At 46.7% G+C, this 284,680-nt stretch overlaps 9 protein-coding genes and 12 non-coding genes across 30 annotated transcripts; 15 read left to right on the top strand and 6 right to left on the bottom strand.

The window, feature by feature from the left end:
* Nucleotides 1–9,601: 9,601 nt before the first annotated feature.
* LOC140106066 (uncharacterized) lies at nt 9,602–19,256 on the top strand. The gene is made up of 2 exons (XM_072130263.1): nt 9,602–9,740; nt 15,810–19,256. The coding sequence occupies exon 2, from the start codon at nt 15,943–15,945 to the stop codon at nt 17,749–17,751; it is 1,809 nt and encodes a 602-aa protein (XP_071986364.1). The 5' UTR covers nt 9,602–9,740; nt 15,810–15,942; the 3' UTR covers nt 17,752–19,256.
* Nucleotides 19,257–26,238: 6,982 nt separating this feature from the next.
* On the top strand, nt 26,239–31,440 carry CLP1 (cleavage factor polyribonucleotide kinase subunit 1). Of its 3 annotated transcripts, none has more exons than XM_072130353.1 (3): nt 26,239–26,392; nt 27,333–27,983; nt 30,673–31,440. In XM_072130353.1, the coding sequence occupies exons 2-3, from the start codon at nt 27,342–27,344 to the stop codon at nt 31,348–31,350; spliced, it is 1,320 nt and encodes a 439-aa protein (XP_071986454.1). In that variant the 5' UTR covers nt 26,239–26,392; nt 27,333–27,341; the 3' UTR covers nt 31,351–31,440. The 3 variants fall into 3 exon arrangements, with proteins under 3 accessions (XP_071986454.1, XP_071986455.1, XP_071986456.1); XM_072130354.1 differs by having other exon boundaries at nt 26,252–26,384; XM_072130355.1 differs by lacking the exon at nt 26,239–26,392 and adding an exon at nt 26,437–26,578.
* A 26,672-nt stretch (nt 31,441–58,112) lies between these two features.
* On the bottom strand, nt 58,113–85,041 carry LOC140106050 (uncharacterized). 5 transcript variants are annotated; one of them, XM_072130229.1, is made up of 11 exons: nt 84,947–85,041; nt 83,083–83,229; nt 81,852–82,037; nt 81,074–81,152; nt 79,974–80,155; nt 67,915–68,016; nt 65,213–65,377; nt 63,990–64,080; nt 62,749–62,801; nt 62,244–62,361; nt 58,113–60,484 (listed from the first exon to the last, which is right to left on the bottom strand). In XM_072130229.1, exons 2-11 carry the CDS (start codon nt 83,155–83,157, stop codon nt 59,538–59,540), a joined length of 1,998 nt encoding a protein of 665 aa, XP_071986330.1. In that variant the 5' UTR covers nt 83,158–83,229; nt 84,947–85,041; the 3' UTR covers nt 58,113–59,537. The 5 variants fall into 5 exon arrangements, with proteins under 5 accessions (XP_071986330.1, XP_071986332.1, XP_071986331.1 ...); XM_072130231.1 differs by lacking the exon at nt 84,947–85,041 and adding an exon at nt 84,436–84,575 and having other exon boundaries at nt 79,974–80,152; XM_072130230.1 differs by lacking the exon at nt 84,947–85,041 and adding an exon at nt 83,693–84,401.
* Nucleotides 85,042–85,229: 188 nt separating this feature from the next.
* LOC140106118 (oocyte zinc finger protein XlCOF8.4-like) lies at nt 85,230–94,592 on the top strand. The gene is made up of 7 exons (XM_072130364.1): nt 85,230–85,395; nt 89,180–89,309; nt 90,166–90,336; nt 90,419–90,485; nt 90,574–90,629; nt 90,709–90,817; nt 91,817–94,592. The coding sequence occupies exons 2-7, from the start codon at nt 89,232–89,234 to the stop codon at nt 92,614–92,616; spliced, it is 1,281 nt and encodes a 426-aa protein (XP_071986465.1). The 5' UTR covers nt 85,230–85,395; nt 89,180–89,231; the 3' UTR covers nt 92,617–94,592.
* Nucleotides 94,593–94,968: 376 nt separating this feature from the next.
* On the top strand, nt 94,969–139,198 carry LOC140106063 (uncharacterized). Of its 3 annotated transcripts, XM_072130257.1 has the most exons (6): nt 129,432–129,545; nt 131,297–131,467; nt 135,673–135,762; nt 137,024–137,215; nt 137,291–137,414; nt 137,908–139,198. In XM_072130257.1, exons 2-6 carry the CDS (start codon nt 131,393–131,395, stop codon nt 139,101–139,103), a joined length of 1,677 nt encoding a protein of 558 aa, XP_071986358.1. In that variant the 5' UTR covers nt 129,432–129,545; nt 131,297–131,392; the 3' UTR covers nt 139,104–139,198. The 3 variants fall into 3 exon arrangements, with proteins under 3 accessions (XP_071986357.1, XP_071986359.1, XP_071986358.1); XM_072130256.1 differs by lacking the exons at nt 129,432–129,545; nt 131,297–131,467 and adding an exon at nt 94,969–95,223; XM_072130258.1 differs by lacking the exon at nt 131,297–131,467 and having other exon boundaries at nt 129,408–129,545.
* LOC140106053 (uncharacterized) lies at nt 96,502–116,767 on the bottom strand. Of its 2 annotated transcripts, XM_072130236.1 has the most exons (5): nt 116,643–116,767; nt 111,466–111,574; nt 110,284–110,454; nt 107,407–107,512; nt 96,502–101,553 (listed from the first exon to the last, which is right to left on the bottom strand). In XM_072130236.1, the coding sequence occupies exons 2-5, from the start codon at nt 111,541–111,543 to the stop codon at nt 99,911–99,913; spliced, it is 1,998 nt and encodes a 665-aa protein (XP_071986337.1). In that variant the 5' UTR covers nt 111,544–111,574; nt 116,643–116,767; the 3' UTR covers nt 96,502–99,910. The 2 variants fall into 2 exon arrangements, with proteins under 2 accessions (XP_071986337.1, XP_071986338.1); XM_072130237.1 differs by lacking the exons at nt 107,407–107,512; nt 111,466–111,574; nt 116,643–116,767 and having other exon boundaries at nt 110,284–110,410.
* LOC140106114 (gastrula zinc finger protein XlCGF48.2-like) lies at nt 118,259–129,423 on the bottom strand. Its single transcript, XM_072130357.1, has 5 exons — nt 129,217–129,423; nt 126,589–126,700; nt 126,283–126,414; nt 122,941–123,064; nt 118,259–119,741 (listed from the first exon to the last, which is right to left on the bottom strand). Exons 1-5 carry the CDS (start codon nt 129,222–129,224, stop codon nt 118,414–118,416), a joined length of 1,704 nt encoding a protein of 567 aa, XP_071986458.1. The 5' UTR covers nt 129,225–129,423; the 3' UTR covers nt 118,259–118,413.
* Nucleotides 139,199–166,482: 27,284 nt separating the features above from the next.
* On the top strand, nt 166,483–209,249 carry DTX4 (deltex E3 ubiquitin ligase 4). Its single transcript, XM_072130199.1, has 9 exons — nt 166,483–167,499; nt 185,824–187,570; nt 187,769–187,830; nt 187,950–188,102; nt 189,444–189,505; nt 204,352–204,453; nt 205,573–205,734; nt 206,657–206,746; nt 206,883–209,249. Exons 1-9 carry the CDS (start codon nt 167,289–167,291, stop codon nt 207,093–207,095), a joined length of 2,802 nt encoding a protein of 933 aa, XP_071986300.1. The 5' UTR covers nt 166,483–167,288; the 3' UTR covers nt 207,096–209,249.
* Nucleotides 209,250–209,711: 462 nt separating this feature from the next.
* Nucleotides 209,712–209,782, top strand: TRNAG-CCC (transfer RNA glycine (anticodon CCC)). The gene has a single exon. It is a non-coding gene; the product is annotated as a tRNA-Gly (tRNA).
* Nucleotides 209,783–212,739: 2,957 nt separating this feature from the next.
* Nucleotides 212,740–212,810, bottom strand: TRNAG-CCC (transfer RNA glycine (anticodon CCC)). Its single transcript has one exon. It is a non-coding gene; the product is annotated as a tRNA-Gly (tRNA).
* A 399-nt stretch (nt 212,811–213,209) lies between these two features.
* On the top strand, nt 213,210–213,280 carry TRNAG-CCC (transfer RNA glycine (anticodon CCC)). The gene has a single exon. It is a non-coding gene; the product is annotated as a tRNA-Gly (tRNA).
* Nucleotides 213,281–223,159: 9,879 nt separating this feature from the next.
* Nucleotides 223,160–223,230, top strand: TRNAG-CCC (transfer RNA glycine (anticodon CCC)). Its single transcript has one exon. It is a non-coding gene; the product is annotated as a tRNA-Gly (tRNA).
* Nucleotides 223,231–227,200: 3,970 nt separating this feature from the next.
* On the top strand, nt 227,201–227,271 carry TRNAG-CCC (transfer RNA glycine (anticodon CCC)). Its single transcript has one exon. It is a non-coding gene; the product is annotated as a tRNA-Gly (tRNA).
* Nucleotides 227,272–231,149: 3,878 nt separating this feature from the next.
* On the top strand, nt 231,150–231,220 carry TRNAG-CCC (transfer RNA glycine (anticodon CCC)). The gene has a single exon. It is a non-coding gene; the product is annotated as a tRNA-Gly (tRNA).
* A 2,169-nt stretch (nt 231,221–233,389) lies between these two features.
* Nucleotides 233,390–233,460, top strand: TRNAG-CCC (transfer RNA glycine (anticodon CCC)). Its single transcript has one exon. It is a non-coding gene; the product is annotated as a tRNA-Gly (tRNA).
* A 2,853-nt stretch (nt 233,461–236,313) lies between these two features.
* Nucleotides 236,314–236,384, top strand: TRNAG-CCC (transfer RNA glycine (anticodon CCC)). The gene has a single exon. It is a non-coding gene; the product is annotated as a tRNA-Gly (tRNA).
* A 1,774-nt stretch (nt 236,385–238,158) lies between these two features.
* Nucleotides 238,159–238,229, top strand: TRNAG-CCC (transfer RNA glycine (anticodon CCC)). The gene has a single exon. It is a non-coding gene; the product is annotated as a tRNA-Gly (tRNA).
* Nucleotides 238,230–239,895: 1,666 nt separating this feature from the next.
* TRNAG-CCC (transfer RNA glycine (anticodon CCC)) lies at nt 239,896–239,966 on the top strand. The gene has a single exon. It is a non-coding gene; the product is annotated as a tRNA-Gly (tRNA).
* Nucleotides 239,967–247,529: 7,563 nt separating this feature from the next.
* On the bottom strand, nt 247,530–247,600 carry TRNAG-CCC (transfer RNA glycine (anticodon CCC)). Its single transcript has one exon. It is a non-coding gene; the product is annotated as a tRNA-Gly (tRNA).
* A 333-nt stretch (nt 247,601–247,933) lies between these two features.
* Nucleotides 247,934–248,006, bottom strand: TRNAT-UGU (transfer RNA threonine (anticodon UGU)). The gene has a single exon. It is a non-coding gene; the product is annotated as a tRNA-Thr (tRNA).
* Nucleotides 248,007–256,838: 8,832 nt separating this feature from the next.
* Nucleotides 256,839–281,445, top strand: PATL1 (PAT1 homolog 1, processing body mRNA decay factor). Its single transcript, XM_072130221.1, has 19 exons — nt 256,839–257,082; nt 262,648–262,738; nt 264,212–264,405; nt 265,725–265,802; nt 266,346–266,546; nt 266,629–266,688; nt 267,506–267,589; nt 268,502–268,698; nt 269,481–269,567; nt 269,727–269,907; nt 271,239–271,362; nt 271,633–271,730; nt 271,811–271,870; nt 272,609–272,757; nt 273,120–273,279; nt 273,360–273,500; nt 275,035–275,123; nt 276,785–276,934; nt 281,089–281,445. Exons 1-19 carry the CDS (start codon nt 257,068–257,070, stop codon nt 281,105–281,107), a joined length of 2,178 nt encoding a protein of 725 aa, XP_071986322.1. The 5' UTR covers nt 256,839–257,067; the 3' UTR covers nt 281,108–281,445.
* Nucleotides 281,446–284,680: the final 3,235 nt, after the last annotated feature.

Genomic DNA, 284,680 nt, shown 5'->3' with positions numbered 1-284,680 from the left:
TACACCTAGAAGAGAGGAGGTTCTACCATCACCATAGACAGGGGGCATCCTCTACACCTAGAGGAGAGGAGGCTCTACCATCACCATAGACAGGGGGCATCCTCTACAACTAGAGGAGAGGAGGTTCTACCATCACCATAGACAGGGGGCATCCTCTACACCTAGAGGAGAGGAGGTCCTACCATCACCATAGACAGGGGACATCCTCTACACCTAGAGGAGAGGAGGTTCTACCATCACCATAGACAGGGGGCATCCTCTACACCTAGAGGAGAGGAGGTTCTACCATCACCATAGACATGGGACATCCTCTACACCTAGAGGAGAGGAGGTTCTACCATCACCATAGACAGGAGGCATCCTCTACACCTAGAGGAGAGGAGGTTCTACCATCACCATAGACTGGGGGCATCCTCTACACCTAGAGGAGAGGAGTTTCTACCATCACCATAGACAGGGGGCATCCTCTACACCTAGAGGAGAGTAGGTTCTACCATCACCATAGACAGGGGGCATCCTCTACACCTAGAGGAGAGGAGATTCTACCATCACCATAGACAGGGGGCATCCTCTTCACCTAGAGGAGAGGAGTTTCTACCATCACCATAGACAGGGGGCATCCTCTACACCTAGAGGAGAGGAGATTCTACCATCACCATAGACAGGGGGCATCCTCTACACCTAGAGGAGAGGCGGCTCTACCATCACCATAGACAGGGGGCATCCTCTACACCTAGAGGAGAGGAGGTTCTACCATCACTATAGACAGGGGGCATCCTCTACACCTAGAGGAGAGGCGGCTCTACCATCACCATAGACAGGGGGCATCCTCTACACCTAGAGGAGAGGAGGTTCTACCATCACCATAGACAGGGGGCATCCTCTACACCTAGAGGAGAGGAGGTTCTACCATCACCATAGACAGGGGACATCCTCTACACCTAGAGGAGAGGAGGTTCTACCATCACCATAGACAGGGGGCATCCTCTACACCTAGAGGAGAGGAGGTTCTACCATCACCATAGACAGGGGGCATCCTCTACACCTAGAGGAGAGGAGGTTCTACCATCACCATAGACAGGGGGCATCCTCTACACCTAGAGGAGAGGAGATTCTACCATCACCATAGACAGGGGACATCCTCTACACCTAGAGGAGAGGAGGATCTACCATCACCATAGACAGAGACATCCTCTACACCTAGAGGAGAGGAGATTCTACCATCACCATAGACAGGAGACATCCTCTACACCTAGAGGAGATGAGGCTCTACCATCACCATAGACAGGGGTCATCCTCTACACCTAGAGGAGAGGAGGTTCTACCACGACCACAGACAGGGGGCATCCTCTACACCTAGAGGAGAGGAGATATTACCATCACCATAGACAGGGGGCATCCTCTACACCTAGAGGAGAGGAGATTCTACCATCACCATAGACAGGGGGCATCCTCTTCACCTAGAGGAGAGGAGTTTCTACCATCACCATAGACAGGGGGTATCTTCTACACCTAGAGGAGAGGAGGTTCTACCATCACCATAGACAGGGGGCATCCTCTACACCTAGAGGAGAGGCGGCTCTACCATCACCATAGACAGGGGGCATCCTCTACACCTAGAGGAGAGGAGGTTCTACCATCACTATAGACAGGGGGCATCCTCTACACCTAGAGGAGAGGCGGCTCTACCATCACCATAGACAGGGGGCATCCTCTACACCTAGAGGAGAGGAGGTTCTACCATCACCATAGACAGGGGGCATCCTCTACACCTAGAGGAGAGGAGGTTCTACCATCACCATAGACAGGGGACATCCTCTACACCTAGAGGAGAGGAGGTTCTACCATCACCATAGACAGGGGGCATCCTCTACACCTAGAGGAGAGGAGGTTCTACCATCACCATAGACAGGGGGCATCCTCTACACCTAGAGGAGAGGAGGTTCTACCATCACCATAGACAGGGGGCATCCTCTACACCTAGAGGAGAGGAGATTCTACCATCACCATAGACAGGGGACATCCTCTACACCTAGAGGAGAGGAGGATCTACCATCACCATAGACAGCGACATCCTCTACACCTAGAGGAGAGGAGATTCTACCATCACCATAGACAGGAGACATCCTCTACACCTAGAGGAGATGAGGCTCTACCATCACCATAGACAGGGGTCATCCTCTACACCTAGAGGAGAGGAGGTTCTACCACGACCACAGACAGGGGGCATCCTCTACACCTAGAGGAGAGGAGATATTACCATCACCATAGACAGGGGGCATCCTCTACACCTATAGGAGAGGAGGTTCCACCATCAACATAGACAGGGGGCATCCTCTACACCTAGAGGAGAGTAGGTTCTACCATCACCATAGACAGGGGACATCCACTACACCTAGAGGAGAGGAGGTTCTACCATCACCATAGACAGGGGGCATCCTCTACACCTAGAGGAGAGGAGGTTCTACCATCACCATAGACAGGGGGCATCCTCTACACCTAGAGGAGAGGAGGCTCCACCATCGCCATAGACAGCGACATCCTCTACACCTAGAGGAGAGGAGGTTCTACCATCACCATAGACGGGGGCATCCTCTACTCCTAGAGGAGAGGAGAGGAGGTTCTACCATCAACATAAACAGGGGGCATCCTCTACACCTAGAGGAGAGGAGTTTCTACCATCACCATACACAGGGGACATCCTCTACACCTAGAGGAGAGGAGGTTCTACCATCACCATAGACAGCGGTATCCTCTACACCTAGAGGAGAGGAGGTTCTACCATCACCATAGACCGGGGGCATCCTCTACACCTAGAGGAGAGGAGGTTCTACCATCACCATAGACAGGGGGCATCCTCTACACCTAGAGGAGAGGAGGTTCTACCATCACCATAGACAGGGGCCATCCTCTACACCTAGAGGAGAGGAGGTTCTACCATCACCATAGACGGGGGACATCCTCTACACCTAGAGGAGAGGAGGCTCCACCATCACCATAGACAGGGGGCATCCTCTACACCTAGAGGAGAGGAGGTTCTACCATCACCATAGACAGGGGCCATCCTCTACACCTAGAGGAGAGGAGGTTCTACCATCACCATAGACGGGGGACATCCTCTACACCTAGAGGAGAGGAGGCTCCACCATCACCATAGACAGGGGGCATCCTCTACACCTAGAGGAGAGGAGGCTCTACCATCACCATAGACAGGGGGTATCCTCTACACCTAGAGGAGAGGAGTTTCTACCATCACCATACACAGGGGACATCCTCTACACCTAGAGGAGAGGAGGCTCCACCATCACCATAGACAGGGGACATCCACTACACCTAGAGGAGAGGAGGTTCTACCATCACCATAGACAGGGGGTATCCTCTACACCTAGAGTAGAGGAGGTTCTACCATCACCATAGACAGGGGCCATCCTCTACACCTAGAGGAGAGGAGGTTCTACCATCACCATAGACAGGGGCATCCTCTACACCTAGAGGAGAGGAGGTTCTACCATCACCATAGACAGGGGCCATCCTCTACACCTAGAGAAGAGGAGGTTCTACCATCACCATAGACGGGGGACATCCTCTACACCTAGAGGAGAGGAGGCTCCACCATCACCATAGACAGGGGGACATCCTCTACACCTAGAGGAGAGGAGGCTCCACCATCACCATAGACAGGGGGCATCCTCTACACCTAGAGGAGAGGAGGTTCTTCCATCACCATAGACAGGGGCCATCCTCTACACCTAGAGGAGAGGAGGTTCTACCATCACCATAGACGGGGGACATCCTCTACACCTAGAGGAGAGGAGGCTCCACCATCACCATAGACAGGGGGCATCCTCTACACCTAGAGGAGAGGAGGCTCCACCATCACCATAGACAGGGGGCATCCTCTTCACCTAGAGGAGAGGAGGCTCTACCATCACCATAGACAGGGGGTATCCTCTACACCTAGAGGAGAGGAGATTCTACCATCACCATACACAGGGGACATCCTCTACACCTAGAGGAGAGGAGGCTCCACCATCACCATAGACAGGGGTATCCTCTACACCTAGAGGAGAGGAGGTTCTACCATCACCATAGACAGGGGCCATCCTCTACACCTAGAGGAGAGGAGGTTCTACCATCACCATAGACGGGGGACATCCTCTACACCTAGAGGACAGGAGGCTCCACCATCACCATAGACAGGGGGCATCCTCTACACCTAGAGGAGAGGAGGCTCCACCATCACCATAGACAGGGGGCATCCTCTACACCTAGAGGAGAGGAGGTTCTACCATCACCATAGACAGGGGGCATCCTCTACACCTAGAGGAGAGGAGGTTCTACCATCACCATAGACAGGGGCCATCCTCTACACCTAGAGGAGAGGAGGTTCTACCATCACCATAGACGGGGGACATCCTCTACACCTAGAGGAGAGGAGGCTCCACCATCACCATAGACAGGGGGCATCCTCTACACCTAGAGGAGAGGAGGCTCTACCATCACCATAGACAGGGGGTATCCTCTACACCTAGAGGAGAGGAGGCTCTACCATCACCATAGACGGGGGACATCCTCTACACCTAGAGGAGAGGAGGCTCTACCATCACCATAGACAGGGGACATCCTCTACACCTAGAGGAGAGGAGGCTCCACCATCACCATAGACAGGGGGCATCCTCTACACCTAGAGAAGAGGAGGTTCTACCATCACCATAGACAGGGGGCATCCTCTACACCTAGAGGAGAGGAGGTTCTACCATCAACATAAACAGAGGGCATCCTCTACACCTAGAGGAGAGGAGGTTCTACCATCACCATAGACAGGGGGCATCTTCTACACTTAGAGGAGAGGAGGTTCTACCATCACCATAGACAGGGGACATCCTCTACACCTAGAGGAGAGGAGGTTCTACCATCACCATAGACAGGGGGCATCCTCTACACCTAGAGGAGAGGAGGTTCCACCATCGCCATAGACAGAGACATCCTCTACACCTAGAGGAGAGGAGGTTCTACCATCACCATAGACAGGGGGCATCCTCTACACCTAGAGGAGAGGAGGTTCTACCATCAACATAAACAGAGGGCATCCTCTACACCTAGAGGAGAGGAGGTTCTACCATCACCATAGACAGGGGGCATCTTCTACACTTAGAGGAGAGGAGGTTCTACCATCACCATAGACAGGGGACATCCTCTACACCTAGAGGAGAGGAGGTTCTACCATCACCATAGACAGGGGGCATCCTCTACACCTAGAGGAGAGGAGGTTCCACCATCGCCATAGACAGAGACATCCTCTACACCTAGAGGAGAGGAGGTTCTACCACGACCACAGACAGGGGGCATCCTCTACACCTAGAGGAGAGGAGGTTCTACCATGACCACAGACAGGGGGCATCCTCTACACCTAGAGGAGAGGAGGTTCTACCATCACCATAGACAGGGGGCATCCTCTACAGCTAGAGGAGAGGAGGCTCCACCATCACCATAGACAGGGGGCATCCTCTACACCGAGAGGAGAGGAGGTTCTACCATCACCATAGACAGGGGGCATCCTCTACACCTAGAGGAGAGGAGGTTCTACCATCACCATAGACAGGGGGCATCCTCTACACCTAGAGGAGAGGAGGTTCTACCATCACCATAGACGGAGGACATCCTCTACACCTAGAGGAGAGGAGGCTCCACCATCACCATAGACAGGGGGCATCCTCTACACCTAGAGGAGAGGAGGTTCTACCATCACCATAGACAGGGGGCATCCTCTACACCTAGAGGAGAGACGGTTCTACCATCACCATAGACAGGGAGCATCCTCTACACCTAGAGGAGATGAGGTTCTACCATCACCATAGACAGGGGACATCCTCTACACCTAGAGGAGAGGGGGTTCTACCATCACCATAGACAGGGGGCATCCTCTACACCTAGAGGAGATGAGGTTCTACCATCACCATAGACAGGGGACATCCTCTACACCTAGAGGAGAGGAGGTTCTACCATCACCATAGACAGGGGACATCCTCTACATCTAGAGGAGAGGAGGTTCTATCATCACCATAGACAGGGGGCATCCTTTACACCTAGAGGAGAGGTGGTTCTACCATCACCATAGACAGGGGGCTTCCTCTACACCTAGAGGAGAGGAGGTTCTACCATCACCATAGACAGGGGACATCCTCTACACCTAGAGGAGAGGAGGTTCTACCATCACCATAGACAGGGGACATCCTCTACACCTAGAGGAGAGGCGATTCTACCATCACCATAGGCAGGGGACATCCTCTTCACCTAGAGGAGAGGAGGTTCTACCATCACCATAGACAGGGGGCATCCTCTACACCTAGAGGAGAGGGGGTTCTACCATCACCATAGACAGGGGGCATCCTCTACACCTAGAGGAGAGGAGGTTCTACCACGACCACAGACAGGGGGCATCCTCTACACCTAGAGGAGAGGAGGTTCTACCATGACCACAGACAGGGGGCATCCTCTACACCTAGAGGAGAGGAGGTTCTACCATCACCATAGACAGGGGGCATCCTCTACAGCTAGAGGAGAGGAGGCTCCACCATCACCATAGACAGGGGGCATCCTCTACACCTAGAGGAGAGGAGGTTCTACCATCACCATAGACAGGGGGCATCCTCTACACCTAGAGGAGAGGAGGTTCTACCATCACCATAGACAGGGGGCATCCTCTACACCTAGAGGAGAGGAGGTTCTACCATCACCATAGACGGAGGACATCCTCTACACCTAGAGGAGAGGAGGCTCCACCATCACCATAGACAGGGGGCATCCTCTACACCTAGAGGAGAGGAGGTTCTACCATCACCATAGACAGGGGGCATCCTCTACACCTAGAGGAGAGACGGTTCTACCATCACCATAGACAGGGAGCATCCTCTACACCTAGAGGAGATGAGGTTCTACCATCACCATAGACAGGGGACATCCTCTACACCTAGAGGAGAGGGGGTTCTACCATCACCATAGACAGGGGGCATCCTCTACACCTAGAGGAGAGGAGGTTCTACCATCACCATAGACAGGGGACATCCTCTACATCTAGAGGAGAGGAGGTTCTATCATCACCATAGACAGGGGGCATCCTTTACACCTAGAGGAGAGGTGGTTCTACCATCACCATAGACAGGGGGCTTCCTCTACACCTAGAAGAGAGGAGGTTCTACCATCACCATAGACAGGGGACATCCTCTACACCTAGAGGAGAGGAGGTTCTACCATCACCATAGACAGGGGACATCCTCTACACCTAGAGGAGAGGCGATTCTACCATCACCATAGGCAGGGGACATCCTCTACACCTAGAGGAGAGGAGGTTCTACCATCACCATAGACAGGGGGCATCCTCTACACCTAGAGGAGAGGGGGTTCTACCATCACCATAGACAGGGGGCATCCTCTACACCTAGAGGAGAGGAGGTTCTCCCATCACCATAGACAGGGGACATCCTCTACATCTAGAGGAGAGGAGGTTCTACCATCACCATAGACAGGGGGCATCCTCTACACCTAGAGGAGAGGTAGTTCTACCATCACCATAGACAGGGGGCATCCTCTACACCTAGAGGAGAGGAGGTTCTACCATCACCATAGACAGGGGGCATCCTCTACACCTAGAGGAGAGGAGGTTCTACCATCACCATAGACAGGGGGCATCCTCTACACCTAGAGGAGAGGAGGTTCTACCATCACCATAGACAGGGGGCATCCTCTACACCTAGAGGAGAGGAGGTTCTACCATCACCATAGACAGGGGGCATCCTCTACACCTATAGGAGAGGAGGTTCTACCATCACCATAGACAGGGGGCATCCTCTACACCTAGAGGAGAGGAGGTTCTACCATCACCATAGACAGGGGGCATCCTCTACACCTAGAGGAGAGGAGGTTCTACCATCACCATAGACAGGGGACATCCTCTACACCTAGAGGAGAGGGGGTTCTACCATCACCATAGACAGGGGGCATCCTCTACACCTAGAGGAGAGGAGGTTCTCCCATCACCATAGACAGGGGACATCCTCTACATCTAGAGGAGAGGAGGTTCTACCATCACCATAGACAGGGGGCATCTTCTACACCTAGAGGAGAGGTAGTTCTACCATCACCATAGACAGGGGGCATCCTCTACACCTAGAGGAGAGGAGGTTCTACCATCACCATAGACAGGGGGCATCCTCTACACCTAGAGGAGGTTCTACCATCACCATAGACAGGGGGCATCCTCTACACCTAGAGGAGGTTCTACCATCACCATAGACAGGGGGCATCCTCTACACCTAGAAGAGAGGAGGTTCTACCATCACCATAGACAGGGGGCATCCTCTACACCTAGAGGAGGTTCTACCATCACCATAGACAGGGGGCATCCTCTACACCTAGAGGAGAGGAGGTTCTACCATCACCATAGATAGGGGGCATCCTCTACACCTAGAGGAGAGGAGGTTCTACAATCACCATAGACAGGGGGTATCCTCTACACCTAGAGGAGAGGAGGTTCTACCATCACCATAGACAGGGGGCATCCTCTACACCTAGAGGAGAGGCAGCTCTACCATCACCATAGACAGGGGGCAACCTCTACACCTAGAGGAGAGGAGGTTCTACCATCACCATAGACAGGGGGTATCCTCTACACCTAGAGGAGAGGAGGTTCTACCATCACCATAGACAGGGGGCATCCTCTACACCTAGAGGAGAGGAGGTTCTACCATCACCATAGACAGGGGCATCCTCTACACCTAGAGGAGAGGAGGTTCTACCATCCCAGCTGCTGGGAGACCACCACATCCGAGGGGCCAGAATATGAGGGACCACAATGAGAGTGAGAGATATGCAGCACTAATGTTACTATGTAATGTTACTATGTAATGATAGAATTAGAGGAGAAGCAAAAGGTGTGGCTTTGAAAAAAAATATTAAGACTTTATAAATGCATCTATGCACTCAGAGAACGAAATACAATAATTACTTATACATTTTGACCTCTAAGTCTTGAAATGGGCCACAGGAGAACCATACAATCCTCTGATGGGCCCAGGCTCTAACTCAGCACTGGTCCCCAGAGGTCCATTAGAAGACGAGCAGAATAAGCATCTACTCTGGTGTATTTTCAGGTTAATGGAGGGTGGACCTTCCATAAATTATAATAATGTTATCTGGTGGGTCCAGGTCCACCCCAGCCCAACACTGACTGAACCATTTGCACTGATATCCAATCCTGCTATAACCGAATCAAAAAGTTGCAAAGTTTGTGATTTGGACCTGGATTTTCAGCCTTTTCATGCCTGCAAAGTGGAGTAAAGGACATGATAAATCTCCCCATCTGATTCCAGGACCTCACTACTCCTAATTCTAATTCTTTATTAATATCATTATATAACTACTTAAAAATCCATTTATTTCATTAGGTGCATCAAAAAGAAATGATAATTCTATCCTAGGCTCATCCACAGTGACCCGACTGCAATATGACATCAGGGGGAGGAGCTACATCTTACACGCCCAGTCTGGTCTCAGCCCAATACTATTAGGCAGCAGCTTCTACACACACAACGCTCCTCCCACACCGAGTCCTGGTCACATGATCCTGACGTCAATGGCAGGAAGTCGCCTTTATTCCGATGGAACGCACAAGCAGAATAAGCTTAACTAGTAACTTCCGGTGTGGGCAGAGAACAGAGGAGGCAGAGGATTAGCCGGTGCGGGTACGTGTACGGCTCCCCCGGGCTGATGCATGCCGGGAAAGGGGAATCTACACTGAGGGAGGAAATAGCAGCAATGTTACACGGGATTATATGGGATGTATGAGAACTGCATTTTATACTCAGCAACTGACACAGAAAATTCGACAGGATGGGAGGTGTGATGTCTCCATATGTGCTGTATATGTGTCATACATAATCCGTGTACCATATAGAATATGTATACATCTCCATATAACTAGTCTACACTTATAACCTGCATCACTCAACTGCACCCAAGGCTGTGCGACCTGCACCCATCACCTGCATCCATCACTCCATCCCTGTGCAACCTGCATCCATAACTGCATCCATCCCCGTGCAACCTGCATCCATAACCGCATCCATCCCCGTGCAACCTGCATCCATAACCGCATCCATCCCCCTGCAACCTGCATCCATAACCGCATCCATCCCCCTGCAACCTGCATCCATAACCGCATCCATCCCTGTGCAACCTGATCCATAACCGCATCCTTCCCCCTGCAACCTGCATCCATAACCGTATCCATCCCCGTGCAACCTGCATCCATAACCGCATCCATCCCCGTGCAACCTGCATCCATAACCGTATCCATCCCCGTGCAACCTGCATCCATAACCGCATCCATCCCTGTGCAACCTGCATCCATCACTCTATCCATCCCTTTGCAACCTGCATCCATAACCGCATCCATCCCCCTGCAACCTGCATCCATCACTCCATCCCCGTGCAACCTGCATCCATAACCGCATCCATCCCCGTGCAACCTGCATCCATAACCGCATCCATCCCCGTGCAACCTGCATCCATAACCGCATCTATCCCCCTGCAACCTGCATCCATAACCGCATCCATCCCCGTGCAACCTGCATCCATAACCGCATCTATCCCCGTGCAACCTGCATCCATAACCGCATCCATCCCCGTGCAACCTGCATCCATAACCGCATCTATCCCCGTGCAACCTGCATCCATAACCGCATCCATCCCCGTGCAACCTGCATCCATAACCGCATCCATCCCCCTGCAACCTGCATCCATAACCGCATCTATCCCCGTGCAACCTGCATCCATAACCGCATCCATCCCCATGCAACCTGCATCCATCAATCCATCCATAACTGCATCCATCCCTGTGCAACCTGCATCCATAACTGCATCCATCCCTGTGCAACCTGCATCCATAACCGCATCCATCCCCGTGCAACCTGCATCCATAACCGCATCCATCCCCGTGCAACCTGCATACATAACCGCATCCATCCCCGTGCAACCTGCATCCATCCCCGTGCCACCTGCATCCATAACCGCATCCATCCCCGTGCAACCTGCATCCATAACCGCATCCATCCCCGTGCAACCTGCACCCATAACCGCATCCATCCCCGTGCAACCTGCACCCATAACCGCATCCATCCCCGTGCAAACCTGCATCCATCATTACATTTCCTTACAACCTGCATCCATCACTCTATCCATCCCTGTGCAACCTGCATCCATAACCACATCCATCCCAGTGCAACCTGCATCCATAACCGCATCCATCCCCCTGCAACCTGCATCCATAACCGCATCCATCCCCGTGCAACCTGCATCCATAACCGCATCCATTCCCGTGCAACCTGCATCCATAACCGCATCCATCCCCGTGCAACCTGCATCCATAACCGCATCCATCCCCCTGCAACCTGCATCCATAACAGCATCCATCCCCCTGCAACCTGCATCCATAACTGCATCCATCCCCCTGCAACCTGCATCCATAACAGCATCCATCCCTGTGCAACCTGCATCCATAACCGCATCCATTCCTGTGCAACCTGCATCCATAACCGCATCCCTGTGCAACCTGCATCCATAACCGCATCCATCCCCGTGCAACCTGCATCCATAACCGCATCCATCCCCGTGCAACCTCCATCCATCCCGTGCAACCTGCATCCATAACCGCATCCATCCCGTGCAACCTGCACCCATAACCGCATCCATCCCCGTGCAACCTGCACCCATAACCGCATCCATCCCCGTGCAAACCTGCATCCATCATTCCATCCCCTTACAACCTGCATCCATCACTCTATCCATCCCTGTGCAACCTGCATCCATAACCGCATCCATCCCCGTGCATCCTGCATCCATCACTCCACCCATGCCCATGCAACCTGCATCCATCACTCCATCCATCCTGGTGCAACCTGCATCCATAACCGCATCCATCCCCGTGCAAACCTGCATCCATCATTACATCCCCTTACAACCTGCATCCATCACTCTATCCATCCCTGTGCAACCTGCATCCATAACCGCATCCATCCCCGTGCATCCTGCATCCATAACCGCATCCATCCCCGTGCATCCTGCATCCATAACCGCATCCATCCCCATGCAACCTGCATCCATCAATCCATCTATAACTGCATCCATCCCTGTGCAACCTGCATCCATAACTGCATCCATCCCTGTGCAACCTGCATCCATCACTCTATCCATCCCTGTGCAACCTGCATCCATCACTCCATCCATCCCTGTGCAACCTGCATCCATCACTCCATCCATCCCCATGCAACTTGCATCCATTACTCCAACCATCCCAGTGCAACCTGCATCCATCACTCCATCCATCCCAGTGCAACCTGCATCCATCACTCCATCCATCCCAGTGCAACCTGCATCCATCACTCCATCCATCCCCGTGCAACCTGCATCCATCACTCCATCCATCCCCGTGCAACCTGCATCCATAACCGCATCCATCCCCGTGCATCCTGCATCCATCACTCCATCCATGCCCATGCAACCTGCATCCATCACTCCATCCATCCTGGTGCAACCTGCATCCATAACCGCATCCATCCCCGTGCAAACCTGCATCCATCATTACATCCCCGTGCAAACCTGCATCCATCACTCTATCCATCCCTGTGCAACCTGCATCCATAACCGCATCCATCCCCGTGCATCCTGCATCCATAACCGCATCCATCCCAGTGCATCCTGCATCCATAACCGCATCCATCCCCATGCAACCTGCATCCATCAATCCATCCATAACTGCATCCATCCCTGTGCAACCTGCATCCATAACTGCATCCATCCCTGTGCAACCTGCATCCATAACTGCATCCATCCCTGTGCAACCTGCATCCATCACTCTATCCATCCCTGTGCAACCTGCATCCATCACTCTATCCATCCCCGTGCAACCTGCATCCATCCCTCCATCCATCCCTCTGCAACCTGCATCCATCACTCCATCCATCCCTGTGCAACCTGCATCCATCACTCCATCCATCCCCATGCAACTTGCATCCATCACTCCATCCATCCCAGTGCAACCTGCATCCATCACTCCATCTATCCCCGTGCAACCTGCATCCATCACTCCATCCATCCCCGTGCAACCTGCATCCATCACTCCATCCATCCCCGTGCAACCTGCATCCATCACTCTATCCATCCCCGTGCAACCTGCATCCATCACTCCATCCATCCCTCTGCAACCTGCATCCATCCCTCTGCAACCTGCATCCATCACTCCATCCATCCCTCTGCAACCTGCATCCATCACTCCATCCATCCCTCTGCAACCTGCATCCATCACTCCCTCCATCCCCGTGCAACCTGCATCCATCACTCCATCCATCCCCGTGCAACCTGCATCCATCACTCCATCCATCCCCGTGCAACCTGCATCCATCACTCTATCCATCCCCGTGCAACCTGCATCCATCACTCCATCCATCCCTCTGCAACCTGCATCCATCCCTCTGCAACCTGCATCCATCACTCCATCCATCCCTCTGCAACCTGCATCCATCACTCCATCCATCCCTCTGCAACCTGCATCCATCACTCCATCCATCCCCGTGCAACCTGCATCCATCACTCCATCCATCCCCATGCAACCTGTATCCATCACTCAATCCATCCCCGTGCAACTTGCATCCATCACTCCATCCATCCCCGTGCAACCTGCATCCATCACTCAATCCATCCCCGTGCAACCTGCATCCATCACTCAATCCATCCCCGTGCAACTTGCATCCATCACTCCATCCATCCCCGTGCAACCTGCATCCATCACTCCATCCATCCCCGTGCAACCTGCATCCATCACTCCATCCATTCTTCTGCGACCAGCGTCCATCTCTGTGCAAACTGCATCCATCGCCTGCATCTATCACTGCATCCATTCCTCTGAGACCTACATCATGTATCCATACGTATACATATCATTTTTCATATACACTATATAACCAGTTATATTCATCTCCGTATTATCAATATACACCGTATAACCTGTATACATTGCTATATAATCTATATACATCACCATATAACCAGTATTCAACTTATAAACATAACCAAGTAACCAGTATACCACATATAACTTATATACATCTCTATATATCCCATGTCACTTGTATATATCACCATACAGCTACCTGCATCCATCCCTCCATCCATCCCTCTGCAACCTGCATCCATCACTCCATCCATCCCTGTGCAACCTGCATCCATCACTCCATCCATCCCCATGCAACTTGCATCCATCACTCCATCCATCCCAGTGCAACCTGCATCCATCACTCCATCTATCCCCGTGCAACCTGCATCCATCACTCCATCCATCCCCGTGCAACCTGCATCCATCACTCCATCCATCCCCGTGCAACCTGCATCCATCACTCTATCCATCCCCGTGCAACCTGCATCCATCACTCCATCCATCCCTCTGCAACCTGCATCCATCCCTCTGCAACCTGCATCCATCACTCCATCCATCCCTCTGCAACCTGCATCCATCACTCCATCCATCCCTCTGCAACCTGCATCCATCACTCCCTCCATCCCCGTGCAACCTGCATCCATCACTCCATCCATCCCCGTGCAACCTGCATCCATCACTCCATCCATCCCCGTGCAACCTGCATCCATCACTCTATCCATCCCCGTGCAACCTGCATCCATCACTCCATCCATCCCTCTGCAACCTGCATCCATCCCTCTGCAACCTGCATCCATCACTCCATCCATCCCTCTGCAACCTGCATCCATCACTCCATCCATCCCTCTGCAACCTGCATCCATCACTCCATCCATCCCCGTGCAACCTGCATCCATCACTCCATCCATCCCCATGCAACCTGTATCCATCACTCAATCCATCCCCGTGCAACTTGCATCCATCACTCCATCCATCCCCGTGCAACCTGCATCCATCACTCAATCCATCCCCGTGCAACCTGCATCCATCACTCAATCCATCCCCGTGCAACTTGCATCCATCACTCCATCCATCCCCGTGCAACCTGCATCCATCACTCCATCCATCCCCGTGCAACCTGCATCCATCACTCCATCCATTCTTCTGCGACCAGCGTCCATCTCTGTGCAAACTGCATCCATCGCCTGCATCTATCACTGCATCCATTCCTCTGAGACCTACATCATGTATCCATACGTATACATATCATTTTTCATATACACTATATAACCAGTTATATTCATCTCCGTATTATCAATATACACCGTATAACCTGTATACATTGCTATATAATCTATATACATCACCATATAACCAGTATTCAACTTATAAACATAACCAAGTAACCAGTATACCACATATAACTTATATACATCTCTATATATCCCATGTCACTTGTATATATCACCATACAGCTAATATATATATAATGTGTAGAGTGTACATGTACAGGATAGGACTAGGATCTCTCTGCATTGCTCATATATGCAGGATAAGAGCAGTAGTACTGTGCAGGGTTTACATGCACATGATAGGACTAGAGGCTTTTATTTTTACTGCCAAAATGAGAATACCCCTTTAGTGGGGTTGCAAGAAACGGACCGGGCCTATTCCTTCCGATATTACTGCTAGCTAATAGTTGCTGTGCACTACTGCTCTCCAGCTCTGCTGCTCCCACACTTATTCGAAAACCCATTTCAGACGTTGTCACACAATTTTTGTAAAGTTTTTAAACTCATTGGATCACGCTGTTTGTTTTTGTTTTTTTTTTCCGCTACTATAGATTTCAGTGGAAATATAGAAATAACTGAAGGATCCTACGTCGCTATTATTAACTAGACAATGTAAATCACAAGTATTTAAAAAAAAAATTCATACTGCAATTTTCATACTGCATACTACAAAGTTAACCAAGTATGATCAACTGTATGGAGAACGTCTCTAAGATATCTGGCGATACGGAGCAACTCCCTGGCACCAATATGAGCACAACTGTAGATGATATAGTGTATGCTCCTACTAAGGAGGATACATCTGATGAAGGGCATCTTGTAGACACTGATCTTTTTACACACCAGCGCCCACCACTGATAATGGCCGAACTGTGCTCGTATGTAGGAAAGAAGGACACATCCATGCAGAATATACAAGCAAACCATCCTCCTCGGGTTAAGCAGGAACCTGTCTCCTGTGACTTCAGTTCTCTGAATGCTCCATCTCCCCAGTGTCCGTCGCCCGATATAAAAGAGCAACCATTATCACCAAACGATTATTCGCAGCATCTATATCGTATTAAGAAGGAAACCTTCGCGCACAACGGAGCAAATCTTTCTGACCAAACACAATATATATCTATACATATCAAAGAAGAGTTTGTCTCCGCCGAGGCAGAGGATTTCCTCTATAAAGGGATCCATATGGATACAAATCATATACCCCAAGATCCTCATATACATCTTAAGGAAGAATCCAACTCGTGTGTTGGAGGAAATCTCATAGACAATGACATTTATATCTCGGCAGATCATACGCAACAGTATCTGCCATATCTAAAGGAGGATTTGGTGGTCTCTGACGAAGACACAAAACTGACTGAGCTTTATACGTCCACAGACCACCTTCAGTACATGTCTTTTCGGAATGAGGAGGAACCCATCTCGTATCAAGATGGAGATATTGCAGACACCAACCTTTACATACCCACAGGTCATCCACAATACACATTTTCTCATATCACCGATGAATCTACCTCTTATGAAGAAGTGAACCTCTCAAACGTTGACATCTACACGCCCACAGACGATACACAATATACCACGCTATCTACCTTTACTGATGAGTATGGAAGTGATGATGGAATCCAGCCACCGGCTGAGCATGATCTCCTATGTTCTACTTGCGGAGAGTCCTTCACGACTATGTCGCTTTTTAAGACCCATCAGCAAATTCACGCAAGTGAATCGCCACACGGTTGTTCGGAATGTGGTAAATATTTTAGCAATAGCTCAAACCTTCTGGCGCACAAGCGGACGCACACGGGAGAAAAACCATACGCTTGCCCGAAATGTGGTAAACGTTTTAGCACCAATTCCAACTTGATTGCGCATCAGAAGATCCACACTGGGGGGAAGCAGTTCTCCTGTACTCAGTGCGGTAAATGCTTCAGCAGTAATTCATACCTTGTAGTACACCACCGAATACACACCGGCGAGAAACCATACTCCTGCTCAGAGTGTGGGAAGCGTTTCACAAGCTACTCAGAACGTAACAGGCATCAGAGAATCCACACGGGAGAGAAGCCATATTCCTGCCCGGTGTGCGGAAAAGGCTTCCTAAGTAGCTCCGAACGAAACAGTCACCAGAGGATCCATACCAAAGAGAAACCATATTCGTGCGTGGTGTGTGCCAAACGTTTCATCAGGAATTCCGACTTCATCAAACATCAGAGGATTCACACGGGTGAGAGGCCCTACCCATGTTCCGAATGTGGAAAATGTTTCCGAAGCTCCTCGGAACTTAATAGACATCAACGGTTCCACACTGGAGAAAAACCATATTCTTGTCCGAGCTGTGATAAATGTTTTCTTAATAACTCCAAACTTGTACGTCACCAAAAAAGTCATACGGGAGAGAAACCGTTTTCATGTTCTGAGTGTGGGAAAGGTTTTACTAGTAATTCACATCTTGTCAGACACCAGAGGATCCACACAAGGCCCACAGAATAATATACAATTTTGGGGGAAAAAACCAAGATCCCACCATTTTATATATGTTGTCCAAGACTGTTGTTGCTTCAAGTAAAAAGCAATGTTTTCCAGCCATTATATTGTAGAACTGCACATATAGTGGGTACGGAAAGTATTGAGACCCCTTTTATTTCATTGCAGCCAGTTGGTAAGATCGAAAACCGTTATTTTGTTTTGCTCATTTGCCCAGAAATGTAGATATTTTTGTAAATTTATTAAACAAGAAAAACTGAAATATCACATGGCCGTAATTATTCAGTCCCTTTGCTCACTATTGAGTAGAAGAACCTTTTGAGCTAGTAAAGGCAACCAGTGGTCCCGTCCCTACCCCCATAGCCAGATGCTGCCACCACCATGTGTCACGGCTGGGATTGTATTTGGCAGGTGATGAGCAGCGCCTGGTTTTCTCCACCTCTTAGAAGTAGCACCAAAAAGTTCACTCTTTGTCCCATCAGACCAGAGAACCTTGTTTCTCAGAGTCTAGGATCCTTCATGCGTTTTTCACACTGTATGCGGCTTTCATATGTCTTGCACTGAGGAGAAGCTTCCATCGGGAGACTCTACCATAAAGCCCCAACTGGTGGAGGCTGCAGTGATAGGTGAAAGTTCCACAAAGTCACTTATCTCGTTACTGAATCTCTGGAGTTAAGCCACAGTGATCTTGGGGTTCCTCTTTATCTCTCTCACCAAGGCTCTTTTCCCACGATTGCTTAGTTTGGCAGGACGGCCAGGTCAAGGAAAAGTTGCGGTCAACCCATTTAAGGATTATGGAGGCCACTGTGCTCTTAGCAACCTTGAGTGTTGCAGAAATTCTTTTTTAACCTTGCCAAGATCTGTGCCTTGCCGCAATTTTGTCTCTGAGCTCCTTGGGCAGTTCCTCAGACCTCATGAATCTCAAGTACTCTGACATGCACTGTGAGCTGTGAGGTTCAGACGGGTGTGCGCCTTTCCTAATCAAGTCCAATAAGTTTAATTGAACACAGCTGGATTCCAATAAAGGAGTAGAACCATCTCAAGGAGGATCAGATGGAAATGGACAGCTTTTGAGTTAAATATGAGTGTCACAGAAAAGGGGCTGTACAAGAGTATAATTTTTTGGGTCTTACTAAATGGCTGCAATAAAAAAAAAGAGTGAAAAATGTAAAGGGGTCTGAATACGTTCCGTACCCACTGTATAGAATAAGGCAATAAAGTGTGATACATGCTAACGTCTGGTCACCAACAGTGAGACATGTTTTCCTTAAATTAGGAGGAACAGTCTAAGGCAAAAGGATACTGATTTAGTCCAGAGTACATAGGGACATGCCAAGTGATAACTTTTGGGATGCCACATATAAAGCGTTGTGCTCTTCACCCATGTTTGAGAGTTTGGTTTTTATTCAGATTGGGTAAATGTCAAAGTGATCAATGGTGCTCAACTATGCATGTTTTTTTTTCCTTGTCCCATGGATGTGATCATTGGCTTGAGTTAATAAATAGTCTAAATGGTTGACTACAAATCCTTATACTTCCTCAAAGTAGATAAATAAGGAGTTTGAGAATGTTTGTCTGAACTGGATTGGTAAGTAGAAGCAAAGTTACTGCAAAGAAGCTTTAAAGACCTGTGTTGGGGTTCTGTGCAGTTCCACTTCCATATGCTGCCTATACCAGGCCGAACCTACATGTGCTGAACTCAACAGGTCAGAAGATCTGTTAAATTCAGTAGTTCTGGTTCGGTGTGGTAAATCTGGGGTTTGTCATAGCAATCTTGCTCATGCATGACGCTTATATATTTAGGAGTCAAAATTTCACAGATATAATTCCAACCTGTCTCTATCAGTCCTGCTGTACACAATTTCAGCTGCCCCTGGACACAACCAACTTCTGGGGCCGCAATCTTGGATTTCTGTGTGAGATTGCGCAACTGAGATTTCTGTCTGTCTCTGCTGTGTGTCTGTAGCCCCGCCCCCTGCACGGAGCTCAGAGACACTCACTGATTCACAGCCTGTCAGCACATCATGAGCAGAGAGAAAGGCTGCATACTACAAGCTACAAGAAGATAAGTGACACAGGGAAAGGGGGAGGCAGGCACAGCTATGTGAGATATAGTAGAGCTCACAGTGTAACAGTGAAATGGTCTGTCAGCCTCTGTGTAATCTCATGCATCTGTGATCTGTCTCATCTCTTTTTCTATGTGTTAGTGTGTTAGTTCAGAAGCCAGATGAAAGTGCATATACACTGTACCCTTATAATCTAACCACATTGTCACCCTACAGAACTAGAGGAATAATACAGTAATGTGTCTGCTTAGAAAGTCCCTGCCCACACCCTGGAATTTTACACTGAGCAGCCTAGGGAGTGATATGAGCTAAAACAGCAATAACACTGAGTAACATTGTAAAGTAAGGGGTTAAAATGATCTTTATTGTGTTAACATCACTGGAGGATTGAGATGTGAGAATCTTCTTTTGTGGGAATCCCCCTTTAACCACTTCCTGCTCTGCGTCCGACATATCGGCCACTGAGCGCAGTGACTTAACGCTCAGCATCTGATATATCGGACGCAGAGCTGATGCCGCTTCAGCTCAAGATCTGAGCCAAAACAGCATCAGGACATGCGGGGTGCCGGCTGTAACTAACGGCCGACACCCCAGTGTAACACCCCCCGGTCGAAGTGGGCTCCTGTTCCCTGCAGGCCAATGATCGTTCCCCTGGCAGCCCCGAGGTCAGAACCCCAGGCTGCCTGCCGGCAGTGCCTATAAGATGGTATCTGTGACGTCATCTTAAAGGCATAGGGGCACATTTACTTACCCGGTCCTGTCGCGATCTGCGAGGTGCGTTTTCTGACGAGGATGAAGTCCGGCGCGAAGGGAAGGGGTTAACAGTAATTAATCTTATCCCACGATACCTATATTATTCTTGCTCCTTCTGTACTTATAAAATCATCTTCAGCTAGCGCAGGCACTTCCTAGTTGTGACATCAGCAAAGGGCACAGAGTCCAGAGCAGCTTCCCTCACTTCCCATAATGCTGAGCTCTCCTCTCTAACACTAATACACAGATTATTACTCACAAATATACACCTACGCACTGTTACCACAGACGATCTAATACAGCCTTATGACTACTATATACTATAAACACTATCTGCTATGAATGGTGTGTCAGCCAGGTTGTTCAGCAGATGCTATCAAACTCAGGACAGTGAGGGATGGGAAGTACAGAGAATGCAGGAGACCTAGCACACAACTGCTTTGCTGATCCAACCCCCTTCTCTTTACTGTCTTAATATGAGAGCAGAGTCTAAATAGTGCAGACATGATGGAGCTGCTTCCTGTAATTACTGAACTAAGACCAGAACTAGCTTATCGCATAGCCCCACTCCCTCACCCTTCTGTGACTCCTCAGTCTGTAGTCTCCATGTCCTGTTCCCTCATTTTTAACTTTTGTTCCTTTCTGGCAACCAGAATGCCAGGCTGATGGGAAAGGACTGAGTCAGAATGAAAGCAGAGGATTAGTAAAGAAATAGCTGCCATCTGGTAATGAATGTATATTGGAAAAATGTTAGCTTTCAGCTATTGCAGCTATAGGTTGTCTGACTATTTCCAAAACTTTGCTGTTGGCCTTAGCCTGATTAAACACAATATTATATTCTCACAATACATTTGATCTCCTGTCCATCTGATAAATCTATACCAAGACCCACTGTGATCTGCAGAACAGGAGGCCACAAATCAGCCATGATCTGCTTTATAGTAGCAGGACTTCTGGGTTGCTATTCTCAATGCCAATCTGTCCTCTGATTTCTGTGGGACCTTAGAAACCCTAGAAACTCACCTGTAAAGGAAAACCTATCAACAGATCAAATCCTACTTGTCTTATTTTCCTAAAAATCACTGTAAGGCCCGTTCCACACTTGCGAGTGTGATGCGATGAACTCGCATCACACTCGCAACTCATGCTGCCGGGAATGCACGGCCCGAACGCTGCACCGCGGGAGTGAACTCAGCATGTCAGTTCACTCCCTCTGTGCAGCGTTCGGGCCGTGCGTACCCGGCAGCATGCGTTGCGAGTGTGATGCGAGTTCATCGCATCACACTCGCAAGTGTGGAACGGGCCTAACAGAGAATACATTTGAAGATAGCGCCCGCATCGCGTGCCGCGCCTAAAACTTTGGGGCTGTGGAATTTCAGGAATTCCCTACGGTAACGTGAGCGTGAGACCGCAGGGAAACTCTCCAATCAAGAAGATGCATGATATGTTAATGCTTTGTACACTCCTCCTCTTCTACCTTTTTCCTTTCTATATAGACTGGTAAAACAAATAAACTTTCACAGTTCTGATTTGCCCAGGGCATTAGCATGAAGGAGACTTGAATCAGCAGTTGTCTGAGCCATTCCTTGTGACGTGCACACATGCATAACTAATTTGGAACCGACATGCACAGAAGAGGAGATTATAATCTCTCCCTTATCACACCCCTCAAGGGAGACTTGCAGTCCTCTGTTCTGCTGCTGGACAACCCCTGTGGAAAGGATGCAAGATTTTAATAAAAACTTTTAACGCGCTAGCTTAACTGCTTGACGACCTCGCCCCTTTTTTTGTTTGTTCATTTCCATTTTTCACTCCCCACTTTATTTTTACACGTAAAGATGTGTGTGACGGCTTGTTTTCTGCATAACAAATTACACTTCATAGTGATGGTATTTAATACTCCAGGCCGTGTTCCGGGAATTGGGAAAAAAATTCCAAATGTTGGGAAAATCGTGACAAAACGCATTTGCGCAGTCATAGCGCGATGGTCAGACGTCTTTTTTATTGGATTTTGCTCTGGGAAAACTCCTGAAAATCCTTGAAAACATGAAGAAGTCTTCCGTGTCAATTCTATTTGTATTTGCTCCTCTCGTAATCCACAACATAAGTGTTTGGAAATGACACCCTGTGCCCATGATCATGATTAGGCTGGTGCCACACACACTGCTTTGTGTTTGAAAATGCAGACAAAAATAGGACGTATCGTAATTTACCCGGACAACGGATCAGGGAAAATATAAGTCAATGTGAAAACACCCATAGAAATCAATGGCTTTGTGAGGCATCCGTGGAAATCAGCGAGGCACAGCGCCAACGTGAAAGAGTCGCAGCACTAACGTGAAAGAGTCGCATCGCCAATGTAAAATAGGCGCAGCGGCAACGTGAAAGATGCCGTAGACTATGCACAAGTTGCGTATTTCCATGTGAAATCCATATTAACCCTTTAAGGACCTGGCTCTTTTTTTATTTTTTTCATTTTTATTTTACACTCCCCACAATCAAAAATCTAGAACTTTTTGTTTTTCCATGTACAGAGCTGTGTAACGGCTTGTTTTCTGTGTAACACATTGCACTTCATAGTGACGGTATTTAATATTCCATGCCATGTACTGGGAAGCGCGAAAAAATTCCAAATGCAGTGAAATTGGTGAAAAAACGCATTTGCAGCATTTTCTTTTGGGCTTGGATTTTACGGCTTTCATTGTGCGCCACAAATGACATGTCTACTTTATTCTTTGGGTCGATGCGATCACGTAGATACCACATTTGTATAGGATTTATAATGTTTTCATACATTTCCAAAAATTAAAAACTCGTGTAGAATTTTTATTTTTTTATTTTGCCGTCTTCTGGCGCTAATAACTTTTTCATACTTCGGTGCACGGAGCTGTGGGTGGTGTCATTTTGTGCGGCTTTTGATGACGTTTTCAATGCTACTATTTTTAGGACTGTGCGACCTTCTAATCACTTTATGGAATTATTTCATATTTTTCAAAGTGCCATCTTCGACTTTGGGTGCTATTTTCCGTTACGGGGTTAAACGCAGTGAAAAAACTTTATTAGATTTTGATCGGGCACGGCGATACCTAATGTGTTTATGAATTTTACTGTTTATTTATATCAGTTCTAGGGTGATTAGAATTTTTAGGTTTTTTTAATTCAAAATTTTTTTTTTTACTTCTTTTTAGTTTTTACTTTCACTGTTTTTCAGACTCCAAGGGGTACTTTAACCCCAGGTTGTCCGATTGATCCTACCACATTACTGTATGGCAGTATATTTTCCGATTGCGGGTGTTACCAGTAAAGCCCCTTCTACACTGGCGTTTTTCACGCGCGAGTTCTGCGCGTGCATTTGACGCGCAGAACTCGCATTGCACTCTGTCCCATTGTATTCAATGGGTCTTTCTCCATTAGCGTTGTTTTTAACGCGCGTGCTTGCGTTCGTTTACACGCGCGTCAAAATCGCAGCATGCTCTATTTTTGTGGGTCACGTGCGTTTTTCACGCCCCATTCAAGTCTATGGAGATGCATCAAGAACGCATTGCACTCGCAATCATTGCAAGTGCAATGCGAGTGCAATGCGTTTTAAACGTAAGGGTTGCTAGGTGACCAGAATAACATTATTTCCCCTGCTCGCGATCGATCATTTAATTAAAAAAACACAATGAAGAACAGTGAAGAATAGAATAAAAACATTGTACACAGTGAACACAGTGACCACAGGATCATTTAAGAGAAAAACACAGTGCAGAACACAGTGCAGAATAGATTACAGATGTTCGGCACATCTGCTTACTTGTCGGGAGATACGCGCGGAACGGCGCGAACAAAATAGCATGTGAAGAACAATATATATGTGTGTGAAGAACACATTGCAGATGTTTCCATACATCTGCAATGTCTTCTTCACACATATATATTGTTCTTCACATGCTATTTTGTTCGCGCCGTTCCGCGCGTATCTCCCGACAAGTAAGCAGATGTGCCGAACATCTGTAATCTATTCTGCACTGTGTTCTGCACTGTGTTTTTATCTTAAATGATCCTGTGGTCACTGTGTACAATGATTTTATTCTATTCTTCACTGTTCTTCACATCTGCTAAATTGTCGGGAGATAATATACGCGCGGAACAGTGAAGAATAGATCGCAGATGTTTGCAATTTATCAGAAGACATTATTTTTCAATTAAATAACACATTTTAATCCCAAACCATGGTCCCTTTGAAAAATGCTCGAGTCTCCCATTGAATCGCGCGTGAAAAATGCGCCGAAAACGCCAAAAAACGCTAACAACACGCGCGTGAAAAACGCAAAAACGTTAATTACTCCAAGTAAAAATGGAACAAAAATGCAGCCAAAAACGTCAGTTTTTCACGCATTGCACCCTGACGTGAAACGCAACGCTAGTGTGGAAGAGGCCTAAGTGTTTGCTGCGATATGCAGCAAAGACTTACCGGCTATGGAGAGGGCTCGGCCCGTGAGCCCTCTCCATGCACCCACAGCTGGCCCATGACTTGCCATTATGTCACGGGTCGTGAAAGGGTTAAAATCTGCATATGATACGCAGGATTTCTGAGCGTTTTTGATGCTGATTTATCTATTTAGTGTTGCGTTTTCTTCCCTTCTTTTTCTCATCCCTTCAGGAGGAGGGAATTCTACAAGGAAACTGCGGGTCGATAAAGATTTGATGCAGATTTTTACTTTCTTTTTTCAATGTAAAAAAAAAAACGCGCAAAAATCCACGAGGACGCACAAGGGAAGCAACGTGATGATTGTTCCATTCTCTGCATTGAGCAACAATTTCCGCGTGGAAACAAACCGTCGTCTCCATATTTTTTTCCAAATCGCATTCACTCTCGGGGCGCGTTCACACGTTGCGTTTGAGACACATTACCACAGCTGAGAGGTGACTCACCTAATTACGTTACTGTAAACATTAGCGTTTACCAAACGCATCATAAACGCATGCGTCAACGTTGCCTTAACAAACGTAGAGTAATGTATTAAGGCAAATCACCGCTCCTCGGGGCGCGTTCACACGTTGCGTTTTGGTTGCATTTTCATTGCGTTTGAAACGCATATACAACAGCTGAGGAGAGGTGATTTGCCTAATTACATTGCCGTTTACGTTTGTAAACGCAATGTTAACGCATGTGTTGACAAAACGCATGCGTTAACGCATTGTTAACGCATGCGTTAACATCGCGTTTACGATGCGTTTTGTAAACGGAAATCTTTACAGTGATGTAATTAGGCAAATCACCTCTCCTCAGCTGTTGTATATGCGTTTCAGACGCAATGAAAACGCAGGTCAAAACGCAACGTGTGAACGCGCCCTCAGCTGTTGTAATGTGTTTCCAATGCAATGAAATACGCAACCAAAACGCAGTGTGTGAACGCGCCCTCAGGCTTCTGTACTACACTGCGGATTTTCGGCACCAGAGGAAAAATGTTCTCGGGCTGTGTACAGACAGCATTTACTGGCCAGTCTGGGTTTCCGGTGCGGATTTTGCCTTTCCCACAAAACCGCATCGTGTGAACTAGGCAATATTCTGACGTCAAAATCAAGTCAACGGCCTCGTCAGCCCGGTCATTATTATGAAGAGACGGCGCTTCTATGACGTTGATTCCCTGAGAGGAACGTGACGTAGAATACTCCGCACACGTCCCCATGGATCACACTGCACAGCCCCGCGTCTCATCAACCGCAGCCAACCAGCCGCTGCACTCAGGGTCATGTGACGCGGGGGGAGGGTCACGTGATTGTGTGACGTCAGGCGGCTCTTCAGTAAGCGGAGAGGATTCAGTCGCGTTCACGGTGAGCGGGTGAGTGACACGTGCCGGTGTTTACATCCCGGGGCATGCTGGGAGTTGTAGTTTTTATATATCTTCCTGTCCCGTCTCCAGCCGCTAGAAGTGAGAGGACCCGGAGCCCGCGCGATCCAGAAATTACCCGGCTGCGGGGGCAACATGTCTGGGGCGCATGGCTCAACACAAACCCGGAAAGCGGAAGTCCGGCCCAGTCCTCTCTAGTGACCCCTTATCTTATTGATAGATTTTTTTTTTTTAAACTGTGGCTGAACTCAGTAGGAAGTGTGTGTGTGTATATATATATGTGTGTGTGTGTGTGACCTCCCATAGTATGACTGTAATCAGTGATCTGTGTATACACATATAGAGCGCATAGGATGGGACTGATAATATCTGCCCCATCACTGTGCAGGATCGGGTCATCACAGTGCAGGATCAGGCCGTCTCATTGACATTGTCTGCAGCCGTGCATGCTGGGCCATGGGGGACGAGCACAGCTCCCTCCCCGACTCTGCCAAAAAATTCATTTGCCCATTGATCTGCCCTCCGGTCATGTGATCTTCTATTGGGCCGCAGAGCCAGTCAAATGGAGAATAGTGTGATGGAGATTTAACCACATTGGACTAGTTGTGAAGAGTAAATCTGCTTGTACAAGTGTAATGAGCGCTTATACAGGTGTTATTGTGATCTCTGCCTCCATCCTTCACATATTGTGCCCCCCTGTCTTCTCTCATATTGTGGCCCCCGTCCTCCCCTCATATTGTACCCCCCCCCCTCATATTGTGGCCCTCCCCTCATATTGGACCCCCCATCCTCCCCTCATATTGTTGCCCCCCCCCCCCCCGTCCTCCCATCATATTGTGGTCCCCCCTTTCTCCTGGTTACATTCCTGTGTATGATCCCTTACAATGTGTGAACTCTAAATGCTCCCCTCTCATCTCTTGTCCTTTTCCAGTAAGGCACGATGTCTTCAGATGACCCGCTTACTGGAAATACAGAAGCCGGAGGATCCTGGCCGTCTTCCAGTGGTCCCTCCACTAAGTTTGAGCTGGAGAAGGAGACGGAGCTGCGGCTGGAGGTTGAAGGCTCGGCCCCGGTGCAGGTGGAGCTGATCTCTGGACTTGCTGAGGTTTTTGGCACGGAGCTAACAAAGAACAAGAAATACACCTTCCCACCAGGGAGCAGGGCGGCCGTCTTCACGTGGCACGGGTGCACCGTCCAGCTGTGGGGAAGCCCTGACGTGGCCTACGTGTCTAAAGATACCCCCATGTTGCTTTATCTCAACACTCACGTTGGACTAGAGCAGATGCGAGCCCAGGCTGAGCGTGAAGGTGAGCGAGGTCCCCGGGTTTTAGTGGCGGGACCTTCTGATGTGGGCAAATCAACGCTTTGTCGCATATTATTGAACTACGCAGTACGGCGAGGTCGGAGGCCGACCCTAGTGGAGCTGGATGTGGGGCAGGGGTCGGTGTCTGTACCTGGAACGGTTGGGGCCCTGTGTGTGGAAAGACCAGCGGATGTAGAGGAAGGGTTCTCCGCTCAGGCCCCACTTGTCTATCACTTTGGATCTACTACTCCAGGGACCAACATCAAGCTGTACAACAAGGTGAGGGGGTCAAGTCCTGACATTTCTGCTTCCACATATAATTGTATCGGATTTGTATTTCCTAGTTTTTTGGGTTTCTGTGGTCCATTATTTTGTTGCAGCCTGGGTCTACACCTTAGGATTCCCAGGGGGGACAGTACAACCCTGGTTTTCCATACATGCATATTTTGGAGCATCAGAGTTTGCATTTAGCAGTATTTTAATAAATTGACAACTGGGCGTTACCAGTTTTTGCTGTAAGTAAAGGTTTATAGCATCGTTCTGCTGAGTTGCTCTTTTCAACAGAGGAAAAGTATCACCAGAGTTCTAGGAAAAGCTTCTCCGGTAATGTTGTTTTATGGCGGTCAGCGGCTAATTATTTGGGATCGGACTGCTGTGACCCCTGCTGATCACAAGTGGGGGGCACCTGAGTTACCTATCAGCATCTTCTCAGCGTTCCCGTTGCGATCTTCATAAAACTTGTCATGGCGAGTACCTGTAAAAAAAAAAAAAAAATTTTTTTTTTTAAATGATGCTAAACTCTGTGTACGTCACCCAGGTGCTCTGTAATCATGCACGCCTCCTGCGTGACGTCACCAAGACCCAGCAGGGGAGAGGAAGTGCATAAATATTAGCCTGGAGGGCCTGTGTGACGTGAACCGAGCACCCCAGGCTAATAGGCATATTTGAAGTCCTTTTTGCAGGTACCCAGCATGTCGAATACGCACCGGGATCGCAGAGAAGACGCTTACGCATGTTTAGTGTCAATTAGTGAATGTAAAATGCTTGATTTCCATTAAGTTCCATGGAAAGGAAACAGCGCTGTATAGCTCTCCGTTAGACCATCAGAGCCTGATTGCATTGCTGTCAACATTGCGTTTACAAAGCGCATACGTTAATGCAATGTTAACAATGTGTTAACAAGGCATCTTGTAAACGCAATGTTGACAGCAATGTAATCGGGCAAATCTCCTCCTCTTCTTAGCTGTTGTGATGCTGCCACGTGTGACCGCACCCTGACATAATTTGGGGTGAAAAGGATTGGGTGTACTTAATTTAGCCACCCCTTTCACAGGAGAGGTTACTTGCAGTGTTTTTGTTCTCCTTTCTATCCTTGACAATGAATGTATAATCCGCCGAATCGAGCAGCATCAGGGACACGGGAGCATTTACCACTTGCTGTATATAGTCTTGGGGTTCTCGGCAGTGTGGGTGCTCTGCCTGCGCACAACTATGATGCAGCAGTGTCGCCGCCAGCTGATGTCATAGTTCTAAAGCCCTGTTCTAAATCGTAGTGGACATATGGATCAGTAATAACGATCTTTTATGGGACAACCCCTAGAGGACTTAAAGGAAATCTACCATCAAAATCCATGCTGATAAACCAGGGACATTACTCATAGATCCAGGGACCGGGACTGTGGTCATCTGCTTATATTTCTTGTCCATGGCCTCCTTTTTAATAAAAATCAACTTTTCTAATTATTGAATTGAGCCTGAAGGGTGATGAGTACTCGGTCTGCCCGTGATGAGTACTCGCCCCAACAACCCCCCCCCCCCCCATGATGAGTACTTGGCCCCTTTGCTCAGTGATGAGTAGAAGCAGCTTTGGAGCTGGTGCAGCCAGGAGTCTTCTTGGGAAGATGCTACCACTTTCTCACCCCTGGATTTGGGGATCCTCTGCCTCTTCCATGCAGATCCTCTCCGGTTCCCTCTGGTTGGATGGTGAACATTTGGTTGACGCCATTTTCCAGTCTCTCCCAAGATGCTTAATTGGATTTGGGTCCGGGTTCTGGACGCACCAATCAGGAATGGTCACAGAGATGTTCTGAAGCCTCTGCTGTGTTATTAGCTGTGTTCTCAGGGTCATTGTCTTGTTGGAAGGTTCGGCCCAGTCTGAGGTCCAGAGCATCTGTAAGAGGTTCTCATCCAGGATATCTTTGTACTTGGCCACATTCATCTTTCCTTCCATTACACCCAGTGGTCCTGCCCCCCCCCCCCCCCCATAGCCTGATGCTGCCCCCTATGTGTCACTGCTGGGATTGTATTTGGCAGGTGTTGAGCGGCGCCTGGTTTTCTCCACCACTTAAACTTAATAGCAAAAAGTTCTATCTTCATCCCATCAGAGCAGAGAATCGTATTCCTCATGTCTGGGATCCCTAAAGTGTTTTGTCTTAGGTACCTTGAGTTCTGCAAAAATTCTTTTGTAATCTTGTCCAGATCTGTGCCTTGCAACACTTCCGTCTCGTAGCTCCTTGGGCATTTCCTTAGACCTCATGATTCTAATGTGCTCTAACATGCAGTATGAGCTGTGAGGTCTTCTATAGACAGGTGTGCGCCTTTCCTAATCAAGTCCCAATCAGTTTAAATAAGCACAGCTGTACTCCAATGAAGGAGTAGAACCATCACAAGGAGGATCAGAAGGAAATTCCCAGCACAAATATAAGTGTCACAAGCAAAGGGTCTGAATACTTATGACTGATACTCATGAATAAATTGTGAAGGGGTCTGAATACTTTCTGTACCCATTGTAGGTTGATTTTAGAAGGAAGGAGGCCATGGATAACAAATATAAAAAGATGACCACAGTCCCGGTGCCTGGATTTATGAGGAAGTGTCCCTGGTTTATCAGGATGCATTTTAATGTTAGATTTTCCGAGTTGAGGAATTACTGTATGTAAATTCTGACCTTTGTGATTTTCCCCTTCAGCTGACTTCCCGACTGGCTAATGTCTTCAACCTCCGATGTGAAGCCAATCGGCGGGCATCGATCAGCGGGAGTCTTATAAACACCTGCGGCTGGGTGAAAGGATCTGGTTATCAGGCGTTGATACATGCGGCCTCCGCCTTTGAAGTGGATGTGGTCATAGTCTTGGACCAGGAACGTCTGTACAATGACTTGCGAAGAGACCTGCCCCATTTTGTTCATACGCTGCTCCTCCCAAAGTCTGGCGGAGCATCGGAGCGTTCTAAAGAATGTCGAAGGGAATCCCGGGATCAGCGGGTACGGGAGTATTTCTATGGCCCACGCGGATCGCTTTATCCTCACGCCTTCGAGGTCAAATTCTCAGAGGTCAAAGTCTATAAAGTTGGGGCTCCATCTATCCCTGACTCTTGTCTCCCGCTAGGAATGTCCCAAGAAGACAACCAGCTAAAATTGGTGCCAGTCACACCAGGCCGGGACATGGCACACCACCTCTTAAGTGTCGTGCCCATTGATGGTGGTCCAGCTGACGAGGGTCTGGAGGAGAAAAATGTCGCTGGCTTCATTGTCATCACCGGAGTGGACACCGAAAGGCAGACATTGACTGTGCTGTCCCCAGCGCCTCGGCCATTGCCGAAGTGTGTCCTTCTCATCATGGACATAAGATTTATGGATCTGAAATGATCGACGTGAAGCCATTTGTAATATGCAGAGTCTTCTGCATCAGGGGAGAGGAGATGTGCATGACATTTTAATAAAGAAGTTTTATTTTGACTTAATATGAAGACATCTGTGTCTAGATTCTTAATTCTTCAGTGTATGTAGCTGTGTAAGGTGTCACTTTTTGTGGGATGTGATGACATTTTCATTGCTATAATTTCTGACAGCGTCTGGAATAATTGTTTAAATATTTTGATAGATTCCCTTTAAGTCCCATTCTGTCACCAGGGACCTCATTTTCACTAAAGACCGGTTACAGGAGCCCCTCACACCTGCAGTGCACATCTGCCTTTCTGCTCTCTCTAAGCATTTGCATTACAATATAATTGTGTGTTATAACTTACTCTTGCACCCTGACAAAATCCTGGGGTAGTCACAGGGGTTGGGCTTTGGTTTGATGCATTTCAAAAAACAACGTGACTGTCTGAGCTTCAGGCAGCCTCCATCTTTGTGCTCCTGTACAGCTTCTCCCCCCCCCCCCCCCCACTGATATCAGCTCACCAGGCTGTGACCTCTGAGAAGGAGCAGGAGGTGGAGCTGTACAGGAGCACAAAGGTGGGGGCCAAGCTCTGAGGAGGGAGTAACACTGACAAGGCACATGTTGTTTTTTTAAATGCATCCAAGCCAAAGCCCAACCCCTGTGACTACCCCAGGATTTTGCCAGGGAGCAAGGTGAGTTATAACACACAATTATACTGCAATGCAAATGCTTATAAGAAGCAGAAAGGCTTATTTTCTTTGCAGGTGTTCCTTTTAAGCGATACTTAACATGTTTACGATTTTTATGTTTGTTTTTATCAGTTATTTTTTCATTTTTTATTTACTATATTTGCAGACTCCTTTAACCCAAGGGGATGTGATCATTCCTAGCATAGACTGCTTTACAGCTGTGTTGCAGTATATGGGGGATTTGCTGCAGATCTGTGAATCTTCAGAAATCACTCCCGTGCAGACTCTAAGCTGTAATGACAACTGACTGTCGCTCCTTGATGACATCAGGGGGAGCAACAATCCCACCATGATGGTGGCACCTACACGCAGCCCCAGATTTGTGCCGCCAGTGGTTTTGCCAGCAGCGTTTAAAGGGAACCTGTCAGCAGGGACCTAATTTTCACTAAAAACTGGCTGTAAAAACCCATCACACCTGCAGTGCACATATGTCTTTCTGCCTTCTGTTAACATTTTCATTACAATATTATTGTGTGTTTTAACTTACCTGGCTCCCTGCCAGAATCCTGTGCTGAGTCCCGGAGTACAAAGACCTATTTGCACTGCAGGTGTAGTGGGCTTATGTAACCTGTCTTTAGTGAAAATGGGGTCCCTGGTGACAGGTTTAGACCAGTGGGACCGGCCTGTGACTCCTTTTCATACATCCATCACCGCCCCGTCATCTACTAGTACGTAAGCTTTACATATCATAACAATTTTTACTTTGTTTTTTCATGACATGAGACACTTTAACTTATAGTTTTATTGATTACATATTTTTTTTCTTTATAAAATTTCCCAATAATTGACCACAAATGTGAAAAAGGTGTTTTTTTTTTTTTTGTTTTTTTTATAAATAAGTAGTAACTTTTATCAAAATATGTTATAAATATGTCCAGCGTTATTCCATCAGCCTTTCCCAGGTTCAGCTACAGATGCAGAGGGTGCATGTACTTCTGCAAAGTGAAAGTCTCCTGCAGCTTCTTCTAAATTCTGCTGATAGGCTGGAGGGGGGCAAATTACAAACGCCAATATCTTCTGCATGTAGAAACACAATTTTAGGCTGCATTCACACAAATGTATGGAGGACGTATATATGGCAGATATACGTCCCCCATACACTTTCCATAGCCACTCAGTCTTTGCTGCATATTGCAGCAAACACTGATCGGTAACACTCGGGATCGGTGCTACCACCGATCATAGGTGTTAACTTGTCCATCGCTGCCTACGGCTTAAAAAAAAATGGCACCATCTTGGCAAGGACCGTCGCTCCCCGTGACATTATCGGGGGGGCGAGTTTGGTCTTCCGAAGACCCGAGACTTTGTCTTGTTTTTTACCCATCGCACAGCTCTGTACATGGAAAAGTAAAAAAATTATAGATTTTTGATGAAAAAAATGAAAAGGCAAAAAAAAAAACGAAAAAGCTGCGGCAGGAAGGGGTTAAACTTAACATCGGGAATACAAATCTGTACATTTTTTTTAGTACAACTTTTAAGGGTGACTATCTCTGGTTCATCCATTCACAATCCATCATATTAAAAGGGGAGAGAAAATAATAATACTTAAAGAAAACTAAACTTCCCTTAGTCTTGCCTCTTATGAAGCATTGCTCCTCGTGTCGCCACTGGTCTCATAGTTTACATGGTCCTATAGTTTAATTAAAATCCAAAACCCTATATTCAGATTCTCCCACATGTTTAACTATATAGAGACCCCTATATACAGATTGAGGCTACATTCACATCGGTGCGGGGGAGAGGAGGAGGGGGTGAGCGGTTGCCCTCTCCATAGCAATGTATGGCGCACGGAGCCCATTGCCGTCTATGTGGGACGTATATATACGGTGTATATACGCCGGCCATATATATGTCCCCCAAACAGCCGTAAGAATGTAGCCTTAAATTGTGCCCCTATATACAGCCCCCACTCACCAGTGTGTGGGCTCAGTACCAGTGTATGGGGCATGTGTCGTCATCACCGACTAGTCCGGGGGTTTAACCCTTACACTGCTTGTCTGAGTAGCCATTAGCTGCAAGAAAGCAGGGGAGGAGTTAAATCTCTGGACTCCTTGCATCATTTTACTAAAGTCACTAAGAAGCAGGAACAGGAGCAGCAGAACCTCCCAATACACAAGCCATCCGCTGCTGCAGACCCTCCCGATACACAAGCAATCCGCTGCCGAACCTTCCAATACATGAGCCATCTGCTGCAGAACCTCCCTACTTACACTTAAGTTTTTGCAGAACATTTTAATAAACAACTTAGAGACCACGTTTATAAAGTGTCTGCGCCAGTTTTGTGCTTTGGCTGCTCTGTGTCCGACAAGACAGAAAAAATGTCACCTAAAGGGACTGTTACTGCGTAGTCTGAACGTGCACCACATTTATCACTGACTGCGTCACATTTATTACTGACTGCTCCACATTTATTACTGACTGCATCACATTTATTACTGACTGCACCACATTTATTACTGACTGCTCCACATTTATTACTGACTGCTCCACATTTATCACTGACTGCATCACATTTATTACTGACTGCTCCACATTTATTACTGACTGCTCCACATTTATACTGACTGCACCACATTTATTACTGACTGCTCCACATTTATTACTGACTGCTCCACATTTATCACTGACTGCATCACATTTATTACTGACTGCTCCACATTTATCACTGACTGCATCACATTTATTACTGACTGCTCCACATTTATTACTGACTGCTCCACATTTATTACCGATTGCATCACATTTATCACTGACTGCTCCACATTCATACTGACTGCACCACATTTATTACTGACTGCATCACATTTATCACTGACTGCTCCACATTCATACTGACTGCACCACATTTGTTACTGACTGCACCACATTTATTACTGACTGCACCACATTTATTACTGACTGCTCCACATTTATCACTGACTGCGTCACATTTATTACTGACTGCACCACATTTATTACTGACTGCTCCACATTTATTACTGACTGCGTCACATTTATCACTGACTGCTCCACATTCATACTGACTGCTCCACATTTGTTACTGACTGCACCACATTTATTACTGACTGCACCACATTTATCACTGACTGCGTCACATTTATTACTGACTGCTCCACATTTATTACTGACTGCACCACATTTATTACTGACTGCTCCACATTTATTACTGACTGCACCACATTTATTACTGACTGCGTCACATTTATTACTGACTGCGTCACATTTATTACTGACTGCTCCACATTTATTACTGACTGCGTCACATTTATTATTGACTGCTCCACATTTATTACTAACTGCTCCACATTTATTACCGACTGCTCCTCATTTATTACCGACTGCTCCACATTTATTACTGACTGCATCACATTTATTACTGACTGCTCCACATTTATTACCGACTGCTCCACATTTATTACCGACTGCTCCACATTTATCACTGACTGCTCCACATTTATTACTGACTGCTCCACATTTATCACTGACTGCTCCACATTTATTACTGACTACATCACATTTATTACTGACTGGGTCACATTTATCACTGACTGCTCCATATTTATTACTTACTGCTCCACATTTATTACTGACTGCTCCACATTCATTACTGACTGCACCATATTTATTACTAACTGCTCCACATTTATCACTGACTGCACCACATTTATTACTGACCGCTCCCTGTGCCGGACTCTAAATTCAGCCCTGCAGGCAGGGGGCTGGCTGACTACTGGGGTAAGGGACTTGCTGATACTGGGGCAGGGGGCTGGCTGACTTCTGGGGCAGGGGGCTGGCTGACTACTGGGGCAGGGGGCTGGCTGACTACTGGGGCAGGGGGCTGGCTGACTACTGGGGCAGGGGGCTGGCTGACTACTGATGCAGGGGGCTGGCTGACTACTGGGGCAGGGGGCTGGCTGACTACTGATGCAGGGGGCTGGCTGACTACTGGGGCAGGCTGACTACTGATGCAGGGGGCTGGCTAACTACTGGGGCAAGTGGTTGGCTGACTACTGGGGCAAGGGGCTGGCTGACTACTGGGGCAAGGGGCTGGCTGACTACTGGGGCAAGTGGTTGGCTGACTACTGGGGCAAGGGGCTGGCTGACTACTGGGGCAAGGGGCTGGCTGACTACTGGGGCAAGGGGCTGGCTGACTACTAGGGCAGGGGGCTGGCTAACTACTGGGGCAGGGGGGCTGGCTAACTACTGGTTCAAGGGGCTGGCTGACTACTGGGGCAGGGGGCTGGCTAACTACTGGGGCAGGGGGGCTGGCTGACTACTGGTGCAAGGGGCTGGCTGACTACTGGGACAGGGGGATGGCTAACTACTGGTGTAAGGGGCTGGCTGACTACTGGGGCAGGGGGCTGGATAAATACTGGGGCAGGGGGCTGGCTGACTACTGGGGCAGGGGGCTGGCTAAATACTGGTGCAGGGGGCTAGCTGACTACTGGAGCAGGGGGCTGGCTAATTACTGGGGCAGGGGGGCTGGCTAATACTGGTGCAGGGGGCTGTCTGACTACTGGGGCAGGGGGCTGGCTGACTACTGGGGAAGGGGGCTGGATAAAAACTTGGGCAGGGGGCTGGCTAACTACTGGGGCAGGGGGCTGGCTGACTACTGGTGCAAGGGGCTGGCTGACTACTGGGGCAGGGGGCTGGCTGACTACTGGGGCAGGGGGCTGGCTGACTATTGGGACAGGGGCTGGCTGACTACTGGGACAGGGGCTGGCTGACTACTGGGGCAGGGGGCTGGCTAACTACTGGGGCAGGGGGACTGGCTAACTACTGGTTCAAGGGGCTGGCTGAATACTTGGGCAGTGGGCTGGCTGACTACTGGGGCAGGGGGCTGGCTGACTACTGGGACAGGGGGCTGGCTAACTACTGCTGCAAGGGGCTGGCTAACTACTGGTGCAAGGGGCTGGCTGACTACTGGTGCAAGGGGCTGGCTAACTACTGGTGAAAGCGGCTGGCTGACTACTGGTGCAAGGGGCTGGCTGACTACTGGGGCAGGGGGCTGGCTGACTACTGGGGCAAGGGGCTGGCTGACTACTGGGGCAAGGGGCTGGCTGACTACTGGTGCAGGGGACTGGCTGACTACTGGTGCAGGGGGCTGGCTGACTACTGGGGCAGGGGGCTAGCTGACTACTGGGGCAGGGGGCTAGCTGACTACTGGAGCAGGGGGCTGGCTAATTACTGGAGCAGGGGGGCTGGCTGACTATTGGGGAAGGGGGCTGGATAAAAACTTGGGCAGTGGGCTGGCTAACTACTGGGGTAGGGGGCTGGCTGACTACTGGGACAGGGGGCTGGCTAACTCCCGTGGCAGGGGGCCAGCTGACTACTGGGGCCGGGGGCTGGCTGACTACTGGGGCCGGGGGCTGGCTGACTACTGGGGAAAGGGGCTGGCTGACTACTGGGGCAGGGGGCTGGCTAACTACTGGGGCAGGGGGGCTGGCTAACTACTAGTTCAAGGGGCTGGCTGACTACTGGGGCAGGGGGCTGGCTAATTACTGGGGCAGGGGGGCTGGCTAATACTGGGGCAGGGGGCTGTCTGACTACTGGGGCAGGGGGCTGTCTGACTACTGGGGAAGGGGGCTGGATAAAAACTTGGGCAGTGGGCTGGCTAACTACTGGGGCAGGGGGCTGGCTAACTACTGGGGCAGGGGGGCTGGCTAACTATTGGTTCAAGGGGCTGGCTGACTACTGGGGCAGGGGGCTGGCTAACTACTGGGGCAGGGGGGCTGGCTAACTACTGGGGCAGGGGGGCTGGCTAACTACTGGGGCAGGGGGCTGGATAAATACTGGGGCAGGGGGCTGGCTGACTACTGGGGCAGGGGGCTGGCTAACTACTGGTGCAGGGGGGTAGCTGACTACTGGAGCAGGGGGCTGGCTAATTACTGGGGCAGGGGGGCTGGCTAATACTGGGGCAGGGGGCTGTCTGACTACTGGGGCAGGGGGCTGGCTGACTACTGGGAAAGGGGGCTGGATAAAAACTTGGGCAGTGGGCTGGCAAACTACTGGGGCAGGGGGCTGGCTGACTACTGGTGCAAGGGGCTGGCTGACTACTGGGGCAGGGGGCTGGCTGACAACTGGGGCAGGGGGACTGGCTAACTACTGGTTCAAGGGGCTGGCTGAATACTTGGGCAGTGGGCTGGCTGACTACTGGGGCAGGGGAGCTGGCTAATACTGGGGCAGGGGGCTGTCTGACTACTGGGGCAGGGGGCTGGCTGACTACTGGGGAAGAGGGCTGGATTAAAACTTGGGCAGTGGGCTGGCTAACTACTGGGGCAGGGGGCTGGCTGACTACTGGTGCAAGTGGCTGGCTGACTACTGGGGCAGGGGGCTGGCTAACTACTGGGGCAGGGGGACTGGCTAACTACTGGTTCAAGGGGCTGGCTGAATACTTGGGCAGTGGGCTGGCTGACTACTGGGGCAGGGGGCTGGCTGACTACTGGGACAGGGGGCTGGCTGACTACTGGGACAGGGGGCTGGCTAACTACTGGGACAGGGGGCTGGCTAACTACTGGTGCAAGGGGCTGGCTGACTACTGGTGAAAGGGGCTGGCTAACTACTGGTGCAAGGGGCTGGCTGACTACTGGGGCAGGGGGCTGGCTGACTACTGGGGCAGGGGGCTGGCTGACTACTGGGGCAGGGGGCTGGCTGACTACTGGGGCAGGGGGCTGGCTGACTACTGGGGCAAGGGGCTGGCTGACTACTGGGGCAAGGGGCTGGCTGACTACTGGGGCAAGGGGCTGGCTGACAACTGGGGCAGGGGGCTGGCTAACTACTGGTGCAAGGGGCTGGCTGACTACTTGGGCAGGGAGCTGGCTAACTACTGTGACAGGGGGCTTGCTGACTACTGGTGCAGGGGGCTGGCTGACTACTGGTGCAGGGGGCTGGCTGACTACTGGTGCAGGGGGCTGGCTGACTACTGGTGCAGGGGGCTGGCTGACTACTGGTGCAGGGGGCTGGCAGACTACTGGGGCAGGGGGCTAGCTGACTACTGGAGCAGGGGGCTGGCTAATTACTGGAGCAGGGGGGCTGGCTAATACTGGGGCAGGGGGCTGGCTGACTATTGGGGAAGGGGGCTGGATAAAAACTTGGGCAGTGGGCTGGCTAACTACTGGGGTAGGGGGCTGGCTGACTACTGGGACAGGGGGCTGGCTAACTCCCGTGGCAGGGGGCCGGCTGACTACTGGGGCAGGGGGCCGGCTGACTACTGGGGCATGGGGTTGGCTGACTACTGGGGCATGGGGATGGCTGACTACTGGGGCAGGGGGCTGGCTGACTACTGGGGCAGGGGGCTGGCTGACTACTGGGGCAGGGGGCTGGCTGACTACTGGGGCAGGGGTCTGGCTGACTACTGGGGCAGGGGGCTGGCTGACTAGTGGGGCCGGGGGCTGGCTGACTACTGGGGCAGGGGTCTGGCTAACTACTGGGGCAGGGGGCTGGTTGACTACTGGGGCAAGGGTCTGGCTAACTACTGGGGCAGGGGTCTGGCTAACTACTGGGGCAGGGGGCTGGCTGACTACTGTGGCAGGGGGCTGGCTGACTACTGGGGCCGGGGGCTGGCTAACTACTGGTGCAGGGGGCTAGCTGACTACTGGGGCATGGGGCTGGCTGAATACTGGGGCAGGGGGCAGGCAGACTAACGGGGCAGGGGGCTGGCTGACTACTGGGGCAGGGGGCTGGCTGACTACTGGGGCATGGGGCTGGCTGACTACTGGGATAGGGGGCTGGCTGACTACTGGGGAAGGTCGTTGGCTGACTACTGGGGCATGGGGCTGGCTGACTACTGGGATAGGGGGGCTGGCTGACTACTGGGCCAGGGGGCTGACTACTGGGACAGGGGCTGGCTGACTACTGGGTCAGGGGGCTGGCTGACTACGGTGGCCGGGGGCTGGCTGACTCCTGGGGCAGGGGTCTGGCTAACTACTGGGGCAGGGGGCTTGCTGACTACTGGGGCAGGGAGCTGGCTAACTACTGGGACAGGGCGCTTGCTGACTACTGGTGCAGGGGACTGGCTGACTACTGGTGCAGGGGGCTGGCTGACTACTGGGGCATGGGGCTGGCTGACTACTGGGGCAAGGGGCTGGATAAATACTGGGGCAAGGGGCTGACTACAGGTGCAGGGGGCTGGCTGACTAAAGGTGCAGGGGGCTGGCTAACTACTGGTGCAGGGTGCTGGCTGACTACTGGGGCAGCAGGCTGGCTGACTACTGGTGCAGGGGCCTGGCTGACTACTGGTGCAGGGGGCTGGCTGACTACTGTGGCAGGGGCTGGCTGACTCCTGGGGCAGGGGTCTGGCCGACTACTGGGGTAGGGGGCTGGCTGACTACTGGGGCAGGGGGCTGGCTGACTACTGGGGCAGGGGGCTGGCTGACTACTCGGGCAGGGTTCTGGCCAACTACTGGGGCTGGGGGCTGGCTAACTACTGGTGCAGGGGGCTGGCTGACTACTGGTGCAGGAGGTTGGCTGACTACTGGTGCAGGAGGTTGGCTGACTACTGGAGCAGGGGGCTGGCAAATACTGGAGCAGGGGGGCTGGCTAATACTGGGGCAGGGGGCTGGCTGACTATTGAGGAAGGGGACTGGATAAAAACTTGGGCATTGGGCTGGCTAACTACTGGGGTAGGGGGCTGGCTGACTACTGGGACAGGGGGCTGGCTAACTCCCGTGGCAGGGGGCCGGCTGACTACTGGGGCCGGGGGCTGGCTGACTACTGGGGCCGGGGGCTGGCTGACTACTGGTGCAAGGGGCTGGCTGACTACTGGGTCATGGGGCTGGCTGACTACTGGGGCAGGGGGCTGGCTGACTACAGGTGCAAGGGGCTGGCTGACTACAGGTGCAGGGGGCTGGCTAACTACTGATGCAGGGTGCTGGCTGACTACTGGGGCAGGGGTCTGTCCGACTACTGGGGCTGGGGGCTGGCTGACTACTGGGACAGGGGACTGGCTGACTACTCGGGCAGGGTTCTGGCCGACTACTGGGGCAAGGGGCTGGCTGACTACTGGGGCAAGGGGCTGGCTGACTACTGGGGCAGGGGGCTGGCTAACTACTGGTGCAAGGGGCTGGCTGACTACTTGGGCAGGGAGCTGGCTAACTACTGGGACAGGGGGCTTGCTGACTGCTGGAAGAGGGGGCTTGCTGACTACTGGTGCAGGGGGCTGGCTGACTACTGGTGCAGGGGGCTGGCTGACTACTGGTGCAGGGGGCTGGCTGACTACTGGTGCAGGTGGCTGGCTGACTACTGGGGCAGGGGGCTGGCTAACTACTGGTGCAGGGGGCTAGCTGACTACTGGAGCAGGGGGCTGGCTAATTACTGGAGCAGGGGGGCTGGCTAATACTGGGGCAGGGGGCTGGCTGACTATTGGGGAAGGGGGCTGGATAAAAACTTGGGCAGTGGGCTGGCTAACTACTGGGGTAGGGGGCTTGCTGACTACTGGGACAGGGGGCTGTCTGACTACTGGGGCAGGGGTCTGGCCGACTATTGGGGAAGGGGGCTGGATAAAAACTTGGGCAGTGGGCTGGCTAACTACTGGGGTAGGGGGCTGGCTGACTACTGGGACGGGGCTGGCCGACTACTGGGGCAGGAGTCTTGCCGACTACTGGGGCAGGGAGCTGGCTGACTACTGGGGCAGGGGGCTGGCTGACTACTCGGGCAGGGTTCTGGCCGACTACTGGGGCAAGGGGCTGGCCGACTACTGGGGCAAGGGGCTGGCTGACTACTGGGGCAAGGGGCTGGCTGACTACTGGGGCAAGGGGCTGGCTGACTACTGGGGCAAGGGGCTGGCTGACTACTGGGGCAGGGGGCTGGCTAACTACTGGTGCAAGGGGCTGGCTGACTACTTGGGCAGGGAGCTGGCTAACTACTGGGACAGGGGGCTGGCTGACTGCTGGAAGAGGGGGCTTGCTGACTACTGTTGCAGGGGGCTGGCTGACTACTGGTGCAGGGGGCTGGCTGACTACTGGTGCAGGGGGCTGGCTAACTACTGGTGCAGGGGGCTAGCTGACTACTGGAGCAGGGGGCTGGCTAATTACTGGAGCAGGGGGGCTGGCTAATACTGGGGCAGGGGGCTGGCTGACTATTGGGGAAGGGGGTTGGATAAAAATTTGGGCAGTGGGCTGGCTAACTACTGGGGTAGGGGGCTGGCTGACTACTGGGACAGGGGGCTGGCTAACTCCCGTGGCAGGGGGCCGGCTGACTACTGGGGCAGGGGGCTGGCTGACTACTGGTGCAGGGGGCCGGCTGACTACTGGGGCATGGGGTTGGCTGACTACTGGGGCAGGGGGCTGGCTGACTACTGGGGCAGGGGGCTGGCTGACTACTGGGGCAGGGGTCTGGCTGACTACTGGGGCAGTGGGCTGGATAAATACTGGGGCAGGGGGCTGGCTGACTACAGGTGCAGGGGGCTGGCTGACTACAGGTGCAGGGGGCTGGCTAACTACTGATGCAGGGTGCTGGCTGACTACTGGGGCAGGGGTCTGTCCGACTACTGGGGCTGGGGGCTGGCTGACTACTGGGGCAGGGGACTGGCTGACTACTCGGGCAGGGTTCTGGCCGACTACTGGGGCAAGGGGCTGGCTGACTAGGTAAGTTCAAGACTGGATCTGGGGGACGCTGTGGATGTTGTATATCTGGACTTTTCAAAGGCATTTGACACCGTGCCACATAAAAGGTTGGTATATAAAATGAGACTGCTGGGAGTAGGAGAAAATCTGTGTATCTGGGTAAGTAATTGGCTTAGTGATAGAAAACAGAGGGTGGTCATTAATGGCACATTCTCAGATTGGGTTGATGTTACCAGTGGAGTGCCACAGGGGTCAGTATTGGGGCCACTTCTTTTTAATATTTTTATTAATGACCTTGTAGTGGGTTTACACAGTCAAGTTTCAATATTTGCAGATGATACTAAGCTGTGTAAAGTAATAAATACTGAGGTCGATAGTTTAGCATTACAGAGGGATTTGTGGAAGCTTGAGGGATGGGCAGAGAAATGGTTGATGAGGTTTAATGTAGATAGATGTAAAGTTATGCACTTGGGCCATGGAAACAAAAAGTATAATTATGTTCTAAACGGTCAATTACTTAGTAAAACTGAAGCTGAAAAGGACTTGGGCGTATTGGTGGATGGTAAACTTAATTTTAGTGACCAGAGCCAGGCGGCTGCTGCTAAAGCAAATAAAATAATGGGATGTATCAAGAGAGGAATAGATTCTCATGATAAAGACATAGTTCTGCCCTTATACAAATCCCTGGTCAGACCACACATGGAATATTGTGTACAGTTTTGGGCACCAGTATATAAAAAGGATATAGTAGAGCTGGAACGGGTGCAGAGGAGAGCAACCAGGATTATTAGGGGAATGGGGGAACTAGAATACAATGACAGATTACAAAATTTGGGATTATTCAGTTTAGAAAAAAGACGACTGAGGGGAGACCTCATTACAATGTACAAATACCTGAACGGACAGTACAAGGATCTCTCCAAAGATCTTTTTATACCTAGGCCTGTGACCAGAACAAGGGGGCATCCTCTACGCCTAGAGGAGAGGCGATTCTACCATCACCATAGACAAAGGTTCTTTACTGTAAGAGCAGTGAGACTATGGAACTCTCTGCCGCAGGAGGTTGTTATGGCGGACTCTATGTACATGTTCAAGAGAGGCCTGGATGACTTTCTGGAGAGCAAAAATATCACGGGTTATGTGGATAAAACATTTATTTAATTCTTGAAGGTTGGACTTGATGGACTTGCGTCTCCTTCCAGCCTTATATACTATGATACTATGATACTACTGGGGCAAGGGGCTGGCTGACTACTGGGGCAAGGGGCTGGCTGACTACTGGGGCAAGGGGCTGGCTGACTACTGGGGCTGGGGGCTGGCTAACTACTGGTGCAAGGGGCTGGCTGACTACTTGGGCAGGGAGCTGGCTAACTACTGGGACAGGGGGCTTGCTGACTGCTGGAAGAGGGGGCTTGCTGACTACTGGTGCAGGGGGCTGGCTGACTACTGGTGCAGGGGGCTGGCTGACTACTGGTGCAGGGGGCTGGCTGACTACTGGTGCAGGGGGCTGGCTGACCACTGGTGCAGGGGACTGGCTGACTACTGGGGCAGGGGGCTGGCTAACTACTGGTGCAGGGGGCTGGCTGACTACTGGAGCAGGGGGCTGGCTAATTACTGGAGCAGGGGGGCTGGCTAATACTGGGGCAGGGGGCTGGCTGACTATTGGGGAAGGGGGCTGGATAAAAACTTGGGCAGTGGGCTGGCTAACTACTGGGGTAGGGGGCTTGCTGACTACTGGGACAGAGGGCTGTCTGACTACTGGGGCAGGGGTCTGGCCGACTATTGGGGAAGGGGGCTGGATAAAAACTTGGGCAGTGGGCTGGCTAACTACTGGGGTAGGGGGCTGGCTGACTACTGGGACGGGGCTGGCTGACTACTGGGGCAGGGGTCTGGCCGACTACTGGGGCAGGGGGCTGGCTGACTACTGGGGCAGGGGGCTGGCTGACTACTCGGGCAGGGTTCTGGCCGACTACTGGGGCAAGGGGCTGGCTGACTACTGGGGCAAGGGGCTGTCTGACTACTGGGGCAAGGGGCTGGCTGACTACTGGGGCAAGGGGCTGGCTGACTACTGGGGCAGGGGGCTGGCTGACTACTGGGGCAGGGGGCTGGCTAACTACTGGTGCAAGGGGCTGGCTGACTACTTGGGCAGGGAGCTGGCTAACTACTGGGACAGGGGGCTGGCTGACTGCTGGAAGAGGGGGCTTGCTGACTACTGGTGCAGGGGGCTGGCTGACTACTGGTGCAGGGGGCTGGCTGACTACTGGTGCAGGGGGCTGGCTGACTACTGGTGCAGGGGGCTGGCTAACTACTGGTGCAGAGGGCTAGCTGACTACTGGAGCAGGGGGCTGGCTAATTACTGGAGCAGGGGGGCTGGCTAATACTGGGGCAGGGGGCTGGCTGACTATTGGGGAAGGGGGCTGGATAAAAATTTGGGCAGTGGGCTGGCTAACTACTGGGGTAGGGGGCTGGCTGACTACTGGGACAGGGGGCTGGCTAACTCCCGTGGCAGGGGGCCGGCTGACTACTGGGGCAAAGGGCTGGCTGACTACTGGTGCAGGGGGCCGGATGACCACTGGGGCATGGGGTTGGCTGACTACTGGGGCAGGAGGCTGGCTGACTACTGGGGCAGGGGTCTGGCTGACTACTGGGGCAGGGGTCTGGCTGACTACTGGGGCAGGGGGCTGGCTGACTAGTGGGGCCGGGGGCTGGCTAACTACTGGGGCAGGGGTCTGGCTAACTGCTGGGGCAGGGGGCTGGCTGACTACTGTGGCAGGGGGCTGGCTGACTACTGGGGCCGGGGGCTGGCTAAATACTGGTGCAGGGTGCTAGCTGACTACTGGGGCATGGGGCTGGCTGAATACTGGGGCAAGGGGCTGGCAGACTAATGGGGCAGGGGGCTGGCTGACTACTGGGGCAGGGGGCTGGCTGACTACTGGGGCATGGGGCTGGCTGACTACTGGGATAGGGGGGCTGGCTGACTACTGGGGAAGGTCGCTGGCTGACTACTGGGGCATGGGGCTGGCTGACTACTGGGATAGGGGGCTGGCTGACTACTGGGCCAGGGGGCTCACTACTGGGACAGGGGCTGGCTGACTACTCGGGCAGGGTTCTGGCCGACTACTGGGGCAAGGGGCTGGCTGACTACTGGGGCAAGGGGCTGGCTGACTACTGGGGCAAGGGGCTGGCTGACAACTGGGGCAGGGGGCTGGCTAACTACTGGTGCAAGGGGCTGGCTGACTACTTGGGCAGGGAGCTGGCTAACTACTGGGACAGGGGGCTTGCTGACTGCTGGAAGACGGGGCTTGCTGACTACTGGTGCAGGGGGCTGGCTGACTACTGGTGCAGGGGGCTGGCTGACTACTGGTGCAGGGGGCTGGCTGACTACTGTGGCAGGGGGCTGGCTGACTACTGGGGCCGGGGGCTGGCTAACTACTGGTGCAGGGTGCTAGCTGACTACTGGGGCATGGGGCTGGCTGAATACTGGGGCAGGGGGCTGGCAGACTAATGGGGCAGGGGGCTGGCTGACTACTGGGGCAGGGGGCTGGCTGACTACTGGGGCATGGGGCTGGCTGACTACTGGGATAGGGGGGCTGGCTGACTACTGGGGAAGGTCGCTGGCTGACTACTGGGGCATGGGGCTGGCTGACTACTGGGATAGGGGGGCTGGCTGACTACTGGGCCAGGGGGCTGACTACTGGGACAGGGGCTGGCTGACTACTCGGGCAGGGTTCTGGCCGACTACTGGGGCCGGGGGCTGGCTGACTACTGGGGCAAGGGGCTGGCTGACTACTGGGGCAAGGGGCTGGCTGACAACTGGGGCAGGGGGCTGGCTAACTACTGGTGCAAGGGGCTGGCTGACTACTTGGGCAGGGAGCTGGCTAACTACTGGGACAGGGGGCTTGCTGACTGCTGGAAGACGGGGCTTGCTGACTACTGGTGCAGGGGGCTGGCTGACTACTGGTGCAGGGGGCTGGCTGACTACTGGTGCAGGGGGCTGGCTGACTACTGTGGCAGGGGGCTGGCTGACTACTGGGGCCGGGGGCTGGCTAACTACTGGTGCAGGGTGCTAGCTGACTACTGGGGCATGGGGCTGGCTGAATACTGGGGCAGGGGGCTGGCAGACTAATGGGGCAGGGGGCTGGCTGACTACTGGGGCAGGGGGCTGGCTGACTACTGGGGCATGGGGCTGGCTGACTACTGGGATAGGGGGGCTGGCTGACTACTGGGGAAGGTCGCTGGCTGACTACTGGGGCATGGGGCTGGCTGACTACTGGGATAGGGGGGCTGGCTGACTACTGGGCCAGGGGGCTGACTACTGGGACAGGGGCTGGCTGACTACTCGGGCAGGGTTCTGGCCGACTACTGGGGCCGGGGGCTGGCTGACTACTGGGGCAAGGGGCTGGCTGACTACTGGGGCAAGGGGCTGGCTGACAACTGGGGCAGGGGGCTGGCTAACTACTGGTGCAAGGGGCTGGCTGACTACTTGGGCAGGGAGCTGGCTAACTACTGGGACAGGGGGCTTGCTGACTGCTGGAAGACGGGGCTTGCTGACTACTGGTGCAGGGGGCTGGCTGACTACTGGTGCAGGGGGCTGGCTGACTACTGGTGCAGGGGGCTGGCTGACTACTGGTGCAGGGGGCTGGCTGACTACTGGGGCAGGGGGCTGGCTGACTACTGGGGCAGGGGGCTGGCTAACTACTGGTGCAGGGGGCTAGCTGACTACTGGAGCAGGGGGCTGGCTAATTACTGGAGCAGGGGGGCTGGCTAATACTGGGGCAGGGGGCTGGCTGACTATTGGGGAAGGGGGCTGGATAAAAACTTGGGCAGTGGGCTGGCTAACTACTGGGGTAGGGGGCTGGCTGACTACTGGGACAGGGGGCTGGCTAACTCCCGTGGCAGGGGGCCGGCTGACTTCTGGGGCAGGGGGCTGGCTGACTACTGGTGCAGGGGGCCGGCTGACTACTGGGGCATGGGGTTGGCTGACTACTGGGGCAGGGGGCTGGCTGACTACTGGGGCAGGGGGCTGGCTGACTACTGGGGCAGGGGGTTGGCTGACTACTGGGGCAGGGGTCTGGCTGACTACTGGGGCAGGGGGCTGGCTGACTAGTGGGGCCGGGGGCTGGCTAACTACTGGGGCAGGGGTCTGGCTAACTACTGGGGCAGGGGGCTGGCTGACTACTGTGGCAGGGGGCTGGCTGACTAGTGGGGCCGTGGGCTGGCTAACTACTGGGGCAGGGGTCTGGCTAACTACTGGGGCAGGGGGCTGGCTGTCTACTGTGGCAGGGGGCTGGCTGACTACTGGGGCCGGGGGCTGGCTAACTACTGGTGCAGGGTGCTAGCTGACTACTGGGGCATGGGGCTGGCTGAATACTGGGGCAGGGGGCTGGCAGACTAATGGGGCAGGGGGCTGGCTGACTACTGGGGCAGGGGGCTGGCTGACTACTGGGGCATGGGGCTGGCTGACTACTGGGATAGGGGGGCTGGCTGACTACTGGGGAAGGTCGCTGGCTGACTACTGGGGCATGGGGCTGGCTGACTACTGGGATAGGGGGGCTGGCTGACTATTGGGCCAGGGGGCTGACTACTGGGACAGGGGCTGGCTGACTACTCGGGCAGGGTTCTGGCCGACTACTGGGGCAAGGGGCTGGCTGACTACTGGGGCAAGGGGCTGGCTGACTACTGGGGCAAGGGGCTGGCTGACAACTGGGGCAGGGGGCTGGCTAACTACTGGTGCAAGGGGCTGGCTGACTACTTGGGCAGGGAGCTGGCTAACTACTGGGACAGGGGGCTTGCTGACTGCTGGAAGACGGGGCTTGCTGACTACTGGTGCAGGGGGCTGGCTGACTACTGGTGCAGGGGGCTGGCTGACTACTGGTGCAGGGGGCTGGCTGACTACTGGTGCAGGGGGCTGGCTGACTACTGGGGCAGGGGGCTGGCTGACTACTGGGGCAGGGGGCTGGCTAACTACTGGTGCAGGGGGCTAGCTGACTACTGGAGCAGGGGGCTGGCTAATTACTGGAGCAGGGGGGCTGGCTAATACTGGGGCAGGGGGCTGGCTGACTATTGGGGAAGGGGGCTGGATAAAAACTTGGGCAGTGGGCTGGATAAATACTGGGGCAGGGGGCTGGCTGACTACTGGGACAGGGGGCTGGCTAACTCCCGTGGCAGGGGGCCGGCTGACTTCTGGGGCAGGGGGCTGGCTGACTACTGGTGCAGGGGGCCGGCTGACTACTGGGGCATGGGGTTGGCTGACTACTGGGGCAGGGGGCTGGCTGACTACTGGGGCAGGGGGCTGGCTGACTACTGGGGCAGGGGGCTGGCTGACTACTGGGGCAGGGGTCTGGCTGACTACTGGGGCAGGGGGCTGGCTGACTAGTGGGGCCGGGGGCTGGCTAACTACTGGGGAAGGGGTCTGGCTAACTACTGGGGCAGGGGGCTGGCTGACTACTGTGGCAGGGGGCTGGCTGACTACTGGGGCCGGGGGCTGGCTAATTACTGGTGCAGGGTGCTAGCTGACTACTGGGGAATGGGGCTGGCTGAATACTGGGGCAGGGGGCTGGCAGACTAATGGGGCAGGGGGCTGGCTGACTACTGGGGCAGCGGGATGGCTGACTACTGGGGCATGGGGCTGGCTGAATACTGGGATAGGGGGGCTGGCTGACTACTGGGGAAGGTCGCTGGCTGACTACTGGGGCATGGGGCTGGCTGACTACTGGGATAGGGGGGCTGGCTGACTACTGGGCCAGGGGGCTGACTACTGGGACAGGGGCTGGCTGACTACTGGGTCAGGGGGCTGGCTGACTACTGTGGCCGGGGGCTGGCTGACTCCTGGGGCAGGGGTCTGGCTGACTCCTGGGGCAGGGGTCTGGCTAACTACTGGGGCAGGGGGCTGGCTGACGACTGGGGCAGGGAGCTGGCTAACTACTGGGACAGGGGGCTTGCTGACTACTGGTGCAGGGGACTGGCTGACTACTGGTGCAGGGGGCTGGCTGACTACTGGGGCATGGGGCTGGCTGACTACTGGGGCAAGGGGCTGGATAAATACTGGGGCAAGGGGCTGACTACAGGTGCAGGGGGCTGGCTGACTAAAGGTGCAGGGGGCTGGCTGACTACTGGTGCAGGGTGCTGGCTGACTACTGGGGCAGCAGGCTGGCTATCTACTGGTTCAGGGGGCTGGCTGACTACTGGTGCAGGGGCCTGGCTGACTACTGGTGCAAGGGGCTGGCTAACTCCCGTGGCAGGGGGCCGGCTGACTACTGGGGCCGGGGGCTGGCTGACTACTGGTGCAAGGGGCTGGCTGACTACTGGGTCATGGGGCTGGCTGACTACTGGGGCAGTGGGCTGGATAAATACTGGGGCAGGGGGCTGACTACAGGTGCAGGGGGCTGGCTAACTACTGATGCAGGGTGCTGGCTGACTACTGGGGCAGGGGTCTGGCTGACTACTGGGGCAGGGGGCTGGCTGACTACTCGGGCAGGGTTCTGGCCGACTACTGGGATAGGGGGGCTGGCTGACTACTGGGGCAGGGGGCTGGCTGACTACTGGTGCAGGGGGCTGGCTGACTACTGGTGCAGGGGGCTGGCTGACTACTGGTGCAGGAGGTTGGCTGACTACTGGTGCAGGAGGTTGGCTGACTACTGGTGCAGGAGGTTGGCTGACTACTGGGGCCGGGGGCTGGCTAACTACTGGGGCAGGGGTCTGCCTGACTACGGGGGCAGACTGACTATTGGGGCAGGGGGCTGGATAAATACTGGGGCAGGTGGCTGGCTGACTACTGGGGCAGGGTTCTGGTCACAGGGGGCTGGCTGACTACTGGGGCAGGGTTCTGGCTGACTACTGGGGTAGGGGGGCTGGCTGACTACTAGGGCAGGGGGCTGGCTGACTACTGGGGCAGGGGGCTGGCTAACTACTGGTGCAGGGGCTGGCTGACTTCTGGTGCAGGGGGCTGGCTGACTACTGGGGCAGGGGGCTGGCTGACTACTGGGGCAGGGGGCTGGCTAACTACTGGGGCAGGGGGACTGGCTGACTACTGGGGCAGGGAGCTGGCTGACTACTGGGGCAGGGGGCCGGCTGACTACTGGTGCAAGGGGCTGGCTGACTACTGGGGCAGGGGGCTGGCTGACTACTGGTGCAAGGGGCTGGCTGACTACTGGGGCAGGGGGCTGACTACTGGGGCAGGGAGCTGGCTAATTACTGGGACAGGGGGCTGGCTGACTACTCGGGGAGGGGGCTGGCTGACTACTGGGGGAGGGGGCTGGCTGACTACTGCTGCAGGGGACTGGCTGACTACTGGTGCAGGGGGCTGGCTGACTACCGGTGCAGGGGGATGGCTGACTACTGGTGCAGGGGGCTGGCTGACTACTGGTGCAGGGGACTGGCTGACTACTGGGGCATGGGGCTGGCTGACTACTGGGGCAAGGGGCTGGATAAATACTGGGGCAGGGGGCTTGCTGACTATAGGTGCAGGGGGCTGGCTGACTACTGGTGCAGGGTGCTGGCTGACTACTGGGGCAGCAGGCTGGCTGACTACTGGTTCAGGGGGCTGGCTGACTACTGGTGCAGGGGGCTGGCTGACTACTGGTGCAGGGGGCTGGCTCACTACTGTGGCCGGGGCTGGCTGACTACTGTGGCCGGGGGCTGGCTGACTACTGTGGCCGGGGGCTGGCTGACTACTGTGGCCGGGGGCTGGCTGACTACTTTGGCCGGGGTCTGGCTGACTACTGTGGCGGGGGCTGGCTGACTCCTGGGGCAGGGGTCCGGCTAACTACTGGGGCAGGGGGCTGGCTGACTACTCGGGCAGGATTCTGGCTGACTACTGGTGCAGGGGGCTGGCTGACTACTGGTGCAGGGGGCTGGCTGACTACTGGTGCAGGGGGCTGGCTGACTACTGGTGCAGGGGGCTGGCTGACTACTGTGGCCGGGGGCTGGCTGACTACTGTGGCCGGGGGCTGGCTGACTACTGTGGCCGGGGGCTGGCTGACTCCTGGGGCAGGGGTCTGGCTAACTACTGGGGCAGGGGGCTGGCTGACTACTCGGGCAGGGTTCTGGCAGACTACTGGGATAGGGGGGCTGGCTGACTACTGGGGCAGGGGGCTGGCTGGCTACTGGTGCAGGAGGTTGGCTGACTACTGGTGCAGGGAGCTGGCTGACTACTGGGGCCGGGGGCTGGCTAACTACTGGGGCAGGGGTCTGCCTGACTACGGGGGCAGACTGACTATTGGGGCAGGGGGCTGGATAAATACTGGGGCAGGTGGCTGGATGACTACTGGGGCAGGGTTCTGGTCACAGGGGGCTGGCTGACTACTGGGGTAGGGGGGCTGGCTGACTACTGGGGTAGGGGGGCTGGCTGACTACTGGGGCAGGGGGCTGGCTAACTACTGGTGCAGGGGGCTGGCTGACTACTGGGGCATGGGCCTGGCTGACTACTGGTGCAGGGAGCTGGCTGACTACTGTGGCAGGGGGCTGGCTGACTACTGGAGCCGGGGGGTGGCTGACTACTGGTGCAGGGGCTGGCTGACTACTAGGGCAGGGGACTGGCTTACTACGGGGGCAGGAGGCTGGCTGACTACTGGGGTAGGGGGACTGGCTGACTACTGGTGCAGGGGGCTGGCTGACTACTGGGGCATGGGCCTGGCTGACTACTGGGGCAGGCTGACTACTGGTGCAGGGAGCTGGCTGACTACTGTGGCAGGGGGCTGGCTGACTACTGGGGCCGGGGGGGGTGGCTGACTACTGGTGCAGGGGCTGGCTGACTACTAGGGCAGGGGACTGGCTTACTACGGGGCCAGGAGGCTGGCTGACTACTGGGGTAGGGGGGCTGGCTGACTACTGGGGCAGGGGGCTGGCTAACTACTGGGGCAGGGGGCTGGCTGACTACTCGGGCAGGGTTCTGGCTGACTACTGGGATAGGGGGGCTGGCTGACTACTGGGGCAGGGGGCTGGCTGACTACTGGTGCAGGAGGTTGGCTGACTACTGGTGCAGGGAGCTGGCTGACTACTGGGGCCGGGGGCTGGCTAACTATTGGGGCAGGGGTCTGCCTGACTACGGGGGCAGACTGACTATTGGGGCAGGGGGCTGGATAAATACTGGGGCAGGGGACTGGCTTACTACGGGGGCAGGAGGCTGGCTGACTACTGGGGTAGGGGGGCTGGCTGGCTGACTACTGGGGCAGGGGGCTGGCTAACTACTGGTGCAGGGGGCTGGCTGACTACTGGGGCATGGGCCTGGCTGACTACTGGGGTAGGGGGGCTGGCTGGCTGACTACTGGGGCAGGGGGCTGGCTAACTACTGGTGCAGGGGGCTGGCTGACTACTGGGGCATGGGCCTGGCTGACTACTGGGGCAGGGGGCTGGCTGACTACTGGTGCAGGGGGTTGGCTGACTACTGGTGCAGGGAGCTGGCTGAATACTGCGGCAGAGGGCTGGCTGACTACTGGGGCAGGGGGTTGGATGACTACTGGTGCAGGGGCTGGCTGACTACTAGGACAGGGGACTGGCTTACTACGGGGGCAGGAGGCTGGCTGACAACTGGGGCAGGGGCTGGCTGACTACTGGGGCAGTGGACTGGCTGACTACTGGGGCAGGGGGCTGGCTGACTACTCAGTGTTATATACTGCCCCTGCCCCCCAGTATATAGCCTGCAGCCCTTGTCCCACAGTATATAGCCTGAAGCCCCTGCCTCCAGTGTATAGCCTCACAGCCAACTTACCCCCAGTATTTAGCCTGCCCACCCAGTATACAGCTAGCCCTTGCCCCTCAGAATATAACCTGCCAGCCCCTGCCCCCCCCCCCAGTATATAGTCTGCCAGTCTTTGCTCTTAGTATATAGTCAGCAGTCACTGCGCCCCCAGTATATAGCCTGGTGTGTGTCCCCCCCTCCAGTATATAGTCTGCCAGCCTTTGCTCTTAGTATATAGTCAGCAGTCACTGCGCCCCCAGTATATAGCTTGCCCCCCTAGTACATAGCCAGCCCCTTAGCATGCCAAGCCTATCTTCCAGCTTCGGGTGCTCCGGCTCCTCTTTGGGTTATGGCTGACACACGTTGTGTGCACCGCTGACATCGCTGACCCAAAGTAAGAATGGACGGCGATCAGTCAGGATTTGGTGCAGGAGGTGAGTGAGAGCTGCCAGGGAGAATTGCAGAGGTCCTGAAGAAGAAGGAGAGGTCCTGCAGATACTGACTCGCTGCAGTAACTCCTCCTACCTGACAATAAAAGCTTCTGCTCCCATAATATGATTGCACTTGTATCTCTGTATGTGATAAACATCTGACAAACCAGAGGGACACATCGGGGGTCATTTACTAAAGGCCAGATTCGCGTTTTCTCGACGTGTTACCCGAATATTTCTGATTTGCGCCGATTGTACCTGAATTGCCCCGGGTTGCGCCGGCATGCGCGCGACAGAAATCGGGGGGCGTGGCCGAACGAAAACCCGACGTATTCGGAAAAACCGCCGCATTTAAAAAAAAAATTGTGTCGCGAAAATTTCACTCACCTTCATCCTGGATAGGCCGGTGTATTTCGAGGCATTCCAGCGGACTTCAGCGCAGCAGCGCCACCTGGTGGACGGCGGAGGAACTGCTTTGATGAATCTCGGCCGGCCCCGAATCCAGTGCAGAGAACGCGCCGCTGGATCGCGAACGGACCGGGTAAGTAAATCTGCCCCATCATGTGACAATAGAAGCTGACTACTGGTGCAGGGGGCTGGCTGAATACTGGTGCAGGGAGCTGGCTGACTACTGGTGCAGGGGGCTGGCTGACTACTGGTGCAGGGGGCTGGCTGACTACTGGTGCAGGGGGCTGGCTCACTACTGTGGCAGGGGCTGGCTGACTACTGTGGCCGGGGGCTGGCTGACTACTATGGCCGGGGGCTGGCTGACTACTGTGGCCGGGGGCTGGCTGACTACTCGGGCAGGGTTCTGGTTGACTACTGGGATAGGGGGCTGGCTGACTACTGGGGCAGGGGGCTGGCTGACTACTGGTGCAGGAGGTTGGCCGACTACTGGTGCAGGGAGCTGGCTGACTACTGGGGCCGGGGGCTGGCTAACTACTGGGGCAGGGGGCTGCCTGACTACGGGGGCAGACTGACTATTGGGGCAGGGGGCTGGATAAACACTGGGGCAGGTGGCTGGACGACTACTGGGGCAGGGTTCTGGTCACAGGGGGCTGGCTGACTACTGGGGCAGGGTTCTGGCTGACTACTGGGGCAGGGGGCTGGCTAACTACTGGTGCAGGGGGCTGGCTGACTACTGGGGCATGGGCCTGGCTGACTACTGGTGCAGGGGGGTGGCTGACTACTAGGGCAGGGGACTGGCTTACTACGGGGGCAGGAGGCTGGCTGACTACTGGGGTAGGGGGGCTGGCTGACTACTGGGGCAGGGGGCTGGCTGACTACTGGGGCAGGGGGCTGGCTAACTACTGGTGCAGGGGGCTGGCTGACTACTGGGGCATGGGCCTGGCTGACTACTGGGGCAGGGGGCTGGCTGACTACTGAGGCAGGCTGACTACTGGTGCAGGGGGTTGGCTGACTACTGGTGCGGGGAGCTGGCTGACTACTGCGGCAGGGGGCTGGCTGACAACTGGGGCAGGGGGTTGGATGACTACTGGTGCAGGGGCTGGCTGACTACTGGGGCAGGGGCTGGCTGACTACTGGGGCAGGGACTGGCTGACTACTGGGGCAGGGGGCTGGCTGACTACTCAGTGTTATATACTGCCCCTGCCCCCCAGTATACAGCCGGAACCCCTGTCCCACAGTATATAGCCTGAAGCCCCTGCCTCCAGTGTATAGCCTCACAGCCAACTTACCCCCAGTATTTAGCCTGCCCACCCAGTATACAGCTAGCCCTTGCCCCTCAGAATATAACCTGCCAGCCCCTGCCCCCCCCCAGTATATAGTCTGCCAGTCTTTGCTCTTAGTATATAGTCAGCAGTCACTGCGCCCCCAGTATATAGCCTGGTGTGCCCCCCCCCTCCAGTATATAGTCTGCCAGCCTTTGCTCTTAGTATATAGTCAGCAGTCACTGCGCCCCCAGTATATAGCTTGCCCCCCTAGTACATAGCCAGCCCCTTAGCATGCCAAGCCTATCTTCCAGCTTCGGGTGCTCCGGCTCCTCTTTGGGTTATGGCTGACACACGTTGTGTGCACCGCTGACATCGTGTGGGGACCCGAAGAGGAGCCGGAGGCATTCAAGGAGAAGCAGGAGGACCCGAAGATGAACTCGGACGGCGATCAGTCAGGATTTGGTGCAGAAGGTGAGTGAGAGCTGCCAGGGAGAATTGCAGAGGTCCTGAAGAAGAAGGAGAGGTCCTGCAGATACTGACTCGCTGCAGTAACTCCTCCTACCTGACAATAAAAGCTTCTGCTCCCATAATATGATTGCACTTGTATCTCTGTATGTGATAAACATCTGACAAACCAGAGGGACACATCATGTGACAATAGAAGCTGACTACTGGTGCAGGGGGCTGGCTGACTACTGGTGCAGGGGGCTGGCTGACTACTGGTGCAGGGGGCTGGCTGACTACTGGTGCAGGGGGCTGGCTGACTACTGTGGCCGGGGGCTGGCTGACTACTATGGCCGGGGGCTGGCTGACTACTGTGGCCGGGGGCTGGCTGACTACTGTGGCCGGGGGCTGGCTGACTACTCGGGCAGGGTTCTGGTTGACTACTGGGATAGGGGGCTGGCTGACTACTGGGGCAGGGGGCTGGCTGACTACTGGTGCAGGAGGTTGGCCGACTACTGGTGCAGGGAGCTGGCTGACTACTGGGGCCGGGGGCTGGCTAACTACTGGGGCAGGGGGCTGCCCGACTACGGGGGCAGACTGACTATTGGGGCAGGGGGCTGGATAAACACTGGGGCAGGTGGCTGGACGACTACTGGGGCAGGGTTCTGGCTGACTACTGGGGCAGGGGGCTGGCTAACTACTGGTGCAGGGGGCTGGCTGACTACTGGGGCATGGGCCTGGCTGACTACTGGGGCAGGCTGACTACTGGTGCAGGGGGGTGGCTGACTACTAGGGCAGGGGACTGGCTTACTACGGGGGCAGGAGGCTGGCTGACTACTGGGGTAGGGGGGCTGGCTGACTACTGGGGCAGGGGGCTGGCTGACTACTGGGGCAGGGGGCTGGCTGACTACTGAGGCAGGCTGACTACTGGTGCAGGGGGTTGGCTGACTACTGGTGCGGGGAGCTGGCTGACTACTGCGGCAGGGGGCTGGCTGACTACTGGGGCAGGGGGTTGGATGACTACTGGTGCAGGGGCTGGCTGACTACTGGGGCAGGGACTGGCTGACTACTGGGGCAGGGGGCTGGCTGACTACTCAGTGTTATATACTGCCCCTGCCCCCCAGTATACAGCCGGAACCCCTGTCCCACAGTATATAGCCTGAAGCCCCTGCCTCCAGTGTATAGCCTCACAGCCACCTTACCCCCAGTATTTAGCCTGCCCACCCAGTATACAGCTAGCCCTTGCCCCTCAGAATATAACCTGCCAGCCCCTGCCCCCCCCCCCCCCAGTATATAGTCTGCCAGTCTTTGCTCTTAGTATATAGTCAGCAGTCACTGCGCCCCCAGTATATAGCCTGGTGTGCCCCCCCCCCTCCAGTATATAGTCTGCCAGCCTTTGCTCTTAGTATATAGTCAGCAGTCACTGCGCCCCCAGTATATAGCTTGCCCCCCTAGTACATAGCCAGCCCCTTAGCATGCCAAGACTATCTTCCGGCTTCGGGTGCTCCGGCTCCTCTTTGGGTTATGGCTGACACACGTTGTGTGCACCGCTGACATCGTGTGGGGACCCGAAGAGGAGCCGGAGGCATTCAAGGAGAAGCAGGAGGACCCGAAGATGAACTCGGACCACCCAAGGCAAGAATGGACGGCGATCAGTCAGGATCTGGTGCAGGAGGTGAGTGAGAGCTGCCAGGGAGAATTGCAGAGGTCCTGGAGAAGAAGGAGAGGTCCTGCAGATACTGACTCGCTGCAGTAACTCCTCCTACCTGACAATAAAAGCTTCTGCTCCCCATAATATGATTGCACTTGTATCTCTGTATGTGATAAACATCTGACAGACCAGAGGGACACATCATGTGACAATAGAAGATTTGTGTCTCTCACAACTTATGGCCATGACTGTACAGCATTGATGTTTTTTTTTACAAAAAACTACAGGGCCCCGTAGTTTGATATAATGAGCCGTGCACCTGTGTGTTATTAGGAGCCGTGCACCTGTGTGACCACGGACAGATTTCTATCCACTGGAAGTAAACATCTAAGTTTCCTATAGAATGACAGCAAGCAGAGATCCTGAAATTGTTACAGAAAGTATATATTGGAATATAGTATAACTTTTCCCTACACAAACCGTATCAATTATTGGCCGAAAGTGGACAACCCCTTTAATTCATATCTTTCACCTTTTTAACAAAACTGCACCTGAAACCACCTCTAAGCTGATTGTGATGCAGCTTTAAATACAACGTGTCACCGCAGCCTCTGATACCTGTCAATTATTGGTGTCTATGAGGCTCCTGGTGCCTCTGGTGCTCCTAACTTTCCAGTTTGCACTGACTTTGTATAAATGATGTTTCGTTCCAAAGTGACTGAAAGGCTGGTGTCCCCATAAAACGACAGAAGCTAGAGAGGACAGGATAATGCAGACAATCTCCATGGGGAATCATTGCAGCTGGAATTGCTGCCCTTTTCAGCACGGTAAGGATCTCAACGTTTAAAGGGGTTTTGCCCATGAAAAAAAGTTCTCAAATTTTAATCCCCTAGTGATGTTTCCACAATAAAGATCATTTTTAACCCCTAACTTTACAATTGTACTCAGTGTTATTGGTGTTTTAGCTCCTATCACTTAGTGATGGTCAGTGTAATATTCCAGAGTGTGAGAAGGGACTCTCTAAGCAGACACTTCATGATTCCTCTAGTGCTGTGAGACGACATTGTGCTTAGATTATCAGGGTCCAGGTTAGTAAACACTATCATTTAGCTTCTGAACATTATACTAGTATCGGACACAGAGAAAAAGAGATGAGACAGATCAGAGATGAGAGATCATGAGATGCATATAACACACAATGACATTCTCAGCTCTGCTAACTCATCTAATCAATAGGACACACAGTCAGCTCTGCTATAAAGAGATTATTTCTCTGTAGCTTGTAGAGTCAGACTCTGCATACTGCTTGCCGGCAGGAAGTGCCTGAGCTGGTCTTGTAATGCACAGGGTAGGGGCAGGAGGCAGATAGAACGGAACTGTGCAGACAAGAGAAGCTATTCATGAGAATTATCCGACCCAAATTGTAAACACCAGGACTGATAGAAACAGGTTGGAATTATATATATGAAATGCTGCATTTTTGTTAATAACAGTGACTTAGAGAATTTATTATTTTGTTATCCTGAGGATAATTTAAAAATCTTGTCTTCGTGGGAGGAATACCCCTTTAAGCACATTTGGACTGAATGCCCACTTTGCAGTGACCAAACCTCTCATTAGCAGAAAGCATCAAAAGGCTCTGATGGGATAAATTAGGTTTGTTGACAAACTGGAAAAAGACTGAACCCAAAGTGTGAAAAAGAGTCAGTGAAAGGTGGTGGAGGAAGTGTCATTGTTTGGGGAATGTTTTAAGCAGCAGTTTCATACGGCTACATGGCAGAGTGAATACAAGTGGTGACAGGAGGTACCGTGCTGATCCAGAGTGCTGGAATAAGACAAGTATAACATGCTATATACCCCACAGGAACCATATTCAAACTTGGAACATAGCCTCAGAATGTAGCAAAATATCCAGGAGATGAAGAGAATTGGTGTTTTTGTTGTTTAAAAACTTTATGTTAGACTTAGGAATGTGTCCGTCACTTACAAATTAACATTAACAGAGTCTTTACAAGACAAGATTTCTTGTACCATGTGAGATCTTTCATGTTTTATAAGATATGCTTTGTGCATAAAACATTTGCCACATCCGGAGCAGGAGAAGGGTCTCTGCTTTGCGTGTGTCGCCTGATGCCTCATAAGGACGGCTCTGTTGGTAAAGTATTTCCCGCAGTAGGAGCAGAAGAATGGCCGTTCCCCTGTGTGGATCTTCTGATGCTCCATGAGGTTCCCTTTCTGTGTAAAGCACTTTCCGCACTCGGAGCACGGATATGGTTTCTCCCCGGTGTGGACGATCTGATGTTTAACCAGAACCGATTTATGTCCAAAACGCTTCCCGCACTCCAGACAGGAGAACGGCTTCTCCCCCGAGTGGCTTTTCTGGTGCCGGACCAGGATAGTCTTATTGGTAAAGCACTTCCCACATACAGGGCACAAAAAAGATTTTTCTCCCGTGTGTATCCGCCGATGGTCTACAAGATTCGCCTTCCTTCCGAAACACTTCCCACAGTCGGAGCAGGAATAGGGCTTTTCACACGTGTGAGTTTTCTCATGTTCCACCAGGGTTGACTTACGAGCAAAAGATTTACTACAAAGTGTACATGAAAACGGCTTCTCCCCGACGTGGATTATCTGGTGGCGGCTCAGAGACGACTTCTTGGTGAATCGTTTTCCACATTCGGGGCAATTGTATGGCTTTTCCTCTTCGGGATTCTCCTGCTGTAAAGTAACTGTAATGGAATATTCATCCCTGAGCGGGATATACATTTCTTCAGAGCTATCAGTGGTATTAGGACAAGGACTTCCACTTCCAACTGGGGTAAGGTGAGCATTTTGGCTAGGAGAACACTGAAGGATGATGTCTTCCGTACCAGGCTTAGAAGGTAACATAAAACTTTCTTCATGGGTGTCAATTCTGTAATGTCCATCCGCTGGAAAGAGAAGGGGGGAAATATACAGATTTGTACATGAGTAACCAGTATATTCAAGACAACTAACCAAGTTATATTGAAGGACAGAGATAATCAATGGTTGGTCCGGACCTAAATCTCCAAGAATGTACTGTATGTCCAGCAGAGATAGGGAAGTGATTATTCCCGCTCTGCACAGAGCTCCGAAATCCCTCTGGACCCTAGACATTATCCTGGACACCAAATAGTGTGGTCCCCAGCATCAGATCCTGTGACACAGTTTGAACAAACTTTATACCTATCTTTACACTGTTCTCCTGCCTCTCTCAGCCTTCTGCCAGAGCACACAAGATCCGATATATGATATGAACCCCCCCAGATGCTAAGGGCCATAGCGCTTGTGGTATGTAAGGGGTTTTGTAGAGAAAGCATTGGTTCCTTGCACCAATCATGCGATGCCAGTGTCATGGTATGGCATCGAGGATAACAAGCAATGAAGTTCCTCTGTCCCTGTTCAGGGTACCGGAACGTTCACCAGAGAGTAAATATATATTATCAGCACAGGTGAAAAAGTAATAATCTTAAAACATAACTTTTACTTAACTTCTTAAAATCCAGGCTCCACAATATATCACACAATACAAAGCATAAGTGAAAAACTCACTCAAAAATACCGGCTAACTATAATGAAGCAGGGACTCCTGTTCGTCTCCTAGACCTCCGTTCAAGCCCCTGATGATTACGGACCAAAGTATGAAACGCGTAGGTCGAGGGTAGGAATTTACCAGGGTCAGAAATGGGACTGCCCTTGTAAGGGCGGGAGCTATAAAAAATGTGGGCCAGGGTGCAATAGGGTTTCTTTAGGGTCTTTCTTCTTATGGGACCTGCCTTATCCAGTGACACATGGATGGACTCCTAAACTTGTGAGCCATGTCGGCTTGGACTAATGCACTGAGCCTAAAGACAGCAATGGTAAGACCGTTCTATACTGCATTTTAATGTCTTGTTTGGACCATAACCCGCTGCCAGTTTTTTGACTAATAAGCAGGGATAGGCACTGAGATAAGAACAAATCTACAGTGTATCAAACCCATTGCAATACTACATAGTGATTGTGTGTGGTTATTTGGTCTTTATTGAAGTATCCTGCTTCATTATAGTTAGCAGGTATTTTTGAGTGAGTTTTTCACTTATGCTTTGTATTGTGTGATATATTGTGGAGCCTGGATTTTAAGAAGTTAAGTAAAAGTTATGTTTTAAGATTATTACTTTTTCACCTGTGCTGATAATATATGGCATCCAGAGGGCCTAATGGAGGCTTCCTGATCTGCCTTAAGTGCCCCCCAGAAAGTAATAAATCTGTTTATATGCAAAAATGGAAAACTATAAAGAAATTATTAAATCTCTATTCATAAAATCATATTGGTTATGTTTGTGTCCATATTGAAACAAAACTAGACATAGTTATCTATCGCATAAAGGGAACAACATTAAAAAATGAATATTAAAACCAGTGTGAGACACATTCACAAGAACGGGCACATGTCGGTTTACGGGAGAGGAGGAGGGGGTGAGCGCTGCGCACAGCACCATATTACGGGGAAAGTTAGGACATGTCCTATCATTTCCCCAGGTAGCACACGGGTACAGTGCCGCACGTGTGCTGCACCCTACTGCTCAGTGCGGCCATTGCCGACCTATGGGGGAAGTATATACCTCGGCTGTGTATAGGTCCCCCAATGGTCGCGTGAATTGCCATTTTTATATATACCAAAGTTACCTGTGCTGATATCTGTAGGAATGTCTTCCTGTTTACATGTTGGGTCGATCTTCTGATAATGGTTCGCTGTGCTCCCGTTTTGAGCAATGTTATTGTCTGCATCTTTCCGGTTATGTTCCTAAAAAAAAAAAATTAGATAAGACACGAATAGATGTCAGATATAGGGTCAAGCCCAAAATTCTACTTCTTGTGCATTTAATGCAAAGCTGGGACTATGAAAAGTGTCTTGGAGGGGCTCTTTAGAATCACAAACTATCGCTTCTTCACAGTGTCAATCACTGAGGTAAACCAGTAGTGAATGTGCCTGCTGCCTTATTCAGTCTCCAAGGGACTGGAGTATCAAACTCGTCAATGCAGAAAAAGAGAATCCATTCTGATGGGAGATAATGTACTTCAGTTATCGGTGGGGTTCTCTGATGATCAGACGCTTATCACCTATCCACTATGTCAGATGTTAGGAGGATAGTCCATCAGGTTCTGATACCAAGTGTGTGACATCATTTACCTTGTTAGAAGGATCTTGTACATGAAGAGGACTGGGACATCTAGGAGATTCATCTGTAAAGAGAACAGATTGTGACTGAATACATCATATACAGAACATCAGTTTAGGTTGTGATTTCAATTACGTTGCCTTCAATATTATATGACTTTTGAATATCAAAGGGTTAAACCACCCTGAACAGAACTCTGCAGAGTACATGCAGCAGGAGTCAGGCTGCGTGTTACAGATGCTCTCCTGCTGCTGATCGAAATACCAGCACAACCTGCAGGACTAATATGTGTGTCCTAATGTGTTTAGTTCAGGCTAATTGGGACGAGCATACTCGTCCTTCATCCCTAACTGGTTAAATGGGTTGATGTGATGTGAAGTTTAAGATCACTGGAGGTGTAGCCCTCAGGTTGGTGATCCCCAGACTCTGGAAGTCTACGACCCCCCCCCCCCCCCCACACCCGACTGATGTGGGTTGAGGTAGTAGATCGCATCTGCTGTATGGAAGAACTTCGAGCATTGGACGGCAACCGGATGGAGGCTTATTTCTCCACCTGGTCAAAATGGACCCAGTGGAGAAACTCAGACTCGCTCAATAACTGGCTCTCTGGTGACCCCTGACACTTAAGGCACTTTTCATCTCTCCATCAAAATAGTAATTCTTTCACAACGACCCCGCAGAGCCAGGGGGGCCTTCCTCCTCTCCCCTCCCCCCTTCCCCTGTTTCGGTTCCCACTAATTACTGTAAAGGCTGCCTTGAGTGCCTACTTTTCTTATGATCGCATTATGGGACTGCGTCCCAAATATCCTGACCGCCATGTAGGTCACTTGGTACTTTGTTTCTATTGTTAATATTATTGTTACTTTTACTTGCCACTTTTCAATAAACCTAAGGGGCAGGCCCTGTATTTCCAGGTGAAGTAACTTGGATGCTCTCAGAGAGGTGGACAACATGTCTCACGCCCTGACCATCTCCCCCAGGAGGGGTTTGCTCCAATCCTCTCCTCCCTGTCTCGCTGTCTTGTCTTACTTCTCACACCCACAGACAACTAGTCAAGTCTTCTGCAGCAACAACAAAAAGAATAGAGCTGTAAGTATCAATTCATAGGGGGACGTTCCTGGCTCTCCATAAAGCTGTGAATTTAGCGCTCATAAAGATCTCCATCTGGCAGCCCCTGCGAAGCCGGTGATATGTTCACGTGGGGACTGACCGAATTGTAGAGGGAATCTATTTTGATTAATGCACCATTCACCTGTTTTGATCTCCTCCTCAAATTTCTGGTCACAGACAAACAATTCTTCTTTCTCCAGAACTTCAACCTTAATATCAATCAAGTCTTCGGCCTAAGCACAAACCAAAAAAATATTAATAAAAGAGAAGCTCCGTACATGATAAGAGGCATATAGGACGCAGAAAATCTTCACAGGGGGCAGATTTTGACAAAGAAAGAAAAACAAAAAAGGTCACTTGGGGAGGGCAACTTAGGGCCCGGGTAACAGATAACCAGAAATCACAGCCAAGATGGCAGCGCCCATGCGCCACTGGCTGTTACCTGCCACCCGCAGCCTTGCCAGGCTAACTGAACACAGGTGTTAACTTTGGGTGTTTGCTGCAATGTGCCGCAAACTCCCAGTCCGTATGGAGAGGGCTCAGTCCGTGAGTCCTCTACATACGCCCCTTGCCTTATGTTGGTTTTGCTGAAAGGGGTTAGTATGATATGAGAACTGTGTTTCTAGGTGCTAGAGATATAACCTTTTGAAGTGCGCCCCCTCCAGCCTGTCAGCTCAATGTAGCATGAAGAAGGAGCGTCAGGGAGACAGCGCTGACACGTTGCAGAAGTACATGCACCCTCTGCATGTGTAACTGAGCCTGGGGAAAGGAGATGGATTGATGCCGTGCACATGTGGTAAATATTTTGGTAAAAGTTTATTCAATTTATGGTAGAAATCCTTCTCAGTAATTTGTCTGCTAATTCTATAAAAAAAAACTATGAAGCTATTAAATTGAGCTCAACTCTCACATGTCATAAAAAAAAAAAAACGTGAAGCTGTTCCAAAGATATCACCATATCGAAGAAGATGGACATCCAAAAATTTAAAGGGATTGCCCCAGGACGTGTAGGATTTGTGACCCCCCGAGCACTTACTGGTACTGGGGACACAACAATCCTTCAGACTCTTTATATTGACCTCATAGACGAGAGCTGCGGGGGCGCCACTTCATCCACACTCCTATCTAGTGATTGGGGCAGATCCTAGATCCTATATTCTTTGCCTATCCTGATGTTTTTTTTGTGGGATAACCCATGTAGTTTGCCCCAACACACAAAAACCAATCGTGAGCGAATGGTGAGGACATAGAAAGCGACGGCTTATGTCATCCTCAGACACAAGTTCTAACAATATCATACCCCAGACGTGATGTCCTCTGGTGTCCCCATGTAATGTCCCGGTATTGCCAGCAGGGGGCGCTCACCTCTCCACTCAGCAGCTGAATGATCTTGTTGGTGAGCTCGAGGATCTCTTGCTCATTGCAGTTCTCCTGGATTCGGCTCTGGGTCCTTTTCCTTCGTAATAACATATAAGCGTTTCTACTGGGAACCAGCCGCTCCCCTGATCTCTGTTTTATCACACGATATTCCTGTGCATCGGGGGAGGAGAAAAGGGAAGAGCTTCAGGAAGGTGATGGGAAAAAACATGACACGTCTATAGGATGTTTCTGGCATTAAAGGGAACCTGTCATCAGGGAGGTCAATTTTATACTTCTCATACTTCTTTATACTTTAGGAAGTCCATCCAACCCTGGGGCTTTGTTAATATTTGGGATCAGTGAGCACCGCAGCAGCTCTGCTATGTTCAGGGGGTCCGCTATATACCGTCCCTCTAAAATGCTGCACATATCTGCAGGCTCTGACACCTTGCAATTAGATTCCTTCTTAATGAAGGAGATTGCTGATTGCTGATAGGAAGCCTTTAAGAACCTCCCACTGGACTCCCTCCTGCAGGGACCCTGACAGCTGCGATGGGATCCTGTCCTGTGGGCCAGTGAGGCCAAGTCAGAAAGCATGGCTTCGGATCTTGTGTGCTGCCGGCCATAGGAGAATGATGAGAGTCGCTCCTAGCCAGATACTGTATAGATTGTATTGTATGTGTGTCAATAGTGGCCCCCAGCATGTAATCAATAGGGGAAAGGGACTGGAAGGGGGGGGGGGGGGCAAAGCAGGAGAAGACCCGTGTCGTGAGAAAATTTCCGTCTCAAGGAACAGAAGTGATACAAACAGACACTAACGGCACTGTTGGTTGCTTTGTTGGATTAAAATTGCAGGTTCGACTTTTGGGGGCGGGGGGCTGGGGGATTTTTAATTTTACCAACACAATCCATCCTGATAAAACAGGGACATTACTCATAGATCCAGGCACCAGGACTCTGGTATCTTCTTATATTTGTTATTCCTTCTAAAATCAACATTTAAAGGAAACCTACCATGTGATTTGATGCAGTATGAAGCAAACATACCTTGAGAATGCTGCAGCTACACTGATGCAGGATCATATCTTGGTTAATCCCTGTGCTGATGGGTTTTGCTGATAAAACAGATATAACATTATAATAATGAAGCTCTGTGGCTTCTATGTCTGCTCTGGCGCTTGCTTTGCTGCTTCTCATAGCAGGAGAGTTTCTCTCTGATTGCATCATCATCTCCTGCACTTCTCTTCCTGCCAGACAGAATAATCGATTGCAGCACCATCCCCCAGCTGCTGTGTATGAGTGATCCAGCTCAGGTTGATTAGTGCTTGACTAGTCATGCTTTACTTAGTAGCCAATTGTAATTCCAAGCTCCCGTGTAATGTGTAAGCCAGTCTGTCCCAGCTTTCCCAAGGTCCTGAATGGTGTCATTGTTTTTTCAGCAAAACCACTCAGCTCAGGGATTAACCAAGATATGATCCTGCATCAGTGTATCAGCATTCTCAAGGTATGTTTGCTTCATAATGCATCAAATCAAATGGTAGGTTTCCTTTAAAATTATGCTAATGAGTCTGAAGAGCTCCTGGGTGGTGTTACCAGAACCCATCCTGCTGTAGCTTCACAGGATGTTACAGTGTGCAGGAGAACTTCCCCCTCCCACTGTGTGCTAATACATGCTCTTCTGAGATTACATCAGGACGAAGGGAGGGTGTAGTGCTGAGGGCGCAAAGGGGGAGCCAGAAGGAGGTATCACAGCCTGCAGAGCTGCAGCACAGAGGTGCTCTGGTAACAGACCAAAGAGCACTTCTGCCTCTTTAGCATAATTTTAAAAATTGATATTAGAAGTAACAGGGCAATGGATAACACCTATAAGAAGATTACTACAGTCACAATGCTTGGATCTATGAGTAAGTGTCCCTGGTTTCTCATTATTGCCCACTAGTATGCTAGTTATTCTCCTCAGGGCTACTTTGACAGGGGACTGATAATATCGGCCCTCTGGCACAGTACAGGATCAGGCTGTCAGTGTGACAGCCTGATCCTGCAAATGTCTTTCTTGTACCATAGCGCACATAGCCATGTAAATGCTCAGAGCTCCTCACTGCTCCAGCTCGGTCTCTAAACCGAGGAACGGAGCCCTAGTCACATGACCTTATATCAAGTCTGGGAGCGGCAGCAGTGAAGAAACGCGCAAGTCAAATCTGAATATGTTTACATGATGACAGGCTCCAGTAGCCTCTGGCATGTTGATATCAAATATGCCTTGGTCGTGCATGTGAATAATTTCACTGCTTTTTAATTGTTTCTTTAACATTACCTGCTCCCTGCCAGCAGTATGTAGTGAGTCCTGGGGAAAGTGGGGAAGCGGGGGCCAGGTCATAATGGAATTGCTGGCGGTGGTGAGCTGATGTAAGCTGGGAATAATCGGAGGAGAAGCTGATGCGTGAGAATGAGGGGAGGAGAAATTGATGAGAAGACGACTTGTGCCATTTGAAATTCAACACCCCAGGACTCACTGCACGCTTCTGGCAGGGAGCAGGTAATGTTAAAGAAACAAAAAAAATAAAATAAATAAAATCGGTGGAATTATTCAGTTGCACAAAAAATAACATATTTGAAATCAACATGTCGAAGGCAATTGGAATCCGTCATCATGTAAAAATTACCTTCCTGATGACAGGTTCCCTTTAATAAAGACAGGAGTCCCTCACCTCTCCAGTCAGCAGGTAGATTATATCCACTGTAAGATGTAAGATCGTCTTAATCACGTGACTCTTGTCCATCCTTCCTGTGATTCTGGAGGGGGCAGCCTCCTGCAGAGACAGAGAGAAGTTCATTTATTTACAAGAAGAGGTGAACCCCCGGCTCCCTGCATCTCACTCGTACACCTTCCACCTCTGACACTTCCCATAAATGTCAAAGGTTAATGCCATAAGATGTTCCTCACTCACTAAGCGGCGCACTCACCACAGAGGCCAATCTCAGAAATGTATCGCCTTAAAGGGGTTGTCCATTTTCAGCAAATAATTGATATTGTTTGTGTATCAGTTCATCACAGGTTTCTAGATCTCTGCTTGCTGTCATTGTATAGGAAGCTTCTATGTTACTTCCGGTGGATATAAATCTGTCTATGGTCTGGCTGGTGCACGGGCTTTTATTATCAGAGAGATTTATTAGAGCCGTGTGATAATAACTGCTTGTGCGCCTGTGTGACATCACATGACAAGGGACAGATTTCTATTTAACTTGCTGATCAGTGGGGTTCTCGGTGGTGAGACCCCCACATATCACGAAAACAAGGGGTCCAAAGGGGTCCCACGTACCTCAGTCGGACCCTCACTGCTTCATCAGACTAATAGAGCAGTCCGTTCTGTTCTATTAATCTCTATGGAGCTGACGGAAAATGCAGAGCACAGCGCTCAGAGATCTCCGGCAGAATAATGGAGCAGAACAGTCATGAGCGGCCATCTGCTCCATTAATCTGACGGAGCGACGAGGGGTCTGATGGCACTGAAACCCCCACGAATCCACGGGATGGGGCCTAACTTTTCTTCATGGGAAAACCCCTTTAACTGGTCATGAAAACAGTGCGGAGAATGAAGCGTTTTACCAGTGGGACCTGCAGTGATTTCTTGATTGGCCCTTACAGAATAGGGAGTAGTCAGGACTCCGCCTACCGGACACTTATCACCATTCATTTCCAACCCCCCATTGTGTGAGCTGCAGTAATGGATGGTGACATGATGGGGGGCACCTCACTAGCTCTCACCATTACACTATGACATGATGGGGGCACCTCACCAGCTCTCACCATTACACTATGACATGATGGGGGGCACCTCACTAGCTCTCACCATTACACTATGACATGATGGGGGCACCTCACTAGCTCTCACCATTACACTATGACATGATGGGGGCACCTCACCAGCTCTCACCATTACACTATGACATGATGGGGGGCACCTCACCAGCTCTCACCATTACACTATGACATGATGGGGGGCACCTCACCAGCTCTCACCATTACACTATGACATGATGGGGGGCACCTCACTAGCTCTCACCATTACACTATGACATGATGGAGGGCACCTCACCAGCTCTCACCATTACACTATGACATGATGGGGGCACCTCACTAGCTCTCACCATTACACTATGACATGATGGGGGCACCTCACTAGCTCTCACCATTACACTATGACATGATGGGGGCACCTCACTAGCTCTCACCATTACACTATGACATGATGGGGGGCACCTCACTAGCTCTCACCATTACACTATGACATGATGGGGGGCACCTCACTAGCTCTCACCATTACACTATGACATGATGGGGGCACCTCACTAGCTCTCACCATTACACTATGACATGATGGGGGGCACCTCACTAGCTCCCACCATTACACTATGACATGATGGGGGGCACCTCACTAGCTCTCACCATTACACTATGACATGATGGGGGGCACCTCACTAGCTCTCACCATTACACTATGACATGATGGGGGGCACCTCACTAGCTCTCACCATTACACTATGACATGATGGGGGCACCTCACTAGCTCTCACCATTACACTATGACATGATGGAGGGCACCTCACTAGCTCTCACCATTACACTATGACATGATGGGGGGCACCTCACTAGCTCTCACCATTACACTATGACATGATGGGGGCACCTCACTAGCTCTCACCATTACACTATGACATGATGGGGGCACCTCACTAGCTCTCACCATTACACTATGACATGATGGAGGGCACCTCACTAGCTCTCACCATTACACTATGACATGATGGGGGGCACCTCACTAGCTCTCACCATTACACTATGACATGATGGGGGCACCTCACTAGCTCTCACCATTACACTATGACATGATGGGGGCACCTCACTAGCTCTCACCATTACACTATGACATGATGGGGGCACCTCACTAGCTCTCACCATTACACTATGACATGATGGAGGGCACCTCACTAGCTCTCACCATTACACTATGACATGATGGGGGGCACCTCACTAGCTCTCACCATTACACTATGACATGATGGAGGGACCTCACTAGCTCTCACCATTACACTATGACATGATGGGAGGCACCTCACTAGCTCTCACCATTACACTATGACATGATGGGGGCACCTCACTAGCTCTCACCATTACACTATGACATGATGGAGGGCACCTCACTAGCTCTCACCATTACACTATGACATGATGGGGGCACCTCACTAGCTCTCACTATTACACTATGACATGATGGGGGGCACCTCACTAGCTCTCACCATTACACTATGACATGATGGAGGGCACCTCACCAGCTCTCACCATTACACTATGACATGATGGGGGGCACCTCACCAGCTCTCACCATTACACTATGACATGATGGAGGGCACCTCACTAGCTCTCACCATTGCACTATGACATGATGGGGGGCACCTCACTAGCTCTCACCATTACACTATGACATGATGGGGGGCACCTCACTAGCTCTCACCATTACACTATGACATGATGGGGGCACCTCACTAGCTCTCACCATTACACTATGACATGATGGGGGCACCTCACTAGCTCTCACCATTACACTATGACATGATGGGGGCACCTCACTAGCTCTCACCATTACACTATGACATGATGGAGGGCACCTCACTAGCTCTCACCATTACACTATGACATGATGGGGGGCACCTCACTAGCTCTCACCATTACACTATGACATGATGGAGGGACCTCACTAGCTCTCACCATTACACTATGACATGATGGGGGGCACCTCACTAGCTCTCACCATTACACTATGACATGATGGGAGGCACCTCACTAGCTCTCACCATTACACTATGACATGATGGAGGGCACCTCACTAGCTCTCACCATTACACTATGACATGATGGGGAGCACCTCACTAGCTCTCACCATTACACTATGACATGATGGGGGGACCCTCACTAGCTCTCACCATTACACTATGACATGATGGGGGGCACCTCACTAGCTCTCACCATTACACTATGACATGATGGGGGGACCCTCACTAGCTCTCACCATTACACTATGACATGATGGGGGGCACCTCACTAGCTCTCACCATTACACTATGACATGATGGGGGGACCCTCACCAGCTCTCACCATTACACTATGACATGATGGGGGGCACCTCACTAGCTCCCACCATTACACTATGACATGATGGGGGGACCCTCACTAGCTCTCACCATTACACTATGACATGATGGAGGGGAGAGCTCTCACCATTACACTATGACATGATGGGGGCACCTCACTAGCTCTCACCATTACACTATGACATGATGGGGGGACCCTCACTAGCTCTCACCATTACACTATGACATGATGGGGGGCACCTCACTAGCTCTCACCATTACACTATGACATGATGGGGGGACCCTCACCAGCTCTCACCATTACACTATGACATGATGGGGGGACCCTCACCAGCTCTCACCATTACACTATGACATGATGGGGGGCACCTCACTAGCTCCCACCATTACACTATGACATGATGGAGGGACCTCACTAGCTCTCACCATTACACTATGACATGATGGAGGGCACCTCACTAGCTCTCACCATTACACTATGACATGATGGGGGCACCTCACTAGCTCTCACCATTACACTATGACATGATGGAGGGCACCTCACTAGCTCTCACCATTACACTATGACATGATGGGGGCACCTCACCAGCTCTCACCATTACACTATGACATGATGGGAGGCACCTCACTAGCTCTCACCATTACACTATGACATGATGGGGGCACCTCACTAGCTCTCACCATTACACTATGACATGATGGAGGGCACCTCACTAGCTCTCACCATTACACTATGACATGATGGGGGCACCTCACTAGCTCTCACTATTACACTATGACATGATGGGGGGCACCTCACTAGCTCTCACCATTACACTATGACATGATGGAGGGCACCTCACCAGCTCTCACCATTACACTATGACATGATGGGGGGCACCTCACCAGCTCTCACCATTACACTATGACATGATGGAGGGCACCTCACTAGCTCTCACCATTACACTATGACATGATGGGGGGCACCTCACTAGCTCTCACCATTACACTATGACATGATGGGGGGCACCTCACTAGCTCTCACCATTACACTATGACATGATGGGGGGCACCTCACTAGCTCTCACCATTACACTATGACATGATGGGGGCACCTCACTAGCTCCCACCATTACACTATGACATGATGGGGGGCACCTCACTAGCTCCCACCATTACACTATGACATGATGGGGGGCACCTCACTAGCTCTCACCATTACACTATGACATGATGGAGGGCACCTCACCGGCTCTCACCATTACACTATGACATGATGGGGGGCACCTCACTAGCTCTCACCATTACACTATGACATGATGGAGGGCACCTCACTAGCTCCCACCATTACACTATGACATGATGGGGGGCACCTCACTAGCTCTCACCATTACACTATGACATGATGGAGGGCACCTCACTAGCTCTCACCATTACACTATGACATGATGGGGGGCACCTCACTAGCTCTCACCATTACACTATGACATGATGGAGGGCACCTCACTAGCTCTCACCATTACACTATGACATGATGGAGGGCACCTCACCAGCTCTCACCATTACACTATGACATGATGGGGGGCACCTCACTAGCTCTCACCATTACACTATGACATGATGGGGGCACCTCACTAGCTCTCACCATTACACTATGACATGATGGGGGCTCCTCACTAGCTCTCACCATTACACTATGACATGATGGAGGGCACCTCACCAGCTCTCACCATTACACTATGACATGATGGAGGGCACCTCACTAGCTCTCACCATTACACTATGACATGATGGAGGGCACCTCACTAGCTCTCACCATTACACTATGACATGATGGAGGGCACCTCACTAGCTCTCACCATTACACTATGACATGATGGGGGGCACCTCACTAGCTCTCACCATTACACTATGACATGATGGAGGGCACCTCACTAGCTCCCACCATTACACTATGACATGATGGGGGGCACCTCACTAGCTCTCACCATTACACTATGACATGATGGAGGGCACCTCACTAGCTCTCACCATTACACTATGACATGATGGGGGGCACCTCACTAGCTCTCACCATTACACTATGACATGATGGGGGGCACCTCACTAGCTCTCACCATTACACTATGACATGATGGAGGGCACCTCACTAGCTCTCACCATTACACTATGACATGATGGAGGGCACCTCACCAGCTCTCACCATTACACTATGACATGATGGAGGGCACCTCACTAGCTCTCACCATTACACTATGACATGATGGAGGGCACCTCACCAGCTCTCACCATTACACTATGACATGATGGAGGGCACCTCACCAGCTCTCACCATTACACTATGACATGATGGAGGGCACCTCACTAGCTCTCACCATTACACTATGACATGATGGGGGCACCTCACTAGCTCTCACCATTACACTATGACATGATGGGGGGCACCTCACTAGCTCTCACCATTACACTATGACATGATGGGGGCACCTCACTAGCTCTCACCATTACACTATGACATGATGGGGGCACCTCACCAGCTCTCACCATTACACTATGACATGATGGGGGGCACCTCACTAGCTCTCACCATTACACTATGACATGATGGGGGGCACCTCACTAGCTCTCACCATTACACTATGACATGATGGGGGCACCTCACTAGCTCTCACCATTACACTATGACATGATGGGGGCACCTCACCAGCTCTCACCATTACACTATGACATGATGGGGGGCACCTCACCAGCTCTCACCATTACACTATGACATGATGGGGGCACCTCACTAGCTCCCACCATTACACTATGACATGATGGGGGGCACCTCACTAGCTCTCACCATTACACTATGACATGATGGGGGGCACCTCACTAGCTCTCACCATTACACTATGACATGATGGGGGCACCTCACCAGCTCTCACCATTACACTATGACATGATGGGGGCACCTCACCAGCTCTCACCATTACACTATGACACGATGGAGGGCACCTCACTAGCTCTCACCATTACACTATGACATGATGGAGGGCACCTCACTAGCTCCCACCATTACACTATGACATGATGGAGGGACCTCACTAGCTCTCACCATTACACTATGACATGATGGAGGGCACCTCACTAGCTCTCACCATTACACTATGACATGATGGGGGGCACCTCACTAGCTCTCACCATTACACTATGACATGATGGAGGGCACCTCACTAGCTCTCACCATTACACTATGACATGATGGGGGCACCTCACTAGCTCTCACTATTACACTATGACATGATGGGGGGCACCTCACTAGCTCTCACCATTACACTATGACATGATGGGGGGCACCTCACTAGCTCCCACCATTACACTATGACATGATGGGGGGCACCTCACTAGCTCTCACTATTACACTATGACATGATGGGGGGCACCTCACTAGCTCTCACCATTACACTATGACATGATGGGGGGCACCTCACTAGCTCTCACCATTACACTATGACATGATGGGGGGCACCTCACCAGCTCTCACCATTACACTATGACATGATGGGGGGCACCTCACCAGCTCTCACCATTACACTATGACATGATGGGGGGCACCTCACCAGCTCTCACCATTACACTATGACATGATGGGGGGCACCTCACTAGCTCTCACCATTACACTATGACATGATGGGGGGCACCTCACTAGCTCTCACCATTACACTATGACATGATGGGGGGCACCTCACTAGCTCTCACCATTACACTATGACATGATGGGGGCACCTCACTAGCTCCCACCATTACACTATGACATGATGGGGGGCACCTCACTAGCTCCCACCATTACACTATGACATGATGGGGGGCACCTCACTAGCTCTCACCATTACACTATGACATGATGGGGGCACCTCACTAGCTCTCACCATTACACTATGACATGATGGGGGCACCTCACCAGCTCTCACCATTACACTATGACATGATGGAGGGCACCTCACTAGCTCTCACCATTACACTATGACATGATGGGGGGCACCTCACTAGCTCTCACCATTACACTATGACATGATGGGGGCACCTCACTAGCTCTCACCATTACACTATGACATGATGGGGGCACCTCACTAGCTCTCACCATTACACTATGACATGATGGAGGGGATACAGGGCAGACATGGGAGCTGCACACTCACCACTCACAGAAGAGGCTTGTCAATAGTGTCAACAAAATAGTGACCAATAAAGTTCAACCATTTGGTAACCAGTCAACTCCCTCTCCCTGTCAGATGACGCGTATTCTCGCCATTACATCCCGTGCAGATGCCTCTTTGTGTTCTGACCCAAACCCAAATTAGTAGCAGAGACCTCCCTTCCTGCCACGTCACAATCTGACACGCTCACTGGCTGCTATATTTTATTATTTTTTTAATGAATTTTTATAACTCGCTTCCGTAAAAACACCCGATGTGGGCTACAAGAAAATGGCCGCGGAGGCGTCTCCACCGAAGCCGAACTCTCCCGCCCCTACGGTTGACGTCATGACAGGAGGCGAACCAATCAGCAGCAGGGAGCGTGGATATAGGTAACGCATGCGCATTAGAGACTGAGATTTTAACCAGGAGGAGAAGCAATACGTCTGCTTCCAATAGTGGAGGAAAGTGGTACTACAGCCGGAAACTCACACCCTGCTATAGCACGGCTCATGTACTTACCTGTGAGCCACATGTGTAATGGTGCAATGCAAGTTCTGTCCGTTTAAAGCACCAGCAGAAAACACGCGTGAAAAACGCAAGTGTAGAAGGGGCATTGCTCTACCCATGATAAGTAAAATAGGTGTAAGACCAGGTGCCATGCACTTCACCTGTAGGTATATAACATCCCTTTTGCTATTAATCACTGTGTACAGAGGGCGGAAGAAGCGCAGCACCACGCCAAACAGTCCTCGCCTTCTTATAGACATCTTGCCTTCACGCCTTCCCTTAGGTTGATGGCACACGTGGCGTTTTGAACGTGTTTTTGGCCCGTTTTTAAAGGGCACCTACCACCACAAATCTACCTATAAAGGTAGATTGGGTGGTAGGTGGATCAATGGGACGTGAGGATAGACCTTTTAAGGGCTAATCCTCACGTCCCTGCACTTTTTTGATAACTTTTATTAGATATTTATTCAAATTTACTTAGGCGGCTACTGGGGCGTGGAGTAGCCGCATATGAGATTACACGAGGCGGCTACTCCACGCCCCGGTTGCCACTTTACCCCTCCTACTCACCCATCTTCGGCGCGCAGCTCCGCATAGCTGCGCGCCCTCGTCCGGCGATCCTGCCGTCTGCGCATGCGCAGAAGAGCAGGTCCGCGCCTGCGCGGTCACTGCTCCGAAACAGGCGCTGGCCTGCTCTTCTGCGCATGCGCAGACGGCAGGATCGCCGGACGAGGGCGCGCAGCTATGCGGAGCTGCGCGCCGAAGATGGGTGAGTAGGAGGGGTAAAGTGGCAACCGGGGCGTGGAGTAGCAGCCTCGTGTAATCTCATATGCGGCTACTCCACGCCCCAGTAGCCGCGTAAGTAAATTTCAATAAATATCTAATAAAAGTTATCAAAAAAGTGCAGGGACGTGAGGATTAGCCCTTAAAAGGTCTATCCTCACGTCCCATTGATCCACCTACCACCCAATCTACCTTTATAGGTAGATTTGTGGTGGTAGCTTCCCTTTAAGCAGTCCATCAAAAAACTCATCCGTTTTTTTACAGGTTTGACCTATTATCATAATTGAAACTGGTCCAAAACGCATGCATTTTCAAAAAACGCATGCGCAGGCTTAAAAACGGGCCAAAACGCCACATGTGCCATCACCCTTATATGTCCAGAATATGAGAGTATTTATATATGCACTAATAAAGAAGAAGACAATTTTAAACTGAAGAATGGTGAGTGCCGTCCATTCCTTATAACTTTTACCTCTGTCTTTGTGCGTGTATATTTAGGTATTTTTTCCCCTAGGTTAACCTTTTCAGGCCCGAGTCTCTTTTTTAATTTCTGTGTTTTTTTTTACTCTCCTCCTTCCAAAAGCCATATCCATTTTTGATGTATGAGGGCTTGTTATCGTTGGGACAAACTGTAGTTTATAGTGGCAGCATTAAAATATTCTGTGCAATATATTGGAAAGCTGGAAAAATCCCAAATAACATGAAATTAACAAAAAAATAAATAAAAAAATTACACATTTGCACTATTTTCTCCTTTTACAGCTTTCACTTTGTGCTCCAAATAACATTTCCACTGGGATGAGTATATGTTAGGTGTAATTGTTTTGCAGGATGATGCAACTTTTTCATTTGTATCAATTTGGGACCTATGTGATCTTTTGATCAATTTTTCTTCAAATACTTATGGCTTGAAAAAAATTGTGAAAAAAGTGTTTATTCTGACATTTTGGCACTATTTTTCTTTAATGGACAGAAATAATGTCGGTAATTTTAACATCATGGTGCATTTCTCTCTAACTTACTGGTTAAAAGTAAAATATAGAATAATTTTTCTGTAGTGATGTAAAGAAAAAAAAAACACATTAGTGGTGAGAAAATAGACATTTTATTGATTTGTTTAAATTTTGTCTGCTAATGTATAGCAATGACAGCTCCATAGGATAGTTAATCCATATTGGATCAGCGGGAGAAGCTGAGCTGCAGTTACACAGCCTGGCCACTGCACAGAGAATAGGGCTGTTATTCTGGAATGCGTTTCTGTGTTACGACCATATTTTTTGGATGATAAAGTGCACCGGATTATAAGGCGCACCATCAATAAATGCCTGCTAAAACGTCTAGGTTCATATATAAGGCGCACCAGATTATAAGGATGAATGACCAGCAGGTGGCAGACCTGTGCACAGTACAAGGCAGCTGTTGTCTGTAAGTACGGTTCATATATAAGGCGCACCAGATTATAAGGATGAATGACCAGCAGGTGGCAGACCTGTGCACAGTACAAGGCAGCTGTTGTCTGCAAGTACGGTTCATATATAAGGTGCACTGGACTATAAAAGGCGCACCTTTGATTTCTGAGATAAATCAAAGGACTTTTTGTACGCCTTATAGTCCGAAAAATTCCCTGTAGCTGCGGCAGGCCCTGGCTCCTAGTCGAATCCCTGTCATACCGCGTTCTCATCTGAATCCTCGGGCATGCGCAATGTGCTGGTCTATTCTGGTAGCCGCTGCCATGACGTGCACATTTTCGAGGGAGCGTGGACGGCTCCCTGGAACTTAATGTCAACGAGGGAGAAAAGCTGCATGTAATCAGTGCACTTTTCTCCCTCCATGTACGCACAGCGGCAGAGTGAAGATGACAGTCGCACTGTGCATGCCCGAGAATTCAGACAAAACGGCGGCAAGTCGGGAGGCAGGGCCGGCTACGACTACAGGGAGATAAGGAGGCGGGGTTATGTGACCATGCCGAAGACTGTGGATATAACTTCATGTTTCTGGCTGCAGGCATCATTAACCCTTGATAAAAACAGGCAATCGGCCATTTCAGGTAGATTTTGTGGTTGAAAAGCGATTCACATGCTGACAGGTTCCCTTTAAACCCTCCAGAGTTATTTCCTATGAGTTTTCTGATGCTCTCGCAGATGTGGCTTTTGAGAGAAACATTTTCCGCACTGAGAACACTTGAAAGGCCTCTCTCCCGTGTGAATCCTTTTATGCCGCAGAAGATCCGAATTACTGATAAACCCTTTGCCGCATTCCGAGCAGGAATACGGCTTCTCCCCGGTGTGCGTCCTCCTGTGGATAACCAATTGGGAGTTGCAGGGGAACCGTCTCTGACATTCGCTACAGGAATACGGCTTCTCTCTTGTGTGAATTCTCTGATGTATGACCAGAGTGGATTTGGTAGCGAATCTTTTCCCACAAACTGTGCAGACAAAGGGTTTTTCTCCGGTGTGGATTCGTTCATGGACAATCAGATGAGAACTGCTGGAGAAGAATTTCCCACACTCCGAACAGGAAAATTTTTTGGGCAGAACTGACTGGGCCTTTGATTTAAGGGCAAAACCATCTCCACGCCCCCTACAAAGCACCTCTCTGACGTCTCGCTGATCATCTTCCGATGACCCTCCTAGAAGGTCCTGACGTGGACATCTCGGGTGGACTTCAGTAGACTTAAGAAGCCTTCTACTATTTGTTAACCCACTAACAGATTGAGAAGGTATCTGCTCTACAATAGCGTCTACAGAACTTGGAACCTTCTCTTCTTGACCCATGTGAGTTATTTGGTGCCTAAAAAGATCTAGTTTACTACTAAAGCATTCATGACACACATGGCAAGGAAAAATCTTCATTCCTAGTTGACGTTTTGGGGAGATTGCGGAATTTGACAATGAAATGTCTTGTGGTTCCGGACATGAATACTCTTCCTTTCCCGTAGCGTTCCTTTGGTTTCCCACTAAACTCTTCCGGTCATCACTAGTAGACTCTGAAAACCCTCCGTCCACTCCATGTAGCCCAGAGTTTCCTTCAATGACCCCTTCTAGATCTAGATCTTTACAACCATTGGTTGTATACATGTCAGCATTGATAAAAGTTTCATTTCCCCAACATTGGTTGTTAATATTAGGAGATAAATCATGTTGGGAGGCGATGATATCATGGCTCACCTCACATGAGACTGGCTCCAGCTTAATTGGGGTAGGAGTAGTGCAATTATCTGAGACGCTTCCACCATCATATGAGTTTGGTTCCTCCTTAATATGTACAAGGTCCGCAGGTGTAGAAGTTTCTTTTTCAACATAATTCCCACCTTCTTGCAGATCTGGATCTTTGCTTTTTTTTGTCTCTGCTAAAAAAATACATATTTTAGTACTTTTGCATACCATACCATATTTTTTGGACTATAAGACACACTTTTTAGTAAGAATAGTCCGTAGTCAGTAAGATTAGGCACTGCCAGACCCTCCTGACCACTGTCCTGGAGATCAGGGAAAGGGCTGACAAAGGGGTGGGGTGAAGAAGATGCTGTGTGTGTGAGTGAATGGTTGTAACAGTGCTGTGTGTGTGTGTGTGAGTGAATGGATGTAGCAGTACTGTTTGTGGGAGCGAATGGATGGTTGTAGCAGTACTGTTTGTGTTAGTGAATTAATGGATTTAGCAGTGCTGTATGTGAGTGAATGGATGGATTTAGCAGTACTGTGTATGAGTGAATGGATGTAGCAAAGCTGTGTATGTGTGAGTAAATGGATGGATGTAGTAGTGCTGTGTGTGTGAAAGGATGGATGCATGGATGTAGTAGTGCTGTGTGTGTGTGAGTGAATGGATGGATGTAGTAGTACTGTGTGTGTGAGTGAATGGATGGATGTAGTAGTACTGTGTGTGTGCATGGATCATTGTTGGCAGCTTTTGCAGAATGTATGGGAGTTGTTACGGTGTGCATAGCGTGTCATGCCAATAATGTATGTGGATGACGCTGAAATATTTGATTTTCCCAAACAGAATGGAGCATCAGCGCGGTGGTAGATTTACTACTATACGTGCAGATTTATCAATTTAATGTTGTGCTTTTAATGTGGATTTTTTGCATGCGTTTATTTTCCCCTCTTTTTTTCCACATCCATTTAGGCTGAGGGAATCATGCAGTGGATTTTCTGCACCAAAATCCGCCACGTGTACAGATAATGCTGTTCTATAGCCACTTTATTTGGCTTCCTTGAAAACCGCCCCCATGATTGACAATTCTGATGACAATAAAAGCTATTCTTACCCAATGATGTGAGGAGCTGGTGATTCTCCATTACAATGTACTTGTAAACATCTGTATGTCCTTCTAAATACTGCCAAACCTGTAAGGGAAATGTATACAGTGACTCCCCCCAAGCACACAGGCCCACAACCACCAACTGTCTGTGATCCTTGAAAAGTATGTGATGTATATGGACATAGAGACCCGATTTAAAAGAAACCTACCATGTAATTTGATGCATTATGAAGCAAACATACCTTGAGAATGCTGTAGCTACACTGATGCAGGATCATATCTTGGTTAATCCCTGTGCAGAGTGGTTTTGCTGATAAAACGCATGAAGCTCTGTCACTTCTGTGGCTACTCCAGTGCTTCTCCGAGCACGCAAGTTATTCACTGCAGGAGAGGATGACGCAATCCCCGAGTTGTGCCTGAAGGCAGAATAATCAATTGCTGCACCATCCCCCAGCTGCTGTGTATGAGTGATCCAGCTCAGGTTGATTAGTCATGTCTTGACTAACCTCCATTTGTAATTACAAGCTCCAGTGTGTAATGGGTTGATCTAGGCAGCCAGCCTGACCCAACTTTCCTAAGTTACTGAATGTTATAATAGTTTTTTTCAGAAAACACTCAGCACAGGGATTAACCAAGATATGATCCTGCATCAGTGTATCTACAGCAGTCTCAAGGCATGTTTGCTTCATAATGCATCAACTCAAATTGTAGGTTTCCTTTAATCAGGTAAATATGATGGCGCTATATAAAGATTATTAATGTATAATGTCCCAGCAGCGCTCACCTCTCCGGTCAGTAAATGAATGATCTTATTGGTGAGTTCTAGGATCTTTCTGTTGTCGTTTCTATCCTGCAGGAGTGGGTGAGATGGACCCTCCGAAATGGTGTTCTGGAAGCTGTTTAACGCTTCTGGGCCATGTAAATCAGATGTGTTACGCCCTCTAGTGGTCTTCCTCACAACTGTGTAGTCCTATGAAAAAGACAGTGATGTAGATGAAATCACTTTTAAAGGAATTGTCCAGATCTTGCTTATTCTTGAGACAGGTCATCATTACCTTATAGTGGGGGTGCTAAGCTCCGCCCGCCAGTTTTCTGTCTGAATTTCTAGTGCAAACTGCTTGCACAGATATTTAAGAAGTGTCTGCGCCACATTTGTGTCTCAGGTGACTCTTTTGTGTCATGGCTGCACTATTCTTCAGGAGACACAAACTTCTGGGTACATCGGGGCAGTGCAGAGGGCTCCAGATGAACAATGTGGGCCAGAAATCTTGAATCTTCCGCCCTCTTCCCACCATACAGGCAAACTGCACATAGTACACACTCCGCTGTTTTTAGCAAATGTGCCCCAATGTATTTAAATGGTTGTTCCATTATCAAAATTTATCAGCTATTCACAGTATACAGTTAAAGGTTTCATTCAATCTATATTGGCCTGAGAGAGAGACAAATATTCAAACAATCTCTCTGGTGTCGGTCACTTGGAAACAGTAAGGAGTGGCAGTGAGCCTGTGTGCTACATTAAAAGGGAACCTGTCAGCAGGAGTGTCATTTTTAGCTGGTGACAGGTCCCAATAGCCTATGCAATTATAATACACCTTTGTCAGCATTCTATACTCATCCAGCTCGCTCCCTCCTCTCTGTCATGTGCATTAAGCAGACAGGGAGAAGCGGGATGGTGTGAAGGAGAGCGCTAATGTATGAGCAGTTACAGGCACACACAGGCTGCAGCTGCTGGGATTCACTACATGCTGTTGGCAGAGAGCCAGGTAATGTGAAATAAAGTTATATAAACTACTGAAATGATTCAGAATGCTGACAAGGGCATTTTTAAAATCTGCAAATCACAAGGAATTCATTTATTGAAGGGTGCATGTGATTAGGGAGATCGAAAAATGAGGCTGACCTTCAAACGAGCATTTAGATGACTACGATCAGAAGTGAATGGCCATTTTGATAAAGTATGGAAAATTGTATAAAGAGACAGAAGGTACATGAGTCTTCCCACAATTCCTCACCTCACCAGTGAGCATGTAGATAATCTCCAATGTAAGATTTAAGACTCCGGTCATCTGACTTCTGTTAGGATCCATCTTCAGCAACAAAGAAAACCGCCTGGACTCAGGTGGCCAATGTAGTGCGCGCTCACTGGCCACAAAACCGACCTTTCAAAAAATGGAGAAACGGTGAACAATTAGGAAAGTAGCCATTATATTCTTCTGTTATAAACAGTAAGAGGAATAAGGGTGTAACTTCTCCAAATATTATACTACTATCACAATGCCCAAACTTCAACCAAAACCTAAGCAGTAACTTATTTATCCCTGCTGTATTATAAGTTTTAACCGTATTGGCCTCCTGAGGACACCAATACAATAGAAACAAGATGGAGAAATTTGGATTGTATCTTCCTTCCAGGGTCCCCTGTAGAGGAAATATCAGGAGACCCAGAGTAAATGTGCCCCTCTGGCACCCATGCCATAGGTTTGCCACCACTGCCCTATTGGAGTGAGGACGACTGTAAGATCTCCACTGTGTATCAGTATGTGAGCAATATATATTCATACACACACATATACATACATATATATTACATACACACTATACTGTATGTGAGCACACAATCACCTTATCTATATGAGCTTTCTGTACGTCAACCTCCAAATCCCGTTGTGTAAAAGGGAATTTTACGCATCTTACTTCCCAGATTTACCAAAGCTAATACAGACTGTCAGCTTTCTCCAGATTTTACAGAAAACAATCAGCTTTCAGAGCTTTCCCAAGTCCCATAGAAGCGAATGAGAGTTTCTCTTCTTCTTGACTTTTTCCGTAAAGCCTCATAGTTGGGATTTGACAGTCGGTGGGAACACAGAACATGGGCATAGGGTCTGCTGGGCATCACTTTAGAGAAAAGTGCAGGTTTTAGAGGTGAATGCGCCTCTACCAGCCACCTCAGCGCGGTCATCCTACAGGTGGCTGACGAATTTGAGGCAGACTAGGCTGATACGATGGAGATCTGTATGCAGACAGTCAGCGCACAGTGAGTATCTTCTCCCATCAAGTTTGTATTTGCTAATAAGTGTACACTCAGACTCACACTCAGGATCCAATGTCAATATCCCAAACTTTGGAAACTTTAGCATAACTGACTGAAAGAGGTTACTTTTTTAATTATTTCAGGCAATCTCATTTACATACATGAGAGGTGGATCATGGGATACTGCAGCCCTATGTGTGTTATAACCAGAAACCCCATCCTGCACATACACACGATCACAGACAGTCCTGCATCTCACACCACGGGGCACAGTCACCCAGATACATGCACAGACACTGGACGCGCTCGTCCCTCTATGCATTTATCACGTTACCCGGTAAAAAATCGATCTAGTCTCATAGACACAACACTTCCGCGTTCTGCGTTTCACGTCACTTCCGGCATTTGCGGGTCAAGCCTCTGTCTCAGGCTCGGTAGCAGACACTGATTGGCTAGTAAAGTGCAGCCTTCAGAACGCGGCACAGCCTCTCACTTGATTCCGCCTTCTGGTGTCACATGACTTCTTTTTAGCTTAAAGGGATAGCTCACAAATATTGTAATAATTTCGGGAATCCCTCATTGTGCTAATTCATAAAAACGTCTGTCTGCCCCTTACTCATAGCCGAGGGCGGGGGGAGGGACAAGCCGAGGGCAGGGGACCTAACTCAGAGGGGGGGGGGGGTAATTGGGGACTAGCGGGGCTCTTCTGCCTGTCCTCTCCAGCTCTTCAGCACTGCTGCGTATACAGTACAGCTCACCACCACTATTTATATCTAGGCCACCTCCACGCTGTATATGCACCTTTCTGTTACACCCTGTATATACCCACTTTTTTTGAAACTCACAGCCTGCTCTACTACGTGTATGACACCTTCTACCACACACGGACCAAAATCTGACGGAAAACTGATGTGTGAATTGGGAGCTATTCACTGACAATCCTCATGTGAAAGCAGCGTGACATCACAGGTCCCGCCCCTTTCACAGCCTCAGTGGTCACATGATGCTGACATCATCACAGGTCCCCGCCCCTTCCCCAGTGGTCACATGATGCTGACATCATCACAGGTCCCCGCCCCCTTCCCCAGCCTCAGTGGTCACATGATGCTGACATCATCACAGGTCCCCGCCCCCTTCCCCAGCCTCAGTGGTCACATGATGCTGACATCATCACAGGTCCTGTAGCGTATCTTCTGCTCCTGTCCTCATACCGGAGAGACGTTTATCGGATCCTTGGGAAATATCCGGCATTCCCGGCTTCTTCCTGCGCTGTCAGGTTCTGCTCCGGTTCCAGGTATTTCTTCTGTGTAATAGATGAGCTGTATCTCCTGTGACTAGTACAAGGTGTAGGACAGGAAGTGTCTGTACATTACTGCTCGCCCGCTCAGGAATAGAAGGCCAGAATGTCAGTGAAGACTGACACAGATCACCCTCCATCATCCGCAGTGATATCATCTCTTGTCGTATGGAAAGAGGGACAAAGGATTTTCTTTAAAGGACATTACCACAAGATCAGGGGCATTACTTTAGGGGGTGCAGAGGGTGCGATCGCACCTGGGCCCAAGAGGTTTAGGGGGCCCATAAGTTGTCACTTTCCCATATGAGAAGACTATTACTATAAACCGTACATTATAGTCGGGGGCCCGGCACAGACTTTGCACTTGGGCCCATCAGCTTCTAGTTACCCCACTGCACAAGATTCCTGGAGGTAGACTGTCATTAGCGCCGTTACCTCTAGGGGACGCAGCATTGTTTTTTATCAGTTACTCCTCTTCCGAATTCCCGAACACCAGCAGCCCTTCTACAGCGCATGAAGTTATAATAAAAAAAAAGTTCTTATTAGAAGACATCAACCATCAGTAAACTGATGTCCTTTAAAGGGGTTGTCCGAGATTATACAAAAATCTTGTGGCGCTCTACAAAAAAACCCCCAAAAACCTAAATCTAATGATCTTTTCTAGTGCTCCTGATGTCCAGCGCCGCTGTTTGTTTACAGAGGCACGGCACCGCGGCTCGGCAACTTTCGGTGACTAGGCACACCCACCTGTGCCAGGTAGTTACCAGAAGCACTTCCTCATAGACTGTGGCAATCTATTCATATCTGTTATCCATGTCCCACTTCCTTCTAAAATCTACTGTTACGATTATACTAAGGAGCATAAAGGGTTCCTTGGTGCGTTACCAGAGCCCCTCCATGCTAGAGCTTCGCAGGCTGCCCTTTCCTCCCTTCAGCACTTCACCCTCACTCTGTTTGATGTATTCTATCTGCAGCGCCAAAAGTTTTAGCTCACAGTGGGAAGGGGAAGTGATCCTTTACAGTGTAACAGCCTATGATGCTGCAGCATGGAGGAGCTCTTCAAGCTCATTAGCATATTTTTAAAAGTTGAGTTTGGAAGGAAGGAGACCATGGATAACAAATATAAAAAGATTAAAGTCACAGTGCCTGGATCTGTGAGTAATGTCCCTGGTTTATCCTGGTTTTTATAGTAAATTTCCTCTGAGAAAATGGGTTAGTCTTGTGGTGGTTATCTCTTTTATCGCCAAGGGCAAATTTCGTACATCCCCACAGGGTGGCACCTCTATAGCAGAGGACATATGAGATACATCCTGGATTTTAGGAGTAATAATTTTGGATCCCTGGCACCTTTCTTATAAGATTGTGTTTGTAAGTGCCAGGGAGATATTTACATTTAAAGGGAACCTGTCAGCACATTTCACATATCCAGCCAGTGACAGGTTCCTATAGATCTCTAATAACTGACTGACTCCCTACTGCTACCTAAAAATGGTTTCTCTTACATCCAGAGAAATCACCTTGTATCTTATATTACTTAGTATCAGGCCAGCCTCTCCTATCTAATCCTCCCCATGACTTATGCCTCCTTACTGGTCACAGTTCTTGACATGTGACCAGAGTGACATAATCTCAGGTCAGATCTCAGCGTTTTAATAATAGCAAACTGTACCCCATGCATGTGTTTGACCACATGAAGTCACAGCAGCCTCCATGGACGTCCACTCCTCTCCATCCTCCGTGGAGGCTGCTGTGATTTCATGTGATCACATACATGGGGTACAGTTTTCTATTCTTAGAAGGCTGAAGGACCTGCGATGATGTGTTACATTCATGACATGTGACCAGTGACAAGGTAAAAAAAAATTGATACAATATTTCCCAGCTGTACTTAGAGCTTTATATGTCTGTAGTTGAATATTAGCAGAAGGTCCCTAAGTACAAGGAGGCAGAGCAGGGATATGAAGAGACGAGGAGCTGCAAGTCAGAATAATGGGTTGTGGTTTACTGGTATCTCTGACTCTTCCCATCTCTCAGGCTGCCAGAGATGAGTCATAAAAGCTAATTTGCATATTAAAAACATTGCTGTAATTAAGGTAGAGTGGCCCATTGGCAGCTAATTTTAGGTGATATGAGGAGGACTTGTAACCCTTTATCAGCAGGCAGTCAGGGGGGGGTCAAAATCTGATGACGGGTTCTCTTTAAAGTGAAATTTTTGATGTGATTCTGGTTCCCTGTCACAGAGAAAAACAATTGAAGATTCAAATGAAACAGGACTTTCAAGAGGTGCCAGGGATCTAAAGTTATAACCCTCTTAAAGGGAGCCTGTCAGCAGCCCCCACGCTCGTAAACCACAAAAAGTACCTTACACGTCAGTTTTTAAAGTTGCTGGCCACATCTTCATATGTTCCAAAATAACTTATATCCCCCATTCGGCAGGAGGATAGGGTAATTATCCCAGCAGTCAAGCAAAAGTTACACCTTACAAAAACACACACATGCCTTCAGACACATGCCTGTCAGAAATATGAATAAATCCAGTGATTTTTTTTTTTTAAATTTTTTTAATGGATTATTTTACATTACCGTATAAGCCGACCCGAGTATAAGCCGAAATCCCTAATTTTACCACCAAAAACTGGGAAAACCTATTGACTCGAGTATAAGCCGAGGGTGGGAAATGCATTCTCCCAGTATATAGCTTACCCCCAGGCAGGGTGCGGCCTGCCAGCATGTAAGTAAATTTTTTTTTTTTTTTTTAATTGACTCGTGTATAAGCCCAGCACATTTTCAGCACGTATACAGTACTTGGTTCCCTCTCAATTTCTCCCCCTCCCAAACTCCCTGACTGATGGAGGAGGAGGGATTAAGAAGAAGACAACTCTTGCTGTTGGAACTGTTTTTGCCATCAAAGTAAATTTTTTTCCGCATGCATTATATCATTTTTGACTTAGAACCAAAATTGCATGAAGGCGCCTATGTCTATAAACTCCTTAATGCAATTTAGAAAATGGGGCAAGTGTCAGCTTTCAGACAATATTGGGTTTGTTGGTGATTTACTCTGATTTATGCTGTCATTTTGGTTGATTTATACATGAAAACTGTAAAAATTGCTCTTGGCCAAATTAAACATTTCCAAAAACACCTGAAAGGTGAAAGGTTGAATATATAACGTTTATTACTGACACACATTTCTTAATATTCCTCTCATTAAATAGAACCTGTGACTAAAACTAACCAATACTAACTAAACATATCTTTGACAACTACAACTATCTCTATATTGTTCCTCTCCATGCCTGGAAAGTTTCACAGAGAGTCAACTTTACAGATGGAATTTCTGTGCACTTGACTGAGGGGTGTCCATCCTATTCATGTCCTTTCTGCTGAGCCTTGCCTCCAGTTCTCATCACTACAGAGAATTCTGAGGGAGGGTGAGCTGATTTCTCTTCAGCCAATGGCACACCGACAGTTTTTATCTCAAGCCCCTCTCTCAGGAATTCTCTTCAGCCATGTAGTTGATGGAGTCACATTCACTGAGCTGGAGAGATGGCAGGCCCCTTGTCAATCAGGAAACTGAAGGCATGGCTGAGCTAGAAGAACATAAGTGAGTAATTTTACAAATTGTGGGACTTCAAGCGTGGGGAGGAAAAATATAGGGATAGTTGTAATACTGTATAATAGCTGTTTTTAAAGAAATGTTTAGTGCGTGTGGAACTGGCAGATTCCATTTATCTCTTATCAACTTTCTTTCAGGTTTTAAGTTTGTGTATTACTTATTTAGGTCTAGAACGTTCTTCACTTGCGCAACTGGTTCTTCTGATGCTCCTTCGACCATGGAGGTCAATAATGACAAGATAGCCGGAACAATCCTAAATCTTACCCTTGAGGTTATCTATCATCTGACTGGAGAGGTAAGAGATTCTCCTAGATACAAGACAGGGATGGTTATAGAAATACAGTCCCGGTTTCTGGGCTTTATCCCACTGTCCCACCCATTTGGAGGTATGTGCCAGGACATCGGCTCCGTTGGCATCCTCCGGACCCTGACATAGCCGATTCCCGTGATAACGCAGCTCCCTGCACTATCACTTCTGCTGTGTGTAGCAGAGCCAGGAGGCGCCATGTGATGATGTCATCTTCCTCCAGCTTGAAAACTACAGCAGAAGGAGAAGAGCTGCTGTGGGGAATGGGAAAAGGTGAGTACATGTGCTTGGTATTTTACTGTGGGGGCACAAGGAGAGGGGGAACTGCTTGGGGGCACAATATGGGGGGAGCTACTGGAGTGGTGGGGGAAAACAGTAAGTGGGAAGCAGCTGGGGGGCATTATATGAGGAGAAGCTGCTGAGGGAGGCACAATAAGGGGGGGGACACTGCTGGGGGACACAATAGGATGGGGAGTGGCTGGAGGAGGCGCAATAACTGGGGGTGTTAATATGAGGAGGAGATGGGGCTACAATGTGACATGGAGCTGGGGGGGACACAACATGAGGGGTAGAGGGAGGCACTATGAGGAAAAACTGTCTGGGGGTGGAGTGAGGGGCGGAACAAAGGTGTGGCTTATGGCAACTAAAATTTCTGCAGAGCACATAACACACTGCATCTTTTGTCCCTCTTTCTCTGCTATGGAAATTGAGAGGTTTGCCAAAGGTTGTATCAGTGGTACAGACTCTAATGTATGTTTGTAAGAGGAGTCTAATACTGTGTTGTGATTACTACACTTAGCGATGAGGCTTCGCATTGATACTTATTGGTGTATTTAATGTGCAGGGTTATATCTTCACAAAGGAGACGTATGGTGAACATGAGACGAGCCCAGGAAGATGGAGCAGGACGCGGAGCAGCATCATGGAGCCTTCTAACTCGGTGACGCAGGAGATAAACAATGAGCAGAAACTCTTACAACTTACCAACAGGATTGTACATCTCCTAACAGGAGAGGTGAGCGTGCTGGGAATGCTGGGAAAATGTCTCCTCCATAACTATGAGTTCCCTAAAAAGCATGTGCCGTCCATTCACATAGGTGTGGGAATATTTAGAAGGACTCAAGAATCTGTGCAAGGACGACACCGAGCCCCTGACATTATCGGGTAAGGGGGGACGTTTCCTGACTCTTATCCTATACCCGCTACATACAGATACTATTACTGTATACAGGAGATTTCTTGTGTCCTACAGATGGATCTGCAAGAAATGCACCAAAGGAAGATGAGGACCCCCAACAAGACGGCCAGGTAGAATGTAATGCTGTTGGCTCTTATGACGAGAGGAAGTGATGTGAATATATGTTTACGGTTTCGGTGGATCATTCAGGTTGAAGACTTGATTGATATTAAAGTTGAAGTATTGGAGGAAGAAGAAGAGGTCTACGAGAAGAATGATGACGAGTGCAATGAGGGAACCTCATCCGCTATCAGCCCTGGTGAGTAGTAATGTAATGAATCTCTGAAAGGTTTATAAATGATGGAGTCCACATAGTGACCGGAGCAGGAGCGCTCGCCAATGGGTCAGTCCATTGCTTACATGCAAGGGGATCCTATACAATTTTGTTTTACAATCCCAATGGAAATCTAATGCTCTGCCCACCAGCTGCTCCATCTAATACCTTACCCAGGGAATGGGCCTAATGGACCTAGCCAGGAGGGCCACTCATTGCTCCATAACCAGGCAGCACACCCACACAAACACCTCTCCTCCATTCATATACAGACCGCTATACTACATCATACAGCCACAGCTCTGCTACATTAAAGGGATTGTCCGAGAGTAAGAAAAGAATTGCGAGTTGGCCAGTGGGAGGTGGCTAGGTGTCTGCACAAAAAATAAACTTGTCCTTGTCCGGTGTTCCCGGTGTCCTGTGCCGTGGCCCCTTATGCAGTTCCCCTGTTGCAGTGTCCGCTGCTCCGAGGACTTCCGGGTGGTTTGGCACACCTACCTGACCTCTGTCCCAGCACTGTATCAGATCTGTATCAGATGCTGGGACATGGAGAGGGGTTGGTGCGCCCAGCTGCCCAGATGTTATTGGAGTAGAACTTCTGTACAGGGTTACGGCACAAAGGGACCACGGCACGGGACACCGGACACGTTTATTTTTTGTGCACATTTTTATGTACTTATTAAGCCCTATACATACCATTCATTTCCCTATCCTTAATAAGTTTAACTAACCACCAACACAAGCGGACACACAGACATTAGGATCCTATAGGACAAGACGCCGTGCTAAGAAAGTGCCCTATATCTACACTCAGGGAGTGTATAATAGCAGTATGGGGGATGCATACAATAGACGTCAGCTGGTGAGGCGCCCATAGGTAAGGTAGAAGTGACTTATTATTGCCTTCTTCACTGCATAGCGCTAAAGTAGCTCTGAAAAAATGAGCAAAATTGTACGTTTTGTTCTTCTGTTTATATCTTGTAGGATATAAACATTACAAAGGTGATGAAAATCCCATTTTATCTGCTGATTGTGACCTGAAAGAAAATGACCTTGCGATGGTTTCAGAAGCTCTGCTTCCTGGTGGGGTGGATGTCCTATTCGATAGCTCTATCCACAGGAGGAGTGTTCCCAATACTAAGTATACGGATGGTCGGTGCACCTCTCACACATGTAGTAACCTATTTCCCTGCTATGATTGTTTAGAGAAGACCTCAAGTCTTCCTCCTCCTCCACCAAAGACAATCCCCACAGGTAAACGTCCGTTCTCCTGCTCTGTCTGCGGAAAATGCTTCAGCAAGAAATTCAATCTCGTCCGTCATCAGATTATTCACACGGGCGAAAAGCCATTCGCTTGTCCGGACTGTGGCAAGAGGTTCAAGACAAAGAGCGACGTGGTCAAACATAAGAAGACGCACACAGGAGAGAGACCTTTTTCGTGTATCGAATGTGGGAAACGTTTCTCCGGTAAGTCGAACCTGCTCTATCATCAGCTCATCCACACGGGGGAGAAGCCCTTCCCGTGCTCGGAGTGCGGCAAGTGCTTTACCCGTAAGCAGCAGCTTCTTGTTCACCAGAGGACGCACACGGGTGAGAAACCGTTCCAATGTGTGCAATGCCGCAGAAGCTTCAGTAATAAGTGTGATCTCGTTTTCCATGAGAAGACTCACACCGGAGAGAGACCGTTTACATGTTCTCATTGCGGGAAAAGTTTCATTCGTAAATTCCGTCTTGTCAATCACCTGAAAACTTGTGGTCAACAAGAGTCCCAAGTATGGAAGTGAGGAACATTACAACAAGTAATCAGAGTCATCCGAACTTTACTGAATGGTCACGTCCAACAAACAAGTGGTGATGGTGAAGAACAATGATCTAGATGTCGTCACAGGAACTTGGCTCCTCTCATACTCCTTCTCTTCTGAATAAAATGAGTTCTACTCAATTTCTGTCCATTTCCATCTTTCTAGTAAGACACATGAGCTCTCTCTGTGCTGTCAGGTTTCTCCGAAGCTTTGAGGAGGAAGAACGATGAATGACAGCAGCTGGGTCTCTCGCTACAAGCTCGGAGAACTGGAAGCAACACAAGAAGCCTGTAAAGGGGAAACTTCTACAAGGAGTAGATGGAAGCAGCAACACTGTAATCATGATCAAGTAACTCAAACATGTACTACTTGTGGCCTTGTGTCATGAGCATGAGGTCTGCCCATGTCTATGAGCTTGTTGAAATGCAAGGTACCATGCGTTAGGCGTTATACTGGTCACATACTGTCCAACAGTGTCCGTGTGCAGGGATATATATCACTTATTGTGCCTGCTCAGTTCATGATCCAGCTTAATTTTTAGTCCTATAATAGGGGTACACATGTAGCCACAGCACATGCATCCAAATAGACAGGTATCTCTAGCACATGCCCACCAGTATACTGGTAACTACGGCACATGCCCCCCCCCCCCTCCCCCTAGTAAATAGATAGCTCCACCACATGCCTTCTAGTAAATAGGTAGCCACAGCACATGCCCTCAGCAGATAGGTAGCCACAGCGCATGGTATCTCCGTAATAGAAACCAACCCAAGGAATAAAGTAAACCTGTCATTTGGGGCGCACAGTGAAAGCTGTGAAAGCCCACAAGAAAATGGCGCAAATGTTTTTTTTTTTCATCATTTTCAGAATTCAGAATTTTTTTCCCGCTTCCCAGTACATGACATGTTATATTAGATACCATCACTAATTTGTTACACAGAAAACAAGCCATCACTCAGCTCTGTACATGGAAAAATAACAAAGTTATAGATTTTTTTGAAGGTGAGGAGTGAAAAATGACAACGCAAAAACAAAAAAGGGCCTAGTCATTAAGAGGTTAAACCACCAGCAGTGCTGGACAGTTGCTCTGACAGCACCCAAACTGCTGGACAGCACCTGAAAGGCATAGATGGAAAGCTCTGCGCATGTGTCCAATTTTGCCACCCTGAAAATTAATTATGGAAATTGAATGGGGAGGACCCCTCCTTCAGTACCAGGAGACATGTGTATAGACAATCCATGCAGGTTGCATTCTGCCTCCTGGTATGAAGACCTCCATCCAATGGTGGTGGAGGTTGAGCACAAGTCAACATGGCATTCCACATTGTGGCCACGGTGATCTTCATTTTGCATTGGCCACTTTCTCCTTCTGAGTTCTCAATGTCAGATGGGAACTCTCTCACTTACTCTAGTATTGGAATGAAGGATGTTACACTATCCTTATAGCATGGATCCAGCAGGGTGGCCACCCAGTATTTAGCACTGTTGAGTATCTGGACAACTCCGATGTCGGTTTGCAGGCACTGGAACATATAGCGGCACATGAAAGCCAGGCTCCTTATGGTAGGGACCAGCTGTCCTCAGTGCAAGGTGTTTCCTCCTCCTCTGCATCTCCGCAGTTACACTCCAGGAGCTGCTCTGGGTGTCACACAACTCCTCCTAATTCTCCTGCTCCAGTCCTGTTCCCTGGCTGGACTGTGCAGTAGCAGACCGATGGTCAGGGAACCTACCACCCTGTTGGCCTTGTGTGGACTGGCACCACCTGTTCCTCCTCTTTTGCCACCATTACATCATCATAGCCTGAAGAGATTTTTCAAGCAGGCAAAAATGTGGATGGTGGAGCCTATGGTGGTGTCATTGGTGCTATGTATAGATGGTGAAGTGCTGCTGGTCACTACTTCATCTTACCGGGCGTTCTGGAATTGGAATTGTCACCTAGTTGGTATATTAAAATGAGGCGGTGGGTGGCAAGAAACTCCGTCAGATCTGTTATAAGCGGAATGACGCGTTTTGCGCTTCAACCAGATGAAGCGCGAAACGCGTCATTCTGCTTTTAACAACCGTTTATTGTCAAAACCTTTTTTGCCGTTCATGGCTTAAATAAAAGAAAAACTTTTTTAACAAAAACTTCTCGAGCAAGCCAGCACCTTTTTTACATCCCAAAATTGGAGGAGAGGACAAACGCACGCCCTGATTGGATGCTTCCGGATATCTTTTTAAGTGGGAGAACTTGCAAAATTGTGGGCTGACTAAATACTTTTTACCCCTCACTGTAAGTATTGGTTACCTGAATGGATACCGGAAGAATCTGGGAGGGAACTCTGGTTCATCAGTCATTATAAATGCACCATGAATGTGAGCTTCATCAAAAGGCCTCAGCTCGGTGTGACTTACCAGGATGGACTCGGCATCTCTCAATGGGGCAGGTTTACTTACCCGGTCCATTCGCGATCCAGCGGTGCGTTCTCTGTGGAGGATTCTGGTCTGCCGGGATTCACTAAGGCAGTTCCTTCGATGTCCACCAGGTGTCGCTGCTGCGCTGACGTTCATTGGAGTGCACTGAAGTTCACCGTTCTACGCTGGGTGCAGGTAAGCGCGTGTGAAGTGACACTTTAAAAAAAAAAAAAAAAAAAAGTGCGGTGGTTTTTCTGAATCCGTCAGATTTTTATACGGCCAGGCCCCCCGATTTCCATCGCGTGCATGCCGGCGCCAATGCGCTACAATCTGACCGTGTGCGTCAAAATCCCGGGGCAATTCAGGGGGCAAATCGGCGCAAATCGAAAATTTTCGGATAACCCGTCGGAAAAACGCAATTCGGCCCCTTAGTAAATGACCCCCAATGTCTTTTCGGTGTCTATATGCCCCTTTTCCGGGTCAGAGATGCAGCATATCCATTATGGCTGAGCAGTTACTTAAAGCACAACCGGAGGTTGACAGCATGAGGATGCCGATGTTTAGTGTAGAAGCCGGCAGAGGTAGGTTGCCCTTCGTCTCCCCACACAGGAATTGGAACTACCCCCCCACCCTTCTGCAGGGTGACAGAGCTTCTCTTTTTGGGTGAGAGAACTTTGACCACTGTAGGGACTGGAAGACCCAGGTTGGAGGAAAATTGTCAGCTGTCCCTTCATACTCTTCCAGTGCCCCAAAACTCAACCCAATTTAGACAAATGCATACAAAAATATTAATACTATGTATTATTTATTTATTCATATAATCCATTTAAAAAAAAAAAAAAATAAAGCATCAAGTAAATTTTATGCTGTTATAAATATAGTGTAGAGAAAGGGGATCTGGGCAATACACTTGGTACAGTAACCTTATCCCCACTCTAGATACCATATATCAAAAAGTCAAACCTCATTCAGAAAACATATTCAAATACTATATATAGGGAAAATATAGTCTTTATTGAGCATACACGAATTTACAAATGTATCGGCACAAAAATGGAAAAAATTAAAAACTAAAATACAATGCATGTGAAAAATGAAATGGGTAATACAAAGTAGGTTCGCACACAGACACCAATGAGCGGCACATATACATATGCACAGATAAACAGAGAGGTAGTAGGACCTGAGATATAATTACCATACCACAGTTAGAAACATGCACTGCACGACCCCATGGTATGGTAATTATATCTCAGGTCCTACTACCTCTCTGTTTGCATATGTATATGTGCCGCTCATTGGTGTCTGTGTGCGAACCTACTTTGTATTACCCATTTCATTTTTCACATGCATTTGTATTTTAGTTTTTAATTTTTTCCATTTTTGTGCCGATACATTTGTAAATTCGTGTATGCTCAATAAAGACTATATTTTCCCTATATATAGTATTTGAATATGTTTTCTGAATGAGGTTTGACTTTTTGATAAATTTTATGCTGTGCAAATATCTTAATGATTTCATGGCCCTATCAAAAATACAAAAACATACTGTACAATCCAGCTTTTGGCCTTACCAATGTGGATTTCGACCAACATTCCCTTTATTCCGAGCGACATGCACCTGGAATATGAGGGATGTTGCTTCTTGTCACTGTCTCCCTTGGTAAAAAAGACACAACACCCTCCTATTGCATTCAACGGGAGAGATTTTGAAACTGAGAACGTCATGATCACACCGACTAGTTTACCAGACAATGTCTTGTCGAGAAGTTTCTTGGATAACATGGCCACCACATATTAATTTCACACATACACAGCAGCAGCTTCTTCTAAGGAAAACCAAAGACCCGAACATACCCCCTATTCTTTACAGTAAATCTTTCTCAAGTCTTACTAATCATCATTGCCCAAAAAGCCTAAAGGTACCCCGTGCTCCTTTTAGTAGCTGCAGGCCAAATGCTTGTTCAGCAGACTGTACTTACCTTCAGCTTATGTGAATGTGAGAGGGGTAACCTAATGACAATGGTGGGCTCCTTACTGTCATAGCAACAATCGGCGCCCCCAACCTTATTCCCTTACCCTATACACTGATGACAGAGGAACATTGGAAGCTACAGAAAAAAATCCTATCTGTTCTAGAATCAGTGGAGTGACACCTATTAAACAATGTCAAGTTGATGGAGGTGGTAGAAGACACTCTTTAAAAGGGAACCTGCCACCTGAGTGCTATTTTGGGGTCTATAGACATAGTACTGTATATGCCAAATATGCTTTGGTCATATGTTGTTTGAAATAAAGTATGTATAAAATGTACCTGGCTCCCTGCCAGATGCCTCAGCCTGAGTCCCAGAAAGGAAAATATCAAATTGTAACTTGTATCGAGTCTCCGATCCTGGCTCCTGCACTCCCTCTCCCCCTTCTTTTCCTTACACAGAGATGCCGGAGGGAGAGATTGGGGCAGATTTACTTACCCGGTCCCGTCGCGATCCCCCGGTGCGTTGACCGGCGAGGATTCGGGTCCAGGGCGATTCACTAAGATCGTGCATCCGAGTTCCTGCAGGTGTTGCTGCTGCGCTGAGATCCGCCAGAGTTCACCTTCTTCTTCCCGGTGCATGTAAGTGCTTGATCTTGCGACACAATTCTTTTTTAAATTCTGCGGATTGTCCAACGGCCACGCCCCCTGATCTCTGTCGCGTGCAAGCAGGCGCCGATGCACCAAAATCCGATCGAGTGCGCCAAAATCTCAGGGCAATTCGGCGCAAAACGGAAATCGTCGGGAAACCTGACAAAAAATGCGCCCGACGGACCCTTAGTAAATGAGCCCCATTGTCTCTAGTGAGCTGACACATCATTAGGGTTCCCTTCAAAGAAAGTCTTTTACCAGCTCCATCTACTACACATTGTTTAATAGGTGTCACTCCACTGATTCTAGAACAGATAAGATTTTTTCTATAGGCTCCACAATTGCTCAGAAATCAATGTCCAGCCAATGAATACCTATTGTGAAGCAAACATTTGGTGTTGGTAGAAATGGTAAGATGTTCTCTTCAAATTGTCGAAAACTGTATCTGTAAGTAGTAAGAAACTAGAATACACTACTTAATGTCAAGCATCTTAGGAGAGTAAAGTACTTGGTTACTAATTATCAGTAAACAACAGACTAGGCTGACCACTTCCAAACTGGAAAAAAAGAAGGAAATCTAATATCTAATAAAATGCTGTACATACCCGAGTACAAGTCCTGAAAAAGCTCCAATCGGCGTATGCTCAAATATATAAAAGGAAAAATAAACACAGTACTTACCTGTGGTGCTCCCCGCAGCTCCTCTGCTCTCTCATGGTTCCTGCGTAGCTATGCAGGTAGAGACAGGTCCATGCGCTCTGCCTGCACACATAGTATGAAGCAGCGGTGTTGCCACACTATGACAACAGTGTGCATGGACCCGTCTCTTCCCGCTCTGCTACACAGGAAACCGAGAGAGAGGGTGAGCAGCAGGAAGCCCCAGAGATAAGTACTAAGTATGTGTATATATATATATATATATATATATATACACACACACACACACACACACACACACACACACACACACACACACACACACACACACACACACACACACACACACACACACACAATGAGGGGCCTTGTGTGAGAGACTGCAAGGCATTTCATTAGTGAGGGGATGTTGCTGCAGGATATTTCATTGATGGAGGGGAGGCTGCTTGACATATCATTAGTGATGGAAGGCTGCTTCTTGATATTTCATTAGTGAAGGCAGGCTGCTGAGCATTTCATTAGTGAGGGGAGACTGCTGAGCATTTCATTAATGATGGGATGTTGTTGCTGGATATTTCATTGATCAGTGGAGGTTTCTGGACATTTCATTAATGAGGGGAGGCTGCTTGACATATCATTAGTGATGGAAGCCTGCTTCTTGATATTTCATTAGTGAAGGCAGGCTGCTGGGAATTTAATTAGTGAAAGAGGACTGTTGAGCATTTCATTAGTGAAGGGAGGCTGCTGGGCATTTTTCATTGGTGAGGGGAGACTGCTGGGCAATTCATTAGTGAGGACAGGCTGCTGGGCATTTCATTAGTGAGGACAGGCTGCTGGGCATTTCATTAGTGAGGACAGGCTGCTGAGCATTTCATTAGTGAGTACAGGCTGCTGGGCATTTCATTAGTGAGGACAGGCTGCTGGGCATTTCATTAGTGAGGGGAGGCTGCTGTGCATTTCATTATTGAAGGGAGGCTGCTGTGCATTTCATTGGTGAGGGGAGGCTGCTGTGCATTTCATTGGTGAGGGGAGGCTGCTGTGCATTTCATTGGTGAGGGGAGGCTGCTGAGCATTTCATTAGTGAGGGGAGGCTGCTGAGCATTTCATTAGTGAGGGCAGGCTGCTGGGCATTTCATTGGTGAGGGGAGGCTGCTGAGCATTTCATTAATGATGGGATGTTGTTGCTGGATATTTCATGGATGAGGGGAGGCTTCTGGACATTTCATTAATGAGGGAGGCTACTTGACATATCATTAGTGAGGGTAGGTGGCTGGCCTTTTCCTTAGTGAGGGAAGGCTGTTGGGCATTTCATTAGGGAGGGTAGGCTGCCAGGCATTTCATTAGTGAGGGGAGGTTGCTGGGCATTTAATAAATGATGGAAGGCTAGTGGGCATTTTATTAGCAAGGGGAGGCTGCTGGGCATTTCATTAGCGAGGGGAGGCTGTAACCAATGCATTTCTCACCTTAGGCTTATACTTGAGTCAATACATTTTCTCAGTTTTTTGTGGTTAAAATTAGGTGCGTCTGCTTATCTATGGGCCAGCTCATACTCGAGTATATACAGTAATTAGATTTTAAATATAATAACAAAGAAATGCCTCTCTATGTGGTCACGGCCCTTTCCTCATCGTGAATTTTTTGGTGTCGGAAAAGATGCATCTTCTTTACAAAGCGTTCTTTACATTTGGGACATGAGTAAGGTTTCTCCTTGGCGTGATTCCTCTGGTTTATAACAAAGCCTAACTTCCGGATGAAACAGTTGCGCCATTCAGAACTGTTCTCCGGCTTCCCCTCGGCATGGATCCTCTGGTGGATGATCAGATCTAGATTACTGTTAAAGTATTTCCCGCAGGTCGGACAAGGATACAACGTCTTCTTTCTTGTATGCAGGTTCATGTGGCGGATAAGGTAGGTATTACTGGTAAAGAGCTTGCCACACTCTATACAGGAGAATGGATTCTTCCCGGTGTGTAACTTTTGATGTTTCGACAGATTTTGGGTCTTAATGAAGGATTTCCCACAGTAAAGGCAGGAAAATGCTTTCTCTCCCGAGTGAAATCTCTGATGGTCGACCAGTTCTGATTGGCTGGAAAAGCATTTGTCACATTCGGAGCAGGCAAACGGTTTCTCGAGCCCGTGAACTTTCTGATGGCGGGTGAGAGACGAGCTGCTGGTGAAGCGTTTTCCGCACCTGATACAGGAGTAGAGGGGTTTCCTAGAGTGCCCCCTTTGGGAACCGGCGAGAGTTGACAGTTTTGATAAGCACTTACCGTCGCCGCCGCTTTCTCCGAAATGAATATTCTGATGTCTTACCAGACGAGCGTGACTCAGAAACGATTTTCCGCACTCCGGACACGTGTGCAGTTTCCGAAACATGTGGATTTTTCTGTGGGTGGAAAGTCCTGATTTACTCAGAAAACGTTTGCCGCATTCGGTGCATACGAACGGCTTGTCGGGCATTTTATGCTTCCTCCGGATATCCTTGCTACTCGTTGTATTTTGTGTCTCCATGGGTAAATAAATCTCAATTTCGGATGGTTTTTGCTCTCGGACAGTATAAGCCGCGTCTTGTTGTGTATGGTATACGGGTGTACAGGTGGCTGTGTTTCCTAGATAGTCTGCATCATATAAAACGGATTCCTCCTTAATATGCAATGACCCATGAGTAGGATTTTGAGTGTCTGTGAGATTGGGTAGTTCACCCGACTCCGGTTCTACTTTGACATAAGTATACGGGTATTGTTGCGTAGGAGCTGCGGCACTGTCCGTAGGATTATCTTCCGTTGATTCCGTCTTGATGTAGACAGTGTTATACTGTATAAGACCCGCCGGAGTGTGGAGATCTGCATATGGTTGACTTCCTACATCGTTAAACTCTGGTTCTTCTTTAAACGTGGGATAATGCGGTGTATGAGTGGCGGGTGCAGGAACACCAATGTCTGTGAAGGTTGTGTCGTTGACCAAAAGTGGGTCGTTCTCTGCAGGCAGTGCATATGCATGATCTAAAGTAACCGAGTAGTTATGTGTAAAGTTTTTATGATCTTCATCATGCTCAAAGTCAATTGCTGTGCCTTGTTCTAAGAAACCCGTGGCCGGCCAAATACTACTGAGAGCCTCAGGGGACGCTGCTTTCCGGCTAACTGTGTCCCGATGGTTTGTCTGATAGCCTTTAACCACTGATGACCCTCTGTGTTCATTCCTTAAATTAAGTGATGTACAGAATTCATAGGTAGCCATGGATGACTCTGTCAAAATTAAGGGAGATAACCATTTTTAACATTGGAATATCCACAACTGTCGACACAGAATATACGTACTGAAAACATTCATAGCTTCACGAGGCCATGCGGCTATAAACGTCTGAACTGAACGCGATGCAGATGGCACATGTATACTGAACGCGATGCAGATGGCACATGTATACTGAACGCGATGCAGATGGCACATGTATACTGAACGCGATGCAGATGGCACATGTATACTGAACGCGATGCAGATAGCACATGTAGACTGAACGCGATGCAGATGGCACATGTATACTGAACGCGATGCAGATGGCACATGTATACTGAACGCGATGCAGATGGCACATGTATACTGAACGCGATGCAGATAGCACATGTATACTGAACGCGATGCAGATGGCACATGTAGACTGAACGCGATGCAGATGGCACATGTAGACTGAACGCGATGCAGATGGCACATGTATACTGAACGCGATGCAGATGGCACATGTATACTGAACGCGATGCAGATGGCACATGTATACTGAACGCGATGCAGATAGCACATGTAGACTGAACGCGATGCAGATGGCCCATGTATACTGACCGCGATGCAGATAGCACATGTATACTGACCGCGATGCAGATGGCACATGTAGACTGAACGCGATGCAGATGGCACATGTAGACTGAACGCGATGCAGATGGCACATGTATACTGAACGCGATGCAGATGGCACATGTATACTGAACGCGATGCAGATGGCACATGTAGACTGAACGCGATGCAGATGGCACATGTATACTGAACGCGATGCAGATGGCACATGTATACTGAACGCGATGCAGATGGCACATGTATACTGAACGCGATGCAGATGGCGCATGTATACTGAACGCGATGCAGATGGTGCATGTATACTGAACGCGATGCAGATGGCGCATGTATACTGAACGCGATGCAGATGGCGCATGTATACTGAACGCGATGCAGATGGCGCATGTATACTGAACGCGATGCAGATGGCGCATGTATACTGAACGCGATGCAGATGGCGCATGTATACTGAACGCGATGCAGATGGCGCATGTATACTGAACGCGATGCAGATGGCACATGTATACTGACCGCGATGCAGATGGCGCATGTATACTGAACGCGATGCAGATGGCGCATGTATACTGAACGCGATGCAGATGGCGCATGTATACTGAACGCGATGCACATGGCACATGTATACTGAACGCGATGCACATGGCACATGTATACTGAACGCGATGCACATGGCACATGTATACTGAACGCGATGCACATGTAGACTGAACGCGATGCAGATGGCACATGTATACTGAACGCGATGCAGATGGCACATGTATACTGAACGCGATGCACATGTAGACTGAACGCGATGCAGATGGCACATGTATACTGAACGCGATGCAGATGGCACATGTATACTGAACGCGATGCACATGTATACTGAACGCGATGCACATGTAGACTGAACGCGATGCAGATGGCACATGTATACTGAACGCGATGCAGATGGCACATGTATACTGAACGCGATGCACATGGCACATGTATACTGAACGCGATGCACATGGCACATGTATATTGAACGCGATGCACATGGCACATGTATACTGAACGCGATGCACATGGCACATGTATACTGAACGCGATGCAGATGGCACATGTATACTGAACGCGATGCAGATGGCACATGTATACTGAACGCGATGCAGATGGCACATGTAGACTGAACGCGATGCAGATGGCACATGTAGACTGAACGCGATGCAGATGGCACATGTAGACTGAACGCGATGCAGATGGCACATGTAGACTGAACGCGATGCAGATGGCACATGTAGACTGAACGCGATGCAGATGGCACATGTAGACTGAACGCGATGCAGATGGCACATGTAGACTGAACGCGATGCAGATGGCACATGTAGACTTAACGCGATGCAGATAGCACATGTAGACTGAACGCGATGCAGATGGCACATGTATACTGAACGCGATGCAGATGGCACATGTATACTGAACGCGATGCAGATGGCACATGTATACTGAACGCGATGCAGATGGCACATGTATACTGAACGCGATGCAGATGGCACATGTATACTGAACGCGATGCAGATGGCACATGTATACTGAACGCGATGCAGATAGCACATGTATACTGACCGCGATGCAGATGGCACATGTATACTGAACGCGATGCAGATGGCACATGTATACTGAACGCGATGCAGATGGCACATGTATACTGAACGCGATGCAGATGGCACATGTATACTGACCGCGATGCAGATGGCACATGTAGACTGAACGCGATGCAGATGGCACATGTATACTTAACGCTATGCAGATAGCACATGTATACTGTACATATGCACATGTATACTGAACGCGATGCAGATAGCACATGTATACTGAACGCGATGCAGATGGCACATGTATACTGAACGCGATGCAGATGGCACATGTATACTGAACGCGATGCAGATGGCACATGTATACTGAACGCGATGCAGATGGCACATGTATACTGACCGCGATGCAGATGGCACATGTATACTGAACGCGATGCAGATGGCACATGTATACTGAACGCGATGCAGATGGCCCATGTATACTGTACATATGCACATGTATACTGAACGCGATGCAGATGGCACATGTAGACTGAACGCGATGCAGATGGCACATGTATACTGAACGCGATGCAGATGGCACATGTATACTGAACGCGATGCAGATGGCACATGTATACTGAACGCGATGCAGATGGCACATGTAGACTGAACGCGATGCAGATGGCACATGTATACTGACCGCGATGCAGATGGCACATGTATACTGAACGCGATGCAGATGGCACATGTATACTGAACGCGATGCAGATGGCACATGTATACTGAACGCGATGCAGATGGCACATGTATACTGAACGCGATGCAGATGGCACATGTATACTGAACGCGATGCAGATGGCACATGTATACTGAACGCGATGCAGATGGCACATGTATACTGAACGCGATGCAGATGGCACATGTATACTGAACGCGATGCAGATGGCACATGTATACTGACCGCGATGCAGATGGCACATGTATACTGACCGCGATGCAGATGGCACATGTATACTGAACGCGATGCAGATGGCACATGTATACTGAACGCGATGCAGATGGCACATGTAGACTGACCGCGATGCAGATGGCACATGTAGACTGACCGCGATGCAGATGGCACATGTATACTGACCGCGATGCAGATGGCACATGTATACTGACCGCGATGCAGATGGCACATGTATACTGAACGCGATGCAGATGGCACATGTATACTGACCGCGATGCAGATGGCACATGTATACTGAACGCGATGCAGATGGCACATGTATACTGAACGCGATGCACATAGCACATGTATACTGAACGCGATGCAGATGTATAGACACACGGCATCTTCAAACGGCTTACAGTTTGGTCCAAAATATTTGGACACGGAAACAAATGTAGCATTCTCCCCTTTCTTATAGTTCTAGAATGTACTTGGACACAAAGTCCAGACTGTCAGCTTCCATTTGAGGAGATCCATAATAAAAAAAAACATGGATGAAGGGTTTAGGAGTTTCAGCTCCTTTACATCTACCACCTTGTTTTCGAAGGGACCAAAACTAATTGGACAATGGACTCTTAGGTTGGTTTATGGGTAGCTCATTGTCATTATGTCATTCTCAATTAATCAGATAAAAGGCCTGGAGTGGATTTGAGGGGGGGGGGGGGGTGCTTGCATATGGAAGATTTTACTGTGAAGAAAACATGAGCTTTTAATGCAGGTGAAACAAGGCATTAACCCCTTAAGGACGCAGGGTTTTTCGGCTCATTTCTCGCTCTCCAACTTCAAAAATCCATAACTTTTTCATTTTTCCGTGTACAGACCTGTGTGAGGGCTTATTTTGTGCGTAACAAATTTTACTTTCCCGTAATGTTATTTATTTTAACATGCCGTGTACTCGAAGCTGAAAAAAAATTCCAAATGTGGAAAAATTGAAAAAAACCACGTTCTTGTGGGCTCAGTTTTTACGACTTTCACTCTTCGCTCCAAATAACACGCCTACTTTATTCTTTGGTTCGGTGCGATCGCGGTGATACCAGATTTATAGGTTTTACTGTGTTTTAATACATTTTCAATAATTAAACGAATGTGTACAAAAAAGAAAAAAAAAAATTTTGCCATCTTCTGACGCTAATAACTTTTTCATACTTTGGTGCACGGAGATGTGTGAGGGGTAATTTTTTGCGAAATGAGGCGACGTTTTCATTGCTACCATTCTGAGGTCTGTGCGACATTTTGATAATTTTTTATTTCATTTTTTTATGTTATGTAAAAAGGTGTAAAAGTCGCATTTCGGACATTTGGGCGCCATTTCCCGCCTCGGAGGTCACCGCCGGCCGTAACCGTTTTTATATTTTGATAGATCGGGCATTTTGGGACGCGGCGATACCTAATATGTTTGTGATTTTTACTGTTTATTATGTTTTATATCAGTTCTAGGGAAAGGGGGGTGATTTGAATTTTTAATATTTTATTAATTTTTTTTATTTTTTAAACTTTTTTTTCCCACTATTTCTTAGACCATCTAGGGTACATTAACCCTAGATGGTCAGATCGCTCCTACATATACTGCAATACTTCTGTATTGCAATATATGGCATTTTTGCAGCACATTCATTACAATGAGCCACTGGCTCATTGTAACGAATCTCCAGAAGCCATGTAGCCTCGTGTCAAACGAAGACCCGAGGCTACCATGGCAACCGAACGCCGCCCCCCGGTGACGTTCGGGGGCGCGGCGATCTTAATAAAGATTTTGCCGGCGGCAATGAAGAGGTTAATAGCACGCACCGACCGCGGTTATTAGCGGTGGGGGTTTTCTGCAATATGCAAAAACCCCCACCCTTGTATGAAGAGGACTCGTGAGTCCGTGAGCCCTCTTCATACATCCCTTATACCTCTGCGCCGTAGAGCTACGGCGCAGATCGTTAAGGGGTTAAAGAGAACCTGCCATGCAAACTAACAACTCCAAAAAAAAAGCATTACTCCTATTGGTTCCTAAATGGTTCCTTTCCATGGCTGCAAGTTTAAAATATCAGTTTGTAAACTTATATGCGACTCAACTGAGTCCAATGTCTCTAAGTAAGTCCAATCAATCCCTGCATATTAATTGGTTAATTGCATTGCCCTGTCTCCTTGAAGTAGAAGTCGATGGAGGTGTTCTGTGATTTCATGTGATCAGATACATACATGGGGTAGACATTGCAAATGTAACAGGATCTTAGATGACATCACCCTGGTCACATGACATGCTGAGAAGAGGCATCGAACATGGGGAGGAGCAGATGAAAGTGGCCAGCAAAACAGAACATAGAGATTGATGGAGCAGAGTGGTCATGCGCAGCCGTCTGCTCCATTAGCCTGACGGAGCGATGGGGAGTCTTACGGAGGTACCTGGAACCTTAGGAGACCCCTCGCTTTTGTGATCAGTGGGGGTCTCAGCACTGTTAGGCCCTATCCCATGGATAGTGCCTATCGTTTCTTCGTAGGAAAACCCCTTTAAAGGTAAAGTGCTGGGAACTCTCATTCTCTCTGGTTCTGTAGCACCTTTAACCACGACGCTGCTGTGTATTTAAACACAAAATTCTCATTTTTAAAATTACAGCAGAAGGAAAGCAACTGGAGTGCACATGACTGCCTAGTGCTGCCTTCACATCTGTCCCCCCATCAATAGGAGATCTAACAGTCTGACACTAATCTCCTATCCCCTTTTATTGAGCTGTTACCTGGTAATGTGACCATGACGTCCTTGTACTGGTCCTTATGTCCTTCTATGTAGTCCCACTCCTCCATGGAGAAATGGACCGTGACATCCTGACACCGTATAGGAACCTGACAAGCACAAAGACACAGTCATCATCCAGAGAGATTACACCTCAGGGCTTATCCACACTATAACTATATGGACATAAAGCTGTAGGCCTGCTCTGGACAGTATGGAAGAAGGGCAGCACTACGTTTGTTTGTCCATATCGAACCCAATGTTTAAGCATTTTAATATTTTATATATATATATGCAATCACATACAATCATCGCCTGTCCTTGCTACACTGTATCCCTGAAAATAAGACCTAGTGCAATTTTACTCAAGCTTAGGCTACATTCACACTAATGTGCTCAGGCTCTATCTGTCTGCGGCTCGGTTACGCTCACCGTACCGAGCCCGTACGCCATAGCTGTCTGTGGGGGGACATATGTACGGCCGCAAGCTTGTGGCCGTACATACATCCCCCCGACGGTTGTGTGAATGAGCCCTTACAAATATAAGGCCTCCCCTAAAAATAAGAGGAAGTCATTGCAGCAGCCCCCCCCCCACCCTATGCGTTAGTATTAGTACCTGGACAAGAAGGGCTCATTGAAGGGAAGTGCCAAACATGAGAGATTAGGGCCAATAATTATAATAGAAATGGAGTCACAAGAAACTCGGCATGAAATTCAGAGTTTGGAGAGTTATAAGGACCTTCCATAAGATCATGATATCACGGTCTCTGAATAATTGTTGCTTTTTGTAAGAGAATTTTATAAGGATGTTAGAAAAGTTGATGACTTGATGGTCTTTAAATAAAAAATGTAGCTTTTTGTTTATAAATACCGGGATTGTAAACTAATGAGATTATTGTACATGGAAATAGTCACAAGAAATCCTTATAGGCCGGTTATGTGATGTCTGTGATGACATGACTTCAGAGTGTTAATAATGTAGGTTTTTTTGGTTAAATAATAAATATGAATTCTTGTTCACAAAAAATTAGAAGCCCTTGTGAGCAGAAATGAACACAAGACACTGGAAAAAGGGTATTAAAGGGGTTTTCCCACAAAGAAAAGTTAGGCCCTATCCACAGGGGGACTTGCGAAATTTTTTGGGATTTGCACCCCTGTGACAGGTATTTAACTGGGGATTATGCTGCACGCCAGCTTTCATGCGACAGAAATTGGGGGGGGCTGTCGGACGATCCGAAAGATTCGGACTGAGCCCATGATTTAATATTCAAATTGTGTCACCACCAATGCACTTACATGCACGAGGAAGAAGAAGGTGAACTCCGGGGACCTGAGCGGGGAAGCGACACATGCAGGATATCGGGTGCAGGATCTTAGTGACTCCCCGCACAGCGCATTATACACGGACAATGCACTTACATGCACCAGAAAGAAGAAGGTGAACTCCAGGGACCTGAGCGGGGAAGCGACACATGCAGGATATCGGGTGCAGGATCTTAGTGACTCCCCGCACAGCGCATTATACACGGACAATGCACTTACATGCACCAGGAAGAAGAAGGTGAACTCCAGGGACCTGAGCGGGGAAGTGACACATGCAGGATATCGGGTGCAGGATCTTAGTGACTCCCCGCACAGCGCATTATACACGGACAATGCACTTACATGCACCAGGAAGAAGAAGGTGAACTCCAGGGACCTGAGCGGGGAAGTGACACATGCAGGATATCGGGTGCAGGATCTTAGTGACTCCCCGCACAGCGCATTATACACGGACAATGCACTTACATGCACCAGGAAGAAGAAGGTGAACTCCAGGGACCTGAGCGGGGAAGCGACACATGCAGGATATCGGGTGCAGGATCTTAGTGACTCCCCGCACAGCGCATTATACACGGACAATGCACTTACATGCACCAGGAAGAAGAAGGTGAACTCCTGAGACCTGAGCGGGGAAGCGACACATGCAGGATATCGGACACAGGATCTTAGTGACTCCCCGCACAGCGCATTATACACGGACAATGCACTTACATGCACCAGGAAGAAGAAGGTGAACTCCGGGGACCTGAGCGGGGAAGCGACACATGCAGGATATCGGGTGCAGGATCTTAGTGGCTCCCCGCACAGCGCATTATACACGGACAATGCACTTACATGCACGAGGAAGAAGAAGGTGAACTCCAGGGACCTGAGCGGGGAAGCGACACATGCAGGATATCGGGCGCACGATCTTAGTGACTCCCCGCACAGCGCATTATACACGGACAATGCACTTACATGCACCAGGAAGAAGAAGGTGAACTCCGGGGACCTGAGCGGGGAAGCGACACATGCAGGATATCGGGCACACGATCTCAGTGACTCCCCGCACAGCACATTATACACAGACAATGCACTTACATGCACCGGGAAGAAGAAGGTGAACTCCAGGGACCTGAGCGGGGAAGCGACACATGCAGGATATCGGGTGCAGGATCTTAGTGACTCCCCGCACAGCGCATTATACACGGACAATGCACTTACATGCACGAGGAAGAAGAAGGTGAACTCCAGGGACCTGAGCGGGGAAGCGACACATGCTGCATTTTTAATTTTACAGAAATGGACTTTGTGGGTCAAGGCAAAATTCACTTATAATTCATTATAGTCACTATAATATAATGTATAATATACGAGTTAGTATTGTGCTCATCACAGGTTAGGAGCCCTTGTGTAGGGCTCCATGCACACATCTGCTTGAGCAGACATGTGCCGTGAGCCGGGTGGAGAGGAGAGGGGGTGAGCACTGGCCACCCCTCCCCATAGGGAGCTGAACGGCCGTGCCGTAAACCCCGGCAGGTATAGGACCTGTCCTATTTTTTTGCATATTCGCACTCACCTCTCTGGTCAGTAGCTCTATGACCTTGTTGGTAAGTTCCAGGATCTTCTTCTCATTCATTTTGTCTTGGTTCAAGGAAGGAGGTGGAGGCTCCATACTGCGTCTCTGATCACTGCTACACTCACTGTTCCACATCACATCCTCATTCATTTTCTCCACAGGCCCATAATCCTACATAGTGGAATACATAAAAAAAAAAAAAAAAAACACATTTCAACCAATACAGTCACTTTTGGCCGGGAGAGAAGTGTAATCGTACCTTCAGGCTCATTAGCATCCTGGGGGTGTTACCAGAGCCCCTCCGTGCTGTAGCTACACTGTCTCCCCCTCAGCCTGATGTAATCCCACTGCAGCACAGGAAGTTTCACTACACAGTGGGAAGTAGAAATGCTCCTGCACACTAAAACAGCCTGGGAATCTACAGTACAGAGGGGCTCTGGTAACATGTCCAGAGCCCTTCCTGTTCATTAGCATATATAAGTTGATTTTAGAAGGAAGGAGGCCATAGATAACACATGTAAGAAGATACCACGGTCCCGATGCCTGGATCTATGAGTGGATTTTGATGTTTAGATTTCTTTTATCTTTTATTAACGCTTTTCTGTGGTAGGATGGAAAAAAATTGTGTGGTGGTTGTGCTGTTCACAAATGATGCGCCAGAAATAATTGTTTAACTTTTATTGCTATTTATCTACATTACATATGAAACATATTTTTTATGATGTATAAACTTTGTTTATAAACATTTTCTTTAGGGTGAGACCCCTTAAGAAGCCCCCAAAGGTAAAACACGTGCGTGGGAGTCTCATTGTCTGTCATTGCTGAGCACAGCGACACCGTTACGCTTTTCTGTATCTGAAGCTTTATTACATGGTAGACCCATAGGTCCCGAATCTCTCTGCAGGGCCGGCGCCAGTGCTGGGCATACCCGGGCAAGTGCCGGGGTCCAGGGCTCATGGGGGGGCCCACATAAGGCTGAACATAAGGACTCCATGGGGGTAAATGGGGCTGTTTTGGATAATAAACTAGAAAATATTTTAGGGAACAGGAGACGGTTTTAGTTTCAGAATTTTTTAATGCCGCCATGTGAGTTCACTGCAAAGGGGCCCACTGAGGCTCTGTCACCCAGGGGCCTACTGATACCGGTTGTTGATCACAACAACATTTCCCAGCATTCCTCACCTCTCCGGTCAGCAGGAAGATGATTTCTAAGGTGATGTTGAGTATCCTCTCCGTCAGCCGGCTCCGATACGTCTCCATGTGTAGGCGGCTTCTTCTGGAGCATCTACAGCTAGAGCAGAACACATGAGAAGGTGGAGATCAGCCAATGTGGTGACACCCATAGAAAGGTCATTGATGGCTTGCTATAGGTTGGCGGCGATGGAAGAGTTGAGACCCTCATCAATAAGATGAGTTTATCACACAGAGAATGGAGCCGAAAGTACCGTATTTTCCGGGCCATTAGGCGCACCGGAATATAAGGCGCATTAGTCCGATGCGCCTTATATATGTAATAATTCCATATATAAGGCGCATCGGACTATAAGGCGCAGGGTCGGGGCGTGGCGGAGGGCCGGGGGCGGAGCGGAGACCCGACGGGACGAGACGCCGAGACGCGGAACGCGGGGGGGAGGTAAAGAATATAATACTTACATAGGTCCCCGCTACCGGAGACAGCAGATCTCCAGCGGGAACTGCAGACCACGCGGCAGAAGTTGTTTGTGCCGCGTGGTCTGCAGTTCCCGCTGGAGATCTGCTGTCTCCGGTAGCGGGGACCTATGTAAGTAGGGTCCGCTGCCTCATATAGGGCGCACCGGACTATAAGGCGCACTTTGGATTTCCAAGGAAATCCAAGGCTTTTAAGGCTTATAGTCCGGAAAATACGGTACAGCTCTGTTCTGGTTGGCTGACACTTGCTGTTAATTGGCGCGATCAGCGACGCACATGGGCAACGCCATCGTGCCAGATGATCAGATCCTACGGACACAGGAATGACACCCTAGATAGGAATGACAGTGGTGGCGAACCTATGGCACATGTGCCAGAGGTGGCACTCAGAGCCCTCTCAATGGCACTCGCACCATCACCCCAGGGCAGAGTTCGCCAGACAGCACTCAAGGCCTCTTGCAGTCCCAGGCAGCCCAGGGCCCTAGAAGGAAGCTACAATGATAACCAAAGCTTCTTCTCCTTCTTTCTACTGTATTGGTGTCCTCAGGTGCCTATACTATTTAAAGGACACCTGTCATCAGGTCTCTGCCACTAGTCCTGTCACTACTACCTGTTGGAGCAGCTCACAAGGATCCCATCCCAGCCTTTATCTAGTTATTTCATACATTATTCATTGTAAAATTATCTATTCTTTATCATGTAAATGAGGCTGGTCACATGGTCAGAGGCAGTGATGTCACCCCTGTTACCCCTCCCCTCTCCTCCCCCTGCTCATGTCTGTGTGTAATGTATAGTAAAGCATTGCTAGTGTGTGTGCTGCATCTGCTGACATGCTGCATCCTCCTAATACACATGTGACATCAGCTACACAAGTACCTGACATGTTCTGCTATAACATGGCTGCCTGGAGCTGCTGTATCTCTCCTATACACACACACACACAGGCTGCAGGGGGCGTGGCCACCAGCACCAGGAAGCACATCATTATACAGCCTCACATCATTATACAGGCTGTCAGTCATGCACTGGGGGTGTGGCTGTGCCTCCCACTCATTAATAGAGTGGACAGCTTGAATATGCTAATGCTTCATTGGACATTTCACAGGTCATTTGCATACAGCTTTAGGACCTCATTGCTTAGGTTTACAGGCATGTAGAGGGACAATGAAGGGATAGAGGCAATGCTCTCTAATGGCAGTTTATGAAAATATATTTAGTTTAGGGGGTTATTTTGCATGACGGGTTCTCTTTAAACATGTAACAGAGCAGGGAGTAATAAGTTACTGCTTAAATTGTCGCATCGGCACTTTGCGAAAAGCATGTGGGTTATGGATGTAGTTTGGGCACTCTGCATCTATAAGGTTTGCCATCGCTGGACTAGGAATAGAGCAGTGTACAGTTGTATTATAGTATATAGTGATCAGGTACCCGAAACCTCCTCGGGGGCCTGAAAGAATAATAAAAAATAAGTTCCCTATATAAAGTTCCCTAACACACATATATCATAAACGTGTGAGGTACCACCGCATCCCAAAACGTCCAATCTATCAAATTATAACTAGGCCATGAACGCCGTAACAGAAAAATGTGTCAGAATTGCCACTTTTTTCACCGTTTAGCCCCCCCCCCCCCCCCATTAAATCGCGTGGCTTCCCAGTACACAGCACAGAATATTATATGGTACAATATGTGGTCCTGAAAGGGTTAAACATCTTTTTACCCTAGCTAAATGAACGAACTGGATGATTGGGTACAGTTTTGGCCGTGTGATCCCGACATATTGCTGGATTGGTGGCTGAACCCAAACATTGGATCCGCTCATCACCACCCACAGCCCTTTTTCATTTCTGTTTTTTTTTTTAAAGGGAACCTGTCACCAGGTTTCACTAAAGACCGGTTACAGAAGCCCATGACACCTGCAGTGCACATCTGCCTCTCTGCCTTTTCTAAACATTTGCATTACAATATAATAGTGTGTAATAACTTAACCTGCACCCTGACAGAATCCTCTGTGTAGTCCCAGGGGTTGGGCTTTGGTTTGGATGCATTTAAAAAAACAACATGTGACTTGTCTGTGCTGCAGACTCCTCACCTCTCAGCCCCCACCGGTGTGCTCCTGTACAGCTTCTCCCTCCCCCACTGATGTCATCTGACCAGGCTGTGGACAAAGCTGTGAAGGAGCAGGAGGGAGGAGCTGTAAAGGAGCACAAAGGTGGGGGCTGAGAACTGAGGACAAACTTGTGTTCATTGATAACATTTTTGAGAAAAGTGTGAGCTTGTGTTGACATATTGTAAATCTTATGGGTCGCAAAGTAGAAGAAATTCAGGATGCGGCTGTTTTGGCTCCTGACTCCTGAGGATCTTGTGATCGCTGCGGCCAATCAGGTGCCTTAGTGGTCACAAGTGGTCGCAAGTACCGTTTTCCATCTGAGGCCAGTGGATTGGTTACCAATGGGATCACAAGGTCCTCACATTTCGGTGGCTTCCCATGTTACAGGACCCTGTTGTGAGGACACAGTTGTCCATTTATGTGGGATACAAGAGCTGACCCTGGTCCTGGGACACGGTGGTCCCTATTACAGGGCTATTGCTGTCCACATTAGGGGCTGCGGTGGCTGTACATATTGGCGGACAAGGACAATGACTATGCACGTTACCTCTGTACAGTCACTGTCCTAGGTACTAAGATAGCCCAGCCCCTCTTATGGGGGTATCTGGTGCTGCCCCTCTTATGGGGGTATCTGGTGCTGCCCCTCTTATGGGGGTATCTGGTGCTGCCCCTCTTATGGGGGTATCTGGTGCTGCCCCTCTTATGGGGGTATCTGGTGCTGCCCCTCTTATGGGGGTATCTGGTGCTGCCCCTCTTATGGGGTATCTGCTGTCGCTCTTATAGGGGTATATGGGGCTGTCAACATTACAGGTGTATCTGGTGCTGCCCATCATATCGAGGCATATGATGGATGACCCACTTATGGGGGTATCTGGTGCTGCCAATCTTGCAGAGCTATCTAGTGCTGCCCCTCTTCTGGGGGTATCTGGGGCTGTCCCTCCTATGGTGGTATCTGGGACTGTTATGGAGGTATCTAGGACTGCCTGGGGTATGGGGGATATCTGGGGCAGCCCCTCTTATGGGGGATATCTGGGGCAGCCCCTCTTATGGGGGTACCTGGGGCAGCCCCTCCTATGGGGAATATCTGGGGCAGCCCCTGCTATGGGGGTACCTGGGAATGCCCCTCTTTTGGGGGTTTCTGGGGCAGCCCCTCCTATGGGGGGGGGTATCTGGGGCAGCCCCTCCTATGGGGGGGGTATCTGGGCCGGCCCTCCTATGGGGGGGGGGGTATCTGGGGCAGCCCCTCCTATGGGGGGGGGGTATCTGGGGCAGCCCCTCCTATGGGGGGGGGGGGGGGTATCTGGGGCAGCCCTCCTATGGGGGGGGGGGTATCTGGGGCAGCCCCTCCTATGGGGGGGGTGGAATCTGGGGCAGCCCCTCCTATGGGGGGGGGGGTATCTGGGGCAGCCCCTCCTATGGGGGGGGGTATCTGGGGCAGCCCCTCCTATGGGGGGGGGGGGGTATCTGGGGCAGCCCTCCTATGGGGGGGGGGGGGTATCTGGGGCAGCCCCTCCTATGGGGGGGGGGTATCTGGGCAGCCCCTCCTATGGGGGGGGGTATCTGGGGCAGCCCCTCCTATTTGGGGTATCTGGGGCAGCCCCTCCTATTCGGGGTATCTGGGGCAGCCCATCCTATTCGGGGTATCTGGGGCAGCCCCTCCTATGGGGGGGGGGGGTATCTGGGGGCAGCCCCTCCTATGGGGGGGGGGTATCTGGGGCAGCCCCTCCTATGGGGGGGGGGTATCTGGGGCAGCACCTCCAATGGGGGGGGGGGTATCTGGGGCAGCCCCTCCTATTCGGGGTATCTGGGGCAGCCCCTCCTATGGGGGGGGGGGGTATCTGGGGCAGCCCCTCCTATGGGGGGGGGGTATCTGGGGCAGCCCCTCCTATGGGGGGGGGTATCTGGGGCAGCCCCTCCTATGGGGGGGGGGGGGTATCTGGGGCAGCCCCTCCTATGGGGGGGGTATCTGGGGCAGCCCCTCCTATGGGGGGGGGGGTATCTGGGGCAGCCCCTCCTATGGGGGGGGGTATCTGGGGCAGCCCCTCCTATGGGGGGGGGGGGGTATCTGGGGCAGCCCCTCCTATGGGGGGGGGTATCTGGGGCAGCCCCTCCTATGGGGGGGGGGGGTATCTGGGGCAGCCCCTCCTATGGGGGGGGGTATCTGGGGCAGCCCCTCCTATTCGGGGTATCTGGGGCAGCCCCTCCTATGGGGGGGGGGTATCTGGGGCAGCACCTCCAATGGGGGGGGGGTATCTGGGGCAGCCCCTCCTATTCGGGGTATCTGGGGCAGCCCCTCCTATGGGGGGGGGGTATCTGGGGCAGCCCCTCCTATGGGGGGGGGGGTATCTGGGGCAGCCCCTCCTATGGGGGTATCTGGGGCAGCCCCTCCTATGGGGGTATCTGGGGCCCTCTCTGTTACGGGTTACTGTGATGTAATATAGACACTGCGGCTGTATTATACAGGGACACTGTGGTCGGGGGCTCTGGCTCTGCTTGTGTTGAGGAACTGGTGGATATCCATGGTGATTGAACACTTGGCCGTCCAGGACTTTGCTCTGAGGATTCGGAATATCGGTGTTACCTGCTCGGGCACTGTGCACACGGGGGCAGTGGCGGCGGTAACGCGCACTCTCCGCTTTCCCCTGGACGCTCTGCGCCTCAGCACTTCCGGCTCCGCACGTGACAGCCGCGCGTGGTAGACGCCCCCTGTCACGCGGCATCGCTTCCCTGATTGGCCGCCGCTGCTCAATGTGTCAGCCGCGCCCTCTGCTGTCCGCTCCAGGAAGTTCACCCACAAGCAGTGACCTATGTCAGCTATGTCATCAGCTGCTGTCACCCAGTGGTGCAGTCACCCCCTCCCAATAATATACACTTATTTGTCATTTGTTATACTGGGCGAATCTCAGTGTATACATATATAAAAGTATCCCAAATCAATTTACATATTATCTACATGTATACAGTCCCCCACATAATGAATGAATACATGCATTCCCCCCTTTTAACCCCTTAGCACTCAGCGCCCTACCAGTACTGCGCGGGCTCCTGCTATTAGCGCTCAGCGCCGTACTCGGGCAGGAGCCGAACCGGCATCGGGAGTCGCGGGATGTCAGAGGTAATCTACCGCTGACATCCCCGGGTAACACCTGCGGTCGGAATGGGCCCAATCGTGGGTGTTTAACCCGTTAAATGCCACGGTCAGCGCGACTGCAGCATTTAACATACCTTTGGGGGGGTCTTTTCCCCATTATTCCCCCCCCCCCCTGAGCCGTTTTGGGGGGGTACCCCTGGGCAGCCCTGGGGTCCAATCGTAGGTAAGTACTGAGTTTACTGTTTTTTTTAATTTACTGGGGGATGTCCTGTTGCCTGTGCCCCCCCCCCCTTTTATCTCACCAGGGGGCGCCCAGGGCAATTGCCTGTCCGTGGGAAGAAACAGCTAATACTCATGTTGGGACATTCAGGAAGAGAGCGGTGCAGAGGTCCTGCTCTCTTAGAGATGGGGGGGGGGGGGGATGCTTTGTCATGCCCGTCACCAATCTTCAGGACAAAGGTCAGGAGGGTATGGCAGTGCCGAATCCTTCAGACTATAAGATGCAGCTGCTTTAGATTAGATACTCATGTTGGGACATTCAGAAAGAGAGCGGTGCAGAGGTCCTGCTCTCTTAGAGAAATGGGGGGGGAATGCTTTGTCAGCCTTTCACCAATCTTCAGGACAAAGGTCAGGAGGGTCTGGCAGTGCCGAATCCTTCAGACTATAAGATGCAGGTACTTTAGATAAGATACTCATGTTGGGACATTCAGGAAGAGAGCGGTGCAGAGGTCCTGCTCTCTTAGAGATTGAAGAAATGCTTTGTCAGCCCTTCACCAATCTTCAGGACAAGGGTCAGGAGGGTCTGGCAGTGCCGAATCCTTCAGACTATAAGATGCAGCTGCTTTAGATAAGATACTCATGTTGGGACATTCAGGAAGAGAGCGGTGCAGAGGTCCTGCTCTCTTAGAGATGGGGGGGGGGGGGGGGATGCTTTGTCAGCCCGTCACCAATCTTCAGGACAAGGGTCAGGAGGGTCTGGCAGTGCCGAATCCTTCTGACTTCAGACTATAAGATGCAGGTACTTTTTAGCAAGACATATTCTTGCTAATAAGTGAGTCTTATAATCTGAAAAATACAGTATTTCATAAATGTATGATTACAAGGGATTCTCCATTACAGATATCATTTTATTATTTCTATGAAATATTTTTGAAAAATTTATTGAGGAAAAATCTAGTATAAATCGTACAAAAATACAGAACCCGTGAAGGAGTTAGATGAGTTCATGTCTAGTTGGCCTCTATCCATACACTGCATACACTCAGGTCTTCTCTCCTCCGTGTCGTCTCTGATGCAGGACAAGATTTCTTTCATTAGTGAAACATTTCCCGCAGTCCCAACAAATGTGCGTTTTCTTTCCTTGGTGACCGGGTTGGCGTCTGTCGATTGGTGGCTCGGAACATTCTTCCCTAAAATGAATTTTCTGGTGGTTTAAAAATTGTGTGTTATTTGTAAAAACGCCTCCGCAATGACTGCAACAATAGAGCTTTTGTCTGGTCTGACTTTCCTTACGTCTCTCAAGTTCAGCTTCCTTCTTTCTTTCTGCGTGGATCTTCTGGTGTTTGGTAAGGACCGAATTACAAGTAAAACTCTTTCCGCACTCCGAACATGAAAAGGGCTTCTCTCCCGTGTGGATTCTCTGGTGGACGACAAGATAGGCGTTGGTGGAAAAACACTTGCCACAATCCGGACAGCAATGTCGCTTCTCTCCGGTGTGAGTTCTCCGATGTTTGATGAGAACCGAATTACAGACGAAGCTCTTCCCACATTCGGAGCAGTGATAGGGCCTTTCTCCTGTGTGGGTTCTCCGATGTATCAGCAGATCCGACGTTGTGATGAAACGTTTCCCACACTCTGAGCACGAATGAGGTTTTTCCCCCGTGTGGATTCTCTTATGTCTGACCAAATGTGAACTCCTCAAGAAACACTTACCGCATTCAGGACATGAGTAGGGCTTTTCTCCCGTGTGGCTTCTCTGATGGCTGACAAGGTGTGAATTCCGATTGAAGCTTTTGCCACATTCGGAGCAGAAGAAGAGTCTTTCGTCTGGTTTATTTTGAAGGTAGTATGTGATATAATCACCATCAGAGGATAGATGATGTACAACATCAACATTGGAAGACCTAGGGCTGATATTCTGCTCATAGGAAGCGGGTTTCTCTTGTCTGGTGTCAGGTAGCTGATGTTTTAGTGGATGATCTTCGTCACGTGAGAACGATTCCTCCTTAAGTGTAGAAGTAGGAGCGGAGGGCGAAATTGCGCTGAAGATATCTTCACGATTCCATGATCCTAAGTCCTTCCTAATACAAGTTAATGAGTCTTGTGGGGTATAATGTGTGAGAATGTCAGACGCTGAGACCAAACCAGCTGGTTCCTTACGAACAAGAACAGATAAGTATTGGGGATCTTTGGTGTAAATGACTTCTTCACATAAAGGTGGAGTCTCCACAATGTTCTCGATTATAATTGGTTCGTTTGATGGTAGATTTGCTGCCTCGTTATTAAGGGATTTACTGTGATCATGCATAGAATCCAGTGAAGAATGAGGCCTGGAAGATCCTGGCCCTATATCTGTGGTCTGTAGGACATCTGAAAGACAAATCAAGAAGTAGTCATTTAGATACTATGCACACGTCTACATAGTACTATATCTTAGGACCATATTCACACATTCAGAATTCTGCCAGGGTTTAGTTGTGGCAGAGTTATCATTTTTGTTGCACAGAAGGTTTTAAGTTTTTTTTAAAAGTATTAAAACACAATAAACCTCTATAAATTTAGTATCCACGTGATCTTACTGACCCAAAGAATTAAGGAGATGTCACATTTAAAAGCTGTAAAAATCAAACATGCAAGAATAGGGCCCAAAGCTGCAAGAATAGGGCCCAAAGCTGCGAGAATAGGGCCCAAAGCTGCGAGAATAGGGCCCAAAGCTGCGAGAATAGGGCCCAAACCTGTGAGAATAGGGCCCAAACCTGCGAGAATAGGGCCCAAACCTGCGAGAATAGGGCCCAAACCTCCGAGAATAGGGCCCAAACCTCCGAGAATAGGGCCCAAACCTCCGAGAATAGGGCCCAAATGCATTTTTGATATGTCTGCCCCACTGAGTTTCGCCACAAGAAAGAATAAAAATGCTTATTTCGACGCATGTTAAATCAGCTCCCACAAGCTACTTTTCGGTACCCTCTTTGGGGGAAATCATATGCATGTCTCTATTATGCTTCCAAATACAGGCGTTTTGCTTAGTTGGCAGACTTTTCATGGGAATGTATTATAGGATGGTGAGAAGCAGGATAGCTACGCCATTCTTACCTAGCGGTCAGAAGATAACGGAAGCAGAGGTTACAAACCAGACAGACCAACCAGGCAGCACACATTACACACCAGTCCTTAGGAGAAGGAAATTCTGTGCCTTGGCATACACTAGTATTCACGCCATGGACACCCTCCACCACGTTTCTTTACTCTGGTGTTATGGATAGGAAAGCTGGACAGTTATGGACTCCTTATATCACCTTAAATTAGCTGCCAGTGGGGCATTGTAGCTTAATAACAGATGGTTTTCTGATATGCAAATGAGCTTTTATGACTCATCTCTGGTACTACTGACTCTTCTCTCTCTCAGGCTGGCAGTGGACCACGCCCCCTTATTCTGACTGACACCTCTGTGTCTCCTCAAATTACTCCTTTGCCTTCTTTTACTTAGGGACGGTCTGCTAATATTCAACTACAGACATATAAAGCGCTATGTACAGGTGGGAAATATTGTGCCTTGTGTGACATCATTGCAGGTCTCTCAGCCTTCTAAGAATAGCAAACTGTACACCATGTATGTGATCAGAGTGACATCATCTCCAGTTAAAAGAGCTCTATAGGAACCTGTCACTGGCTGTATATGTACAAATGTGCCGACAGGTTCCCTTTAAAGCCAAATTTAGCTTCTGTTTCGGGTACAGCATTGCAAGACAAACTGGAGATATAGACAACTTACCCTAGTTACCCAAATTGGCCACTAGATGCGCATATATGCCCACAAGGTTAGAAGGATTATAATATCTAGGTTTCAAAAATAGTGACCCAAACTATCAAAGTTCTACATCTAACAATATACACTTACAAATATCACTGACATGGGTTTGTCCCAAGTATTTAAGTTATCCCCTATTCGGTGGACAGCTGGGAACCCCAATAATCAGGAGAATATTGCAATCTGGAGGCTTCTCACTGATGGGTGTAGCCGTAGGTTATCCCCTAAACTGCTGAGCAGGGCAGTTTCCAGGTACTTTGCTGTACAGGGAGAATTTCAAAAAAATCCCCCCCCCACCCCCAAGGTCATGTAAATATATACAATGTACCCCGATTTTATAATAGACAGACCCCCACCCAATCAAAAATATTAGAGATATGCATTTATGTATGGATTATAGTGTATACAGCCCAGTGTCTTTTGAATTATAATAACGTGTCTGTCATTAATTATTATAATGGAAATTTACATATCTACTTGATCAGAACAAAGTTTAGTACATAAATATAGCACCGGTATGGAGTTCAATACATAAATACAGTACTAGAACCAAGCATCACACAGAAACACAGCACTAGGGGCAAGTCCTAGTATACAGGTACCCAGCACAATGCCCTCCTGTATACAGATAACCAGTGCAAATCCCCCCCTCCAGTATACAGGTACGCAGCACATTGCCCCCTTACAGTATACAGATACCCAGTGCACTCTCCCTCCCAGTACACAGGTACGCAGCATATGACCCCACCACCACCACCAGTATAGAGCTAGCCAAAACACAGCCTCCCTGCAGTATTCAGGTAGCCAGCACGCTGCCCCTCTGGTATATAGGTAGCCAGCACACTGCCCCCTCAGTATATAGGTAGCCAGCACAATATCCCCCAAGTATATAGGTAGCCAGCACACTGCCACCAACACATAAAAAAAGAAACTCAGTACTGACCTTCCGGGGCTTCCCGCGGCTCCTCTTCTCTCCTGGAATCCTCCGCAGCAGCACACACTATGATGATGGCACAGACCCGCCCGTGCGACTGCTGAGGCATCCAGGAGCAAAGAGGTGCTGCGGGGAGCGCCAGAAGGTGAGCACGGAGTTGGTTTTTATTTGTTCTGGGGCGGTGTGTGGTTGCTACTGCCCGGTTTCCTCCACCCGGTAGCGTTATGGGCAGTCTCCCACTCCTCCTGGTTGAAGACACGGGCCTGGTGTGGGGAACCCCAGTGATTAGGAGAATGGTACCATTGCAATCTGAAGAACTGGCTTCTCACTGATGGGTTGAGCAGTAGGGCGAGCATGCTCGTCCTGCACCTCCTTTCACTTGTATGGGAAGAGCAGAGCGCTTATCGATAATGGGTTGAGCAGTAGGGCGAGCATGCTCGTCCTGCACCTCCATTCACTTGTATGGGAAGAGCAGAGCGCTTATCGATAATGGGTTGAGCAGTAGGGCGAGCATGCTCGTCCTGCACCTCCATTCACTTGTATGGGAAGAGCAGAGCGCTTATCTATCACCTACCACTTCCACAGACAGTGAATGAAGTGGCAGGGTGCATGGGCGTCCTGCTGTTCCACCCATTATTGGGAAAGGGATCCCCATTCTCTGGAGAGCCGAGCGTCCCATTCTCCTGGTTGGTGAGGGTCCCAGCTATCGGACCCTCACCGATTAGCTAGTTTACCCCTATCCTAAGTAATGATATACTTTGGACAATCCATTAAAGTCATTCAGATCACTTATCCTCACATTGTAGATAAGAAAATCCTAATCTTACCTGGTGATGTGAGGGGCTGGTGGTCCACCGTCATGACATCCTTGTACTGATCCTTATGTCCTTCTATATACTCCCACTCCTCCATGGAGAAATAGATGGAGACATCATGACACCTTATAGGAACCTGACACACACAATGACACAGTCATCATCCAGACACATTGTACTGTACAGTATACAGTTAGACTACACAGTCTTATGCCCATTCAGATTCATCAAAGTGTATGCTGCTGAATGATACAGTGGGTATAGAAAGTATTTTTTTTTTTTTGCTCATTAATGTACACTCTGGCCCCAAAAAAACTGAAATATCACATGGTCACAAGCATTCAGATTCTTTGCCGTGACTCTCATATTTAACTGGCATGCTGTTCATTTCCTTCTGATCCTCCTTGAGATGGTTCTACTCCTTCATTGGAATCCATAATTAAACTGATTGGACTTGATTAGGAAAGGCACACACCTGTCTATATAGGACCTCAAAGCTCACAGTGCATGTCAGAGCCCATGAGAATCATGAGGTCTAAGGAACTGCACAAGGAGCTCAGAGACGGAAGTGTTGCAAGGCACAGATCTGGACAAGGTTACAGTGGCACAGTGGCCTCCATAATCCTAAAATGGAAGAAGTTTGGGACAACCACATCTCTTCCTCGAACCTGGCTGTCCAGCCAAACGAAGCAATTGTGGGAGAAGAGGCTTGGTCAGAGGTAAAGAAAACCCCCTAGATCACTGTATCTGAGCTCCAGAGCTGCAGTAGGGAGATGGGAGTCTCCTATCACTGCAGCCTCTAGCATTTGGGGCTTTATGGCAGAGTCTGGAAGCTTCTCCTCAGTGTAAGACACATGAAAGCCGCATACAGTGTGCACAACACATAAGATTCACTGCTCTGATAAGATGAATATTGGACTTTTTGGTGTTAAAACTTAGCGGTTGAGGAAAGATAAATGTAGCCAAGTACAGAGATATCCTGGATGGAAACCTCTTCCAGATACTCTGGACCTCAGACTGGGCCGAACCTTCCAACAAGACAATGACCCTAAGCTCAGAGCTAAAATAACACAGCAGAGGCTTCAGAACATCTCTGTGACCATTCCTGACCGGCCCAACCAGAGCCCGGACCTAAACCCAATGGAGAGACCTAACCTGGATCTCTGGAGAGACCTAAGAATGGCTTCTGCCACCTTTTACTATCCAACCTGAGGAACCTGGAGAAGGAAGAGGATCACCAAATCCAGGGGGAGAAACTTCCAAGAAGACTCCTGGCTGCACCAGCTCCAAAGCTGCTAATGAGCTGCTGATACTCATCACCGGGGGCCGAATACTCATCAATCACCGGGGCCGAATATTCATCACCGGGGGCCGAATACTCATCAATCACCGGGGGCCGAATACTCATCAATCACCGGGGGCCGAACACTCATCAATCACCGGGGGCCGAACACTCATCCATCACCGGGGGCCGAACACTCATCCATCACCGGGGGCCGAACACTCATCCATCACCGGGGGCCGAACACTCATCCATCACCGGGGGCCGAACACTCATCCATCACCGGGGGCCGAACACTCATCCATCACCGGGGGCCGAACACTCATCCATCACCGGGGGCCGAACACTCATCCATCACCGGGGGCCGAACACTCATCCATCACCGGGGGCCGAACACTCATCCATCACCGGGGGCCGAACACTCATCCATCACCGGGGGCCGAACACTCATCCATCACCGGGGGCCGAACACTCATCCATCACCGGGGGCCGAACACTCATCCATCACCGGGGGCCGAACACTCATCCATCACCGGGGGCCGAACACTCATCCATCACCGGGGGCCGAACACTCATCCATCACCGGGGGCCGAACACTCATCCATCACCGGGGGCCGAACACTCATCAATCACCGGGGGCCGAATACTCATCAATCACCGGGGGCTGAATACTCATCACCGGGGGCTGAATACTCATCACCGGGGGCTGAATACTCATCACCGGGGGCTGAATACGCATCACCGGGGGCTGAATACGCATCACCGGGGGCTGAATACTCATCACCGGGGGCTGAATACTCATCACCGGGGGCTGAATACTCATCACCGGGGGCTGAATACTTATCACCGGGGCTGAATACTTATCACCTTATCATGTCAGATTTACATTTTTTTTTGTTTAATAAATTAGCAAAAATATCTATATTTCATTTTTTTTTGCCAGGATGGGGGCAGAGGGCACATTACTGAGCAAAAAAATTACTTTTTTTGATCTTACCAATTGGCTGCAATGAAACAAAGAGTAAAAAAACATTTAAAGGGGTCTGAATACTTTTCGGACCCAATGTATCTAGTTGTAATTTACATCTCCTATTAGTTGGTTTAGTATAAACCTGAATCCTGGTGCACTGACTTTTCCCTGGAAAGCTGAACCTGTCATCAGGTAGGTCATTTTTACATGGTGACAGGTTCCAATTAATAGGCAGAGCACAGTTAGGTTGGTCATGCAGGACCAACCCGGGGTCCACATATACAAAGCAACCAGACGTGCCAGTCCCCAGGACACAATAGCCATCAGCAATCAGGTGGGGATAAGAGGATCTGCAGTAGATGGGGGGTAAAGGAAATCTACCTTGTGATGTGATGCATTATGAATGAATGCTGTAGCTACACTGATGCAGGATCATATTTTGGTCAATCCCTGAGCTGAGTGGTTTTTGAGGAACATTCAGGACCTTGGGAAAGCTGGGTCAGCATGGCTGCCTACATAAACGCATTACATATGGAGCTCAATCATGAGTTAGACAAGACATGACTAATCAACCTGTGCCGGATCACTCATAGACAGCAGCTGGGGGATGGTGCAGTGATTGATTATTCTGCCTTCAGGCACAACTCAGGGATTACATCATCATGTTAAATTACAATATAATGGGGCAGATTTACTTACCCGGTCCCATTGCGATCCCGCGGTGCGTTTTCCAACGAGGATTCGGGTCCAGCGTGATTCACTAAGATCGTGCGTCCGAGCTCCGCCGGAGTTCACCTTCTTCTTCCTGGTGCATGTGCGTGCAGATCTTGCGACACAAAACCTTTTTTAAATTCTGTGGTTTGTCCGAATCCGTCGGTTCGTCCGACGGCCACGCCCCCCGATTTCTGTCGCGTTCAAGCCGGCGCCGATGCGCCAGAATCCCGGGGCAATTTGGCGCAAAACGGAAATATTCAGGAAACCCAACGAAAGTGCAGCGTTTGGACCCTTCGTAAATGAGCCCCAATGTTATTGTAAAGAGATTGATTAATCTGCCCCATCATTCCCTGATATATAATGTCCCAGCATCCCCTGCAGCGCTCACCTCTCCGGTCAGCAGCTCCAGGATCTTGTTGGTGAGATCTCGGATCTTTTCATCATTGCTTTGCCTATACATCAGCCCGGTAGGGATCATAGTTGTTACAGGATTTCTGGAATTCTTTGAAGGTACATAATCCTAAAAAGTAAAGATGATTTATTCTGATTTTTAAATTTTTTAGGAGGCAAAGACAACGAGTAATGTACCCTTTACCTAGTAATGTACCCTTTACCTAGTAATGTACCCTTTACCTAGTAATGTACCCTTTGACCCTTAGACAGTAGTGACATCATCCGTTATTATTCCCTTTACCTCTCCAGTCAGTAGGTAGATGATCTCCAAGGTGAGTTTTAATATATTTTTGGTCATGTACCTCACATCCTTCTCCATCTTCCATAAATCCGCTGATATTTCTTGTAGAGCTCTGCTCAACCAAGAAAAAAAATAGTTGCATTACAGGAAATCTACCATCAAATCCATCATGACAAACTAGGGAAACTTACTCAAAGATCCAGGCACCGTTGACTAATATCAACTTTTAGAATTATGCTAATGAGGCTCTGGGCCTTAAATGAGTGCCTCTGTGCTTCACAGACTGTTACACTGTGCAGGGAAATTCACCCAACCGCCCACTGTGTGCTGAAACTTCCTCTATGCCAACATTTGGGGAGAGAAAGAGAGAAGTGTGAGTATAGCGAGGGTCTCGCTCTCTGTTTGAGCTGTGTTGCAATGACGGTGAGTGTTTTTCTCTCCAAATTTTGAAACTTCCTCTGTGACTGTGAGATTACATCAGGCAGAAGGATGTGGTGAGTGCTAAGGGAGCAGAGGGGGGAGTGGGGAAGTTGATGGAGCTCATGGATAAGAAATATAAGAAGATACCACAGTCATGGTTCCTGGATCTATGAGTGATGTCCCTGGTTTATCAGGATGGATTGTGATAGGAGGAATTTTCTGAGAATCGGCCCATGGACTATACTGTGGGTGCAAGAAAACCAGTGAGGAGGAAGAGACATGGAGGTGGAGGAGATTTGTAAGATGTTTATGATAGAGAAGGAGAAGGCACAGATGATGATGATGATGATGATAGAGGAGTAGATATGGAGAATGATGATAGATAAGGAGACAAAGAAGTGAATGATAGAGAAGGAGGAGACATAATTATGGAGGATGATAATTAAATATTGAGGATAATAATTATGGAGATGATAGAAGAAGAGGATACATGGAGGATGATGATGATAGAGCGGGAAGAGGAGACATGAAGGAGGATAATGATGGTGAATATAATAGAGATACATTAATGATAAACAGTACAGGACTAGAGTGAGACTTGTGGAGGATGATGATGATGGTAGAGAAATATGTTCTCTCTGTGTTTGTGTGGGTTTCCTCCGGGTCCTCCGGTTTCCTCCCACACTCCAAAACATACTGGTAGGTTGATTCGATTGTGAGCCCCATTGGGGACAGGGACTGATCTGACAAGCTGTGTGCAGCGCTGCGTAATCTGTGTGCAGTATATTAATAAAGAGTTATTATTATTAGAGAAAGAGGAGACATGGAAGGTGATAATGATGATAGAGGAGAAAGATATATTGGGGACAATAATGATGATAGAGGGGTAGGAGAGATGGAGGAGGATAATGATGATGGTAGTGATATGGAGGAGGATAATGATGATGAAAGAGGGGTAGGAGATATGGAGGAGGATAATGATGATGGTAGAGGAGATATGGGGGAGAATAATGATGATGGTAGAGAGATAGGAGATATGGAGGAGGAGGATAATGATGATGATAGAGGAGGAAGATATATTGGGGACAATAATGATGATAGAGGGGTAGGAGAGATGGAGGAGGATAATGATGATGGTAGTGATATGGAGGAGGATAATGATGATGATAGAGGGGTAGGAGATATGGAGGAGGATAATGATGATGATAGAGGGGTAGGAGATATGGAGGAGGATAATGATGATGGTAGAGATATGGAGGAGGATAATGATGATGATAGAGGGGTAGGAGATATGGAGGAGGAGGATAATGATGATGGTAGGAGATATGGAGGAGGATAATGATTATGGTAGAGGAGATATGGAGGAGGATAATGATGATGGTAGAGATATGGAGGAGGATAATGATGATGATAGAGGGGTAGGAGATATGGAGGAGGATAATGATGATGGTAGGAGATATGGAGGAGGATAATGATGATGGTAGAGGGATAGGAGATATGGAGGAGGAGGATAATGATGATGATAGAGGAGGAAGATATATTGGGGACAATAATGATGATAGAGGGGTAGGAGATATGAAGGAGGATAATGATGATGGTAGAGGAGATATGGAGGAGAATAATGATTATGGTAGAGGAGATATAGAGGAACATAATGATGATGGTTGAGATATGGAGGAGGATAATGATGATGCTAGAGGCGATATGGAGGAGGATGATGATGCTAGAGGGGTAGGAGATATGGAGGAGGAGGATAATGATGATGATATAGGAGATATGGAGGAGGATAATGATGATGATAGAGGGGTAGGAGATATGCAGGAGGATAATGATGATGGTAGAGGAGATATGGAGGAGGATAATGATGATGGTAGAGGAGATATGGAGGAGGATAATGATGAAGATAGAGCAGATATAGAGGAGGATAATGATGATGATGATGATGATAGAAGAAGTTAATGCTGATAGCAGAGATGGAGGAGACGTGAAGGACACACAGCAATGGCTGTAGACAGTAGTATGGGAGTGATGAAGATGATGGATGAGCAGGAGGAGTTATAAAGTTCCGCTAGACAGTCGGGAGGTCTGGGAGAGGGGTCACCTCCTGCGCTCCAGTCCCTGCATGTGTCGGGATGTAGGGAGCAGCCTCCTGTATTGCCCCGGCCTCACACAGCCGCCAGTATCCGCAGATCCCTGTGTTATACTTGCCGGGACATAAGATCCGACGGGACCCGCTCTAGCGTCCACCCCTGTAAATTACATGTTTGAGAGCGATCAGTGATCAGGTGATCCGCCCAGGAGATTATATCTACACTCGCCTCTGGTGGGCTCCGGGAAAATGGCGGCAGGCGTGTGAGACAAGTTTTTACATTAAACGGAGAACCGATTTCCCTCTTGTTTATAGACTTGTTGCTGACGTCACACACTCCACATTAGGCGATGACTGCGGTGGGCGGAGTTTAATTGTTGAATTAAAAGCGCTTGTCACCTAAATAATCGCAGTCATTGTCAGGCGGCGGCGGAGAGGAGGCGGAAGGGTGAGTGCTGAGGACCGGGCTGAGACCTGAGGGGGATGGGGACTGCGGGCCTAGTGCAGTGCGGACCAGACACGGCTTCTCCCCATCTAGAAGGAGACCCGTCCCCGACTACTGGTCCCTATCACTGGGGAGACTCTTCCCCCGACTACTGGTCCCTATCACTGGGGAGACTCTTCCCCCGACTACTGGTCCCTATCACTGGGGAGACTCTTCCCCCCGACTACTGGTCCCTATCACTGGGGAGACTCTTCCCCCCGACTACTGGTCCCTATCACTGGGGAGACTCTTCCCCCCGACTACTGGTCCCTATCACTGGGGAGACTCTTCCCCCTGACTACTGGTCCCTATCACTGGGGAGACTCTTCCCCCGACTACTGGTCCCTATCACTGGGGAGACTCTTCCCCGGACTACTGGTCCCTATCACTGGGGAGACTCTTCCCCCTGACTACTGGTCCCTATCACTGGGGAGACTCTTCCCCCTGACTACTGGTCCCTATCACTGGGGAGACTCTTCCCCCTGACTACTGGTCCCTATCACTGGGGAGACTCTTCCCCCTGACTACTGGTCCCTATCACTGGGGAGACTCTTCCCCCTGACTACTGGTCCCTATCACTGGGGAGACTCTTCCCCCTGACTGCTGGTCCCTATCACTGGGGAGACTCTTCCCCCTGACTGCTGGTCCCTATCACTGGGGAGACTCTTCCCCCGGACTACTGGTCCCTATCACTGGGGAGACTCTTCCCCCTGACTACTGGTCCCTATCACTGGGGAGACTCTTCCCCCTGACTACTGGTCCCTATCACTGGGGAGACTCTTCCCCCTGACTACTGGTCCCTATCACTGGGGAGACTCTTCCCCCTGACTGCTGGTCCCTATCACTGGGGAGACTCTTCCCCCTGACTGCTGGTCCCTATCACTGGGGAGACTCTTCCCCCGGACTACTGGTCCCTATCACTGGGGAGACTCTTCCCCCTGACTACTGGTCCCTATCACTGGGGAGACTCTTCCCCCTGACTACTGGTCCCTATCACTGGGGAGACTCTTCCCCCTGACTACTGGTCCCTATCACTGGGGAGACTCTGATCCCTATCATTTGGTTTTGGTGTAATACAATGCTCTGTGATAATAATGTGATAAATTGAAATAATTTTATTGAGATTACTTGTATAATAAACAGAAAACGCAGACATCGGGAATGACCCCCCCCCCTCCTCCCCCTCTCCGCAGTGTAGAAAGGTCGGCCACAACCTGACCACTATATGATATACGAGAGGACAATGCTGAGCCTTGAGGGGGGGCTGGCAGCGGACCACCCCACCAGAGATGTAACGGCAGAGCCCCCTCCATACATCCTCACTACATTACAACCTTACCGGCGCGTGGTGTAACTACGTCACATGTCGGTCACAGATGTATGGCGCAGGCACGCCGGCTGAGGCCACTCCATACACAACGGGTGCTCACTGCATTGTACGACTTTTAACCCAGTAAGTGCTACCATCAAATGCGATGGCGGCACTTAAAGGGAACCGGTCACCACATTTTTCACAATTACAGTTAGTGACAGGTTCCCCTAGAGCCCTAGTGACTGTCGCCCTTCTTTTAGCTAAAAATTGTTTCCTTCAGATCACCATAATTCAACTTTATAACTTTGCCCTCCATAAAGCCACATTGAAAGCGAGTCAGGGGAATGTATCAGTGTATTTTTTAAAGGGAACCTGTCACCAGGAGGCCTCATTTTCATGACAGGTTACAGAAGCCCATTACAGCTATGTATGTAGAAAGCTCAGCATGTGAACCCTCTCCATACCAAGAGCTGAGAAGTCTACAGCAGAGACAAATCACATGTTGTTTTTTGAATTGCATCCAAACCAAAGCCCAACCCCTGGGACTACACAGTGGATTCTGGCAGGGTGCAAGGTAAGGTATAACAACAGCAATGCAAATGCTTAGAGAAGGCAGAAAGGCAGATGTGCACTGCAGCTGTAACGGGGTCCTGTCTTTAGTGACGGGTTTCCTTTAACCGATGCATTTTTAGAAGAGATTTGGCTAATTACGTTGCTGTTAACATTGCATTAATAAAATGGATGTGTCTATTAATGCTCTGTTAATGCACGCGTTTTGTAAACACAAATGTTAACAGCAATTTAATCAGGCACGTCTCCTCTTCTCAGCTGTTGTAACGCATGTGTTTTGAGCATGTGTGAATGCGCCCTTAGGCTGCCTCCACACGTGGCATTTACATTGCAATTTGAAATGCAATACAACAGCCGAGAAGAGGAGATTTGACTAATTACGTTGTTGTTTACATTATTTACAAAATGCAATACATTAACATTGCGTTTTGTAAACGCAAATGTTAACAGGAATGTAATTAGTCAAATCTCCTCCTCTTTTTAGCAGTTGTATTATGTTTTAAACCCCACATGTAGACTTCGCCTGTACCTGGGGACCCTCAGGATGTCCTCGCAGTATATCTGTGCATTCAACATGCCATCATTAAGCTGCACGAGTGTTCTTTGTCCATAAAATACACCTGCCCGCCCATACCATAACCCCACCGCCACCATGGGCCCCTCGATTCACAGCATTGAATTGCAAACCACTCACCCACTGAATGCCATCCATCCATTTGTCCTGTGCAATGAAAGGAGAACCACCTCTCCATTGTGCCGGGCGCCATTGAATGTGTGAATTTGATCACTGAGGTTTGTCACAATGACAAATTTTACTTAAAATTGGAGACCCCAAGACAAGGAGCTCACAGATCAAGTTTTCAGATGCCGATTATGAAGCTAAAAGCTGGTGTGGATCATAGTGTGTGAGCACTTATCATTAAAGGGGCTTTCCCATGAAGCAAAGTTAGACCCTATCCACGGTATAGCACCCAACTTGCTAATCAGTGGGCGTCTCTCCTCTGGAGAGGAGTAGAAGTCCATAGAGGCTGCTGTGACTTCATGTGATCAGATACATGCATGGGGTACAGTTTGCTATTATTCAGAGGCTAAAGTACCTGAGATGATGTCGCATGACATGAACTGTGACCAGTAAGGAGGCATAAGGCATGGGCAGGAGTAGATGGGAGGGGCCGGCTGAGCAGGACACCCCCCCCCCCCCCCAATGCCAGGGAATATAAGATAAAAGGTGATTCCTGTGGATGTAAGCCAAACAATTTTTAGCTAAAAGAAGGGGGTCAGTCAGTTATTAGAGCTCTATAGGAACCTGTCATTGGCTGGATATGTGCAAATGTGCTGACAGGTTCCCTTTAAAAAATTTTTTTTACGGAGCCGGCACTGAAGCAAAACGAAGACAAACGCAACGGATGCGCATCGCCAATGTGAAAGGGTTAATCCATGAATTCAGCTCAGTGAACAAACAGTGCAACATAGTGACCACACAAAGATATATTCATCATACATAAAGCTACACAGTACAGGGAAAGTTCCTGAATTAAATGAGAGGACACTGTCTGATCACAGAAATAATGTGACCTCCATTGATGAACATTTGATGGATTTGTGTAAGGGGTCACCAGGTCACTAGAACAGTGTTTGACACAATTACCAAAGTATCAACCTAAACCCTTTAATTTGCATATAACATGATGATAATTAGAGAACAGCAACGACTGTAGAAAAGAGAAAGATTACAGTGACACTTTGTGAAGGTTACGTCAGTCCCTAATCAGTAGGGAGTGCATCGGCCTTTGCTGTGAATGACCTCTTGGACCAGGATCATGTGACTGGATGACGTGAGAGCACGTTGCCCCGCCTCCTGCCGGTCCTGATGCTAGCGAGCGGACTCTGAAGCGTATCCTGCCTGACCCCCGACTCTGCAGCAAACCTTCCCGGACTCTGGCTCAGGCTGTGCTGCAGCCCATGGTGCTGGCATCGGACCTCCGAAAGGCTGCAATGCTGATTCTGACCCGCCGCTGAGTTATTCTGTCGCTGCTCCGGTCACTTGCCACATCCGTCATCATCGACTTCACCGACCACAGGAAATCACTAGTCTCTCACACCCTGGATTTCAGTCCAAATGCTCTTAAAAGTTGTGACACTATGACGAGACAGATCCTCACCCTGTCCAGGGCTGAACTGCTGAGCAGGGATCTGAGGCTGTGTTCACATGCTCAGGTTTTTCAGATGCAGTTTTTGATGTCCACATTAGGAGTGGAGTTAATAAAGAGCAGGAATAGCGTCTCTCAGTTCTATGTTCTAACCCGTTATTATTAAAGCTGCATCCGAAAAGCTCAAGGTGTGAACACATCCTGAAAGCGTTCTCGAATTTTGATCAGTGGGGCACATTTACTAAGGGTCCGTCAGACGCATTTCCGTCGGGTTTCCCAAATATTTCTGATTTGCCCTGATTCAGGGGCGTGGCCATTGGACAATCAAGATTTCTAAAATCCGACGAAAGTGCGATCTGCGTGACCCTTAGTAAATAAGCCCCAATGACTCTGACATTTAGGAAATCGTGTCTAATTTTGACCTCCAGTGTATATTATTATTATAAACCTAGAGCGCTAATAAACAGCGGAAATAAATGACCAATAATGAGCAAATGCAAATAAGCCTCATCAGGAAAACAAAACCTAATGTTACTACACAGGTAAAAATCAATACAGTTTAACCAAGATACACACGAGGAACACTAGATGGAATAGCAGGAAGAGAAATACTTAATTTAAAGGGGTTCTCTGGAGGTGGAAAAATATGGCTGCAGTCTTCCAAAAACAGCGCCTCACCTGACCATGGGTAGTGTGTGGTATAGCAACTAAGCTCCATTCATTTCTATACAGCTGAGCTGCAGTACTGGCAGTAACCATGGTCAGGTGTGGCGCTGTTTTTGGAAGACTGCAGCCATGTTTTTCCACCTCCAGAGAACCCCTTTAAGGAAAGGGATAAAATTCATATTTTCATTCAATCCTCTGGGAACCATTGTATTCAACTGATAAGTCCATTTAGTCTCTTATTGGTCCAAATTCTTATGCAAATCACCCCCCTATGGAGTGGATCACAACTCAGTCGAATCCTCTTATCCTTCTTCATGATATGTGCTGAAGTGTTGTGGGGTCGTTTTCCGCCTGGCGACAACACCTTCTGTCCTTGATGCCTAGAACGTGTTCTCTTACTTGTGGACTGAGACCACACATGCTACACTGTACTCACATGAGCGACGGCCCCATTTAGGACCCTTAGAGCCAAGAATTTTGCCTGGGATTTGACCCTGATGGAAGTTCTCTCCGTGTTTCAGTGGGTTTCCTCCGGGTCCTCCGGTTTCCTCCCACACTCCAAAACATACTGATAGGTTGATTACGTTGTGAGCCCCATTGGGGACAGGGACCGATCTGGCAAATTGTGCAGCGCTGCGTAATCTGTGTGCGCTATATAAACAATTATTTTATTGTACCTTTTCACAACATTTATAGGTGTTTATAGGTGACCTTTGCTCTCACAGTATTTTACCATTTTAGAATTTGGCAGTTTTTATCTGCTTGGAAGTTACATAGCAACTTATACTCAAGTACAAGCCAACGCGAGTATAAGCCGAGGTACCTAATTTTACCAGCGGCAGAACCCCCCCTAAACATCCAGAACCAGAGCCCTTTATAAATAATAAACTTAGTACTTACCTCCGGCGCTCACCCCCCGGCGTCCTCTTCTCCTTGCGGCTCGTCTTCTCCTGCCAGTTCAGGCAAAGGCAAAACTACGTTCTCTGCGTCCGTGCGTGCGCACAATATGACGTAATCAAGTAGTTATGTGCCACGTCATAGGGTGTGCACAGACAGAGAGCATAGACGCCCGCACTGGCAGGAAGACGCTGATACAGGGAGAAGGGGACACTGGGGGTGAGTATAAAAGTTTTTTGTGCTGAAAAACTCAGCTTCTACTCGGGTATATACGGTAGGTTCCCAACGGAAGACGATAGGGCGGCCTCTGTCATTTGAGGCTCAGGCAGTTGCTTAATTTGCAGGGCCACAAAATCCACGGCTGTGGGCAGTAGCCCATAGAAAAACATGGGGACGCGTGGCAAAACTTTTAGCAGGAACCCGTTTAACGTTCATGTGCACGAGGCCTAATATGTTCCCATTTAATGTACATCATTCTATGTTGTCTCCATGACAGGGACCACTGAAGATGGAGAATAGCAGAAAGGAGACAACTGAAAGGATATTAGACCTCACCCTGGAGATCATCTGCTTGTTGAGTGGAAAGGTAATGTACATCGCTGCTCTCTGCCGTCATACCAAACCCAACTCCGAGTACCGGGTGGTGTAAGGAGCCATTCGGGAAGTAACGGCCTCAACCATAGATGCGGAGAAATTCGTATGGTGTTCTAAGTGATGAAACATTGCAGCCGGTTGTGTCAGCGCTAAAAGGAGCAGAGAGGCGAGCGGTAATCTTCTCATCCGTAAGGGTGCGGTCACACATTGCAGTTAAAACTGCATCGCAATTAGTTTTGAGGTGGTTTTAGGTGGAGTTTTGTCAGTTTCACAGGTGAAAGAGATAAACTGAATGGGTGAATTTGATTTTGAAAGAGAAAGCTGTTCCACAAATTTCATTCACCTGTCGATTTGATGTCCTTCACTCGTTAACATAAGTAATACCACCTAAATCCACCCCAAAACTAATTGGGATGCAGTTTTAACTGCAACGTGTGACCGCACCCTAAAGATTATTTTACAGGAATGGGAGCACCTGGACGTTGGCAGTCAGTGGATCTGATGAGTTTTGGGTTACATGTTGTGTGCGGTGTTTTCAAGTCGAAGGACCTGGGGTGTTTTAAAGAAAATCGGCCATCAAAATCCATTAAGATAATAATATAATAATAATCTGTATTTATATAGCGCCATCAAATTCCGTAGCGTTTTACATAAAGCAGGGACATTACTCACAGATCCAGGCACCGGGACTGTGGTAATCTGCTTATATTTGTTATCAATGTTCTCCTTCCTTCTAAAACCAACTTTTAGAATGATGCTACTGGGCCTCATGTGCTCTAGGGGTGTTAAAAGAACCCCTCTGTACTGTAGATTCACAGGCTGTTACAATGAGCAGAGGAGCTCTCCCCCTTCCCCTGCTCTCTCCCTCTGCCTGTGTAATCTAGCAGCCGCAGGAAAAGCAGGGGGAGACCTGCTCTGCTCCTTGTAACAGCCTGTGAAGCTACAGCACGGAGGGGCTCTGGAAACAAGTCCGGAGCCCTTTGGTCTAATTAGCATTTGGGCTTCTTAATATAAGGAGATTACCACGGTCACGGTGCCTGGATCTATGTGTATGTGCACCTTGTTTATCATGATGGATTTAGATGGTAGATGTTCTTTAAAGGGGTTTTCCAAGAGTCCAGATTAGAAAAATAACTTCATTGTCCCAGGCAATTTAACTGAATCTGCCATTATAATATCTATAGATCATGATAATCGAGAGGTTTATGTAAATGAGGCTCCACAGACATTGTTACTCTAATAAACATTTATAGGAATACATTGTTTCACGGATATCAGACGAGTCTGGGACAGTCAGCAGTGTCTGTGATGTTCATGAAAAACCCACCAAAGCCCAAAGCACATTGTGCAGGTTTCCTGTGCCCTGCTCTCTGATCCATGGCAGAAACACCAAGCAGAAGCTCCTGGAGGTCACCAACCAGATCATTGAGCTGCTGACGGAAGAGGTGAGCGCTGCTGCGAGCACTGATAGATAATATCACTATGGATCTGGGTGATGACTGTGTCATTGTGGGTGTCAGGTTCTTATCAGGTGTCAGGATGTCTCCATCTATTTCTCCATGGAGGAGTGGGACTACATAAAAGAGCACAAGGACCTCTACAAGGACCTCATGATGGAGGACCACCAGGACCTCGCATCACCAGGTGAGGGAAATAACACTTCATAAACACTTATCTCGCAGGATCCAACGCAGGATGATGCAAGCCCCGCCCACCTGTCCCTGCGGATACATCAGAAGATTTAGACCTCTTGATGTATCTGTCAGGCATAGAATTGCATAAAGACATGTGAACATACAACAATTGAATGTTCGAAGGCTTTGAGTGTAAGACGGAGGACAGGAACGCCCCACGCTGGGCCACTCCACCGACGGCTGCATGACGGCTCCATGCCCCCTGCGATTACTCTTGTGACTATACCACCTCCACGATGTAGGTGTAGTCACAAGAGTAATCGCAATTTCTTGCAGAAAGTGGTATGTAGACTTATTGGGGGGGGGGGGGGGGGAGATTCATTATGCTTTGACTCTTCCCATTCGTGTTTCTTTGCTTTTCTCTCAAAATCTGCTCCCCTTCCATCTGCTCTTCCACCCTCCATCATTATATAAGAACTTCTTGTTCCCATTTTCCACTACAGGACAATGGGCCAACATCATCAAGGAAGAACCTGTGTCATGTGATGAAGGGAATGTCGCAGACCCCGGCACCCTCGAACCCAATAGTCACACACAACAAGAGTCATATTCTCGTATACACAAGCAAACTATCTCGTACCAAGATGAATGTAGCCTGGACTCTGATGTGCCCCCTGATCATATAACATATAGCACTACACAAATCAAGAAAGAATCTTTTTCATGCGAGGAAGATAACATCATGGGGTCCAAAACTGATTCACTCCGTAATCCTTCTGCTCCTCTTCTTACTATGAACTCAGTCCCGTATGTAGAGGAAAATCTGGATTGTGCCGCCATGTATACACATATCTCTCAAATGCAATATATTCCACCTCTCATTATGGAAAATGGGATGCCCTTTGAAGTAGATCTCATGGGCTCAAACTTTTACCCCCTATCCAAACATTTCCAAAGTACATCTGCTAACACAAGTGACCGCGCACAGAATTACAACAGCCCTCCGTCCAAATCAAAACCTTTTACTTGTTCCGAATGTGGCAAGTCTTTCAAATGCAAAGCCAAGCTTACCATTCACGTAAGAATCCACACGGGGGAGAAGCCATATTCTTGCATTTTTTGTAGAAAAGGTTTCGCCAGTAGCTCAAATCTGATCAACCACCAGAGAATCCACACGGGAGAGAAACCATATTCCTGCCCCACCTGTGGGAAGAGATTCACCAACGCGTCGGATCTTGTTAAGCATCAGAGAATTCACACAGGAGAAAAACCTTTTTGTTGTTCCGAATGCGGTAAATACTTTCACTGTAGCTCAAACTTAGCCGCTCACCAGAGAATCCACACGGGAGAGAAGCCATATTCTTGTTTTGTGTGCGGGAAAAGATTCATCACTAGTTCCCATCTGGTCGTACATCAAAGAACTCACACAGGGGAGAAGCCATATTCTTGCCCAGCTTGTGGAAAACGTTTTACCAACGCCTCCGACCTCGCCAAACACCGCAGGCTTCACGTGGAAGAGAAACCATATTCCTGTATGGACTGCGAGAAGCGTTTTAAAAGTTCCTCTGACTTGGCTAAACACAAAATGGTTCACACAAAGGAGAGACCTCATGGTTGTACGCAGTGCGAAAAACGTTTTCAGAGACGGGCTCAGCTTTTGAGACATCAGACAAGTCACCACAAAGAGATGGTATTGTAGAGACCGTAGGGTACAGATAGATGATCCTAAGTCCTGAAGGTTTCCAACACTGTGTTCTGCAAACTTGGGTTGAAATAAAAAGACTCTTGTTCTTAGTTGAATCTTTTTATTTAATTACAGGGAACCTGTCAGCAGAAAATGACCTCTAAACCTCTACTAGTATGTTGTCAAGCAGCTTAACACCCTCCAGATCATGTTTCTTTTGTGGCGCAGTGTGGTGGCATCATCCAGAAAGTCAACTTGATGAGTGAGATGTAAATTTACATGTATGAAGTCAGGGGGGCGGAGAGTTCAGGACTGAAGTCTTATCTCTCTCTGCTTACACTGTGATTGATGGCCCTGGGCCCAAGGAAATGGTACCTGTCCTCATGAAGTCTGGTGCACAAACATCAGCACCAGTCTCAGCATACACACTGCAGACTTTGAAACCTACCATTTGGAAATGGTCGTTCTGACCGTCACATATGATGAGATGATGGAGGAACATATTTTGGTTAAGCGTATAATCCGGCTGTTTCGTTATAAAAATAGATCCTTATATTAGCTAATCACACACTCGGCGCTTCTGTGTGCATCACAGCGCTGGGGCATTAGCATTATAGGGCAGGCATGCAGCGTGCTAAACAACCCTCCCCCCACCCTCCCTTCCTCGCTCACGAGAGCTGATGACGGCACCGAGCCCTCTGGAGCATTGGGGCATGCGCATCGCTGGGTTGCAAAGCACACCCACCGGCTCACAGGGCGGCCGCGCGCACTATCGCCTAAGTCAGTGATTTTCAACCTGTGTGCCGCAGGGAGCCCCTGTGTAGTGCTGCCGCCGCGCCCCCGTGTTTTGGCCCCCATACTTACCAACAAGGCCCGCGTCGGCGATCCGCCCATCTTCCGTAGCTCCTGCACCGCGCGGCCCATGTCACGTGACTGACGCGACCTGACGTCAGGTCGCGTAAGTCACGTGACATGGGCCACGCGGTGCAAGAGCTACAGAAGGTGGGCGGATCGCCATTAGGAGAGAAGTTACGCGGAAGAAGACATCAAGGGTAAGTATATAAGGTTATTATTTGTATAGGGTAGGCAGCTAGGGTCTTTTTTTTTATTAGTAAAGGGAGGCTGGGGCTTTTTATTAGTTAAGGGGGGTCTCTAGGGCCTTTTAATTACTAAAGGGAGGCCGCTAGGGGCTCTTAATTAGTAAAGGGAGGCCGCTAGGGGCTCTTAATTAGTAAAGGGAGGCCGCTAGGGGCTCTTAATTAGTAAAGGGAGGCCGCTAGGGGCTCTTAATTAGTAAAGGGAGGCCGCTAGGGGCTCTTAATTAGTAAAGGGAGGCCGCTAGGGGCTCTTAATTAGTAAAGGGAGGCCGCTAGGGGCTCTTAATTAGTAAAGGGAGGCCGCTAGGGGCTCTTAATTAGTAAAGGGAGGCCGCTAGGGGCTCTTAATTAGTAAAGGGAGGCCGCTAGGGGCTCTTAATTAGTAAAGGGAGGCCGCTAGGGGCTTTTAATTAGTAAAGGGAGGCCGCTAGGGGCTTTTGATTAGTAAAGGGAGGCCGCTAGGGGCTTTTGATTAGTAAAGGGAGGCCGCTAGGGGCTTTTGATTAGTAAAGGGAGGCCGCTAGGGGCTCTTAATTAGTAAAGGGAGGCCGCTAGGTTCTTTTAATTAGTAAAGGGAGGCCGCTAGGGTCTTTTGATTAGTAAAGGGAGGCCTCTAGGGGCTCTTAATTAGTAAAGGGAGGCCGCTAGGGGCTCTTAATTAGTAAAGGGAGGCCGCTAGGTTCTTTTAATTAGTAAAGGGAGGCCGCTAGGGTCTTTTGATTAGTAAAGGGAGGCCTCTAGGGGCTCTTAATTAGTAAAGGGAGGCCGCTAGGGGCTCTTAATTAGTAAAGGGAGGCCGCTAGGTTCTTTTAATTAGTAAAGGGAGGCCGCTAGGGTCTTTTGATTAGTAAAGGGAGGCCTCTAGGGGCTCTTAATTAGTAAAGGGAGGCCGCTAGGGGCTCTTAATTAGTAAAGGGAGGCCGCTAGGGGCTTTTAATTAGTAAAGGGAGGCCGCTAGGGGCTTTTAATTAGTAAAGGGAGGCCGCTAGGGGCTCTTAATTAGTAAAGGGAGGCCGCTAGGGGCTTTTAATTAGTAAAGGGAGGCCGCTAGGGGCTTTTAATTAGTAAAGGGAGGCCGCTAGGGGCTCTTAATTAGTAAAGGGAGGCCGCTAGGGTCTTTTGATTAGTAAAGGGAGGCCTCTAGGGGCTCTTAATTAGTAAAGGGAGGCCGCTAGGGGCTCTTAATTAGTAAAGGGAGGCCGCTAGGGGCTCTTAATTAGTAAAGGGAGGCCGCTAGGGGCTCTTAATTAGTAAAGGGAGGCCGCTAGGGGCTTTTAATTAGTAAAGGGAGGCCGCTAGGGGCTTTTAATTAGTAAAGGGAGGCCGCTAGGGGCTCTTAATTAGTAAAGGGAGGCCGCTAGGGTCTTTTGATTAGTAAAGGGAGGCCTCTAGGGGCTCTTAATTAGTAAAGGGAGGCCGCTAGGGGCTCTTAATTAGTAAAGGGAGGCCGCTAGGGGCTTTTAATTAGTAAAGGGAGGCCGCTAGGGGCTCTTAATTAGTAAAGGGAGGCCGCTAGGGGCTTTTAATTAGTAAAGGGAGGCCGCTAGGGGCTTTTAATTAGTAAAGGGAGGCCGCTAGGGGCTCTTAATTAGTAAAGGGAGGCCGCTAGGGTCTTTTGATTAGTAAAGGGAGGCCTCTAGGGGCTCTTAATTAGTAAAGGGAGGCCGCTAGGGGCTCTTAATTAGTAAAGGGAGGCCGCTAGGGGCTCTTAATTAGTAAAGGGAGGCCGCTAGGGGCTCTTAATTAGTAAAGGGAGGCCGCTAGGGGCTCTTAATTAGTAAAGGGAGGCCGCTAGGGGCTTTTAATTAGTAAAGGGAGGCCGCTAGGGGCTTTTAATTAGTAAAGGGAGGCCGCTAGGGGCTCTTAATTAGTAAAGGGAGGCCGCTAGGGTCTTTTGATTAGTAAAGGGAGGCCTCTAGGGGCTCTTAATTAGTAAAGGGAGGCCGCTAGGGGCTCTTAATTAGTAAAGGGAGGCCGCTAGGTTCTTTTAATTAGTAAAGGGAGGCCGCTAGGGTCTTTTGATTAGTAAAGGGAGGCCTCTAGGGGCTCTTAATTAGTAAAGGGAGGCCGCTAGGGGCTCTTAATTAGTAAAGGGAGGCCGCTAGGTTCTTTTAATTAGTAAAGGGAGGCCGCTAGGGTCTTTTGATTAGTAAAGGGAGGCCTCTAGGGGCTCTTAATTAGTAAAGGGAGGCCGCTAGGGGCTCTTAATTAGTAAAGGGAGGCCGCTAGGGGCTTTTAATTAGTAAAGGGAGGCCGCTAGGGGCTTTTAATTAGTAAAGGGAGGCCGCTAGGGGCTTTTAATTAGTAAAGGGAGGCCGCTAGGGGCTCTTAATTAGTAAAGGGAGGCCGCTAGGGGCTCTTAATTAGTAAAGGGAGGCCGCTAGGGGCTCTTAATTAGTAAAGGGAGGCCGCTAGGGGCTCTTAATTAGTAAAGGGAGGCCGCTAGGGGCTCTTAATTAGTAAAGGGAGGCCGCTAGGGGCTCTTAATTAGTAAAGGGAGGCCGCTAGGGGCTCTTAATTAGTAAAGGGAGGCCGCTAGGGGCTCTTAATTAGTAAAGGGAGGCCGCTAGGGGCTCTTAATTAGTAAAGGGAGGCCGCTAGGGGCTCTTAATTAGTAAAGGGAGGCCGCTAGGGGCTCTTAATTAGTAAAGGGAGGCCGCTAGGGGCTCTTAATTAGTAAAGGGAGGCCGCTAGGGGCTTTTAATTAGTAAAGGGAGGCCGCTAGGGGCTTTTGATTAGTAAAGGGAGGCCGCTAGGGGCTTTTGATTAGTAAAGGGAGGCCGCTAGGGGCTTTTGATTAGTAAAGGGAGGCCGCTAGGGGCTCTTAATTAGTAAAGGGAGGCCGCTAGGTTCTTTTAATTAGTAAAGGGAGGCCGCTAGGGTCTTTTGATTAGTAAAGGGAGGCCTCTAGGGGCTCTTAATTAGTAAAGGGAGGCCGCTAGGTTCTTTTAATTAGTAAAGGGAGGCCGCTAGGGTCTTTTGATTAGTAAAGGGAGGCCGCTAGGGGCTCTTAATTAGTAAAGGGAGGCCGCTAGAGGCTTTTGATTAGTAAAGGGAGGCCGCTAGGGGCTTTTGATTAGTAAAGGGAGGCCTCTAGGGGCTCTTAATTAGTAAAGGGAGGCCGCTAGGGGCTCTTAATTAGTAAAGGGGGCCGCTAGGGGCTTTTGATTAGTAAAGGGAGGCCGCTAGGGGCTTTTGATTAGTAAAGGGAGGCAGCTAGGTTCTTTTAATTAGTAAAGGGAGGCAGCTAGGGGCTTTTAATTAGTAAAGGGAGGCCGCTAGGGGCTTTTATTAGTAAAGGGAGGCCGCTAGAGGTTTTTATTAGTAAAGGGAGGCCTTTTATGACTGTTTTAGTGTCATTTTGTGCTATTTTGGTTGGTGGTGTGCCTCAGGATTTTCGAAGTATAAAAAGTGCGCCGCGGCTCAAAAAAGGTTGAAAATCACTGGCCTAAGTCTTGCGCTGTTGCGAGAGTTCGGGCGATAGTGCGCGCAGCCAGCTTGCGAGACTCCTCCTCGCCGAGGTCTCGCGATAGTTATGTGCAGGTATGTGTGGGTCAGAACGACCATTTCCAAATGTTAGGTTTCCTTTAAATAGTAATAGGAAGTAACCCAATGCACACATAAATATCAATCAATATAATGACAAAGATATTAATGACCTGTCACCCAGATTTTCATGAAAATCATCAAAACCTACTTTTGGAGGATTGTTGGTGGGTAATTACTTAATACTGAAAGAGGACCTGTCACCCAAATTTTCAGCACTAGGAGCTGCTTACTAAGGTACTATTGGGTTTATGGCTGGCTGATTTGGCTTCATATTTTCAGGTGCCCAAGGTGCTGGCTCAAATATAATATAAAGTGAATGGTGGAGAGTCAAAAATAGCATTTTTTTCTCCAATCTTCAATTTTAGTGCCAAATATATTTTGCCCAACTCATGTAACTGGAGACAATGCATGAGATATGAGAAATGTCGATATTTTTGCTAATTTATAAAACAAGAAAAGCTGAAATATCACATGGTCATAAGTATTCATCCCCTTTACCCAGTGATGTGTAGAAGCAGCTTTGGAGCTGGTGCAGCCAGGAGTCTTCTTGGGAAGATGCTACACGTTTCTCACCCCTGGATTTGGGGATCCTCTGACTCTTCCTTGCAGATCCTCTCCAGGTCCCTCTGGTTGGATGGTGAACATTGGTGGAGGCCATTTTCCAGTCTCTCCAGAGATGCTCCATTGGGTTTAGGTCCGGGCTCTGGTTGGGTCGGTCAGGAATGGTCACAGAGATATCCCGAAGGCTCTGCTGTGGTATTAGCTTGTGCTTAGGGTCATTGTCTTGTTGGAAGGTTCGGCCCAGTCCGAGGTCCAGATCATCTGGAAGAGGTTGTCATCCAGGATATCTCTGTACTTGGCCGCATTCAACTTTCCTTTAATTTCCACTAGTTCTCCTGTCCCTGCCCCCATATCATGATGCTGCCCCCCATGTGTCACTGCTGGGATTGTATTTGGCAGGTGATGAGCGACGCCTGGTTTTCCCACACATGCCGCTTAGAATTAACACCAAAAAGTTCAATCTTGGTCTCATTATACCAGTGAAACTTTTTTTCATAGTCTGGGAGTCCTTAAATTTTTTTTTTCACCCTATATGTGACTTTCATGTATCTTGCACTGAGGAGAAGCTTCCATCCGCACACTTTGCCATAAAGCCCCGACTGGTGGAGGCTGCAGTGATAGTTTACTTTGTGGATCTTTCTTCCATCTCCCTACTGCATCTTAGCCACAGTGATCTTGAGGTTCTTCTTTACCTCTTCTCCCATGATTGCTTATTTTGGCTGGACGGCCAAGTTGAGTAAGAATTGTGGTCATCCCAAACTTCTTCCATTTAAGGATTATGGAGGCCACTGTGCTCTTAGGAACCTTGAGTGGTGCAGAAGTTCTTTTGTAACTCTGGCCAGGTCTCTGCTTTGCCACAATTCTGTCTCTGAGCTCCTTGGGCAGTTCCTTAGACCTCATGATTCCTTCTTATATGAGCTGTGAAGTCTTATATAGACAAGTGTGAAGGGGCTGCTAGACCCCATAGCAGACTTCTGAATGGAGTACCCCTTCCCCTGAGGGAATTCATTAAAATGCAAGCTTTTTCAAGTGTAAGCTTTTTAAAGCTGAAAAACCCATAATAATATTAATATGCATGCGCTATAGAGGCATGTGCCAGGACGCCATGTGTGAATGCACCCTTAAAAAATATATATAAATTTGTACACACACATGTTTATACAATCCCACATATTTATACACTCATATATACACAAATGTATGTACTAATATATACAACATACACACACTTTTATATACTCTTACACATGTACATACAGAATACAGGTATAAACTCATACAAACGCATCACATCACAAAATGTGACTAAGTAGTGATGTGTGTCACGGGTGCTCCTACGACTCACATCTGGGGTTGCAGGCGCACCAGTGCCCCTTTCCATGGCGGCCGCTCCCCCCAGCCTCACTCACCTCTCCACGCTCCTGCTCCCGTTCCGGCTTCCTAGTGCCGCCTGTCTTGACCTCCTGCCTGTCCACGACCACGAACTTGCCTTCTGACTCTGTACCTCACCTTGGCTGCCACCGAGGACAAGTCACGCCTGTAGAACGACCTGGTGGTACCACGCCGCAGCAAGTCAACCCTCTCTGCGGCAGGCTCTGGTGAAAACTGGGGGCCACTTAGATTCCGGTCACAGTGTCAGCTTGTGTCATCGTCCGCGGTGGTCAAGACGGTTCACTACCCCATAAGCCTGACAATGTGCTCCTCTCTTTAGTGACAACAAAGTAAAATGGTGCTGCTGGAGAGTGTCAATACACCTAAAATTTTACTTTTCACTGAAAATATGCTGTGATTGGTCAGTCAGATTTGACTGACCAATCACAGCGATCACCTTGGTGGGGTTGTTATATTTTGTACAACAATGTACAATTTTTAAATGACCAGTGTTACAATGTGCATAAGAATATATCAGGTTTCCCGACTTTTTCCGTTTTGAAATTCCGCTGGGATTTTGGTGCACGCGATCGGATTTCGGCGCCAGCTTTCACGCGACAGAAATCGGGGGGCCTGGCCATCGGAAAACCCGACGGATTCGGAAAAAATCACTCACATGCACCAGGAATAGGATGGTGAACTCCGGCAAACCCCGGCGCAGCAGCGACACCTGGTGGACATCGGGCGCACGACCTTAGTGAATTGCCGGAAGACCCGAATCCTCGTCGGAGAACGCACCGCTGGATCGCGGCTGGACCGGGTAAATAAATGTGCCCCAATGTTACCAAGAAATCTAGAGCTGCGACAAGTACAGGCCAGGAGAACACGATCAAGTTGAAAAAAGTTACGACGGATAAAGCAGGACAAGACTATAGATATCTCTGTCTGTAGTGCAAATATTGTAGATAATATCAAAAAAGCAGATTCTTCTTTCTCCATTGCCCAACAACATCAAGAAATGGCACAGTATAGAGATATCACTTTATATTACAGGCAGTCCCCGGGTTACATACAAGATAGGTTCTGCAGGTTTGTTCTTAAGTTGAATTTGTATGTAAGTCTGAACTGTATACTTTACTATTGTAACCCCAGTCATAATTACAGTAAATTACCAACATCCAGAGGTCCGTTTGTAACTAGGGGTCGTCTGTAAGTCGGGTGTTCTTAAGTAGAGGACGGCCTGTATATATAATCAAAACCTTACAATTAAAGAAAGTGCAAAACATGCATAGAGTGTATAAGATATATGATAGATGACCAGTCCAAGCACATCCTACAATATGTATGGTATAAGTATGGATGATATGAACACCAGTATAAAATGATGTAAACTACCCCCCCCCCCCCCAAATTATATTTTCATATTGTCCTTAAACATAGTGTGGTAAACATATATAAACAATCTCTAAAATGTGACCATTCTTATCAGTGGCTGTTTGTGTAATGTATTGGTGTATAATGTGACCAAAATTATGATAAGGTCAAAGCTCACATACATCACATAAAACATTCATCACATTCATTCACGTTTGGGACTGTAGCATTTAAATGAGGAAAAAAAAAATCAATGCTATAAACTGTAAATAGATTACTTGGGCACCAAATTGTACATTTAGGGAGCATTTCCAGTTAAAAGGGGTTGGCCACTATTTTACATAAGTTGCCATGTGCCTTAAAGGGGTTATCCGGGTCTTAAAAATTACTAAGGGCCGGGCTGGGGAGGCCTATATAAACATAGTAAACATGTACTTACCTCGTCCGGTGCCGCTAATGTCCCGGTGCGCCAGTTTGTATAACGGGGCGCGCAGGAAGCTCCCATCCGACACCATCTCCCGGCGCTTAAAACGCTGAGAGGTAGGGACGGATGGGAGGAGCCGGCCACAGCGCGGATGGGAAGTTCCGTGTGCGCGGCTTCTGTGCCCCTGTAAACAAACGGGCACGGATCGAAGGGACCGCGGTGCGGGAGGAGGTAAGTACATGTTTATTATGTTTAACTAGCGCACTCCAACCCTGCCCTAAGTAATTTTTAAAACTCGGATAACCCCTTTAATAATAATCCCTGAATTTTTATCAAGTGATTCAGCAATCCTGATACTTACTTTAGTGCTGTCTGCAAACTTGGAGTTTTCTTTACATTTCTGAACCCTGATGAATGGGAGGAGGTGCAGCAGGAGATTATGACTCATCCTATTCTCTCTCCCTCTTCTCTTTGTGTGTTTGTTAGTGTGGGGGTCTAATAGAGTAAGATGCACATTAGTATGGACTAAAGGAATGAGAAACAGGAAGTTGTGTATATATGCAGCGGGGAGCATAGCGAGAACAGGCAAAGGCTGAAAGGTTGAGGCAAAGACACAGGTGCTATACAGCAGAGACATGTCTAATGGAAGAGACTTATTGACAAGTAACTGACCCCTTAAAGGGGAAACCAAAAGAACCTTTTTTGGTTTGTAAAACAAATACATTTACCTCATTCCTTTCAAATAGTGGTCATTATTCTGTGTTGTTTGGAATGGAAGGTCGTCCGTTTACCTTTCATGACCCATTGACCTCAATGTACAGAGGTCACCTCCTGTTATGCTTACAATGTTAATAGCAGGGAGAAAAAAATATGAGCTTTGTTCTGTCCCCACACAAGGCGATTGAAGGTGTAACTGACTAGTAGATAGTAACTGGGAAACTTTCCTACCTTCGTATCCAGAATGTGGAGCAGACAGGACCAGAGCTCAGATGCAGTAGATAAGATGCAGTAATCAGTGATGTGAAGCAAGACTTGGTTTATTACCTCAGATACAGCGATAGTCACAGATACAGTGTTGTGTGGCTCTGAGATTGTTGATGCTGGTAATTGATGAGTCTTGAAGATGATATACGCTTCTGTAATACAGGGATCTAAGCTGCTGGTCAGAATTTGATGCTTCTGTAGCCCAAAACACGTGTGTTCCCAGTTACAGGCAACCGAAGATGGCTGCCGCAGGAAATAACAAGGAACAGGCTCCAAAACCACTCCCACATAGAAAAAACTTATAAAAACAAGCAGAGGGAGCGCATGTGCATCCTGACCAGCAGATGGCAGCATAGCCCCAATATATCACATATAATGGAGGTAGAACAAAATACAGTAATGTAAACAGTAGAATAACAACATATATAACTAAGGGGAACAGCACACTCCCCGTCTGAAATTCCCATTGGGGATTTCACTATGAACTAATGTCTATAAGATATAGTCCAAAACCTGTAACAAAATGTTAGAATACAATATAAAACACTAAGATCGTCCTGTTTCTCAAGTCACGAACAAGATCCATGAATAAAGTTCAGTCCTGTTCATCCTGCAGGAACATCCTCAATGGGTAGTATCAGAATGAGCTCCTTGATTGGTCTTGCAAATGTTTTAGACTCGCCTTTCCTGGAGATCTTCAACTCCACTTTCCGAATCTTTCCATCTTTGCTGGGAAGAACTTTTGTGACTAGTCCCATAGGCCAGTCAATCCTTTCTGTTTGTTGTTCCTTCATCAACACAAGGTCTCCTTCTTTGAGATTTGGTTTCGGATGTTGCCATTTTCTTCTTCCTTGAAGAATTACAAGATACTCCTTTCGCCATCTATTCCAGAAGTAATCTGCTAAGTATTGTACACATTTCCACTGTTTTTGGTAGATGTTTGCATGTGTATACTCTCTACTTGGCGTTAGTGGATTCCCGGTCTTCTGGGTGAGAAGAGTAGCTGGAGTCAGTATGACTGGCGTTTCAGGATCCATTGATACTGGCACAAGAGGTCTTGAATTGATGATGGCGGAAACTTCAGCAAGAAGAGTAATCAGAGTCTCATGTGTGAGTCTTGAAGAATTCACATCCATTAGCATAGAATTTATGATACTGCGTGAGATCCCAATCATCCTTTCCCAGGCGCCTCCCATGTGGGAACTATGTGGAGGATTAAAAATCCAAGTGCAACCGTTCTCCGCCAACTGATCTTGGATGGGCTTTGTGTCAATATTTAGTTCTCGACATGCTCCAATGAAGTTGCTTCCACGGTCAGACCTCAACTGCTTTGCTGGTCCTCTGATGGCAAAGAAGCGTCTTAAAGCGTTAATCAGACTCGAAGCATCCATAGATTCTATGACCTCTATGTGAACGGCACGCACGCTCATGCAAGTAAATAGTACGGCCCAACGCTTACTGTTTGCATGGCCACCACGAGTCCTGCGTGCTGACACCATCCATGGCCCAAAGACGTCTAGGCCAACATAAGTGAAGGGTGGCTCAGTACTTAGTCTGACTGCAGGTAAGTCAGCCATCTGTTGGTGTAACTGCTTTCCCCTTGCTTTCCGACAATGCACACAGTGATGCAGTAAGTGTGCCACACGTTTCTTCATGCCTACAATCCAAAGGCCTGCAGATCGTAACTTGCCCTCTGTCATTTGCCTACCTTGGTGTTCTGTCTTTTCATGATGGTGTCGGATCAACAAGATGGTAACATGATGTTTGCTGGGAATGATGATAGGATTTTGCTCCGCAACTCCCAAGCCAGCTTGATTTAGTCGACCACCAACCCTTAACAATCCAAAACTGTCCAAAAATGGATTCAAATTGGCAATAGGGCTTTTTGCTGGAACCTGCTGTTTGTTATACAGGCACTTCCATTCTGTATTGAATTCTTCCTGCTGCACGTGACGTATTATAAGGAATTCACTTTGAGAAATGTCCTCTGCAGAAAAGGGTTTATGGCAGATATGCCAACCACAACAATCTTTATCCCCAGATGTATGGTGATAGCATCTTGCAATATGCACTAACCTTGCAATAGTTCTTACGAGTCTCCTCCAACTGGAGAAACGTTCAAAGCGTTGACAACCGAGGCTGGAGGTCGGCTTTGTTCCAGTGACTAATGCTCCAACCTCAGTGCGGATTTCTGGATCATTATCTGGATCCTGGATGCTGAAGTCCTCTAGAACATGTTTGTTCGCCTGTTTTAGCAGAAATTCTGGACCTGTGAGCCAAGAAGAGTTAGCAAAGGAACTTATAGACATAGGCCTAGTGGCATGATCTGCTGGATTAAGCTCAGATGGTACATAGTGCCATTGTCCTGGCTTGGAGGACCTCCTGATCCTCTGTATGCGGTTACTGACATACACATAAAATCGCTTGGTCTGATTGTAGATGTAACCTAAGACGACCTTACTGTCAGTGTAGTATTGGACTTCGTCTAGGTCAGTACCCAGTTCTTGTTGTATGAAGTCTGCTATTTCTACTGCTAACACAGCCCCACAGAGTTCAAGTCTGGGAATAGTGTGATCAGGCTTGGGGGCTAGCTTAGCTTTGCCGAAAACTAGCCCAATATGAACTTGACTGTTGTGTTCTGTTACCTTCAGGTAGGCGACAGCTGCTATGGCCTCTGTGGAAGCATCCGAGAACACATGAAGTTCTTTTCTTGCACTAGCAGTGAGTGAGATTTTTACATAGCATCTCGGGATGCGGATCTGATCCAAAGCACACAGAGATTTCTTCCAGGCTTCCCATTTTTTCTCTTTATCAGAAGGAAGTGGAGCATCCCAATCTTTGACGGTTTCAGAAAGTTGTCTCAGTAAGGATTTACCTTGTATGGTAATAGGCGCTACAAATCCCAGTGGATCGTATAGGCTGTTTACAACTGACAGGACACCACGTTTTGTGAATGGTTTGTCTGCACAACTTACTTGAAAGCCGAAGGAGTCAGTTGACAGATCCCACCTCAGGCCTAAACTTCTTTGCAAGGGTGGACTGTCCAGTCCCAAGTTTATGTCTTTGAATCCAGGTGCATGGTCATCTGATTCAAAGGCTCTCATGACAGCCAGGCTATTTGAAGCGATTTTGTGTAATCGTAGTTTAGCTTGGTACAGCATGTTTTGAGTCCTTTTGAGTAAATCAATTGCTGCTTCTTCTGTAGGTAATGATTTGAGTGCATCATCTACATAGAAGTCCCTTTCAACAAAGTCTCTGGCATCTGTTCCATAATCAGACTCTCCTTCTCTAGCAGTTCTGCGAAGGCCATAGGTCGCTACAGCAGGTGAAGGGCTGTTCCCAAATACATGTACCCTCATGCGATACTCCACCATCTCCATGCTGGGGTCATTGTCCTTGTACCACAGAAACCTCAGGGAATTCCTGTGGTCCTCTCTGACTAGGAAACAGTGAAACATATGTTCTATATCAGCAGTGATGGCAACAGTCTCTTTCCTGAACCTTATTAAGACTCCGAGTAGATTATTTGTCAGATTAGGACCTGTGAGAAGGACATCATTAAGAGATATACCTTGATGTTTGGAGCTTGAGTCAAACACAACCCTAATTTGATTAGGTTTCTGCGGATGGTATACTCCAAATGAAGGCAAGTACCAGCACTCCTCATTCTTCTTTAAGGATGGAGCCAGTTCTGCGTGGTTTTTCTGGAATATTTTTTCCATAAAGGTTACAACATGTTCTCTCATTTCAGGCTTGTTGTTTAGAGTACGATGAAGAGAGTTGAATCTAGACAAAGCTTGTTCCCGGTTATTTGGGAGTCTTGCCCTGGAAGCTCGGAAGGGCAATGGAGAAACCCAATGACTGGTTTCAACTTTAGAGAACTCACTGTCCATTATCTTGATAAATTCTCTGTCCTCTACTGACAAGGCTACCTTATTGTCATCTTTAGTTGTGAGAAACACTGATCTCCCCAGGTCATCAGCATAGGGGGAGGGAATGACATCAGGCACCTGTATGAGGTCTGTATGTTTCTCTTTCACCTTATAGTGATGAGGGCATGGCTTGATGTAAGATGTGCGTCCATCCCCACACACATATGTCTTGAAAGAGTCAACTCCTGGTTGATCCAAGCATACATTTCCTATGACTACCCATCCCAAGTCTAGTCTCTGGGCATACGGGGCATAGTCAGGACCGTTACACTGTTGACGCACCTTGTGTACCCTTAGATTGTCCCTGCCAAGCAGAAGTAGAATCTCGGCGTCCATATCCAAAGGTGGGATAACACTGACCAGGTGCTTTAGGTGTGGTTGGTGAAATGCAGCTTCTGGGGTGGGAATTTCATCCCTGTGATCGGGTATTTGGTCACATTCAATCAAAGTAGGTAGAGGTATCTCAGTGTCCCCATTGATAGCAGTAGCGATGAATCCTTGTGCTCTTCTTCCACAAGTCTCTATGCTACCTGAACAGGTATTTAAAGTATAAGGTGTTGCAGGTCCCTTGATTCCAAAGGCTTCAAAGAACTTAGGTCCGGCTAGTGACCGGTTGCTTTGGTCATCGATGATTGCGTACATTTTTATAGCCCTTTCTGGTTGTCCCTCTGGGTAAACCTTGATTAAACATATTCTGGCACAACATTTGTCTCTTTGGCGCTCTCCACATACCTCCAAGCATGAACAGGAAACATCTGTGGTAGAGTTAGCAGGTTTCTGGGGCTCCCCGCCATGGCTTGGAGCAGGAATACTGGTAACTACAGCTGGTGAATCTCTGGTGAGTGGGGTTAGGTGCATAGCTGTGACATGTCTGTCGCTGTGACACTCCTCACACTCAATAGCAGATTTACAGTCCTTTGCCATATGCTCCAATGAAGCACAACATCTAAAACATACCCCTAGCTCAGTGAGGATTTTCTTGCGTTCCTGTATGGGTTTGGACCTAAATCCTCTGCATTTGTTTAGCGAATGTGGCTTTTTATGAATGGGACATTCACGATTGAAGGATTTGTCTCCTGAAGAGTTAGTATGGTGTTTACCAGTGGCTACTGCATGTGGTGGCAGGTTGGTCTTTCTAACATTCACACTGTTCTTAAAGTCTCTGTGTTTTTGTGTGATGCCTTCATACCTTGATGATGATGCAGTTGCGGTGTTGAACTCCAGAAAGTCGAGACTGGGGTCGTTTCTCATCTGGGCCTGTTCATCGATGAACTTGCAAAAATGAACAAACGGGGGAAAGGTGACATCATGTGTCCTTTTGTATCTTGAGACTGATGTTGCCCATTTCTCTTGCAAACTGTATGGTAGTTTTGTGACAATTGGGTTCACCCCATGGGCAGTATCCAGATAACACAATCCAGATAGACGAGGGTCTCTTTTGGCAAGTTCCAGTTCCATAAGCAGATCACTTAAGTCCTGGAGCTTGTTGACCTCCTTGAGATTAATCTTTGGAACATTCTGCAATCTCTTGAATAGGGATTTCTCTATCGCTTCGGCACTGCCAAAGGTACGTTCAAGTCTCTGCCAGGCAGCGGCAAGACCTGCTTCTGCTTGTCCCACATAGACAGTCCTGAGGCTCTTGATGCGATTTGTAGAGCCTGGTCCCAACCACTTGACAAGGAGGTCAAGCTCCTGCTCTGCGGTTAGGTTAAGGTTGGCGATGGCAGCTTTGAAGGTTGCTTTCCATGCTCTGTAGCTTTCTGCACGGTCGTCAAATTTTGAGAGACTGGTGTTGATCAGTTCCCTGCTAACCATATACCTAGCAAACTCAGACATATCTGCTTTCTCACTGCTTGTTGCCGTGTCAACTCGTGGTACCCCTTGGGTGTATGGGTTGCTTGGCGTGAAAGGGTGAGATGTTCCTGGGTAGAATGAGGTCGCTGAAGGGTTGAGCTGTGGTTTAGCCTCTGGAAGTTCTGATGACCGCTGCTTATGCTGTAGGCCAGAAAATAACTGATAGCCATCTTGCTGAGATAACTGTCCATGAGAAGGTACAACAGGGTGAAGATTATTAGTTTGTGCAGGTGCTATGGACAGCACTGGAACCTCAGGTAGAGCTGACTTGTATGTTTCAGCATTGTCAACTTGAACAGTACTGAGAATAGGGAGCGCTGCTGATGACTGTTTCAGCACATAATCACTGGTGCGATCAACTGGATTGTCTGTTTCCTGTGGTGGTGAGCAAACTGGATCAAGACCTTGGCTCAAAGCTTGCTCAAGTACCTTTACTTTGGCTAATGCGATTTCCTGTTCCATCTCTATTTGAAGAGTCTTTATCAGAGCCTCTGCTTCTGCTCTCTTGGCCTCTGCTTCTGCTCTCTCTTTTTTAGCCTTAGCGTCTGCCATTAATTCCTTTTCTCTGAAGGCACATCTTATTTTGGATTGCTCTGCATCTATACGGGCCTCTAGTAATCTGTCACTTAGGACTGAGCTTCTTGAGCATGAAGATCTGTATGTTCGTGATGAATGTTTGGATGAAGTTGATGCGTGAGATCTAGTCTCCTGTAAATGAGAGATACAGAGTTCCGCTTTAGCTTTAGCATTCTGCACCATGGCGTCTCTTTCTCTGTCTACTGATTCTGCTTTGTTCAGCTCTATTAAGGCTTCATCAATATTACAGTCTTTTAAGAACGTGACGTACTTTGCCAGAAGTCGCTTATATCTTTCGTGCGCTGTATTCAGCTTTGTAACGAAGTCTTGTAACCTCTCAGCATTACCTTTGAGGGATTGAAAGCCTGACATGAGGGAGGTAACTCGCTTCCATAGATCTTCCAGGTTATCACAGAACTCATCTTTTGTAGTGTGATAGTTTTCAATGACCTTCAGTGACGGTTTGAGAAAGCGTCTTGGTCGTGCAATCTCGTCTGCTGAAAGTGCAACTTCCTTTTCCTGCTCTTCAAAATCATCCGAATCAGCTTGTCTTTGCTGTGTTTTATCACTGGGAAATTGTTCCACATCTTTTTCAGCCATTTTGGTGTAAGGTGCACTGTCTCTTTAAGAAAACAAAGTTTTTGATTTGGGGCTAAAAATCGCAGCACAGCTTCTGTGGGACACCCCAATAATATTCCCAGGATAATTTCAGTAAATTGCAGGGTTTTCAAATCTCTTTGACTGCAGCAACGTGAGATATGTCCAGGAAGTCTCTTAGTAGGAGGATGGTCTGAGGAAGACCTTGCTGCATGTATAGGATATAACAGATACACTGAGCATCCCCTGAGGCTTGTCCAGACATGTAATATAGCCGGGCAGAGTCACTGCACATGAACTTGTTGCAGGAGAGATTTCTGACTTTGATTTTGGGCTTTAAGGCAAATTCTGACTGTTCTGTCCCCACACAAGGCGATTGAAGGTGTAACTGACTAGTAGATAGTAACTGGGAAACTTTCCTACCTTCGTATCCAGAATGTGGAGCAGACAGGACCAGAGCTCAGATGCAGTAGATAAGATGCAGTAATCAGTGATGTGAAGCAAGACTTGGTTTATTACCTCAGATACAGCGATAGTCACAGATACAGTGTTGTGTGGCTCTGAGATTGTTGATGCTGGTAATTGATGAGTCTTGAAGATGATATACGCTTCTGTAATACAGGGATCTAAGCTGCTGGTCAGAATTTGATGCTTCTGTAGCCCAAAACACGTGTGTTCCCAGTTACAGGCAACCGAAGATGGCTGCCACAGGAAATAACCAGGGACAGGGCTCCAAAACCACTCCCACTTAGAAAAAACTTATAAAAACAAGCAGAGGGAGCGCATGTGCATCCTGACCAGCAGATGGCAGCATAGCCCCAATATATCACATATAATGGAGGTAGAACAAAATACAGTAATGTAAACAGTAGAATAACAACATATATAACTAAGGGGAACAGCACAAGCTTCTTAAATTTTTTTTCTCTATTTGAGAAAAGTTGGACCGGAACCTGCAGAACACAAATGTGAACCAAAATTTTTTAAAATCGTTAGTACAATTTCCATTTAGTTCACAAAGTTATCCTTCATACACAGCTACTTGTGCTTGGACTCCTATGAACCCCGTAATCACACAATGCACCCATATAAAACCTCTGAACTGAACTCATTGGGGCAGATTTACTTACCCGGTCCATTCGCGATCCAGCGGCGCGTTCTCTGTGGAGGATTTAGGTCTTCCGGCGATTCACTAAGGTAGTTCCCCCGATGTCCACCAGGTGTCGCTGCTGCGCTGAAGTTCCTTGGAATGAACTTCACAAAGCCAGGCCGGGTGCAGGTAAGCACGTGTCAAGCGTCATTTTTTTAAAAAAATGCGGCGGTTTTTCAGAATTCGTCAGGTTTTTGTACGGCCACATCCCCAATTTCCGTCGCGTGCACGCTGGCGACAATGTGCCACAATCCGATCGCGTGCGCCAAAACCCCGGGGCAATTCTGGGAAAATCGCCCCAAAACCCGCCGGAAAAACATGATTCGGGCCCTTAGTAAATGACCCCCATTATGCTACAAAAATAACAACTATAGGCTCTTCTCCACTGATGGGGTGGCACATGTGCGCACATCTCCGGGGATCCACTGCCGGATCACGATGCAGCCGCAACAGGATCAACATCCATAGTGTCGCGGTACGTGGGACTAGACTCCCGGGTGTGGCAACTGCTGCGCATGCGCGATCCCTGACAGCAGCGATCCATAACCCAGGCTTGGGGATTTCCTGGAATGCGCACCAAGATACAAGTGCCGCTAATCAATAAATCACTCCCCTGCCTCCCCATGGGGCCAGCTACACTATATACATCCACATTAGTTTACCTGTCTTCAATCCTCCTGACAAAGGCACAGGCGGAACACGCTTCGAGGGTGTGTCTCCTGGACGCTGGGTCCTTGTTACCAATCCCTCCTAGTCTTCCTCCTGTGTTCCCCTGTAAGTACATACTGAACTGAGGAACTATATGAGGTCATATTGTAGGTCCGCCACTAGGAATTTTGGGGCCCCACATTGGCATAGGGTAGAGAGTAAGTTATTCTATTGTCATAACTATGTTTGCATGTAAAATGTAAGTGTAAAAGCTGAAATCATCCTGTAATACATATATGGTTGCAAGACATTATTTACATATTGTATAATATTTCTGTATGTGGCAAAAATCTGTACTTACCTCCCCTGGTGTTGTACTTGTTGGGGTTAAAATGCAAAAACGTTTAATAAAAATATTTGATTTAAAAAAAGAATATTACATGGGGACAGTAACAGAGCCAATTTTACTACAGAGATAGAGAACAAGAACCAAGCTTATTACATAGATAGGTTACCAGAACCAACATTACTATATAGATGAGCAAAATTATATAACCAAATTTATAATCCCACACTATAGTAACCAACCACCAGATGGCACTAAATCATATATTTCAACCTACAAAGAAAATGCCGTAGCACCATATATAAACTCTACACACACCTTATATACACAAACACTATATATACACCATACACATAGAGATACATATAAACCATATATAAGAAGCACTAAAAAAAAGGTGCACATAAATATATATATATACCCAAACACTATATACCATACCCACATACCTCTACAATGCTGTAAATATAACACCAATAAATACACATAAATATATACCACCTGGGAATATACTGCGCATTACTATGTAGCGCCAAAAAACTTAGTGAACTCCAGGGCCATAAGGTAGATATGTTAGACTTACTGTATAAAACAGTGATAACTTCAAACAACTACCTCTGTACCGGCCTGGTCCATCCTAGTCTTCCTCCTGATGAACTTTGATCATTTCTCTCTGCCATGACCCATGACTTCACTACCAGTTCATATCTTGAAACTGCACCCCTAAAAATACCACGGTCACTTACTGTATAGTGTCACCTGGATTAAACTATGTCCTAATTTACAAGACTGTATTATGTGCAGTTTGCCTGTGTAGTGTGCAGAGGGCACCACTTTTTTTTCGGGGCACCTCTAAAACGGGGCGTGCGACACACTTCTGTTAGACTTTGCATGTTAAATATGTCTCATGCTCCGACTGTGCTGCGGAACGCCCATTTCAATGATGAAATTTGTGCCGCGTAAAGAGGAGTGCAGCCGCGCCATAAAAGGGTCGCGTGTGAAACATCTGTAGTGCGGACACTTCTTAAATACCTGTGCAAGCAGTTTGCACCTAAAAGAATGTCTGAAAGAAAACTGCCGCACGGGCCTTAGTAAATGTGCCCCAATGTCTTCTGTGTCTTCTGCAAGAATACAGACATCGCTCCTCCAGCAACTATTCTCTGAAGTGTCTTCTTCCAGTGCCAAATTCTGTACCAGGCATTGGTAAGCGGCTAGCTTGGCCTATAAGCGCAATAGATAGGCCATGTTGTCTGAGGTCTGTTGTTCCAAGGTGCTCACCCAAGCGCTGACCTGTTCCACAGTCATTGTAGAATCCTCTGGTGGGGAGCTCCCTAGAGGCCTCTACCAGGTCAGCTCTTGTGAGCAAAGGCTCCTCTGAGTCTCCACCATCTCTGGAGTCCAGTGACCACAACAGAGGAGGAGAGTGAGCAGAAGGAGAGCCGAGGCGAGAGACGAAGCCTCCTGTGCTAAAAGGTGATTAGGGGAATGGGGGACTAGAATATAATGATAGGCTACAAAACTTGGCATAATTCAGATTAGTTAAAAGATGACTGAGGAGAGACTTTACTACAATCTACAAATACCCGAACAGGAAGTACAAGGATCTTGTCACGGGTGGTCCCGGGACCCACCTGCCTGGATTTCCCGTTGCTGACCCCGGACTTGGACTTGACGTTGCATCTCTGCCGCCTGCCCTGACCCTGTGCCTGGACCTGACTACGAGATTGTCATCCGCTAAGGTACCTCGACCTCGGCTGCCACCGCGGGCTGGTCGCACCTGTGGAACGACCCGGTGGTATCCTGCCGAAGCAAGTCCAACCCGCTTTGCGGCGGGCTCTGGTGAATACCAGGTGCCACTTGGGCTCCGGTCCCAGGTGTCGGCTAGTACCACCTCCCGCGGTGGTCCAGAGGATCCACTAATCCTAACAGATCTTTAAAGGATCTCTCAAAGATCTATTTATACCCCAGCTTGTGACCAGGACAAGAGGGCATCTTCTTCACCATAGACAGGGGGCATCCTCTACACCTAGAGGAGAGGAGGTTCTACCATCACCATAGACAGGGGGCATCCTCTACACCTAGAGGAGAGGAGGTTCTACCATCACCATAGACAGGGGACATCCTCTACACCTAGAGGAGAGGAGTTTCTACCATCACCATAGACAGGGGGCATCCTCTACACGTAGAGGAGAGGAGGTTCTACCATCACCATAGACAGGGGGCATCCTCTACACCTAGAGGAGAGGAGGTTCTACCATCACCATAGACAGGGGGCATCCTCTACTCCTAGAGGAGAGGAGATTCTACCATCACCATAGACAGGGGCATCCTCTACACCTAGAGGAGAGGAGGTTCTAGAGGAGAGGAGGTTCTACCATCACCATAGACAGGGGACATCCTCTACACCTAGAGGAGAGGCAGCTCTACCATCACCATAGACAGGGGACATCCTCTACACCTAGAGGAGAGGAGGTTCTACCATCACCATAGACAGGGGGCATCCTCTACACCTAGAGGAGAGGAGATTCTACCATCACCATAGACAGGGGCATCCTCTACACCTAGAGGAGAGGAGGTTCTACCATCACCATAGACAGGGGGCATCCTCTACACCTAGAGGAGAGGAGGTTCTACCATCACCATAGACAGGGGGCATCCTCTACACCTAGAGGAGAGGAGGTTCTACCATCACCATAGACAGGGGGTATCCTCTACACCTAGAGGAGAGGAGGTTCTACCATCACCATAGACAGGGGGCATCCTCTACACCTAGAGGAGAGGAGGTTCTACCATCACCATAGACAGGGAGCATCCTGGAGATAAAGTTTGTCTGTCCTCCAGGTATGTCCATCTGAAGATCCCCGGCTACAAACTTGGTCCTCATTTTTTGGGCCCATTCGAGTACTAAGACGCATCAATCCCGTGGCATAAAACTTTGTCTTCCTCTCACCATGCGCATCTCTAACTCCTTCCATGTCTCCCTCCTGAAACCGGTCATCTTGAATTGTTTCTACCAGCAATTAGCTCCTCCTGCTCCTGTGGCTGGTTGGCTGATTTCACTAATGTCTATGAAGTCACAGAGGTCCTGGACAGGAAGTTGGTTAGAGGGAGACGGTACTTTCTCGTTGACTGGAATGGATTCAGGCCAGAGAAGAGACCTTGGGAGCCCAAGGACAACATCCTTAACCGTGCATGTGAGGATCGGTGGTAGTTGATCCTCTATACCACTGCGGATGATGATGTAAGCCGACACCTAGGACCGAAGTCTAAGTGGTTGGACTTGGTAGCACCAGGTCGTTCCTCAGGCACGACTTTGTCCACTGTGGCGGCCAAGGCGTAGTACAGCATCGTCAGACAAACTCGTGGTCGGAGACAGGCAGGAGGTCAAGACAGGCAGCATAGGATCAGAGTTGGGAACGTAGTAATAAGTTAGGACAGGCAGCACGGGATCTGAGTCAGGAACGGAATCAAGGTCAAAACAAGAAATCAGGAGAGAGGGCTTGGAATATAGCTTTCTCTCAGGCATGGAAGCACAAAGATCCGGCAGGGGACATAGGAAGGGGCTGGAGGAGAACGATCCAGGATGTTGTCCTCGGGTTTCCAAGACCTCCACTCTGGCTCGAACCCCTTCCAGTCAACAAGAAAGAATCGCTTCCCTCTGACAGACCCAGGACCTCTTTCACCTCATAGTCATCGGTGAAATGCGCCTCAGGAGCTGGACGTGGTACTTGCCGAGAGAAGCGGTTCAGGACGACTAGCTTCAGAAGGGAGACATGGCAGGAATTCGGGATGTGCATGGTGGGAGGAAGGCGGAGCTTATAAGCCACAGGATTGATGCGCTTCAGCATCTCACATGGACCCAGATAGCGAGGACCAAGCTTGTAGCTGGGAACCTTTTGCCGGAGGTATCTTGAAGACAACCACACCTTATCTCCTGGAGAAAAGACTGGAGGGGACCTGCGTCTCTTTTCGCAAGAAGTAGTGACTGCCGTGTTTGCTCCCAGATGGATTTCGAATCCTGAACCAAATATTCAATGGCAGGAACATCAGAAGACTCAGACAAAGGAAGAGGTGGGTGTGGATGTCGCCCAAAGACAACAAAAAATGGAGTGGAGCCGACAGACTCAGAGTCCAGAGAGTTGTAAGAAAACTCCGCCCATAGCAGCAAGGTGGACCAGTCTTCCTGTCGGGCAAAATGACGGAAATAGCATCCCAGTGTCTGATTAACCCTCTCAACTTGTCCATTGGACTGTGGATGGTACACAGATGAGTTGTCCAGTTTAACCTGTAGTTGACCGCACAGAGAGCAGCAGAAACGGGAAAACAACTGGACCCCATGGTCCGAGACAATGTGCAGGGGAAGTCCATGTAGTCGGAAGATTTGCAGGAAGAACAGGCTTGCAAGGTGTGGAGCCGACGGCAGACCAGGCAGAGAAACAAAGTGGGACATCTTAGAGAAGCGGTCCGTCACCACCCAGATGACTGTATTTTTACGGAAGAAGATGGGAGATCCGTAATAAAGTCCATGGGCAACGGGAGCATCAGACCTGCAGGCTTGAGACATGATGACTTGTTACGGGCACAGGAAGCACAGGAACCCACAAAATCTTGAACGTCCTTGATCAGATCTGGCCACCAATAGTAACAAGATATGAGGGCAACAGATCTCTGCACCCCAGGGTGCCCAGCCACACGAGAGCAATGTCCCCAAGTTAGTATTCTCTTCCCGAAGAGCTGGTCGGACATAGATCTTGCCAGGAGGGAGCTGCCGTAGGCCCACAGGAGCCGCAGCAACCAGTCTCTTCCCCAACAATATCAGAGGCACAAGAGAGGGCGTCAGCTTTGATGTTCTTCTCGCCTGGACGGAAGTGAATCAGGAAGTTGAATCGTGAGAAAAAGAGGGACCAGTGAGTCTGACGAGGATTGAGACGCTGAGCAGTCTGGAGATACAGGAGATTCTTGTGGTCAGTGTAGATATAGACCGGATGATGAGCTCCTTCCAGAAGAAAGCACCATTCCTCCAAAGCAAGCTTTATTACCAGAAGTTCCCGATCACCAATGGAATAATTCCTCTTGGCAGCTGAGAAGGTCTTTAAAAAGAAGAAACAACAGGTGAGGGTTCGACCTTTGGGCCCTTTCTGGGAAAGGACGGCCCCAGCACCAACGGGTGAGGAGTCAACCTCTAACTGGAATGGCTTTTCCGTATCCGGCCATGTGAGGACGAGTGTAGAGGCAAAGGCTGACTTCAGCTTGGTGAAGGCTTCTTCAGCTGTCAGAGGCCAGAGTCTCGGATTGGCATTCTTCTTAGTTAGCTCCACAATGGGAGATACAAGAGAGGAGAAATGTAAAATAACTTTTCGGTAATAGTTGGCGAACCCCAGAAATCTCAGTATGGCACGTAGTCCTACTGGACGAGGCCACTGAAGTACAGCAGACAACTTGGCAGGATCCATTTGTAGTCCTCCATTTGTCAGAAATGATGTTTCCCAGGTCCCAGATCTACCCTGATGAAACTGGCATTTCTTGAGCTTGGCATACAAGTGATTGGCTCTTAGGTGCCTGAGAACTTGCCGGACGTGGAACAGATGAGACTGTAGGTCAGGAGAAACCACCAGAATATTGTCCAAGTAGACAACAACACAAATGTAGAGCAAGCCTCTGAAGATATCGTTGAGGAATTCTTGGAACACCGCTGGGGCATTGCAGAGTCGAAAGGGCATTACCAAATACTCAAAATGCCCATCACGAGTATTGAAAGCTGTCTTCCACTCATCGCCTTCATGGATGCAGATGAGGTTATATGCCCCTCGCAGATCCAGCTTAGTGAAAACCTTGGCACCCCATAGGCAATCAAAAAGTTCAGTAATGAGAGGCAAAGGGTAGCGGTTTTTCACCGTGACTTCATTGAGGTAATAGTAATCGATGCAAGGACGGAGGGAACCATCTTTCTTGGCCACAAAGAAGAATCCAGCACCAGCAGGAGAAGACGACTTGCAGATGAATCCCTTCTGCAAATTCTCCTTGATGTAGGCTGACATAGCCACGGTCTCTGGCACAGATAATGGGTATACCCGACCTCGTGGAGGAGATTTACCCGGCAGCAGGTCTATGGGACAGTCATAGGGGCGGTGTGGTGGCAGAATCTCCGCTTGCTTCTCAGAAAAGACATCAGCAAAATCCTTATAAACAGAGGGAAGGCCTGCCAGGTGCTTGGGAGAGTCCACAGACTCATTACGGACACTGGGTGAAGAGCCATGAGACAGCGGGAATGGCACTCCGGGTTCCAGCAAAGGATCTCCCCAGTCTGCCAATCGAGCATTGGAGCGTGTTGCTGCAACCACGGGAGGCCCAATAGCACTGAGGAAGTAGAGTGGGGAAGCACATAAAACCATAGTCTCTCCTTGTGCAACACCCCAATTTGCAGAGACAGGGGCTCAGTACAGTACTGGACTGGATCATGGAGAATCTGTCCACTGGTGGAAGAGATAACCAGCAGTTTCTGTAGGCAAACCACAGGAAAGTGATGCTGGGAGACCAAGGCAGCATCCACGAAATTCCCTGCAGAGCCAGAGTTTAGGAAGGCTGAGACTTGAAGCGGGTTGCCTGTTCCAAAACTGAGAAGAGCAGGGACATTCAGATGAGGAGAAGCTTTACTCTCATCTGGGGACACTTCTACCAAGTACCCTAGGCGGGGGCGGGGCTCAGTGGACAGACTGAACAAGATGCAAGAAAGTGCTCTGTGCTGGCACAATAGAGGCAGAGATTCTCCTGTCTTTGTCTGGCATGTTCCTGGGGAGACGAGTTCTATCCACTTGTATGGGCTCCTCTGCACGAAAGATGACTGAGGTGGTCTTTGGAAGACAGGAGCCAAACGGATCTTACAGTCAGGATCAGTGGTAGTGGATCATCTATACCACCGCGGACGATGACGTAAGCCGACCCCTGGGACTGAAGTCTAAGTGGTACCTGGTTTTCACCAGAGCCCGCGGCAAAGCGGGTTGCACTTATTGCGGCGTGGTACCACCAGGTCGTTCCACAGGCGCGTCAGGCAAACTCGTGGTCGGAACAGGCAGCACAGGATCAGAGTCGGGAACGTAGCAATAGGTCAGAACAGGCAGCACGGGATCGGAGTCAGGAACGGAATCGAGGTCACAACGGGAAATCAGGTTAATTGCAGAGGGCTTGGAATCCAGCTTTCTCTCAGGCATGGAAGTACAAAGATCCGGCAGGGTACATAGGAAGGGGCTGGAATTTATAATGGTAGGCAGCGGATCAGCGCCAATTGGTGGTGCTCTGGCCCTTTAAATTTTACAGAGCCAGCGAGCGTGCCCTAGGACCTGGGAGCGTGCGCGCCACAGCGCAGACATCGCAGGAATTGCCACAGGAGCCGGGAGAAGTTAAGAGAGAGGCCGGGGCACACGGAGACACACAGGTGCGCCTGCGACCAGGCATATGGGTCGCAGGGGCACCCGTGACAGTGCCCTTCTGCAGAGATTTCTTCAGACCAAGAAGAGAGGGAGGCTGAAGGGGGGTACTGTCACGGGTGCTCTAGGGACCCATGCTCCGTGTGCCCCTCTCACCAGCACCCTCACTTACCTAGCCTCGCTCCAATGGAGGTCTTCTTCGCTCCAATGGAGGTCTTCTTCTCCGCTTCGATCCCCACCTCCTAGGGTGCGCTCACACCTGCCGTCTGAAATTTAAAGGGCCAGCACACCGCTAATTGGTGCTGGTCACCTGACAACCTATAAATGCTCAACCTCTTCCTGTTGATCCTGCCGAATCTTTGTGCTTCTATGCCTAAGAGAAAGCTGTATTCCAAGCCCTTTACGATTATCCTGATTTCCGTTGTGACCTCGATTCCATTCCTGACTCCGATCCCGTGCTGCCTGTCCTGACCTACCACTATGTAATGGCATCTGGACATGTGACCATACTCTTTTACTGCAGAGTCACATGTCCAGCCCGGGCCAATCACAGGCATGTCTACAGAAGACATATGGTTGCTAAGTGGCTGCAAGCTACTCCATTGGCTGCGTCAGCAGTCAATCAAGCATCTTGGCGCTTTTTCCTCAAACACGGACCAGGATCCTCAATAGTGACGCTTGTTCAGGCTCTGGGTCCATGGGTGCTGAATCTGTGAAATAAAGTACTCGAACTTTGCAGTTCATCGCTATTATTTATTTAGAGAGCAGCATTTCTTTTATGGTCCTGTACAATCACATACAATTCACATACTTTACATTAAGTCTAGAACAAATGAAAGCTCAACCTACAAAAATTACAGATATCGGGAAACAATAGGAATAATGACACTTCCCGTGAGGGTTCACAATCTACATGGGAGGTAGAAGGAGGCACGAGGTGAGGGAGCACTATTCACAACGGATTGTATCTGTCCATGTATGGGGGTTCACCTGTTTACAGGTCTGGATTTTTATACTTTATATTTTATATTTTATTTATATTCTATACTGATTTAATACACGGAATATGATGGCGCTATAGAAATAAAGATGATTATTATATTAATATGGTTTGATACCTACAGACAATATAAAACATGTTGTGTCTGCAACAATCCCTTTTCCCTATTTATTAAAACTTGCTTCATGATCAATTGTAGTTTCGGAAGAAAGACAGCCTAGGGGATGGGAGCTTCTTTCCCAAGGATTTTGTAATGAGGGATGTATTTGTTCGGGCTGACTGAGGAATAAGCACAATAACAGAATGAGGGAGGCTGGAGACATAAGGGGGGCTCCCGGGGCTATTGTAGTGCTAGCCTGGGATCTCAGCTCTGAATAGCAGGTCAGACGGCCCACTAGCTCATTAAGGATTTGCAGCTCTCTTTTCAATGCTTCTAAAAAATTGAATGTAGAGGGGGAGGGAGAGAGCATAAAGAAAGGAGAGGGCATGGGGAACAGGAGACAAAGTACAAGAAAGGCTTGGGAGTGTGTGAAAGGCTGTGTGTGTATACAGGGTGCGTGTAGAAACAGTCAGCCAGCAACTAGAAAACTTACAACTGAAGAAGAAATAAGGAAAACTGGAGGCTTGGTTTTGGAGACAGATAAGATATGAATGGGGCAAAGGCTGGGAGGCTTGATTGATCATTAATGGCACACAAAGGGACCATAGGCTTGAAAGATTTGTCCCCAGGGGAAGGAGGAGGGGTACTGTGAAAAGTGTTTTGCAAGAAGACTGAACAACCCCCCCCCCCCCTCCACTCATCCCCCTCCTCTCTCTTTCCTTGGAGATTCCGCCCAACACCCATCTGCATGGACACACAGCTCAAGGGACTATTCCGAAGAATTGGCCCAGGACTGGAAGAAGGAGGGTGCTACAGAGAAGGGAGGGTGAACTGAAGGTGAGCGAAAGTTTTGTTGAGAAGGAAACAGGCTCGATGAGAGAAGTCTTAGAGTGTTTTAAGGACGGAAAGAGAGAACGAGAAGAAAGTGATATTAGAAAGAAGGAAACTTGTGAGTATGCAGCATACTGACTATACGGTAGGATACGTAAAATCACCCGTGAAGACCAACGTGGACATCTGACAGGTGTGTCAAAGACCGAAGAGCAACATTTCTTACTATGACACTATGGAAGGCACTTGGGTTCTTAATGGCCAGAATATAACCGGATAGAGGAAACCGTGAATTGCAACAAAGGATCCTCCACTTGGAACCGGCTGGGAAATTTCTATTGTACAGTACCCCATTCTTTATTAAGGCAACCCCACAACTAGGATGATGCTAGACAGAGGAGCAGTACTGGTCTGGGAATGGCAGGACGAGGCTTCTACCTGGAAACCCTATAGCCCGCAGGTGGCTCACTACATTGAAGAAGTGATTAGGGAAAACCCAAAGGCCTCCTCTGTGAGTCTTGGGGAAGCAGATGCCAGCTTGACCCCCTACATCCTGGACCTAATCTCAATGAACCAGTTCCGCCTAGACACTGGTAAGTGATCAGCAATTATATTGTGGTTGCATATACTGTGGTTGCGTATAGTACCTTCCAATGGGTGGGGTAAGGCTTTGGCAGGTGCTGACCTGACAGGTGCAAAGGTGGTGTTGTATTGTATAACAGTGAGTATTAGAGTTAGGGAGTCAATTTTATTTATTTGAGCAGCTCTAGAGCAGCAGACGCTAAATCCCAGCTACTTGTCCCTTAAATGTCTGAAAATGAACAGTGAAACCTATTGCCGTAGGCTTTGTGACCCATCAGCATAGAAAGACATAGGTGCAACATATGTACCACATTTTTTAAGATTTGGTGCAGATTTATTTATATCCTTATGTCATGCATCATATACCAGACAAATTATTGGGGCTCATTTACTAAGGGTCCGTCGGACGCTCTTTCATCGGGTTTCTGCTTTGCGCCGAATCGCCCCAGGATTTGCCGCATGTGATTGGATGTTGGTGCATCGGCGCCGGCTTGCACGCGGCAGAAATCAGGGGGCGGGACGCCGAACAACCCGACGAAACCGCTGAATTTAAAAACGCCATTGTGTCGCAAGATCAAGCACTGACATGCACCGGGAAGAAGAAGGTGAACTCCGGCGGACCTGAACGGGGAAGCGACACATGCAGGATATCGGGCGCACGATCTTCTTGAATCACGCTGGACAATGCACCGCGGGATCGCGACAGGACCTGGTAAGTAAATCTGCCCCAATGTATCAGGTTGCTTTGCACAGTATTGATACTTATTAGTTACTTATTGTTTTTGCCGGGGTAAGATGACATCCTTGTGTATAGGGACACTACATATCTCCAACAGCGGAGGAAAAAAGAAGGATCAAGCATGTTGGGTTTTAACATGCCTAATCCTTTGTTCTCAAATGAGAGATTCTCCACTAGAAGACATCTGTAAAAAACATAAAGGACTGTGTTTGGGGAGGTCAGGGGGACTAGCTGGTGGATGAATAAGCATGTAGACACAGTTATGGAGATGTATGGTGACCTTATAAAATCCTGTGTGTATATGGGGTGTTTTCTTGTGTAGTGCGCCTCCAGATTAGACTTTATTTTCATGTTATTTCCGTGTTGCGACTTCACTGAATTACACTTTGTTTGTCTGTTTCGCCTTCGCTACGATATTTTGCTATATGAATGTTATCCCTTTACTGTGACATGACTTTTCTATAATTTCTTCTTACATCACTCAGTAGATTACTCCTTTACTATCACTTTGGAATTGATCCTGTGCTATCCTGTACTTCTGTTGTGATCTCATTGAGTACATTACGTCTGTTACGTGCAGGGCCGGCGCTAAGTGGCGGCAAACTGGGAATTTGCCCAGGGCCCCCTGTCCTGTCCAGGGCCCCTCCTGGTATACTGTACTGAATGTGACTGTTCATAAAAGCTTTATTTTGGGGCCCCACTTAGTTTTGCCCAGTTTGCCCAGTTTGTCTAAAACCGCCCCTGGTTACGTGACATCACGTATTCACTATTCTTTTGTACCACATAGATTTACAAAATCATAAGTTTTTTTTATGAGGAGTATAACCTAATGTATTATCTGTATTACTGGTCTCCTCATAAAGGTAACAGATGCCTTATGGACTCCTGTGGCTGCCGGGCCGGGGGGGAAACTGCATCTTTTTCATCCATCCAAGTATTGCCCCTGCTTAATGCTCTAATGTTAATAGCCGTCATAAAGAAATGGGGGGCTTTTCAACGTTTTCCTATAAAGTAGGGACTTGACTGTCCTAAAAGACTCTTTCACGACAGTAAGTGGGAAATATGCAAATATGTTTTCCAAGTTCGGAAATGGAAAACAATGCCTCCTTTTGTTACCTTGAAATGCAGCACCAAGAATGACTTACCAGAAACCAAACCAGCAGATCTATTCCCGAACTAACAGACTCCCAACTGTAGCACTGTACAATGTTTCGTCCTGGTTGTGTCTCTTCAATACAGTGTAGGGAACTGGTTTAAAGGAAAACTACCATCAGGATCATGGATTATAAACCAAATATACTTACATGCTGGTGTGTGCACCCTTTATTTGGACCTGCTCTTCATTTTAACTTCTTATGCCTTCGATTTTTAAGAAAATATGCTTTAAAACGTATGTAAATGAGCCCAAGGGGCTCCATTAACTTCTCTGGAGCGTGGAGCCCCTCGGGCTCATTTTGAAGCCAATTTTTGTAAAAACTAAGGCATAAAAAGCTTAAAGAAGAGCATATCCTGACACACACCAGCATGTAAATGTACTTGGTTTATAATCCATAATCCCAATGGTAGATGTCCTTTAACTGAGTGAGAGACTATTGACTAACGCCAGGAAGTAAGAGTTCTCCTTATGGAGAATTTGCCCATTATGGCCGCCTAATAGGCGTGAGGATACTTATAGCCATTCATGCGCCACTAGAGGATTATGGGAAATATGCATATGTTTTCCAAGGTGGGAAATTGAAAACAATGCCTCCTACACTGCACTGAAGAGTCCAAACAAGGTCTAAACAGTTCTGTCTACAGTTGGGAGTCTGTTCCTTATGGAATAGATATACTGGTTTGGCTAAATCCCACATCATGTTATTAGGCTTCTTGTAGGTCATGCTTGGTGTTAAGGGGGCTGCCTTTCAGTGTAGCAAAAGGAGGTATTGTTTTCCATTTCCCATCTTGGAAAACATATTTGCATATTTCCCAGAATTCCCTAGTAGAGCATCAATAGCTATAAGGCGGCCTTAATTGGCAAAGTCTCCATAAGGAGAACTCTCACTTCCTGACTACAATAAGTGATAATAATTGCATGGGGAACTTTGCCTTGGGGTTATATAAACTTCTGTCATCATAAAATCAGGCACTTCTGGGTTTATGTACAAGAAGTTCTGGATGCAACTTATACTTGGTTTACATGCACTTACATAATTAATAGAGTATCGTGGCGAGACGGTGATCTCCAGTGGTTTGATGTGAGTTGCTGCATGTATTTCTGTGTAACCCCAGCTTAAAGGAAATCTACCATCAGGATCATGGATTATAAACCAAATATACTTACATGCTGGTGTGTGCACTCTTTATTAGGACCTGCTAACTTCTTATGCCCTTGATTTTTAAGAAAATACTCTTTAAAAATTATGCAAATGAGCCTGAGGTGCTCCAGGCTCCATTAACTTCTATGGAGCTTGGAGCCCCTTATGCCCATTTTGAAGCCATTTTTTGTAAAAACTAAGGCATAAAAAGCTTAAAGAAGAGCAGATCCTGACAAAGGGGGCACACATCGGCATGTAAATGTACTAGGTTTATAATCCAGCATCCTGATGGTAGATGTCCTTTAACGACTTTGCAGATTTGTAGCACTGTACCTTCCATTTATGTCATAGATAAGTCACCAGTCCTTGAAATCCATCAATTCCCTTATTTTCTGATTGTCTTGTGACAAAAGAACAATAAACAGTTAATAGAGTGTGAAAAAAAAGAAATTCTAGTAAAGTACCAGCGATGGGTTATTGTGCACATTTGGTGACGGATTTGCTAATGAGCTCGGCACATGATCAAGAAGACATTATAGTTTACTGTTCATCCTTGTGAAACAACAACATCCCAACGTCTTGAATAAACACAAATCTTCCCTAAAAAGTGGGACATCTCACAGCTGTATGTTAGGGGTTTGTTTTGTGTCTCCGGCTAAGGACCGCCAGCGGCAGATGGGACGTCCATTAAGACATACCGGAGGAATGGCTGAACTTCCTGCTGTATTCACATTGTCTACTGATGAATTTTGTACTGTTCTCGATTAGACACGCCGACACGAATCACAAGCTGCGATAGAGGGGAGATTGTTCTGGATGGATTATTTTGGAGAGGGATGGAAAATGAAGTGGAAACACTATGACAGTGTCCTACTGATGTTTGCCGAAGGGCATCCAAGGGGAAGAAGAAGAAGGGACCGTCAGCTGATTGTACAAGGAAATAACTTTGTATGGTGTATTATACATTCATGACATAGGACATTTATGGGCAGTTATACTGCGGACACACATGACCCATTGCACAATCCATGTCTGGCATTGATGGTTTGTGCTTCTCTTTTTTTTGGAGGTTCCTGTGGTTTTTACAGTTACGTGTGCCCAACATTGAGTACTGATGCATTGGTTTACAGCTTGACTTTCTATCACAACACAAAAAAAGTCACCAGGGGCGTAACTTTTGGGGGAGCAGAGGTTGCGGTTGCACCCGGGCCCAAAAGGTTTAGGGGGCCCTTCAGGTGTCACTTTACCATATGAGAAGATTATCACTATAAACCATACATTATAGTCGGGGGCCTGGCACGGACTTTGCACTGGGGCCCATCAGCTTCTAGTTACGCCACTGAAAGTCACAATCAAATAAAACCATTAAAACCTTGACTATCTCACTGCAGATGAACCCTTCCAGTAGGAGGGGGACAGTAAAAGCGGCGGCCACTATAATTGTTAAACAATATAAGGTCTTTTTCACACGAGCATATGAAAACGGGCATATGCTACATGTATCGTACATAGTATCATTTTTATATGGGTAGCATATGACCACATTCGTTTCAATGGGCAATACAGGTGGTCCCCTACTTAAGGACACCCGACTTACAGACAACCCATAGTTACAGACGGACCCCTCTGCCCCCTGTGACCTCTGGTGACCTCTCTGGATGTTACTATAGTCCCAGGCTGCAATGATCAGCTGTAAGGTGTCTGTAATGAAGCTTTATTCATAATCCTTGGTCCCATTACAGCAAAAAAATTGTGAAACTCCAGTTGTCCCTGGGGAAAAATTTTTTTTTGTCTGGATCTACAATTATAAAATATACAGTTTCGAATTACATACAAATTCAACTTAAGAACAAACCTATGGACCCTATCTTGTATGTAACTCGGGGACTGCCTGTACCACAATACTACCATCCATATACATGGGCATATTGTACCCTGGCAGTACCGTACCATGAGCGAGACCTATTTTGTCCAATATTTATATTCTGTACACCATTGAAGTCTATGGGGCACATTTACTAAGGATCCGCGGACCGCATTTTCGCCGGGTTACCCAACTTTTTCCGCACGTGTTCGGATTGTGGCGCAATCGCGCTGACTTACATGCAACACAAATCAGGGGGGCGTGGCCATCGGACAACCCAACTGATTCGGACTAAGCGTGGGATTTAACATTCAAAATTGTGTCGCAAGATCAAGCACTTACATGCACCGGGAAGAAGAAGGTGAACTCCGGCGGACCTGAGCGGGGAAGTGACACATGCAGGATATCGGGCGCACGATCTTTGTGAATCGCGGCAGCTCCGAATCCTCGTTGGATAACGCACCTTGGGGATCAAGACGGGACGTGTAAATGTGCCCCTATGGGTATGTTTAAAATACGTGTTGCATACGTGCTCCATTCCATATGCTGCTGTTTATACGAGCAGTATCCAAGGAGACCAAAACCAGTGGGAGGAGCAATCTGTCAGCTATCCATCATACAGCCATCAGGCCTCCATATTTTACACGGATACCGTACAGATACGGTGACATACGTGCACATACAAAATCATACAATCGTGCGGCCTAAAAAGAGGCCTAAAAAGATTTTAAGGTGTTGACATTCGAAATCTTCAGGTTTTAATGGCAGCTGTGATTGGTTTGTAGGCTGATCTTGTGTAATTTAAAGGGGTTGGCCACTTTACCTCATGTTTTTTGAAATGTGTGTATAAATGCGGTCGGCGGAACATTAGGTAATTTACCAAAATACATCTAGTTACAGTTCTTGATATGTAAAGTAAAGCCTATTTTACCTCATCAGTCCTGTTGGAGGGTCATGTGATCTCTGTCTATGAGCAATCGCCCTGCCAGGGCCTTAATCTTATATTCATGAATACTATCATAAGGTCCTGGAAGGTAGATTGGTAATGGACAGATAATATCACATGACCCTCCATCTGCGTCCATTTTATGGTCAGGAATGTCCGGCTCATGAGGTAAAAGACACGATAGGAGGCTTCACTTTACATATCAGGAAAGCGAAGCAGAATTATTACTAGATGTATATTGGTAAATTATCTAATATCCTGCCGCCCCCCCCCCCCCCCCACACACACACACACACATTACAAACAACATGAGGTAAAGTGGACAATTCCTTTAAAAAATAGAGCAAAGACCGATAGATTCCCACCCCCCCCAATCGTATTTGGGGGTATTTTTTGGGGTCCTCAGATGATTCGTTTTCTCAATGGAGGCTTTCAGTAGATTCTGGTAACTAACTCATCCGCCCACTTACAGTAAGAATCATCTGCTTGGGTGATTAATCTTCTTGTCCCCTATGGAGAATTTCAGATTTCACCCCAGATAGAGACACTTTCACACAACATGACACCCAGAGCGCAGTGTGGTGCGATGCTCTGCAGAGCTCTGGCCATTGGGTGAGATGTTCATATGCATATTGGATTTGTAGATACAGCGCTGTTCATTGTTAATGGCGGGACTGATGGGGGGGAAATGAGAGGATGAGCAGCCAGAGATCTCAGCAGGATGTCCTTGTGTCTCTGACATTATCTGTCTCTCTCTCTATGTATGGGGTCAGGTCGGGGGGTCTCAGACAGAACAGCTGGGCCTTTGTTAAGCATTAGCCCTCCAGCTCCCAGAGCTACACACCAGCTGTGTATTATTGATCACATGACAACACAACCCTAAACATAACCCGAAAACTACCCCCCATCTTCTCACCATATAACACAGAGGAGAGACCCCGCAGAACTCTGTGCTAACAAATTACAGACACAATAATCAGAGAAAGAGGAGAGAAAGAAAACTAGAACCTTAAAAGGACGGATTTACTATTTTATTTTTATTAAAAATTGAGAAAGAAAATTAAAACCAATCTACTAGATGCCCCCCGAAATTTGTGTGTGATGATTATGAGCTTCAGTATTTTGGAAAGAAATTCTATGATGTTTGAGTTATTGGGGCTCATTTACTAAGGGCTCCGCGGCCGCACTTTCGTGGAGTTTCCCGAATTTTTCTGTTTTGCGCCGAATTCCGCGCAGGGATTTTGGCGCAATCGCGCCGGCTTTCACGCAACAGAAATTGGGGGGCGTAGCCTTCGGAGAACCCGACGGATTCGGAAAAAACGCGGCATTTAATAAACGAAATGTGTCGCAAGATCAAGCACTTACATGCACCGAGAAGAAGCAGGTGAACTCCGGTGGACATCGGCGCAGCAGCGACACCTAGTGGATATCGGGAGCACGACCTTAGTGAATCCGGCAGAACCCGAATCCACGTAGGACAACGCGCCGCAGGATCGCGACAGGACTGGGTAAGTAAATGTGCCCCAATAAGTTCTCAGTTCTCTTTTACTGGTGTCTTTTACACTTCTACATGACATCTGATCTCAGGACGAAACTCAGTGTTTGGTAAATAAATTTTTCCTCTCTGATTCCATTGTTTCCTGCAAGATGAAAAGGTATTTTGCCTGCAAATCAGCATTTTCCTTTAAAGGGGACCTATCCCATTATATAACCAGCCCACTCAGGAAGGGGATGAAATTTCCTTTTTGGAATTCACTATTTTATGTGAAATTTTGCCTCTTTTACCATTAAAAATTCCCTCCAAAGTCAAGTAAAAACGAGCAGAGAAGAGTCCTATTTGCTTAAGATGAGTCATGTTTAGAGGCTGCAGGGGGAGTGTCATGTCAGACGCCCCTATGTTTGGTTTTATACTACTTAGAAACATGGAGATACAGACAGTTAATAAAAATGGGAATTGGATTATATCCAACTTTGTCTTTAGCTGCTTCTATGGTCTGTAAATCCCAGAAGACGGATGTGAGATATTTTATGTCTGTATGAAAGGTGCGACAATGTGAGGCAATGTAACCTTGCATTTTTATATGCAATCAGTCCGAGCCCCTCCCCATGCGCTCTGGATTGGGTTTTGAAATACAATCTAGGCAGAACATGTGAGCCTTAGGCCGGGGGCACACTTGGCGTTTTGAACCCGTTTTTTGGGCCGTTTTTAAGCAGTCTGCTAAAAAACGCATGCATTTTTGATCGGTTTTACCAATGATCTAAATTAAAACGTGAAAAAAACAGATGCGTTTTTTTAACGGACTACTTGAAAGGCCGGCGGCACACGTGCCGTTTCGAACCCATTTTTTGAAAATGCATCCGTTTTTAACCGGTTTTACCAATTATCTTAATTAAAATGGGTCAAAAACGGAAGCGTTTTTTAAGGGACTGCTTAAAAAAGGCCCAAAAAATGGGTTCAAAACGCCACGTGTGCCGCTGGCCTTAGGCCTCTATGGATGCGTACGGTGACCATGCGGTGGTACGGTGCTGTGCCGTGCACCTGTGGCACTGTACACGGGGAAAAGATAGAACATGCTCCATCTTTTCCCGTGTCTACGGCTATGGAGAGGGGAGGGGTGAACAGTACTCAACTTTCCTCCTCTCCTACTCAAAGATTTGTGCTACTCCCGGGCTATGGCCAGACTAGCACGCGTTCTGCTACGTTCATGTGAATGTAGCCTAAGGCAAGGGACTAGCTATACTTAAACCGTCAGGGCCAATAATTAAATGCATCCAAAATTTTTCATCAACCTTTTGCTAAAAGCCCATCATCCTGGAGGTTTCACGTGGCTGTTTCCAATGAAATATTATAACATCTTCTCTCAGCTGTATATGTATTGGATGTCATCTTCTGGGGATCGAGCAACCCCTATGTTACCATGATCTTAAAACTGCATCGCCCCTGTGCAGAGAGTCCTGGGAATGCTAAAGTGGATTTGTTCAAAGCCATTTTTGGGGAGTAGTCGCCATGGACCTTTAGACCTTTAGACCTTTAGACTTTAATAATATCTTAGCTTAGTTTCCATAGTTTGCGTAAAGGCCATGACAATTTTAGATGGCGACAAAGTAAACACCCCCAGGTCAAAAGCTCATAGTAGGTGGAACAGATATGGCCGTCCTCGGAGCACTAAAACCATTTGCAGTTGTTAGCTACACAAATAACCCATCAGTCCTATGTGTCAGCCTGGATCCAGATCTCTTGCTCATTAGACATTAATTAGGAGGTGGGGAAGTTTGACCCCTCAGGCTTTGGTCGCTGAGGGGATAAAATGGAATCCTGGTGGGGAGGGGTGGGCCAGCTGGGCTATGAATAGCAGAAAGACAGATGCCCTGAGAGCTGAGAGGTAGTGGAGGAGGGGGCTGGTGGGGGGTTTTCGGAGCACAGGAGAGCAAAAGATTTATTCACAGACAATAAGAATGAGAATTAATAATGTCCTGGGAAAAAGGACTTTTCTCACAGTCCTGAAGTGCCGCTAACTGTTGCCCCCTGTCACAGCGACACTCCCCCGGTACGGAGCAGACGGGTGACCATCATATTTCCTCACTGGGAAACACTGTGGCTTTATACAAAGCATCGTGGTCCGACACCTGTTACATCGAGGCAGCAACATCACCATTGTTCAATTTACAGTCGTGATGCTAATCCATCGAGAACGACACATTCTCTTTTCCTCCCTTCACTTTCTTTCACTTCCCTATGCAAGATTTTAAACTTAGAAAATGCTGATAGAAAGCGAGAATTACTTCCCTTATGTGTCTTTAAAGGAAAGACAGCAAAAAAAAAAAAAATCTCAAATAAATTGGTGGGACTTTTTAACTTCTGTAAGTGACAAAACTCCCAATTTAAGGAAAACCCGACTTACAGCTGACCCCTAGTTACAGACCGACCTTTCTGCCCTCTGTGACCTCTGGATGCTTTACTTTAGTCCCAAACTGCAATCATCGGCTGTAAGTTGTTTTAATAATCCTTGTTCCTATAAGGACCCAAAATTTTGAAAATCCAAATATCACAAGAACAAAACACTTATAAACTATTCTTGTTCCGACTTACATGCAAATTCAACCAAAGAGCAAACTTAAAGAACCTACCTGTACGGAAACATCTAACGTGTATTTTCTTCAATGTTTTCAACCCAGAATAGCACAATGGGGGTCATTTACTAAGGGCCCGATTCGCGTTTTCCCCACGTGTTACCCGAATATTTCCTATTTGCGTCGATTTCTCCTGAATTGCCCCGGGATTTTGGCGCACGCGATCAGATTGTGGCGCATCGGCGCAACAAAAATTGGGGGGCGTGGCTGAAGGAAAACCCGACGGATTCGGAAAAACCTCGGCATTTAAAAAAAAAATCTGTTGCGGAGCTTGCACTTACCTTCACTCAGCCCGAGCCGGTGAACTCCAGTGCGTTCCGATGCTTTTCAGCGCAGCAGCGCCACCTGGTGGACTACCTTAATGAAACCCGGCCGGACCCGAATCCAGCGCAGAGAACGCGCCGCTGGATCGTGAATGGACCGGGTAAGTAAATCTGCCCCATTACATCATTTCTATTTCCTTTGCACAGACAATGGGGCTCATTTACTTACCCGGTCCATTCGTGATCCCGCAGCGCGTTGTCCGATGAGGATTCGGGTCTGCCGTGCGCCCGATATCCACTAGGTGTCGCTGCTGCGCTGAAGTCCGCCGGAGTTCACCTTGTTTGTCCCTGTGCATCTGAGTGCTGATCTTGCGACACAAATTTTTTAAAAATTCTGCGGTTTTTCCGAATCCGTCAGGTTTTCCGACGGCCATGCCCCCGATTTCTGTTGCGTGAAAGCCAGCGCCGATGCGCCACAATCCGATCGCATGCGCCAAAATCCTGGGGCAATTTGTCGCAAATCGAAGATGTACGGGAAACCCGACGAAAATGCGCGATTCGGACCCTTAGTAAATGAGCCCCACTGTTCCAAAGTCTTAAAGGGGTTGTCCCGTTTCACCAAATAAATGTTAATGTCTGCATAATGAGAAATTATCCAATTTTCCAAGCAATCCAAGCTAAAAGGGGTTGTCCCACGAACCAAGTTATCCTGTGGATAGGGCCTAAATTGATGATCGGTGATGAGACCCCCACAGATCATGAGAATGAAGGGTCCCACGTACCTCAGTCTGACCCCTTATTGCGCCGTCAGACTAATGGAGCAGACGACCGCTCATGACTGTTCTGCTCCATTCATGTCAATGGAGCTGACGGAAATTTCTGAGCGTCACGCGTCACGATCTCTGTCAGCTCCGTAGAGATGTATGGAGCAGAACGGTCATGCGCGGCCGTGCACCTGTGTGACATAGCATGACCAGAGACAGGTTTCGGTCCACTGGAAGAAAACAATTAAGCTTTTTATCGAATGACAGCAAGCAGAGATCTAGAAAACCATATAGAATACATATAAAAAGTTGTATTACTTTCCATTATACAGACAATAACATTTATTTGTAGAAACTGGAAATCCCCTTTAACCCCTTTCCTCCACCTTGATGTACGTTACCGCACCATGAAGTACAGTTACACCTTGGTGATCAGAAGCTACTTTGACAGCCGTGCTTCTCACACTGGCCTCAATGAGTGCTGAATGTTTCCATGGCTGCCCTAGGGTCTGATGAAGCACCCCAGGGCTGTCATCAGCTGATGCCTGTTACATTGGGCCTGGCATCAGTGATTTGTATAAGGGTTAAATATGGGGCAGATTTACTTACCCGGTCCTGTCGCGATCCAGCAGCACGTTTTCAGTGGAGGATTCGGGTCTTCCGGCGATTCAGAAAGGTAGTGCACCCGATGTCCACCAGGTGTTGCTGCTGTGCTGAATTCAGTCGGAGTGCACTGAAGTTCACCATCCAACACTGGGTGCAGGTAAGCACTTGTGAAGCAACACTTTTTTTTTTTTTTTAAATACACAGGTCCACGGCTCGTTATATTTCTGATCATGTGTTGTCCTACAGGTGCGCGGTTCGTTATATGTCCCTGGTCATGTGATGTCACACAGGTGCACGGCTCGTTATATTCCTGATCATGTGATGTCCCACAGGTGCACGGCTTGTTATATCCTTGATCATGTGATGTCACACAGATGCAGGGCTCTTTATTTGTGTGTTATAATGAGCTCTGCACCTGTGTGACTGGCTTTCTGTAGAATAACAGCAAGCAGAGATCTAGAAAACCGTGAGGAATTGATGCAAAAAGTTAATCAAAATTCTACATTTTACTATAAAAGCGACAGCATTTATTAGCTGAAACTGGAACGCCCCTTCAAAAAAGTGTGATGATTAAATCGTGATAAAAACAGGAAGAAAGAAAACAAAACAAAGTAAACATCAGTGAAATGAGTTTTTTCTTTCTCTCTGATGTCCCTCGTGAAAGAAAACCCCACAACTGGCAGAGACAATGATGCGAGTCTCTCTTGTAGTGCTGCAAGCTGCAAGAAACAAAGAGGGGATAGATCTTTATAAAAAGGAGGGTCACCCGCTACAATTCTCAAACTCCTCTAGAAAATCGCCCTTGGAAAGACAATGACAGTGAATGAAGCGAGCGCAGATCTCATGGAACACTGTGTCATGATATCCTAACAAAAATCATGGTTATCAACTACTGTGCACAATACAAAGAAACTGAGCAAACAAGTATAAAACATCGTAAAAAGTCAGGGTTACCGTGAAGGTCATGGGGTGGTGGGATGAAAGACTGAAAGATGAAAGATGAAAGAATGTCATCACAAATCTCATTTCTAGTTTTAGCCTAAAGATCAGAGTCCTTTTTCCATGTGTGGGCTTCTTGACATGAGGGAAAATTGCACAATGGGGCTCATTTACTTACCCGGTCCGAGATGTTCACAGAAAGTGCATTGTCCGTGTATAATGTGCTGTGTGGGGAGTCACTAAGATCCTGCGCCCGATATCCTGCATGTGTCGCTTCCCCGCTCAGGTCCCCGGAGTTCACCTTCTTCTTCCTGATGCATGTAAGTGCATTGTCCGTGTATAATGCGCTGTGCGGGAAGTCACTAAGATCCTGCGCCCGATATCCTGCATGTGTCTCTTCCCCGCTCAGGTCCCCGGAGTTCACCTTCTTCTTCCTGGTGCATGTAAGTGCATTGTCCGTGTATAATGTGCTGTGCAGGGAGTCACTAAGATCCTGCACCCGATATCCTGCATGTGTCGCTTCCCCGCTCAGGTCCCCGGAGTTCACCTTCTTCTTCCTGATGCATGTAAGTGCATTGTCCGTGTATAATGTGCTGTGCGGGGAGTCACTAAGATCATGCGCCCGATATCCTGCATGTGTCCCTTCCCCGCTCAGGTCCCCGGAGTTCACCTTCTTCTTCCTGATGCATGTAAGTGCATTGTCCGTGTATAATGTGCTGTGCGGGGAGTCACTAAGATCATGCGCCCGATATCCTGCATGTGTCCCTTCCCCGCTCAGGTCCCTGGAGTTCACCTTCTTCTTCCCGGTGCATGTAAGTGCATTGTCCGTGTATAATGCGCTGTGCCACGATTCACTAAGATCGTGCACCCGATATACTGCATGTGTCCCTTCCCCGCTCAGGTCCCCGGAGTTCACCTTCTTCTTCCTGATGCATGTAAGTGCATTGTCCGTGTATAATGCAGGGAGTCACTAAGATCCTGCGCCCGATATCCTGCATGTGTCGCTTCCCCGCTCACGTCCCCGGAGTTCACCTTCTTCTTCCTGGTGCATGTAAGTGCATTGTCCGTGTATAATGCGCTGTGCCACGATTCACTAAGATCGTGCACCCGATATCCTGCATGTTTCCCTTCCCCGCTCAGGTCCCTGGAGTTCACCTTCTTCTTCCTGATGCATGTAAGTGCATTGTCCGTGTATAATACGCTGTGCGGGGAGTCACTAAGATCGTGCACCCGATATCCTGCATGTGTCACTTCCCCGCTCAGGTCCCGGAGTTCACCTTCTTCTTCCTGGTGCATGTAAGTGCTTGGGCTTGCGACACAATTTGAAAGTTAAATCCGGCGCTCAGTCCGCCACAATCGCAGCACACACTTCTTAAATACGTGTGCAAGCCGTTTTAGCCAAGAAGAATGTGAACAGTCCGACTAAAGTACGGTAACCCTTAAGTAAGTAAGTTTTCCCTTAGTTAATGAGCCTCAAAATGTGATAACAAATCCAGAAAATCCCATTGGGGCTTATTTACTAAGGGTCAGCGGAGTACATTTCCGTTGGACTGTTCATGGTTTTCGGGATTTGTGCCGCTGGGACAGGTATTTAGAAGGGGATTGTGTCGCACGCGATCAGATTTTGGTGCAGCGGCGCCGGCTTTCATGTGACAGAAATCGGGGTGGGCCGTCAGACAATCCGACTGATTCGGACTGTGCGCGGTATTTAATATTCAAATTGTGTCGCAAGACAATGCACTTACATGCACCAGGAAGAAGATGCGCGCAGGGCATTATCGCCGGACAATGCTCTTCTTTCAAATTATGGTGGAAAATAAGTATTTGGTCAATAACAAAAGTTCATTGCCATTGAAGAAAAAAAAAACACTTTTTAAAATATGCTAATTAGTCTCTAGCACTTTTCGGTGTCCTCAGATAAAGCATTTGGCACATCCTCTTTACACAGTTCTGCACACTTCTTGCGTGCACCTCTTCCTCCTCCTCCATCATAATCCCCGGTGTGAAAGCTGGTGAACTTCACTCCGAACAACAGTGTCCAAATGATTTCCATTAAAACATTTGCTTTGAATTGCCATATTCTGACTCATACTCTAAACTGCTCACCTATTATGGCCTGCCTCAGGCAGGCTGTAATAGTTTGTGCTGAATGAGAGACTTGGGAGAAAAGGCTGATCATTGACCACTAAAAAAATCTACTTATGTAAATTAACATTAAACTGTTGGACATTGGCACAAGCTCAACCTCATACATCATGTGCCAACATCTGCCAGAAGGTACAGTTTAAAGATGAATTAGGCGCAAAGCAAAAAAAAAACAATGCACCACAAGCTTCAGGGAATGCATGAAAAAGTCACAAAAAATGCATGAACCAAAAACAGACACAAAAAATGCAGCGTCGGACTGGGATACCTTGGGCCCACCTGTAAAATCTGGTCATGGGGCCCAACACAGCTATAAGTTTCTTACATAATCTATTAATATAATCATATCAATACATGGGATAGTTAAGATGCTCTATGCCAGTGGTGGCGAACCTATGGCACTGGTGCCAGAGGTGGCACTCAGAGCCCTTTCTGTGGGCACTCGGGTCATCACCCAAGCACACCAGACAGGACACAAAGAATCTTCCTGCAGTTCCAAGCAACTTAAAAGATGCTGCCTTCACTCATATATTTAAGTGATATGCACTTTGCTACTTGGGTATGTAGGAAGAGGGAGAATGAGTAGACAGGGACAAATTATCTTTGGAAGACCTTCTGCTGGCCCCACAATTCTCTGTGTACGGAGGAACACTGGAAAGAAGCTAAAATTATGCAAATTTTCCATCTTGTCCTCAGGAGGCCAATATGATCGAATGTTTTTGAAGAACAGGGAGCAATAAGTTACTGCTTTAATTTTTGGTTGGCACATCGCCAATAAATAAGGTGGGTTTTGGGTTGCAGTTTGGGCACTCGGCCTCTAAAAGGTTCGCCATCACTGCTCTATGCTATATATATGTATAAATTACATATAAATTGGTACCTTGTCCAGCACTACTTATGCAGGGCCTGGGGGCCCACCGGTGGATCCACCTGTTCACCTGTGGGACAGTCCACCTACAAATCATGAAGTTCTCTGTTGTTTTGTTGATATAACCCTGCTGATAGCTTTCACCATTGTCACAGTGGACGTCACACAAGAATTTGATAACACTGTGTGATTATCTTCAGGTAATGGAAGTGAATGGTTATACATTCTCCCCCTTGTCAATATTTATCCTTTCAAAATGATTGATCTTTATGTGTGCGCTGATGTTTGTAGACAGAAATTCAAAGACATGGAGGCAAAGCTTTCCAGAATGTGTCGACCTGAAATGTATTCTCTTCCTGGTCCTGTTCAAATAGAGACATGTTGGAATTTGGGAGCACATTGTGAAACTCTGCAGTATGTTGCTACCGGATGTAAATGGAACATAATTGCAGTGGGCAGAGGCACCCCAAGTGACACAGAAACTGTGAATGGTCTCTGACAGTGCTCGTCATTCCTACATAAATGTTTATGTGGTGCAGGGCCAGCACCCGGCATATCGGGCAAATGGAGGGGGCACTGGGCCAAATTTAAGCCCCAACTGCCTGGCAGGTCCTAGTAGGTTTGAGGGGGGTTGTATGTAACGAATCCACGGGGGCCTGATATAATATAACCATGATGAAGCTATATATAATGTAACCATGATGGGGCTGTATAAAATATAACACATGAGGGGCTGTATATAATATAACACATAAGGGGCTGTATATAATATAACATGAGGGGCTGTATATAATATAACACATAAGGGGCTGTATATAATATAACACATACGGGGCTTTATATAATATAACATGAGGGGCTGTATATAATATAACACATAAGGGGCTTTATATAATATAACACATAAGGGGCTTTATATAATATAACCATGAGGGGCTGTATATAATATAACCATAAGGGGCTGTATATAATATAACACATAAGGGGCTTTATATAATATAACATGAGGGGCTGTATATAATATAACATATGAGGGGCTTTATATAATATAACACATAAGGGGCTTTATATAATATAACCATGAGGGGCTGTATATAATATAACATGAGGGGCTGTATATAATATAACCATTGAGGCGCCTGTATATAATATAACATGAGGGGCTGTATATAATATAACACATAAGGGGCTGTATATAATATAACACATAAGGGGCTTTATATAATATAACATGAGGGGCTGTATATAATATAACATATGAGGGGCTTTATATAATATAACACATAAGGGGCTTTATATAATATAACCATGAGGGGCTGTATATAATATAACATATGAGGGGCTTTATATAATATAACACATAAGGGGCTTTATATAATATAACCATGAGGGGCTGTATATAATATAACCATGAGGGGCTTTATATAATATAACATATGAGGGGCTTTATATAATATAACACATAAGGGGCTTTATATAATATAACATGAGGGGCTGTATATAATATAACATATGAGGGGCTGTATATAATATAACACATAAGGGGCTTTATATAATATAACATGAGGGGCTGTATATAATATAACATATGAGGGGCTTTATATAATATAACACATAAGGGGCTTTATATAATATAACATGAGGGGCTGTATATAATATAACCATGATGGGGCTTTATATAATATAACATGAGGGGCTGTATATAATATAACCATTGAGGCGCCTGTATATAATATAACATATGAGGGGCTGTATATAATATAACACATGATGGGCTGTATATAAGATTACCATGAGGGACTGTATATAATATAACTATGAGGGGGCTGTATATAATATAACCAGAATGGAGCTGTATATAATATAACCATGATGGGGCTTTATATAATATTACTATGATGGGCTGTATATAATATAACCATGAGGGGCTGTATATAATATAACCACGATGGGGCTTTATATAATATTACTATGATGGACTGTATATAATATAACCATGAGGGGCTGTATATAATAGAACCAGAAAGGATCTGTATATAATATAACCACGATGGGGCTTTATATAATATTACTATGATGGACTGTATATAATATAACCATGAGGGGCTGTATATAATAGAACCAGAAAGGAGCTGTATATAATATAACCATGATGGGGCTTTATATAATATTACTATGATGGGCTGTATATAATATAACCATGAGGGGCTGTATATAATAGAACCAGAAAGGAGCTGTATATAATATAACCATGATGGGGCTTTATATAATATTATATGATGGGCTGTATATAATATAACCATGAGGGGCTGTATATAATAGAACCAGAAAGGAGCTGTATAGAATACAACTATGATGGGGCTTTATATAATATTACTATGACACTTGGCTAAGGACAGCAAAGGGAAAAGATGTAGAAAAAGACACCTATAGGGATCCTATACAATATACTTATATACTGTATCCTTTCAGCTGAGGAACAAAAGAAAAAATGCCCTTCTCCTACTGCCAATGTCTTCTTAGTTTCTGCCAATAGTTCAAGTGCATTGGTTCAAAAATGATAGAAACAGACAGTGAATGCCCAGTGTTGCAAAAGCTCTCATAGACCTAGGAATAAGTTAGTTTCTTAGATTTTGGTAGGACCGGCTGATGAGCATGAGGACTTTTTAGAGAACCATTTAACACGTCTCTTAATATCTAGATATAATTTGTTAAAGTTTCAATATCGTGTACAATTCACATGGTGACATTATGATTTTTTCGCCCCGTACAGGTACTCTCTATCCAGCGAGAAGAGTGAGCTTCCCTCCTTCCAGTGCAGCTGGGCGAGGCATAGTGTGGGAATCAGAGGAGCTCCCAGGACAATGGGTCCCTTTTGAAACCCGATTCACAGTCTTGATCCAGGAAGCTTTTGAGAGACAGCAGCCAGGTGTTCGTCTTGGAGAGCCGTGCAATGGAACTCATATTTGCTTCCGAACCATGACTCAAGTAGAATTTCCTTCCCAAAAGAGATTAAGGGTCCGTGCACGAGCTCAGGCTCCTTATCCTTCAGCCGGGCCCAAACGTCCTTCATCTACTTTCCAGCCCGTGGTGCACCACATTCTGAATGGAAATTCACAATATAGGTCATATTCTACCTTCAAAATGCCAATCAACCCAAGTCAAGAATTACTCAATTATAACAAATTACTAGTGAACACCAATCAGGGTCTTAGAATCCCTGACAAAACTGGACCTTGCTCCAACAAAGAACAACTGGACCCCGCGATGGTGAACCCAAGTCATAGATTAGCAAACTCAAACCATTTATTAGAGGACAGTAACCAGATCAATATAAACCTACACCAGCGGACAGTCAACTCCAGACATGGCCCCATGAACTACAATTATGGGGTGACTGATATCGGAAACATGTTTGGGAATTCAAATCACGAAACGGTGAACTCCAACCCAATATTAATGAACTTCAATTCTGGGGTTGTAAATTATAGTAACGGACCAATAAAATCAAGTCCGGAATGCATAGATTCCGATGAACATTTGGAAAATTGTAGCCAAGATGTTGACGACGGCAATGAATTAATTAATTTCGAAGGTTGTGTAATAAACCCAAGTTATTGCCCGACTTATGGTAAAAGCTCTCAACCTAATTCCAGGCCATGGTCAGAGAAAACAAATTCATTGTTGCTTGAGCCTAACGTGACCATCCAACCCCAGTGGACACACGTCAATCCCGATTGTAGACGTGACAATTGTAGCCCTGCATTACTGAGATCTAATTCGAAAAGATCAGCGTCTAGACCCGGACTTGTACGCTCAGACTCAAAGTACAAAGAAGTAAGATCCGATCGAGCAGTGACAGAGTCCGTGCCTCCCAATTATGCCGCTGTGTTACATAGATCCAATTCGAGACCTGAGGAATATAGAACTGAATTGTGCAGATCAGTTTCCAGACCAGAAGAAACGAGGCCTGAAATTTGCCGTTCAAATTCCCGACCTTATGATAATGCGGAATTTACAGGATCGGATTCTCAACTCTCGGAATTTAGACCTGTATTTGTTAGGTCAACCTCTAAACCTGCATATGATACATCCGACATAAGACAAGCAGATTTCAGACCTATACTAACTAGATCCGAATCAAGGCAAGAAGATTTACACTCCGCTATGCGGAATTCAAACAGTAATAATATAGGCTCAAAACCTGCTTTTGTAAGATCAAATTCTAGACCTTCAGAAGCCAAGCCTGATTTTGTCCGGTCTCAGTCCAGATCAACTGACTCGAAGCGTGGTCTTCCAAGCCCCCACCCAGGCTTCATCCGTTCAAGATCTTCCTCAACTGGCAGAGGTCTATCTCGATCAACTTCGTTGAGAAGAAGTAGGAGCCCCCCACCGTGTACTTGTCCACAATGTCTTCTGGTACAGAGTGTAAAGTCAGCCAGTTGGCCATTACGTCAGATAGAAACCAGTGGATCGTGGCATGGTGGTCATCAAAGTAGAAAGGAAAAGAGCGTCACAAGGTAGGGTTGGATTATTCTTTAGGGTTGGGTAGGGTTGGATTATTCTTTAGGGTTGGGTAGGGTTGGATTATTCTTTAGGGTTGGGTAGGGTTGGATTATTCTTTAGATGTTTAAATGTATATTAGTATCTGTGATTTCGCATCATTAACATCAAGTGTTTGGGCCTGGCAGTATAAAGAATTTGATCTACTTTCACAGGGTGCCACCTCTGCCGCTCTGTAATATAGAAGGTTCTGGAATGGTCTCGCCAGCTTTGGCAGGTAACAATATGATTGAAAACAAACTAAAAGAATTTACTGAATACATGCAATATAATAGTAAGAGCACAACAAACATAACTCGAAACATTCCTAATGATTCCTCATTGCCTTTTGATTAGGCATTAGTGGTCTCCTCATGAGTGCTGCTGGACTTCCAGTCTGTCTTTCCATCCCCGCGTCTCCTATTTTCCGTCCACCTCCAGTAAAGAAAAGAGATCTACGTCCAGTTCCTGGAATTCAAGGGACCACTCGAAAAATCACTAATAAGAAAGGTATGGCTTTATCTTCCCTGGTTTTATTTTCTTAAAAGTAGTTGTAATGTAAAAAAAGAGCTCCATTGCTAATACTGGAAGGCTTACAAATAGTGTTGAGAGGAATCCCAAAGTGCAAATTTCACTTAAAGCACGGAGCGAGGTCCGGCTCAATTTTCCCCGCACTTAATGGTAAAGTCACCTATGGCATTTACATGGTCGCACATGGGGAGGACCACCATCCCGAAAATGGTGGCGTGCACCAGATTAGTGCCGGTGCGCCTGACCTCACTAGATTGAGTGACGCTGATGACTTTGAACAGTTAACGGTAAACGGATAACACCCAGCACTGAACACAGGCATCATTGGTTGGGGTTCATGCGCTGTACCTGAACCAGGACCCCAACAGCATTTTAAAATTTCAATGGGTCGGCTCTTCACTACTTACAAATAAAGAGGTTAAAAGAAAATAACCCAAAACTTTGGGTTCTTTATTAACAGACAGTTAATGATGAAAGGCGGCTAATAAATAAATCCTTAAAGGGTTGTTCTCCTCTCGTCTGGGCATTCACATTCAGTGTCATTAATCTGCCATATATTTACATTTCTTAAATTAGATGTTATTAAATTTTTTTACCTGTGTGAAGATAATTTCTCATAAATGTAGTCATACGGTCCCTTAGAAACAAGACTGTGTCCTTGGATACGACCACCTCTGCTGGAAGGGTTGCACAAAGAAGCAAAAGTTTTTTGTGTATGAAATGTCCGCGGAGTTACTGCATGACCCACAGCCGTCCTGTGGTAATGAACGCAGAATCCAGGTGGTCAGGAGGGTCTCAATAGCGCATGTCTGGTCACTGCTGCCAAAATGTGAGGTGGTCGTATCCAAGAAAGCTATCTCATTTCTAAGGGACAACATGGCTACATTTATGATAAATTATCTTCACACAGGAACATTTTTTAATCACATCCAATTGATGAAATGTTTACATATGGCAAATCAATTAAATTAAATGTGAATACCCAGATGGGAAAACCCCTTTAACTGTAGGAAAAGATTAGTCTCTGAACTGATCAGAACATACATAATGCAACAGTATTTCTGTATATTTTCTTGTCTCCTTTGGGGCAATGTGAATCTATATAAAAATATATCCATCTTTTGGGAATATTGTATAACATAAGACAACAAAATATTGGTACAATTGGGTTCTAATGAACATTTGGGGCTTTTTTCAATCTGCAGCTTTACCATACAGACTGACACAGAGTGATCTTATAATCTTCATGTGGTTGGAGATTAATGAAATCAAATTCTTTTTTTTTCTTCTGATTAAGAATCTTTTTCTATTATTATATAGCAAAAAAGCCAGAAGAAATGATAAAGCAATTCTTGCAAAGAGTGAAGAACCCTCCATCAGAGGTATGACTTTTCTTTCTGTATTTTTTTCAGTCCTTCCTTTTATGGATTGTATTTTTTTGTACTGAAAGCTGTCAGTAAGAGGATTTCATGGCAGGAGAAATACAAGCCTTGGACCCTTTGGGCTGCCACCCCAACTAATCATATTGTAATTCTCTACTGAGTATGAGAGATACACATATCCTGGTAATTCTCTACTGGGTATGAGAGATACACATATCTCGGTAATTCTCTACTGAGTATAAGAGATACACATATCCTGGTAATTCTCTACTGGGTATGAGAGATACACATATCCTGGTAATTCTCTACTGGGTATGAGAGATACACATATCCTGGTAATTCTCTACTGGGTATAAGAGATACACATATCTTGGTAGTTCTCTACTGAGTATAAGAGATACACATATCCCGGTAATTCTCTACTGGGTATGAGAGATACACATATCTCGGTAATTCTCTACTGAGTATAAGAGATACACATATCCCGGTAATTCTCTACTGGGTATGAGAGATACACATATCCTGGTAATTCTCTACTGGGTATGAGAGATACACATATCTTGGTAGTTCTCTACTGAGTATAAGAGATACACATATCCCGGTAATTCTCTACTGGGTATGAGAGATACACATATCTTGGTAGTTCTCTACTGAGTATAAGAGATACACATATCCCGGTAATTCTCTACTGAGTATAAGAGATACACATATCCTGGTAATTCTCTACTGGGTATGAGAGATACACATATCTTGGTAATTCTCTACTGAGTATAAGAGATACACATATCTTGGTAATTCTCTACTGGGTATGAGAGATACACATATCTTGGTAATTCTCTACTGGGTATGAGAGATACACATATCTTGGTAATTCTCTACTGGGTATGAGAGATACACATATCCTGGTAATTCTCTACTGGGTATAAGAGATACACATATCCTGGTAATTCTCTACTGGGTATGAGAGATACACATATCCTGGTAATTCTCTACTGGGTATAAGAGATACACATATCTTGGTAGTTCTCTACTGAGTATAAGAGATACACATATCCCGGTAATTCTCTACTGAGTATAAGAGATACACATATCCCGGTAATTCTCTACTGAGTATAAGAGATACACATATCTTGGTAATTCTCTACTGAGTATAAGAGATACACATATCTTGGTAATTCTCTACTGGGTATGAGAGATACACATATCTTGGTAATTCTCTACTGGGTATAAGAGATACACATATCTTGGTAGTTCTCTACTGAGTATAAGAGATACACATATCCCAGTAATTCTCTACTGAGTATAAGAGATACACATATCTTGGTAATTCTCTACTGGGTATGAGAGATACACATATCCTGGTAATTCTCTACTGGGTATAAGAGATACACATATCTTGGTAGTTCTCTACTGAGTATAAGAGATACACATATCTTGGTAGTTCTCTACTGAGTATAAGAGATACACATATCCCGGTAATTCTCTACTGAGTATAAGAGATACACATATCTTGGTAATTCTCTACTGAGTATAAGAGATACACATATCTTGGTAATTCTCTACTGGGTATGAGAGATACACATATCTTGGTAATTCTCTACTGGGTATAAGAGATACACATATCTTGGTAGTTCTCTACTGAGTATAAGAGATACACATATCTTGGTAATTCTCTACTGAGTATAAGAGATACACATATCTCGGTAATTCTCTACTGAGTATAAGAGATACACATATCCCGGTAATTCTCTACTGGGTATGAGAGATACACATATCCTGGTAATTCTCTACTGGGTATGAGAGATACACATATCTTGGTAGTTCTCTACTGAGTATAAGAGATACACATATCCCGGTAATTCTCTACTGGGTATGAGAGATACACATATCTCGGTAATTCTCTACTGAGTATAAGAGATACACATATCCCGGTAATTCTCTACTGGGTATGAGAGATACACATATCCTGGTAATTCTCTACTGGGTATGAGAGATACACATATCCTGGTAATTCTCTACTGGGTATAAGAGATACACATATCTTGGTAATTCTCTACTGAGTATAAGAGATACACATATCCCGGTAATTCTCTACTGAGTATAAGAGATACACATATCTTGGTAATTCTCTACTGAGTATAAGAGATACACATATCTTGGTAATTCTCTACTGGGTATGAGAGATACACATATCTTGGTAATTCTCTACTGGGTATGAGAGATACACATATCTTGGTAATTCTCTACTGGGTATGAGAGATACACATATCCTGGTAATTCTCTACTGGGTATAAGAGATACACATATCTTGGTAATTCTCTACTGGGTATGAGAGATACACATATCCTGGTAATTCTCTACTGAGTATAAGAGATACACATATCCCGGTAATTCTCTACTGAGTATAAGAGATACACATATCCTGGTAATTCTCTACTGGGTATGAGAGATACACATATCTTGGTAGTTCTCTACTGAGTATAAGAGATACACATATCTTGGTAATTCTCTACTGGGTATGAGAGATACACATATCCCGGTAATTCTCTACTGGGTATGAGAGATACACATATCCTGGTAATTCTCTACTGGGTATGAGAGATACACATATCTTGGTAATTCTCTACTGAGTATAAGAGATACACATATCCTGGTAATTCTCTACTGGGTATGAGAGATACACATATCTCGGTAATTCTCTACTGAGTATAAGAGATACACATATCCTGGTAATTCTCTACTGGGTATGAGAGATACACATATCCTGGTAATTCTCTACTGGGTATGAGAGATACACATATCTTGGTAATTCTCTACTGGGTATGAGAGATACACATATCCTGGTAATTCTCTACTGAGTATAAGAGATACACATATCTTGGTAATTCTCTACTGAGTATGAGAGATACACATATCTTGGTAATTCTCTACTGGGTATGAGAGATACACATATCTTGGTAATTCTCTACTGGGTATGAGAGATACACATATCTTGGTAATTCTCTACTGGGTATGAAAGATACACATATCCTGGTAATTCTCTACTGAGTATAAGAGATACACATATCTTGGTAATTCTCTACTGAGTATGAGAGATACACATATCTTGGTAATTCTCTACTGGGTATGAAAGATACACATATCCTGGTAATTCTCTACTGAGTATAAGAGATACACATATCTTGGTAATTCTCTACTGGGTATGAGAGATACACATATCTTGGTAATTCTCTACTGGGTATGAGAGATACACATATCTTGGTAATTCTCTACTGGGTATGAGAGATACACATATCTTGGTAATTCTCTACTGGGTATGAGAGATACACATATCTAGGTAATTCTGTACTGAGTATAAGAGATACACATATCTTGGTAATTCTCTACTGGGTATGAGAGATACACATATCTTGGTAATTCTCTACTGGGTATGAGAGATACACATATCCTGGTAATTCTCTACTGGGTATGAGAGATACACATATCTTGGTAATTCTCTACTGGGTATGAGAGATACACATATCCTGGTAATTCTCTACTGAGTATAAGAGATACACATATCTTGGTAATTCTCTACTGAGTATGAGAGATACACATATCTTGGTAATTCTCTACTGGGTATGAAAGATACACATATCCTGGTAATTCTCTACTGAGTATAAGAGATACACATATCTTGGTAATTCTCTACTGGGTATGAGAGATACACATATCTTGGTAATTCTCTACTGGGTATGAGAGATACACATATCTTGGTAATTCTCTACTGGGTATGAGAGATACACATATCTTGGTAATTCTCTACTGGGTATGAGAGATACACATATCTTGGTAATTCTCTACTGAGTATAAGAGATACACATATCTTGGTAATTCTCTACTGGGTATGAGAGATACACATATCTTGGTAATTCTCTACTGGGTATGAGAGATACACATATCCTGGTAATTCTCTACTGGGTATAAGAGATACACATATCTTGGTAATTCTCTACTGGGTATGAGAGATACACATATCCTGGTAATTCTCTACTGAGTATAAGAGATACACATATCCTGGTAATTCTCTACTGAGTATAAGAGATACACATATCCTGGTAATTCTCTACTGAGTATAAGAGATACACATATCCCGGTAATTCTCTACTGAGTATAAGAGATACACATATCCTGGTAATTCTCTACTGGGTATGAGAGATACACATATCTTGGTAGTTCTCTACTGAGTATAAGAGATACACATATCTTGGTAATTCTCTACTGGGTATGAGAGATACACATATCCCGGTAATTCTCTACTGGGTATGAGAGATACACATATCTCGGTAATTCTCTACTGAGTATAAGAGATACACATATCCTGGTAATTCTCTACTGGGTATGAGAGATACACATATCCTGGTAATTCTCTACTGGGTATAAGAGATACACATATCTTGGTAGTTCTCTACTGAGTATAAGAGATACACATATCCCGGTAATTCTCTACTGGGTATGAGAGATACACATATCCTGGTAATTCTCTACTGGGTATAAGAGATACACATATCTTGGTAGTTCTCTACTGAGTATAAGAGATACACATATCCCGGTAATTCTCTACTGGGTATGAGAGATACACATATCTTGGTAATTCTCTACTGGGTATGAGAGATACACATATCTTGGTAATTCTCTACTGGGTATGAGAGATACACATATCCTGGTAATTCTCTACTGAGTATAAGAGATACACATATCTTGGTAATTCTCTACTGAGTATGAGAGATACACATATCTTGGTAATTCTCTACTGGGTATGAGAGATACACATATCTTGGTAATTCTCTACTGGGTATGAGAGATACACATATCTTGGTAATTCTCTACTGGGTATGAAAGATACACATATCCTGGTAATTCTCTACTGAGTATAAGAGATACACATATCTTGGTAATTCTCTACTGAGTATGAGAGATACACATATCTTGGTAATTCTCTACTGAGTATAAGAGATACACATATCTTGGTAATTCTCTACTGGGTATGAGAGATACACATATCTTGGTAATTCTCTACTGGGTATGAGAGATACACATATCTTGGTAATTCTCTACTGGGTATGAGAGATACACATATCCCGGTAATTCTCTACTGAGTATGAGAGATACACATATCCCGGTAATTCTCTACTGAGTATAAGAGATACACATATCTTGGTAATTCTCTACTGAGTATAAGAGATACACATATCCCGGTAATTCTCTACTGGGTATGAGAGATACACATATCTTGGTAATTCTCTACTGGGTATGAGAGATACACATATCCCGGTAATTCTCTACTGGGTATAAGAGATACACATATCCCGGTAATTCTCTACTGGGTATGAGAGATACACATATCTTGGTAATTCTCTACTGAGTATGAGAGATACACATATCTTGGTAATTCTCTACTGAGTATAAGAGATACACATATCTTGGTAATTCTCTACTGAGTATGAGAGATACACATATCTTGGTAATTCTCTACTGGGTATGAGAGATACACATATCTTGGTAATTCTCTACTGAGTATAAGAGATACACATATCTTGGTAATTCTCTACTGAGTATAAGAGATACACATATCTTGGTAATTCTCTACTGAGTATGAGAGATACACATATCTTGGTAATTCTCTACTGAGTATAAGAGATACACATATCTTGGTAATTCTCTACTGGGTATGAGAGATACACATATCTTGGTAATTCTCTACTGGGTATGAGAGATACACATATCTTGGTAATTCTCTACTGGGTATGAGAGATACACATATCTTGGTAATTCTCTACTGGGTATGAAAGATACACATATCCTGGTAATTCTCTACTGAGTATAAGAGATACACATATCCCGGTAATTCTCTACTGAGTATAAGAGATACACATATCTTGGTAATTCTCTACTGAGTATAAGAGATACACATATCTTGGTAATTCTCTACTGAGTATGAGAGATACACATATCCCGGTAATTCTCTACTGGGTATAAGAGATACACATATCTTGGTAATTCTCTACTGGGTATGAGAGATACACATATCTTGGTAATTCTCTACTGGGTATGAGAGATACACATATCTTGGTAATTCTCTACTGGGTATGAGAGATACACATATCTTGGTAATTCTCTACTGGGTATGAGAGATACACATATCTTGGTAATTCTCTACTGGGTATGAGAGATACACATATCTTGGTAATTCTCTACTGGGTATGAGAGATACACATATCCCGGTAATTCTCTACTGGGTATAAGAGATACACATATCCCGGTAATTCTCTACTGGGTATGAGAGATACACATATCTTGGTAATTCTCTACTGAGTATGAGAGATACACATATCTTGGTAATTCTCTACTGAGTATAAGAGATACACATATCTTGGTAATTCTCTACTGGGTATGAGAGATACACATATCTTGGTAATTCTCTACTGGGTATGAGAGATACACATATCTTGGTAATTCTCTACTGGGTATGAGAGATACACATATCTTGGTAATTCTCTACTGGGTATGAGAGATACACATATCTTGGTAATTCTCTACTGGGTATGAAAGATACACATATCCTGGTAATTCTCTACTGAGTATAAGAGATACACATATCTTGGTAATTCTCTACTGAGTATGAGAGATACACATATCTTGGTAATTCTCTACTGAGTATAAGAGATACACATATCTTGGTAATTCTCTACTGGGTATGAGAGATACACATATCTTGGTAATTCTCTACTGGGTATGAGAGATACACATATCTTGGTAATTCTCTACTGGGTATGAGAGATACACATATCTTGGTAATTCTCTACTGGGTATGAGAGATACACATATCTTGGTAATTCTCTACTGAGTATAAGAGATACACATATCTTGGTAATTCTCTACTGGGTATGAGAGATACACATATCTTGGTAATTCTCTACTGAGTATAAGAGATACACATATCTTGGTAATTCTCTACTGGGTATGAGAGATACACATATCTTGGTAATTCTCTACTGGGTATGAGAGATACACATATCTTGGTAATTCTCTACTGGGTATGAGAGATACACATATCTTGGTAATTCTCTACTGGGTATGAGAGATACACATATCTTGGTAATTCTCTACTGAGTATAAGAGATACACATATCCCGGTAATTCTCTACTGAGTATAAGAGATACACATATCCCGGTAATTCTCTACTGAGTATAAGAGATACACATATCTCGGTAATTCTCTACTGAGTATAAGAGATACACATATCCTGGTAATTCTCTACTGAGTATAAGAGATACACATATCTTGGTAATTCTCTACTGAGTATAAGAGATACACATATCTTGGTAATTCTCTACTGAGTATGAGAGATACACATATCCCGGTAATTCTCTACTGGGTATAAGAGATACACATATCTTGGTAATTCTCTACTGGGTATGAGAGATACACATATCTTGGTAATTCTCTACTGGGTATGAGAGATACACATATCTTGGTAATTCTCTACTGGGTATGAGAGATACACATATCTTGGTAATTCTCTACTGGGTATGAAAGATACACATATCCTGGTAATTCTCTACTGAGTATAAGAGATACACATATCTTGGTAATTCTCTACTGAGTATGAGAGATACACATATCTTGGTAATTCTCTACTGAGTATAAGAGATACACATATCTTGGTAATTCTCTACTGGGTATGAGAGATACACATATCTTGGTAATTCTCTACTGGGTATGAGAGATACACATATCTTGGTAATTCTCTACTGGGTATGAGAGATACACATATCTTGGTAATTCTCTACTGGGTATGAGAGATACACATATCTTGGTAATTCTCTACTGAGTATAAGAGATACACATATCTTGGTAATTCTCTACTGAGTATAAGAGATACACATATCTTGGTAATTCTCTACTGAGTATGAGAGATACACATATCTTGGTAATTCTCTACTGAGTATAAGAGATACACATATCTTGGTAATTCTCTACTGGGTATGAGAGATACACATATCTTGGTAATTCTCTACTGGGTATGAGAGATACACATATCTTGGTAATTCTCTACTGGGTATGAGAGATACACATATCTTGGTAATTCTCTACTGGGTATGAAAGATACACATATCCTGGTAATTCTCTACTGAGTATAAGAGATACACATATCCCGGTAATTCTCTACTGAGTATAAGAGATACACATATCTTGGTAATTCTCTACTGAGTATAAGAGATACACATATCTTGGTAATTCTCTACTGAGTATGAGAGATACACATATCCCGGTAATTCTCTACTGGGTATAAGAGATACACATATCTTGGTAATTCTCTACTGGGTATGAGAGATACACATATCTTGGTAATTCTCTACTGGGTATGAGAGATACACATATCTTGGTAATTCTCTACTGGGTATGAGAGATACACATATCTTGGTAATTCTCTACTGGGTATGAGAGATACACATATCTTGGTAATTCTCTACTGGGTATGAGAGATACACATATCTTGGTAATTCTCTACTGGGTATGAGAGATACACATATCCCGGTAATTCTCTACTGGGTATAAGAGATACACATATCCCGGTAATTCTCTACTGGGTATGAGAGATACACATATCTTGGTAATTCTCTACTGAGTATGAGAGATACACATATCTTGGTAATTCTCTACTGAGTATAAGAGATACACATATCTTGGTAATTCTCTACTGGGTATGAGAGATACACATATCTTGGTAATTCTCTACTGGGTATGAGAGATACACATATCTTGGTAATTCTCTACTGGGTATGAGAGATACACATATCTTGGTAATTCTCTACTGGGTATGAGAGATACACATATCTTGGTAATTCTCTACTGGGTATGAAAGATACACATATCCTGGTAATTCTCTACTGAGTATAAGAGATACACATATCTTGGTAATTCTCTACTGAGTATGAGAGATACACATATCTTGGTAATTCTCTACTGAGTATAAGAGATACACATATCTTGGTAATTCTCTACTGGGTATGAGAGATACACATATCTTGGTAATTCTCTACTGGGTATGAGAGATACACATATCTTGGTAATTCTCTACTGGGTATGAGAGATACACATATCTTGGTAATTCTCTACTGGGTATGAGAGATACACATATCTTGGTAATTCTCTACTGAGTATAAGAGATACACATATCTTGGTAATTCTCTACTGGGTATGAGAGATACACATATCTTGGTAATTCTCTACTGAGTATAAGAGATACACATATCTTGGTAATTCTCTACTGGGTATGAGAGATACACATATCTTGGTAATTCTCTACTGGGTATGAGAGATACACATATCTTGGTAATTCTCTACTGGGTATGAGAGATACACATATCTTGGTAATTCTCTACTGGGTATGAGAGATACACATATCTTGGTAATTCTCTACTGAGTATAAGAGATACACATATCCCGGTAATTCTCTACTGAGTATAAGAGATACACATATCCCGGTAATTCTCTACTGAGTATAAGAGATACACATATCTCGGTAATTCTCTACTGAGTATAAGAGATACACATATCCTGGTAATTCTCTACTGAGTATAAGAGATACACATATCTTGGTAATTCTCTACTGAGTATAAGAGATACACATATCTTGGTAATTCTCTACTGAGTATGAGAGATACACATATCCCGGTAATTCTCTACTGGGTATAAGAGATACACATATCTTGGTAATTCTCTACTGGGTATGAGAGATACACATATCTTGGTAATTCTCTACTGGGTATGAGAGATACACATATCTTGGTAATTCTCTACTGGGTATGAGAGATACACATATCTTGGTAATTCTCTACTGGGTATGAGAGATACACATATCTTGGTAATTCTCTACTGGGTATGAGAGATACACATATCCCGGTAATTCTCTACTGGGTATAAGAGATACACATATCCCGGTAATTCTCTACTGGGTATGAGAGATACACATATCTTGGTAATTCTCTACTGAGTATGAGAGATACACATATCTTGGTAATTCTCTACTGAGTATAAGAGATACACATATCTTGGTAATTCTCTACTGGGTATGAGAGATACACATATCTTGGTAATTCTCTACTGGGTATGAGAGATACACATATCCCGGTAATTCTCTACTGGGTATAAGAGATACACATATCCTGGTAATTCTCTACTGGGTATGAGAGATACACATATCTTGGTAATTCTCTACTGGGTATGAGAGATACACATATCTTGGTAATTCTCTACTGGGTATGAGAGATACACATATCTCGGTAATTCTCTACTGAGTATAAGAGATACACATATCCTGGTAATTCTCTACTGAGTATAAGAGATACACATATCCCGGTAATTCTCTACTGGGTATGAGAGATACACATATCTTGGTAGTTCTCTACTGAGTATAAGAGATACACATATCCTGGTAATTCTCTACTGAGTATAAGAGATACACATATCTTGGTAATTCTCTACTGGGTATGAGAGATACACATATCTTGGTAGTTCTCTACTGAGTATAAGAGATACACATATCCTGGTAATTCTCTACTGAGTATAAGAGATACACATATCCCGGTAATTCTCTACTGGGTATGAGAGATACACATATCTTGGTAATTCTCTACTGAGTATAAGAGATACACATATCCCGGTAATTCTCTACTGAGTATAAGAGATACACATATCCCGGTAATTCTCTACTGAGTATAAGAGATACACATATCTCGGTAATTCTCTACTGAGTATGAGAGATACACATATCCTGGTAATTCTCTACTGAGTATAAGAGATACACATATCTTGGTAATTCTCTACTGGGTATGAGAGATACACATATCTTGGTAGTTCTCTACTGAGTATAAGAGATACACATATCTCGGTAATTCTCTACTGAGTATGAGAGATACACATATCCTGGTAATTCTCTACTGGGTATGAGAGATACACATATCCTGGTAATTCTCTACTGGGTATGAGAGATACACATATCCTGGTAATTCTCTACTGGGTATGAGAGATACACATATTCCGGTAATTCTCTACTGAGTATGAGAGATACACATATCTTGGTAATTCTCTACTGAGTATAAGAGATACACATATCCCGGTAATTCTCTACTGGGTATGAGAGATACACATATCTTGGTAATTCTCTACTGAGTATAAGAGATACACATATCTCGGTAATTCTCTACTGAGTATAAGAGATACACATATCCCGGTAATTCTCTACTGGGTATGAGAGATACACATATCCTGGTAATTCTCTACTGGGTATGAGAGATACACATATCTCGGTAATTCTCTACTGAGTATAAGAGATACACATATCCTGGTAATTCTCTACTGAGTATAAGAGATACACGTATCTTGGTAGTTCTCTACTGAGTATAAGAGATACACATATCCCGGTAATTCTCTACTGAGTATAAGAGATACACATATCCTGGTAATTCTCTACTGGGTATGAGAGATACACATATCCTGGTAATTCTCTACTGGGTATGAGAGATACACATATCCTGGTAATTCTCTACTGGGTATGAGAGATACACATATTCCGGTAATTCTCTACTGAGTATGAGAGATACACATATCTTGGTAATTCTCTACTGAGTATAAGAGATACACATATCTCGGTAATTCTCTACTGGGTATGAGAGATACACATATCCTGGTAATTCTCTACTGAGTATAAGAGATACACATATCTTGGTAATTCTCTACTGAGTATAAGAGATACACATATCCCGGTAATTCTCTACTGGGTATGAGAGATACACATATCTTGGTAATTCTCTACTGAGTATAAGAGATACACATATCCCGGTAATTCTCTACTGAGTATAAGAGATACACATATCCTGGTAATTCTCTACTGAGTATAAGAGATACACATATCTCGGTAATTCTCTACTGAGTATAAGAGATACACATATCCTGGTAATTCTCTACTGAGTATAAGAGATACACATATCCTGGTAATTCTCTACTGGGTATAAGAGATACACATATCTTGGTAATTCTCTACTGAGTATAAGAGATACACATATCTTGGTAATTCTCTACTGAGTATAAGAGATACACATATCTTGGTAATTCTCTACTGAGTATAAGAGATACACATATCCCGGTAATTCTCTACTGAGTATAAGAGATACACATATCCTGGTAATTCTCTACTGGGTATGAGAGATACACATATCCCGGTAATTCTCTACTGAGTATAAGAGATACACATATCTTGGTAATTCTCTACTGAGTATAAGAGATACACATATCTTGGTAATTCTCTACTGAGTATAAGAGATACACATATCTTGGTAATTCTCTACTGAGTATAAGAGATACACATATCCCGGTAATTCTCTACTGAGTATAAGAGATACACATATCTTGGTAATTCTCTACTGAGTATAAGAGATACACATATCTTGGTAATTCTCTACTGAGTATAAGAGATACACATATCTTGGTAATTCTCTACTGGGTATGAGAGATACACATATCCTGGTAATTCTCTACTGGGTATGAGAGATACACATATCCTGGTAATTCTCTACTGGGTATGAGAGATACACATATCCTGGTAATTCTCTACTGGGTATGAGAGATACACATATCCTGGTAATTCTCTACTGGGTATGAGAGATACACATATCCTGGTAATTCTCTACTGGGTATGAGAGATACACATATCCCGGTAATTCTCTACTGAGTATAAGAGATACACATATCCTGGTAATTCTCTACTGGGTATGAGAGATACACATATCTCGGTAATTCTCTACTGGGTATGAGAGATACACATATCCTGGTAATTCTCTACTGGGTATGAGAGATACACATATCTCGGTAATTCTCTACTGAGTATAAGAGATACACATATCCTGGTAATTCTCTACTGAGTATAAGAGATACACATATCTTGGTAATTCTCTACTGAGTATAAGAGATACACATATCTTGGTAATTCTCTACTGGGTATGAGAGATACACATATCTTGGTAATTCTCTACTGAGTATAAGAGATACACATATCTTGGTAATTCTCTACTGAGTATAAGAGATACACATATCTTGGTAATTCTCTACTGGGTATGAGAGATACACATATCCTGGTAATTCTCTACTGGGTATGAGAGATACACATATCTTGGTAATTCTCTACTGGGTATGAGAGATACACATATCCTGGTAATTCTCTACTGAGTATAAGAGATACACATATCCTGGTAATTCTCTACTGGGTATGAGAGATACACATATCCCTGTAATTCTCTACTGGGTATAAGAGATACACATATCCTGGTAATTCTCTACTGAGTATAAGAGATACACATATCTTGGTAATTCTCTACTGAGTATAAGAGATACACATATCTTGGTAATTCTCTACTGAGTATAAGAGATACACATATCTTGGTAATTCTCTACTGGGTATAAGAGATACACATATCTTGGTAATTCTCTACTGGGTATGAGAGATACACATATCTCGGTAATTCTCTACTGAGTATAAGAGATACACATATCCTGGTAATTCTCTACTGGGTATGAGAGATACACATATCCTGGTAATTCTCTACTGAGTATAAGAGATACACATATCTTGGTAATTCTCTACTGGGTATGAGAGATACACATATCTCGGTAATTCTCTACTGGGTATGAGAGATACACATATCTTGGTAATTCTCTACTGAGTATAAGAGATACACATATCTTGGTAATTCTCTACTGGGTATGAGAGATACACATATCTTGGTAATTCTCTACTGAGTATAAGAGATACACATATCTCGGTAATTCTCTACTGGGTATGAATCTATACAATAATGATACATATCACCCCATTGTCTTAATGGAGGACTATAGCTACCAGAGTAAAGAGTAACTATCATTTTAGATGATTTTTGAAATTGTGTGTGTGGGGGGAGAGGAGTGTTGTGAACATTTTTCTAAAATACTGCTCTCTTCTCTCCTGTTTGTTACACAGCTGTGAGTGTAAACCCTTCCTGCTCTCTCCGTGGCTGTAGTATGCTATGAGCAGTATTTTCAAACATCAATCTGAAAGTGAAGGGGATAATCCTCCCTTATCAGAGCTGTGTAACCAAACACAGAGCTCATGCAGCCTCCATAGACACACGCTTGTTTTTGTTTTGTTTTTAATCATTTCTAGCATAGTTCTCCTACTACTTTCTGAACGGGTCTTCGAAATCCATCATGTTACAAGGTTATATATGTCTTCTAACTTTGCTATTGTAACAAAACTTTGTGAAAGTGGATTACACATTTTTCTAGGAATGAAATCAAAATTGTACTCAATCACTATTATAGTTGTTCATCATTTGTTAAGTATCATGAGTATTTACAGTGTAGATATACAGGCAGTCCCCGGGTTACGTACAAGATAGGGTGCAGAGGTTTGTTCTTAAGTTGAATTTGTATGCAAGTTGAAACTATATATTTTATAATTGTAGATCCAGACAAAAAAAAATTTGGCCCCAGTGACAATTGGAGTTTAAACATTTTTTGCTGTAATTGGACCAAGGATTATCATTAAAGCTTCATTACAGACGCCTTACAGCTGATCATTGCAGCCTGGGACTATAGTAACATCCAGAGAGGTCACAGGGGGCAGAGGGGTCTGTCTGTAACTCTGGGTTGTCTTTAAGTCGGGTTTTCTTAAGTAGGGGACCGCCTGTAGTATGTATATTTTTGAGCTGAACCTATATCAATGGATTAGTATTTGAAACATTTTTCTTGTGGTTTTATTTTCGTGTAGGATTGTACTCGCTGTAGAAGGACTCTGATGGAAGGAGAAGTCGGCAGGTTGTACCGATGTGCTCACGCCTTCCATGTCCGCTGCCTGGCACCTCTCTACAAGGTATGAGATCGCTAATATAATGATTATAATCACACATTGTCAGGTGTTCTGTATTACCAGCAAAATGCTCTTGGTACCACAGAATGTGGAATAGAGATGCAGCAGCGTCCAATGTTATGGCATCACCGCAGCCTAAAAATAGACCAACTTTATAGGTGAAAGCAAATCATTAACCATAATGGGGAGACTTTTTAAATCAGTGTAAGACCTTCATTATAAAAAAATAAGCAAATAGTTCTCCCCAGAATATGTACCGTATTTTTCGGACAAAAAAATCCTTTGATTTTCTCAGAAATCAAAGGTGCGCCTTATAGTCCAGTGCGCCTTATATATGATCCGTACTTACAGACAAAAGCTGCCTTGTACTGTACACAGGTCTGCCCCCTGCTGGTCATTTATCCTTATAATCCGGTGCGCCTTAAATATGAACCATACTTACAGACAACAGCTGCCATGAACTGTGCACAGGTCTGCCCCCTGCTGGTCATTTATCCTTATAATCAGGTGCGCCTTATAATCCGGTGCGCCTTATATACGAACCCAGACGTTTTAGCAGGCATTTATTGATAGTGCACCTTATAGTCCAGTTCGCCTTATATATGAACCGTACTTACAGACAACAGCTGCCTTGAACTGTGCACAGGTCTGCCACCTGCTGGTCATTCATCCGTATAATCAGGTGCGCCTTATGTATGAACCTAGACGTTTTAGCAGCCATTTATTGATGGTGCGCCTTATAATCTGGTGCGCCTTATATATGAACCGTACTTACAGACAACAGCTGCCTTGAGCTGTGCACAGGTCTGCCACCTGCTGGTCATTCATCCTTATAATCAGGTGCGCCTTATAGTCCAGTGCGCCTTATATATGAACCGTACTTACAGACAACAGCTGCCTTGAACTGTGCACAGGTCTGCCACCTGCTGGTCATTCATCCATATAATAAGGTGCGCCTTATATATGAACCTTGTCGTTTTAGCAGGCATTTATTGATGGTGCGCCTTATAATCCGGTGCGCCTTATAGTCAGAAAAGAACTGGAATACTCTCTTTTAACAAAATACGTCATTGATATTAATCTTAATATGCATTTTACGTTTTGTTTTCTTACTCACAACAGGATGGTACTATTCGCTGTCCAACTTGTCAAACATTATATGGTGTGAAGATTGGGTCACAACCTCCAGGGAAGATGACTTTCCATGTTATTCCTCATTCCTTGCCCGGATATCCTGACTGCGAGACTATTCGTATTATTTTCCACATTGCCCCCGGAGTGCAGGTACTGTGAGAGTCTGACACTTTAGTCTAAAAAGCAGGGGGGTAACTCGAGGGGGTGCAGAGGGTGCGGTCGAACCCGGGCCCAAGAGACTTAGGGGGCCCATAAGGTCTCACTTTCCCATATGAGAAGACTATTACTATAAACCATAAACCAAACCACAGGGGCCCATCAGCTTCTAGTTACTCCACTGCTAAAAGCCATGTTTTAATATATTTTTTATACTTTGGATTTGCATCAGTTTAAATTATTTATTTATTTTTTAAAAATGTATCCTAGACTAGATGCATTGTATTCATTTCACCAGTTTTTGCATCAGTTATTGTGAGCCAAATTCAGGCGTAGTAATGAGTGGACCTATTCCCAACTGGTAACATCCACGATCAGTGCTGGCACCGATTGTGGGTGCTGACCCTGAGTCGCTAGTAGCATTTAAAGAGAACCTGTCAGTAGGTTTTACCCCACAAAACACACAGCCCCCACAGCCCTCCCCTAAATGGCGGCATCCTTCCATTCTGTCCCGCATTATTCTGGTTTGGTTCAAATGTATTCCAGGTAGTTCCACATGTAATACAGTAATAGCACATTAAAGAGCTTTGCCCATGAAAGGAAGTTAATCCTCCAGTAAAGATCATTTCCGATCCCTTACTTTACAATTTTACTCAGTTGTATTGCTGTTTTAGCTTTTATCACTCACTGATGGTCAGTGTAAGCGGGGACTCTCTAAGCCGACACTTTGTGATTCCTCTGTGCAATGAAATGCTGTGTGCTGACAATGTGCTTAGATTATCAGGGTACAGGGTTTATCTACACTTTTGTCTGTGGAAATATCCCTCCAGTGGTTCAGTGTGTTATGTTAAATGATAGATCCTACCATATTAGTTCACACAATGCAAGAAGTTGAGAGTTTGTTTTGTCATCATAGGGTCCAGGCCAACCTCAACCAGGAATGAAGTTTACAGCCCCTGACTTCCCATTGCAGTGTTATCTCCCGAACACAAAAAAGGGGAGAGAGGTGAGTTTGTCCTATTAGATCCAGCAGAGTTGACATTACTAAAATGACCTAAAGTTATAGATATCATGTTGATTTTTTTTTAATGGGCAGCTCAGTAGGCAGTAAAATCCTGACTCTAGTCTTTGTTTCCTCGTAGGTTCTCATTCTTTTGATAAAAGCTTGGGAGAGTCGCCTCCTCTTTCCCGTCCTTCCCGCTCGAGTTCCAGGTGTCCTAGACGCTGTGTCCATTTCCCGATTCCCACTCAAGACAGAGTTTGGATCTAATGTAACTGGGAAAGGATTCCCAGACTCCCGTTATCTGGACAGTGTCTTGCGGCAGCTCCAGGACTGGGGCTTGTCAGTGAACTGACCTGGCACATCATATATGCCAGTGACATACCCGCAGAGTTTGCTTAGAGTCTTGGCCATGGTTACATTAACCAATCATATCTCAAGTATTCAGTTGTCTGCTTTTAGTGCAGAACAGAGTATTTACATTTGTATATATATATTTTTATGTTGTGTACATGTATTTGCTTTTTACTCAAAGTGTGGATTCTTTGCAGGTCATACATCAGATCAGATTTTCTATGTATGTAGCGCACACAGATTACATAGCGCTGCACAGAGTTTGCCAAATTGCTCTCTGTCCCCAATGGGGCTCACAATCTAATCAACTTACCAGTATGTTTTGGAGTGTGGGAAGAAACTGGAGGACCCGGAGGAAATCCACGCAAAAATGCTCTATGCAGATGTCGACCCTGGTACTTGAACCCAGGTCCCCAGCGCTGCAAGGCTGTAATGACAACCACTAAGCCACCTTTCTGCCCAATAATACTCCAATTGACTTCTTACACAGCTTTATACAGTGATGATTTTTTATTATGAAACCCATTCTCATCCTCCTTTGAGAGCTTCAGCCTTTCCCAGTTCTCACCATGCTACCCTCTGTATATATACACACCTTCCTCTCTCTCACTCCTTCAGTTCGTCCTAATGGCGTCTCCCACTGTGCCTTTTCTCTCACAGTCCGTCTCACTGACAAACACAGGGAAGAAAGGGAAAGCAGGATGAGTCATAATCTCCTGCTGCAGCTCCTCCTATTCATCAGTGTTCAGACAGGTAAAGATTCATGTAGAGTTTGGAGACAGCAATAAAGTAAATAGCAGGACTGCTGTATCACTTGATGAATACTCAGGGCTTAGTATTAAGGCAGCAAAGGCACATGGGCAACTTTTGTAAAAGATTGGCCAACCCCTTTCATGAAAATAGAACTAATTGGATGTATAATCTATTGTTATATTCCAAACCATTAAACACTGCAAAGAATCCATGCTTGTCTGTTATCTGCTAGTTCTCTTTCCGTCTCTAGGAGATGCATCTCTTCAATTACGTCAATTGGTTTGTTTGTTTAGAACCAAAAAGAATCCTAACCTAGTTGCAGAACTGTTGAACTTTTACATATGGCTAGTTTAGCTCAAAAGAGTAGATTATTCTTTTTGAATGAAGCCTAGCCTAATGTAACTAATGGAGCAGTGTTAATATTAGTATATATTCTCAGGTATTTCTTATTTCCCATACTGATACAGTTTTATCATAAATGACTTAAAATGATTGCCCTGTGACAAACTGTGATCACATTCCTTACCATGATCTCACATCTAACCTTTCCGTGTTTGGTTACACAGCTCTGAGATGGGAGGATTTACCGTTTCACTTTCATAGCTCCTCAAGCTCCTCCCTCCCATAGAGATGTGTATTGCAGCCTGTACAGTGTGTGTCTGTGGAAGCTGCATGATCTCACATTTAACCTTTCTGTGTTTGGTTACACAGCTCTGAGATGGGAGGATTTACTGCTTCACTTTCATAGCTCCTCAACCTATCCTGTAGACTGCACACTTTGCACAGGGCAGGAGTCCTTGCATCATACAGAACTACAACAGCACCGGCACATGGACTGTTACGGTACTAACCCCACAGTTGGGCCGGCGGGTGGGAAGTCTTTGCTTCATATTTTGGTGTAATGCAAGGACTCCCTTCCTGTGCAAGGTGTGAAGTCCATGGGATCCAGCTAACATATGTTCATGTGCAGGAGCTTACCCTCATTTTTTTGTTTTTTGGGTGCTTCTTATACACTCTCTTCAGAAGCTGAAGAGATCATTTTCATGTCAATCCTTTGGTTCAAAGGCTGTTTTTTAAAATAGATTTTGGATAATTTGCAGCGATTTGGATTTGTGTAGGGTTTTTTTTTATATTACTGCTGTGTACAGTTTGATGACTTCATTTGGACATGTGACTAAAAACAATTTTTTTTTACATTGTTAAATTTTTTTTGTAAATGTTTTGAAATCTGAAATACAGATTAGCTCTTTGTTCTCCGCAAATGATAGAAACCTTATTGCTAAGTGTAATGGACCAATAACCAGGGTACAGGGATGTAATTCCAGATTACTGGAATAACTTATCATCTTAAGTAGCACTGGGTGCTGATATATTCTGGAAGTGATGTTACACCTTTAGACTATTAAATATATCCATTATTAAACATTTTTTTAAAAAGAATCATCTTATTATTTTGTCCATGCAAACCATATTCAGTCATGTGATGTGTGTAGTAAACATGGCTGGAACCCAGTGGTCAGGGGCGTAACTTGAGGGGGTGCAAAGGGTGCAGTCGCAACCGGGCCCAAGAGGTTTAGGGGGCCCATACTTGTCAATTTCCCATATGAGAAGACTAGTACTATATAAACCATATGTTATAGTCGGGGGCCTGGCACAGACTTTGCACTGGGGCCCATCAGCTTCTAGTTACACCACTGCCAGTGGCCGTATAAAATAAGTGAGGCACAGAGATGAAAAATTTAAACTTAACTATTTTGAGGCAACCATTAAAGATTGGCTTCCTCCTGCTCAGGTGTAGACCGAGAAGAGAAATCCAGATATCACCTTGTACACACAAATACAAGAACAAGTGAAGGTCCGCAAGGCGCTAGTAGTGTAGGGGCATCATGCAAGATTCCCATTCTTGTGACCCGGGTTCGAGTCCCGGCTAGCGCAGCCTGTTGTGTTTTATTCTATGAAAATTGTAGCTAAAATATTCATCAATTCTACTAATAATAATTGTCTGTTAGAATTGTTAATTATAAGACGGCACTTGAATGCCATAAAAATTGAATTTATTGGCAATTTGATGCCTATTGGGTAAAAAAATCTATTTGGCTTAGTGGCTCCGGCATATTCCTTGTATGATTAGGTTTTGTGATATAAAATTGAAACTAAATCCCGGAGTAATAGAAATAAATGTAGAAGAGGTAATTGTCCACTTTCACACTCATTATGATACATTCATGGATTTTGCTTAACAACACATAAAATATCTCAACGACACCAGGACAATCACTGACTGTGCACGAGCTGTTTAAGGTGACCCGGGAAATGTACCGCATATACTCGAGTATAAGCCGAGACCCCTAATTTTACCACCAAAAACTGGGAAATCTTGTTGACTCGAATATAAGGCGAGGGTGGGAAATGCATTGTTCACAGTCCCCCCCAGTATATAGCCAGCCTTTCCTCTATAGTATACAGCCAGCCCCCTGTAGTATACAGCCTGCCCAGCCTGCCCCCAGTAGTTTACAGCCAGACCAGCTTGCCCCCAGTAGTATACAGCCTGCCTCCAGTAGTATACAGCCTGCCCCCTGTAGTATACAGCCTGGCCCCAGTAGTATACAGCCACCCCAGCCTGCCCCCAGTAGTATACAGCCTGCCCCCAGCCGTATACAGCCTGCCCCCAGTAATATACAGCCTGCCCCCAGTAGTATACAGCACTGCCCCCAGTAGTATACAGCACTGCCCCCAGTAATATACAGCACTGCCCCCAGTAGTATACAGCCTGCCCCCAGTAGTATACAGCACTGCCCCCAGTAATATACAGCCTGCCCCCAGTAGTATACAGCACTGCCCCCAGTAGTATACAGCACTGCCCCCAGTAATATACAGCACTGCCCCCAGTAGTATACAGCACTGCCCCCAGTAATATACAGCACTGCCCCCAGTAGTATACAGCCTGCCCCCAGTAGTATACAGCACTGCCCCCAGTAATATACAGCCTGCCCCCAGTAGTATACAGCCTGCCCCCAGTAGTATACAGCACTGCCCCCAGTAGTATACAGCCTGCCCCCAGTAGTATACAGCCTGCCCCCAGTAATATACAGCACTGCCCCCAGTAGTATACAGCCTGCCTCCAGTAGTATACAGCCTGCCCCCAGTAGTATACAGCCAGACCAGCTTGCCCCCAGGAGTATACAGCCTGCCCCCAGTAGTATACAGCCTGCCCCCAGTAGTATACAGCCTGCCCAGCCTGCCCCCAGTAGTATACAGCCACCCCAGCCTACCCCCAGTAGTATACAGCTTGCCCAGCCTGCCCAGCCTGCCCCCAGTAGTATACAGCAAGCCCAGCCTGCCCCAGTAGTATACAGCAAGCCCAGCCTGCCCCAGTAGTATACAGCTTGCCCAGCCTGCCCCCAGTAGTATACAGCCAGCCCAGCCTGCCCCAGTAGTATACAGCCAGCCCAGCCTGCCCCCAGTATTATACAGCCTGCCCAGCCTGTCCCCAGTAGTATACAGCCAGCCCAGCCTGTCCCCAGTAGTATACAGCCGGCCCAGCCTGCCCCAGTAGTATACAGCCTGCCCAGCCTGCCCCCAGTATTATACAGCCTGCCCAGCCTGCCCCCAGTAGTATACAGCCAGCCAAGCCTGCCCCAGTAGTATACAGCAAGCCCAGCCTGCCCCAGTAGTATACAGCAAGCCCAGCCTGCCCCAGTAGTATACAGCTTGCCCAGCCTGCCCCCAGTAGTATACAGCCAGCCCAGCCTGCCCCAGTAGTATACAGCCAGCCCAGCCTGCCCCCAGTATTATACAGCCTGCCCAGCCTGTCCCCAGTAGTATACAGCCAGCCCAGCCTGTCCCCAGTAGTATACAGCCGGCCCAGCCTGCCCCAGTAGTATACAGCCTGCCCAGCCTGCCCCCAGTATTATACAGCCTGCCCAGCCTGCCCCCAGTAGTATACAGCCTGCCCAGCCTGCCCCCAGTAGTATACAGCCAGCCGGCCCCAGTAATATACAGCCTGCCCAGCCTGCCCCCAGTATTATACAGCCTGCCCAGCCTGCCCCCAGTATTAAACAGCCAGCCCAGCCTGCCCCAGTAGTATACAGCCTGCCCCAGTAGTATACAGCCGGCCCCCAGTAGTATACAGCCTGCCCAGCTTGCCCCCAGTAGTATAGAGCCTGCCCTCAGTAGTATAGAGCCTGCCCCCAGTAGTATACAGCCGGCCCCCAGTAGTTTACAGCCGGCCCCCAGTAGTATACAACCTGCCCCCAGTAGTATACAGCCTGCCCCCAGTAGTATACAGCCTGCCCCCAGTAGTATACAGCCAGCCCCCAGTAGTATACAGCCTGCCCCCAGTAGTATACAGCACTGCCCCCAGTAGTTTACAGCCTGCCCCCAGTAGTATACAGCACTGCCCCCAGTAGTTTACAGCCTGCCCCCAGTAGTATACAGCCTGCCCCCAGTAGTTTACAGCCTGCCCCCAGTAGTATACAGCACTGCCCAGAGTAGTATACAGCCAGCCCCCAGTAGTATACAGCCTGCCCCCAGTAGTATACAGCACTGCCCCCAGTAATATACAGCACTGCCCCCAGTAGTATACAGCACTGCCCCCAGTAGTATAGAGCCACTCCAGCATTAAAAAAAAAAAACCTACATACTCACCCTCCGGTGGCCCCCGATGTGCAGCGCTGCTCCGCCGAGGTCCGCACGGCTCGTCTTCTGGCTTCCTGGCTCCTCTTCTTTCCTTTATAACCTCCTGCAGGGCGGCGCCATTGCTCTCTCCCGGCCGGGAGTATGACACGCCGCTGCTGATGTCATACTATGCGCCGCCCGGGGGAAAAACATGGCAGCGCCCTGCAGGAGGTTACAGAAGAAAGAAGAGGAGCCGCTAATAAAATACAACAGGCTGCGCTAGCCGGGACTCGAACCCGGGTCACAAGAATGGGAATCTTGCATGATGCCCCTACACTACTAGCGCCTTGGCTACTTTTGTTTCAAAACAATTTGCAGTATACACGAGTATATACGGTAAATATAAAATGATAGTTCTGTGGAGATCCAGTGGAAGGTTCGGATTCTGCCAGTACAGACCTTTGCCCAGATTATAGTCCGACCCGTCTATGACTCTGTCAGTCTACTTGTTATCTAATGTAGATGTTCCTGTGATAAATAGCAAGAAATCTGGCACAAACCTGCTCAGCATCTGGACATGCAGTGGTTGAATGCAATAAAATATCCATCCAACAAAAAATGTATACTTTATTATTTTGAGGCAGACATTAAAGATTGACTTCCTTCTGCTCAGGTGTAGACCAAGGTGAGAAATCCAGATATCACCTTGTACACAAATATACAAGAACAAGTAACAGTCACCAAGGCGCTAGTAGTGTAGGGGCATCATGCAAGATTCCCATTCTTGTGACCCGGGTTCGAGTCCCGGCTAGCGCAGCCTGTGTTTTATTCCATGAAAATTGTAGCTAAAAAATTCATCAGCTCCACTAATAATAATTGTCTGTTAGAATTGTTAATTATAAGACGGCACTTGAATGCCATAAAAATTGAATTTATTGGCAATTTGCTACCTATTGGGTCAAAAAATCTATTTGGCTTAGTGGGTCCGGCATATTCCTTGTATGATCAGGTTTTTTTTTTTTTTTTTTAATAACATTTTTATTAAACAAAAGAGAAGTTTACAAGCATTTGACCATCATCCGGTCATACAAGTTACACAGTATTCTTAGACATACACCTAGAGTGATATTAGGCTTTCCAGGTCATTATAGAAACTTAGAAGTGTCAGTTCACATCATCACTATTGCAGAAAAGGTAACAGTCAGTTTCTTGTAGGATGTCCATTTAGAGTTCTTGGTGATATATAGTGTCGGTAACGACATTTTCGGTACTAAGTGTGTTTCCAGAGTATGCCTTCTTTACTTCTCAAACATAAAATAACTCAAACAAAAGGTTATGACAGTAAACATACATATCATAAACCAAGGGTATATATAACTGTGCCCATTTTAGTCAGAGAAAAGCTTATTTCAATCTTGGAAGTAGCTAGAGGTCGTCCAGATGTTCCATTGTCTTGTGAAGGCTGCTAGAGTGTTGTTTTGATATGAAAGTGCTTTCTCAAAAGCGAAGTTTGTGTTGACTTGGGAGGTGACTTCGTGCAAGGAGGGACAAATCGATTCTTTCCAGTGTCTTGTTAGAATTAATTTAGTTGACATCAATATGTGTGCCACTACTGTTTTAGTTGTAGGAGAGAGTTTGTCTAAGTCAATAAGAAGGAGAGATTTCTCTGGTGAGTCTAGATTCTCTGTGACCCCTAGATTGGTTATTATGGAGAGGGCCCCCTTACATAGAGTACGGATCTTAGGGCAGGCCCAAAGTATGTGGATTAGTGTTCCCCTCTGGCCACACAGCCTCCAGCAACCTGGGGGGGTAGAAGGGTAAATCCTATGTAATCTTGAAGGGGTGAAATACCATCTCATTTGAGATTTAACTATAGCTTCTTGGTGAGCCACACACCGAAATGATGAGTGAGTTAGGACCATTGATTTTTGCCATTGAGTAATGGATAGCGAGATGTCTAAATCCCTTTCCCACTGGGTCATATAAGGGAGTTTCGTAAGTTTGTGTCTATTGCTAAGTAATGTGTAGAAAAGAGTTATTCCTTTCTTTTTCAATACGGCTTTGTGAAGGTAATTAAGCACTGATTTATGGATATTCAAAATTTTCAGGTCGTTATGATATAGGAAGCTCCTGATCTTCATAAAATTGAAAATTTCTCTCTCTGGGATGGACGTTTTTTTATTTAGCTCTCTAAAAGGGAGAAGTTTGTCTTCTACTATTATATCTGCAAGAGTATTTAGACCATAAGCCCGCCACTGAGAGAGATCAAGTTCTGGTATTTTGTATTCTAGATATTCCAAGGGAATTATATGAAGCGGGAGTTTGATTTTGTCCGATTCTGCGGTCACTAGCTTTTGCCACGCTAAGTCTGAGGCAGTGATTGTAGCTAATTTAGATGGGTTTGGGGTTTTACGCCATATGCCGTCTAATAGGCGAAACAGGAGGGGTTGTCCGCTTAATTTACTTTCAATTTCTCTCCAGGTCATGCTAGTTTCTTCATTCCACCAGAAGTATAGCTGGTCTAAGACTGCAGCCAAATAATAATCTTTAAGATCTGGAACACTGAGGCCACCCACCCCTTTAGGTTTGGTTAAAATTTTATGTGCTACTCTAGGCTTGTTGTTGTGCCAAATGAATTTGTTAAGTTGTGTTCTTATAGTATTAAAGAAGGACTCTGGGATAGGAATGGGGATTGTTCTAAATAAATATAAGAATTTGGGTAGAATCATCATTTTATAAGTTGCAATGCGGCCCATCCAGGAGAGGATGTGTTTAGAGTAGTCTGTCAGTTCTTTGTCTATTTTTGCTACAAGTGGAAGAAAATTTAATTTATATAATTCTGTAATTGGGAAGGCGAGTTCTATTCCTAGGTAGGTGACTTGTTTTGTTTGCCAGTCCAGACTGAATTGGGTTTTTAACCTAGTGAGGGTATGGGGGGATAAGTTCACTGGTAGGATCTGCGATTTAGAGTTGTTAATTTTATAGTAAGACAGGGAGCCAAATAGTTGAGCTAGGTGGAATATACATGGTAGGGATTTTTCCGGGGAGGTGGTCATTAATATGATGTCGTCCGCAAATAAGGCGATTTTATGTTCCTGGTCCCCCACTTTAATCCCTGCTATATCTGGATGTGAGCGAATAGCTTCAGCTAGTGGTTCAATTGAAATCACAAAGATGATAGGCGAGAGAGGGCATCCTTGGCGGGTTCCATTCGACAGGGTAAATTTATCTGAGAGAGTGCTGTTGACAAAAACTCTAGCTGATGGTGCAGAGTACAATGCTTTAATAGCCATAAACATATGGCCTTCTATTCCAAATTTGCGTAGTGTCATAAATATATACTCCCAATTTACCCTATCGAACGCTTTTTCCGCGTCAACTGTTAAAAATGTAGCTGGGATTTTTCTAAGTTGGCATATCTGCATAAGATTGATCAGTCTACGTGTATTGTCTGAGGCTTGGCGGTTTGGGGTAAAACCTGCCTGGTCGGGCGCGATTAGGGAGGGGAGAATTTTTTTAAGCCTGTTGGCTAGGATCTTGGCGTATAATTTAACATCCTCATTCAGTAGAGAGATGGGGCGGTAGTTTGCTGTGTTATCTGAAGATTTGCCTGGTTTTGGGATGGTGACTATTAATGCCTCTAGCATCCTTTCCGGAAAGGCTCCTTGTGCGGCTGCTTCTTTGTATACTCTACTTAGATATGGTGTTAATACTTGGGGGAATTTTTTATAGAATGCTCCTGGGAGCCCATCTGGGCCGGGGGATTTATTGCTTTGTAGGGTCTTAATTGTTTTGTTAATCTCTGCTTCAGATATTGGAGCGTTCAATGAGGCCAACTGTTCTGGAGATATTTTAGGTAAAGATAAACTGTCTAAAAATGTCTGAATTTCAGTCTGAGAGGGAACCCTAATGTTTTTATCCTCCCTAAGATTATACAATTCTGAGTAGAATGACATAAAAGCGTTTGCAATATCTCTAGGGGCGATCATTTTTCCCCCATTCTGTGGATGGAGAATAGATGGAATTTTTGATTTGTGAGCTCTTTGTTTCAGGCGTCTAGCTAACATAGCCCCGGCTTTTTGGTCTTGGGAATAAAACCGTAATTTCAATTTCTGAAGTGAATGGGTATATTTATGCAACATAAGGTTCCTTAGATGGGTACGTAGTTTATTTAATTCTAAAATTAGAGTTTGTGAGAGGGTCGACTTGTTCTGGGCTTCCAACAGTTGTATTTTTAACAGGGTGTCATTTATCTCCTTGTCTCTTTTTTTTTTAATCGCACTACCTATGGCTATAAATTCTCCCTGTGCAAATCCTTTCAACATTACCCAGATCGAAAAAATTTTAGCTTCCCCGTTATCATTGAATCTCAAAAATTCTCGGAGAGCATTCTCCATTCGGGCCGAGCGTAGTGCCTGAGCTACAGAGGACATGTTGGCTCTCCAGATAAAATCGTTATGGTCTGAAAATTTATCCATGATCTTGATTTTAACTGGAGCATGGTCAGACCAATGTATAACCCCTATTTCAGAAGATATTACTTTATCTATCATACGCCTATCTATTATTATAGAGTCAATACGTGAGTATGTCTTATGTCTGGGGGAGAAATATGTAAAATCTCTTTCCGTTGTATGTTGTATACGCCAAATATCATGTAGATCATTTTCCCAGAGCAAGCGGTTAAGAGTAAAGGATCTAGAGGGGTTAGTAGAGGTAGTGTCCATCTGAGGATGGTTAATTGCATTATAGTCTCCACACATTATTAAGAAGCCCTGTTTGACTGCAGAGACTTTTTTAAGAAGTTTTTTAAGAAAAGGCCCCTGCTTGGTGTTAGGTGCGTATATATTCACTATTGTATACTGTAAGTTGTTAATTTTACAAACCAAAATTATATAACGGCTTTGAGGGTCTATAATGGAGGTTTGTATATCTATTGCTAGAGAAGATTTTAGGGCAATGAGGACACCTCTTTTTTTTATGGAAGGAGGAAGAGATTATATGTGGAAAAGATGGATGGGAAAGTTTTGGAGGATTTGCTGAGCAAACATGAGTCTCCTGTAAGCACACAATGGGGCACATTTACTTACCCGGCCCATTCGCGATCCAGCGGCGCGTTCTCTGCACAGGATTCGGGTCCGGCTGGGATTTAAGATGGTAGTTCCTCCGCCGTCCACCAGGTGGCGCTGCAGCGCCGAAAATAATCTTAACGCCCCGGAATGCACCATCCCATAGAAGGTGAAGGTGAGCGCTCCCCAAGCGACACATTTTCGTTTTTTAAATGCGGCGGTTTTTCCGAATACGTCGGGTTTTCGTTCGGCCACGCCCACCCCGATTTCTGTCGCGCGCATGCCGGCCCCGATGCGCCACAATCCGATCGCGTGCGCCAAAAACCCGGGGCAATTCATGTACAAGCGGCGCAAATCGGAAATATTCGGGTAACACGTCGGGAAAACGCGAATCGGGCCCTTAGTAAATGACCCCCAATGTCTCCCTTTTGTCTCTTCACCTCATTCCATAATTGTGATCTTTTAAAGGGACTATTTAGCCCCTTGACATTCAATGAAAGTATTGATAGTGCCATAGGAGATAATTAGAAACAAGCTAAAGGGGACATTCCCATTTTCCTTAATAAGCATTGATACCCTTAAGACAATGTTAGTGGATAGTGGATAATAGCAGTATGGGCAAACCTTACAAAACATTTTAACTATACAGAAAAACATAAGGTTAAACAAGAGATTTCGTACCCGTTTTTGATAGGTACCACACTGGGGGAAAATTGTCCTTGTGGAAACGTAAGGACATTGAGGTCGGCTCCACCACCTTTTCCTTTCTTCAGGTGTTCTTCTTCTTCCTCCATCCTGGGTCTAGGTGTTTGAGGTTGCTAGAAGAAGTTGATTGTTGGGGATCCAATCTGGTTAGACCCCAGGAGTCCAGGGTTGCCATACCTTCTTCTATGCTACTTATGGCTACAATTGTATTCTGCCTTTTAACTAGGATTTTAGTGGGGAAACCCCATCTATACGGAATGTCGTTCGCTCTCAATATAGTAGTTATAGGTGCAAATCCTTTCCTTGCCTGGAGAGTGGCCGCTGACAAGTCTGCGAAGAGCTTGATAGGTTCATAAGGTGCTGGAAGCGTGGTGAGTTTTCTGGATTGTGCAAGTAATTCATCTTTAACATGGTAGAATGTAAATCTAGCCAGAGTGTCTCGAGGTATTGTATCTGGCAGATTGTCAGGCTTGGGCACTCTATGAGCGCGGTCGATGCTAAGTTCATAGTCCGCCAAGTCAGGGATGAGAGATTTGGTTAATTGCTGAACGTACGGTTTAAGCTGTGAAGCAAGAATCGACTCAGGGATGCCTCTTATCTTGACGTTGTTACGTCTGTCCCTGTCCTCATTATTGATAAGTTTTGCTTGAATGGATGAGACTGAAGCCTCCACTGCGTTATGGGCATCTACCAGCTCATTATGTGATTCAACAAAGGATGCTAGCTTGTCTTCAGTGTGGGACACTCTTTCTCCTAGCTCTGTGAGCGAGGTTTGAATAGGTTTAATGAGAGCAGACAGATCAGAATGCAGGGAGGATCGCAAAGCCATAAGCATAGACATAAGTGTGTGTTCAGACACCATTTTATCTGAAGCTTGGAATGAGGCAAAAAAATCAGACTGGTGAGAGAGAATATCATTCGCCTGATGATGTTGTGCTGGATCCTGCTTCTTAGCTCGTTGCTTAGCTGGGCTGTTGGTAGGTGATGCAGGGGGGATGCCGAGATTCGTGAGTTCTCCTCAGAATGAAGAAGCAGTGGAGGCATGCTGCAGTCTTCCTCCGTTTGAGCGGGAGAGAGATGAGCTGGTGCCCGGAGAGAGCCTGAGTCTAGGCTCCAGCGTTCCGGGACCTCAAAGGAGGCTGGTGAGTTATTCCCCGACGGGGGGCTTACTCGTGCCTTGCGTTGTGGCAGAGCGCTGTGCGGCGCGCTGCTGCCTGCTGGAGTCCGGACCGCGGCGCCATCTTGCCTCCTTGTGGCGCTGCGCGGCGGGTCCGGGGGAAAGTAGTGTCCTATCTGCCTCCCTCCCGGTTCTTTGGCTCCCCGTTTTCTCCCCATGGAGGAGGGAAGGGCGCTGGTGAGTTTGCTGGGCATTGTGCCCTCTGGTCGCTTGGATAGCTGCTGCTTAAGCGGTAGTGGAGCCGGAGCACGCGGCCATCTTACACGGCAGCCAGGCCACGCCCCCGTATGATTAGGTTTTGTGATATAAAATTGAAACTGAATCCCGGAGTAATTGAAATAAATGTAGAAGAGGTAATTGTCCACTTTCACACTCATTATGATACAGTCATGGATTTTGCTTAACATTAAATAAAATATCTCAACGACACCAGGTCAATCACTGACTGTGCACGAACTGTTTATGGGGACCCAGGAAATCTACCGTATATACTCGAGTATAAGCCGAGACCCCTAATTTTACCACCAAAAACTGGGAAATCTTATTGACTCGAGTATAAGGCGAGGGTGGGAAATGCATTGTTCGCAGTCCCCCCCAGTATATAGCCAGCCTTCCCTCTATAGTATACAGCCTGCCCCCTGTAGTATACAGCCTGCCCAGCCTGCCCCCAGTAGTTTACAGCCAGACCAGCTTGCCCCCAGGAGTATACAGCCTGCCCCCAGTAGTATACAGCCTGCCCCCTGTAGTATACAGCCTGGCCCCAGTAGTATACAGCCACCCCAGCCTGCCCCCAGTAGTATACAGCCTGCCCCCAGTCGTATACAGCCTGCCCCCAGTAGTATACAGCCTGCCCCCAGTAGTATACAGCCACCCCAGCCTGCCCCCAGTAGTATACAGCCTGCCCCCAGTAGTATACAGCCAGCCCAGCCTGCCCCAGTAGTATACAGCCACCTCAGCCTGCCCCCACTAGTATACAGCCACCTCAGCCTGCCCCCAGTAATATACAGCCAGTCCAGCCTGCCCCCAGTAGTATACAGGCAGCCCAGCCTGCCCCGGTAGTATACAGCCAGCCCAGCTTGCCCCAGTAGTATACAGCCAGCCCAGCCTGCCCCGGTAGTATACAGCCAGCCCAGCCTGCCCCCAGTAGTATACAGCCGGCCCCCAGTAGTATAGAGCCTGCCCCCAGTAGTAAAGAGCCTGCCCCCAGTAGTATACAGCCCAGCCCAGCTTGCCCCCAGTAGTATAGAGCCTGCCCTCAGTAGTATAGAGCCTGCCCCCTGTAGTATACAGTCAGCCCTACTTGCCCCCAGTTATATACAGCCTGCCCCCAGTAGTATAGAGCCTGCCCCCAGTAGTATACAGCCAGCCCAACTTGCCCCCAGTAATATAGAGCCTGTCCCCAGTAGTATACAGCCTGCCCCCAGTAGTATAGAGCCTGCCCCCAGTAGTATACAGCCTGGCCCCAGTAGTATACAGCCTGCCCCCAGTAGTATACAGCACAGCCCCCAGTAGTATACAGCACCGCCCCCAGTAGTATACAGCCTGCCCCCAGTAGTATACAGCCTGCCCCCAGTAGTATACAGCACTGCCCCCAGTAATATACAGCACTGCCCCCAGTAGTATACAGCACAGCCCCCAGTAGTATACAGCCTGCCCCCAGTAGTATACAGCCAGCCCAACTTGCCCCCAGTAATATAGAGCCTGCCCCCAGTAGTATACAGCCTGCCCCCAGTAGTATAGAGCCTGCCACCAGTAGTATACAGCCTGGCCCCAGTAGTATACAGCCTGCCCCCAGTAGTATACAGCACAGCCCCCAGTAGTATACAGCCTGCCCCCAGTAGTATACAGCACTGCCCAGCCTGCCCCCAGTAGTATACAGCACAGCCCCCAGTAGTATACAGCCTGCCCCCAGTAGTATACAGCCTGGCCCCAGTAGTATACAGCCTGCCCCCAGTAGTATACAGCACAGCCCCCAGTAGTATACAGCACCGCCCCCAGTAGTATACAGCCTGCCCCCAGTAGTATACAGCCTGCCCCCAGTAGTATACAGCACTGCCCCCAGTAATATACAGCACTGCCCCCAGTAGTATACAGCACTGCCCAGCCTGCCCCCAGTAGTATACAGCACAGCCCCCAGTAGTATACAGCCTGCCCCCAGTAGTATACAGCCTGCCCCCAGTAGTATACAGCACTGCCCCCAGTAATATACAGCACTGCCCCCAGTAGTATACAGCACTGCCCCCAGTAATATACAGCACTGCCCCCAGTAGTATACAGCCTGCCCCCAGTAGTATACAGCACTGCCCCCAGTAATATACAGCACTGCCCCCAGTAGTATACAGCCTGCCCCCAGTAGTATACAGCACTGCCCCCAGTAATATACAGCACTGCCCCCAGTAGTATACAGCACTGCCCCCAGTAATATACAGCACTGCCCCCAGTAGTATACAGCCTGCCCCCAGTAGTATACAGCCTGCCCCCAGTAGTATACAGCACTGCCCCCAGTAATATACAGCACTGCCCCCAGTAGTATACAGCCTGCCCCCAGTAGTATACAGCACTGCCCAGCCTGCCCCCAGTAGTATACAGCACAGCCCCCAGTAGTATACAGCCTGCCCCCAGTAGTATACAGCCTGCCCCCAGTAGTATACAGCACAGCCCCCAGTAATATACAGCACTGCCCCCAGTAGTATACAGCCTGCCCCCAGTAATATACAGCACTGCCCCCAGTAGTATACAGCCTGCCCCCAGTAGTATACAGCACTGCCCCCAGTAATATACAGCACTGCCCCCAGTAGTATACAGCCTGCCCCCAGTAGTATACAGCACTGCCCCCAGTAATATACAGCACTGCCCCCAGTAGTATACAGCACTGCCCCCAGTAATATACAGCACTGCCCCCAGTAGTATACAGCCTGCCCCCAGTAGTATACAGCACTGCCCCCAGTAATATACAGCACTGCCCCCAGTAGTATACAGCCTGCCCCCAGTAGTATAGAGCCACTCCAGCATTAAAAAAAAAAAACCTACATACTCACCCTCCGGTGGCCCCCGATGTGCAGCGCTGCTCCGCCGAGGTCCGCACGGCTCGTCTTCTGGCTTCCTGGCTCCTCTTCTTTCTTCTGTAACCTCCTGCAGGGCGGCGCCATTGCTCTCTCCCGGCCGGGAGTATGACACGCCGCTGCTGATGTCATACTATGCGCCGCCCGGGGGAAAAACATGGCAGCGCCCTGCAGGAGGTTACAGAAGAAAGAAGAGGAGCCGCTAATAAAACACAACAGGCTGCGCTAGCCGGGACTCGAACCCGGGTCACAAGAATGGGAATCGTGCATGATGCCCCTACAATACTAGCACCTTGGCTAATTTTGTTTCAAAACAATTTGCAGTATACACGAGTATATACGGTAAATATAAAATGATAGTTCTGTGGAGATCCAGCGGAAGATTCTGATTCTGCCAGTACAGACCTTTGCCCAGATTATAGTCCAACCCGTCTATGACTCTGTCAGTCTACTTCTTATCTAATGTAGATGTAGATAGTAAGAAATCTGGCACAAACCTGCTCAGCATCTGGACATGCAGTGGTTGAATACAATAAAATATTTATCCAACGGAAAATGTATACTTTATTATTTTGAGGCAGACATTAAAGATTGACTTCCTTCTGCTCAGGTGTAGACCAAGGTGAGAAATCCAGATATCACCTTGTACACAAATATACAAGAACAAGTAACAGTCACCAAGGCGCTAGTAGTGTAGGGGCATCATGCAAGATTCCCATTCTTGTGACCCGGGTTCGAGTCCCGGCTAGCGCAGCTTGTTGTGTTTTATTCTATGAAAATTGTAGCTGAAAAATTCTACTGATAATAATTGACTGTAAGAATTGTTAATTATAAGACGGCACTTGAATGCCAAAAAAATTTAATTTATTGGCAATTTGCTACCCATTGGTGTCTGTGACGTCATCTTACAGGCAGAGTGTCAGCCTATGCAAGTGCATTGGCGGAAACTGCTAATACCCTGCAATACATGAGCCGTAAAACTGTTGTAAACCCACCAAATATTATGATTTTTACCTATTCAATCTTACAAAAAATGCAATAAAAAGTGATCAAAAAACATATGTACTCCACAATGATACTGGTGCGAAGTTAAACATGTCTCGCAAAAAACAAGCCATCTACCAGCTCTGTCACCAAAAAAGTAACAATGTTCTGCCACTTGGAAGACGGCGATGGAAAAATAATAGATTTTTCCCCACATTAGGGTTTGATTTGACAAATTTAGTAAAATGTGAGAAAATATATTCAAGTCTGGTGTCCCCGTCATCGTATCAACCCATAAAATAAAGATAAAATGATTATTGGGCTATACGGTGAACACAAAAAAAAAGAGAGAATTGATGCTTTTCTACTCCTGCCCTCAAAAACAAGTTCCTAAATTTTCGACAATAGGTGATACCAACCCCTAAATGGTAACAATGGAAAAAGCTCCTCATTATGCAAAAAAATGCCGTCACATGGCCCCAATAACGAAAAAGTGAAAATTTTATAGCCTACAAAAGGGGCCAATGACAAAACTAAAATCCTGGCAGCTGCAGGTCCCTCCTTCCCTTCTGCACCTCGCTGTGCGCCCATAAAACAAGTCACTGCCACATGTGGGGGGTCTCTGTACCCAGGAGAAGTAACGGCTACAAGTGTGGGGTCTCTGTACCCAGGAGAAGTAACGGCCACATGTGGGGGGTCTCTGTACTCGGGAGAAGTAACGGCCACATGTGGGGGGTCTCTGCACTCGGGAGAAGTAACGGCCACATGTGGGGGGTCTCTGTACTCAGGAGAAGTAACGGCCACATGTGGGGGGGTCTCTGCACTCGGGAGAAGTAACGGCCACATGTGGGGGGTCTCTGTACTCGGGAGAAGTAACGGCCACATGTGGGGGGTCTCTGCACTCGGGAGAAGTAACGGCCACATGTGGGGGGGTCTCTGCACTCGGGAGAAGTAACGGCCACATGTGGGGGGTCTCTGTACTCGGGAGAAGTAACGGCCACATGTGGGGGGTCTCTGCACTCGGGAGAAGTAACGGCCACATGTGGGGGGGTCTCTGCACTCGGGAGAAGTAATGGCCACATGTGGGGGGTCTCTGTACTCGGGACAAGTAATGGCCACATGTGGGGGGTCTCTGCACTCGGGAGAAGTAACAGCCACATGTGGGGGTCTCTGTACTCGGGAGAAGTAACGGCCACATGTGGGGGGTCTCTGTTCTCGGGAGAAGTAACAGCCACATATGGGGGTCTCTGCACTCGGGAGAAGTAACGTCCACATTTGGGGGGGTCTCTGTACTCGGGAGAAATTGCAGAACAAATTGTATGGTGGGTTTTCTCTTTTTATCTTTTGGAAATGTGTAAATTTTAGGGCTAAATGAACGTATAACCGACACAATTTAACCATTCCAAATTTCACCTCCATTTAGATTCAATTACTATTTCAAGGGGTTAACAATCTTCCTAAAAGCTGTTTCTGATAGTTTGAGGGGTGCAGATTTGAAAATGTGTTGGTCATATAGGGGGGGTTTTGATGCTAAATATGTAAAATTTCATTCAAAACAATAATTATCCGCAAAAGAGTAAATTCTGAAAAAAAACGGAAAATCGCCATTCGATTTGTAAGCCGCGCGACATCAAAATATATTATCGAGACATTTCAAAAATTTTGAAAAAGTAAACATATGGGAAATGTTATTCAGCAACTTATTTAGGTGGTAAATCCATCAGCCTGAAAATGTAATTATTTAAAATTTCCAAAAATTGAAATTTTAAAAAAATTCCACATTTTTTCTTTTTTTTTGGAAAATAAACGCAAAACTTATCAGCCATCACTTACCACTAAAATGAAGCACAACATGTGGGGAAAAAACAATCTCAGAATCGCATTGATAAGTAACAGTGTTCAAAAGATATAACCATAGAAAGCGACGTCAGAATCCAAAGCCTTAAGCTAAAAAATTGCTGCATCCTTAAGGGGTTAAATATAAAATGATAGTTCTGTGGAGATCCAGCGGGAGATACCGATTCTGCCTGTGCAGACCTTTGCCCAGATTATAGTCCAACCCGTCTATGACTCTGTCAGTCTACTTATTATGTAAATGTAGATGTTCCAGTGATAAATAGCAAGAAGTCTGCCACAAACCTGCTCAGCATCTGGAGATCCAGTTGTTGAATACAATAAAATAACGAAAAATACCGAAAAATGTATACTTTATTATTTTGAGGAAACCCCTTACCAACATGTGACGTAATATTGAGCTCTCTCCATAGCCCCATATGCCGTATTTTTCGGCTGATTAGGCGCACCGGACTATAAGGCGCATTAAGAATAAAGAGCAGAAAAGACGTCTTGGTCCATACATAAGGCGCACCGGATTATAAGGTGCAGGCGGCTACTTGGGTTAGAAGGGGTCTGAGGGCGTGGTTTGGATGCCGAGAGGTCGCACAGAGAGCCTGCTCCACCACCAGCACTGGTAAAGCGACCCTCCACGGCAGCGACCCTCCACGGCAAAGACCCTCCACGGCAGCACCCCGAGTGCATACCTACGACGGGGGGCATGATGAAGAGAAGATCGCCCGCACACACGAGGACGGAGGAGAACGTAGGCCACTGACTGGCACCATCTTCCACAAGCAGCAGCAAGGGCTCAGGGAGCAGAGGTGAGTGTTCGGACAGGGAGATAGGCTGTGATTCGCGCTATGGCTATTCCCATTTCATATATTAGGTGCATCGGACTATAAGGCACACTTTTGATTTCTAAGAAAATCATAGGTTTCTATGTGCGCCTTATAGTCCGAAAAATACGGTACTGCCATACTGTAGTATGGCAGTATATGATAGGATCGTACAGACAGCCTAGGGAGTCTGAAAAATAGTAAAAATAAAAAAAGTAAAACAAAAACTATAATAAAAACCCTAAAAACTCAAATCACCCCCCTTTCCCTAGAACTGATATAAATATATATAAACAGTAAAAATCATAAACACATCAGGTATCGACATGTCCGAAAATGGTTTTTCACTGCGTCTAACCCCGTAATGGAAAACCGGGCCCAAAATCGAAAATGCTACTTTTTTGCCATTTAAAAAAAATGTAATAATTCTATAAAAAGTAATCAAAAAGTCGCACAGTCCTAAAATGATAACATTGTAAACGTCATCAAAAGTCTCAAAAAACAACACCTCCCAAAGCTCCGTACACCAAAGTATGAAAAAGTTATTAGTGCCAGAAGACGGCAAAATCCCCCAAAAATTTTTTGTAAAGGAGGTTTTAATTTTTGTAAATGTATGAAAACATTATAAAACCTAAACAAATTTAGTATCCCTGTAATCGTACCAACCCAAAAAATAAAGCAGACATGTCATTTGGGGTGCACAGTGAAATGCGTAAAATCCAGGCCCACAAGAATACGGCACGAATGCGTTTTTCACTGCATTTGGAATTTTTTTCCTATTTCCCAGTACACGGCATGGAATATTAAATACCATCACTATGAAGTGTAATTTGTTATGCAGAAAATAAGCCCTCACACACCTCTGTTCATGGAAAAATAAAGAAGTTATAGATTTTTGAAGGTGAGGAATGAAAAATGAAAACGCAAAAACTAAAAAGGGCTGCGGCGGGAAGAGGTTAAAGATTGACTTCCTTCTGCTCAGGTGTAGACCAAGGTGAGAAATCCAAATTGTTTTGAAACATATCACCTTGTACACACAAAAAAAAGATTAAGGAAATGTTGCCAAGGCGCTAGTAGTGTAGGGGCATCATGCAAGATTCCCATTCTTGTGACCCGGGTTCGAGTCCCGGCTAGCGCAGCCTGTTGTGTTTTATTCTATGAAAATTGTAGTTAAAAAAAAATTAATCCGTTCTACTGATAATAATTGACTGTAAGAATAGAAGAGGGTATTTTTATGCCTAAAAAATTTAATTTGCTACCAAACGGGTAAAAAAAACATCTATTTGGCTTAGTGGGTCCGGCATGTTCCTTGTATAATTAGGTTTTGTGATATGAAATTGAAACTAAATCCCAGAGTAATAGAAATAAATGTAGAAGAGGTAATTGTCCACTTTCACACTCATTATGATACATTCATGGATTTTGCTTAACAACACATAAAATATCTCAATGAAACCAGGACAATCACTGACTGTGCACGAGCCGTGTAAGGTGACCCGGGAAAACTAAATATAAAATGATAGTTCTGTGGAGATCCAGCGGGAGATTCTGATTCTGCCTGTGCAGACCTTTGCCCAGATTATAGTCCGACCCGTCTATGACTCTGTCAGTCTACTTATTATCTAAATGTAGATGTTCCTGTGATAAATAGCAAAAAATCTGGTACAAAGAAAAGAATTGCAAAAAGGCATTAATATAAAAAGTATATCTTTTATTAATATTACACATAAACCAAAATGCAAGTATACATATCCCACAATGGAGAACTCAAGAATTAAATACACACAGGGGAAACAGTTAGTCCCAGATGGAAAATGGGACATGCACAGAGTACTTAAGGCCCCCTCCTTTTTACTGACTGTCCTACGGTCAAACAAGTGCCCATAAAAAGTGATTCAATGGGGGACATTTTCTATGGCGTTTCCGCCAGTTTTGTGGCTTTCACCGCATGTTCTGCTCTCCGACTTATTTATTGGCTGGCGGCGCCAGAAAAAAAGACTTTTTCTGCCTCCTCCGACTCTTCTCCGAAAAGGGGCGTGGCTTTGGCGGAGTGGAAACTCAGACACAATTAATATGTGTCGCAGCCAATTTTGGGCGCTGTAAACTGGTGGAAAGTAGACCAAAAGAAAACTGGTCTAGCTAGGACACAAAACAGCGCTATTGCACTGTTGCCTGTTCTCCGACTGTTGGACACATTTCTGGTGCTCGGGACAAATTTTGGTCCCAGGGACAAATGGTCTCGGCGCCAGAAATGAATCTGCACAGCTCCACAATATTACATGTGTATCTTCTTTCCGAGAGCAGGTCGGTAACAAATTTATTATGATGATGATTCTTGGATTTTGCTTAACAAAACATAAAATATCTCAACGAAACCAGGACAATCACTGACTGTGCACGTGCCGCTTAAGGTGACCCGGGAAAAGTAAACTATTGTTCTGTGGAGATCCAGAGGAAGATTCTGATTCTGCCTGTGCAGACCTTTGCCCAGATGGCAGACTTCTTGCTATTTATCACTGGAACATCTACATTTACATAATAAGTAGACTGACAGAGTCATAGACGGGTTGGACTATAATCTGGGCAAAGGTCTGTACTGGCAGAATCGGTATCTCCCGCTGGATCTCCACAGAACTATCATTTTATATTTAACCCCTTAAGGATGCAGCAATTTTTTAGCTTAAGGCTTTGGATTCTGACGTCGCTTTCTATGGTTATATCTTTTGAACACTGTTACTTATCAAAGCGATTCTGAGATTATTTTTTCCCCACATGTTGTGCTTCATTTTAGTGGTAAATTTTGGCTGTGTTTTGCGTTTATTTAAAAAAAAAAAAAGAAAAAATGATGAATTTTTTTAAAAATTAGCCATTTTCGAAATTCGATATCATTGCGTTTTCAGGCAGATGGATTTACCACCTAAATAAATTGCTGAATATCATTTCCCATATGTCTGCTTTACATTTTCATCATTTTTGAAATGTTATTTTGATGTCGTGCGGCTTACAAATTGAATATCACTTTTCTGGATTTTCAGAATTGACTATTTTGGGGATAAATTCAGTTTTGAATGAAATTTTACATTTTTACCATAAAAACCCCCTATATAACCAACACGTTTTCAAATCTGCCCCCCTCAAACTATCAGAAACAGCTTTTCGGAAAATTGTTAACCCCTTGAGATCTTCATAGTAATGAAATAAAAATGGAGGTGAAATTTAGAATGGTCAAATTGTGCCGGTTATACGTTCATTTAGCCCTAAAATTTACACATTTCCAAAAGATAAAAAAGAGAAAACCCACCATACAATTTGTTCTGCAATTTCTCCCGAGTACAGACACCCCCCCCCCCCACATATGGCCATTACTTCTCCTGGGTACAGGGACCGCCCACATGTGGCTGTTACTTCTCCCGAGTGCAGAGACCCCCCACATGTGGCAGTTACTTCTCCCGAGTACAGAGACCCCCCACATGTGGCCGTTACTTCTCCCGAGTACTGAGACCCCCCCCACATGTGGCCGTTACTTCTCCCGAGTACAGAGACCCCCCACATGTGGCCGTTACTTCTCCCGAGTACTGAGACCCCCCCCACATGTGGCCATTACTTCTCCCGAGTGCAGAGACCCCCCACATGTGGCCATTACTTCTCCCGAGTACAGAGACCCCCCACATGTGGACATTACTTGTTTTATGGACGCACAGCGAGGCGCAGAAGGGAAGGAGCGCCCTGCAGCTGCCAGGATTTTAGTTTATTCATTGGCCCCTTTTGCAGGCTATAAAATTTTCGCTTTTTCGTTATTGGCGCCATGTGACGGCAATTTTTTGCGGGATGAGAGGCTTTTTCCAGTGTTACCATTTTGGGGTTAGTATTCCCTATTGTCGAAATTTAGGAACTTGTTTTTTAGGGCAGGAGTAGAAAAGCATCAATTCTGTACTAGATTTTTTACCTTTTGGTGTTCACCGTATAGCCCAATAATCATGTTATCTTTATTTTCCGGGTTGATACGATGACGGGGACCAGACATGAATATTTTTTCTTACGTTTTACTAAATTTGTCAAATAAATCCCTAATGTGGGGAAAAATCTATCATTTTTGCATTGCCGTCTTCCAAGTGGCAGAACATTGTTACTTTTTTGGCTACAGAGCTGGTTGATGGCCTGTTTTTTTTGCGGAAGATGTTGTACTTTGCACCAGTCTCATTCTGGAGAAGATATGTTTTTTTGATCACTTTTTATCGATCTTTTTGTGGGATTGATTAGGTAAAAATCATAATTTTTGGAGGGTTTATACCAATTTTTTTACGGTGTTTATTATGCGGGTTCAATAATTACTTACTGTTATTCTATGGGTTGTTACGGACACGGTGATACTATATATGTGGGGTTTGGGTTATGATTTAGACTTTTTTTTTGTTATATGTCTCTTTATATGTTTTGGGGCTTTTTGGCATTTTTATTGATTTCTTTCCTTATTTTTTATTGAATAACTTTTTTTTTTTAACTTTTTCACTTTTTCCGCCATGGGACATGAACAAGTAATCTGATTGCTTGTCCATGATAATACCCTGCAATACTTATGTATTGCAGGGTATTAGCAATGTCAGACCGCGGCATTTAACGGGCTAAGCACCCACGATCGGAGCCCACTCTGGGCTATATGTTACAACTGACACCCCGTGTTTTCCGATGCCGGTTCGGCTCAGATCTTGAGCTGAACTGGCATCGGCTCAGCGTCCGATATATCGGGAGCTGAGCTCTAAGTCAACGCGCTCAGCATCCAATATATCGGATGCTGAGCCTTAAGCGGTTAAAGTAGAACCTGTCTATGACTCTGCTCAGCATCTGGACATGTAGTTGTTGAATACGTTAAAATATCCATCCTACGAAAAATGTATACTTTCATATTTTGACGCAACCATTAAAGATTGACTTCCTTCTGCTCAGGTGTAGACCAAGGTGAGAAATCCAGATATCACCTTGTACACACAAATACAAGAACAAGTAACGGTCACCAAGGCGCTAGTAGTGTAGGGGCATCATGCAAGATTCCCATTCTTGTGACCCGGGTTCGAGTCCCGGCTAGCGCAGCATGTTGTGTTTTATTCTAAAATTGTAGCTAAAAAATTCCTCAGCTCCACTAATAATAATTGTCTGTTAGAATTGTTAATTATAAGACGACACTTGAATGCCAAAAAAATTTAATTTACAAGGCAATTTTCTTTCAAAGGGGTAAAAAAAAATATATCTGGCTAAGTGGGTCCGGCATATTCCTTGTTTGATTGCTTGTTCATCTCCCAGGGTGGAAATAGTAAAAAAGGAAAAAAAAATGTTATTCAATAAAAAGTAAAGTTAGAAATCAATAAAAATGCCCAGAAGCCCCATAACATATAAAGAGACGTATAACACAAAAAAAAAGTCTAAATCATAAGACAAACCCCACATATATAGTATCACAGCGTCCGTAACAACCTGTAGAATAACAATAAATAATTATTGAACCCGCAAGATGAACGTCGTTAAAAAAAAACTGTTAAACACCCTCAAAAAATTATGAATTTTACCTATTCAATCTTACAAAAAATGCAATCAAACGTGCTCAAAAAAACATATGTACTCCACAATGATACTGGTGCAAAGAACAATGTGTCCCGCAAAAAAACAAGCCATCAACCAGCTCTGTCACCAAAAAATTAAGAATGTTCTGCCACTTGGAAGACGGCGATGCAAAAATGATAGATTTTCCCATATTAGGGTTTTATTTGACAAATTTAGTAAAACGTAAGAAAATATATTCAAGTCTGGTCCCCGTAATCGTATCGACCCATAGAATAAAGATAAAATGATTATTAGGCTATATGGTGAACACAAAAAAAATTAAAAATCCAGTACAGAATTGATGCTTTTCTATTCCTCCCCTCAAAAACAAGTTCCTAAATTTTCGACAATAGGGGATACCAACCCTAAAATGGTAACACTGGAAAAAGCATCTCATCGCGCAAAAAAATGCCGTCACATGACCCTAATAGCGCAAAAGTGAAAATTTTAAAGCCTGCAAAAGGGGCCAATGACAAAACTATAATCCCGGAAGCTGCAGGGCGCTCCTTCCCTTCTGTGCCTCGCTGTGCGCCCATAAAACAAGTCACAGCCACATGTGGGGGGTCTCTGCACTCGGGAGAAGTAACGGCCACATGTGGGGGGTCTCTGCACTCGGGAGAAGTAACGGCCACATGTGGGGGGTCGCTGCACTCAGGAGAAATTGAAGAACAAATTGTATGGTGGGTTTTCTCTTTTTATCTTTTGGAAATGTGTAAATTTTAGGGCTAAATGAACGTATAACCGACACAATTTAACCATTCTAAATTTCATCTCCATTTTGATTCTGTTTCTGATAGCTTGAGGGGTGCAGATGTGAAAATGGGGTGATTATATAGGGGGTCTTAATGCTGAATATTTAAAATTTTATTCAAAACTGTATTTATCCCCAAAATAGTCAATTCTGAAAATACGGAAAAGAGATGTTCGATTTGTAAGCCGCTTGACATCAAGATAAATTATCCAGACATTTAAAAAATGATGAATATGTAAAGTAGACATAAGGGAAACGTTATTCAACAACTTATTTAGGTGGTAAATCCATCTGCCTGAAAATGAGGTGATTTTGAATTTTGAAAATGGCAAATATGAAAACGCAAAACTCATCAGCCAAAATTTACCACTAAAATGAAGTACAACCAATCAGTTCTACTAATAATAGACTGTTAGAATTGTTCATTAAAAGAGGGCATTTTTATGCCTAAAAAATTTAATTTTGCAAGGCAATTTGCTACCAAACGGGTAAAGAAAATCTATTTGGCTTAGTGAGTTGAAACTAAATCCCAGAGTAATTGAAATAAATGTAGAAGAGGTAATTGTTCACCTTCACACATTTATTATGATAAATTGATAGATTCTGATTCTGCCTGTGCCGACCTTTGCCCAGATTATAGTCCGACCCGTCTATGACTCTGTCAGTCTACTTATTATGTAAATGTAGATGTTCCTGTGATAAATAGTAAGAAATCTGGCACAAACCTGCTCAGCATCTGGACATGCAGTGGTTAAATACAATAAAATATCCATCCAACAAAAAATGTATACTTTAGTATTTTGAGGCAAACATTAAAGATTGACTTCCTTCTGCTCAGGTGTAGACCAAGGAGAGAAATCCAGATATCACCTTGTACACACAAATACAAGAACAAGTAACAGTCACCAAGGCGCTAGTAGTGTAGGGGCATCATGCAAGATTCCCATTCTTGTGACCCGGGTTCGAGTCCCGGCTAGCGCAGCCTGTTGTGTTTTATTCTATGAAAATTGTAGCTAAAAACTTCATCAGCTCCACTAATAATAATTGTCTGTTAGAATTGTTAATTATAAGACGACAATGGAATGCCAGAAAAGTGGAATTTATTGGCAATTTGCTATCTATTGGGTAAAAAAATCTATTTGGCTTAGTGGCTCCGGCATATTCCTTATATGATTAGGTTTTGTGATAGGAAATTGAAACTAAATTCCAGATTATTTGAAATAAATGTAGAAATTATGAATTATTTTAAAAATTAGCCATTTTCGAAATTCGATATCATTGCGTTTTCAGGCAGATGGATTTACCACCTAAATAAGTTGCTGAATATCATTTCCCATATGTCTGCTTTACATTTTCATCATTTTTGAAATGTTATTTTGATGTCACGCGGCTTACAAATTGAATATCACTTTTCTGGATTTTCAGAATTGACTATTTTGGGGATAAATACTGTTTTGAATGAAATTTTACATATTTACCATCAAAACCCCCTATATAACGAACACGTTTTCAAATCTGCACCCTTCAAACTATCAGAAACAGCTTTTCAGAAAATTGTTAACCCCTTGAGATCTTCATAGTAATGAAATAAAAATGGAGGTGAAATTTAGAATGGTCAAATTGTGTCGGTTATACGTTCATTTAGCCCTAAAATTTACACATTTCCAAAAGATAAAAAGAGAAAACCCACCATACATGTGGCCATTACTTCTCCTGGGTACAGAGACCCCCCACATGTGGCTGTTACTTCTCCCGAGTACAGAGACCCCCCACATGTGGCCATTACTTCTCCTGGGTACAGAGACCCCCCACATGTGGCCGTTACTTCTCCCGAGTGCAGAGACCCCCCACATATGGCCATTACTTCTCCTGGGTACAGAGACCCCCCACATGTGGCCGTTACTTCTCCCGAGTGCAGAGACCCCCCACATGTGGCCGTTACTTCTCCCGAGTACAGAGACCCCCCACATGTGGCCATTACTTCTCCCGAGTACAGAGACCCCCCACATGTGGCCGTTACTTCTCCCGAGTGCAGAGACCCCCCACATGTGGCCATTACTTCTCCCGAGTACAGAGACCCCCCTACATGTGGCCGTTACTTCTCCCGAGTACAGAGACCCCCCACATGTGGCCTTTACTTCTCCCGAGTGCAGAGACCCCCCTACATGTGGCCGTTACTTCTCCCGAGTACAGAGACCCCCCACATGTGGCCGTTACTTCTCCCGAGTGCAGAGACCCCCCCACATGTGGCCGTTACTTCTCCCGAGTGCAGAGACCCCCCCACATGTGGCTGTTACTTCTCCCGAGTGCAGAGACCCCCCCACATGTGGCCATTACTTCTCCCGAGTACAGAGACCCCCCACATGTGGCCGTTACTTCTCCCGAGTACAGAGACCCCCCACATGTGGCCGTTACTTCTCCCGAGTACAGAGACCCCCCACATGTAGCCGTTACTTCTCCCGAGTACAGAGACCTCCCACATGTGGCAGTGACTTGTTTTATGGGCGCACAGCGAGGCACAGAAGGGAAGGAGCGTCCTGCAGCTGCCAGGATTTTAGTTTTTTCATTGGCCCTTTTTGTAGTCTATAAAATTTTCGCTTTTCCGTTATTGGGGCCATGTGACAGCATTTTTTTTTCGGGATGAGATGCTTTTTCCAGTGTTACCATTTTGGGGTTGGTATCACCTATTGTCGAAAATGTAGGAACTTGTTTCTGAGAGCAGGAGTAGAAAAGCATCAATTCTGTACTGGATTTTTTACTTTTTTTTTTGGTGTTCACCGTATAGCCCAATAATCATGTTATCTTTATTTTCCGGTTTGATACAATTACGGGGACCAGACATGAATATTTTTTCTTACGTTTTACTAAATTTGTCAAATAAAACCCTAATGTGGGGAAAAATCTATCATTTTTGCATTGCCGTCTTCCAAGTGGCAGAACATTGTTACTTTTTTGGCTACAGAGCTGGTTGGTGGCTTGTTTTTTTTGCGGAAGATGTTGTACTTTGCACCAGTCTCATTCTGGAGAAGATATGTTTTTTTGATCACTTTTTATCGATTTTTTTGTGGGATTGATTAGGTAAAAATCATAATTTTTGGAGGGCTTATACCAATTTTTTTACGGCGTTTATTGTGCGGGTTCAATAATTACTTACTGTTATTCTATGGGTTGTTACGGACATGGTGATACTATATATGTGGGGTTTGGGTTATGATTTAGACTTTTTTTTTGTTATATGTCCCTTTATATGTTTTGGGGCTTTTTGGCATTTTTATTGATTTCTTTCCTTATTTTTTATTGAATAACTTTTTTTTTTTAACTTTTTCACTTTTTCCACCATGGGACATGAACAAGTAATCTGATTGCTTGTCCATGATAATACACTGCAATACTTATGTATTGCAGGGTATTAGCAGTGTCAGACCGCGGCATTTAACGGGCTAAGCACCCACGATCGGAGCCCACTCTGGGCTATATGTTACAACTGACACCCCGTGTTTTCCGATGCCGGTTCGGCTCAGATCTTGAGCTGAACTGGCATCGGCTCAGCGTCCGATATATCGGGAGCTGAGCTCTAAGTCAACGCGCTCAGCATCCAATATATCGGATGCTGAGCCTTAAGCGGTTAAAGTAGAACCTGTCTATGACTCTGCTCAGCATCTGGACATGTAGTTGTTGAATACATTAAAATATCCATCCTACGAAAAATGTATACTTTCATATTTTGACGCAACCATTAAAGATTGACTTCCTTCTGCTCAGGTGTAGACCAAGGTGAGAAATCCAGATATCACCTTGTACACACAAATACAAGAAGAAGTAACGGTCCCCAAGGCGCTAGTAGTGTAGGGGCATCATGCAAGATTCCCATTCTTGTGACCCGGGTTCGAGTCCCGGCTAGCGCAGCATGTTGTGTTTTATTCTATGAAAATTGTAGCTAAAAAATTCATCAGCTCCACTAATAATAATTGACTGTAAGAATTGTTAATTAAAACATGGTGATGCCCCTTAAACCCACACTGGATGTCCATTATCACAACAAGGGATTAAAGTTTTAAAAGCGAGGTCTTGGAATTCTGGAATTGTAATGTGAACTGATTCGGGGTTGGGACAGTGTGGGATGTGTTGAGGGGATGTGTGCCGGGTGGTGGCACAGGGAAATTAGCAAAACAAAAAGCTTTTCTTAGAAAAGGGAAGAGGAATTGAAGAGAAACATTCAAGGGTTAGAACAGTCACACAATAACAACCCCACGATAATGAGCAGACAACAACTATACAAGAAGAAAAAGGAATATACAGACTATGGAAAATAAAGCACAAGAGGGGATTTTTTTCGGGCCAGAGTTACTTTTGTGAATCAGGAAAGCCAGAGATCATCCAGGAACAAGGAAAGAACAAGAAGATGGAACAGATCCAGGACACCTCGGGTACTATAGTAACAGAGGAGGAACAGATTAGACAGGACTTTGAGAGATACTTCTCAGAGTTATATAGGTCCCAAATTGAGGTCGGAGCAGAGGATATTAATAGGGGGGTAAATATTACTGGACTATCAGAGGACCAGAAGAAGAAACTGGAATCCCCGTTGACAGTGGAAGAACTGAGACAGGCAGTGAGCGCCACAAAGGGTAACACCGGTCCAGGATCTGATGGCCTCCCTTTTCAAAATTTATCAAAGATATGGAGATGTCCTCCTTCCCATATTATTGGAAGTTTTGAAGACAGGGAGAGGTAAAGAGATTCTGCGGGGCTCAATGAGGGAAGCAATAGTTATTTTAATACCAAGAGTTTGTATGTTCTCTCCGTGTTTGCGTGGGTTTCCTCCGGGTACTCCGGTTTCCTCCCACACTCCAAAACATACTGTTAGGTTGTTTAGATTATGAGCCCCATGGGGACAGGGACCAATTTGTCATGCTTTGTGCAGCGCTGCGTAATCTGTGTGCGCTATATAAATAAAGAATTATTATTATTATTATTAATACCAAAAAAAAATAAGGACCCACTGGAATGTGATTCGTATATACCCATTCCATTGCTTAATACAGACATTAAGGTCCTCGCAAAAACTATAGCCCTCAGGTTACAGAAAGTGATTGGTGATTTGATACATAAAGATCAGAGTGGGTTTATGCCGGGGAGGTTGACAGTTAACAACTTTGATAGATTGTTTATAAATATTCAGATGAGCGAACCCAGGGGGGCGACCACTCCATCCTGTCCTGGGATTCCTCCAAGGCCTTTGACAGGGTGGAGTGGTCGTATTCCTTGGTTAATTAGGTTTTGTGATATGAAATTGAAACTAAATCCCAGAGTAATTGAAATAAATGTAGAAGAGGTAATTGTCCACTTTCACACTCATTATGATACATTCATGGATTTTGCTTAACAATACATAAAATATCTCAACGACACCAGGACAATCACTGATTGTGCACGAGCCGTGTAAGGTGACCCGGGAAAACTAAATATAAAATGATAGTTCTGTGGAGATCCCACATTCAACAAATGGCCATGCAGTTGTTGAATACAATAAAATATCCATCCAACGAAAAATGTATACTTTAGTATTTTGATGCAAACATTAAAGATTGACTTCCTTCTGCTCAGGTGTAGACCAAGGTGAGAAATCCAGATATCACATTGTACACACAAATACAAGAACAAGTAACAGTCACCAAGGCGCTAGTAGTGTAGGGGCATCATGCAAGATTCCCATTCTTGTGACCCGGGTTCGAGTCCCGGCTAGCGCAGCCTGTTGTGTTTTATTCCATGAAAATTGGAGCTAAAAATTCATCAGTTCTACTAATAATAATTGTCTGTTAGAATTGTCTGGAAAGACAACAGCCCTGACGTGCGTTTCCTCTGGACGAAGGCTGCAAACCAGACGAAATGCACTTCGGGGCTGTTGTCTTTCCACACAACGATCAGTGCAATATGGGTAAGCCCTTTGTTTTACTTTTGATCACTACTTTCTATTGTATTACTATCTGTTAATGCTTCCCATCAGTACTATATATGTGGTAATGGCCATTGATGCCTTAATTTACATTCACAGTTTGTAAACACGTTTATACTTTCCTGATCCGTTGTCTGGCACGCAACATTGTCTTGTGTCCTCTGTGGTGGGACCTTTTTTTAACCAGTATTTGTAATTTTTCCATAATAAAGTAAACATTTTTGTGCCATTACCAGTTTTGTGTAAATGTGTGCTATTTTGTTGTATCATTTCCTCCATTTTTTCAAAGGAAGAACAATAGGCTTTATTTATTTCAATTACTCTGGGATTTAGTTACAATTTCTTATCACAAAACCTAATCATACAAGGAATATGCCGGAGCCACTAAGCCAAATAGATTTTTTTACTAGTTTGGTTGCAAATTGCCAATAAATTCATTCGTTTTGGCATACAAGTGCCATCTTTTCATTTACAATTCTAACAGACAATTATTATCAGTAGATTTGATGATTTTTTAAGCTACAATTTTCATAGAATAAAACACAAGAGGCTGCGCTAGCCGGGACTCAAACCTGGGTCACAAGAATGGGAATCTTGCATGATGCCCCTACACTACTAGCGCCTTGGTGAGAGGTAATGGTCAATCACTGACTGTGCATGTGCCGTTTAAGGTGACCCGGGAAAACTAAAAATATAAAATGATAGTTCTGTGGAGATCCAGAGGAAGATTCTGATTCTGCCTGTGCAGACCTTTGCCCAGATTATAGTCCGACCCGTCTATGACTCTGTCAGTCTACTTGTTATCTAATGTAGATGTTTCTGTGATAAATAGCAAGAAATCTGCCACAAACCTGCTCAGCATTTGGACATGCAGTGGTTGAATGCATTCAAATATCTATCCAAAGAAAATGTATACTTTAGTACTTTGAGGCAAACATTAAAGGGGTTATCCGGGTTTAAAATTTTTTTTATGGCCGGGCTGGGGAGGGCTAAGTTAAACATAATAAACATGTACTTACCTCCTCCGGCGCCGCCGATGTCCCGAGCCGCAGTCCCTTCGATCCGTGCCCCTGTTTGTTTACACGGAAGCCGCGCTCAGGGAGCTTTTCGGTCCGCGATGTGGCTGGCTCCTCCCATCCGTCCCTATCTCTCAGCGTTGTAAGCGCTGGGAGATGGTGCACATGGGAGCATCCAGACGGCCGGAAGCTCTCTGTGCACTCTTGTAATGAAACCGGCGCACAGAGAAGACGGGCCGCGGCGCGGGACATAGGCAGCACCGGAGGAGGTAAGTACATGTTTATTGTGTTTAAATAGCCCTCCCCAGCCCGGCCATAAAAAATTTTTTAAACCCGGATAACCCCTTTAAAGATTGACTTCCTTCTGCTCAGGTGTAGACCAAGGTGAGAAATCCAGATATCACCTTGTACACACAAATACAAGAACAAGTAATGGTCACCAAGGCGCTAGTAGTGTAGGGGCATCATGCAAGATTCCCATTCTTGTGACCCGGGTTCGAGTCCCGGCTAGCGCAGCCTGTTGTGTTTTATTCTATGAAAATTGTAGCTAAATACTAAATTGTAGCTACTAATAATAATTGTCTGTAAGAATTGTTAATTATAAGACGACAATTGAATGCCAAAAAAATTTAATTTACAAGGCAATTTGCTACCAAACAGGTAAAAAAATCTATTTGGCTTAGTGGGTCAGGCATATTCCTTGTATGATTAGGTTTTGTGATATGAAATTGAAACTAAATCCCAGAGTAATAGCAATAAATGTAGAAGAGGTAATTGTCCACTTTCACACTCATTATGATACATACATGGATTTTGCTTAACAATACATAAAACATCTCTACTAAACCAGGTCAATCACTGACTGTGCAATACCTTTTTGGGCCTATAGTTTACAGCCAGATTTACGTGTCAAATCCACATAGTTTATACAGTGATCTTCGTTGTGGGTGTAGGAGAGAGAGTTATAGTGGAATATTCTGGTACATCCGGTTCAGGGATGTTTCTGGAATCCACATTCCAGCCATTTGTGAGGAGTCTCCCAGAGACTTCCATTGATATGATAATAGAGTCAAGGAGCCATGAACACAGCTGCAGACAATGGTCGGGGGAGGTGAACAGGTGATGTGATGTGAAGGTAACAACTGGTGTGATATAAGACCATTGTAACATTGTAACATTGTGCTGTGTCCTAAGTCTCTGTGTAACAGTTTCCACCCTGCTGTCACCCTGTGAACATCACAGTAATAAACCTACAACTGAGCGGCCTGCTTGGATCCTTATTGTCAAACCTTGAGAATCTGCAACTGTATAACGCAAATTGCCATACCTGTTTGGGGCTATACAGCCAGATTTACGTGTGAAATCCACATAGTTTATACAGAGATTTTCGCTGAAATTACAAAGTGTCAGTTGTGGGGTGTCTGTATAACGCAAATTGCCATACCTGTTTGCGGCTATAGTTTAGAGCCAGATTAACATGTCAAATCCACGTAGTTTATAAACTACCATCTCAGACAGAAAGGTGGCAGGTCGAGCAGGCAGAGGTCGCAGCACAGTAATAGTACTAGTAGTAGGGGTGATTCTGTGAGGCCAGAACTGCCGTTGTCATCTAGTGGCAGTGTGTTGATCAACAACCCAAAAGTTGTTGAATGGTTGACTAGGTCATCCAATTCCTCAAATATAACATCTGACAACCCCAGCCAAGAGTCCGTGGGTTCCTCAGATACAACAATTAGTTGGCATGGCCCAGTAGCAGGTCAGTGGGCCTCACCTGTCCTCAACCAGGCTCTGTCCTGTTCCTTTCCTGCAGCCAGAGAGCTACTAGGTGGTCTGGGCTCAGCGCCCCTATTCAGCGAGGATGAAGTGTTTGAGGACAGTCAGCAGCTGCTTGGCATGAAGAGGTGGGGCAGACTTCCGCTGCTTCCTGCAGTAGGCAGGCTGTGCATATTGACATCGGTGAGGAGAGTAGCAGTGACCGGGAAACGCAAATTGACGATGATGTAGCCGATTGCACTTGGGAGCCGGGTGTAGCAGGGGATTCACCATTGTCAGGCGAAGAGAGTGTCAGCTTGTGGAGCAGGCAGCAAGTCACTACTGTGGCCGTGAGTCAGCAGGGTGGCAGCAGTGTGAGTCCGGTGGGGGCTGAACTGGAGGAGGAGGAGGACATTGGAGCACAAGCAGAGTCTGCGGAAATCAGTGGTTTTTCCACTCAGGTGACAAGAGAGGAGGAGCAGGAGCATCCGGAGGAGGTAGAAGACGAGGCAGATGACCCTAAAGCACTGTGGCAGTATACAGTAGATATGGAGGCCGGGAGTCCCTCAGAGTCACTTGCACAGATGGCCCGCAGCATGCTGCTTTGCCTAACTAGTGACAGCCGAATAGTTGACATCCAGCATAGGGATGAGTTTTGGCTCTCCGCCCTCTTGGACCCTTGCTACCGGTCAAAAATGCAGAGAGGGAGGAACAACTGGCATACTTTAGAGAAATACTGTGCACACAGTTGTCTACGTGCGCCATTGTCCATCCTCTGTCAGGTCTGACTGGGGGATTCCTGGCAGTCATCGCTCACGTACTACTACCACGGCTGCTGTGGGGAGCTGGGGGGGTAGGAGCAGTAGCAGTTCTATCAACAGCAGCTTAAATAATTCCTTAATGAGCAACTTCCTTCACCCGTCTACTGAGAAGGGTAGCCGCCACCAGCAGCAGCAATCCAATAGAAAACCTTGTCCAACACAAGACAGCAAAAGGTGAGGATGTGTCCTTCTTAAATCTCAAGAACCTAAAATCATGGACATAAAAATATCTCAACCTCAAGACATTGTCCCAGAATTAGCCCTAAGAGGTTAGTTGGTTGCAAAAGGCGTATTGACCCGTCATCAGCCAAGACACAAATGTCTCAGTCTTAATTCTTGTCTGTGCCTTTTTCCATAAAAGTTCCCGGAACACACCCTGTATTCTAAAAAGTAGTCGGAAAGGCAGCCATACATATATACTCACCGGCACTTTATTAGGTCCACCATGCTAGTAACGGGTTGGACCCCCTTTTGCCTTCAGAACAGCCTCAATTCTTCGTGGCATAGATACAACAAGGTGCTGGAAGCTCCTCAGAGATTTTGCTCCATATTGACATGATGGCATCACACAGTTGCCGCAGATTTGTCGGCTGCACATTCATGATGCGAATCTCCCGTTCCACCACATCCCAAAGATGCTCTATTGGATTGAGATCTGGTGACTGTGGAGGCCATTTGAGTCCAGTGACCTCATTGTCATGTTCAAGAAACCAGTCTGAGATGATTCCAGCTTTATGACATGGCGCATTATCCTGCTGAAAGTAGCCATCAGATGTTACAGGGTACATTGTGCTCATAAAGGGATGGACATGGGCAGCAACAATACTCAGGTAGGCTGTGGCGTTGTACCAAGGGGCCCAAAGAGTGCCAAGAAAATATTCCCCACACCATGACACCACCACCACCAGCCTGAACCGTTGATACAAGGCAGGATGGATCCATGCTTTCATGTTGTTGACGCTAAATTCTGACCCTACCATCCGAATGTCGCAGCAGAAATCGAGACTCATCAGACCAGGCAACGTTTTTCCAATCTTCTACTGTCCAATATCGATGAGCTTGTGCAAATTGTAGCCTCAGTTTCCTGTTCTTAGCTGAAAGGAGTGGCACCCGGTGTGGTCTTCTGCTGCTGTAGCCCATCTGCCTCAAAGTTGGACGTACTGTGCGTTCAGAGATGCTCTTCTGCCTACCTTGGTTGTAACGGGTGGCGATTTGAGTCACTGTTGCCTTTCTATCAGCTCGAACCAGTCTGCCCATTCTCCTCTGACCTCTGGCATCAACAAGGTATTTCCGCCCACAGAACTGCCGCTCACTGGCCTCAAATCACCTTTCTTCCCCATACTGATGCTCGGTTTGAACTGCAGGAGATTGTCTTGACCATGTCTACATGCCTAAATGCACTGAGTTGCCGCCATGTGATTGGCTGATTAGAAATGAAGTGTTAACGAGCAGTTGGACAGGTGTACCTAATAAAGTGGCCGGTGAGTGTATATATGTAGTATACGTAAAGGTGGGAGCAGAAGGGTCTTATGTAATTTATACAGTTCGACAAACCCCATTTTACAACCTATTTTTTTCTGTTGAAATTTAGGTCCCTATTGACTTCAATGTGGTTCGTGTTCAAGGTCAAGTCACCGAACACAAACTTTTTCGCAAAGGTTGTCCGAACTGGATAAACCCTTAATATTATGGACCTGCTTATCCATATTTTCTGTTTTAGTGGTAGAAATCAATTACGATACAAAGCCGTATGCTATGGCAGCGTAACGGTTTCTCCACCGCTTATTCACAGTCAGGGTCGGCTCCAGGTTTCAGGGTGACAGAGCCTCAGTGGGCCCCTTTGCAGTGAACTCATGTGGCGGAATAAAAAAATTCAGAAACTTAAAAAGTCTCCAGTTAATGAAAATATTCCCATAGTTTATCATCCTAAAAAGTGAAGCCCCTCACCCCCCAATGGATTCCTTATCTACAGCCTTATGTGGGCCCCCCCTGCAGCTCACGGCCCCAGCACTTGCCCGGAAAAGCTAAGAGCTGGCGCCGGCCCTGTTTATAGTCATGGCTGATCTATTCAATGGTATCAGCATTTTAGGCGTCTAGCCCCCATACACTCAGCTGGAGAGGTGGAGGGGTGATGGCTCCTCACCCCTCCCCTCTCTACAGGGAGGCCAAATATAAAGCATGCTCCATCTTTTATCAACTATAGCACGATACGGTGACACGTACAGTGTGTGCACAATGTACTCCTATGGCTGCCGTATGTAAGATGCCGTACATACAGCAAACATATGGGTGACATATATGGTGGTGTAAAACGGGGCTTAAAGGACATTACTATCAGTTTTAACTATGGTAGATGTGTCTCACTTCTTTACTATAACTCTATATGGCGCAGCAATATATGTCATTGGAGAGCCTTGTCTTTTAACTCCTTAAAGGGGTTTTCCCATCTGGACATTCACATTTAATTTAATTCATTTGCCATATGTAAACATTTCTTCAATTGGATGTTAATAAAAAAAATGTTCCTGTGTGAAGATAAATTCTCATAATTGTAGCCATGTTGTCCCTTAGAAACGAGATAGCTTCCTTGGATACGACCACCCCACACTCTAGCAGCGGTGGCCAGACATGCGTTATTGAGTCCTGCCTGACCACCTGGATTCAGCTATCATTATCTCACGACGGCTGTGGTGTTATGCAATAGCTCCCGGACATTTTATATACAAAAACCTTTTGTTTCTTTATACAATCCCTTCAGCAGAGGTGGTCGTATCCAAGGACACAATCTTGTTTCTAAGGGACCAAATGACTACATTTATGATAAATTACACAGGTAATTGTTTTCTTAATAACATCTAATTAAAAAATGTTTATATATGGCAGATTTATTAAATTGAATATGAATGCCAAGAGGAGAATTCCCCCTTAAGGACGCAGGTTTTTTTTAACTTATTTTTAGCTTCAAAAATCTATAACTTTTTAATTTTTCCGTGTACAGAGCTGTGTGAGGGCTTATTTTGTGCGTAACAAATTTACTACTCAGTGATATTATTTATTATGCCATGCCATGTACTGGGAAGCAGGAAAAAAAGTTCCAAACTTGTTTGCGTCACGTTTTTGTGGGCTCAGTTTTTACGACAGTGTGCTCCAAATAACACCAGTGCTTTATACTTCGGTGCACGGAGCTGGGGGAGGTGTCATTTTTTGCAAAATGAGCCGACGTTTTCATTTCTACCATTTTGAGGTCTGTGCAACATTTTGATCACTTTTTATTCCATTTTTTAAGTAAAATAGTCTAAAAGTCGTGTTTTGGACATTTGGGTGCTATTTTCCTTTATGAGGGGTCACGGCCAGGGGGTTGGTATACTCATTAGAAATTGGTGATCAAACTTGGCGGAGTGTTTTGGTATTTTATCCACTGAGAATTTGTACATTTTATGAAAAACACATTCATTTAGCCCAAAAAAATGTAAATTTCATAATTGCACACAATTTTTTTTTAACCCCTGTAAAAGAATTAAAGGGTTAACAAACTTCGTAAAAGTTTTTTACATACGTTGAGGGGTGTAGTTTGTATAATGGGGTCATTTATGGAGTTTTACTTTTATTTAGGTCTCTTAAAGTGACTTGAAACCTGAGCAGTAGCAAGATTTTGTGTTTTTTTTATGAAAATGTGAAAAATCGTACCTAACGTTCAAAGTTCCATAAGGAACTCACAGCGCATGCTGCCCGGGTCTCCTGCTGTAAATTGGAACTGAACTCAGCTTGTTAGTGCAGTTCCAGATTGTAGCGTTCGGGCCGGGAGATGCTGGCAGCACACGTTCCGAGTGTAGAAGGGGCCTAACATTTTACAAAAATGAGAAGTTGCATAAAAAACCAAGTCCACATAAAGCAGAAAATGGGGCAGATTTACTTACCCGGTCCATTCGCGATCCAGCGGCGCGTTCTCTGCGCTGGATTCAGGTCCGGCCAGGATTCACTAAGGCAGTTCCTCCGCCGTCCACCAGGTGTCGCTGCTGCGCAGAAGTCCGCCGAGGTCCGCCGGAGTTCATGATCCTATTCCTGGTGCAGGTAAGAACGTGTCCAGCGACACTTTTTTTTTTTAAATGCGTCAGTTTCTCCGAATTCGTCAGGTTTTCGATCGGCCACGCCCCCCGATTTCCGTCACGTGCATGCCAGCAGCGATGCACCACAATCCGATCGCGTGCACCAAAAACCAGGGGCAATTCAGGGAAAATCAGTGCAAATCGGAAATATTCAGGTAACACGTTGGGAAAACGCGAATCGGCCCCTTAGTAAATGACCACCATTCTGTTAAAGAGGACCTGTAACCTAAAATTTCGGCACTAGGAGCTGCTTACTAAAGAAAACCTCTGGTAATGCTATCTAACACTGCGGCGGGGTACAGTGTAATCATCGGACCGCTTGCAAAGCGGTCTGATATATTCATGAGGGGGCGGTCCGAGGCTCTGCCTCTTCCCAGGATAGCCCCGCTCGCTCCATAGACCGCACGTCATGCGGCAGTCACCGCCCCTAACCACGGCCCAACCCCACCCCCTCATGAATACATCGGACCGCTTTGCGAGTGTTAGATGGTAGGAGGTTTCTGGTAACGCTATCACTCTAACACTGCGGCGTTTGATAAAGCACTAGGAGCGGCTTACTTTAGTAATCAGTGCCTAGTGCCGAAATTTTAGGTGACAGGTCCTCTTTAATGTTAGTTATTAAGTTTTTTTGCTGTTATGACTGTGTGTGAAAAAAGTATTTTGAATTTCGAAAAATTTTCCAAATTTTCACCAAATATCAGGGTTTTTTTTTCATAAAACAAAAAACACACCACCAAAAGTTTTCAACTAACGTAAAGTACAAAGTGTCACGAGAAAACCATTTAAAAATCACTCGGATATGTGAAAGCTTCCAGAGTTATAACCACTTATAGTCACGCAGGGCAGATATGATAAAATGGGCGGGGTCAGGAAGGTGAAAAGGGGCTTCGGCGGCCGAGGGGTTAATAATATGATTTATTATTAGATCAACCTGGCAGGACCTTTCCTACTACATCAAAGGTCCCGCAGTGACACTCAGACAGCATCGTGGGCAGAAGAATATAAAAAGATTATGGATTTCGGAAAAACATGCAGAACGAGGATAAAGTCCTGTAGGGGGTTAATTAAAATTTAGCAACTAATGAATGACAGCACAGACTGGAAACGAAAACATGATGGCGACATTTTTTCATGGTTGTAAGGCGTGAAACCCCTCTGTAACGTGATGGGGGACCCCAAGCTGAGGTTACAATCAGCACATTTGGAATGAATTAGATATTGATACATGTAACATCTCTCCATAGACTTGATGCCCTTGGTGTTTCTATCCATTATGCTCTATATTGTATATTTATAAAAATATATATTTATATTTATTTTACTTTATTAATGTATTTTACAATAAAATGTTAAAAAAAATGATAAAATGAAATGAATAAAAAAAAAAATAAAAAGTTTCTGCGCTAGCCGGGACTCGAACCCGGGTCGCAAGAATGGGAATCTTGCATGATACCCCTACACTACTAGCGCTCACTGTTGATGTTCTTGTATCTGGTATGTGATATACATGAGGTCACATGCAGCCGAACTCAGCCCGAACTCCCTTTACGTGAATATAACTAATGGACAGAGTGAATGAAAGTGCAGCTGACTATTCAGTAACATTTCCAGTAATAATCAGTATAGAATCCCTATAGAGTATTCTTACTTACCATCAATGCTGTGACGTGGATCTACATATCTACAGGAAAAAACATATCTGCAGGAAAACATTTCCGATTAAAAAAAAAAAAAAAATTACATAACACAATATTCAATTAAAAAACAAAATTGTAAAAGTAAAATAAAAAAAAGATTTCAGCCAGGCCCCAGCGAGATTTGAACTCGCGACCCCTGGTTTACAAGACCAGTGCTCTAACCCCTGAGCTATGGAGCCCTGCGCTAGGCAGCAGGCTGATTTTTCGGTATGTGTCATGCGCAGTGAGGGACGTGCGCCCCCTGCTGCCGAGAGAAGGGTATGAGCTGCGTGTAGTGCTGATACTATGTGGACATTGCGTTCACCGGAGCTGATTCCATGCCAAGCAGAGACCGTCCAGGTACAGGAGACCGAGGAATTCGCAGGAATTACACATGTGCCCCATTTTTTTTTTAAAAAGAAAGTGTAAAATATAAAACATTTAGATGTCACATTGCAGAGTCTCCAAGTCTATGTGTAATATGTGCTGACCTCCAGCAGTGACCCCTGACCCCAGCGATGACATATGACCCCACTTCTGTGGCAGGTTACATTAAACCTCCCGTTATTAATAGTGGAAAATAAGCGCCATTTATCCCCCCGCTATATATAGCTGAGACATTAGGGAAATTATTATTTTATGCACACTTCAAACAGACAAACCTCTGATGCGGGCTATATCGGGCTCTGTCCTGGCGCCCAGGACAAAAGGGGTGGCAGCTAAAAAATGTTAATGCCATCAAATTATATACCTCACCCCCCCCCCCAGCTGCTCCCCTAATATAATATCCCCCCATCTGCTTCCCTGATATTATCCCCCCCTTCTGCTTCCCTGATATTATATCCCCCCATCTGCTTCCCTGATATTATATCCCCCAGCTGCTCCCCTGATATTATATCCCCCAGCTGCTTCTCTGATATTATATCCCCCAGCTGCTCCCCTAATATTATATCCCCCCAGCTGCTCCCCTGATATTATATCCCCCCAGCTGCTCCCCTAATATTATATCCCCCCATCTGCTTCCCTGATATTATCCCCCCCTTCTGCTTCCCTGATATTATATCCCCCCATCTGCTTCCCTGATATTATATCCCCCAGCTGCTCCCCTAATATTATATCCCCCCTTCTGCTTCCCTGATATTATATCCCCCCAGCTGCTCCCCTAATATTATATCCCCCCAGCTGCTCCCCTGATATTATATCCCCCCAGCTGCTCCCCTAATATTATATCCCCCCATCTGCTTCCCTGATATTATCCCCCCCTTCTGCTTCCCTGATATTATATCCCCCCATCTGCTTCCCTGATATTATATCCCCCAGCTGCTCCCCTAATATTATATCCCCCCTTCTGCTTCCCTGATATTATATCCCCCCAGCTGCTCCCCTAATATTATATCCCCCCAGCTGCTCCCCTGATATTATATCCCCCCAGCTGCTCCCCTAATATTATATCCCCCCATCTGCTTCCCTGATATTATCCCCCCCTTCTGCTTCCCTGATATTATATCCCCCCATCTGCTTCCCTGATATTATATCCCCCAGCTGCTCCCCTAATATTATATCCCCCCTTCTGCTTCCCTGATATTATATCCCCCCAGCTGCTCCCCTAATATTATATCCCCCCAGCTGCTCCCCTGATATTATATCCCCCCAGCTGCTCCCCTAATATTATATCCCCCCAGCTGCTCCCCTAATATTATATCCCCCCAGCTGCTCCCCTGATAATATATCCCCCCATCTGCTCCCCTAATATTATATCCCCCCATCTGCTCCCCTAATATTATATCCCCCCATCTGCTTTCCTGATATTATATTCCCCCAGCTAAGATATTAAAAAGAAGTGGCTCCAACACTGACCCGTGTGGCCTCCACTGGTAACATCAACCCAATCTGGGAATGCGCCATTAATGACGACCCTCTGTTTTCTATCACTAAGCCAAATACACAGATTTTCCCCGTGCCCCAGCAGTCTCATTTTATGTGCCAACCTTTCATGCAGCACTGTATCCAATGGCTTGGAAAAGTCCAGATAAACAACATCTACAGCCTCCCCCAGGTCCAGACTGGAATTTAGAACTAAGATGATGTCACATTCATTAGTCGTGCAACAACTGGCCCTATCACTGGCCATAGAAGGTGTCACATGCACAACAAACATGACTTCATCACAGTCGGCGAGGAATGGGGAAGTCATCATGGAAAACACAGATGACCTCAGCAGGGATATAGTTTTTCTCTCCAAATAAATCCTGCCCATTTGGAAAACGGACATGTGCACTAAGGAGCTGAATTTTTGGGTTTGTATGGAAGACATGCTGTAATGCAAGCTCATTTGTTGGTGTCAAATAATAAACGTGATGACATTGATATTGTAATGCTTTTTTTCTACGTTTTTATAAGATATTGGGGGTCATTTACTAAGGGCCCGAATCGCTATTTTTCTTCGGGTTTCCCGAAAATTAACAATTTGCGCCGAATTGCCCCGGGTTTTTGGCGCACGCAATCATCGGCATCGGCATGCACGCGACAGAAATCAGGGGGCGTGGCCGTCGGAAAATACGACGGATTTGGAAAAAACGTGGAATTAAAAAAAATAATTGTGTCGCAAAATCAATCACTCACATGCACCAGGAATAGGATGGTGAACTCCAACGAACCTCGGCGCAGCAGCGACACCTGGTGGACATCGGGCGCACGACCTTAGTGAATCGCCGGAAGATCCGAATTTTAGGGTTTGTATGGAAGATTTCAGTTCTCCAGCTCTGAAGGCATCTGGGAAAAGCTAATTGTTGAGGTTCATGCTGCATTCATATGTTGGGTCCCTTTGCGATCCCCGCTGTGCGTTGTCCGCCGGAATACCCATCTTCCATGATTCATGAAGATCATGCGCCCGATTTCCTGAATGTGTCGCTTCCCCGATCAGGTCCGCCGGAGTTCACCATCTTCCTCCCGGTGTATGTAAGTGCATGGCTTGCGACACAAATTTAATTTTTTTAAAATCCCGCGCGTAGTCCGAATCCATCGGCTTGACCCCAATTCGCGTGAAAGCCGGCACAATTGCGACACAAAACGACAAAATCCCCAGCGCGATTCCAGAAAAACCGGGAAACCCAACAGAAATGCGGCCACGGGACCCTTAGTAAATAAGCCCCGTTGTGTTGGGATTGCGTTTCTAAACACAACGCAAATGTACGTGAGGTAATATGTGAAGTAATATTCACTGCAATATGTGCGAGGAAATATGTGAGGTAATAGTAATACAGTGGCTACAAAAAGTATTCAGACTCCTTTAAATTTTTCACTCTTTCTTTCATTGAAGCCAATTGTTAAGATTAAAAAAAAGTTCTCATTAATATACTAATGTGCTCAATAATGTACACTCTTCCCCCATCTTGACAGAAAAAAATCTGAAATGTAGGTATTTTTGTTAATTTATAGAAGAAAAACTCAAATATTACATGGCCATAAGTATTCAGACCCTTTGCTGTGACATTCAAATGCTGTCCGTTTCCTTCTGATCCTTCTTGAAATGGTTCTACTCCTTCATTAGAGTCCAGCTGTGTTTAATTAAGCAGATTGGACTTGATTAGGAAAGGCACACTGTCCATATCAGATCTCAGACCTCACAGTGCATGTCAGAGCACATGTGAATCATGAGGTCTAAGGAACTGCACAAGGAGCTCAGAGACAGAATTGTGGCAATTCACAGAACTGGCCAAGGTTACCAAAGAATTTCTGCAACAATCAAGGTTCATATAAGCACAGTGGCCTTCATAATCCTAACATGGAAGAAGTTTGAGACAACCACAACTCTTCCTCGACCGGGCTGTCTAGCCAAACTAAGCAATCATAGGAGAAGAGCCTTGATGAGAGAGATAAAGAAGAACCCCAAGATCATAGTAGCTGACCTCCAGAGATGCATTAGATAGAGTTCCACAAAGTCAGCTATCACTGCAGCCTCCACCAATCGAGGCTTTATGGCCAAGGCTGTTGCTGGAAGCCTCTTCTCAGTGCAAGACATATGAAAGCCACATACAGTGTACAAAACACCTGAAGGACCCAGACTATGAGAAATAAGATTCTCTGGTCTGAGATGAAGACTGAACTTTTTGGTGTTAATTCTAAGTGGTGGAGAAAACCAGGCGCTGCTCATCCCCTGCCATATACAATCCCAGCAGTGACACATAGGGGGCAGCATCATGCAATGGGGGCAGAGACAGCACTACTGGTTGTAAGTAACCTCTTGGCGCTCTGCTTCTGATATACCGGACGCTGAGCGCTTGGCATTAACACTCAGCGTCCGATATAACGGACATAAAACTGATGGCGGCTCAGTTCATAAACGGAGCTGAGCAGGCATCAAAAACACGGGGTGTCAGCTGTAACTAACAGCTGAAACCCCAGTGTAGACGCGGTTGGAGTGAGCGCAACTACGGCGCTTAAACTGCCTGCTGGGTTTCTCTCCCCCACGATCGTAATGCCAACCCCCCAACGCACCGCCTTAGGGGTTAGGTTTTATTTTGAGAAATTTGGTAAAAAGTAAGAAAAAATATCTAGGTCTGGTATCCACGTCATCGTACTGACCCATGTAATAAAAATAAGATGTTTATTAGGTTATACAGTGAACACCAAGAAAAGTAAGTCAAAAATCAATTACATAATTGATACTTTTCTACTCGTCCATGCCCCAAGAAGTTATTTACTAAGGGTCCTGCGGCCGCATTTCCGACAGTTTTTCCGACGTTCTCGGGGATAGCGCCACTGGGACAGGTATTTAGTAGGCGATTGTGTCACACATAATCGGATTTTGTTGCAATCGCGACACAAAGCAAGGGGCGGGCCGTCAGGCGATCCGACGGATTCAGACAAACCGCGGGATTTAACATAAAAATTGTGTCGCAAGCCAAGCACTTACATGCACCAGGAATAAGAAGCTGAACTCCGGCGGACCTGAGCGGGGAAGCGGATAATGCAGGATATGGGGCGCACAATCTTCTTGATCCGCGTCAGACAATGCACTTTTGGGATCTCCTCCGGACCAGGTAAGTAAATGTGCCCCAATATGTTTTCAACAATAGGGGATACTAACAATCAACTATCACTGGAAAATATTTTCATAAAAAAAACAGTAAAATTAAATTTTGTAGCCTACATAAGGGCAGCAATGTCTATAGGCAGCTGCAGGGTGCTCCTTCCCTGTGTCCCTGCGTGTGCCCCCGGAGCCCGGTGGAACTTACCTCCCCTGGTTCCAGCGGCGGTCTCTCTGTCTCTCGCCCGATAATTGGCACTGGCCTGCCATAAGTTCCTGCCCCTTCCTATGACCCTTGCCGGATCTTCAAGCCATTCCTGTGAAGAGAAAGCCCTCCGTGTTCCTGTGTCTCCAGCGTTACCAATGTTCCTCTGTGTTCTTGTGTCTCTAGCGTTACCAGTGTTCCTCTGTGTTACTGTGTCTCCAGAGTTACCAGTGTTCCTCTGTGTTACTGTGTCTCCAGAGTTACCAGTGTTCCTCTGTGTTACTGTGTCTCCAGAGTTACCAGTGTTCCTCTGTGTTACTGTGTCTCCAGAGTTACCAGTGTTCCTCTGTGTTCCTGTGTCTCCAGCGTTACCAGTGTTCCTCTGTGTTCCTGTGTCTCCAGCGTTACCAGTGTTCCTCTGTGTTCCTGTGTCTCCAGCGTTACCAGTGTTCCTCGGTGTTCCTGTGTCTCCAGCGTTACCAGTGTTCCTCTGTGTTCCTGTGTCTCTAGCGTTACCAGTGTTCCTCGGTGTTCCTGTGTCTCTAGCGTTACCAGTGTTCCTCGGTGTTCCTGTGTCTCCAGCGTTACCAGTGTTCCTCGGTGTTACTGTGTCTCCAGCGTTACCAGTGTTCCTCGGTGTTACTGTGTCTCCAGCGTTACCACTGTTCCTCGGTGCTCCTGTGTCTCCAGCCTTTCTCCGTGTTCCTGTGTCTCCAGCGCTCCTCCATTTTCCTGTGTCTCTAGCGTTACCAGTGTTCCTCCGTGTTCCTGTGTTTCTGTTCCGTGTGCCAGGGTGTGCCAGCTCCAGGTTCCTGACGCGAGTCCTTCTGTCTTCTGCATCGCTACCTTGGCTACCACCGCAGGCTAGTCGCACCTGTGGAATGCTCCTGCAGGGTGCTCCTTCCCTGTGTCCCTGCGTGTGCCCCCGGAGCCCGGTGGAACTTACCTCCCCTGGTTCCAGTGGCGGTCTCTCTGGCTCTCGCCCGATAATTGGCACTGGCCTGCCATAAGTTCCTGCCCCTTCCTATGACCCTTGCCGGAACTTCAAGCCATTCCTGTGAAGATAAAGCCCTCCGTGTTCCTGTGTCTTCAGCGTTACCAGTGTTCCTCTGTGTTCCTGTGTCTCTAGCGTTACCAGTGTTCCTTGGTGTTCCTGTTTCTCCAGCGTTACCAGTGTTCCTCGGTGTTACTGTGTCTCCAGAGTTACCAGTGTTCCTCTGTGTTCCTGTGTCTCCAGCGTTACCAGTGTTCCTCTGTGTTCCTGTGTCTCTAGCGTTACCAGTGTTCCTCGGTGTTCCTGTTTCTCCAGCGTTACCAGTGTTCCTCGGTGCTACTGTGTCTCCAGAGTTACCACTGTTCCTCGGTGCTCCTGTGTCTCCAGCCTTTCTCCGTGTTCCTGTGTCTCCAGCGTTCCTCCATTTTCCTGTGTCTCTAGCGTTACCAGTGTTCCTCTGTGTTCCTGTGTCTCCAGCGTTACCAGTGTTCCTCAGTGTTCCTGTGTCTCCAGCGTTACCAGTCTTCCTCGGTGTTACTGTGTCTCCAGCGTTACCAGTGTTCCTCGGTGTTACTGTGTCTCCAGCGTTACCACTGTTCCTCGGTGCTCCTGTGTCTCCACCCTTCCTCCGTGTTCCTGTGTCTCCAGCGTTCCTCCATTTTCCTGTGTCTCTAGCGTTACCAGTGTTCCTCCGTGTTCCTGTGTTTCTGTTCCGTGTGCCAGGGTGTGCCAGCTCCAGGTTCCTGACGCGAGTCCTTCTGTCTTCTGCATCGCTACCTTGGCTACCACCGCGGGCTAGTCGCACCTGTGGAATGACCTGATGGTATCCTGCCACAGCAAGACCATCTTGCTTTGTGGTGGGCTCTGGTGAAGGCCAGGTGCCACTTAGACTCCGGTCCCAGGTGTCAGCTAGTAACATCTCCTGCGGTGGTCCAGAGGGTCCACCTACTCACAACCCTGAGGGGGGACGGAACGATGAGTACAGTGTTAATTTTTTTTTTATTTAAGGCTTGGTATACTCAGGGCAGGGCTGCAGGACATATACTGGGGATATGGGCAGGCTATATACTGCAGGGGCTCGTAGGCTATATACTGGGGGGATGGACTGGCTATATACTGGGGATATGGGCAGGCAATATACTGCAGGGGCTGGTAGGCTATATACTGGGGGGATGGGCTGGCTAAATACTGCAGGGGCTGGTAGGTTATTTACTGGGGGGATGGGCTGGCTATAAAGTGCAGGTGCTGGCAGGATATATACTGGGGGGCAGCGGCTGCAGGTTATATACTGGCGGCGGCAGGGGCTGGCAGGCTATATACTGGGGGGCTGGGCAGGCTATATACTGGGGATATGGGCAGGCTATATACTGCAGGGGCTGGTAGGCTATATGCTGGGGGGATGGGCTGGCTATATACTGGGGATATGGGCAGGCTATATACTGCAGGGGCTGGTAGGCTATATACTGGGGGGATGGGTTGGCTATAAAGTGCAGGGGCTGGCAGGATATATACTGGGGGGCAGCGGCTGCAGGTTATATACTGGGGGGTCAGGGGCTGGCAGGCTATATACTGGGGATATGGGCAGGCTATATACTGCAGGAGCTGGTAGGCTATATACTGGGGGGATGGGCTGGCTATATACTGGGGATATGGGCAGGCTATATACTGCAGGGGCTGGTAGGCTATATACTGGGGGGATGGGCTGGCTATATACTGGGGATATGGGCAGGCTATATACTGCAGGGGCTGGTAGGCTATATACTGGGGGGGATGGGCTGGCTATTAAGTGCAGGGGCTGGCATGATATATACTGGGGGGCAGCGGCTGCAGGTTATATACTGGGGGGGGGGGCAGGGACTGGCAGGCTATATACTGGAGGGCTGGGCAGGCTATATACTGGGGATATGGGCAGGCTATATACTGCAGGAGCTGGTAGGCTATATACTGGGGGGATGGGCTGGCTATATACTGGGGATATGGGCAGGCTATATACTGCAGGGGCTGGTAGGCTATATACTGGGGGGATGGGCTGGCTATATACTGGGGATATGGGCAGGCTATATACTGCAGGGGCTGGTAGGCTATATACTGGGGGGGATGGGCTGGCTATAAAGTGCAGGGGCTGGCAGGATATATACTGGGGGGCAGCGGCTGCAGGTTATATACTGGGGGGGGCAGGGACTGGCAGGCTATATACTGGAGGGCTGGGCAGGCTATATACTGGGGATATGGGCAGGCTATATACTGCAGGAGCTGGTAGGCTATATACTGGGGGGATGGGCTGGCTATATACTGGGGATATGGGCAGGCTATATACTGCAGGGGCTGGTAGGCTATATACTGGGGGGATGGGCTGGCTATATACTGGGGATATGGGCAGGCTATATACTGCAGGGGCTGGTAGACTATATACTGGGGGGATGGGCTGGCTATATACTGGGGATATGGGCAAGCTATATACTGCAGGGGCTGGTAGGCTATATACTGGGGGGATGGGCTGGCTATAAAGTGCAGGGGCTGGCAGGATAAATACTGGGGGGCAGCGGCTACAGGTTACATACTGGGGGGGCAGGGGCTGGCAGGCTATATACTGGGGGCTGGGCAGGCTATATACTGGGGGGCTGGGCAGGCTATATTCTGCACTGGATTCTGCACTGCATTAACTGTTGCCCTCGTTTCATTTAATGTCGAAAACACATGGGAAGTAAAAGCAGCTTTGTTACACAGGATAGTTGACATGATCAATAAAGTTGCATTCATTGAAGTTTTCAGCAAGGCGCGGTCCCAGGCTGCGTCACACGTAGGTCACCTGGGCAACAGAGCGAGCACGCCGGTCACGCGCCGCTAGACGTAGCGTGCGGCGGCACGCGCACGCGTGTGCGCCGCGGCCAATCGGAAGACAGGGAGTTCTGCGTTCCTAGATGCTTGGAGCCAATCAGGTTTCAGGAATGAGAAGAGGAGGGAGACCGTGAACGCGCCTCGCAGAGAGGGGGGAGGAGAGGCCGAGAGTGGGAAAGCGAGAGAGAGAGAGACATGCTCCGGTTCCAGGTAAGAGCGGGCGGCGCGCGGGCTGCCGGGAAGGACACCGGGAGGTGCGGGATCCGTGTACTGCTCTATATGTGTGTAGTACGGTCACCTAGAGGGGCGCTGCGGCACCCAAGGGCGCTAATCATCCAAAGCGGACCCTTACCAGGGCAGGGTATAGGGTCAGGGCTATGGGCACAGAGCTGATCCTTACTAGGGCCAGGGCTATGTGCACAGAGCTCATCCTTACTAGGGCAGGGTATAGAGTCAGGGCTATGTGCATAGAGCTCATCCTTACTAGGGCAGGGTATAGGGTCACGGCTATGTGCATAGAGCTCATCCTTACTAGGGCAGAATATAGGGTCAGGGCTATGTGCACAGAGCTCATCTTTACTAGGGCAGAATATAGGGTCAGGGCTATGTGCACAGAGCTCATCCTTACTAGGGCAGGGTTATAGGGTCAGGGCTATGTGCCCCGAGCTCATCCTTACTAGGGCAGAGTATAGGGTCAGGGCTATGTGCACAGAGCTCATCTTTACTAGGGCAGAATATAGGGTCAGGGCTATGTGCAGAGAGCTCATCCTTACTAGGGCAGGGTTATAGGGTCAGGGCTATGTGCACAGAGCTCATCCTTACTAGGGCAGAATATAGGGTCACGGCTATGTGCATAGAGCTCATCCTTACTAGGGCAGGGTTATAGGGTCAGGGCTATGTGCATATAGCTCATCCTTACTAGGGCAGAATATAGGGTCAGGGCTATGTGCACAGAGCTCATCCTTACTAGGGCAGAATATAGGGTCAGGGCTATGTGCACAGAGCTCATCCTTACTAGGGCAGAATATAGGGTCAGGGCTATGTGCACAGAGCTCATCCTTACTAGGGCAGAATATAGGGTCAGGGCTATGTGCACAGAGCTCATCCTTACTAGGGCAGAATATAGGGTCAGGGCTATGTGCACAGAGCTCATCCTTACTACGGCAGAATATAGGGTCAGGGCTATGTGCACAGAGCTCATCCTTACTAGGGCAGAATATAAGGTCAGGGCTATGTGCACAGAGCTCATCCTTACTAGGGCAGAATATAGGGTCAGGGCTATGTGCATAGAGCTCATCCTTACTAGGGCAGAATATAGGGTCAGGGCTATGTGCAGAGAGCTCATCCTTACTAGGGCAGGGTTATAGGGTCAGGGCTATGTGCATAGAGCTCATCCTTACTAGGGCAGAATATAGGGTCAGGGCTATGTGCAGAGAGCTCATCCTTACTAGGGCAGGGTTATAGGGTCAGGGCTATGTGCACAGAGCTCATCCTTACTAGGGCAGAATATAGGGTCAGGGCTATGTGCACAGAGCTCATCTTTACTAGGGCAGAATATAGGGTCAGGGCTATGTGCACAGAGCTCATCCTTACTAGGGCAGGGTTATAAGGTCAGGGCTATGTGCACAGAGCTCATCCTTACTAGGGCAGAGTATAGGGTTAGGGCTATGTGCACAGTGCTCATCCTTACTAGGGCAGGGTATAGGGTCAGGGCTATGCAGGGCTGTGTGCATAGAGCTCATCCTTACTAGGGCAGGGTTATAGGGTCAGGGCTATGTGCAGAGAGCTCATCCTTACTAGGGCAGGGTTATAGGGTCAGGGCTATGTGCATAGAGCTCATCCTTACTAGGGCAGAATATAGGGTCAGGGCTATGTGCAGAGAGCTCATCCTTACTAGGGCAGGGTTATAGGGTCAGGGCTATGTGCACAGAGCTCATCCTTACTAGGGCAGAATATAGGGTCAGGGCTATGTGCACAGAGCTCATCTTTACTAGGGCAGAATATAGGGTCAGGGCTATGTGCACAGAGCTCATCCTTACTAGGGCAGGGTTATAGGGTCAGGGCTATGTGCACAGAGCTCATCCTTACTAGGGCAGAGTATAGGGTTAGGGCTATGTGCACAGTGCTCATTCTTACTAGGGCAGGGTATAGGGTCAGGGCTGTGTGCATAGAGCTCATCCTTACTAGGGCAGGGTTATAGGGTCAGGGCTATGTGCACAGAGCTCATCCTTACTAGGGCAGAATATAGGGTCAGGGCTATGTGCACAGAGCTCATCCTTACTAGGGCAGAATATAGGGTCAGGGTATGTGCAGAGAGCTCACCCTTACTAGGGCAGGGTATAGAGTCAGGGCTATGTGCATAGAGCTCATCCTTACTAGGGCAGAATATAGGTTCAGGGCTATGTGCATAGAGCTCATTCTTACTAGGGCAGAGTATAGGATTAGGGCTATTCAAGTTCGTGGAGTGGCACTATGGTAATCTGGATTATAATCCAGTGTGGGTGCAGGCTTCAGGGGATCTGGCTCAAAAACCCCATCGATCAGGAATCCAAAATAGGGAAGCAGCAGTTATGAATAGTATTATTTATAACACCAGTGGAAAAGATACAACGTTTCAGCTATCTCCATGTGGCCTTGAAAAATGGCTACATGGAGATAGCTGAAACGTTGTATCTTTTCCACTGGTGAAATAAATAATACTATTCACTACGTAGTGCTGCTTCCCTATTTTGGATTCCTTACTAGGGCCAAGTTTAGGGTCAGGACTATGTGCAAAGAGCTCATCCTTACTAGGGCAGAGTATATGGTCAGGACTATGTGCATAGTGCTCATCCTTACTAGGGCAGGGTATATGGTCAGGACTATGTGCATAGTGCTCATCCTTACTAGGGCAGGGTATATGGTCAGGACTATGTGCATAGAGCTCATCCTTACTAGGGCAGGGTATAGGGTCAGGACCATGTGCATAGAGCTCATCCTTACTAGGGCAGAGTATAGGGTCAGGGCCATGTGCATAGAGCTCATCCTTACTAGGGCAGAGTATAGGGTCAGGACCATGTGCATAGAGCTCATCCTTACTAGGGCAGGGTATATGGTCAGGACTATGTGCATAGTGCTCATCCTTACTAGGGCAGGGTATATGGTCAGGACTATGTGCATAGAGCTCATCCTTACTAGGGCAGAGTATAGGGTCAGGACCATGTGCATAGAGCTCATCCTTACTAGGGCAGGGTATAGGATTAGGGCTATGTGCATAGAGGTTGTGTGATATTTATATACATGAGGCTCCAGTAGTCCTCTCGGTACATGGAGAAGGAATGTCATGTGCTCTTCTTCAAGGCCGTGTTCGACATAATATTGTCTTGGAGGTCAGAGCGCGCAGACACCATCCTACATAGCTGCAGAATATGAAAGTGAGTAATGTCCATAATGAAAGTTAATTCTGAAAATCTTAAACTAGAAAATATAGTCATGGTGATAACGGCAGTAATGGTCTCCCCAAGCCACAAACCAGGGCTCCAAAATCTGCAGTTCTGGCAGTCACTTCGCCTGTGGACACTACCACTGTGTGTATGAGCCCACAGAAATACATGGGACCGTCTGCTGGCTGCCGGGGGAGGGGGGACAGCACCCAAGGGAGCTATTCATCCGGAGCTCATCCTTACTAGGGTTAGAATATAGGCTCAGATCTATGTGCAAAGTGCTCGTTCTTAATAGGGCAGAGTATTGGGCCTGTACTATGTGCATAGAGCTCATTCTAACTAGGGCATAGTATAGGGTCAGGGCTATGTGTAAAGAGCTCATCCTTACTAGGGCAGGGTATAGGATCAGGACTATGTGCATAGAGCTCATCCTTACTAGGGCAGAGTATAAGGTCAGGGCTATGTGCATAGAGCTCATCCTTACTAGGGCAGAGAATAGGGTCAGGGCTATGTGCAGAGAGCTCATCCTAACTAGGGCAGAGTATAGGGTCACAGGTGTGTGTGTATAGAGCTCATCTTTAATAGGGCAGAGTATAGGGCCATGGCTATGTGCATAGAGCTCATCCTTACTAGGGCAGAGTATAGGGTCAGGGCTATGTGTAAAGAGCTCATCCTTACTAGGGCAGGGTATAGGATCAGGACTATGTGCAAAGAGCTCATCCTTACTAGGGCAGAGTATAAGGTCAGGGCTATGTGCATAGAGCTCATCCTTACTAGGGCAGAGAATAGGGTCAGGGCTATGTGCAGAGAGCTCATCCTAACTAGAGCAGAGTATAGGGTCACAGGTGTGTGTGTATAGAGCTCATCTTTAATAGGGCAGAGTATAGGGCCATGGCTATGTGCATAGAGCTCATCCTTACTAGGGCAGAGTATAGGGTCACAGGTGTGTGTGTATAGAGCTCATCCTTAATAGGGCAGAGTATAGGGTCACAGGTGTGTGTGTGTGTATAGAGCTCATCCTTACTAGGGCAGAGTATAGGGTCAGCTAGAGCTCATCCATACCAGAGTAGTGCATTGAGTTGTGTGTTTGCTGTTTTTGACCGTAATTGTAACTAATTCACATAAACTTAAAGGAAACTAAGCACAAAAAAAAAGTACAAATACTCCTATTCCTCTTCACCTTGATCCCGGCACTGTCCACACGCCAAAATCACCTAGAAAAGAAGTTTAGAATTAGTAGCTGGAGCTCAGGGACAAGATGTCCGACATTTCGGGCTGCTAATTATGCACAACCCTGCAGCTCCCTCTCCTATGCTGGGAGTATGGGAAAGGGAGGGGATGTCACGCGAGAGGCATGAAGTCATCTCCCTTTCCCATCAGGCTCATATGGGTTTGTAGAATCAGAGATACAGGCAGGTAAAAGACATGGTGGGAAATGATTCGTATAAAGATCTATTTCCTGCCTTATTTTTGCTGCCTGTGTATCCTGTTCTGTAGATCACATAACCATCAGCCTTACATTTAAAGAAGAGATTACTATCTTTAATATGACACCAGTAGCAGGTTTCCAGGTGCTATAAAACATAAGATAGATGTCTCCAAAGTGACACTACTCCTGCAACCACAAATCTTGACTCCTCTCATGGTGAGAAGAGTCAATTTATCTGATTTTGGAGGAGATTCTTTTTATAGTTAAATGGGGAAGATTTCACATAAAAGAGGGAATTCTAGAAAATATATTTCACTCCCTACATAAAGGGGGCTAGTAGTTTAGTGGGGTTCTTTTTAACCATCTTTTTCTTAGATTTTTTTTTTTCCACTGATCACAATTATTGCTGACCACAGGGAACCCCAGAATTCACTAGTCTGTGGGTCCACAAGTTCGCTGTGAATTCTCCTTGCGGATTGAGCGCTGGTGCACAGACCTGACCCACGGGAGTTGTCTGAGACTGAATGTCTCTGCCTCTCATCTGTACAGGCAGTCCCCGGGTTACATACAAGATAGGTTCTATACGTTTGTTCTTAAGTTGAATTTGTATGCAAGTTAAAACTGTATATTTTATAATTGTAGATCCAGACAAAAATTTTTTTTTTTTTTGCCCCAGTGACAATTGGATTTTCTAAATTTTTTTGGCTGTAATGGGACCAAGGATTATCAATAAAGCTTCATTACAGACACCTTACAGCTGATCATTGCAGCCTGGGCTATAGTAACATCCAGAGAGGTCACCAGGGGTCACAGGGGTCTGTCTGTAACTATGGGTTGTCTGTAAGTCGGGTGTCCTTAAGTAGGGGCGCTAGAATCGCTATCTGCAATGCATTTGATTTATGTACCTTATTTTTTGGGTTTCAGTCTCTCGAGGAAGGTGATGGCTTTCCAGACCTGGAGGAGGATGAAGATATTGACCAATTTAATGATGACACATTTGGAGCTGGAGCAATTGGTAGGTTGGATCTTTTATTAGAGCAGATAATTCAACTGTTGCCTTTATAATATAAGCAGCATCACAGCCGTGGGATCCTTGTCCCCCATGGTTCCTGCACATGTTTCGGCAGCATTATATACAATGAAACTCCATCTAACTGATCACAACCCTTTAACCCCTTCTGGTCTAAGCTATTTTAGGGCCATAGGACCTAACCTGATTTTTTTAAATCTGCCCTGTGACATTACAGGTGGTTACACCTTTGTTTCGCTTTAACATATCCAGGGGGCTGTGAGATTGAAGTAAAACGTATGACGAGGAAACAAAGTGATAGAAACATTTTGATGATATCGTTTGTGTTTTAGTTACGAAAAAATAACTTTGCCAAAAAATTTGTACAAATTATTCTGCTTTTCAGGCAGATCAGTCGTAGCACCCAAACAACTTTGCAACTAACATTTCCCGAATGTCTGCTTTATACTGGCATAGGGTTTTTATGCATGCCTTTTTCCAGGAGGTTCCAAATTTTGGGTGCAATTTTTCTCATTTTTATCTAATTTTTATTGGTCAAAACCCTTATTTAGAGGCACCTGCTCAGCTTTAAGTGACTTTGAGAGGCCTAAATAACAGAGACCAGTATGGGGTGAATGCAGCCTGGCGGGATCTATGGGGGCACACACAAGATATATCTGAGGAGTTGCCTTTAGCTTCTCAGCTTCCTTGGAAACCTCTGGAGGGGCAGCAGGAGCCACTTCTATGTCAGGTCCTGTGTGTCCATGCACAGCGTTGTTGGCAGGTCATGTGAATAGTTGCCCTCTCGCACGTTCCTTCCATGGTGGCAGCTGCCCAGGGTGACGGGCTGTATCTTCGCCTCCACACCAGGACGGTTTCATGGTGTCCTTTCTGTAAGAACATTGGGCATTTTTGGGTTCGTAGTCTTTCTATGTTACTGCTGCCCAAATCCCACAGCAAGTAACCTGGCGGAGGCAGAGAACAGAGCAGAATATCAGTAAGAATGTTAACCCTTCACAGTGTCATTCATAGGGATAGGTCATCAATATTGTTACCTGAAAGACCCATGACTATAACTGACTATTCTTCTCTTTTCATACCACCAGTGGTCACACTCACATTTTTTCCAGAACAGTAGGAATGCCCGTCTTAAAGGACATCTACCATCAGTTTGGTGATTGTAGAATGTGTTCTAATAAGAGGTTCCTGAGGACTTCTTTTATTATAACTGTATATACAGCGATTGTGGAAATATAGTTATAAAAGTTATGCAAATTATAGAAGCTGCAGCTGTGAAGAGACTGCAAGAGGCTGCAGATTGCTGCGTGACAAAGGGAGAATCGATTTAACCACATGGGACTCTTTTCAAGCAGTAAAACTGCCTTTACAAGCGTCCTAGACACCTGTACAGGCGTTATTGTTACCGCCTCATACCAATATAGAGCATCACTCCTTATCCAATTGTTCTTCTCTCTGCAGATGATGACTGGCGGGAGGAACATGAACGTCTGGCAGAGATGGAGGAGAAGATACCCTCTTCTCACCTTTTGGCCAGAAGTACTTCCCCCATCAATGACCCCCTGGGAGAGCAACAAGAGGAGCTAGAACATAGTCTTAGCCAGCTTGTGAAGGAGATAGAAGAACCATCCCTGCCTCGTGGGACACGGACTCAGGTAATAGGCTGATGGAGCATGCATTTGGGATTTTGGCTTTACTCATTTTTGTGCTTTATTAACCAGCTTGTTTATGGTTAATTTACAAAATGGGGTTCATGGTGGTGAACTTTCCAAGTTCTTCTGTAGCAAAGCTACCCCACACCAGGACATCTCCTCCACCATAGTGGTTGGCGTCAGCTTCTTGTGTGATGCTGCCAGTTATGTCTTCTGGGACTTCTTGGTCTCGTCTGTCCATAATGCATCCACTGATTTTGGGGGAACGTGTGTGTGTGTGTGTATATATATACTTTTGTATATATAGTATATACTGGTGTACAGTATATAGGTTTCCTCCTGTATGGATTTGTAAATGTGCTTTATAATGGATTAGGAGTGTCAATGGAAAATTCTCCTGACACTGAACTTCACCCTGTGGAAGTCTTCTTAATCCAGGGTGTGGATTGGTCACCGGCATATTGTTAGCTCAAGGACCTTCCCATTTCTTGTTATGACATACTGCTTGGCAATTCAATGAGGGCTCCACTTCTATGCCCCCCACTATCCTGAGAATGAATGGCCGTAGTTTTGGCATAACCTTGTGCTTTTCAGCAGTTTATCATTCATATAGAAGTGAAGAGCCAGGACCTCCGCTTTGTGTCATCGGCTGCCCTCCCTCACAGCATGAGGGACACATTCAGACGGACGGGCTCCCCGGGGTGTGGTACACAGCACTCCTCACCCTTCTCCACTCCATAGAAAGACAAGCGGTCACACCATGACCAGTGGCCGTGATCTGGTCGCAGATTGTGTGAATAAGCCTTAAAAGTTCTAGCCCTTCAACACACTTAAAACGTAATCCGTTGACTGCCTTCCTTTGAAAACATGTGCAGGTCATTGTACATTATGCAAGTGTCTGGACGTGTTGGGATAGGGTGGGACTGTGTGTCTTTTTGTGGGTGGGGAAAGGGGGGAAATGTTTGTTTGTTAAAAAATAAGTTGAAATTGCTCGATAAAAAGCTTTGATTAAAAAAAAAAATAATAATAATTCTAGCCACTTTCGGATGCAGCACACCCCAGCTTTGTCCTCCTCTCACTTTGTTTTGGATCCATGGCTGTGCAACTGATGGTGAATGCGTCCAAATGTAGTTCCTTGTACAGCCAGGTGCCGGGGACATTAGAAGAGGATCTCTCACCACACCAGGACCATCACCTATCAGGATGATTACCTGCCAGTCATAAATCTATAAGTCAATAAAATATCTCTTCACACAATGTAACAATTCATAGGTTTATGTTTCCTAAAATGCCTCCAATTATCATTGATTTTTTTTTTTTAGCTTTCATCCGGGATAAACTCCAGTATATGGGATTCTTCATCAGACCTTCGGCCCATCAGAGGACCCTCGCTGACAGAGGTAAGGAGGAATAATGTTGTGATAGACTTTTATAATATATATGTCTTAAAGGAAATCTACCTTCAAAATCAAGTGAGATAAACCTCCTTCCTTCTAAAACCCACTTTTATAATTATTCAACTGCGTCTGAAGGGCTGCGTTACCAGAGCCCCTCCATGCTCTGTCACCTCCCCTCTTCACTAAGCACCTCCCACTTACTGATGTATTCGCACAGCAGCAGTGGGAGGGGGGAGGTTATGTAGATTTTATAAACATATCTTCCTTGAGTCCTGTTCACAGCATTTAGTGATGTACTTTCCTGCAGTCACATGACCATAGGCATCAATAGTTTGGAGTTCTATGGACCTACAAATCGGGGGAGTAGATAAGCTGCGACGTCATGAAGGTGTTTTTTTATAGTAGTTCTATGTGTGATGTAAATGAGGCGATTGCTGCAAATTAAAATAAGTGGCAGTCACTTAGGTTTAGAGTAAAACCTGCAGCATACAGTATTCTGTAGTATGATATTGACTTTTATTAATCTTTTCTTTTTTTATTTTTTAGGATATGAGCCCACTCTCTATTCTACATGAATACGGCTTAGCCGCCATCCCTCCCCCGCACAGAGACGGTGCTGAGCGAGACGCCTCGGAGAGAGCCCTGCCTCGCCGATCCACCTCCCCTGTCATAGGCAGCCCGCCGGTGAGAGCCGTGCCGATTGGAACTCCCCCAAAACATGTGGGCCCAATGTTCAGTCAGCAGCAGGTACGGACATGTCAGGAATAACGGTTTAAAATTGTCTGAATTTACATATATTATAGATTTTCTAATAGATTTTTTCTTTCAGGTTTTATGCCCAAATCCCATCCACATCAGAGCAGCCTCCTCTGCTTTCAGCAACCATCCGGTAAATTCTCCCAAAATTCAGCTTTCTTACACCCCACTTAAATGTGATGTGTATGTGCACACCCCACCTATACGTGTTGTATATGTGCATATGTGCACACCCCACCTATATGTGATGCGCGTGTGCGCACCCCAGCCATATGCGGGGTGTATGCCCTCAATTAAAGGGGTTGTATGGAGGTTAATAAACATGGCTGCTTTCTAACAAAAACTTCTCCACACCTGACCATGGTTTGTGCTGGTATTGCATCTCGGCTGTATAGAGATTAAAGGGGTTCTCCAGTGACATAAAAATTAACCCTTATCCTGTGGAAGGGAGTTAACGTTCTGATTGGGGGGGGGGGGGGAATCTCAGTGATGGGAGGTTCGTTGTACCACCGTCGTACCCCTAGGTGAAGAGAGCGACCAGTCGCACATGCATTCATCTCTATCGCGCTGACAGAGATGGACGAGCACCGTGCTCAGCATTCCCTGTCAGCGCCAGAGCAGCCAGCGTATGCACAACGGGCCGCTCTCTTCATCTCGGAGTAAGACAGGGGTTCTGTTCTTTTCATGCATGGATTGGGGACAACTTGTATGTCCCTGGAGATCTCATGGTCAGGGGAGGTGCTGTTTTTGGAAGAAAGCGCCACAACCCCTTCAAGCAAGTTGGCAGTTGGATAGAAAGCCAAACACACTACACTGGTGAATGGCACGGCACGGGGTGATCCTGTAATCGGGGCCAGCAGCCAAGGTCTATCTCATTTCCCCCTCCACACTCCATTTCAAGTGCTCATATTATTTAGCCCTTTATGTTAATTTATTTCTTCTCTCTGCAGAATAACCCGGCGGCCCTTTTGAGACACCCATTCCCTTCTGCCCTGTCCCCACTCCAGCGGGCGCAGCTCATAGGTGGCGCTCAGGTAACGCTCCATCGGTCCTGTGTATATGTGTTTTATATAAAGTTTTTGTTTTGGTTTTATTGCCGTTTATTTCTAGTGGCTGTTTATACGCTGATTTACATTTTTACTCCACGCACTTTTTTTTATTAATCTTTTTTTTTTTCTTTTTTACCTGATGTGATGTCTTTTCTAAGAAAAAATCCACAAAATGATGCAGATTTTGACTCTTCCTTCTACAATCTAACAATTAAATTTGCCTGCAAAAATCAGCAAGGACACGACAAGAATTAGTCCGCATTGAGCCGCAGTTTTGACACAAAAAAAAAATGCTACGTCTACATTTCTTTTTTCGAATCGCGTACCTTTAATACAATTGTATTACACTGCAGATTTTCAGCAACAAAATCGGCATTTAAAATATTACATAAGAGCCTGAGTTGGGAGGGTCCCTTTAAAGTTTTCTCTATTTATGATGCACATCAATATTAGGCGGTAGATAATTCCTCTACATGTCCTGCATGTTTTACTGTAAGATGCATCCCAGAGTTAGTAATCCAAAAAGAAGGAAAAACATATTTTACCCCAATTAAGAATTCTGTTGGTCGCACAGAACATGCAGCTATGCTACATCCATACACCTAACCCTGGTAAATCCAGTTATTAACTACTCAGGCCTGCTACATCCATTCACACACAGTTATGCTACATGCATTCACTCACACAAACACACACAGCGGTCTGGAGGGTCTGGCAGTGTTGGATCCTGCTGGCCATTGGACACGAAGACCTTTTCATTCTAAAAAGTGCATCTCATAGACAGAAAAAGAACTACTGAGGATATAACTGTTAATGCTTTTTACCCTGGAGCAGGTTTAGGTTTTGGAGATGGCAGTTCTCTGCATTGGTTTTCTCATTACTATATTTCGGTTTCAGGCAGCAGCAGCTGGGCGCATGTCTCCAAGTCAGTTTGCTAGAACTGGTGGCCTCCATGGGCCTGTGATGGCTAATGTCGCACCCAAGCTTTTACAGGGACACGTGGGCTCAATGGTTGCACCAGGAGGTGGAGGGTTCCGTCCCTTTTTTGGTGTTCCCTCAGTAGCTGCCCCAGGAGCACATCTCAAGAATATAAGGTAGGATGTTGTGTGTACTCAGATTGTAGTGTTCACACGTAATTCATTAAGGGATTGCACACATCTGATTTCTTCTGGGTGCGTTGCCTTCCTGGTTGCAGGGGTGCAGTTGTTGCACAGCTTGTTACACATATGGTTATCATACCTCTTATAACTTTTATTACGCCTCCTATTTGCTGGGATCCAGCTAATGGCATTGTTATGTATGGTTGGGGTATGCCATGAGTTTGACCCCACAAGTGCGTGCCGACCGTGGAAACAGACTGACCTCACTGCCTGCACACATTGCCCAGGATGGGAGTCCTTGCATCATACAGAAATCTGATGCATGGACCCCCTGTCTGGCAGCCAAAGTGGTTGCAGTACTGGCCAGCATCTTATTTCTGTACTATGAACGTACTCCCGCCCCGTGCAATGTGTGCCGGGGATCAGACCAACCTAAGGTTAGAGGCTGCAAATGTTTCACAGAAGGGGGAACAGTCTACTTGCAGTGCTGAAGACCCCACAAAGTAGCATCTGTGAGAACATGGACATTATACAGCCGCTGACCCTTTCAATAGGTAGTGATTTGTCCGCCGGTCTGGTAATCGCGTGATGAGGTCACAGCTTTATTGTAAGCAATGAATGACTATGAGCGGATCTCTTGAAAACTTTCCGAAAATTATAGATGTTGGAAGTTATTTAACTGTTTGTTTCCCATTAAACATCATTTATTTAACTGAGTTTAGGGTTAAGCTCTTATGTTTGTGTGTAACAATGTATAATTTTTTCCCCTATTTAAGGCCGCAGCAGCTGCAGTTTCGCCCGGATACTACTCACCTGCACCCACAGCACAGACGTCTACTTCACCAGCGCCAACAGAACCGCAAGTACGTCCCACTGTAACCCCACCTGTAATGGCAATGTTGTTGAAATCCGTCAAAATCTTACATTAAAAACCCATTTATGTCCTCTCATGTCCCCAAATACATATTTATGTGACCAGTTAATCTGCTTACTAATGCATTATTATGTTGTATCTACTTCAGTCAACACAGAGGTGTTAATGGCTCCGGAGGGGATCGCTCTTCCAGGCCCTCACACTCCGAAGCTCATCGTCGTGACCCCTATGCAGGTCTTATGCTGCAGCGGGAGAAGGAGTGGGTTTGCCGTATTCAGCTCCTCCAGCTGCAGAGCACTGACCCCTACCATGATGACTTCTACTACCAGGTATATGCTCTGAAGCCCACTGCACACTACGTCATTGCTCCAGTATTCTTACCAGGCAATGTTCTGCAAAGTATGTGTCTGCTAAATGCAACCAGTGTGACGTACAATAAGTAGACTGTTGTCATTATCCCTATGGCGTGTAACCCAATAAACAATAGTCTTAACCACTTAACAACTTGGCCTTTTTGTGTCCCTTAAAGGACCCCTACTACCAGGATGAAGGATTGTAAACCAAGCACACTGACTTAGTGGTGTATGCCCCCTCTGGCAGGATCTGCTCTGCTTTAAAAAATTAACCTGAGGGCGTGTTCACACGTTGTGTTTCGGCCTGCGTTTCACATGTGTTTACATCACATTTACAATTTATTTTGTAAACACAAATGTTAACAGTAATGTAATTAGCTAAATCACCTCTCCTCAGCTGTAGTAATGCGTTTCAAACGCAATGAAAACGCAACCAAAGCGCAACGTCACACGTCAGAATGCCCCTTGAGTGGCTCCAGGTTCTATAAACACAATGTTTAATTTTCATAATTTTAAAAACTTTTGTTTTTGTAAAAACCAGGACATAAGCTAAAAGAGTGGATCCTGCCAGATGGGGCCCAGTATGTTGGTGTACTTGGTTTACAATCCTTCATCCTGGTGGTAGATTTCTCAATTAAAGGAAACCTACCACTTAAAAGTGGTAGGTTTATACACATATACATGGCACCAGCTCGGGGTGAGCTGGTGCCAGAGCATATTTTTGTTAAGGGAACAAAGCCCCTATCGCAGAATTATAAGTTATATTAACTTATAACTCGGCGGACCATGCGCGCACCGGATTCTGAAGTGCAGGAGAGCCGGTGACGTCACCGAGCTCTCCGGCACACGCGCGCCTGCGCAACTTAGCACGGGGAAACAGACTTGCACTTCAGAATCCGGCGCGGTGCGGTGCACCGAGTTATAAGTTAATATAACTTATAATTCTGCGATAGGGGCTTTGTTCCCCTAACAAAAATATGCTCTGGCACCAGCTCACCCTGAGCTGGTGCCATGTATATGTGTATAAACCTACCACTTTTAAGTGGTAGGTTTCCTTTAAGGGGTTGGTAAACAGGTGGCTGGGCTTCCATATTGCTTCATAAGCAGACACTGTCCCTTAGATTGGTGGCACGTAGTCTATGTAGACAGTCAGGCTGTGTGGTTGATCATGGATGAAATAGAGTAGTTGTGGGCTCCCCTAGGGCAGAATGTGGAAGCCCTGTGTAGATCACATCTTTGGCCACAGATTTGTAACCTGTGCGGCCGACTATCTGTAAGGGTTGTAACATCTTTGTTGTAAAATCCAGAACTACTTTGAAAAGCTTGACAAGATTTCCTCCAGTCAAGACCGGCCAAGTGAGGGTCCTAAGAAGGAGAGAACAAAACTCATTACACCACAAGTAGCCAAACTGGAGCACGCCTACAAACCAGGTAAGCATAAGGATGAAGAAAGTATGGAATTTGTGCTAGTGCCTTTCGGGATCATTAGCATAATGTAAAAAGTTGATTTTAGAAGGGAGGCCAAGGATAACAAATAAGATGACCACAGTCCCGGTGCCTGGAGCTATGAGGAATGTCCCTGGTTTATCAGGATGGATTTTGATGGGAGATTTTCTGTTTGAGGATCTATTAGTCTTCTTCCTTTCTCCTGATTTGTGTTATTACACCCAACTAAACCAAACCTCCTTTTCCCATGCGCAGTGCAGTTTGAAGGCTCTCTGGGAAAGCTGACCGTGTCCAGTGTGAACAACCCCCGAAAAATGATTGATGCCGTGACAACCCATCGTTCCGATGAAGAAGTAAGTTATCCAGATCTTGTCTTGTTTTCAGATATTGTAAAAAAAAACCTGCAGCATTTATTGATTTGTTTATTTAACAGGAAACGCGGGAGAAGCAGGTTCGTGACAAAAGACGCCAGACTCTGGTTATCATTGAGAAGGTAGGTTTTTCCTTTTTGGTTTATTTTGTTTGTGTGTTTTGTGAATTTTTAAGTAATGTTATCTATAGTAAAGAAAAAGATTATCTAAGGTGGCAAAAAAGTTTTTTGATTTGGGATCCGGTTGTTCATGCTTATACAGGCCAGAAGATCATAGAGAGAACATATCACCAGCGACCCCCCACGCCCCACCTCCCCTCTTTTCCACCATAAACTATGCACAGTACCTTTTAAGATATCTATATACGTGATCCACTGACGCCTCCATGCATGGGATTAGAGGCAGCATGCTTTAACAACAAAACAAAAACATCCTCCCCACTGACACAGCTTACCTGGATGTAGAGAATTCCTGAGTGAGGGGTGAGGAGCAAAGTTGATTTCTCTTCATATAGCGAGTATCACTCCCATTCCCTCCTTGTTGAGGGAGTGATTAATGATGTAGCAGAACGAAGTCTCCAACCACTGTCCGTCTCATCTCCCCCCTCAGGAATTCTGTTGCGTCTCAGAGGTCTCTCTCGCTCTCTCAAGGCTTTAGAATGGCATTATGTGACATTCGTTACCCCAGGGAGCTATATGTCTGTAACTCTGTGATGTCCCATTTGCGGCTCCTCTAAGAGAGGATTCTATGAAGTTTCTTTATGAATTCCGCTTATTACTTCAAATCTGTGGCAATTCCTCAAAGGATTTCTTGTAAATAATATCCAGTTGTTGCCTATGACCCCATATTGTCGGTTGCAGGCGTTTTCCGTATTGTTAGAGCTGGAAGACTTTGATCGCCGCTTTTCCCTCTGTTGTGAAGATGAGGAGCGGGTAGTACTGTCTGAAGAACGCAGGGTGAAGCTGCAGCAGCTCTGTGACATCATGAAGATTAAAGAAGGGAGTGAGAGGTAATACACATTAAAAAATAAGAGCCCATTGGCATTATAGACTCTCTCTCCTGGATGTGAAAACCTGGAGAAGCCACCCACACTCCTTTCTTATTGTACAAGGCATTATGGGAAGTGTAGTCTCTGCATGATGCTGCTGTTCCCAGCAGTGTGGATCTGGCCAGGAAACCTGGAGAGGCCACCTACACTCCACTCTTATAGTACAGGGCATTATGGGAAGTGTAGTCTCTGCATGATGCCTTCTCTATTGCAGGATGCAGCTATAACCACCCATAACTGATGTATGTAGGCTGGTGACAGCGAGAGGGTTCTCTTATCGCTCCGCTAAATAACTTAAGGGCCATTTTAATCTTTTCCCACAGAGCGGCCGAGGAACAGATTATCCAGGTCATGTGCATTAGAAAGGGAAAACGCCTGGTGACGCGGATCTTCCCTTTCCTTCCTCTGCAGCAGTGCTCCACGTTCATTTCTACCGCAGCCCACAGCTTGCCCTTCCTTATCAAAAAGGACGTTCAAGATCAGGTATTCATTCTCGACTAAATATTTCTAACACTCCACTAAATGCCTAAAGCATTTGCGCTCACAACATGTCTCCTTACCAGATCCTGTCGTGCCTGGCGGCTCCGTGTGCCCAAGTGGTTAGCCAGCTGAGCGGTCCGGCTGTCGCTGCGCTGCTCCAGTGTCTATGTGGGTCCGGTGTTACATCTCCCCAACAGCAGCTTACAGCTGTGCTCCAGAACAAGGTAAATCCCCTCCGAAATGGTAAGACAGGACACTTAAGGGTTACCTTTTTTGTCACTTCACCCAGAATACATCATTGCACAGCAGAGTATTTCCATTAACCTCTTAAGTACTGCACATAGCACATGTGTGCCCTCAAGAGGTTTAGGACTGCACACGTCCAATGGCTTTCAATGGGTATTACGTACATCCATTTCGTTGGACGTATTGCCCACCGTGCCCTACCGTACCAGTGGGGGAATGATGGGGCACACTTCTTTCTTCAGAAGTACGGGCGTGCCCCACTTCTCCCAATGGAGAGGGCAGGGCTGAGCGCTGCTGTGTGCTCACATCAGTGTGAAAGCCGCCGAAGACTGTACAAAGAAGGTTCACAAGCTGAGCCCCCTCCATACTGGGCAGGTATCTGCTGTCAGATCAGACATTAGACACCTGCGGTCGGTGCTAGCAACACTTAAAGTGTAAATTGCCGTGGTAGAAGATGATCATTTCACATAAACACCAGCTTCACAGGGTTGCAGTCATATTTATGGCAATCTGCATCCCCCACAACCTCATTGTGGTTGCTGATTGGTTGCCATGACTATTAGGAGGCTGTAATATAAAAGGGCTGTATATTCACATTATTACAATACAATACAGTTGTATTGCAGTATATTGCATGAGCGAACAGACCCCCTAGTGTTCAGACACCCTGAGGGACCTAAAAAAGTAGCAAAAAATAAGTTTGTTTTTTTTTTCATTTTTTGAATATTTTTTTTAATCATCTTCCTTTTATCTACAACACATGTAAAAGTAAACAAATAAAATCATGTCCGGTATTTCTGTGTCTCAAAAGTTCTGGTTATTTGGCTATTCCCAGCGGTGAGTCTGTATGCTATTTTATTGTACAATATAAAGTGATCAAAAATGGGGACAGTCCCCAAAATGGTTGCAATGAAAGTCATCTCGTCCCACAAAAATGTAGCCTTACACAGCTCTGTAAACCGGAGTATGAAAAAGTTATCAGCATCCGAGTAGGGCATAATGCAAAAAAAAATGATTTGTGCTAAAGATACTTTTAAAAATCTATTAAAACCCTGTGATCATAGCGACCCAAAAAATAAAGTGGAGGTGTCATTTTGGAGCGTAAAAACTTTGTCCACCAAAATATGGCACAAATATGGTTTGTTTTGGTTTTGTTTCCAACTTCACCGCATTTGGAATTTTTTTTTTCCTGCTTCCCAGTGCACGGCCCGGAATATTAAATACTCGGACAAGTAAGGACAATTTGTTACACATAAACAGAGCCGATGCAGATCTGTACACAAAAAAAAAAACATTGTGTCATAATGAGATCTGACTTAGTGGCAATTGTCCTATTGATCAGACCTGGGAAGACTTGTCCCTGCTTCATCCAGGACATTATCCAGGGATGAGGTAGAGACTCCATGACAGTCCTGTCCCTCCTGGTGTAGCTGAGCCTTCGGTTCTGATCCAGAGCGTTGCCGTGTTTCTTGGTGATATTACAACTTTCTGTTTCTACCGTTTCCCCTACAGCTCGGCCTGACCCTCCTCTGCCAGATTCTTGAGCGAGGTGAAGAGTTGATCAGCTCTGAATGTCCTTCCGCACTGAACCAAACTCTCTGGTACGTTGTAGCTTATTGCGTTACATGTTTGCTCCGGCGCTCCCAAGACCCTCCACCAACAAAGGTCTGGATGACCGAAACGTCGTAATTTGTGATCTGTTACTTAAAGGAAACCTACCACTTGTAGTGGTATCGCGGTTTAAAACACTTTTTAAACTTTATAGCCGGCGCAGGCAGGTACACGCTCGGTGCTTACCGTGCGCGCGGCTACATAGGAAGTGAATGAGAGCCGCGCGTATGGTAAGCGCCGAGCGCGTACCTCCCTGTGCCGGCTATAAAGTTTAAAAAGTGTTTTAAACCGCGATACCGCGGTTTAAAACACTAACGAAAATAAGCTCCGGCACCAGCTCACCCTGAGCTGGTGCCCGGTATTTCCATCAGAAACCTGCCACTACAAGTGGTAGGTTTCCTTTAAATTCTCACTTTATCTTCATATTATGGTGAAGGCTACACCGTGTGAAATATTCACTTAAAATAAAATATTCAACGTGTGCCCCATGATTTCTGATTGGACCTGACCATTTCCATAGCGCAGCCACCCACCGGGTACAGCAGGAGAGGCCTAAGCCTACTCATGTGTCTGGAACTGTCAGAGGGGCGGAGCTTCTATCATACACTGGTGCACGAGATGAATCTCGCCCCACCTGGCGATCATGTGATCACCGGGGATCATTGCAGACAAGTGTCATTTCACATTCTCAATGGTCAAAAGTCGTTTCCAGTATTGATGGAGGATCTACCCTTACAACAAGTCTCTGGTAGATTACAGTATCCTAACATGCACTGCAATCTGCTGAAGTATTTCTACTTTTCGATCCATATGCTGGACAATTAGGACATTACGGCTGCTAAAGCCATTATAACCCAAAATTTTGAAAATTCAATTGTCACAGAGACAAAAATACACAAAATAAACCTGTTCTGACTTGCATACAAATTCAACTTAAAAGAAACCTGTTACCGGGTTTTACCCCACTAGGCAATCAGCCCCCTTTATGTAGGGAATGAAATGTCCTTCTAGAATCCCCCCTTTTATGTGTTAGATCTCACCCGTCCAAATATGACTCTTCTTACAATTTTTACCTGAGATGAGTCAAGTTTAGTGGTTGCAGGGGGAGCATCAGTTCAGAAAACCCCATCTATGGTTCTATAGCACCTAGAAACATGCTGCTGGTGTTGTATTAAGAACAAGTTATGGTTCTGTGAGCTACAGAGATGTACAAACAGGCATTTAATATGTAGGCGGGAGCTGTCTGTGTCCCTGGTTCTGTAGCTCACAAAGCCATAAGCCTGATGCAATCTGCAAGATCTGATACTCCTCTTTAATATGACGGCAGCAGGTTTCTAAGTGCTATATATATATATGAGGATTGGGGCTCCTGAAGTGGCTCTACCCCTGCAATCAATAATCTTCACTTATCTCATGTTACCTGGGGACTGCCTGAATATTTGTGTAGTAAGTAGCATTATCCGTACAATCTAGGAAAGTTGGTATATGTCCTTTTAAGATTTTTTTTTTTTTTTGCCGCCTTCCACCGGTCCAGCACTGTAGACGTAAATATCGGATAAATTTGGGTTTATTTTCTTTCAACCTTGTAATGGCCTATGTGTGAATGAGTAATGCATCCATGTGTCATTAATCTGCACGATCTGTCTTCCAGGACCCCTCTGGTTGCGCAAGTTGCCCATTGCCTTTTACAGATCCAAGCAAACTCTGTGCCGCAGCCCCTCTGCTCTCCGGTCTCGGCTCTGCTGCACTTTTCACGGTACCTCGACGATCAGAGTCTCAGCCAACTGCGGTCAAAATTCAGGTGAACCTGCGCGAAAAATACATCTGCTATGGTGACCCCCTATTACAACACCCTAAATCCAACCACTAAATCTACCACTAGCATCAAAGATTGTAAAGAAAAGCACACTTACGTGGCTTTAAAAATTATGCAGGGGGCTCTGGTCTTCGTAACCTGGATCTCCTCAGCCTCATTTGCATAATTTCTTTAAAGCTTTTTTTCTTAAAAACAAGGACATGGATAGCTTAAAGAAAAATGAATCGTTCTAGAGGGGGTGCGCACCAGTATGTCACTGTGCTTGGTTTACAGTCCTTCGTCCTGGTGGTAGATGTCCTTTACCCCTTAGCGTATTTGGACATTCCTGCACGTCCTGTAGTGGAGGGGGGAAGTTTGAAGCGGGTTCACGGGCTGATCTGTCTTCTTACCCAGTGGGTGTTTGCTGCACAATGGAGCAAACACCCGCCGCTAACGGTGTGGTGGGTGTTAACCCTTTGTTCGCCGCTGGCAAAGCTGCTGATGACGTTAACAAGCCTGCAGCGCGTGGGCGCTGCCATCTTGGCTTGGATCGTCGCTCCCTGCGGAGTGGCAATCCATTAGTATGACTTCCTCGGCTCACACAAAGACCTGAGGCTATTAACCCCTAGGCGCACCAGGACGTTATAGTACGTCCCCGGGGCTAGATGCTTAGCGCACGGGGACGTTCTATAACGTCCTGCTTCTGGCGCCGGCTCACGAACGGAGCCGGTACCAGAAGCAGCGGCTGTCAGCTGTCTAGTACAGCTGACAGCCTGCGCTAACACCCGCGATCGGAGCTGGCTCCGATCGCGGGTGTTAACCCCTTACACGCCGCGGTCAAACATGACCGCGGCGTGTAAGGGTGTTTGCGCTGTGGATCAGATCCCCCGTGCCGCTTACCGGGGGATCCGATCCACTTCTGGGCAGCTCCGAGGACTGGCATGTGCCCCGGAGCTGCCCGGTCTCCATGGCAGCCAGACCCCTTCCGGGTCTGACTGTAAACTGTCTGAGCATGCGCAAGCTTGCTCAGACAGTTTACACTGCTCTACAATAAAATAGTATTGTAGAGCAGTGTATTGAACTTAAACCAGTGATCAGAGAGTCAGAGCATCACTGGTTCAAGTTCAAGTATGTATAAGTAAAAATATGCAAAAACACTAAACACTACACATTATAATAAATAAAAAATAAATACATAAAAATATAAGCCCCTAAAATGTCACTTTCCCATAAAAACACTTAATAAAGTATAAAAAACACAAAAACACAAAAAACCCTGCATATTTGGTATTGCCACGTCCGTAACAATCTGTATAATAAAACAGAATCATTACTGGACCCGCACGGTACACGCCGTAGAAAAAAAACGCAAAAACGTTCCGAAAAAAGATAATTTTTAATTAATATCCTATAAAAAAATGCTCTAAAAAGTCATTTAAAAAATGTTATGCACTCCAAAATAAGCCCACTAAAAAGAACAACTCTTCTCGCAAAAAATAAGCCCCTAACCAGATTTGTCAGCCGAAAAATAAAAAAGTTATGCATATGAAAAGATGGTGATGCTAAAATGAACAAGATATTCTCCAAATTGGTTTTTATTCAGTACAATTGAATAAAATACACAAAACCCCCACATATTTGGTATCCCTGCGTCCGTAACAATCTGTATAATAAAACAAAATCGTTATTAGATCCACAAAGTGAACCCCGTAAAAAACAAAACAAAAAAAAGCTCCAGAAAAAAGATCATTTTCAATTAATACCCTATAAAAATGCTCTAAAAAGGGATTTAAAAAATGTTATGCACTCTAAAATAAGACCACTAAAAAGAACAATCCTTCTCGCAAAAAATAAGCCCTTAAACAGATTTGTGAGGCGAAAAATAAAAAAGTTATGCATATGAAAGACGGTGATGCTAAAATTAACAACATTTTTGCCAAATTACTTTTTATTCAGTAAAAATGGGAAAAAATAAAAAATCTATATAAATGAGGTATTTTTGTAATCGTGGCGACCCATAGAATAAAAATAATATACTATTTTTATGGTATGGTAAACAGCCAAAAAAAAAAACCCATAAAAATCTTCCTGAAAAGTGATGATTTTCATTTCCTCCACCAACAAAGAGTTAATAAAATCTCACCAATTAGCCTATAGATTCCCCCAAATTACGTACCAGAAAAGTGCATCTCATGTGGCAAAAGAAATAAGCCCCTATAGGTCCACAATAAAAAAAAGAAAAAAATTATAGCCTGTACAATGTGACATAGCAAATCTGATTTGGATGGCGCCTCCTTCCCTTCTATGCCCGGCCGTGCGCCCATACAGCAGGTTACCAGCACATATGGGGTATCCGTGTACTCGGGAGAGATTGGGTAACAAATTTTGTGGAGCCTTTATTCATTTAATCCATTGTAAATGTTTAATTTTCCACCCAAAATGGGTGTATTGTGAAAAAATATTACAATTTGGAGACTGCACCTCCATTTTGTTTTAACCCCTATAAAACACGTAAAGCGTTAACAAACTTCTTAAAAGTGGTTTTTCATACATTGAGGTGTGTAGTTTCCACAATGGGGTAATTTACGAGTCTCACTATTATTTAGGCCTCTCAGTGTCAATTAGAAGTTGAGCAGGTCCATCTAAATACAGGTTTTGGTGATTTTACAAAAAATGTGAAAAATGATACCTAAATTCTGAGCCTCAGAGCATTCTAGTAAAATATGTGGAATCTTAAAAAACCATGCCAGCATAAAGCAGACACTTGGGAAATGTAAGTTATGAATTTATTTGGGAGCTATGACTATCTGCATCAAAAGTAGAGAATTTAGAACGTTGAAAATAAAGAATTTTTCCAAATTTTTTCCAAATTTTGTTTTTTTTCATAACTAAACACAAAAGATTTCATCCAAATTTTTAAACTAATTTGAAGTACAATGTGTCACGAGAAAACAATCTCAAAATCCCCTGGATATCTCATAGCGTTCCAAAACTATAACCACTTATAGTGACACAGGTCAGATTTGAAGAATGGGGCCGCGTCCTTAAGGCCAAAAGAGGCTGCGTCCCGTAGGGGTTAAGTTTAAGGCTATCTATTACAGCGTGCAATTTGCATGGGGATGTGCAAAATCCCCATATACTGACTGTAGAAGGGCAGTATATGGTGGGATCAATAAGACAACCTTGGGTTAAAGTACGCTAGGGGGTCTGAAAATAATAAAATAAATAAAAAAGTAGAAAAAAAATGTAATTATATTAAAACGTACAAATTCAAATCCCCCCCTTTCCCTAGAACTAATCTAAATATTAACAGTAAAAATCCTAAAAACATTAGTTATAGCCGCCTCCAAAAATGCCCGATCTATCAAAATATGATAATGTTTTTTTCCCGGCATTTAACCCCCCTAACGGAAAATAGCTCCCAAACGAAATGCCAGTTTTTTTTTTGCCATTTTGCAAAACATAAAGAATTCAATAAAAAGCGATCAGAAGGCCGTACACCCCGAAAACTGGCAGCATTGAAAACGTCATCAAAAGTAACACAAAATGACACCACCCACAGCTCCGTACACCCAAGTATAAAAAAGTTATTAGCGCCAGAAGTGAAGATTTTTTTTTTTTTTTTTTTTACAGGAGGTTTTAATCTTTGTAAATGTATGAAAACATTATAAAACCTATAGAAATTTGTTATCCCCGTAATCGCACCGACCCAAAGAATAAAGTAGACATGTCATTTGTTTTGCTCAGTGAAAGCCGTAAATCCAAGCCCACGAGAAAATGGCGTGAATGTATTTTTTCATCATTTTCACTGCATTCAGAATTTTTTTCCCCCCATTTCCCAGTACACGGCATGGAATAATAAAAACCGTCACTATGAAGTGGATACAAGCCCTCACACAGCTCTGTACATGGGAAAATTAAAAAAAAGTTATAGATTTTTGAAGGTGGGGAGTGAAAAAAGAAAACGCAAAAATGAAAAAGGGCTGCGGCGTTAAGGGGTTAAAGATTCTACAAGCGTTACAAGTTCTTTGTCCAATGTTCCGTGGTGCTCGCGGATCCGGCAGGATGTTCTGTGCTCAGGAGAAGGATCAGCTGAAAGATTCCTCCGTGTGACTTGTCTTATACGTTCATTAATGATTTCTTTTGTATGTGAATTTTAGGTCGGCCCCCAGTCCATGATGAAATCTGCACCTTGGACTCTCCACAGCCTCAACCCTCCAAATTGGATCCTTTGCTTCAAGGGTTTTTCGGTTTTTCTGTTCCCGCAGTGATTGATATCAGCAGTAAGGGGGGGGGGGGGACGACAGTCGTCTGCTCGCCCTGTGGTGTCATCGATGGGGACGATATGAACCAGGCCGGAGCCCGTCCTGTTTCTTATTTAGGATTTTAATAAATGGCCCTGTGAGATGGATGAGTAAGTGAAATGCTAACGACAGGATCTTTCAGACAAAGTTATTATTTTTTATATATATATATATAGCGCCGTGTAAATAAATCTAAAGTATTATTAAACTGGACTCTAATGATGGTGCCTTTATACCTGTGCCTCTCCGTTATTGTAACAGAAGCCCCCCGGAAAGAGAATCCGCATCCAATACACACCGTTTTATGCATTTTTTTTAATGAAAGTTTTTCACTTGCATTTTCTTTTACTATCTTATCTCCAGCACTTTAAAGAGGAGCAGCGTTGCACGGCTAGCGTTATTGGAAACACTGCTGCGCTGTACACTAAGAAACGCCAAACCACGCTGTAAGCGGCTCAGCGTGTTCATGAAGGGGACGGTCCAAGGTGCTGTCTCTTTCCCCAGACCATAAGCAGGTGGTGACTGTCATGCAGCAGTCGCCGCCCCTAATCCCTCCCCCTCATGAATACGCTGGACACTTTGGGTGGGATTAGGGGCCGACCTTTGGACTGGGAGGGGCGGTCCAGGGAAGAGGCAGCGCCTCAAAAAGTCACAGTCCCCAGAATGGTAAATTGTAAAAAGGTTTTATTTTTATTAACCGTATTTAATATCACAACTAAGAAATATTTGGGATCCCTGTGATTGCACCAACTCAAAGAATAAAGTGTCCACAAGCGAATGGAGAAAAAGCTATTGGGAATTTTTTCCAGCTTCTCTTTAAGCAGCATGAAATATGGGAAGTACAATGTTACGGAAGGAAATAAGCCCTCACACAGCTCTGTAGATGGTATATACAGCAACCCCCACCCCCCCTTTCAGTAGATGGTGTATATACAGCAACCCCCCCTCCCCCTTCCAGGAGATGGTGTATATACAGCAACCCCCACCCCCTCTTTCAGTAGATGGTGTATATACAGCAACCCCCCCCTTTCAGGAGATGGTGTATATACAGCAACCCCCCCTCCCCCTTCCAGGAGATGGTGTATATACAGCAACCCCCCCCCCTTTCAGTAGATGGTGTATATACAGCAACCCCCACCCCCCCTTTCAGTAGATGGTGTATATACAGCAAACCCCCCCCCCTTTCAGTAGATGGTGTATATACAGCAAACCCCCCCCCTTTCAGGAGATGGTGTATATACAGCAACCCCCCCCCCCTTCCAGGAGATGGTGTATATACAGCAACCCCCACCCCCCCTTTCAGTAGATGGTGTATATACAGCAACCCCCCCCCCTTTCAGGAGATGGTGTATATACAGCAACCCCCCCTTTCAGTAGATGGTATATACAGCCCCCCAAACAAACAAATAAATAAATCAACCTAAAAATGAACCCAACCTTAAGGCCCCAGTATTCCCTGCCTATCTCGTCGTCTTCTCCCACCTTGTATGTGACGGTAGAACAGACTCCGCAATCCGCTGCCTGAGGCAGGATTTTCACCCCGCCTCCTGGCAGATGCGGCCCAGTCTGCACCAAGCTAATGTGCTCTGCGTCTTCTGGAGTTACCCACCTGAATGTTACAACTGAATTCTGTTCAGATGCTTTTGTATTTGATCTGGTAGATACCCGGAGCAAATTTGCCAGAATGAGGGTGCGTTCACACTATTGAAACGCAGTGGGAAAACAATACAAAACACGTGGCGCTAGATTCTGATCACAGGCCTTTCAGAAGAATGCGATCAGGCCAAGACCTTCCATGTTTACTTGCATGTAGTGCAGCTGCCATCGATATTTTTGGCTAAATTTGCACGCCATTGTGCTCCCTGGGGGCTGGATCCCTGGTATAGCACATAGGAGGGGGGGGGTGTACTCCTGAGCAGTCGCAATGTGGCAGAGGATAGGACATGTACTCACCTCAACCGGGTGCCATAGATCTCAATAACGGTCGTGTGCGTGTAGCCTAAGGGTGGTGGCACACGTGGCATTTTGAACCCGTTTTAAGCAGTCCGTTAAAAAACGCATCAGGTTTTTGTACGTTTTCCAATTATCTTAAGATAATGGTGAAAAACGTGGTTTTTAACGGACTGCTTAAAAAAGGGTTCAAAACGCCCAAGTGCACAACCATGGCCTTTGGCAGAAAGATACGGCTCTATTGGCCGGTTTTTTTAGGCCACACATCAACAGTATCTGCCCCACATCGGATGTGTTATCCGTTTTTTTCAGAAGGTTGTTACCTAGCAACCCACAGCAAATACGGACGACACCCGCAGCTGCCCCATATCACCGCTGTGTGTACGAGGCAATAGCAATACATGGAGCCGGCCGTATATCACCGCTGTGTGTATGAGCCCATAGTAATACATGGAGCCGGCCGTATATCACCGCTGTGTGTATGAGCCCATAGCAGTACATGGAGCCGGCCGTATATCACTGCTGTGTGTATGAGCCCATAGTAATACATGGAGCCGGCCGTATATCACCGCTGTGTGCATGAGCCCATAGCAGTACATGGAGCCGGCCGTATATCACCGCTGTGTGTATGAGCCCATAGCAGTACATGGAGCCGGCCGTATATCACCGCTGTGTGTATGAGCCCATAGCAGTACATGGAGCCGGCCGTATATCACCGCTGTGTGTATGAGCCCATAGCAGTACATGGGGCCGGCCGTATATCACCGCTGTGTGTATGAGCCCATAGCAGTACATGGAGCCGGCCGTATATCACCGCTGTGTGTATGAGCCCATAGCAGTACATGGGGCCGGCCGTATATCACCGCTGTGTGTATGAGCCCATAGCAATACATGGAGCCGGCCGTATATCACCGCTGTGTGTATGAGCCCATAGCAATACATGGAGCCGACCGTATATCACCGCTGTGTGTATGAGTCCATAGCAATACATGGAGCCGGCCGTATATCACCGCTGTGTGTATGAGTCCATAGCAATACATGGAGCCGGCCGTATATCACCGCTGTGTGTATGAGCCCATAGTAATACATGGAGCCGACCGTATATCACCGCTGTGTGTATGAGCCCATAGTAATACATGGAGCCGACCGTATATCACCGCTGTGTGTATGAGCCCATAGCAGTACACGGAGCTGGCCGTATATCACCGCTGTGTGTATGAGCCCATAGTAATACATGGAGCCGACCGTATATCACCGCTGTGTGTATGAGCCCATAGCAGTACATGGAGCCGGCCGTATATCACCGCTGTGTGTATGAGCCCATAGTAATACATGGAGCCGGCCGTATATCACCGCTGTGTGTATGAGCCCATAGTAATGCATGGAGCCGGCTGTATATCACCGCTGTGTGTATGAGGCCATAGCAGTACATGGAGCCGGCCGTATATCACCGCTGTGTGTATGAGTCCATAGCAATACATGGAGCCGGCCGTATATC

Source organism: Engystomops pustulosus, chromosome 11 (genome assembly GCF_040894005.1).
Source record: "Engystomops pustulosus chromosome 11, aEngPut4.maternal, whole genome shotgun sequence".
NCBI lineage: Eukaryota > Metazoa > Chordata > Amphibia > Anura > Leptodactylidae > Engystomops > Engystomops pustulosus.
Note: the sequence above shows the minus strand (reverse complement) of the source record. Positions and strands in the feature narration are given on the sequence as shown.

Excerpts from the sequence above, each read along its gene's own strand:
- LOC140106063 (XM_072130256.1), top strand. The coding sequence starts at position 94,984 with ATGAATGTGAGCTTCATCAAAAGGCCTCAGCTCGGTGTGACTTACCAG. Across the intron at positions 95,224-135,672 it reads CCGTTCTACGCTGGGTGCAG|GGACCACTGAAGATGGAGAA; the intron begins GTAAGCGCGTGT and ends TCTCCATGACAG. Across the intron at positions 137,415-137,907 it reads CCAGGACCTCGCATCACCAG|GACAATGGGCCAACATCATC; the intron begins GTGAGGGAAATA and ends TTTCCACTACAG.
- DTX4 (XM_072130199.1), top strand. The coding sequence starts at position 167,289 with ATGATGCTAGACAGAGGAGCAGTACTGGTCTGGGAATGGCAGGACGAG. Across the intron at positions 205,735-206,656 it reads ACATTGCCCCCGGAGTGCAG|GGTCCAGGCCAACCTCAACC; the intron begins GTACTGTGAGAG and ends TTGTCATCATAG. Across the intron at positions 206,747-206,882 it reads ACACAAAAAAGGGGAGAGAG|GTTCTCATTCTTTTGATAAA; the intron begins GTGAGTTTGTCC and ends GTTTCCTCGTAG.
- CLP1 (XM_072130353.1), top strand. The coding sequence starts at position 27,342 with ATGTCTTCAGATGACCCGCTTACTGGAAATACAGAAGCCGGAGGATCC. Across the intron at positions 27,984-30,672 it reads ACATCAAGCTGTACAACAAG|CTGACTTCCCGACTGGCTAA; the intron begins GTGAGGGGGTCA and ends TTTCCCCTTCAG.
- PATL1 (XM_072130221.1), top strand. Across the intron at positions 265,803-266,345 it reads GAGGACCCTCGCTGACAGAG|GATATGAGCCCACTCTCTAT; the intron begins GTAAGGAGGAAT and ends TTTATTTTTTAG. Across the intron at positions 266,547-266,628 it reads CAATGTTCAGTCAGCAGCAG|GTTTTATGCCCAAATCCCAT; the intron begins GTACGGACATGT and ends TTTTTCTTTCAG.
- LOC140106118 (XM_072130364.1), top strand. The coding sequence starts at position 89,232 with ATGGAGGTCAATAATGACAAGATAGCCGGAACAATCCTAAATCTTACC. Across the intron at positions 89,310-90,165 it reads TCTATCATCTGACTGGAGAG|GGTTATATCTTCACAAAGGA; the intron begins GTAAGAGATTCT and ends TTTAATGTGCAG. Across the intron at positions 90,630-90,708 it reads ACCCCCAACAAGACGGCCAG|GTTGAAGACTTGATTGATAT; the intron begins GTAGAATGTAAT and ends TGGATCATTCAG.
- LOC140106050 (XM_072130229.1), bottom strand. The coding sequence starts at position 83,157 with ATGGATCCTAACAGAAGTCAGATGACCGGAGTCTTAAATCTTACATTG. Across the intron at positions 81,153-81,851 it reads TTCATTTACTGACCGGAGAG|GTTTGGCAGTATTTAGAAGG; the intron begins GTGAGCGCTGCT and ends TTTCCCTTACAG. Across the intron at positions 62,362-62,748 it reads TACAAGATCCTTCTAACAAG|GAACATAACCGGAAAGATGC; the intron begins GTAAATGATGTC and ends TTTTTTTTTTAG.
- LOC140106066 (XM_072130263.1), top strand. The coding sequence starts at position 15,943 with ATGATCAACTGTATGGAGAACGTCTCTAAGATATCTGGCGATACGGAG.
- LOC140106053 (XM_072130236.1), bottom strand. The coding sequence starts at position 111,543 with ATGGAGACGTATCGGAGCCGGCTGACGGAGAGGATACTCAACATCACC. Across the intron at positions 110,455-111,465 it reads TCTTCCTGCTGACCGGAGAG|GATTATGGGCCTGTGGAGAA; the intron begins GTGAGGAATGCT and ends TCCACTATGTAG. Across the intron at positions 101,554-107,406 it reads CGTCATGGTCACATTACCAG|AGTCATCCATGGCTACCTAT; the intron begins GTAACAGCTCAA and ends TAATTTTGACAG.
- LOC140106114 (XM_072130357.1), bottom strand. Across the intron at positions 126,415-126,588 it reads TCTACCTACTGACTGGAGAG|GATTATGTACCTTCAAAGAA; the intron begins GTAAAGGGAATA and ends TTTACTTTTTAG. Across the intron at positions 123,065-126,282 it reads TGGAGCTGCTGACCGGAGAG|GTTCCTATAAGGTGTCATGA; the intron begins GTGAGCGCTGCA and ends TGTGTGTGTCAG.